The sequence below is a fragment of the Chionomys nivalis genome, chromosome 22 (assembly GCF_950005125.1).
Source record: "Chionomys nivalis chromosome 22, mChiNiv1.1, whole genome shotgun sequence".
In the NCBI taxonomy this organism is placed as follows: domain Eukaryota; kingdom Metazoa; phylum Chordata; class Mammalia; order Rodentia; family Cricetidae; genus Chionomys; species Chionomys nivalis.
In genome coordinates, this window is record NC_080107.1 from 10,765,982 (window position 1) to 11,014,439 (window position 248,458).

The 248,458-nt window shown below is 44.6% G+C and overlaps 2 protein-coding genes across 5 annotated transcripts; both read right to left on the reverse strand.

Annotated features, from left to right (window-relative positions):
* Positions 1–53,009: 53,009 nt before the first annotated feature.
* On the reverse strand, positions 53,010–63,613 carry Cdca7 (cell division cycle associated 7). 2 transcript variants are annotated; one of them, XM_057755340.1, is made up of 9 exons: positions 63,473–63,613; positions 60,575–60,697; positions 57,456–57,692; positions 56,994–57,077; positions 56,179–56,379; positions 55,704–55,841; positions 54,916–55,065; positions 54,391–54,527; positions 53,010–54,104 (listed from the first exon to the last, which is right to left on the reverse strand). In XM_057755340.1, exons 1-9 carry the CDS (start codon positions 63,491–63,493, stop codon positions 54,074–54,076), a joined length of 1,122 nt encoding a protein of 373 aa, XP_057611323.1. In that variant the 5' UTR covers positions 63,494–63,613; the 3' UTR covers positions 53,010–54,073. The 2 variants fall into 2 exon arrangements, with proteins under 2 accessions (XP_057611323.1, XP_057611324.1); XM_057755341.1 differs by lacking the exon at positions 60,575–60,697.
* A 27,719-nt stretch (positions 63,614–91,332) lies between these two features.
* On the reverse strand, positions 91,333–243,586 carry Map3k20 (mitogen-activated protein kinase kinase kinase 20). 3 transcript variants are annotated; one of them, XM_057754947.1, is made up of 20 exons: positions 243,485–243,586; positions 232,666–232,856; positions 175,458–175,545; positions 168,381–168,482; positions 164,598–164,663; positions 161,756–161,784; positions 161,503–161,640; positions 154,517–154,603; positions 149,101–149,175; positions 144,040–144,146; positions 136,064–136,199; positions 125,036–125,080; positions 123,195–123,225; positions 122,963–123,102; positions 117,659–117,721; positions 116,224–116,316; positions 102,080–102,196; positions 99,794–99,868; positions 96,756–96,906; positions 91,333–92,637 (listed from the first exon to the last, which is right to left on the reverse strand). In XM_057754947.1, exons 2-20 carry the CDS (start codon positions 232,822–232,824, stop codon positions 91,937–91,939), a joined length of 2,403 nt encoding a protein of 800 aa, XP_057610930.1. In that variant the 5' UTR covers positions 232,825–232,856; positions 243,485–243,586; the 3' UTR covers positions 91,333–91,936. The 3 variants fall into 3 exon arrangements, with proteins under 3 accessions (XP_057610930.1, XP_057610928.1, XP_057610929.1); XM_057754945.1 differs by lacking the exons at positions 91,333–92,637; positions 96,756–96,906; positions 99,794–99,868; ... (4 more) ...; positions 123,195–123,225; positions 125,036–125,080 and adding an exon at positions 127,743–132,951; XM_057754946.1 differs by lacking the exons at positions 91,333–92,637; positions 96,756–96,906; positions 99,794–99,868; ... (5 more) ...; positions 125,036–125,080; positions 243,485–243,586 and adding exons at positions 127,743–132,951; positions 233,006–233,068.
* Between the last annotated feature and the right edge of the window lie 4,872 nt (positions 243,587–248,458).

Here is a 248,458-nt window from a genome sequence, read left to right on the forward strand (position 1 = left end):
CCATTGGATGCTGAAGCCTTTTGTAAGGGAAAAGGTGAGATCAGAGAGAAGGGAAGAAAGTAATGTACTGTTGGAACCACAATCTCAGGAGGAGAGCATTCTTTATTCAAGGAAAGGAGGAAGGAAATCAAGTTGAAGGAAGAACCTTTTGCTTTCCCTTGGGCTGTAAGATTGGGTGCTCCAGGGAGGGAAAACTAAGCCAGTGCATTGGAGAGGAGGCAGATGTGATGTGGGATATCCTTCTGATTAAGTGTTGCTCTTATTGGTTAATGAATAAAGCTGCTTTGGCCTATGGTAGGGCAGAATATAGCCAGGCTGTGAGAGAAAGAGAGAGAGAGAGAGAGAGAGAGAGACAGAGACAGAGAGAGAGACAGAGAGAGAGAATGCAGAGTCAGAGAGACGCCATGTAGCTGCTGAAGGAGAAAGATGCTGCCACTGGAACCTTACCAGTAGGCCACAACCTCGGGGCAATACACAGATTAGTAGAAATATGTTAATTTAAGTTTTTATAGTTGGTTAATAAGAACCCTGACCTAACAGGTCAAACAGTGTTGCAATTAATATAGTTTCTGTGTGATTATTCGGGGCTGGCCTACAACACAGCCACTGGCAGAACCTAAACAGAAGGGTACCCAGGGGGTGTGAAGGATGCCAAGAGTCACTTCCTCCCAGACTGAATATACCTCCTGTTTGCACCAAGATTCAAAAGTTACAGTCTTTGGACGTCAATAGAGATTATGGAAAGCAATTGTGTTCATGTTCAGGATGAAGCAGCTCAAAGAGAAAGGTAGAGTAGGCACTACTCAAGTCTTTAGAGAGAGTAGGGGTTGAGGCTCAACAAGTGGGCCAAATACCATCCAACCAGAGAAAGTCACAATATGACTATTCAAAATGGGTCCTAGATGATGTCCAAATGAATCAGAGATTGATTAATCTTGGAAGGGTAAAATACATATTGAATATAAGATATTGCTCATACATGTTTTTTATAATAGTGGTGTTAATGAAAAGGACATATGATGGAAGTAACTATCATTATTCTGCATGACCAGTGATGACAAGACAATGGTTGTAGCTATTTCTCAGTGTAATGGAAAATCCCAAAGGAAGGATTAGGGGCAAGAGAAAGCAGCAATATGGGCCCAGTGTATTGTTTTATTTTGTTTTGTTTTTTAAAGCATCTCCACCCATGCTTGGAGACACCTGTCTGTGGTTTCAGTCTCAATAAGAAGGTCCACCTTGTGTAATGGTCAGTCTTAACTGTCTATTTGACAAGATTTAGAATCATCCAAGAGAAAAACAATCTTTGGGTTTGCCTGTCTGGAAGTACCTTTCTAGAGAAGCTTCATGGTGATGGGAAGACCCTGTCTAAATGTGGGTGGTGCCATTCCATGGACTGGAATCAGTATAGAGGAAAAGAAAGAAGGAAATGGACTGCCAGCATTCATTTCTGTTTGTTTCCTAACTGCTGATAGCAATATGGCCAGCTGCCTCATGTTCCCTTCACAATGCCTTCCCCACCGTGGGGACTGTACTCTTAAATCAAGAGCCAAAATAAGTTCACTTTTGTTATAGCAACATGATGTGGGAGGCCCCTCTGTGTGCTGTGATTACCACTGAAGAAACTGCTTTGGGCCTGTTGATATGGCAGAACCTAGGTAGGTGGGGAAAACTAAACAAAATGCTGGGAAAAAGAAGACAGAGTCAGGGAGACGCCATAGAGATGCCAAAATCAGACACTGAATTTTTCCCAGTAAACCACAGCCTCATGGTGATACACAAATTAATAAAAATGGATTAAACTAATATGTAAGAGTTAGCCAATAAAAAGCTATAGCTAATGGGCCAAGCAGTGATTTAATTAATACAGTTTCTGTGTGATTATTTCCGGTGTAAGCTATCCAGGTGACCAGGAAGAACAAGCAGCCCCCTCCCTCCAACAGCAACAAGCATAGTAACCAGTATACCCTGCTTTCTGGAACCACTTAAACGTCAGGGGTATGTTAGATACTTTGTGATCCATCATTTTCATGCCAATTGGTCATCTTCTAGGCCTGCCTTACATGGGACAAAGTATTTTTAAAAACAGGGGTATTCCATAATACTTCCAGAGACATGTTTACTCTCTGTTGCTAAGTAAACATTTTAGAACACAGAGCCCAGGAGGACCTCATTTAGGCAGAAACTGAACTCCCCTCATACAAACCTAGTCTGGATTCTGTTTTTAAAACTGGCATGATAATTTCTCATAAGTAAAGAGCAGCAACCAATGTAAGACCAAAATTCAGTTGGATTGGACATTGACTCGTTACTGAAAAAAGTAATCCACTTTGTAAATACAAATTAAGATTAGCTGGATCAAGTACAGGAAGTGTGGCAAAACCAAGCTGTGTTAATACCAAAGATACTGTGAATATTAACTCAGAGTGCGTGGTTCAGTGGGGTGTTCGGGGGACCAATTTTCGTAAATCCAGAGTCTCAAACACCTTTTTAAAATGTCAAACGTGTGTAGGCTATAAAGAAAGACTGCGCAGTGAATGCAATTAGCAAAAATAGAAAACTGGGCAAAGTGAAAGTCTGGCACTTGTGTTTGGACCCCACATAGAGATAAGTAGGGCTGTGAGTCACCTGAGTACCAGGGCTTTGTGTCCAGACCCGGACTTCCACCATTGTACCGTAGAAGCCCCCATGGAGGAACGCCTGCAATTGGCTTCTCACTGTGCTTCCACTTCAAACACAGCTAAGTGAATAGCGACAGTGCCCAGTGCTTCGAAGCAGGACATGGGGAATGCTGCTTGAAGCCTACTAATCACGCAGTTTTTGATCAAGCATGACTTAGTTACATCTTAAGTAGTAATAAGGGACATTTCAATAGTAGCATTCAATGACACATAGTAGGTCAACTTCATTTCTTCTATGGCATCTTTGTGAACCCCACTATGAGTTGTTGTGCCTTTGTTTTTGTGTTTTCCTTCCTGGCTTTAAATTTTGTCTGTGTCTTAGTACCTCTACTATTTCTAAGGGGCCCTTAAAACAGAAGACACGTAACACCGCAGAAGAATCAGGGTAAAGAATTAAGTTATATCTGCCAAAGTCTACCAATGGTATCTATTGACTAAACAAGGAAAAAAGCATTAAGAGAAACCTAAATTGAAGACTTTAGTGAAAGGCATTTGTCAGAGCAAGAGATTTGAAAATGTACATTCTGCTCCATAGCCACAGCCTTATCATTAGAAAGCAATACTGGGTTGTGCAGGGATCTGGGACAAAGGTCAGTAACACTCAACATTATAGCTGGTATAGGGGTTGAAAGATGACTCAGAGGTTAAGAGTATTTACTAGCATTTCAGGGGATCAGAGTTAGGTTCTCAATGCTTGTGTCTGGTGATTCACAACCACCTGTGGCTCCAGCTCTGGGGATCTGACAACCTCTTCTCTTCTGGCCTCCATGGGGAGACACACACACACAACTAATAAAATGAATCTTTTAAAAGCCCGTAAATGGTTTGCCTCCATGGTAGCGTGTTGTCAAGCATATATAAAGTCCTGAGTTCAATCCACAGCACATCTGAGAAACAAGAAATTATAGACACTGGAAGCAACCAGAACTTTGAGCAACAAGAGATTAAGGAAATAATATATAGAATATTCAGATAATAAATAAGCTACAAGTCATTAAAAATAATACTAGAAATATAACTGGTCTTTCTTTGGACTGCCAGCTCCCAAATAATGACATGGAGACTTCTTATTAAGTATGAAAGCTTTGCCTTAGCTCAGGCTTGCTCCCAATTAACTCTTAAAACTTAAATTAATATGTTTATATTAATCTACATTTTGCCATGTGACTTGTTACCGCTCCTCAATATCATAATCCAACATCCACTTCTGGCTGGTGAATCTCCTAAGCCTCCAATTCTTTCCAAGAATTCCTTTCTCTCCCCAGAAGTCCTGCCTATCCTCTCTTGCATAGCTATTGGCTGTTCAACTCTTTATTAAACCAATCAGATGGTACCTTAGACAGGACAGAAACTCCAACAGGACAGGAACCTGGAGGCAGGAGCTGATGCAGAGGCCAAGGAGGGGTGCTGCTTACTGACTGGCTCCTCATGGCTTGCTCAGTTGGCTTTTTGTAGATTCCAGAGCCACCAGCCCAGGAGTAGGCCCACTCAGACTGGGCTGAACCCTCCCCCATCCGTGCCTAATTAAGTAGAAGATGCCCCACAGGCTTGCCAACAACCTGATCACATAGAGGCATTTTCTCAATGGAGGCTCCCTTCTCTCTCTAATGACTCTAGCTTGTGTCAGGCTGACATAAAACCAACCAGGGCAGACCTGGAGAAAAGAGACAGCCAACTCCCACAAGCTGCCTTTTGATTCCACATGCATGCTGTGACATAGGCACACACACACAAGCACACACACACACAAGTACACACACAAAATAAATAAATCAATACTAGCAAAAAAAGCATTAATATCTCTTTCCCTTCCCAGGACAGTGAACTTGCGCTGGTGGGCAAAATGAGCTACGGTGGGAATATTGAAGCTCTTCTTTATCAGCATCCAACTGGCATAATCCCAGGCTCCATACAAGGGAAGACTGTGCATGTGACCCCCCCAGAAGCTGTAGGCAGTACCTCCAGGCCTTCCCCTCAGCGACTACACTTTTTCAAAAGAGTCTCTCTGATGCCTGCTCCAGAAATATGTTGCCTTATGATCACCTTAAATTCCCTGGTGAATTGTCTAGGCTCTGGCTTTTAAGTTTTTCAAGGAGAGAGAAACGTGAGGATAGACGGTACACCCTGCTCAAGCAGCTGATGCGCCCATGGGAGAAGAAGAGGTGGCCATCATCGTATTGTTCTGCTGGGGCCAACACTTGGAAGGCAGACACCTGAGCCCTCCTTGGCTTAAATGCCAACAGTTGAAATAGCTTCATGTCCTTCCCCTCCCTGTGCAGGTAAACACTCAACAGCCTTCTTCCCACAGCGCGCCCAGATCCGTGTATACAACCACTTCTCAGTTGTGAGCGCTAACGTGGACTGGGGTTCAAAGAAATTAGAGCAAACCCAAGAATGATTAAGTTATTTGTATATATGTGTGTCACATGCGTGCCTAGTGGCCAACGGGACTAGAAGATCCTCTGGAATTAGAGTTGCAGATGGTTGGGAACCGCCACATGGATTCTGGAAATGAAGCCAGGTCTTCTGCAAAAGCAACAAGTGATCTCAACTGCTGAGCCATCTCTTTAGTTCCATGTTATTAGATACAAATAATTTTGAGTGGAAAAGACAAAGGCTCCAATCAAAACTAGAATTTTAGTAATAAAAGGGAAAGACTAACCAAAAAACCAATGTAACCAAACAGAATGTTTGAGTAGCCAAAGTGCTTCAACTCTTAATATTGCTTAAAATCAGCTTAACCATTTCAATTTCACATATACAATGAAAAAAATATTTCTTTAAAAAGACAGACATTCTAAGGGCTACTCCTCTACTAATTTAATTTTTATTTTTTATTTTTCCAAGATGGATCCTCTCTGTGCAGCTCATGTAGACTCCAAACTCCCTTTGTAGACCAGGCTGGCCTCAAACTCACAGAGATCCGCTTGCCTCTGCCTTTTGAGTTTTGGGATTAAAGGTGTGCACCACCACTGCCCAGATCACAGTAACTCTCTTGATGCAGTTTCCCCAAATGCTGGGGTTACAGGTGTAAGCCACCCTGCTCAACCTCAGTGTAAAATTTTTAAAAAGTAAATTCCCCAAGGAAAGTATTAAAATGAAATTTAAAAATCATATTAGACTTAAATTTGGCTGTTTAAAAAGTTCATAAATAATTTAACCCTTAATGTTTAGAGCTGAAAATTGGTACTTGTTACTATTCTATAATTTGATGCATAGGGTATTTATGCTATGCTATGTATAAAATATATTACACACCAGGTGGTGGTGGCACCTGCCTTTAATCCCAGCACTCAGGAGGCAGAAGCAGGCAGATCTCTGTGAGTATGAAGCCAGTTTGGCCTACAGAGTGAGTTTTAGGACTGGCTCCATAGCTACTGAGAAACCCTGTCTTGAACTACTTCCCCCCCAATATATATATATATATATATATATATATATATATATATATATATATAACAATACCAGAATGATACAGCCAAATTTTTTAAGTCAAAGTATCTAATTTAACCACGCATATTCTGCAGTAGGGGATTTAAAGTTCATTGAGTCCCTAAGGAAGAGAATTGAGGTGTTTAATAGCAATTTACATTCCTAGCTTTATAGAGGTACTTCAGGTACTGTAAGCATTAAATTCTCCGTTTGGACTGTGGGCATGGCTCGGAGGAAGAATGCTTGTCTGGCATGCACAAAGCTTTGGGCTTAAGCTCTCTGGCACCAAACACAAACAAAACCCATAAACTTTCTGTTCGACTGATGAAAACTCTAGTCACATGAAGGTGATGGCTATTCAATAACACGTACATGACACACACAATGTTGAGCGCTTCACTCCTGCTCAGAACAGTAAGCTTTCATTAAAAGGCAAAGTTTCAAATTAATTTCGAAACATTGCTAACTTTATTCCCTTATTCTAGCTGTCACAATATGATCTAGGGATGTCATTCTAAAAATAGGGAAGCCCTTATGCTCAAAGATGTGGATGTCAATATTAAACTCAAGAGGAACCAGAGTGACCAATGACAGCAAAAGGGACGTCTAACTGGTGGTTCCTCTACACTACAGAACGGCAGGAGGCCCAGTGCGGAGGTCAGTGTCTGTCTCTTCATGGAGGTCTCAGTCAGTCATTTGCCCCCTCCCCCCAACAAAAGATGATTTTTTTTTAATGTTTGTAATTAATCTTCTGGATGTGATTCTGTATTTGTAAATCTAAAATGTGGATCAACCACTTAAAAATGAAAATATTTCTGGAGAAAGGTCTCAGCAGTTAAGAACACTTGTTGCTCTTGCAGAGGACCAGAGTTCTGTTCCCAGTCCTCGCAAAGCGGCTCACAAATGTCTGTAACTAGATATTCCAGGGGATCTGTCACCCTCTTCTGGCCTCTTTTGGCATGAGGCGTACACGCACACCTGCAGGCAAAAAACACTCATGCACATAAAATAAAGTAAATCTTAAAAAAAAAAATAGTATAACGAAACCCATTATTTTGAATACTAACTTAAAATGATTTAAGTTGGGGGAGGTACCATCAAATTATTCTACATATTTCAGGGAATGTCTGGTCGTTTTGCCCACTGGTAAGTAAGCACAGTATGGAATTGACTCTGTGGGTGGCCGAAGAAAAGGGTAAATACAAGAAACAGAAAACACACCAATCTCGACTCAAGTATGCTCTGCCCAGGCTGGCATACTAGAAAGACTTTGAACTTAAGGGTTTATAAGTATATTATGAACAGTGTGCCCAGACACTGAGCTAAGGCGTTCCAAGACTACAAGGAGCAGGTGGTACCCAGCTCATGTCGCGGTCCGTCCGTATGTGTCTGTCCGTGTGTCCTTCCTCCCTTCCCCTTCTCCAGCTGGCAGGACCCAGCAGGGTCGGCTAAGATGAGCCGCAAAGTTTTCAGGTTGGACGAAGTACAGTTGCTGATCCAGCCGGCAGCGTGTTTACTCCCGTCCTAATCGGCTTCTTCCGTAAGATGCTGCTGAACGGCGAACGCATGCGAGCACACCCAGTCTGAGGACAGATGGCGCTTCTGTGTGATGAAGACAAAATGAGGGCGAGAGGAACAGCGCTTTAAAAAAAAAAAAAAAAAAAGAGCGCTGTCTTCCCCTGCCCCCCTCATCGCCTGGCTTCCTCCCCAGCCTCCTCCTGTGAGCCACGGTTTTCTCCTCAGCTCCTCCCACCTTTGTGAGGGATGAAAGATGCTGTAGGTTGGAGAGGTAGAAGACAACGCTTAATCCTAAATCCCCTTTGTGCGCTTAGTGGAGCTCTTGTCTCCCCAAGTCAAATAAAGAGGCCCGGGGCAGCTGTAAAATGGCAGCAGAAGGGACACAAAGAGTACGGGGCATATGGTGACCTTCCTTTCTCTGATGGGTTGAGACTCAGTTGTCATGCTGGGGGGTTGGTTTTAAATATCATTTGAATGCTATTGTTTGTTAGAGGCCCAGAAAAATGCGACTGTCTTGCTGAGCTGAAGGGAAGAGTCATCTAAAAGGGATTTATGGAAATGCCTGGAAATTTTGCCAAAATGTCAGTGTTCTGATTGTCTGCCGACACACATCTGAGGCTGCCCCGTCTCTGCACAGGGCTGAAGTGGAAAGTATATTTGAACTTTCATCTTGTCCCTTAGTCCTGCCTGCCTTGTTTGGAATCAGGACTCTACAGCCTTCCATCAGAAGTTGGTGGTGGGTGTCACAATGTCCATGACGTGCTTCGGTGACAAGGGACACACAAATTAGGTTTTCCATAGGAGTTGCCATTCCAAGTGTTCTATTTCTGTAGAAATCAATCAGTGCACGCCTTCTTGCCCAGCCATATGTCACCCGTGTTTCTGAAGCCAGAAATAACTCAGTAAAGATCCCGTTTATTGCGAAATGAGCAGAGTGGGCATGTATAAATACTGAGCAGAGGGGAGGAAGGGTGGGAGGATCAACCCTAACCTGGGGCAGTGGATGAGGCTTTAGTTTTAACTTCTCTGTTTCCTGGTCACATGGCACTTGTCCAAGAGAAGTCAGCTTCTCAGTCTTGGCTTTTTCATCTAGAAAATGTCCAGAGAGAGAGAGGAGAGAGGATCTCTCTCCACGTGTTAGCTGTCCTGGAACACACTGTGTAAACCAAGCTGGCCTTGAACTCCCAGAGATCTACCTGTGTCTGCCTACCACGTGCTGGGATTATAGACTTGCACCAGCACACCCAGCTTCCTTTTTTTTTTTTTTTTTTATTTCTGATGTGCATTCAGATCCCAAAATATATCTTCTAATAAGAGCACAATCCATCCAAGTCTCTAATGTGCTTTTTCTCCTTGCCTCCTCCTGGCCAGATGAGTCAGTTGTGTCTGCTCGGGTTGACCACTCTGCCAAGCAAATGTGGGCTACAAAACTCAAATGTCTCTAACCTGTGTAGTCAGCCAGCCCATAGACTTCACCAAGCCCAGAATTATTTAGGTCGATTGCCTGCCTTCCTGGAAAAAGACTTGTTAACATCAGGAGAGGGGACTCCAGGGCACAAGAGGCTAGAATTAAAATAAATTTAGTTAAGAATTCAAATAAACAGTTTAAGAATAAAAGAGTAAGTGAACAAAACTATGAAAGTAAAATATGAGCAACCTGAGGGCCTGCACAGGGCTGTCTTATGGTGCAGAAAAGACATATGAATGTATAGTTATAGAAAGAATGTCTTGCCCTGAACTGCATGCATTCAAAATGTGGTCCAGCTTAGAGGAGAGAAGGAGAGCTTTGGAAAACATTTTTAATCTCATATTTAATATGCTAGGAAGAATGTTACTATACCACACCACCATTAAGTAAAAGCTGGCAGAGATACAAGAAACATGCCTCTTATATAGATATGACTCAATAGAGAGCTTCCCTAAGCAAGCCTTGGCTTGGGCCCTAGCACTGCATGACCTAGGCATGGTGGCATACGCCTGTAATTCCAGAACCGGGTATGTAAAAGTAGGAATATCAGAAACTCGAGGTGACTTTTATTACACACAGAGTCCCAGGCCAGCCTAGGCATGAGACATTGCCTTAAAATAAATAAATCATAACTTAAAACGTTCATTTAGAATTCCTGGGCTCAGAGGAAATCTCAAAGGTGAGGGAAAAGCAAGAAGCCCAAAGAAAATAATACACCTGTATTATTACCTGCCTGTAATACATCATGACCTGGGGCCCAGGGAGGAAGGAGAGTTGCCTGGAGGCTAAGCGGGAGAAAAGCAGCCTGGGAAATAGGGAGGGGGCAGGTTTGGGCAATAAAAGTGGAAGAGCTTGGACAAGGCTAGGAAGCAGACAGCACATGAACAACACTGCCGCTAACCTTTCAGTTACTCTCATTATCTGATTCTGTTTCTACAGAGGTATTCTTTCTTTTTTAAACATCTATTATTTTTAATAATGTGTCTGCCTGTAAGTCTGTGTGGGCATGCCAGGCCAGCAGAGGCCAGAGGCATCAGATTCCAGGAAGTTAGAGTTAAAGCCAATTGTTAGCCCAGGACACGGGGGCTGCAAAAACAATACTCTTCACCACTGAGCTATTTCTCCAGCCCCGAAAGGAATGTTTCTTAAAGAACTGATCCCTTCAATAACTGGAGGAGATCTGGCCATGGTGATGCACACCTGTAATCACAGAATTCAGGGAATTGAGGCAGGGAGATGAGGGAAAGTTCAAGGCTTGCTTGATTTACAGAATGAGCCAGGACAGGCCTTGTGAGACTGTTTCAGTTAAAAAAAAAAAAAGAAAGAAAGAAAGAAAAAGAAAAAAGAAAGAAAAAGAAAAAGAGAGAGAGAGAGAAAGAAAGAAAAGGGAAGGGGAATTGGGGATCTGAAAAGAAGGAAGGAATGGAGGGAGGGAAAGAATATGTACTCTGCAATCCTCTAAAACTCTTCATATTTTCTGGAAGCACAGTGTCCTCGGGTCCAAGCCAAGAGAGCTAACTGGTGGTCCCCATCTTCAGCATCTGCTAAAGTTCCTAGTTCAGCATCCCTGAATGGAACAAAGTTCCTAGTGCAGCATCCCTGCATGGAACAAAGCAAAACAAATGAACAGGCACTGAAGTATAACACGGACGAGAGGGAGGTCTGCTTCCCTTCATCCTTGCCCCAGGCACCCTCTCAGGGCTTAAAAAATTCAGTAGAGAGAAAAATCCTTAAAAAAAAAAAAAAAAAGGCAGACTATTCACATTAGACGCACAGCTGTCCCAACTCTGCCACAGACCTAAGCATCTTTTCTAGCTAGAACAACAGCTCTCTGGTAGTAAACCTGTTCAGGTAGTGGTCTAACCATGCCACACAGGTTATTATCTTCACAGCTGCCACTAGTCCTCCCACAGTTACCCGTTAGGAATCCATTAGTCCTCCTTTTTCCAAATAAAGCAAAGCCATTAAATGGCCTACCCAGGTCACATGACCCCTACCAACCACAAGTGTTGTAGCTCCAGTGTATTGTTTGAGTTTGGCACTAGGAATGCAAGCACACGTGGAGGCCAAAGAGAACTCGTCTTCCTCTATTGCTCTCAACCTTCTTTTTGAGACGGTCTCTCACTGAACCTGGATCTTGTCATTTCAGCTAGACGGGCTAACCTGCCAGTGAGCCTGACAAACCGGCCTGTCTCCATCTTAGGCTTAAAAGTCATCTCGTAGTAAAGACAAAACTAGGCTCATCCCTGTTTATGACTAAATCTTTGCTTCTGAAGGGTGAGCTATGCCCCACCTGTAACCTTAGGTACAAAAGGTTTTGTACTGCCTGTTCCAGGAAACAGCAACCATAACTTAGTTTCAAAAAGGTTTTTTTGTAAAACCATACCTTTGTTTCAGAAGGTTGTTTTGACTACCTGTTGTTATGACTACCTTGTTAGGACCACCTTGTCTTTGTTTCAAGAGGGACTAACTTGTGCTTATGTTCTGCTCCTGTAACCCCAACTATTTTTTTTTGTTTTTGTTTGTTTGTTTGGTTGGTTGGTTCTGTTTTTTGAAACAGGGTTTCTCTGTGTGCATTCCTGGCTGCCTTGAAACTGGTTCTGTAGACCAGTTTGGCCTTAAATTCACAGAGATCCACCTGTCTTTGCCTCCCACATGCTGGGATTAAAGGGGTACTCCACACTGCTGCCAACCCCACCTATTTTGTCCACCAAATCCTCCATTTGGAAACTTCTTATTCCTGAGATATAAAAATCTTGTGTTCTTCACATCCAATGCTGACCTCTTGAACCCTGCCTTAGGGGGATGCAGTGCATGGACACACACACACACGCACACACACACACACACACACACACACGCACACACACACACACGCACACACACACACATCTTGCTTTAATTAATTGCTTGCTTTATTTAATTTGGTCATGATGATTTGGGTCAGGGGTTTTTTCCTCCTCCCATCTTTGGGATAAACAAGCCCTCAGGGTCCTTCTTTCTATGTTCCCCAGCATCGGGGTTCAGGCTTGTGGCATCTTTCTCATCTTTTTACATGGGTGCTAGGAATCCCCTATCAGAAGGGCAAGCACCTTAGCCACTGAACCATCGCCTCAGCCCAGCATCTGTCTTCATAGTCTTTACTCAAGATGCTGAAAGCAGTTTGCTAGAATGATACTTCTTTATTTTAATGCATCTCCTTCCTTGTGAAACCATCTGTAATGCCTCTGCTCTCATTTCTTCAATGAAATCTGCAATTAGAATATGGTTAAGAAAAATGTGTGTGTGTGTGTGTGAGTGTGTGAGTATGTGTGTAAATAGAAAAAGAAAGACGAAGTAGTTCAAAGAAATTCAAGTTTGAGAAAGTGTTGGGAACATATTTGTTCATTTTGAATTATTTTTACAGCAAAAACGCTGATGTTTTTCATCTCTACCCCATATGTTTAAAATAAAAGGCTCTTGCTAAAGGAAAACTAAAGCAAGAACTGAGATACAAACGATTTGTCCTCAAAGAAAAAGAGTGCTGGAAACAACCCAGGGTCATTGTCTTAGGAGAGAACAATAAACAGGACACAGACAAAAGCAGCAGGGTTTTATTCTTGGTTTTTTTTGTTTCTTTATTTTTTGTTTGTTTTGTTTTGTTTTTTATTTCATTAAAAGGTTTTAGGTCTAGTTTAGGTCTTTTCTGTGTGGGCCTCTAGTAACAAGGAGAGCTATTGATATAATATCATTTTAAAGTCCTACCTCAAGTATTCCTAGCCATAAGGATAGTGCTTAGACAACTTAATTTTTATACTAGAGATGCCTGAGGGGGTTGTTGCTGCTGTTCCTTTTCTTTGCTTTGTTTTTGAGGTAATTTTGTGTCTAATAAATAGCCCTCAATGGGCAGGGTCTGTAGTTCAATTGAGTGTTTGTCTAGTGAGGAAGTGGTCCTGGATTTCATCCTCAGCTTGGAGGGAGAGAGGACTGAGGGGAAGAGGAAGGAAGGGAGGGAGGAATGAAGAGAGAGAGAGAGGAAGATAGGAAGGAAGGAAGGAAGGAAGGAAGGAAGGAAGGAAGGAAGGAAGGAAGGGAGGGAGGGAGGGAGGGAGGGAGGGAGGGAGGGAGGGAGGGAGGGGGGGGGGGAGGGAGGGAGGGAGGGAGGGAGGGAGGGAGGGAGGGAGGGAGGGACTCATAGCCTTAGGGGAGAGTGATTGCATTAATATATAAAAAGAGACCCCCCCTCAAAAAAAGATTGTGTTGAAAGAGAATACGCGTGGTATCCCAAGAGAAAGTCCTTGGAAAAGCTAGGTCTGGTTGAAGTACACATTTAATATCATAGGCTTGGGTTTCACAATTTCTCTTCCCATCATAGGCCTCACAGCATCAGAACAGACAAAAGACCTAGATCCTGGTTATTAAACAAAACAACAGCCTAATCAAAAAGAGAATTCTAAGATCATGAAAGCGAGCAAAGGAAATTAACCGTTGGAAACATCTCCATTTTACACGCTTAACCCAGGGCGTGACCCTGTCGAGACGCGGTTTCATTTGATCATTTCCTCCGCAAGTTCCCTTTAATGTGCTTGGCATGTATAACCACTCCCGGATATAACTCAATGAACCTTTTCAAAAAACATCTGAAGATGAAAAATAAAAATAGAATAAAATAAAACATCTGAAGATGGGGGGAGAAAGCAAGGAGAGGCCTGGACAGTCACTGTGGCTAAAGCACATGAAGTGCCTAGAAAGGGAAGGATGGGTGATTGAATCCAGGCCTGGCGGACATGCCTATGATCCTCCTTGGGATGCTACCCAAGAGGGCAGCAAGTTCGAAGCCAGCTTGGAAATCTCCGGAGGGGAGGGAAGAGAAATGCTGTTCGCTTTTTACCCCGAAAAGTTCTGACACCTAGACACGTGTTCCTCAACATAAGCTGGAGTCAGTCCTGAAAACTCCCCCAGAAAGCTGAAAATATCAGGAGACAAAACACATTTAATGCGCCTAATATGCTGGCCACCCCAGTCTAGCAGTCAAGTCCTCTCTAAAGCATCCTTGTTTCCCCTGCTCACTGCCTGGCTGACCGATGACCCTGGCTCACTGTCGTTGCCCAGAATCATGAGAGATTATTGTACCGTTTACTGTTTATTACTAGCCTGAGGGGGAATCAAAATATGTCAGAGTTTCCACCGAGGGCATATTGCTTTTGCACCATCACGAAGACTAAAACCCTGCGTGAAATCACTGTGAGTCAGTAATAGATTCGAAACTTTGCAGCTGGGGTGTTGACCCCCCGGATTTCTTAATCAGACCATTTGTTAGTATCGCAGAGTAGTGGTACTTTCTTAAGAAATATTGATACCTTGATGCAACCAAACCAACTACTCCAGACTCTCTGGTCACGGAGCAAGGACAATATGTGTTCCCCGCAGGTATGTTGCTGCATGGTTTGAGACGTGCTGACACAGACAATTCAGTCTTTAGAGCCCCCTGGCATTGGGTTCAGGTCACAGCTCCGTTAGAATGAATTGCACAAACATGAGTCTTGCTGCCTTGTCTGGGAAAATGAGGCGTCAAGTCCTCCTTTGAAAGATAATTGTAGAGCCAAGTGTGATGGCATGCACCTTTAATCCCAGCACTCAGGAAGCAGAGGCAGGTGGATCTCTGAGTTCCCGAGGCCAGCCACGGTCTACAGCAGGGGTCTACAGCAGGAGTTCCAGGACAGCCCCGGGTACACAAAGAAACCCTGTCTCGGAAAAACAAATAAACAAACATAAAAAAGGACAATTGTAACTATTAGAAGAGAAACTAAGTGGAAGACATTCATAATCAAAGATATTAAGCCTAATTTCTCCCCCTTCATTCCTTAATTGTTTTGTACTTTGCAACAAATCTAATTTTAGACTGTTTTAAGAAAGTTACCCAGCTGGGTGGTGGCGCACGCCTTTAATCCCAGCACTCAGGAGGCAGAGGCAGGTGGATCTCTGTGAGTTCGAGACCAGCCTGGTCTATAGAACTACTGCCAGGACAGGCTCCAAAGCTACACAGAGAAAGCCTGTCTTGGCAGGGGAAAAAAAAATTACCCAAATGGCCAATGTCTTTTCATTCCTCCCAAAGAATCGACTTTCCAAAACCTGCAATGAGTGATCTAATTCTATTATTGAAACTGCCCGTCTCTAAATAGGCGGGCTGTGGAAGCTTGACTAGCATGCCTAAGGCCCTGGGTTTCATCCTCAGCACTACATCCCCCAGGTGTGGTGGCTCACACCTGGAACCACAGCACTTGGGAGGTGGAGGCCAGAAGATCAGAAGTTCAAGGTCACCCTCAGCTACCCGGCAAATCCAGTCTGAGAATGCATGAGATCTTTTCCTCAACAAATAAATAATACAGAGTTGAACATTTTTCCCTAACAGTACCCCACAAACATGGCACGTAATAAGAGTCTGTCAGAGCCGGTTCCCTTAAAATAAGGTCTACAAAGTGATCTTAAGATCACAGCAGATCTCACCGCAATGACTTTAGAAGCCCTGGGAGATTTTTCAGGGGTCACTGTCGACGGTACTGGTGGACAAAGCACAGATTGCTGGCACACGAGGTAGCCGTGCATAGCATCGGGCGTGCTTACTCCCTGTAGCTTAAACCAGAGGAGTGTGAGAAGCCAAGTGATGATGAACCTTCCCCTTGGATGGTTCTTCCATCTTCACCACAGGTCTTGAGCCAAAAGACCTCCTGACCCACTTAGGAGTCCAAGAAGAATCTGGAACTTGGTTAACTTTACTGCAGAAAGAGAGGAAGAACTTTTTGTATTTAATCATGTATAAGCTAAATACATGGTGTTTAATATAATATATATATATTATGCATATATATGTTCAAGTTTGGATTTTCGTCAGTCAGAAAAAGCTGGATCTGTCCTGGGGTTCAAGCCAAAAAAGCATAGGCTAGGAATTTAGTTCAGCGCAGAAAGCAAAGACCCTAAATTTGATCACAAACACATGCACAGAAAATGACCTCCAACATAAATAGACATAGCAACTCCATCAAAAGGACACCAAATTCTACTCAAATAAGTGTACACATCTCATTACAGCTGTGCTACACTGCGGAACTCAAATTTGGCTTCTCGCTGTAAGACGTGTCTAGATTAAACAGTATTAAATAATCATTAAAATCTGCCTTTTCCTTCATGAAGAACAGCTCCCAGCTCCAGGTCGAGCTGTGTGTGTTAATGGAACATTAGATATTGTGTAAAATGTGAATGGTAACTATCTTGTGGGTAGACAGTTTGCTGAAGTATTATCTGGATCACGTGCTGATTTACTAACTTATGATCCATTAAAACAATTCCCTGAGTAAATAAATGTGCGACTAAAGGATTGTTGCTCTGCGTAATCAGATGAACAGATACGAACTGCGAAGAATGCTGTCATTACATCGTAGATGGCGCTCAACAGATGCTCGTGATCCCTTTCAAACAGTGTGCGGTACCAACCTGCTCCCTTCTGTCTGGGCTCTGCTTTTTATCACTGCGATGCTCCATATTCCAAATAAATCATTGTCCTGAGATGAGAAGGTTGTTCTCTCTGTGTCTTCTCCTTCTACCCTTCTGCCCACCCTGCGTCTTGTCATCAGGGGGCTTGACACCGAGCTGAGATCATCAGAACAGAAAGAGCTGAAAAGAAGTCTACAAAGGCTGATGAGCAGAGGGGGTGGTCTGGCTTGGCTTCTCACACTCCTCTGGTTTAGGCTACAGGGAGTACATTATGCCATGGGTCACATCAGAAACAATTTGAGTCGTGGTGACTGATACCTGAGTTCTTGGGAGTTAAAAACTGGTCTGCCCCATGTGGCTTAAGGTTCTCTGCCATCCAGTCCTCATCCTGCCCTTAGCACATGTACTTTTACCAAGTTGGTAAGGTTTCTAAGAGCAGGCAGTAGTCTTGAACATAGACAATAACTGGCCTTTTCCTTCCACCTAGTCCATCACCATCCATCCATTCACCCTATCCCCACAGAAATACTCTAAGGTCCCTATGATGGCAGGCGGTTATACAAGGAAAGGCCTCCAAATGGTTTAGAGTCCAGGACAGAGACTTGCCAGGAAGGCGCCAGCTATAGTGTAGAGTAGCAGGCTAGGCTCGGGTATCAGGTGGAACACAGGAGGAGAGATAGCTGCTCCAAACTAGTACACTAATGTTTAGCATCATGGAAGGGGGTGGCCACTGAATAGAAAACCAGAGGTTGTGAGGATGAATTCAGGTGGATTTATTTAGAAATTGGCTCGAAAGCAAAGGCGTTTAACCAGACAAGCAAGAAAGTTATAGCTTCCGTTGTGGCCGCAGCCCCAACTGAGATACTTGCGCCTATAAAACGTTTGTCTTTTTAAAACACCTTTATTGAGACACCATTTACTGCCTACAACTGTAAAGTTGATGGCTGTTAGTATGTTCACAGAGTTCTCTAACTTCTGCTACTGTCGACTTCATGACATTTCCATCACCCCTGAAAGGAGTCTGCATTCTTTCCCTTCCATTCCCATCCCCTATAACCACCCTTAGCCCTAGGCAGCCACTCATCTCTGCTCTATAGATAGATTTGCCCGTTCTGAACATTACATATAAACAAGATTATATAATACGCCTGGATGATTTCACTTGGTAGAGGACATTAGAGTTAGAGGAACTTTCTCGAGAAAGGCAGTCCCGGGTCCTACCCTTAGCCACAGCTGGCAGATATCATCAGTGTGCTCTCAACCAAAGGACTGCCACTCCAGATGCCGGTCAGCAACCAGGGTTGTGTCTGGCCAGAAAGATGGGCCAGGTAATCAGACTCTCTTCCATTTGACCTGTGAAAATGCTAAGAATGGGGCGGCTTTCACAGGAAATCAGAGGACAGGACAAGCTAGATTGCACAGAGACGAAACAACAAGCAGGCTAAGGAAGAACAAGCTGGACCCGGAGTATGCTCTAAGGCTGGTTGCCATCACTGGTCTGATTCACTGTCTTTTCAGATCTGCCTCCACCATGCATTATCTACCGACACGCTCATCCAACTCTGAGAATGAAAATCTTTGCTTTACCTCATGGTTTCTGTTTATTTTTGGCAATTGTTCCTCTTCTGGTCTTTCTCTTAGTCATAATCTTCATCTTCTTCTCTTTATTTTAGATATGGTCAATATAGTCATATACATATGCGTGTGTGTGTATATATATACATATATATATTATATTTATATGTATATATGTAAGTATATATATGTATGTATATATATATACACACACATATATCTTAGTACACATACACCCCGTTGTACCCATCCCCATGCACTGTATATCCCTGGCTGGAGTCCAGGCTGGCCTTGAACTCGCTCTTCTCCTGCCTCAGTCTCCCACTGCTAACCTTTCCAGAGCCATTCAGAGGACCAGCTTTACCTGACCCGCCATGCTTTCCCCTCCCTTGAGGCTTGTGCTGACTAGTTTTCTGTCAACTCGACACAAGCTAGAGCCTTTAAAGTGGAGGGAGCCTCAAGGGAAGAAACGCCTCCATAAGGCCAGGCTGTGGGCAAGCCTATAGGGCATTTTCTAAAGTAGTGATTGATGTTGGAGGGCCTGACACTGCTGGGCTGTGGTCCTGGGTTCTAGAAAATGTAAGCTGAGCAAACCAGGAAGCAGCACTCCTAGGCCTCAGCTCCTGCCTCCAGGTCCCTGTCCTGTTTGAGTCCCTGTGCTGACTGACTTCAGTGATGAACAATGATGTGGAAGCATAAGCCAAAGAAACCATTTTCTCCCTGAGGTGCTCCGGTCATGGTGTTTCATCACAGCAATACTTACCCCAATTGAAAGCAAGGCTTGATTGCCTGTTTGTGTGTTGTTGTTGTTGTTGTTGTTTTAATTTTTTGTGGCTGCTGTTGTTTTGTCTTTCCAGCTCTAACTGGGTTCTTCCCCATGTGTAACCTTAAAATCAAATCATCACGACTTAGCTTGAAAACAGCTGAGAAGGAATAAGCTCAGTAGGGTGGGAGGATAATGGATTCAGTCCGAGACGTGCTAGGTGTAAGACGCATGATCGTCGATGGACCTCCAGGAGCAGAGGTGAGCAGAGGAAGAGGCACCTACAGAGGGAGGTAAGAAAGAACCGCCAAAGCTGGGGCGAAGGACCAGGAGACGGTGGTAGGGGACCAAAGCCATATGCTCCAATCTCTCTGTGTCAGTGATAGCCTTGGCCATGTGACTGCCTAGGGACTCAGCATGTCCCCTAACTGCTTAGGAAAGCAGACAGGCTGCTTCCCACTTAAAGTCAATGAGAACTTACAGAGGGACAACCTAATCAAGGTAGGAGAAACACCTGCGTGGGGGAAGGCAGCGCTCTGTTCCCAGTCTCAAGGAGAGCTTGCCGTGCTAGCTGGTGCCCAGTGACACCTACGTGACCTGTTTAACCTCTTAACAACCTGTACAGAACAGGACGATGGTGGACACGGTGCAGACCAGACAGGGTTCCCGGTGGAGAAGCCTCAGGCAGTGCTGGTGAGATCTTGTTCCAAACTGCACTGGGGAACCAGAGAGTGCCACAAGGATTTCTGTGCTCCTGTGGTTACACTGTGGTTAAAGGAGATGAGAACATTCCCTCATATACAGGGAGGGCTGTGCTGAGGTGACCATTGTCACCAGCTTGCCTGGGAGAGGGATCCCTACCCTTAGTCCCAGATCTTCCAAATATTTTTCTATTCACAGCCAAAGCTTAGAAGGACGCTTAGGAACCACGGCTCAAGTCAAAGCGAAGGAGTATTAGAGGAGCCGGCAGAGTTTCGGCCCTGCCACTCCTTCCACACTGATACAAGACCTGGATCCCTGCCTCTCAAATGTCTCTACTTCCTGGGTGGTTTACTACCTCACTTGACATCTCATGAATGACTTGTACGTGCACACAGCTCACAAAGGTTACAGTCTGAGTGAATCGGGAGAGAGCAGTCAGCTTCAGCTTTTGTGAAGCAACCATCAATATTTCTCTTTTCTTTTCATGGAGCTACATACACATTGCTCATGGCAGAGGCTCCCTCGAAGAAAATCCAGGAGAGTGGAGGTAAGCACTCAGAGGTGGAAGGAGAATGACCCCAGGAGAGGCATGAGAAGGGCAGAGATAAAATCCACAACCGCTTCTTATTTCCCCATGGGCCCTCTCAACGTCCCAGACACCACAGCCCACAGATCTTCCCTGGGCCACCTGGGACGCTGGTGCCGTCTGTGGCTGCAGCAATGGACCGAAGCCCTGGTAATTACCCAAAGTGGTGAGACAGAAAGCCAGGGGAAAGACCACATCAGTGCAAGCTGAGACGACTTCGGACCACCCAGAAAGACACTTAATTCTGTCAAGTTCAAGCAATCTTCAGACGCAACATTATCAATAGCAAAATAGATGTAAACCCCAAATCAGCGCCTCTAATTATGAAACTGTTGGGAACAACCGAAATCAAGGCAGTGGACTTCTGAGCTAGCTGTCAAGATGCATTCAATGCCACACGGACTATTTACTCAAAAACAGGATCATTTCAAAGTGCAGAGATCTGAGTCTGTTAGAGCCCCCAGACTCTGCGGTCATTTGCTCTGATTGGGTGATTGTATTTACAGAGATGTCATGGACAAGGCAAAGGTTGTAAGGGTGCAGCCCTGTCTCTACTGAAGCAACTGGGCAGTATATAAGGAGTGCTAACTACTGTCACTTCAGCTGGAGCAACACAGAACTGGCAGGTCTTCAGGGAAAGCTCTGTAGAAGAGCCAGAAACTGAGCCAGAGTTTGGGAAGATGACTTCCCACTTGAGAGGAGTAAGCATCTGGCACACAGGTGTGCAGTCAGTACTTGCTGGATAAGCATCACTGGACAGGGACATCCAATGGACATGGGCAACATCCTACTATGAATCCACCTTCCCCTGCATTCCTTCTGCTATCAACACATCCCCAGGGAAAAGCATCAACAGGCTTCATTCCCCCATCACTCTTTCCACTCTAAGTGAAGGAGAAAGAGTTCATCTAGCTTCTACAGAGGACCTGACTATACCCACTACTGTCCTTCAAAACCTCATAAAAATAAACCCTTAGGTACCACTTTATAATTTGTGCCATTTTCTTACTGGCAGTCCTTACTCATGCAGTATGAGTTAGCTGTCCCTTGCTGTCCCTTCAAGGACACAGTAGGTGCTTGCAATCTGTCGAAACTCTGATGAGGCCCTGACTACGCCTCCTCGCAAAACAATTTACTCATTACATAAGTGAAAACAAAAACGTTCGTGGTCTTGCGTGTGAAAAGCAAAGATCCATGCCTGCAGTGAAGCACAATAGAGAAAGCAAAATAAGATCCCAAAACGGCCACGGGGCTTGCAATTTATAAACTAAACACAAGGAAATCTTCCTGTCCTTATGTACACCAAAGCTTACAATCTACTGTCAGCCTAAGTGTGGGAGCGGTCTCTGTGTATTCACAGGGACATGTTTTAGGAACTCTGAGTGTTTGGAGCACGGGCAGTTCCTCAATCCAGGAACCACCAGAGTCTATAGAGCAGAAAAGAGAAGCCCAGAGAGGCAGCTCTTTCCTCATGTTCATCATTTCTCAGTGTGCACTGGCGTCCTAAAGATGGGCTCTCTATTAAAAAGGGGTCAGGCCATGATCAGATACAGTTTGGGAATTCTGGGTTAGACAAAACTGAGTGGGGTTTTCCTTGGTTTATTTAAACTATAGAGTCTATAGGAGTTGCAGCCAGCTTTCTTTCCACAAATTTAGAGACAATGGGACTGAAGAACTTGAGGACCCCTAGGGACAGCAATGCTCCAATGCTCCAAGCAGCACAGCCTTGAGCTGCCTCTTAGGTACACGATGGGCTGGACCGCTTTTCACATGACCTGCCCACGTTTTGTTAGGCTTCCTACATCTGTCTGCTCATCCCCCAGAGTGGAACGCGGAAGACATGACGAAGAGTCCCTTAACCCCTTGTAATCACAGTGTGAGGGTCTTTTTGTTTCTCATTCTAGAACCAAGAGAGAGCAGCAGGAACCCAGCACTGACTGGAAGCCCAGTCCATCCAGCAAGCTTCCCCAGCCCCCGAAGTTGCCTGGGGTTGGCGCCCTGCCCGGCACACCGACACAGAGGAAGGAAGCATCAGAGCGCATTCCCTGCGGAGAGCAGAGGTGTGCAGGGGAGGGAAGGGGCAGAGTGGGGGAAGCGCGCTCTTTTTTCCCCTCTCATTTTTTTTTTTCTTTTACGGCTGATCACCTGTTTCTGAAAGGTCTGTTCTGCTGTGTTTCTCTACAGGTATTAACCACTTTCCTCATCCAGGGACCGCGCAGACCGAGACCTCTGTTTCTGGTTCAGCGACATCATCTACGGACCGTGTTACCAACCTCTGTGGCAGGGAATGCTGAACTCAGAAAGGGCTACGGCCGGGATAACCCACGGACAGCGAACAATATCGGGTTCCCAGAGTTAGGGCTCCCCCTACTGGAATCAGGAGCCAAGCCCGGCTGTAATTTTTTTCTCCGGAAACCCAGTTTGAGCCTGCCTTCAGCCCTCCACTTCACATTCAGACACGGCTTCTTCCCAAAGACTTGACTGGCATCTCTATCCAGACATCTGTGAGTGCCCCCTTCTTCGCCTGTGTTCTCTTTCCTAAAGGATGATCCAGCTTGCCCAGCCCAGGCTAAACGGGACTTTCGATGCTAGAAATTTAGGACTGGGCTATTTCCCAACTTTTCCTCAAAGTAGATCTTTGTAGGGCAAGTTCTCCCTAACAAGAATTACATTTTTCAAATGTTTGAATATTGGATCTTTTGTATTGCTCAGCTGAATGTGAACAAGAGAGGAGAAGGGGGAAGAGTGGCCTGTGGGTTCTAGAGGGTGGAAGGTAAGAAAGGCCTTCGGAGGCCCGCAGCTCAGCCCTGCAAAGGAATCTAGTTTTACTCCGTTCTGGTTGCTAAGCCCCTTCTGTGGCGCGGGAGAATAAACAGTTAATCTCGCGGGTCTCTAGCTTCCTCCGGCTTCTGAGACTTGAGTCTCTGAGAAATTGCACGGCCCTCCATCTGGAGACTCTCCCCCACGCACACCCCCGGATGCCACTATTTGTAATTGAGAAGTCTGTGTATCTTTTCATTTGTCAAAGATGAGGGGAAAGGAGGAAGGCTGAGCCACATTGAAATGGAAATCCGGCTTTACCGAGCCGAGGGCAGCAAGGTTTCCGGCTGTTCCCGGTCGGGTGATGACCCATTATGATGTGCTGGCCTAGAACTGGTGGCTCCTCAAGACCTGAGAAGTCAGGGCCTGTTAGCTGTGCTTTCCAGCAGTGGAATCTGGACCCACTTGGGGGCTCACTGAAGAGAAGACACGGAGGGCGAGGAACAGTAGCTCAGTTGGTAGGTGCCGCCCTGGGTTTGATCCTCAGCACATCATAAACCAGGTGTAGAGATGAGACAGGCCCACAGTCCCAGCCCTTGGGAGGTAGAGGGAGCAGGGTGAAAAATTCAAGGCCGTCCTCAGCAAGTGGAGGCGACCTGGGATGTGAGACCTTTTTCAGAAGAAGAAGTAAAGACAGCAAATTCAACCTAATGAAGGCATACCTCTTTCAACCCCATGAATAATTATTCGCGTTTACGAAAACGAATACTAAAATGAGCACATCTTCATTTTAGAGCAGGCTGCACTATGGATCCCTTTACACTCCAAGTTCCCCTGATGCATAAAACATATGATTAGATTTACAAAAACTTGATTTACACAGGTTATTATTTTTTTTTTTAAACATCTTTGCAGAAAGATTAGGTGTGATTAGATGCAATAGGAGCCCCTCTGGGGCTTCACTGATGGGCGATAGTAGAATTAATCCCCAAACACTCTGCAGGCCATTTGCCAGAGCTGATGTCAGTTCTGTGAGACTCCTAGGGAAGTCTTAGGGGAGGCCAGATAACTGCTTAACAAGGGTGGGGTTGGAACTCCTGACAAGGCATGCTTCGGGATGTAGGTGCTGTTCGACCTTCACTGGCCAAGGAGGGAGAGCATCACGGGTGGGCAAATAGGGTGCAGGAAGACAGCTCCACTAGTATGGCGTCGTTAACAGGAGAGGTCCCAGGTGGCCAGAGAGCTAAAGGAAGGAAGCTATCACACCTAATTAATCGATTCATTCCTGGGAATTCTAAGAAGACCCTCAGAGCCCACACTATTGTGCAAGTTATTGAACTGGGCTTCTGCTTGCAATTCCCACCCTTTCCGGGCTTGTCTTTTTCCCCATGAAGCTCTGTCCTGAACACAGCAAACAACCACGTAGTAAGGGGTGTGGTGACATCTCACCTTGCTCTCCTCGAGTGGTCAAAATCAACTTCATTTTTAAATACAGATTAGGGATAATTAGCTGTGATAAACCTGAAAGAGGAAGAGAAACAATTCACAGATGCTGTCTTTCCTACCCTGCATCGTTTTGAACCGACTGGGAATTTCTGTAGTGCTGTGCTCTGACTCCCATTTGCTTTGAGCCTCCTGAAGTGAGGAGAGCAGGGGCTCTGAGCATCCACATCCAAGCCCCTTTCTCACCCTTCATCCCTGCCTCCTGCCCAACACACACACTCGCGGCAGCATTTGGAGATGGACAGAGAAGGAAGTGCCCGATTTCCCTGTCCTCTCATCTCTCTCCTCACAGATTCAAGGCTGCAGCAACACTGAACAGCTGTTCACCCCTGGCCGCCACTCCCCGGAGCTTCCATCCTCGGTGTTTGTTTCTGATCGTGCACCCATTCTGGTGACACAGCACACTTGTGGCTCATGAATATTTGATACCGAATTAAACGATTTGTCATTCTAGTACGTAAAGAAAACAATGTAGTCCAAAGGAAACCATTTGAAAGAGAACTCATTATTACATACCTGGATTTTTTTTCTTTTATTGTAATGCTTTGATTGTTGTATAGACAATACGTGACTTCCTGCGTCTTTCTTTTAATTCCTCTTTTTTTGTCTAAAAAATAAAAACCTGTCTTTTGCATTGCAAACTACAATACTTGTTTTCATTTAAATAAGAAAAAGTATTTTTTCCAAATTATTAAGTTGTTTAATTTAGAACAAAGAGATTAATAATATTTTCCCAGGAGAGTGCACTTTGAAAATTAGGGAGAGCATACGTGCTCCTAAGATAACAGTTTTATCTCATGATTTAGCCAAAAAGACACCTGTGAGGCTTAACAACCGGTCCTTCTGAATGTTTGTCAGTGGAGAGCCCGTGCTGGTGTGCACAGGTAGGTTTATGATTCAGTATGGATGTGTTATAAATGTCGGGTCTTTTTTTTTTTTTTTTTTTTTTTTGGTTTTTCGAGACAGGGTTTCTCTGTGGCTTTGGAGCCTGTCCTGGAACTAGCTCTGTAGACCAGGCTGGTCTCGAACTCACAGAGATCCGCCTGCCTCTGCCTCCCGAGTGCTGGGATTAAAGGCGTGCGCCACCACCGCCCGGCAAATGTCGGGTCTTTTTCAGCACGATCTGGAACCGTTTCTTTGCATATCCGATTAAATTCCGGCTGTGAGCAGTGATGAAAATAACTGGAGTTTTGTTCAGAGTGCCGAGCAAGCCACACACTCTGATTTTCAGAAATACCTGGGTGCAGGAACGAAAGGCAGCCCCCCCCCCAAAGCCTGCCCAGTGTGCCTCCCACCCCGAAGAGCATAAATTAAGTTCATAATTTGCTGTCTATGACTTTGGGCAGCCTGAGTCCCCATCGCCAATGAGTGGGGTGTTACCAGTGGTGAGGAAACACACAGAGGTGCCCAAAGGGAGAGGGTCATTAATGTACAGAGGAACAACATCGTTCCCCAAAGTGGCAAGCGCACACATGCTTCTGCATGGTCACCAATTCATTTAAAGTAACCGCTTTCTTGTTATTTTTCTTTTCCTTTTTATTTGACCAAGGAAATGCAGGAAATGGTTTCAGGGCATTTAAAAAAAATCATCCAATAAAATAAATGAAGTGATTTAAAGCACTCTGAAATCAGAAGGACTTACTATCAGTCACTTGTAATGCTTACTCACACAAGCTAAGCCACAGAATCAGATTGTAGGATGCCATCAGCAGGCTTAACAATATTTTCATTTCATTTTCCTCCCTATGAGGTTTTTTTTTCTCCTTTCCAAGATCTAAGATAATACTTCTCCTGCTCAGCATTTGCCAATTCCCATACTAATATTAAATGGGTTTTCTTAATTAAAAGGCTTCTTTGGGTGTATAATTTAGATTAACTATATTCAGACATAGCTAGGGGAATCAGACTCCTGCATTCTACTTCATTGTATAAAACACCAAAAAGTCCTCGGTTGTTGCTTACCCATGATGGTCTTATTATGTGATTTTCCTTATAAACTGACAGAAATGTCTGGTGTGTATCTGCTATTAATCCTAGAATAGCAAATGGTTCCCCGTGGTTTTAAATTATGCTTCCAAGAGTCTGGAGACAGAAAGAATGGTGCTGGTCAAATTCCACTGCCTCTTTATTAATCTGTAGAAAGTAAACAGGGTCTATACATTGCTGCAACCATTTTATCCCCATGATTGGGCTTCTAGAGTAACTGACGAGGAACGTCTGATTAGTCCCATACGAGCCCCTCCCATTACAGTTTGTATGTTAATATTAGTTGCCTATTGTAGACAGAGGACTCCAAGGAGCAACTAACTCAAAGGTAGACACAAAGGTGGAGTTGGGTAAAAGGAAGGCCTGTGTCCACGGTCTCTGACGCGTTTCCATTTGGTTTGTGAGCAGCGTGGTTGCTTCCTTGAGGGTGCAGTGTCCTTGACTGAAGACTAAGGAAGTCAGAAAGCTTGATCTCAGGGTTGGGTCAACTGCGGTGCCCTTTAAAGACCGGTTTATAAAATGAAACTTGGATTTGGGGGACGGGGTTGTGAGATGATCTAGGTGGGGTTTGTCAGCAGCCTGGTTGGTGGCGCTGTCAGGTCACCTGGCAGGTGTTTTGTGTTTCAGAGGGCTAAGGCAGGACCGAGGTCCCTGCCTTCTGCTGTTTGTTGCTGTCATTTGTGTTCGGCACGCAAGCCCCCTGACTTCCCACCTGGCTGCCTCCTTTCTTCTCTCTCCTCTCCCTCCTCACCCCAACACAGACTCCACAGTCTTTCTGGTTTCCCTGGTTCCTCTACCTGGTTTGCCCCCCTTCTCCCAACCCTTGCAAGCGTCTCCTTTTCTGTGACTTCAGCTCATTTTACTCTTCCTTTCAACCTCTTGTTCCTAAACCTCGTCTGCTTCTAAGTCTCCTTTAAAATTGAATTTGGCCATGAGCGGTGCCGTGTGCCTTTATCCCAGCACCTGGAGGCAGAAGCAGGAGCATCACTGCGTTTGAGGTCAGCCTGGTCTACAGTGAGGTCTAGGCCAGCCAAGACTACATAGTGAGATCCTGTCTCAAAAAATATCAACAAATGGATAAAATTGAGTTTACCTCTGTGTTCCTAAAAATGAGGGCTTCAAAATCTATGATGGGATTATCACCCTCTTCTTACCTCCTCCTCCTCTTCTTCTCCTTCTTCTTCTTTTTTTCCAGTGCTAGAGATGGAATCCAGGTTCTGTGCATTCCAGGCAAGTGTTCTGCCACTGAACTACATCCAGCCCTTGGGTTTTTCTTATTTAAAGAACATAGTTGCTCATGGACATAAAAAAGAAGAAAATAAAGAGAATATTTTTGTCAGTGATCTGGGCTCTCTAGGAACTCAAAGGTGTCCAAGACACCATCAAAAATTAAAGATCGGTCCCCAAAAGGAAGCCAGTTTCTCTTGTGATGTGCACCTAAATGAACGTGGTCTCCTCCCACTTAGCAGGTAGGACTTCACATTGGCTTTGAAGGCACTAAAGTATCTTAATGTTGAGAATCACTTGATTATATCATTCCCATTGGCCAGTGAGGCTTGTCTTATTGCTCAGTGTGGCAACTCCTCGCCAATAGAAATGACAGGAAAGGTTATTGCATTCCTTCTTCTATCCAGCCACCCTTACATGAACAGCTTTCAATGAAATGCAAAGGGCCATGGAGTGAAAGGCTAACCATATGAAGATTCAAACTGTCTTAAGTCTCGGTAGAAAGTAAGGCATTTAAATGCAATGCTGAAGGCTGTAACGAAAGAGGTTGTCATCCACAGAGCAGGAAGGAACGCCACTCAGGTATTTATTGACCACATTTTCTAGAAACACGCAGTGCAGACAGAACATGAGATTCCCTATCTGGCTAGTTTTTGTAAAATTTGAGAAATTCTTGTCCACTTCTGCTAGTACCTGGCTTTTCCTGGCACACATAAGATTCTGTCTTCATTCTTACAAATGCGGGAGGATTCTTAGAGCCAAGGCTGTCCTGGACCTCAACAACCCTTGCCAGAGTCTGGGGTTGAACTGTCCCTTCTGGAAATCCTCACGGTAGGACCAAACATTTGTTCTCAACAAATATGTGCTGAATTTGGCCAATCAAGGAGACTTGTATAAGGGCTAGATTTAAGACTGTCTCCTGTATTGGGAACTGGTGATGCATGCCTTTAACCCCAGCACTGGGGAGGCAGGGACAGGGATCTTTGTGGGTTTAAGACCAACATGATCTACAAAGCCAGGGCTGTTACATAGAGAAACCCTGTCTCAAAAAACCATTAAAGAAGAAGGGAAAAAAACAAACAAAATCACTAGCTGCCATAGGTACGCTAGGAAAGCCATGGGTGATGGTTAATCTTGTTTGCCAGCTTGATTTTGATGAAAGACACCTGGAAGATTAGTAAAATGCATTTGTGGGTTGTCTCCTAGAGGTTGTTTCCACACAGGGTTAACTAAGGGGGAAGATTGAGAGTAGGTTTGGAGGCCAGGCAGTGGTGGCGCACGCCTTTAATCTCAGCACTCGGGAGGCAGAGGCAAGCGGATTTCTGTGAGTTTGAGGCCAGCCTGGTCTACAAGAGTGAGCTCCAGGACAGGCTCCAAAGCTACAGAGAAACCCTGTTTTGAAAAACAAAAAACAAAAGAAAAGAAAAAAAAAGAAAGAAAGAGAAAGAAAGAAAGAAAGAAAGAAAGAAAGAAAGAAAGAAAGAAAAAAGATTAGGCTTGGATGGGATGAGTGGCAAGGACGAATCAATAGATACCTAGATGAAATACAAGAAGGAGGAAGCCCACTAGCATTCTCTCTCTCTCTCTCTCTCTCTCTCTCTCTCTCTCTCTCTCTCTCTCTCTCTTTCCTCCCTCCCTTTATCTATAGTCTATCCCCACTCCCTCTGTCTCCTGCCTCACCCTCCTGTCCTCCATGAAGCAAGTAGCCTCGACCACATGTTCTCATTATCATGAAGATACTTCATGTTTCAGGGTGTCCAGAAGCAGCAAACCAGCCCCTCCCCTCCCCATTCTATGAAGTGAAACCAGGAGCCCAAATAATCCCTCAATTGAAGTTATTATTTTTCTCAGGTATTTATCACAGCGATGCTATACTCACTATACTTAATGTGTCTAAAAACATCTCTTTAGATCTCCAAAAGCCAAAGTCCAATTAGGTCAGTGAGGGGGAGGCAGGATGGTTAAAGTCCTTGAACTTGACCGAGGCATGGAGAAAAGAGCCAGACTCCACCTGAATCCTGATCTTGAGTTCCATGGTTAAAGCAACACTGCCTCTGAAACCTCAACACAGCTGAGCCAGTACAGGTCAGTGAGCATCCACTGAAGTCCTTGCCGGCCAATTCTAAGTCAAGCCATGAAAATCTATAGTAGCGACTGCTGTCTGAAGGTCAGGTTCACAGAGCCTTGAGGTCCAGCACCGCTTCAGTTCAGGTCACAGGAGCCTCTGTTAGGCACCTCTGGCTTGCCTTGGTCGGGCTCTCCAGGAGCATCTGGGGACTGGGAGTGATGCTGGCAAGGAGAGAAGGGAACAAGCAACCTCAAGATGCTCCTGAACTTTAACCATCTGTGACACGGTTTAGGAAGCAAGTCTGCCCAGATGACCTGAGATCGCTTGAAACTGCTGCCTTCTCTGCCGTTAACGAGGGGTGACAGTGACTGCAATCATGAGTAAAGGCTCTCTGGGGGACAGTATCCTATTTGGATACACTCGGGTTCATTCTGTTTGTTTCCAAATCTTAATAAACACCCTCAGTGACTCCAGTGCACAAATTCTTATTCTTGGGGGCACTGCCAGGTGCAGATGGCACTGAGGGTAAAAGGAAAGACTTTTGCCTCCTGCTCATCTGTTCCTTGCAGGAACTGTGTCTCTTGTACAAGCTCTTGCGCCAAAGCAACGGGGCAGGACCAGGAGGGCAAGTCCAACATATTAGATGTGTCTTGAGAGTGTTAGCAGGATGGTTTTAAAAGAAGTACCCTGCCATCCAAGACATCTGCAGGCACCTGCATTGTTCAAACCAGCTCACCTTTCTAAAATAAACAAGCCTCTCCAGTTGTGCTGGCTGAGGTTTTCTCTGCATTTCACGATTCAGCTACCTTAGGTGTTTTTAGCCAGCAACCTCCCTCCCACCCCTACCCCACCGTTTATCACGTCATCTTATCACAGTCTCTTTGGAAGACGCAAATAGCACACTAATGTTTCCTTTTGTCAGGGTGAGTTGTCAATCTCCTCCGAGAGGGAGCAACTACAGACAGCTCTTCCTTTTGATAATCTTCCTGACACTTGCAGGGAAACTGGTTTATCCATCACACAAGAGCCCCACTCCAGGGAGAGAAAACATGCCCGACAGACAGTCAATCAGTGTGGATGTCACTTTGTGTCCATCAAGAAAATATGTAATTGTGAACTATCATGTGTTTTGTTCTACTAAATAGCCTTCCTTTCTCCCCGAACCTTGTCTGTGTGTCGAGGGCTGACAGTACAAACACACACACAGGATTGTGCCCTTTGAACACACAAGTCTGACAGCTGTCTTTTGTGTAGTTTTCAATGTGCCAATGTACTCTGTCGTTTTCCATGATAAAGGGGATGGTGGGGAGGTCGCAGACATGGAGGCTCCAAATGCCCCACGTCGGGTTCCCTGTCGGAATTAGGAGTGCTGGGTTTGGTGGGAGACTTTCTCAGCCTCATCAGCCATTGGAAAGCCTCTTGCTTGGCAGCTGTGAATGAGCCGAGGGCCCTGCAGAAGAGAACTAGGAATACAGAGCCAGAAAAATAGGGCGAAGCCATTTCAGCAAACAAGTTTGTGGAAGTCAGCCTAGTCCAGGTCTGGAAAATTCTCTCAGATGCATTCATACTTTCAAAGGAGAGAGAATCATCATATAGGAGGGGTTTTTGTTTTTTGTTTTGGGGGAGGGTAAGAACATGAAAAATTTTTACTCATCTTCCTTCCTTCCTTTCTTCCTTCCTTCCTTCTTTCCTTTCTTTCTTTCTTAGTTGGCTTCATGGTTGATCTGGAACTTTCTATGTAGCCCAAGCTGGCTTCAAATTCAGAATCCTCTGTCATCCTCCCAAGTGCTGGACTGCAGGGAGGAAATGAAAGAAACTATTTATATTTGTGTACTAGGTGGGCAGACTGGCCACTTGCTCTAGTTAGCCCCATCCCTTCCAGTGATGGAGCAAGCAGCCACCCAAGATCACTCGTGACTGTTCTAAAGCCTAAGATCTGTGATTCGTACAATGACTAGAGACCCGTGACACACGTCCACCCTGTATCTAGGCTTTGAAAAAGGGCGATCTGGAAAAAGTCAAGTTACCTAGTGGTAGGAAGGGTTAATAAACAGCAGGAAAGTGGACCATGGGAGCATCAACAGCCACTCAAAAACAAAATAGATCTTCGTGCCTCACCTTGGAGAAGTGCCCACCACCACGTGGAAGTAACCAGCTTGCTGACCTATGACACAGATTCTGCCACCCATGTTTTATTTCTGAAGGTTGACGGTAATGCCAGCTGCCTGTGATGGACTTTTCGGAGCTACATGCTTGCATTTTCAATGTTTTCAAATACTTATTTGAATTTTTAAAAGTAAACAGGTATTTGCCTGGCTGCTTCTTTTAGGACAATAAGAGTCATTTGTCTATTTTCACTCACACATGGTTCCCTGGTGAAGGTTTTTTTTTTAATTATTTATTTATTATGTATACAATATTCTGTCTGTATCCTAGAAGAGGGCACCAGACCCCATTACAGATGGTTGTGATCCACCATGTGGTTGCTGGGAATTGAACTCAGGACCTTTGGAAGAGCAGGCAATGCTCTTAACCTCTGAGCCATCTCTCCAGCCCCCTGGTGAAGGTTTTTAACCCGCCTTCATTGCTATAGAAAAAGAGGGACATGTGGAGTGTGGAGTGTGTGTATGTGTGTGTGTGTTTGTGGGGAGGGGTGATAAGATGGGAAAAAATCTATTTTCAAAAAGCTATCAGGTCAACTTTGCCCCCCTTTGGCTGAGAAAATTAAGATTTTGGTGTGCCCTGCCGATACAAGAGAATTGAATTGAATTGGTTTAAATGGAAGAGAAACTAGTTCCTGTACACCTCCCACAAAGATCTGGGGATTCCACGACAAAGAAATAATAATCCTCAAGGCTTCCAGGCTAAAAAGAATTCTGTAACATTAATGTAAACCAACAACCGCATAAAAACCCATCTACATGAATCGCTGAGATTTATTTCTACTGGTCTCTTTGACTGTAATATTTCAAAAGCCTTTTAAAAAATTTTAAAAAACTGATCAGGAAAATAAACCCTGAGTGAAAATTCAGCCAACATGCCAACCACAGCCTTGGAGGGCTGTAAGAGAATCTCCACCTCATAAGAAGCGTGGAGCGTTTACACAGAAAGCCTGGGGTTGGGGCCCAAGACGCTGGAGCAGTGATATTCATGGCTTAGAGTGGGAAGAAAAGCACCGTGTGTGTTCACGGGGCGCTTCCCAGCCAAGTGGAAGAGGCCACATGGCAGGAGCCCCACTCAGCCACAGCCCTGGAGTCAAGCCACTTTTCCTTTTGACTTTTTTTTTTTCCTTCTGTGGTCTGAAGGAATCGAATGATCTATGAACAAACTCTCCAGCAACTCCAAATGAAACCTGGTGAGGATTTCTGAATGACTTTTGAAATGACAGGACACATTTAGCATCTTAAGCAAATCCACCGTATTTGAACTCAAATATGTGTTGTGTCTCCTGCTCCAAGGTTGGGCTAGATGGGGACTACTAAGAACACGTACACACCCGTGTGTGAGTGCACACTCACAGTCCTTTAGCATGCACCGCAACATGGCTGCATGCTGAAAAGAAAACAAGAAAAATGAACAGTCTAAAATATAGTGCTTATAAATGCTTGTAATTGGGGATGGGGGCTTAGCTTAATGGTTTATAAACCACTTACCTAGCAGGCTAAAGTTCCATGCCCAAGCTCCAGTCCACACACACACACACACACATGCCCCCACACACACCAAAAATATTTATAATTAACTGATAAGGTAGTATATGTCTATAGTCCTAGCTACTAGGAAAGTTGTTACTTGAGGCCAGGAGTTCAAGGCCCCCTAGCAATTTGTGAGACTCCATTTCAATAAACAAAACAAAACCACCACCCCCCAAAAAAACCTCAAACACCTCATAATTAGTAATAGTAAGATTAAGATATGGTTATAAAATCTTGGAATGCCTTTGCTCATAATGGTATCCTAAGGGCAATTGTTAAACATAATTATAACAGAATAGAGCTAAATGCCCATCATTAGTTAAAGTAGCTTACAAATAAGGCTATACCTAATAGTAGGATACAGACATCCAAGACAGGTGACGGTCTGGGGATGAAGCTCAGATGTAAAACACTTGCCTAGCATGTACGAGGCTCTGAGTTCAACTGCAGCATCTCACACACACGCACAAGCTTAGTTTTACTCGTATATAGGTGTTATATAAAACAATAATTGTATACTTATAGTAATATAAACAGGATTTTAGTGATAGCCAGATTGATTTTACATAATTAATATGTATATGGCTAGTACTATATAAAAAGCGAGGTCAGTGACAGCTAAGGAGCCTGCTTGGGACCAACCCAGGCCCTCTGCATGTGTGTGACAGTTGGGTAGCTTGGTCTGTTTGTGGGGCTCCTAGCAATGGGGTCAGGACCTGTCCCTGGCAATTAAGATGGAGTTTGGGAACCCGGCTCCCAACCTGGTTTGCCTTGCCCAACCTTGATGCAGGGGGAGGTTTTGGTCCTTCCTCAACTTGATGTGCCCTGTGTGTTGACTCCCATGGGAGGCCTGCCCCTTTCTGAATGAAGAGGGAGGAGGAGCAGATGGGGGATGGGGGCAGAAGGGTGGTGGTGGGAGGAAACAGGCAGGAAGGAGGGAGGGAAACTGTGGTCAATATGTAAAATAAACAAAAAAAATAACATAATATTTTCTAAAAAGTGAGGTCAGACTGGAATATCATATGATAATATGACCCATTCTTGTAACAACGTGGGTCATACAGAAAACAAAGTGCAGGCATAGAAGAAAACACAATAGCTAGATCTTTGGTGTGAGCTACTTTTGTGCTATCATAAGGTATAAAATAATGGGCATGAGATCCGAGAGTGGCCACCTCTGCCCTGGCGTTAGGAAGAGGGACAAGGCACTTGGTAGAACTCAAGGAGCATTTTGCTTTAGGAAGTAGTGTCATGGTTTGGATGGTTTTTTTAAAGCTGTTTCAAGTGTTGAGATACTTCCTTGTGGCCTGTGCAGCTTTCTGTGTGCGTACTATACTTCAATTTGGTGCGGGAAACATATCACTAAAATGTCTTTGAAAAATACTGTTTTTAAAATTCTTACCAACTCTGCTACTTTCTTAATGACCATATATATGTGATATATAATATATGTAAAATTATTAAAAATCATAAATAATACACTATATATACCACTTACATATGATCTTTTATAACCCCAAAAAAGCAATTATTTGGAAAAAACTCAAGCTGTAAAGATAAGAATCCTAGGAAGGGAAATGGGAGAAGGGGAGGAGGTGGAAATTTTTAATAATAATAATAATAATAATAATAATAAAAAGATAGGAATCCTAATGATTTTTCAAAATTGAGATAAAATCTCCTTCTACGGGACTCTTTTCTGAATTTGCAGTAGATATTCAACGCCCATGTGTGTTTTCCATCCCTTCTAAAGATGTCCCCCAGCCGCAATGAAATCAAGTTTTCCCTCTGTGATTCAGGTGTAAGGAACGTGGAGACCCTAATCCTCCTGCCTCATTAGGAAAATTCCCAGCCCAAAGAGGTCACACAACAGAGCAGTGTCCAGCCCTGGAGGGAAGTGAATGGGGAAAGGGATGAAGGCACCCTGTCTCAGATTCCTGCCGCTCTGGCCTAGAAGTTGAAGGGATCCGTTGAGGGATGTTGCTGTGTCCTTGCCAGGTTCTGTTTATTTCATGTTCTGAATGATTTCTTTTTAACCTACCAAGTATTTATAGCCCATAGAAACTCAGAGATGAAAGTTTTCCCAACGTTGCAAAAGCCACAAATGACAAAATCTTGTTAGAGTGGCCGAAGCCAGGAGGGCTATCAGGCTCGTGTGTGTGTCCATCCGTCTGAAGCCCCGTTCATTACGACGGGGCTTTTCTGGGCTGGTCCTCAGAGGAGAATGGGTGACCCTAGGAAACCACTACCACCACTGTGTTGTGAGCTGAAGGAGAGCCATTGAACACAAACAAAAAAGATGCTTCAAGGGCGCATCGCAACACAATCAGAACCATGCCACGGGCTCTGATGGCTGGAGGGGACAGCAGGAGTGACACAATTAGGGACAGGAGTCGTTCAATTTAGGGGGAAAAAAAAACTAACAGAAGTGTGCGGTCTGCCGGACAAAGAGGACGAGTTCTAAAGCACCCCCAGTAAGCAGCTTCCACAAAGCACTGACCATGGGCACGGAGCAGCCACCGCAGCCGGCTCTTTAAGCCCCACTCAGAGCTGGTACTCTAAAAAGAGTTCGGGGGCAGCGGGCTTGCAGGCAAGGGAGCGAGGAGCTGCGTGAGAATGTGCGTGTGCCCTCATGTACCACAGACAGTGGAGGCCAAACAAAGCCTCACCTGGCGGGACTGGTGAGCCTCCAGCCTGTTTCTGCTCTCTTCCCCTTCTTCCTGTTCCGGCCTCCCCAGCACTCCCTGGCTCATGCATTTTGAAGTGATGAGCCAGTTTAGAATTCCCACATCTCATTTGTTCAACCGTTTTGGTTACAAAGCTTGCTCGACCCATGCTTTTGCTCCTAGCAACAGTTTTCAGAAAGCAAGGGCTATGTCCTAGAAGAACAGGCTGGAAAAGGCTGGGCTGCATCTGCCGGGAACCCTGTAATGTCCATTTGCACCCCTGATTCCAATGACTGCTATTGGGCATAACTAGAGAAAGGAGCTAGGGAGCTGGCTCCATCAGTAAAGGGCCTGCTGCACAAAGACTGGAGCTTGAACCCTATAACACACGCAAAATGCTAGATATAGTGGTTCACGCTTGGGATCTCTGGACTGTGGTGACAGAGAGAGACATGAGGATCCCAGAGTCTAGTTCATCAGCCAAGTTAGCCCAGTCAGTGAGCTCCAGGCTCAGGGAGAGATGATGTAGGATTGAAAAACATCAACCTCTCACCTAAACACACACACACACACACACACATTAGAGAAGGGAAGATATAAGTGGCAACAAATGAAATGGACATATGCTCAACCCAGCCGTTCTCCTGAACACCAGACCCAGGTCCATTCTTCAGATGGTCATGACAGATGAATCGGGACCAGCCTTCCATGATCTGTTTAGATGGGGGGCGGGCTGCTGTTGAGTTTAGAGCTATGAGCCCTGAATAGCCCATGGCCAACTCTTCAGCCACTAAGTGCCAATGTTTGACTTCTCTTACAGTACGTGGGGCACATCTTCAAATAAGAGCGCAGCTGGCACTAACATTAGTGAGAGGAATGTACTTCCATCTTTCAGGAAACATAAACATTGTGAATTCTGCCCATTTAAGGAAGCAGACATTCTGGAATCTTAAGGGAAGATTCCTGCCTTGAAAAAAAAATGTAGACTTCAAATGTAACACAAAAAGAAAAGAAAAGAAAAGAAAGATCAGCCATGCCAAAAAACAGCCTGTTGTATTAGACTTGGAGCCTCCGAATACGGCTGTAAGTTTATGTCCCGAAAAATATCTTGGGGGAAGTGGGGAAATTCTCAAATAGACTTCAATGGGCAATGTGGCCTACAGTGTGAAGGTATGTTGCTTGGTGCAGCCAAGGCAAACGAAGGTACATTGTAGAATACTGGTATCCCGAATCCATGCCCGCTTCCATGTGATGACTGGGCAGTGCCAGGCTTGCACACACCTGTCCCTTTGTGCATGCTATGCCCCAAAGCGCCTCTATCACTAAACAAGGATGTGAAAGATTTTGCATGGTCATGTAGCCATAAGCTTACCATGTACCCCTCAATAATAGCAATTTTCCATGTTTTAAGTTTCTACTATGAACCAGGGTCTGACAAATGGCGTTATTTAGTCTCTTATTCCCTGAGGTCAACTGACCTAAATACAAGCTCGGGTCTGCCCGAGCCCAGGGACCACCACTCCCAGCCAATCTCTCTGACCTTCGTTCAGTTCCCAGGGACTCTGATCTGTGGCTGGTGTTTTTCTCCATCTTAACTGTTCAACATGCATGAGTCATGTCAGTGCTGTGAGTGTGTGCGTGTGTGTGTGTGTGTGTGTGTGTGTTTACACCACCTCAGGCGCCCATTCTTCAGACACTGGTTTTGGGATTTTTGTTATTGTTCTTGTTTTTGTAGTTGTTGCTTGCTTCTTTTTTGTTTTGTTTTGGTTTGGTTTTTGGTTTTTCCAGACAGGGTTTCTCTGTGTAGCCCTGGCTGTCCCGGAACTTGGGTCCCCATGTTTGTGAGACAAGCATTTTTAATGACTGAACCGTCCTGGCACCTCCTTCTTTGAGTTCTCAGCTTTGTTAAGCCTTTTCTCCAACTAGGTGAGACACCCCCACCCTCTCATTCTGTTCCCCTCCTTGCAATGGCTCTGCGGCTTGTATTATGCCAGTCCTAATTCAGCATCCACACTGAAGCACCATGAGCCTTACAGAGGCAGAGCTGTACCTGTCCCGTGGATCACTGGTTACCTATTGCCTGGTGTATACTTGAGCTTATCCGTGTCCCACTGAAGAAGGATCAGATGAATGAATGACTGATGAGGGCCTATATAAGGTGACTGCAGCTTCCACTGCGCTGTCTCGAAATGACTTCTTGTCGGCCAACGAACTCACAGTCAGCATTTGAGCCCTCTGCAGAATGATTTTTTTGTGTGCCTGTTAGGGTTTGAATACCTCAGTCAACACGGCCGAGGAGCCTCCTTTTTGCACGGCTCTCCCTGGGACTGCCCTCAATGGGCCACCTCCTCATCTTCTGCAAAGAGAGCTTCTTGGCCTTTCTTGAATGCTGGGATTCGGGCCTCTCATCCCACAGGGTAGACATCTTCCCAAGACACTCCGGGTAAAATGGAGGACTGCTAACTGCTTTTCCCGTCCCCGTGACTCAGTCCCACCACTAAGTACAATATTACTCATTAGTTTCATGTACAATGATCATATTATAGTGATATAATACACTCTGACAATCTTGATACTTTCGTTTGACAAGCCAACAAACCTGACAATCTCTTTTTAAGGCATCTGCAATTTAAAGGGAAAAAAATGTACACTCTAATGTCATTGTGCCCTCCCTAAAAGAGGAGGGGTTGGGCCCACTCGGGAGTACGACATGCTGAAATGCTGTCAGAAATCTTAAAATTAAACAAAACCCTCTTGGTGTTACAAGCGAGAAGACAATAGCAGTCACTACCTGAATAGACAGCTGTCACTCTAGAAGACAGCCTACCGGCGATGCAGACAAGCTGGTGCTTTCCCTGGGTACCACACTGTGGGTGGGTGGGAGATCTTCACCTGCCGTGTGGTGCTCGGGGATGTCACTCATCTCAGGCCACCTTTCTGTCTGGGTCCGGAAAACAAAAGCTGCCCAGGATGAACTGGAAGAGGTGGGTCGTGTGGTAAGGGCACATTCATCCAGAAAACTGCCCACCAAGGCTGTGGACACTCACTCTTCCCTAAGATTTTACTGTTCCATTGAACTCGTGCGTTTTTTAAAAAAAATAAAATAAATAATACGCCTGCCCTCAGTTCAGTCTGGTTCCTTTGCCCCTACCTCGTTCAACATGTAGAGTCTCAATCAATTATTTACATTCTTAAGGAACTTAGCTCATACTCTGAAGGAAAGAATTCGAACCAGTACTGATCCTCCAAAAGAGTACCAAGGAGCTTAACGAGGGGGACAAACACACACACACACAGACACACACACACACACAAAAAAAATCTCTGCACTTGCATTTGCGCCATGCTCCACAGCTGGCTTTGAAAAAGCAGAGCAGAGCTCGTGCCTCAGCGGTCAGAGTCAAGGCCTTACACTTGCAGGGTTGTGTGTGTCTGGAATCGTGTCCCAGGCTTAATCAGAAGCTCTGTCCTTCCCAAGCAGCAGATGTGCGCCCCTCTGTGACCCCAGCATGCGGCAACGCGGCGCTCCTCGGAGGATGCTCACCTTTGGGGAAAAGAAGGCTCTAATCTTGATCCTGTTCCCACCGCTGCAAGAATGGCCCTGGTTGTGTGGCCCCAGTCTTTTTTCTTGCCTGGCTACTCTGATCCTTTCTTGCCCGGGTAAGAGAGAAAGTGAAGCGGCCGCGCGGCTCCCTCCCTCCATCCTCATCTGGGTAGCAGGCTTTTTTTTTTCAACCCCCAGTCCTTCCTCACAGGTAGGAAGCACATCACAACTCATTAGTAATTTACTGCTACAGTAATTTTTATAATTACTGCCAGGAGGCCTCATTAAATTTGATCTAATGAATAAATATTGTATTTTTCAACGTGATTACCAGAACAGCTTAAGCTGAGTGCCATAAACAATTATTTTCCTCAGTACTCAGGATGTTGGTGACTATTGATTTTTATTTCATAAAGAATTTACTGTAGTAATATACCAATATAAATGATTTCAGAAATAGGCACCATCCCTATGTCAATTCACAAGCAACTCCAAGCCCTGGAAACAGCGGCATGAAAGGGCTACAAGATAGACGAATAGGAAAATATGGCAGAAGAGAGAGACCCCGGTGTCTGTGGGCCGGCTGGCTGTGTATCGACAGCCAGGGGCCACCAGCCTCAGACCCTGAAGGGCTGGTGAGCACTTGGGCTGGACACAGAGCTAGAAGCAGATTCTTTTTATTTTAAAAAATAGAGTCCCTAAATTTACCTCACTTAAAAATTTCCAAAGTAAAATATTCACTCCAGAGCACAACGGGAGGCTCCCGTCAGACGCCCGCTGTTCATGTGCGGCTTTCTTTTTTGTTTTGTTTTTCAGCGCAGGGTTTTCCCAATTAGCCCTGGCTGTCCTGGAACCCACTTTGTCGAGCAGGCTGGCCTCAAACTCAGATCCACCTGCCTCTCTTTCCTCCGTGCTGGGATTAAAGGTGTGCACCACCACGCCCAGTTATTCTGTGCTTTCTACTCTTCTATTCCTTCTTGATTCCTTTCTGTTTCTTTCCTAATGCCGTGTTATGGAATTCCACACTTTAACTACCCGAGTCTGTATTTTCCTACCTCTTTTAATACCATCCTTTAAATATAGCCATTGTGATGTGCGCTGGAATTCTCTGGGCTTTTATTTCCCATCCTCTAACAAAAGCAGAGATTTGCTCTATAGACGACCATTGCTTTCCTGGCCTTTAATGGCATGATTAAAGTAAAATGAAGTCTTATGGGTAGACTCCAGTCAACAGGACTGATGATCTCATGGAGGGAATGTGAACAGGAGTACAGAGAAAAGTCACATGATGACACCAGGGACATCCATCTTTGGGGGCCAATGACAGGTCTCCAAAGCAACCCACCCTATATTGATCACCATCTCAGACTTCTAACCTCCAGAATGGTGAAAAAAATAATTTCTGTTTAAGCTGCCAGTATGTAGAACCTTGTATATTTTTAACTGATACACAAATGTACATTGATGTATGTGTGTTGTATGCAGTGATGAAATCAGGGTCACATCACAGATGCCCCAGGAAACTAGTACAACAGTCTTCACAGACTGGGCAGAGGAGCCTAGTGGCTAAGGGCAAAGAGTCTGGGAGAAGAAAATCCCCAAGTCTGTACAATCAGATTATCTCAGAACATAGCAGCGTAGAGCAAGTCTTTGCACATCCCTGAGTGCTGTAGGCCAGGGATTGGGACAGGGATTGGACCATCATCTCTGTTCTGCGATGTCTGAGACCTCATCTAGAAGCAGAAAGGACGAGGCGAGCCGAGCAGCAAAGGACCAGAATCATTAGCAGGTTAGTCCGCTCCCATTTGTAATGTGTGGCCGCCATTGACTGGAGTAGATCAGTGATTATTCATACACTGTCTCTTCCCAGAGTGTGAGTTTCCTAACTACATGGTGCTCGGGTTCTGAGAGCAGCGAGAGAATTAGATGCCACTCGACCCTTTGGAGCCCAACCTTGCCAGTCAAACACTGACATTTCCACCATGTTCTATTGATCGAGACAGTGCCCACTTTGTTGGTTAGTTTCGACAGTCAACTTGACACAACCTAGGCTCACTGAGGCAGAGCGTATCAGTGAGGGCTAGTCTGGATCAGCCCAGCCTGTGGACATGCCTGGGATATTGTTTGTTTGTTTGTTTGTTTGTTTTTGGCTTTTTTTGAGATAGGTCTCATTGTCTGGCTCTATCCATCCTGGAACTCACTCTGTAGACCAGGCTGGCCTTGAATGCACAGAGATACGCCCACCTCTGCCTTCCAGGTACTAGGATTAAAAGACGTCCAAGGCGGTGGTGGCGCAAGCCTTTAATCCCAGCACTCAGGCAAGCAGAGGCAGGGGGATCTCTGTGAGTTTGAGGCCAGCCTGATCTACAGAGAGAGTTCCAGGACAGCCAGAGATACACAGAGAAACCCTGTCTCGAACAAACAAACTAGCAACAACAGCAAAAGATGTGCTACCAAGGCCTGGCTGGAGGTATTATCTTGATGGGTCGTCGATGTGACAAGACCCAGTCTGAAAGATGGCAGCACCATTCCCTGATTTGGGGCTCTCAGTTGTATAAAAGCTAGCTGAATGCTAAGTGCACGCATTCATTCATCTCTGCTGTTGTTAACCTAGGGGACTAGCTGTTTTCAGTTCCTTTAACCCCAGCCTCCCTGCTATGCTAAACTCAAACCTGGAACTGTCAGCTAAAATAAACCCTTTCTCCCGTAAGTAGCTTTTTGACTGGATATTTCATCGCAGCAACATCCAGCAGGAGGAGGAGGATCAGACTGTGTGGCAAAGGCGATGAAAAGTAGGTGGGCCTAGCAATAAGATGCTAGGGCAATTTCTTGGAAAATGCCATCTGCCACGCTTAGACAAAATATCAGTTCTGTTTCCTTGTTTGGTTGATTGGCTGGTTTTGGTTTCTCGAGACAGGATTTCTCTATACAGCCCTGGTTGTCCTAGAACTCACTCTGTAGACCAGGCTGGCCTAGAACTCACAGCGATCCACCTGCCTCTGCCTCCCAAGTGCAGGGATTGAAGGCGTGCGCCACCACACCTGGCTGTTTCCTTGTTCTTAAAGTGGAATAGTGCAAAGACTCACCTGTTTGGTTGGCGTGGACCCCACGGCGACCACTGCTGCTTGATCAAGTTCCAGCACCCCAGCATTGCAGACCAGTGCTCCGCCACCTTTACCTCCATCTTTAATGATTCTCAGGGTGCCTTCTGGGAATTCCTTTATGCCTCTTCCTTTGGGAAGTTTGTGTGAGTTTTGGTGAAGGATGAAAATGTACACAAAGTCAACCTCATTAAACAAAATAATTCATTAGAAAAAAAAATCCCCACCACCGTGGAACCACATAACTCTGCCGACTCCCCACACAGGACTGCCCATTGGGCCCCCACCTGATTACACCAATAATAGAGAAGTTAAAGATTTACTAACTGGGCATACCTGGTCCCAGGGATGAAAAACACACCATCAAGAGAAACAGTGGGCCCAGGGCCTGAGGCCATTTAGGGCAAGAGTTCAGTTAATAACTGTATGAGAACAGTGCCCAGGATTAGTGGCTCACACAATGTGTGGCAAGATCTGGTCTGCCCTGAGGAGAGCAGACTCTATTAACAAGTTAGACGGGCTTGATCCCCCTCTGCTGTTTTATAGGAGCATAAAGAAATCAGAATGGTCCAGTACAATGGAAAAAGAGTAAGCTCATGAGGGGAACAAGTTTGTATCATAAGACCAAGGCACAGAGGAATGCAATTAGGAAACAGTTCAATGCATGCTGGGCTATACATGGAACAAACACTGCATCATGCCCCTTGAAGAAGGAAAATTGCTCTTCCGGGTGTTTCTCAGGACTCAATGGCTGACATCTCCTGACCACAAGGGCTGAGTGTAAACGCGTACCTAGTGGGGTCACTGAACCTTGGAGGACAACGGGCATTTAGATTCTCGCTAAATTTAGTGAGTTTTGTTTTTCTGTTTCTGTGTTTTGTTTTCTGATACAGGGTTTCTCTGTATAACACTTTTAGCTGTCCTGGAACTAGCTCTTGTAGACCAGACAGGCCTCAAACTCACAGAGATCCACCTGCCTCTGCATCCCGAGTGCTGGGATTAAAGGTGTGCGCCACCACAGACCGACCTAAATTTAGTGTTTTGCTTCAGGAAATGCTGTGATGACTCACTCAGATCATCTCAGTCTCCTTCCCTGGACAACTTCACACTTCCTTTTTGGGACCTAAACCTGCATTTGGGACATAGACTCCTGCATTTGGTTGTTGAAAGGGTTAAGTAAGAGTTGTAGAGCACAGTGCCCTGTACCCAGCAAGGGGTTGGGAAACCCCAGTTACTCTAGTATTTGGGACCAAGCTCTTTATGCTAAACACACCTAGATAGAGGGATGATCGCAAGCCTGAGGCTGGATCCGAATCATGGCAACCTCTTCATCCTATCCCCATGGCAACCCCTTCATCCCATCCCCTCTCCAGTCGCATCCAGTTCCTCCTTGTTCAAAACCCAGCCTCCTCATCCCTCAGAACCCAATTGTCTCCACAACAGTGCAGGAATGGGAATGTGGGACTCCATAGTCACCTTTAATTAACTCAGTTCTCTCTTGCCTGAGCTTCTCAGGGGGATTTGTTTGTGCAAAAGAGGAAATTGATCACGTTTGGGCAAAAAAACCTAATTTGAAAACGTGCATTGCAGGGGGCTGGAGAGATGGCTCAGCTGTTAAGAGCATTGCCTGCTCTTCCAAAGGTCCTGAGTTCAATTCTCAGCAACCACATGGTGGCTCACAACCATCCGTAATAAGGTTTGGTGCCCTCTTCTGGCCTGAAGGCATACAGACAGAACATTGTATACATAATAAATAAATATTTAAAAAAAAGAAAGAAAACGTGCATTGCAAAAACAGTATCTCCATTATTTCAAGCAAATAAATGAAGGAAGGAAGGAAAATGCACATGTATGTCCAGACACAGAGAAAATGCACATATATGTCCAGACAGAAAATTTTAAACGTTGAATCTTATGAATGTTTATGCCTGCTGGGCAGTGGTAGCACACACCTTTAATCGCAGCACTCAGGAGGCAGAGGCAGGTGGATCTCTGTGAGTTCCAGGCCAGCCTGTTCAGAGCTAGTTTCAGAACAGCCAGGGTGTTACACAAAGAAACCCTGTCTGGAGGGGGAAAAAGGAGACTATTGATCTCAGGGTGATGAGGTCCTAGGTCTCCTTTGTGCCTTAGCATTCCCACATCCCTCACAATGAACACAGATCATCTCTGCAGCCACAGCAGCAACAAAAACAACACTGATGTATTTGTGCTTTAGGGGTCGTCATTTCTACAAAGTGATAGATGCTGGGACTGACACTGTGGTGCAGGGAGACCTCTGGAGGTCCCTGGTCCCTGGTAGTGACTCCCTTAAGATCACTGACTCCTCATGCTACTTCCCTGGTGTTTGGTGGCGGGGGGGGGGGGAGGTATTTTATAAGCGCTTATTCTTTCAACATGGTTGAACACTTGGTACTCATTTCTCATGCTGGAGCACGGTGTGTTCTGTGCATATGTTTTCCTTCCACACTGTTAGCAAGGCATACTCCTGGATGGTCCAGTTTTGAGCAGATTAGGGAAAGGGAATTAGTATGTGATTTGTTGGGACCCAGCAGGACAGGGCAAAGCCCTTGTGGCGTAGGAGAATGCCTCAACCTGTGTGTGATGCACAAGGCAGCTTGGAAGTCTCCCACAGAAAGAATGGAGGAGGTTTGCTTATGTCCCCCCCGACCCCACCCCCGACCCTGAGAAATAGAAATGAACTGCCCACGGACGAGGAGTAGATGGATTAATGTATACTGGGCCCTTCTGGTAAAGCCCACCTCAAGCTAGAACTTGGAGGTTGGGTCTCTCAGAGCCAGAGTCAGCTCCCAGCCTTTAGCCCGAAGTCATGTCCCCTCACAGGAGGCCCGGCTCAGCCAGCCAGGGTCAGCCTTCCCATGGCCCCATTCCTAAAGACATGTTGACTCTGAGAAGCATGAGGATGCTGAAAGAGAACCTGCAGCCGGCAGCAGAATAAAATGAGCTGAGCTGAAGGGGCTAAAGAAAAGGCGTTCTTCAAAAAATTGGAAATAAATTCTATGCCAAAAAAAATGATGCTATGAAAATGAATAATCACAGAACAGTAATGGACTCTGGAAGTTAAAAATATGGCTAAACACAACTGTTAATTGAACTATATGAAATTGGTGATATCTGACCATGTTGTTGTGCATAAAATGCAATTCTACATGACCAGACCTAGGTTGAGGACTTGCAGCCTCACTAGGTGTAGACAGACACAGACTTCCACGAAAGAAAAAGATTAAAAACAGAGGACCCATGCAGCAGATCTGGTACGCAATAACGAAGAATTCAGGAGTAAAAACCCACAGACAAAAGTAACAACAAAATTGAGGGAAGTAAATTATATATATATATATATATATATATATATATATATATTGGTTTTTCAAGACAGGTTTCTCTGTAGCTTTGGTGCCCATCCCGGAACTAGCTCTTGTAGACCAGGCTGGCCTCGAACTCCCAGAGATCCGCCTGCCTCTGCCTCCCGAGTGCGGGATTAAAGGCGTGCACCACCACCGCCCGACAGTAAATTATATTTAATATGGAAAAAGTTTCCCTTGGCAGAATAGGATCATTTTAATTGAAGAGTATCAGTCAGAAGAAATAGGGGGCGGGGAGGGGGTGGAGAGAATCAAAGCAAAAGTCACCAAGAGACATCATCGTGAAATTTCGGTACCCAGAAAAATCAAACCTTGAAAGCTTCCAGAGAGAAAAATACAGGCTTCCACCTGAAACATCTTTCGTTGGCACCGTAGATGCTGGGGGGCAAAGGCCCTGAGCAGGAAAACTGGGAGAAACATTCGACTTCAAATCCTCCTTTCCTTCCAAGCTACCCATCAGGTTTGTAAAGAAAATAATTACCAATGCACGCATGGATGCTCCTCCTACGCTTTCTGGGGAATCACCTGAGGATGTGTTCAGTAAAACTGCAAGGAGAAACTGGCGCAGGGGAAAATGAAAGCTAGGGAATGACGGATCTCACCACAACCACCATCATCACCACCACTCTTACGCCCAGATCCGCGAAGTCCCCCAAAAACCAACAAGGAGAGCGAGTCCCGGATATAAAAGCAAAGAGCCTCTATTTTATACAATTTTGCAAACTCGGTCTCTCCGGGTGTCCTATGTACTGGAATACTCGAGAGCCCCGAGCTCAGTTAGAGTTGGATTTTTACAGTAGTAAAGGTGGGGGTGAGGGGTTTCTAAGGTTCAGGACCCCTGATTGGCTGACATTTGTCTAGGGGTATCCTGGTGAGTGTGTGCTGGCAGGTGATCTTATCTACAGTGGTTGGAACGTTAGGCATTTCCTTTGGATGGTCTGTTCTTGGGTGGTGCTCAGGTAATCTCAGCTTGTGGTTCTTCCTGCAACCAGGTATTGCTTCAGGGTAAACTACTGAGACTCAGGCCTTATTAAACTTATCAATGGCTGGGTCCTACACTGGCAGGTGATAATGGTTGGAAGTAAAGAACTTCCTTTGGGTGGTCTGTTTCTATTTGGTTTATCAAGGCTGGCTCCTACAACCACCTCCACTACCACCACTCCCTCTGCCCAACCCCCTCCTTGTGTGTTTAGCTACTTTTCCTGTTGTCCCTAAGAAAAGGAGCTGGACGCTTGACGAGGAAGCTCCCAGCTCCACGGTACAGTCCATCAGGTCAGAGAGGCTTGGCAGCAGGAACCTGAGGCACCTGGTTACATCAGTCCGAGTTCCTGCTCAGTTTTCTTTCAGTCCAAAAACGGTGCTGCCCCCTGAGGACCTAATCTAGGTAACCCCTCACAGGGACGTCCAGAGGCTTAGCCTGGTCCCCAGGGGGATCCTAGATGCCATCAGGTTGACAAGGGACATTAGCCATCACATCACCCTAACTAAGACACCCGTGGGGCACAAAGGGGATCACGGAGTGGACTCTAGCAAAGAGGATGCCGTGCAAGGTAGAAAGAGAAAGAGCAACGGGCAGAGGAGAGGACAAGAAGGGAAACACATTAGTAAGGAAGGTGAGTTCTAACCTGGGAGAGATGCTGAAGTGTCTAAGATGGGAGAAGAAAATTTAAATTCACAAGTTGTGCGTGTAGTTCAGGGAGAAAACACCAGCCTCGCTTGTATCAGACAGTGGGCTTATTCCCCACTACCGTACACACATACAATTTTTCTTGAAAACAAAGTGACACAATTTTGAAGAATCACTGCAGTGTGCAAATAGAAAATTGAGCCAGTGAGATGGCTCAGCAGGCAAAGCCACTTGCCACAAAACCCGACAAGTTGTCTTCTGGCCTTCCCGCCCATGCTGTATATACATATGTACATGTATGTAGACATATATGCACACATTCAATAAATGATCATCTAAAAAACAGAATAGAGTGGGGTTGGAGGGATGGCTCCGTGGTTAAGAGCACTGGCTGCTCTTACAGAGGACCTGGGGTTGAGTTCTCGGCACCCACACGGTGGCTCACAGCTGTTTGTAACTCCAGTTCTAGGGGATCTGATGCCTTCATCTCATTTCTGAGAGCACAGTATGGACAGGGTACACTCAAATACATACAGGAAAACCATTCAAACTGGAGGCAGTGCTACCCCTGAGCAGGTATCCCTGGGGTATATAAGAAAGCAAGCTGAGCAAGCCACATGGTTCCTGTCTCTATTTCTCTCAATGAAGGACCGTAAGCCAAATAAACCCTTTCTGCCCCAAGGTGCCTTTGGTCACATCATGTTTACCCAAGCAACAGAAACCTAAGTGGAACACGAATCTTGTGCATGCCAAACATCCAAATTAGGCAGGTGTAGAGAAAGAAAACAGCTGGGTCCAGGAGCTTGGAGAGGGAGGAAGAGAGAGCGGAGGCAGTCTTTAGATCAGTGTTTTCAACCTGTGGGTCGAGACCGCATTGATCTCAGATATTTATACTACAATTCATGACAGTAGCAAAACTGCCATTATGAAGTACAGAAGAGTTATGAAGTAATTTTATGGTTAGGGGTCAACACGACGTGAGGAACGGTATTGAAGGGTCGCAATATCAGGAGGGTTCAGAATCACTGTTTTGGAGTAAGAGACTTGGGAATGTTTTGCAGTTAGTGAGGCGCTACACAGCACCGTGAATGTGCTGGAAGCTAACAAATCATACGCTTTGAAATGGTAAATTTTATTTTATTTTTTTTTGGTTTTTCGAGACAGGGTTTCTCTGTGGTTTTGGAGCCTGTCCTGGAACTAGCTCTTGTAGACCAGGCTGGTCTCGAACTCACAGAGATCCGTCTGCCTCTGCCTCCCTAGTACTGGGATTAAAGGCGTGCGCCACCCCCGCCCGGCTTATTTTTTTTTTTAAGTTAAAAAAAAAAAGAGTAACAAAACATTGAACACACCAGGATGTGTGTTCTTGATGCTAGATTGCTTGGGAAACTTTCCTGCCTGGTTCTATGGTCAAATAAACTAAATTACCACAGAAGCTCTGCCTTTCAGGGTAGCTCTCCAGCGGGTTAGTCCCCTCATTGTGCCTGCTGAAATCAATTAATAGAGTTCTTGGTGTTTGCCTTAATCATCATGCAGGCTGAGAAAATTTAGTTAATATCTTTTCCTCCCTCCCCAACACTGAGGAATAAGATAAATAGACTCTATCTCCATAATCTCACTTAGTCATTTAGCTCAGTACCATCTGTTTATCATGATTTACAAGAATTTGGCTGGCAATGAGAGTTGCTGGAAGCATTTGCATAAAGGAATTTTATTTACATATTTTCCTCCCTAAGCACCAGAGGACTCAAAATGGTCATGTCTTGGAAGCCCAGGCAAGCTCCGGAGACGGTTTCTACTTTCCGACCAGAGTGGTGGTCATTGAGAAGCAACAGAACATTTACAGCTACTCAACTTGGAAGAAAAACTTGAGGACCGGTCTATTAAAATACGGGCAAACAAACAAAAACGAGAGAAAGCAAAAAATATGGATTCCTGTTATGGAAAGGGAACAGGGCAGGTTTGTCATGACCTCACACCACTAACTTCTGTGTGGCCGAGGAAAACATTTTCCAGATTGTATTTCTCTGGAACTTTTTTTTTTTTTTTTTTGGTTTTTCGAGACAGGGTTTCTCTGTGGTTTTGGAGACTGTCCTGGAACTAGCTCTTGTAGACCAGGCTGGTCTCGAACTCACAGAGATTCACCTGCCTCTGCCTCCCAAGTGCTGGGATTAAATTCTCTGGAACTTTTAATTCCATGTTCATACACTATTTGAGTATTACTTCAGGATTCTTCCTATGGCATTATTTTTTAATTAACTTGTGTGTATGTGTCAATGCACATGTATGGAGGTTCAGAGGACAACTCGGGGGTCTTTCTTTCCACCACGTGGGTTCTGGGGCTCAGATTCAGGTCGTCAGCTTTGGCGGCAAGCACTGTTGCCGGCTGAGCCATTTCTTCAGCCTCCTATCATATTCTTTGAAGAATAGAAATTGCACTTATCTCACCCACACATACTGTTAAAGGAGGAACGCACAGTGAAGGAAGGACAAGGTGAAGACACGCTGTATCTGGCAGGCACGAGGTTACAGAAACACAGGTAGATCTGGGCAGGCTTAGTTGTGAACATCTGCAATCCTAGGAAGGAGGATCAGGAGTTCAAGACCAAGCGAGTTTAACAAAAAGCAAAGCAAAACAAACAAACCGCACACAGTAGCTGACTTACCACTCCTAGGAACCCAAACAAAGTCACATTGCTCTGCCAAAATATTCATGGTTTGGGGATCATGCTTCTGGGAGGGTATGTAGCAATATCAGTCATTATTAATATCTCTAAGTAGATACATGAATATTTACATGCTCGTGTTATCTTCATTATTTGCGGTGATAAAATATTCTGGCAAAGGCAATTTAGAGGAGAAAAGGTTTCCAAGTTCACTCTTGCGGGGGGGGGGGGGGGGGGGGGTGCTGGGTCCTTCGGAAGAGCAGCCAGTGCTCTTAGCTGCCGAGCTATCACTCCAGCTTCTGCCCCCACCCCCAATTAAGGCCTTTTTTGCTTCAGGACAGCGGTTTTCTTTGTAGTCCCGGCTATCCTGGAACTCACTCTACAGACCAGGTTGGCCTCAAACTCAGAGCTCCACCTGCCTCTGCCTCCTGAGTGCTGGGATTTAAAGGTGTGCACCACTGCCCAGCAAAATTAATTCTTTTTAAAAACAGGGTTTCTCTATAGCTTTGGAGCCTGTCCTGCAACTCACTTTACAGACCAGGCTGACCTTGAACTCACGGATATCTGCCTGTCTCTGCTCCCGAGTGCTGGGATTAAAGGTGTGTACCACCATCACCTTGCTTAAAATTGAAGCATTTCCAGCAATGTGACTATTGTTTATCCCAAAGTATAAGAATGCCTACAGGGGGCCTGGGAGGCTGGACCCTGGAAACTCATCCACAATAGAAAGCTCAATTGGGAATTCGTGCTGACTATCTCACTTTCCCCAGTAAGTTTCTGCTGGATGTCTGGAAGCCCTCAGCTGGACACCCCAGTATTGCAAAACCCCAAATTCCTGAGGAGACTGAATAAAAGTCAAGTGTGAGTGGCTTTTTTGTTCCTTGTTCTTTCCCGCTAATGTCTTCACCATTCAACTAGCACCTAGTGCCTTTGGCTTCCCCTGCTTAGGTTTTCATCCATGCAGTGAAAGCTCCTACTTTCTGTCACCCATGCGAATAATCCATCACCCTGGGTAGCCATCATTCCACACCCTCATTGTCCTGAGCCTCTCCAGCGAGGCCCCTGGTCCTCAGGAGCCTCCACTTCCTCTCAGCATTTGCTCAGCCAGGTTGGGCTGGGCACCCAGCCTTCCTCTCCAGACTGAACTTAACCACCTCCCTAGGCTTTCTTGTTCCTGCTAGGGAAAGTTCAGTTTCCTTTCCTGGGGTTTAGGAGCAGCCTGGGCAACATACAAGTTCCTATCTCAAAAAGCGGGAGGGGGGCGTCTATGGCAGAACTGCCTGAGGAGAAAACAGTGCTGCCTCCCTTCACTCCACAGGGGACATCACTTGTAGGCTTTTTTCAATAGTCCCTCTGGTAGACTACATAGCTCCTTTAAGAATAAGATGTCACAATGAACTGTTGATCATTTTAAAGGAAAAACCGTATCCTTTACACTAACATCAAAAGCTATGCAAATCAGCTGGGGGTATAACTCAGTGGAAGACCCTGAGTTCAGTCAATCACCAGTCACAAATGTCACTTAACCAACTTATATGAGCTCTGGCATTTAAGGTCCCCAATTACACCCAATGGGGTTGAATTACAACTTGGTTTCTAAAATGTGGCTGGCTTTTGGATCCATGTACCAAGTGAATGACTTTCATTCAGTCTGGTCCTACCTAAGTGTGTACCTCCATGATTTACCACTGAAGGTAGGTCTACGATACAGTATTTTCCCCCTACAAAGAGCCAGGTTTGACAAGTCAAGAGGGCATTGTATCCCCTGGAACCGGGGCTACGAATGGTTGCGAACTAACACATGGGTCCTTCCAAGAGCAACGAATGCCATCTCTCCAGCCTGCCAAGTGCTTTGAAAAGGAAAAAACTCCTTTACAAATGTAAAAAAGTATATGCGGTAGGATGTGCGCACAGACTGTAATTCACTAAACCTGGTTAGAAATTTAGTTATAAGAGCTCTGTACAGGAGTCTGGATGGCTCAGCAATTGGAGTGCTTGCTGATCTCCATGGACTCAGTTCAGTTCCCGGCACCCGCATCTGGTGGGTCACACTGCCTGTGATTCAAGCTCCATGGGATCCCACATCCTCTTCTGACCTCCCGAGGGCAACTGCACATATACAGAAGAAACCCATGAAACATATAAAACAAAATCTTCTCTAATAAATAGTGATTTGAGGCTTGCCTCAAATTTGCAACCCTCCTGCTCCAGTCTCGTGTGAACTGGGATTCCACATACCACCACGCCCTGCTCTAGTGTTTCTGTCTTTTGTATGTTCTGGTTCTTACAGTCTTGAAAACTCAAGGCATGGAACACATTTAATAAGTATTTGATAAAAGTGGACAAGTCCTGTGAACAACAAAGGAAAACAATGTAAGACTTGCCAAGCACACGTGTGTTCTGCTAAGAGTCACATCATCAAATGGGAACCCGCTCAAAAGAGCTGCCTGTGGGCATCAGAAACTTAAGCCAAAAGAGAAAAGTTTAGTAGAAGACGCAGAAATGACCTTTCAAAACACAAGGGGATAAGGGGATTAAGTACAGTAATACTGATTTTTAAAAAGCAAAAATAAACACACAAGCTTAAACAAAATGTTTTATTATTAAAATAAAAACCTTTGTATAAAAGCATTAGAGAGCAAAAGCTGTATTTACACCGAATGATTCAAGGTCCAACGAGCCTCAGAGCAGGACACAGCGACAGGAAAGGGGCGGGGGCGACTCACGGCATCTGCCTATAACTGGCAGGGGTAGCTCGCTAGAGTGGTTCAAAGCCACCCATCTCTAAGAGGTCACCGCTCACTGTCACAAAACTGTTTAGAACCTAAAGGAAACCCTGGACACAACCCCCAGGGAATCCTCTACAGGGAACTTCCGGAAGCTATTTAAGTTTCTGAAATCACAGCAAGATTTCAAATCGGCCCATCACAGAGACTGGTCGTCTTCTCTTCCTAGAAGGCTTCTTCTACAGCAGTTTAAGTAATTATGGTACCACGTTACCACAAACCTTTGGAGACTGTGTATAGATGGACCACTCTAACTTAGGGACAATCTTAGCAGCAACCGAATCTCCACTGCGACAGGGTGGACGCTGAGCACAACACAAAGGAGTTCTGTTTTTCCAGAAAGTCATTCAATGTGCTACTCCACCTCCCAGCAATTACCTAATTTCCCACATTGTTTTCAGACCTTTGTTTGTGCCTCGGCCTGATCCATTTCAAACGTCAGCCGACAGCATGCAAGATGCTAAACTACATGCATCCATTCTGTGTAAACAAGTGGAAGGGCTGTTCTCTGCAATTTAGCAGAACCGTTGTTCCCAACACTACTGGACCCCTAAGTGCTTGGGTTTATTGGTATGTCCTGAGACGATTTCAACACCAATAAAACAAATATGCTTTTGAAAACTGCCACTTTAAGAAGAACTCAAACTAAGTGGTGGCAAAGGACCATGGGAGTGGGGAGGCTACAAGGTAGGGGCCAGGGCAAACTTTGAGGAACTACATGTAACTGAAGTGTAACTAACAGTATGAGGTCCCCGAAACAAGTGTGAATCCCACAAGATTGATCTGACTGAGTTCTAAGACCGACAGGCGCCCATCAACGACAGTGTCAAGAAGAGAGCCTTGAGAAGCCGAAAGCAGGAGGCGGATCTTCAGGCTTGCATTTCAAATTCCTGCTTCAGACTGTGAAGGGCAAAGAGGAAGATGTCAAGATGGTTCTAAACCAATAATTCTCTTTGGAAAGTCAAATTTATTTCTTAAAAAAAAAAAATTATGGACCCTAACATACATACTGTCAACACACGTGTCTTGCCACCCAACCCAGGTTATATCCATGACCTGCTCAACTGAAGATGCATTTCCGCTAACCTGCCCCAAGAGAGCCACTCTCCAGACGTCTATCATCTTATTAAGGCGCATAAATGAAACCAAGACTCAGACGTGAAAGAGAAAAGCACATGGCCGTTACCTTTTCAAGTAAGCATGCACGTTCCCAAAGCCATGATACTTGGCTAAATACACGAGGACTCCCGTGGCGCACCGTCCATCACGCTGGCGGCAGAAGCTGCAGTTGCAAATTCCTCGGCAGGGCGGGCAGTGCCAGTTCTGAAGAATTGTGGGAAAGCACCCTGAGGCTAAGCATCCTTCACCTCCATCCTTTGGTTCCGTTTCTTTAGCCACAAGTACTCAGCACCAACTCATTTACCCTGTGACTTTTTTTTTAATTAATAACTAAGTCATAAAACAGGAATCCAAGTTTCCAGCTCAGCGTGAGAGCATTTGTCTAGCGTATGTAAAGCCCTGGGTTCTAGAGGCCTGGTAGCATGTGTGCATATGTGTGCGAACACGCAAGTGCGCACACACACATACAGAATCAACCTGTGAGCAGCAGCCCTGAGCTCTCTGGACAGTTACATTCAGGCAGCAGCACCACACCATGGACTCCCGACACTGCGAGTTCGATTCCCTCCCCCCAATCTTTTCCAGCACCTACCGGGTCCAGCAGAGCATCCTTGACCTCTTCCCCATAGCGGTTTCTAAGGCAGGGCCCACAGAACTGGCCCCGGATGCCCCAGCAGTCTGGGTTCCTGCAGTTTGTTTTGGTGTCAATGGTTTTCTGGCGACACTGATGACATGTAGAACCCTGAAAGGAGGACCAGATCAGAGAAGAAGCAAACACTGCTGCTTGCAGAGAAAAAAAAAACAAAACAAAAAATGACACAAAGAACACCCCCACTCTAATAAGGGACCTGAAACTCGATCTTTGAAGTTCACTCAGCACCTGCACACACAAATATGAAAAGTATCTCAAGCAAGGCTTTCCACTGGCGGGACAATAGTAGTATCATCAAAACTACTGGGGTGAGGGGGCGGAGACTCGACTCAGGACCAGAGTACATGTTTAACCCACTCAAGGTCCTGGGAGTGATCCCCAGCACAGAAAAAAAAAAAATTCCACCAAATCCATTTTTCCTCTTCCAAATTCATTTAAACAACAACAACAAACCCCTTTGGCCAGTGCATTCCCCGTAGCTAACGATACACACACCCTAACAGTATACGGTAAATCCAAGCTGCACGAATCAACTTCTATGTTAAGAAGAGATAACCCTACTGCAGACTTCCCAAGCATACTGTAAAACTCTTCTTCCCTAGTATGAAAAAACAAACAAACAAAAAAACATGCAGGGCTGACTGTCCAGACCACACATATACCATGCGCGGTACCCTTAGGACAGGAGCTGTCTATCCTCCGGAGGGCGACAATCCCGGGGCACTCACCAGCGACCGGTTGTAGATCTTCTCGCGAGAGTTGCTGCAGATGTTCCTGATCTCTTCCTCTGTAACTTCTTCCACGGGACGGATTATATGCGGGAGGGTCATGGATCCAGGGCGACGGCTTCTGGGCATGTCGTCGTCCTGCAGAAGAAACAGGAAACCGAGTTCCTCTTTGCAGCCCTAAATCTCAAGACGCTTCGTGTAAAACTCTTCACAGGAAATTCAGTCTGGGAAATCTTTCTGGCTCATGAAGAGAGGGGGCAGCCCGCATAATTTACTGTCAGGATAACTAGCCGGAAGCATAGAAACAATTCTTACAAATATTGGGAAGTTGAAAATCTGGCTCTTGTCCTTAAGGTCGCTTAGGGAGCATTGATGGCTTAGGTAGCATTGATGACGTGGAGTGGCCTCAGGCTGTGTGTTCAAAGCTAAGCTTCCCGAGGAGGGGAAACAGAAGGAGATACCATGGAGGACTCACATTCGTGTAGCCATCCACGGACTTCCTCCTCCTCACTAGCATGTATTTATCCTCTTCCTCTTCTTCCTCCTCCTCCTCTGTGGGCAGAGCGCCCAAAGACCCCAGGATCCGGGACCTTGACCTGGTAAGAGGCCGGGCTCTCCGTTCAGGGTTCTTTCTGGAAGCCACACCTGGGAATGTGCGTCTTCTAGGGGACTTTGACTGGTGAAGGAAACACAATACAGATCCACTTCTTAGTAGGGTATGACTTGACAAAGAAATTCTGTGTACTTTCTTTTCCCTCAATACGTCTTAAAAAGACCGATTTTGAGCCAGGCTGTGGTCGCACACGCCTTTAATCCCAGCGCTCAGAGACAGGTAGACAGATCTATGTGAGCCTGAGGCCAGCCTGGTATACAAAGTGAGTTCCAGGACAGCCAGGACTATGACACTGAAAAACCCTGTCTTGAAAAACCAAAAACAAACAAAAACCCTATTTTGCATCTAGCATGTAGAAAAAAATATGCTGCTTGGGTATAGAGAAACAAGTTATTAATCTTCCTTGCTGCTAGTGTGGACAGAAACGATCGAAAGGGGTGTGGTCAAAGGTGGTAGAGACAAAGCAGATCTCTTTGAGTTTGGGGCCAGCCTGGTCTACAAGAGCTAGTTCCAGGACAGGCTCCAAAGCTACAGAGAAACCCTGTCTTGAAAAACCAAAGAAAAAAAATAAAAGGACTGTTTCTAGTGATCCCCCCCAAATAAAAAAACATGACTCTAAAATCTCAGAGATCTGCTCTGGGCATGTCCAAAACAAGAGTTCAGAAAGAAGCACTTACACCTTTGGATCCTTGACCAGAGAGGGAATGTCTTCCGGAGAATATGCCAGGGAAGCTTTCTAATTCTGACATCAGCTTTGCAAGCTAAAGGGGGAGAAAGTAAACGGAAATTGTAACTGGTGACAAGAGGCAATTTGTGGAAATAATACTAGCCTATCCCTAAACCTTTTACTTAGTAAAAGCACTTGCTCTTGCCGGGACCCGGGTTCAGTTCCAAGCGCCAACATGGTAACGCACAACCAGGCTTAGCTCCAGTTCCAAGGGATACAAAACGCCCTCTTCTGGCCTCCAAGGGCACTGCACGCATCGCAGAGCCCCTTCCCCCACATAAATAAAAAAACAAATATATATTCAAAACACATCATTAAGTCTTCACAACTACATGCAAACAGAGAGGTAGAAGAAACGAACTGCTTAGAGAACAGCCGGAAAGGGTTCCTTCGGGTACATCCAAACACCTACCATTGCTTTGTTTTGCTTTATATTTAAAGCCCTCTTCTCCAGAAAGTTCATGCCATCTTCTTCCTCAGAGTCAGAATGGGAATCGTTTGCAGAGTTCTCAGGGGGTTTTGAGGGGACGGCGTTTTTGTTGGCTGGCCCCCGCGGGTTTCGTGCTGGGAACTTCATGGCTACCCTGAGAGGTCCCGAGTGACGGCACTGACTTCGGGTCCTGCAGCCTTCCCTGTCCAACCGCAGTCTCTAGTCAACCAGAGAAAGGGAGTTGGTAAAGACCTGCTGACTGGCATACTCGCGAAACCAAAGACCACTACAAAATCCTTTTGGGAGGTGGGTGGCGGTGGCACAGGCTTTTAATCCCAGCACTCAGGGAGGCAGAGGCAGGTGGATCTCTGAGTTTGAGGGCAGCCTGGTCTACAGAGTGAGTTCCAGGACAGTCAAGGCTACACAGAGAAACCCTGTCTTAAAAAAACAAAACTCCATTTGGAATAAAAGACAAGGACAAATCAGCCGTAAGTGGACAGCAAGGATCATGGGTAACAAAAGATCAAGACTTGAAAATGAATACAACGGAGAGGAGCTCCACCTGGTTGCTCGCCTGAGACACTGTCTGAGCCACCTTTACAGTCCTGAGACCTATGCTTCTGATTCAGTTTTTTAAAACATGAAAACTCCTGCCCTCTTCCCATTTCCTTCAAACCAATCCTTAGTCGTTCTCATAAGGTCCTCTAGGCGAGCCTATGCTCACCCACGAACATGGTTTCAATGCCTCCGATGGTATTAAATAATCTCCTAAACTGTCGATATCCAATTCATTTTTAATTATGATTAAAATACATATCACTATGTGCAGACCATTTCAAGATTTTTTTCTTCCCCAACTGAAACTTCAGGTCCGTTCAACAGTCCGGTATGTCGGGTGTGTAAACCCTACATGTAGGAACCCTGAGCTGCACAGCAAGCTCTACACTACACTGCCAGATCCTGTCTCAAAAACAAGCAAAGAAACAAAAACTATCAATTCTCCCCGGCACCAGTCCCTGACAACCACCACCTTTCTAGTCTTTGAAATAGACCAGTCTAGGTACTGCCCAACTTAACTTTTTGTAAGTCAAGACCTAGATAGGATACCACTTACAGCTTGCTCAAAAGTTAAAGTCTCTAGAAATTCCAGCCACCTACTCCTAGGTCTAGACTCAAGAACACAGTCATATAAAGGCTGTGGACAGGACTGTTCACGAAAGCCTGACTCTCATTCTTGTTGAGCCTGAGTTTAGTATCAGGAATCACCCTTGACCTTGCTGATTGAGACAGGCTCTTTCAATCAAAGCCAGAGCTCTCAGATATGCCATAGCGTCTTGCTTGCCCTAGGGACCCTATCTCTGCCTTCTGAGAAGCTGGGATTACAGATGAGCCACTACAGCCACTAAGCATTTATACACAGCAAGCTGAGCCATCTCCCCAGCCCCGCGAAAAACTGAATGGGCTGTGGATGTAGTTCAGTGGCAGGGTCTATGTTTAGCCTGTCTAAGGCCCTGGGTTTGCTCCACAGTACCCACGAGTAAGGATCCCCACGGGCAGCTTTCAGTGTTCACGGACGGAGGTCACGAAACAAAACTGTCATGAATTCTTAGTACTTTCAATCAGCTGCCATTTTCTTCATCACAAGTTAATACCTACAGAGAGCTAATGGACTGCCTAGGATAGTCAGGCTGCAGACAAATGGGTCACACCCAGATCTGCACACTGTCCCCAGCCACCAACTGGGACGAAAGTCTTTGATTAGGGGAAGCATGCATTGGTACAGACGGTGATTAAATAGTCCCAGGGCCAGTGCTGTCCCTCACAGCAGTGTCACCCAATGGGTGGCCTGTAGGGACTGTTGTCAGGTACGGTGAAGACAGTAACACGCAGGTGGTTGTAATGTACACCCTGCTACCTTAGGGGAAAGTCCAAGGATGCTACACTCGCTCCGGCGACAGCTGACAGGGGAGGGAAGCGTACGCGGGCAGGCGAAGCAGACCAGAAGCAGCAGAGGCCCTACTCGGTATCACCTACACGATGTCCTTGGTGGTTCCCAAGATGCAGGCACAGCTAGAGCTATGGAACCTGCCTTTGTCAGCTCTGTGCCAGCACTGGGCCGGGTACCTGCATCTACGTGCCAATGCAGCTAGTCTAGGACATATGTATTTCCTGTGATTAGGCCAGATCTGAGGCTAACAGCAATCTGGAGGCTAGCCAACTTTGTTGAACAAATTTCCAAGATTTGTGGAACCTTAAAAAAAAAGTCTAAGGCCTACAAGGAGGACATGAGTAAACATGGCTTTAAGAAGCGAAGAAAGCATTTGATCAGGGGAACTGAACTGGCAGGAGAGCTGGGGGGAGGGTGATGGGGGGATTGGAGGGTCAAAGAGCAAACCTCTCCAGCCTCTGCATGTACCTCACTTCTTGATACTGGTGAACTTCTCAAACTCACCATTCCATCCTGTATCTCACTCTCTGAAAAAACCGCAAAATGATTCATCATCAGAGTCGGCATAAAAAATACTGGCCAATTCGTTAGTGACATGTGGCCTTGGTTTCTGCAAAAATCCACAATGGCTTAATGCATCTCGCACCTCACCCTTTGAAAAGCCGCAGAAAGATTATCAGAGCCCTCATAAAAAACATTAGCCAGTTCTCCTCTGATATCTGACCTGAATTTAGGTTTCTGTAAAATAAATAAATGTGGTTGTGGATTTTTTTTCTTCTTTCAAGAACCAATTTTCCATAAACCGTGCAGAGAGCAAATCACATTTACAAGTGCACTACAAGAGAATGGCTTTTGTTACAAAGAAAAACGTTTCAGAGGTTTACAAATGATTTCTGAGTTGTTACAGCGAGTCATCAGTCCTGTTGGGTTAGGCGACATTTCAAAAGGACACAATAAGCAGCTAATCTACCTCCAACAATTACTACCTAGAACCACAGCAAAGAGCGAGATGAAATTACAGCGCATGCCGTATTTTCCTAGCGACTGTATAAAAATGCAGGCAAAAAGCAAGCGGTTTTAATCGTGCACAAAGCATGTTGGAGCATTTGGAGCATTGCAGACTCAATTCTGTTTATTCTCAGGCCGCACTTACTGTGTTTGCAAAATTATCAGAAGCAAAGCTGTCACAACTGTCATCAGAGGAGGACGACGTTTCCATGGAAATCAGCTTCATATACCTGACGTTCTTTAAGTTCTTCACTTTGAGAGCCTTTTGCTGAAAGGAGAAATGGCAACACTGTTAAGTGCCATGCTTCCTGCAGCAGGACCACTAAAGCCATCTTTCTCAGTCTGGCGCGTTTAAACAGCAGAGGAGATGATCACATTGCTATTCCAGGCCCTACAGAGAAAGAATGAGATTGGCAATGGCTGCCCCCCACCAATCAGCTCAGGTCAAATTCTGAAAGGATCACTCCTGGAGAACATTTTAATGATATTTATCAATTTATCCCAACATCTGCAGTCACTTCTCTTCCCACCCTATAGTCCTAAGCATCAGCATTATATTCAGCTCCACAGAGTTTAATGCCAGTTCCTAAAATCCAACCTCATTTTCTTTTCTGATTGAACTGTACTTCTCAAAGGAGATTTCAAAAGTGCAAGATGGCAGAGCAAGTTTTCTCCCTCAGCCAAAAACCAAGCTAATGAGGTCTTTTTATGTAGGCTTCGGGCGCTGCACTGTGATGCTAATTTCCCAAACTACAAAAATTGGGCAGGTCCTGTGCTTTAAGATGGCAGTCATCCAAACAGCCCCGTTCCAGTGAGAAGGGGTACGGAGGTGCTGCACAGTCCTTACAAATCAAGGATTATCAGCCCACAAACACATGGTGCAGGAAGTCACATTAGAGAGCAACTCATACTCAAAGTCCAGCTGAGCTCTCCATGACCAGGATTCACGCAGCGCTCTCTGACGGCCCCTTAGGACTTGAAATTTTTAAGATGTGTGTGTGTAGAGCCCAGTGGTAAGCATTTGCCTAGCCCATGGGGGAGAGTTTTTTTAAAGTTTTCATAAGGTAAAATTACTTGGAGAGGGCTGGAGAGATGGCTCAGAGGTTAAGAGCACTGACTGCTCTTCCAGAGGTCCTGAGTTCAATTCCAGCAACCACATGGTGCCCTCTTCTGGCCTGCAAGCATACATGGAAAGAATGTTGTAGATGTAATAAATAAATCTTTTAAAAAAAAAATTACTCGGAGATACAAAAATGCTCCCTCATTACCATTTACAGCCCTGTACTGTTCACTAGAAAATGTAACTTCATTGGTACAGAACTCGTTCTGCAGAGACCAGGCTGGCCTGGAACTCACAGAGATCCACCTGCCTCTGCCTCTCAAGCGCTGGGATCAATGGCGCACGCCACCACCACCTGGCTAGGTTTTATAGTCTTAAATAGATCCAAGGAATAGCACTGAAAACCGGAAAGGGTAAGCTGTTACCAGCTCCACAAGAGTACCCAGATGCGTTAGGGGGAGAGAGAATGCCTAGATGTGGAGAGCTGGACTTCCTCACGAAACTGTCTCTCAGAGTCAATAAAATTATTTCCCAGATGATGGCAACCCAACCTCCCCTCATTCCATGCGGCGATGGGGAAAGCTATATAGAAGTTGTATTTACAGTAAATGCTCGACCCAGTGTGTTGTCAGAAGTCAAAAGGAAACCCAAAAGTCTCTGCTCCGTTTTCCAGATGAGAAAGCCCAAGACAACAAGGTATAAAACAACGCAAAACCTAAGAGATCCCCTGAAACAGCACCGCTCCACTTTTCTAATCAATCTATGCCATTGGCCCTCCCTGTCAGCCAATCAAAAGGAGCCAGGAAAACAGGCTAAGCTTTAACAAGCCGCGGCAGGCCAAGAGACATCCACCAGCCAAATATATCCTGGACGGAAAGGACACAGAAAAGCAGAGGAAATGGCCATGCCTGGGGTGAACTTTCTTGGCAGACATAACTCTAATTCCATTTATGGCGAGCGTTTCTTGGCGGCAGACTTCCTAGCGATGTTTGCTTAATATTTTGAAGCAAAGGTGGCATTATTACTATCACTTAAATCAGGAAAACTGAAACTTGGAGGGGTGAAACCGATTCTTCCAGCCACGTGCCCAAATGCGCATTCAATCCAATTCCCCACGGGCGGAGATAATCGTAATGATAATGATCAAACCACGACCCCGCCTACTCACCCAGACCTCCCCACAGGGTCCCGAACCTCTAATATTTAAGTCACTGTCTTCCTTTCCGCCCATCCCCCCTCACTCTTCGACCCTCTACAGAACAGGACCTAAGTTCTGGCTTCCGTTGGAGCAAAAAAGTAACGTTCCACTCGGCGCAGCTCGCAGCTGCAGTGAGGCAGAGAAGGGGTGGGGAGGAGGGGACAAGGAAGCACACTTTAAACCGTTGTGATGCACGGCTTGTACCGACAGACCCTTGAACTGGGCTCAGTCACAGCCTGGGACTAAAACAATACCTTCCCCCACGTGCACAACCTAAGTTCTCAAGAGCTGTTCACAAGGCCTTCAATCCTAAACCCACAGATCAAGAGTGGTTGAAGGGGCCTCAGAGCAGAGGAAGCGGGTTCCAGGGCCACCAGTGCACGCGTGGAAAGTCACGCACCCGCCGCCGAGAGCAAGTAATGCAGAGCTAAGTCCCAGGGGACGGAAAGGCTGGGGATTCGTCCGCCGGACACCACCACCAGCGACCAGTCCCGTCCCGTCCCCCCCCCCCGCCCCCGTCTCCAGCGCGCACGTGTAGCACGAGCGCACGTACCGCAGGTTCCTCCAGCGCTGCCAATCCCGTGTGCATCACCTTGGCCCAGAGTTATCCTGGGTGCAAAGATTGTAAGAAAAGCAATCGTGACTTCCCCCAACCTGGCGACGAACAGAAGCACTGTGGGACAAGAGTGCGGCGCTCACCCGCGGAGTCGGAGGGAAGCTCACCCCTGCCCGCCGGCGTCCAGCCACCCACCAACCCCGCCCCAGTGCACCCGGCCGGGCCTCACCCGCGTGCGGCGAGCCTCCATGCTGGCCGCGGGTACCCAAGCACTCCGAGCGGGGACAGCTCTTCGGGAGCCCACAAGCACTTGCAGGCGGAGCAGAGGGGAGCTCCGGGGCAGAGGAGGGGTTCGCACTCCGCCGCCGGAGGGGCGGGGCCGCCGACTTTCCCGCGCCGGCTCACAGGTCCTGCCAGCTAAAATGACTGCACTAGCAGCGTCCGTAGAGCTCAAGCCCCGGGGGGCAAAAATACAGAAGCGATTCCGACCGTTTTAATCTTGAGTGTCCTCGGGAACTGCTGAATGCGCTTTGAAACGTGGAATTTGGGGGATTTATTGCTGCCTGTTCTTTATGGAGCTGCGCGGTCCTGAAAAAGTGGCGCGAAAGTGACTGCCGTGGTCCCGGGACTGGCCGGCTGATTTGCATGCGCCACGAGAGGGGAGGGCTGCCAAAGACTGCGTGCACAGCCAACCCCGGCGTTCTCTTTCCTGCTGTGGTTTAATCTTTTAAAAATGGACAAATGTCAAAGAAGCCAGCAGCGACACCACCCACAACTAGCTGATTTATCCTGGGCGTAGCACCTCTTATCTGGCAAACCACACCACTATCTGTCTGAAGTCTTTAGCTGTGTTAAGTCTTGGTGCTTCCAGAAAGATTCTGAAGCCGACTATTTGACCCTTGACCCGTGGGTTTTAAAGTAGCAAACATTCCCTGCAGGTCCAAAAAGACTTACCTGGAAGGTAAAAGTCTTTAGAGATTTATCTTTCTGAGATACAAGCTGCTGACGATTTTCTTCAGGTAAAATTGGAAACTACCCGGGTTAGTTTGAAAGAAGACCTGTTTTTCATAACCCTTCTTGTCAAACCAGCCATACCAATAAAATAAGTGAAGCTTCCCTCTTTTTGGTTTTTCAAGATAGAGTTTCTCTGTAGCTTTGGAGCCTGTCCTGAAACTAGTTCTTGTAGAGCAGGCTGTCCTCCAACTCACAGAGATCCGCCTGCCTCTGCCTCGCAAGTGCTGGGATAAAGAGTTCTGGGATTAAAGGCGGGAGCCAACACCTCCCCGACTGGGGCGTCCCTCTTTTAAAGGGCAAAAAAACCACTCACTTAAAGAAGAAACAACCGAAAAAAACTGTGATGCTTTAAAAAAAACAAAAAACAAAAAAAACTTTAATTATAATCATAGATTTAAAACAGTGCTTGAAGTGAAAGCATTTCCCCTCATTTTGAAACTTTCCCTTGGTATTGATGCCACCACAGCCCTTGGCGCGTGCAAACACAGTTTTCTCTAGATTTTTTTTTTTTTTTTTGATTTTTCGAGACAGGGTTTCTCCGTAGCTTTTGGTTCCTGTCCTGAAACTAGCTCTTGTAGACCAGGCTGGCCTCGAACTCACAGAGATCCGCCTGCCTCTGCCTCCCGAGTGCTGGGATTAAAGGCGTGCGCCACCACTGCCCGGCTAGTTTTCTCTAGATATTGACCATAAAACCTTATAAATAATGTGGGAAGACAATGGATGGGAAGGAGCTACCCAAAGGTCACCCTCCCTCTTTGCAAGAGACGAAGAACTCTAGTCCCCAAAGTAAACATCAGGAGAAGCAGCTATTGGTTTGTTTGGCAAAATTCCTGATAGTAGCCAGGTCCTCAATCAACAATTGTTGGTCAAATAAACAACTAAGTGAACAATGAGATAAAACTATCCTTCTGCAGTGTTCTTATGAATATAGTTCTGTGCAAGTAAAACAGAACACGTGGGGTCACGGAATGAAGGGAACATCCAAGTCGCTTTGCCTGTTAAAGTTCTGATAAGAGCATTCTTAGTCTTATTTATTTATTTATTTATTTATTTACAGGGTTTCTCTGTATAACAGCCCTGGCTGTCCTGGAACTAGCTCTTGTAGACCAAGCTGGCCTTGACCTCACAGAAATCCTCCTGCCTCTGCCTCCCGAGTTCTGGGATTAAAGGTGTGTGTCACCATCACTCAGCAGCATTCTTAATCTCAAATCTAGAAGCGGGGTAGTGGTGGCGGCAGGTGGTGCGGCACACTTTTAATCTGAGCATTTGGGAAGCAGAAGCAGGGGGATCTCTGTGAGTTCAAAGCCAGCCAGGTCTACAGAGCAAGTTCCAGGACAGCTAGGACTATACAAAGAAACCCTGTCTCAAAAAGCCAAAAAATTTGGTTTACATGTTTCTTTTGTTGTTTCTTCTTTGTTTTTTTTTTTGTTTTGTTTTTAATTTGGTTTGGTTTGGTTTGATTTTTCTAGACAGGGTTTCTCTGTATAGGCCTGGCTGTTCTGGAACCAGCTCTGTAGACCACACCCCAAACTCACAGAGATCTGCCTGCCTCTGCCTCCCAAGTGGTGAAATTTAAAGCATTCCCCACCACCTGACTGGGTCTACAGGGTTTTGTTTTGTTTTGTTTGGATAAAGTCTCTTTTTGCGTTTTTTTTTTTTTTTGTTTTTTTTTAAGACTGCTAATCTTATTAGTGATCAGGAAAATGCACATGAGACATAGAAATATGATTTTGCTACCAGAGACAAAAAGTTGCCTGCTGAGAACAAGCATTAAGTAAGGAGAATAGATCAGTTCTTACAAAAACACTAGTACTGTGGATTCCATGTATTGAAGAACAACTCAAGAACAAAACCACTTCAAGACAGTGCACTAGAGGAGTGTTTTCTACTGCAGGTTCAGACCTGTAGGTAGATTATGAAGTCAATTCATTGGGCTTCAACTAGCATATTTTCTTCTATTTTGGTGTGTAAGCTTGTGAGTACATTAACTTAGTAATTATGTTGTTATTGGCAAGACTAATTGATACAATCTCTACTTAGAATTTGAAAATAGAGTGTATGGTGTTGTTGACAATGTTGAAACAACAACCTTTTAGGATCAGTTCAACTTCTTTCCCTGGATGGTCACTGGGAGTAGTGACTCCCCACTTACCCTCCCTCCGGACCCCTGTAGCAACCCCACTCTGGCTCCCATGACCACAACAATCTTAACTACCTGGTAGATAGTGTTTGTTCTCCTGCATTCCTCTGTTTCTTTTTCAGTGAAATAGAATGTGAGCACAGGAAGGGTGGGTATTGTTTCCTTGAAGAAACAATCCTAATGTGTTTGTGTGTGTGCGCGCGTGCCCGTGTGCACTCGGGGCTTCACCATGGGGGGGTTTTCAAGGCCCTGTCCCTAACAGTGTTGGAGGGCTACTGCAGCAGGTGCTATTCTGAGTACTGGGGATACGAGGGCCAGAGAATTTACAATCTGATGGAGGAGCAAGAGTACACAAGAGAGTTTCCGGTGTAATCATTTGAAAGAAAGATAAAAGCAAAGGGAAACACAGAAGATAGGAGATAAAGGATGCTTACCACTATGGAAGTGCTACAACCAGGTGCTGCACAACCAGGAGCCTGAGCAGTCAGGGAGGCCATAGGAAGAGAGGAGGTATTGGTTTCAGGCAGGTGGCATCTGGTCCCAAGGCTGTACACAGGCAGGAAACCCCGTCTGTACGACTGAGAACTAGGAAAAGAGAAAGAAACTAGACATTTGCGGCTTCTTAGCTATGAAAGATTTCTGCTTTTATTCCAGGCATGATGGGAAGACGCTGAAGGATTTACATGGATGGAGGATTGGCCAGGAGGGGGTAAGAGCTGGGGAGGCTTACGATACTAATGGTCGCTGTAGAACACGGAGAAGTGTTCAGAATTCAGAGACTTTATTTTGAAGTTGGAGCCCAACTGGGCCAGAGGAGTAGCGGGCTTGTTCCTATTATCAGGGCAAAATACTACAAACAAGCTAAGTGACACTTGTTTGTGTGCCCTCCCGAGAACACAAGTCTCTGACGTAATCATGGAGGTAGGGAGCGGAAGGAGGAGAGATGTGTTTGGCTCAGCCTTCAGGAGGTCCCCGTAGGACGGTGTGGGGAAGGCCACAGTGCCATAGACAGTGTGCATCTGCCTTAGCTGTGCTCTCCTTTCCCCTTTGGATTCATTAAAAACCCCCAGTGTGTGCAATGAGGCCCAGTTCCTTTTTAGTTAACCCTCTCTGGAGACACCAGAAGACACACTCAGGGTTGACAAGATAACCACCACCACCCCTCAAAAGAGATACAATTCTGGGGGAGAATAGTGGCGCAGGCATGTGATAGAATTCAAGCAGTGGTTCCAAGCAATGGAGCACCAATTCGTGCATCCATGTGGCCAGCTCCTAACACAATGTTGAGCGAAAATGGGAACTACAAACCTGTCTGTAAGGGTTACTCCTTAATGAAATTTTAAAAGCACGAAACAGATAAACTATGAAAGAGTAATCAGGGGAACCAAAGGAATAAGATAGATGTTCACCTTAAAGAGAGAAGGAAAAGAAGGCGCGGAGGAGGAGTGATTGGGACTCTTGGATCATGAGTGCAAAGAAGAAGAGAGAGGGGGAGGAGGAAAGGGAGGAAAAGGGGAAGGAGGAGGCAGAGAAGACATGGCATCATTATCAGGCACATGCCCATTACCCTAGCTCTTGGGAAGGAGAGGCCAGAGGACCTATGCTCAAGGTCGGCCTAGGTCATAAACATAAACAGCATGAAGCAAATATGGCAGATTAATAAAAGACATGAGTAAGAGTACCTTTATAGTTTTAGTCTCTGGGCTTTTTTACAATGTGAAACCTTTCATAATATTAAAATGTCGAGTTTTAGCCAGGCAGCGGTGACACATTCCTTTAATCCCAGCACCCAGGAAGCAGAGGCAGGGGATCTCTGTGAGTTCGAGGCCAGCCTAGTCTACAGAGCTAGTTCCAGGACAGGCTCCAGACTACACTGAGAAACCCTTTCTCAAAAAACAAACAACCCTTCAAATTCTGAAAAATGTGTGCATGTATTTTATGTCGCTAAAGGCATGGCTAGACTTACATATGCATTTTACAGGGTCTGATGAGTGGGGATTCCACGTTACATCACGATGCAAATCACACACCGGTGTGCTTTCATTTTGAATGGAAGGCTCCAAATGAACGAGTGTCGGGGAAAGATGAGGACTCAGGCTTCCACAGCAGTAGAAAGGAATGTCGTTTCCCAAGCCTGACACAGACAGATGGCATCAGAATGCTGGGAAACAGCAGGTATTCAGTAAGCACTTGCTACTAACTAAAATGATTGGAAGTGGACTTTTAAACCCGTGAAGCCTTCCAAGTGACCCGCCTCCTGCGAAGGGCTTTGCCTTCCTTGGTTATCATACACTTTAAGGATGGCACTGGGCATTGTCTTCAAGCCTATGGCTTGTCTTCCCCTTGCAGGAAGAATTCCATTGCCTCTTGTTTGAAACCAGAGAGAGAGGCCCTAAGCTTTCAGCTACTATTATAATGAGGTGAACCAAAGTCAGACTTTAACTTACAGTGGTTGGATTTTGAACAAAGAGAACAACAAGGAGTAAAATATATCATTTTCAGATGAAATTTCAAAACAGTGTTGAAGTCTGAATGGATGCTGGCTCTACCTACCCAGTCCTTGGGTGGTAACATAATCCCAGGCGGCATTGGCGAGCAAACCTTTGAGTAGACCAGACGCACCTGGAGACAAAGGGCCCGACCAACAGTTTTTATTGTGTTGGTGGGTATGTCAGACCACAAATCTCTATTTTCAATAACCCTTTAATTATAGATTTACCTCCCCTGTGTCCGCTTTCAGAATGCATAAAGGGAAAAACCCCTAATAGACCTTCTGGCTATGAAGGATAACTCAGTGGGAGGGCCCAGCCCCTTGCTACCCAGGGACTTTTGGTAGTTTACAGATATTTCCCTTGGATTGTACTGGAATGTTGGCTATTCATTCTAGGTCAACACTGTCTTACTAGGTCAGTTTGCTGACAACGGATACTTGATTACAGACTATTGAAGAAATGAATGAAAAGAGGTGTATGTGTGTGTATCCATTCTTTCTTTTTTTAAAGATTTATTTATTTATTATGTATACAGTGTTCTATCTGCATGTATGCCACCAGACCAGAAGAGTGCACCAGATCTCATTCTAGATGGTTGTGAGCCACCATGTGGTTGCTGGGAATTGAACTCAGGACCTCTGGAAGAACAGGCAGTGCTCTTAACCTCTGAGCCATCTCTCCAGCCCCCGTGTGTATCCATTCTTATCAGGAATGAAATATATCTTCTTGGATGAACGTTTTCCATGGTGAACTGCAGGTGTTAGAACACTGTGCTTTTTAAAACTGTATTTTCTGTGTGTCTTCAAGTATTCAGTGTAAAGTTTAACTCTGACCAGTTCCATCCAGTCAGTTTCAACACTAAGGAACCTCAATTACAACTTAGACCTAATTCTGCCTCTCAGAGAAATAGAACATTTTTTAAAAAACCTGTTTTGTTTGTTGTTTTCTTTTGTCTTTTGAGATAGGGTTTCCCTGTTTAGTCCTAGCTAGCCTCGGTCTCACTATGTAGAGCAGGCTGGATTCAATCTCACAGAGGTCCTCTGCCTCCTAAATTCTGGGATCAGAGGTGCATATGCCACCACATTCTAGCTCTTCCCTATGACTTTTTGTTTGTTTGTTTTTGCAGTTGGGAAATTTTTTGGTTTTATTCCATGGACCGACTCTTTCAGTGTTAGCAATGGCTAGCAACATAAACTTCAGCCAACAAATCTTAGTGGAATACCTCCTGAATCCCTCCTCATAGGGAACGATGGTTTGTATGCTCCCAAACTGCCGCCCACAGGCCACCTTGCTCCCACCAGGACTCACCTGGAGGAGGCCTGTTCTGGAGCTCCTCCTTCCTTTGTGGACCACGGGAGCTCTCTTTCACATCCCTGCTCTAGTTTCTCCCCTTGGCACCCTTCCAGTCCCACACAGTAAATCAATTCATACTCAAAGGTTTAGAAATCATCTTTCTTCTTCCAGCTTTGTGCGAGAGAAGAGTCTGGCATTGGCACTGTGTGGCTGCCTGAGGTAACCTCCAGCCTCTACTATAGGGATTATTTCTTTCCAGTGACAAAGGCACTTTTAGATTACCTGCCCCGCCCCCGTAACCATCAGCACTACCGGAAATCTAATGACAGCTTTGTCTTAAAAGAGGAACTCATTTGCAGTTGAGCCTTCCTTATGAAAATGTAACATCTCTACCATTTTATCCTAAAGAAATAAAAACTATGTATTGAGCACTATTCACCTTTATCCACAATAAAGTACACAATATACAGTTGGATGACCTTCAGATATCACAAAACTATTTTTCTGGCTTCTGTTGAACCAGTAACCCTGTGGGATTCCCCTGTGTATGCTGTGAATATATTTTATTACCATTGGTTAATAAAGAAGTTGCTTTGGGCCTATGGGAGCCCAGAATAGAGCAAGGCAGGAATTCCAAGCAGAGATAGAAGAGAAAAGAAGGCGGAGTCAGGGAAACACCCTGTAGGTGCCTAAGGAGACAGTCACCCTGGATCCATACCAGTAAGTCACAGCCTCGTGCCAATAATAAAATAATGAAAATTAAAAAAGAGCCTACCAGTAAGGAATGAGACAGGTTAAAGAAAAACATGCAGGTCAATGATTTGTGTTACCAAATGATTGTGTTACCAAAATCTGTTTGTCCATTTATGTCAGCAGGTGCTAGATTGCCGACATCTCTAACCATGATTCCGTTTTCACAAACCTTCTTAGCATAAATCTTTTAGTAAAAGAATAACTCACAGGAGGAAACTGTGCATGACCATTTAATTAGTGCGATGTTAGTTAGCGTGAGGGTGAGTTTCTGTCAACTTGATACAATTTAGAGCCATCTAGTGTCCTAGTCAGGGCTATCATTGCTGTGCTGAAACACCATGACCAAAAGCAAATCGGGGAAGGAAAGAGTTTATTTGGCTTATATGTCCATATTGTAGTCTATCATTGAAGGAAGTCAGGGCAAGAACTCTCAAACAGGGCAGGAGCCTGGAGGCAGGAGCTGATGTAGAGGCCTTTGATGGGTGCTACTTACTGGCTTGTTCCTCATGGCTTGCTCAGCCTGCTTCCTTAAAGAACCCACGACCATCATCCCAGAGAGGACACCACTCACAATGGACTGGGCCCTCCCCATTGATCACTCATTAAGAAAATGGTCCACATGGCTGCCTACTGTATTAGTTGGGGTTTTCTAAAGTAACAGAACTATATATACTAAGGGGATTTATTAGAATGACTTTCAGGCTGTGGTCCAGCTAATCCAACAATGTCTGCCTATGTATGGAAGGTCCAAGAATCCAGTAATGTTTAGACCACAAGGCTGTGTATTTCACTGGTCTTCAGTGTGCGCTGGAATCCTGAAGAATAGGCTCTAATGCCAGTGAAGGAACGGACTTCTTTGCAAGGTGAGAACAAACAGGCAAAGAGCAAAAGCTTCCTACTTCATGTCCTTATATATACTGCCAGTGGAAGGCATGGCCCAGATTAGAGGTGGGAATCCACCTCAAAAGATCTGGGTTAGCTGCAGAACTCAGGAGGCAGAGGCAAGTGGATCTCTGTGAGGTTGAGGCCGGCCTGGTCTACCAAGTGAGTTCCAGGGCAGTTTTCTCTGTCTACACAGAAAAACCCTGTCTCAACCACAAAACCAAAACCAAAATCAAACAAAACAAACAAAAACCTCAAAACAACCCCAAAAGATCTGGACTAAAGGTTGTCTTCCTGTCTCAAAGATCCTGATCGGAAGTGGATCTTCCTGCAAAAATCCCTAGCAGGTGCATCCATCCATTTTGAGGTTTTAGTAAATTCCAGATGTGGTCAAAGTTGACAACTAAGAGTAGCTATTACAACGACAGTCCAGTCTTATGGAAATAGTTTCTCAGTTGAGGTTTCCCCTGTCTGATAGCTCTAGCTTGTGTCAAGCTGACATACAACCAGCCAACACATCCAGAGAAAAGGCACCTCAGCTGAGAAGATGCTACCTTCAGTTCGGCCTGGAGCGATATCTATGGGGCATTTCTTGCTGAATGGCTGCTGTGTGAGGGCCCAGCCCACTGTAGGTGGTCCTGAGCTGTAGGCAGGAGCTTAATTAGTGAGCTCCAACTTTGGGGAAGGAATTCTAGTCAGTTTGTCCTAATAAAATAAAGCAATTGCAATTTGAGGACACTTCATATATGTGCTTGGCAGCCCCAAGTTGGCCTTATTTGAATTCTTCCATTTCATGAGAAACATCAATTCTCCACAGCGTCTGTGGCACCAGGGATTTGTTCAAGATCCTGACCTCCCGCAAAGCGTCTTGGCTGTCAGCAGCAATTCTTTTCTTCTGTTTACTACCGTCAAAGTCACTGTCAGATAAAGATTCCTCGTCTGTTTCATCTTCACCAGCTTTTTGACAATTACGAAAAACAGTTCGATTAATTACACATGTAGCTCCACCTGGATATGTGTTGCGCAACGGTTTCCTCCCAAAGTCAAACCTTCCGTCCCGAACCGAAGCTCCAGATACAAAGTGAACAACTCAAAATAACTTCAGAAAGTCCCTGAAACTGACGAGATTCACCAGGCCCCTCTTACCCAAGAGTAAACAGTAAAAACTTCTGAGAGTTATTCTCAGACCACCAACCAGGCTGCGAAGAAAACTCTGAGACCAGATCAGCCGCCCGCAGTAAGCAGAAGTCAGCCAAGCTGCTTGGAAGGCACCTGCAAACCTTCAGACTGTGCGGCCTGCTCCAGGTTCAGCTTTTGTGCGCTGGGTGGGCTGTGGTGATACAGCTGTCCTTGAGTCAATACTCCGCCTATAAGGAACCCCTCACCCTCCTCCTGTAAGTCACCCCAATAACACTCATAGGATCATCAAGCTGGAGCTTGTAATACAATAATATAAAATAATATAAAAATTATGGCAAGCAGAGCACCCACATATAGCTGATTGTGGTGGAATACACCTATAACCACAGCCTAGGAGAGATTGCACTCCAGGCTAGCCTTAGCTACATAAATAAAACTATCTCAAATAATCGAACCCCAGAAGTTAGAGTCTATCTATGGTTCTGCAATAATAAGGAATGGAAACAGAGGAGAGACTAACGGTTGACAAGGGCTAAGGTGCTGCTTCAGGCAGAAGGAAAGCAGATGCAAGAATAAAAACAAAACTTGAGGGACACTCGGCCAGTGTCAATCATTCCAGTGTCAATCATGCAGTGATACTGTACTATTGTTATGCCCACATCACGGGACCCCTAAACAAGGCCACCACAGAGCCCGCATCTGATGCAAACACACTAAAGTTTATTGATTTTTCAGGCTAGCCTGGTCGGAGTTGCAACACAGTGGGTGGAGAAAAATGGCCCCGAGGCTTTAGGGTAGGGGATTTTTAAAGGGACAAACCACAAAGCAGGGTGGCACAAGCTTTTGGCTTTTTAGGATAGGGTATGGGCATGCGATTTTTAAAGTCATTGGTTGGAAACAGTGGAATTTTCAAGACAACAGTTTGATCTGATGCCCCACGAGGACGTCTGAGTCTAGCGGATGCAAACAGATCTTGTTTGGGTATCCTGATAGGGTCATTCTGACCAGTACAGACATAGTGGGTGACTTTTTCTGGAATTGTTACGATATGATATATCATATGATAATGGTGGTGATATTTCATCAGAGTCATATTATTACTTAAAAATTAAGAAACTTTGGAGTCTCAAGGTAGTAGAATAGCAAGAGAAAGAACTCTGAAATGCCCAGGTAGCCTAAAAAGTTTTGCTAGTACAGGCAGACAGCCAAGCTGCTTGTTATCTCCTGCGGCTGCAAGCTGAATTCCAAACCTCAAGCAGTTTGCAAGTTAACTCTTTCTTTCCCAGTAAATACAAGTAGGCCTAGGGTTCCAGGCTGAAAATGACGTTTAGCTTCAAGACTTAACAATAACAGTTAATGACCTGGACCTCGAGTGGTAGGGATTGCATGAAATAGAAGGTTGTTTCAAGCTCTGACCTTGAATCAGCAACAACATCTGGGAAGATGACCTCGTGTATTTGTCTCTGGGGCAACCTGCCTGCTCCTCCACTGTTATCTAGGAGATATTGAGGTTGTGGGAAACTACTGAACAGTAGTGGGGTCTCCATAGTTTCTTCTGGCCGCATGAAGAGACTACAGTTATCTCAAAATGGAAGAGTTTAACTGTTTGAAATGAAGCAAGTTGGGATATAGCTCAGTGGCAGTGTCTGCCTGCCACTTCCGTTCTCCAGCAATATATTATTATGTATTTTATCATTATATTATAAAATGATTACAAAATATAATTATATGTAACATATAGAGATTTTTAATTTAAATGATGTCTGGGTGTGTGTGTATGTCTGTATGTATGCGTGCATGTGTGTGCGTGCCTGCGTGCGTGTGTGCGTGTGTGTGTGTGTGTGTGTGTGTGTGTAAGAAGCTGTCTGCAGAGACCAGAAGAGCATGTCAGATCCCCTGGAGCTGGACTTACAGGCTGTTATGGGCCACCAACATGGGCTCCCAGCATCTGCTGGTACCTACTGAGTCACTTCTCCAGTCCCGCTATTATTTTTAAATGAAGCTAATATACAATTCAAACCTAAAGGAAAAGCCAGCCCCGAGCTCACCCAGATTGCTAGCTGACTGTAAGACAACAGAGCAGGACAGATATTCCAGCTGTTGGTGTTTGAGCTTGAGCCAGGCCCAGTTAACTTCCTGTTAAAGCCAACAGCTGAGACTCTTTGGGACACTAGAACACAATCCAGCGTCTCTAGGGTGTCTTGGATGAAAGTCTCAAATCCCTAGATATAGAAAAAAGAAAAATAAAATCCAATTTAACAGTCAATGCAGACTGACTTGAAGTTTCCCTAGATGTTGAAAGTAAAAATGAAGGATTTTAAAATACTAAAACTATGGTTTAAGGGAATGGAGAGATGGCTTAGTGGTTAAGAGCACCGACTGTTTCTCCAGGGGACCTGGGTTCAGTTCCCAGCACACACATGGCAGTTGACAACCGTCTGTAACTCCAGGATTCAACACCCTCACACAGATACACATACAGGCAAAACACCAATAAAAAGTTTGAAAACAAACAAACCACGCCTAAGGGAAGAAAGGAAAATACAATAAATAAGCAAACAGGAGATGTTAGCACAGAGACTAAAGGTATAAAAAGGAATCTAGTGGAAATTTTGTGACCGAAAACACAAAGTAACTGAAACAGAATGAGGGGCTCATCAGATGGCTGGGAAGGAGGCAAAAGTAAAGAATCCTAAAAGCAGATTGTTTGGAATTATCCAACCTGGAGGACAGAGGGAACATGCTTGGGAGTGTAGGAAAGAAAAGAGGCCATCACAGTAGCTTAGTGTCCTCTGCGACCAGAGAAACCTATGAGTAATTAGAGTCCCAAGAAGAAAGAGAAGTGAATGGAACAGAGGAGATATTTGAGGAACCATAACTAAAAATTTCCCAAGCTTACAGATGGAGGAAACTTATTGAACCCCAAGCAGGATCAATGCGAAGAAACCAAATCAGCAGTTTCAGGAAAATGTATGAAAACCAATTTTAAGTCTTAAAAGCAATTTTACTAAACGAATACATAACATGACCAGAGGCGACAACACAAATGGCTACCGCTTCTCCAGATTCCTTGTCACCTAAGTGCTCTAAAGTCCATGTTCTAGGTGTCACCCGGCTTTAGCAGGCCGCCAGCCAGAAACGGCAGTTGTGCAGATACGTGTGGGAGCCTACCCTTAGCAGATTTTTTTTCCCGCCATTCCATCCTCCAAAATAGATCAAAGAGCCAGTTGCTCCATGGAGACTAACAAAAACCTAGTTGCTTAAGAAAATAAAGGTGTGCCTTTGTTGAATAAATATTGGCAGTAGGTTGTCATATCAACCCTTGAAAAGCCAGGGTAGGGAAGACAGGTAGCGGGGAGATCAGAAAAAAAAAAAAAAAAAAAAAAAAAAAACTACAGCTGATTAAATTGGATTATCATCCTGAGAGCCCCTTCTTCTAATCTCCGGTCAATGCTGTCTCTCTAGGGGTTTATTTTCTTTATATTCTTTGGCTAACAGAAGTGTTCGTTTTTCAGGTGATATTGACCTGGTCCAGGACTAGAGTCAAATGGCTTAAAAGAAAATTTTACAACTCTTTCAGCCTCAAGATCAATGTAGCAAAAAAGAAAGGTAACAATGGATACTTCTGAAACGGAAGAAGTTTTCATCAGAGACATTCATACAAATGAACTTAGGTATTTGAAAGTTACCCTCACAATGGTCAGAAATACAAAGCAAGAATCAAATAAAAAAACATAAATCAGAAGTGCAATTGAGCATTTTATACTGATTCTTACAAAAATGTAACAACCTGTAAGGATAAAAACATCTCAGGGGACCAAAGATAGGCCCTCTTAGAATGGCTACATTCTCAACAACCTTTATAAGTTATAAGACCTGATTCTAACAATGGCACTGGACTGAAGGTCTCAAGCCTTTGAATTCTCAAGTCCACATTTCTTGTCCTGACTTCTCTTCCGAACTCTAGATTGTCTTCACCTCTGGCTGCACGTTCGGGAAAGAATGTTATCGAACAATGTTTTCCTAGCTCTACTAGTTCACTCATGGCTTGCTGTAACCATGTGACCCTTAGACGGTCATCTAACGGTCATTAAGTTTTGGTTGAGATATTTTCGCATACATAAATTTTTGAAGTTATGGCTAAAAGTTAAAAATCCATAGAATTTTCCAGTAATAACATGGTGGAGAAATGCATAAAACATGATTAAGGGTTAGTTGCATGTTGCTGTCTTCTGAAGTCTGACTCCCGTTCTGTCTTTGCTAAACAAAAAGAATCTATTGATAAACAGCATATGAACATCAGATTGAGACTTCCTTAATGTATTTCGGAAGACTTCTGTAGGATTAGAAGAGAAATGACGTTGTATAATTTTATGTCAACTTCACAGTAAACTAAAGTCATTTGATGGATGGGAACCTAAATTGAGACAATGTCTCCATAGGACTGGGCTGCAGGCAAGCCTCTAAGAGGATTTCTTAATTGGTGACTGGTGGGGGAGGGCCCAGCCCATTGTGGGCGGTGCCTCCCATTGTGGGCGGTGCCATTCCATGGGCTGGTGGACCCGGGTTCTATAAGAAAGCACACAGAACAATCTATTAGGAGCAAGCCTGTAAGCAGCACCCCTCGTGGCCTCTGTCTCCAGAGTGCTGGGATTAAAGGTGTGCGCCACCACCACTGGCCCCCAAAAGTTACCTTATGCAGGTCTTTTGTCTCTCAACAAAGATGTAAAATATTGTAAGGCTTCAGAAATAAAAGAAGGAGGAAGGCAGGCTGGGGGCCGGGAGAACAGGAAAAACACACAGTCCCGTGCGTGGAGACCAGAGAGGTCTGGTGCTGGCAGTGGTGCAGTAATTCTCCCACAGGAAACAATCATCAGTTCTAGACAAAGCTTCCCAGCTCTTCAAAGAACCCAGAGAGGGAACAGGGCAGAGACTGCAGACTCTCCAGCCTTAGAAACAGGAACCACACTGGCCAGCTGAGTGCCACATCTACCTAGCCCCTTCTTGCGTGTACAGTTTGGCAGGCAGAAGCCTCTGAAAACCCCATTTTAAGCGGTTAGAGACTGAGACCTCAGAGCTACAAGGCCTGACTAGAAACCTAGGGTGAACGCCCAGAAAAGGAGGAGCCGCAGAAAGGGGGTCCCCACATCTGCGTCGAAACTGTCAAATACTTCGTCCGCCTCTGAACTCTGCTTATTCAGATGACCCCACCATGCCCACTGGAAAGGGAAAGTTGGAAGCTTGGAAGAACTGATCAGGCAAACTCGCTGTTGTCTACTGCAGAGGGGTTTGATGTTTGAGGGCTGCCAAGTTAAAGAAAAGGAGTAAACACCTTGGGTTTTAAATAGGCCCACCGTGGCTGGCGGTGGGGGGAAGGGAAGGATCGGACGACAGGACATCAATCAAGACTCTTAAACTCGAGGTGGCCAGCTAGTAATTTGTTTGTAGAAGAGAAATCTTCAGAGAAATATAACAAAAGCCAGAATCCCTACAAAGTATCACTCACAGTGTTCAATAAAGCACGAAGTAGCTAGCACATGGGAACAGGAGAATTCCACCTTACAGGCAAGGAAAAGGAACTATAAGGTAGAAGTGCACCTAGAGATGGCACATGTTCTAATTACCCATCAAAGAACGTAGAGAAGTTGCCGGACGGAACACTATAAACAGACTCATAAGGAGCAAATAGTGGGGGGATCTCAGCAGAGAAACGAACGTGTAAGGAAGATTACACTGAGAAATCTAAACCTGAGGGCACAGTTGCAAAAATTGCTAGTTTACAGGATGCGTTTAGGAATAGAGTTTGGCTTGCTAAATATGAAGAGAGCAATATAAACTAATCTACTGTTATGATCAAGGCTTCGTATATGTAAATATCACAGTGGAGCCTATTGGTCTGCACGAGAGGTTCAGCAACAGTAATCTGAAAACTAAAACAAGTTGCCGAGCGCCCTGAATCATACATGACGTGATACCAAAGAGACAGGTCCCCACCTGTATTTTGTGTCATTTTGTGTCATCTCCTTTTCCCAAACCTGTCACTCTTTCTCATCCACTCTTGTCTGCTTTACTTCTCTCTCTCTTCTTCCCATCTGGGAATTTACATCCTCTGGGAATAATATGCAGAGAGCACGTGAGTTTTGATATAAAGATGTTCACTGCAGCATCGTGTATAACTTGGAAACATTCAAGCGATCTCAATGCTCAGGACAGGGATTTCATTAAGAAGAGACAATAAACTATAACCAAGAGTGAAAATGTCGCCCGGTTTTCAATCACACAAGGACCTGAGTGTAATATATTAAAATTTCAAGGCCAGGTACTGCGGTGGTGCATGCCTTTAATCCCAGTACTTAGGAGGCAAAGGCAGGAGTTCTGTGAGTTTGAAGTCAGCCTGGTCTACACAGTGAGGCCTATATTAGGGGGAAAAAATCTATTAAATAAAATAATTGTATATTCAGTCTGTTTAAACTCTTAGCTGGAGTCATAATTGTTTATTGGACATGAGAAGGGAGAGGAGGCCCTCAGCCTGGCTCTCACTGAAGCCTCTCGCTAGCAGAGAAACGAGAATTCCAGCACTCTTAACTGCTTGAGGCATTTCTTCCCAGCTACAAAGGATGTTTTGGGAATCTCCCCAGAGACCTCTTTTTACAGGGACAGGACACTCACTCACTAAAACCCTTGTGTAACCCTGGGGCTTCTGGTTTTACCTTATCAGATGATCACTTCCCTAAGAGGTCTTCAGAACCGCCCTGTAATCTTCCTTATCAAAAGCCAGCAAGCCAGCAAGCTTCCTAGCAACCAGATAAGATATAACTTGAAAGCCCAGAGAATGGTCTATAAGGTTAATGCTAAGACGTGAATGGAGCCATTGAGCCTCTTCCTCGAGCCCATCCCACACCGGGATGTATCTTACGTTCTCTGTTCTCCCGTGGAAAGCACTTGCCCACACTTGGATATGTCTTACTTTTTCTGGGCACCTCTTTGTCTCCTAAGCCTTGCTGACTCCTAACTTTATAGCAGCTAGTCCAGGAATTCTTTCCAGGGTTGACACCTTGAATCAGTGACCAATGCTACAGCACCACATGCAATCTCTGACAAAGTGTCCTCATCGCCACTATCTTGGGGAACGTGATCATTGGTAAACAGGAAATGTCAGGAGGGCCTTCCGGCTCAAGCTCTTTTCCTCTCAGTGACCAAATGAGGTGGTTTTGTCTTTGGTGTTTCAATAAACTAGCAGTGAGATCTCAAGACACTTCCCTAGAGAGGTAAAATTTAGATGTGGTCTTTGAAACATGGCCTCAGACTAAGTGGGGGTCGGGTGTGCGGAAAACATGGGCTTTAGGGGACATGGGTTTGGTCTTCAGCCCCATCTCTCGACCCCTCCCAGATGTTGGTACATGCAACCACCTTTGTTCCAGACGGAAGGTATACAGGAAGCAAAGGAGCAAGAATGAAGTTGGGAAACGCTTGTGCAAGCCCCTAGGTAAGTGTTAGACAATAACTTGGACATGCCTGTCTCTCTGTGCAGCAGGTTTCAGCAAGCTGAGTTGGATGTTTTTTGTTTTTAACAGCTTTTGTATATGTGGGAACATCACTGGGTGGGGCTGAAATGAAGGCGGTGTAACCCTGGGCTGTAAAATAATAAGGGAGACCACATTCCAGCACCTGACTGGACTTTCTAGCCTCAGAACTCAGGGGCTAGCATTCTAGTTTATTAGAAACCCAATCAAGTTTGTTCGCTGGGAAGCTAACTTCCCGTTAACTGCCAGTTAGCTTCCAGTTTTGCCTGTCAGGCAGACATTGCTTTGGAGACTGTGTTGGGCCGATTCCCTTCACTATGACAATTGTATGTGCGTTTTACTGATTTTCTGACAGTGGTTTTCATGAACCAGGGTCAAGCATGGAGGCAGTGTGCCACTCAACGAACGGACTGATAGGTGCTGGAGTGGATCTCACTTTTATAATATTGATCATATATTGTAATAGCTACTTGTATGCAGGGCTCTCACGGTACTAAGCAATTTAGCTTATGAGATGGGATAGGTACTATTATTATCTTATTATGCTTTTGATGAAACCGAAACGCAGTTTGGGTAAGTAATTGATCACAGTTTGAAAGTGTGAGTTGGGGGACTGGAGAGATGACTCGGGGGTTTTAGGGCTGCCCTTCCAGAGGTTTTGAATTCAATTCCCAGCAACCACATGGTGGCTCCCAACCATCTCTAGTGGAGTCAGATGCCCTCTTCTGGCCTGCAGGCATACATGCAAAACCCTCACCCATAAAATACAAATAAATCGAATAAAATAAAAAAAGAAAGCGTGTGTCGGAGATGGAGCTCAGATAATCTGGTTTGCCCTCATACCTGTGGCCCCCTGAGTTTCATCCTGAGTTTTTGTTCTTCGTGATAATGGCACCAAATTCAGAGCCTTGTGCATACAAAGCATGTGTTCTGCCATCGAGCCTCTGCCAACCCAGGAGTTTTGTGGTTTTTTTTTTTTTTTTTTTTTTTTTTTTTGTATGTGTGTGCAAGACAAGCTCCGCTGTCAGCTCTTGCTTGAGAGACAGCCTTTCTCTTGGATGTTGTTATTTGATGCTGTGTACTCCGGGCTAGTGGGCCTGAGCATCTGAAAATCCCGTCTCTGCCCTTCATCTCTCCTGAAGATTACAGGGGTGAACACAGCCTGTTGAAGCTTCTGCGGGCTGTATTTCCCAAACTGCAGCTGGACTCGGCCTTGTCCTGCAGTGACAGTGTGGTGAAGGAGAGCACAGTGATTGGACCAAAGATGAAAGTTAGGTTCCTCTGCGTTCTAATTCGAATGGCTTTCTTGCTTTCCCTAACACCTCCTGGAAATTCTTTCCACTGGCAGCCCCCACATCTGAGGCTTGCTTGTTTAGCACCAATGACGGCCAGGCAACGAGGGCACCACGGGCAGGATGTTTTCTTTGAGAGAACCTGGGTGAGGGAAACACAGCTCGCAGCAGAACACGGTAGAATACAATGACCTCACAAGTATGCAAACTGGCTTTTATTGAGAACCAAATCACCACAGTCATATACCAAGGAAAATGAACCATCTCTCTTTAAGGACAACAACAAGCTCTCAAGATAATGACTAGACAAGTATCATTAATTCCTGGTGCCTGTAACAAGCACAATGATCTGATAGGGGCCACCCTGCAGGAACACTCAGCTGCTATTCAGCCCGAAAAGCTGCCCTGCTAGAGAAACTCCAGCCAGACAAAGGCTCAGAAAAACAAAATGGTCAACAGAACAGAACCGAAAACAATGCAGGACTTGTGAGGTCCAATGACACACTTAGAAAGCACTTGACACACAGTGACTGATTCTGATGATGGCCACTAGACCTTGGGAAGTGGCTACAGCCAGGTGATAGGGAGGCAAAGAGAAATAGCTCCTGGGTCTAAGTCTCCAAAACAAAGAGGTCTAAACAATAGAGATCTGTCACCATCTTCCTATGGCATTCCACCATAGTTCACTGGAACTCAAGTGCCCAGCAGGTAGATAAAAACAACAGTTTGGGTCTCAAGTAGCTCGTAGCTTTCTTTACGCCCCAGGGTCCTGCCCATCAACTGAAAATGAGTAGGGCTGAGCTAAATCACTATTTTCTAAAGTCAAACAACTTTTTAAATTATTTACTTATTTAGGTTTTGCAAGACAGGGTTTGTGGAGCCCTGGCTGTCCTGGAACTCACGCTGTAGACCAGGCTGGTCTTGAATTTACAGATCTGCCTGCCTCTGCCTCCTGATTGCTGGGATTAAAGAGGTGTGCTACCACTGCTGGGCAATTTATTATATTCCTATAAAAGGAAGAACACTGGCTGGCAAGGTGGCTCAGCAGGTAAAGGTGTTTGCAGCCAAATCCAATGCCATGAGTTCAATCCCTGGGACTCACTTGGTAGAATTGTCATGGTATATACAACCTGCCCCCACCTTTGCATAAACAAATTAATAAATGTAATAAAAAATTTAAAGGAGTGTTTGGAAGAAAGAGATTATTACATTCTCTAAGTATTATTACTCTGGTTATAAATGTTTCTTAAACACCACCACTGAAAAGAATATAAGCGCCATAATTTACAGTTGCCTTTCAATGTTTTACCACCCTGATGAATCCATAAACTAAATGTAAACAAAATCAATGCTATTTCATCATGTTTTGAGACAAGGGCTTACTCTATAGTTTACTCCAGGCTGACTCTGAACTTAAGATCCTCCTGCCTCAGTCTCAGTGGTAAATTACAGTCAGGAACCACCACATCTGGTGGTGTGAAGACTTCATGTCCTTTAGTATGTGTGCAGGATGTTTGATCACACTGTGTGAAGATGTGTTGCTGTTTTACCTCACCTGCCTAAGATACCTGATTGGTTTAATAAAGAGCTGAATGGCCAATAGCTCAATAGGAGATGACAGGCAGGACTTCTGGGCAGAGATAGGAACTCTGGAAAGAATCTGAGAGTGGGGAATTTGCCAATGAGACGTGGAGGAAGTTGGACGTATGGTACTAAGGAAAAGTAATGAGCCACAGGGTAGAATGTAGATTAATATAAACAGTTTAAGTTCCAAGAACTAATTGGGAGCAAGCCTAGGCTGGTGTAGGAGGTCCTTCTGTTTGTGTGTTGTTTTCATTGGTTGAATAAAGAGACTGCCTTGGCCTTTTGATAGGGCAGAACTTATGTGGGCGGAGTAGACAAAACAGAATTCTGGGAGGAAGAAAGCAGGGTTTTATCTTTTGCAACCCTCTTGTCCTTTCCCTGTTGGCTACAACTGACAACTTAACTGCATCAATGGAATAACACCAGAGCGAGGGCTTAGCATCCCAGACACCTCAAATTCTGAGGCATTCTCTAGTCTTTGTGGGTCCTACCCTCTTATGGTTCTTCTTTTCTTCTAATTACTTTGGGTAAATAGCTAACCTCCTCAAGTGTAAAATGGAGACAATAAGAGCAACTAATTCGTAGGTTTGGGTAGTTAAACAAGGAAGGAATTTAGAACAGGCTTGGCACAATACAGTGAGTAAATGCTAACTATAATCAGAAGCACTACTTCTGTGAGTTTGAACAGGTATGGTGTTTCTTTCACTGGCAACCATGCAGCCCAGGGCCTGGCACGTGCCAGGCAAATACTTTACCATTGAGTCATACCTCAGCCTAATGTCAAAGCCATTCTTAGGGTTCAAACCTTTGTCATAGATTAGGTTGCTAAAAAGGAACATTTCAGGGGCTGGAGAGATAGCTCAGTGGTTAAAAGCACTGGTTGCTCTTCCAAAGGACCCAGGTTCAATTCCCAGCATGCACATGGCAGCTCACAACTATCTATTACTCCTTTTCCAGGGGATCTGACATCCTCACACAGACATACATGCAGGCAAAACACCAAAGCATATAAAATACAAATAATAAATAGATTAAAAAAGGAATGTTTGATTTGTTAATCCAAAGATTGGAGGAGAAAGACCAGACCCAAATCATATAGCCAAATTAATTAAAGGAAGCATTTTTATTTGTGTGCATGGGCTGCTCCCCATAAGGGGGAGTTTGAGAAGTCAGCATTGGATGTGAGGAAGACAAGGCTTTTTATAGCTCAGGGGAGGGGCTTTCCAAATGGAGATTTGGCAGGCAAAATAGGTGGGGATGCAGGAGCAGAACATAAGCATAACAAGTTAATCATAATGACCTCCTGAAACAAACACTTGATTGCAAGGTGGTCATAAGAACAGGAAGTCATAACAAGGTAACCATAGCAACCCTTCTGAAACAAAGGTAAGGTTGCAAGACAGTTATTAACTTTTTGAAACAAAGACATGATTGCCATTCCTGGAACAGGCAGTGCAGAACCATCTGTAGCTAGATTACAAGTAGGGCATAGTCTAACCTGTGAGAAACAGATTTAATCATAAACAGGAATGAACCTAGTGTGTCTTTATTATAAGATGGCTTTCAAGCCCAAGATGGAGGCAGGCTGGTTCTTTGGTTTCTTATAGTTCTGGGGACTGAGAAGTCCAAGTCCAGGGTACTAGCTCTTCCTGTTCTGTGTTCAAATGAACTATGCTCACATTTAAATTATAGATTGTGGAAAAGGTAAAACAAGCAAAAGAGACAAAATTAAAATTCCAGATTACAAAGGGGAATATGGAGACTATTGAGTGTCCATGGTAGTCAGTTTATGAAATGACCTTCCAAGGACTTTCACTGCCTGGTGTTTTCTTCCTTTGAGATTGAACAAGGTTAACCTGTGCAAGCAGCAAGATAGTCCATAAAGGACTGGGCAAGGGTTCTGAAACCAAGCAAAAAATATAGTGTGTTTGTCCTTATCCTCTTGGGTAGCTCTCTCCTAAGAGTCCAATCACTATACCACAAGTGTTTAGAGCTTGTGGAAAGACATACACAAGGAGAAACTGAGGCATTTTGCCAACAACCAGTACCATTAGAGAGACCATCTTGAAAGCAGCTTCTCCTGCCTCCTTCATAGGAATGCAACTCAGTCAACCCTCTATTGGTACTTCTTCAAAATCTCAGAGCAGCCTAGCATGATGAAACACATGCAGTGAGACATTCTAGAGGCCGAGTCAGTGGGATCACAAGTTCAAGGCCACCTTGGACTAAATTCAGTTCCAGGAGTGTAAGAAACAGCAAGACTGTCGTGGTTTGAAAGAAAATGGCCCCCAAAGAAAATGGCACTATTCGGAGGTGTGGCCTTGTTGGAGGAAGTGTGTCACTGTGGGGGCGGAGCTCGAGGTCTCTTGTTCAAGTTTCCTTCAGTGTGACTGTCAGTCAAATTCCTGTTGCCTGCAAGATATAGGATTCTCAGCTATTCCTCCAGCACCACATCTGCCTGCGTCCTGTCATGCTCCCTGGCATGATAATAACGGACTGAACCTCTGAATTGTAAGCAAGTCTCTCAATTAAATGTTTTCCTTATAAGAGTTGCTGTGGTCATGGTGTCTTTTCACAGCAACAAAACAAAACAAAACCCTCTAAGACAAAGACCCTGTCTCAAAAAACAGAACCAGCCATCAAGGCCACGCCTGAATTTTTGACCCATAGAAACCATATGGGAATCATAAAGATTTAAGTTATTCTTGGGGGACATTTGTTACACAGCAATCCAAAGCTATTACAAGGTCTGTAATAAAGATGTGGTTGCTCCCGAGGGACATTTATATAACACAGAGGATTCTTAACCTTTCTTAGATGTATTCAAACACCTATCAAAAAAAAAAAAAAAACCTATCAAGAAGCCATTGTTTGCTGGCTGGAAGAAATGTAAGGAGTTCAGAAACAAATCGAACTGGCTGTTTTCAAGAAGATCAGAAGCTGGGGATCTGGGGTGGGGTGGCAAACTTTAAGTGCCCCTTGCAGATGTCACACCCCGCTTCGATGTCACATTTTCCATCTGTGTTGATGTTTTGAGGACATCGACTTTGGCTGGGGCTGCAGTGGCTGGAGAGCTTGCTCATTCATTCCCTGGGCTGTACAGTTGTTTGGTTTTAATAAGAGTGATCAATACCGTCAGTTTTCCCTTTAAATGCTAATGATGGCTTTAACACAGCAGATGCAGACATACAGTGTAAAGCAGATTAAAATTAGGCTCAAAATTAAATTGCTTACACATAGCAAAGGAGCCAGTTTGGACATCTTGATAATCAGGCACAACCAGCTGACAAATCTTGAATTGTCCTGATCAACACAAAACCTCGCCAGCCTCAGTGAGAATGGGCATTGTGAGGTCCTTAGAGTGGGCTTAGGACCTGGGACGGGCGAGGACAACTGCCAGGGGCAGGATTTGTGCATAGTTCTGGGTACCATACACGCTGTATCTCTGTTCTTTGTCTCTCCTGTGACAGCAGTAACTGAAAGCCTGCATTCAGAGTGCTCTGCTGAGTGTGCCACTTCCAAACAAACACGAACCCAGTTTCCTCCAAGGCAAGGAGAAGCCTTTTGGGAAAACCAGGCTAGTCTTTCCTGTGGGGGCCTCAGGACACCCAGAAGTGACTCCTAGTAAATATGGCCCAGAACATAACCGATGTCTTATCTCGGGGTTGCGTTCAGGGGGAGACTCATGTGCAAGTTCTCCAGAGATGGATGTAGATGATATCAGAAAGGCAGCTGCTTTAACACTAGATCTACTTTTTGGTTTGGAGGCTCTATTAATGACACTTGATGAGTGTGAAATTAGAACAAGAATTTAGAGGATTTGAAGGTCTGGTAGCCTGGTTAGTTATCATCCCATGCACTTAATAGATTGAGTATTGTTTTTTTTTTTTTTTTGGTTTTTTGAGACAGGGTTTCTCTGTGGTTTTGGAGCCTGTCCTGGAACTAGCTCTTGTAGACCAGGCTGGTCTCGAACTCACAGAGATCCGCCTGCCTCTGCCTCCCAAGTGCTGGGATTAAAGGCGTGCGCCACCACCGCCCGGCTTGAGTATTGTTTAAAAGCTCTATTAGTGACCAAGATATAATAATTAATATAGTATAATATGTAACAATATACAACATATAATATATGATATGACCATGCATCTCACAGCCTAGCCGTGCAAGCAAATGCAGACAGACCTGGGGAAAATTCCAATAGAGAGATCGATATATGTGACTGAGTACCCAAGCAGGGCAGGACAGGCGGCGGCTGGAGATTATGGAACACTCCCGACAGAGAGTGAACTTTCAGCTGCAGGCTAAGGCTGCCTCTGGAAGCGGGTTGGTGTACAAAGTTTCGAAGTTAACAGACAAAAGGGCGGCTAATTTGCATGGCTGAATGGGACGCCTGAGTGAGTCCCTGAGGGCCCGAGGAAGCGTTATACAGAAGAGGGGCAAGAGCTTGGTCACATGATCATCACCACCACAGCTGTGTACTTTGCAGACCAAGTGGATCCCTAAGTCCCTTTGGGTGGGCCTTGCTGGTGATTACTGTTCTGCTTATGTGAGCTTTGACAGAGGGTGGCCTGTGTGAAGGTTTTGCTCAAATCTTTCCTCTCAGCCGGACTCCGAGGGCTGAGAGAAACACAGCTGTTGGTAGGAATGGGACTCCTCCGGTAGACTGAGTTATCAGGGCTGAACTTTAGCTGTGAACAGAGGCTGGAGAAGCCTCCAGTTTTGAACTGTGGTGGCTTGGCCAGGCATGACCACTGGTTAGGGAAGAGGGTGAGAAAAAAGCCACTGGCAACTCTCTGCTGTGGGGTTGGCTCTTTGCCACGCCAGTCACCTCATAAGGCAGTCGCAAAACTGGCAGGTGGACCAGAGGAGCTAGGCCTAGGCCTGAGCTCTCATCTCCTCGGGGCAGCCAGGACTCAAGGTAGTTCTTAAATTAAGGTAGTTCTTAAATTCAACAATAGCAAGACATTGTTTAAGGCTCCTAAAGTGCAGTCTCTGTAATTTCACAATTAATTGATGCTTCATTCCGGACAAGTTCACACAATCAAGCCCTGGCAGCTCATGACATCAGTTTCTGGAGCCAGAGTTCCGGAGCATACCACATCTGTACCAACCTGTCGAGGTGAAAGACTCTGTGGAAGACGGCTCCTAGGAAGTTTATAAATTATTTTGGGACCTCTGCCTTGGAATAGGCACAGTGAAATCAGAATACTTTGAGTGTCTAGGATGTTTCAGCCTTGCCATGTTGAAGTCCTGGATATTCTGACAACTCTGTTCTGACCCCAGGATACTTTGATGCTGGTTTTATAGATAATTAGATCAGTTAGATAAATATTGAGCAATGGTTTTGTTAATACAAATACAGAGTAAATATTTTTATCTTTTTAATTTTCTATGTAGTATGACATATTGATCATTTGTGTGTGTGTGTGTTATGTATGTTGTGTGTGTGTGTGTGTGCATGAGTGAGGGCATGTACCTGACAAGGCATGAGCGTGGTGGTCAGAGGATGACATTCAATAGTCAGTCCTCACCTTCCACTTCATGTCAAGAAGTCTCTCATTTCTTTGCCTCCCCTTGTTCTCTAGGCTGGCCAGACCTTGAGCTCCTGGGCCATTCGCTGCTTTTCACCTCATCGTGTGCACACCAAGTTTACTGTTTCACTGTCATGCTTGAGCAGCAAGTGAGTCCTTTCCTTGGCTCTTTGATATTATCGTTTTCCCTCATAATGGGTTTTTCCCATAGGTTTAATATATAACTTAAAGTTTACAAGGAACATATTTTATGTATTTGAAACTTTTTTTTGCATTCATATTTCAGCTTCTACTTTGCCCAACTCCAACCAGGAGCTGGCTTTTGCAGGAAGTTCCTTAACCCCATTTCCTGCAGAAGCATTCCACCTCTGTACCAACTTGCTCAGGTAATATATATTGCAGAGAAAGGTATGAGGAAAGGTAGTGAAGGTAGAGTTCCCAGGCAGATTTTACTGACCTAAATTTCACTCTCCATCATTTAAAGGACATTGTCGTTTAATCTTTCACATTTGCTGTGAACCAGATGAAAACAATTATTGATCCTGCTCACTTGTGAATGCATGTGCCCTGCTGCATGATATACACCCTTAAGTTCTTACCTAGAAATTTTCCTGTCTGCCCTAACCTCAGCCTCTTCCAGCTAACATGCTTCCTGACTGTTGGAAAATGATTCACTTTGTTGCTTGTTTTGAGAACTGAACCCAAGGCCTTCCAGATGCTAAGTATGTAACTAAACCCTAGGCTGCTATTTTTTACATTTCTGTTTTGCCAGTTATTTTGATGACACATGTCCTGTTAATTCTTGTTCTGCTTTTAACTTACATTCGTCTTCTAACCTGGCAAATTATGTTTGATGAGTAAGCATCAGAGAGAGAGAGAGAGAGAGAGAGAGAGAGAGAGAGCCAAGCCAGAAAAAACACATCCAACTCTTCTGTTTCTTTACAACCCAAAACCAGACTGCAGCTGTTCTTGTTTTGATTTTGACTGGAAGCATCGATGCTGACAAGTATTTTTCCATGAGACATTACAAAGTGGTCAGTTTGTTGGACTGCTGCAGTAACTTTTTTTTTTTTTTTGTGCTCAACCACTGTACAAAAGAAGGCTGAGAACATGCCGTCACTTTAATGCCAGTTTGGATTTTCTAACTCGGGATCCACAAAAGCAACATGGTGGCAAGGAGCACGGCACAAACGGGTCATTTGCACAGCACCTTTTATCGGGGCGTGTAACCGTTTCCTCACACTGTGTATTTGGTGTACCGATTCACACCGCGCTTGCTGTTCCTTTCAGAGTGACTGATTCAAGACAGCATCCAGCTATTTATCCAAAAATTCTCTAATAATGGACTGCATATTTGGAAAGAGCATATAAAGCTAGCACTTTGCTCAAACCCTTTTTGTTGCTGTTGTTCGAACGTGAAGAAAGGCCAAAGGGGAAAAAGAGCTGGAGACAGGCTCGGCTTGATATGAAGGCGGGGAGAAGAGGAAGAGTAGGGGCTTTACGAGTTGGTCAGCCATGATGAACATGAGTACCGCATACCCACCAAAATGATCTTGATTTGCATACCCCTTGCTTTGTTTATGAGTTAGTGCAGAGGTCAATAAAATTAAGTTGTCGAATCAATGTTTGGGCCATGACGTTTCTCTTGTCAATGAAAGTTATTTCCTACCGTCTTGACTTTGATGCTACAAGATCCTTGATGATCCCAGCAGACTCCACGTACTGGAGTGTGTACACATACGGTGAATCAGCCTGCTCTCTCTAACAGAAGAAGAGAATTCAACCCTATAGAACACCCATGACTCATCTGGAGCCCCACGGGGCATCCAGAATCCTGGAGAGACCAAAGGGCACCTAGTGTTTAGTGCCAATGAGTACTGAAAAGAATCTTAGCCTAACGAGGGTAACATTTATCTATGTGACTGCACAACAGGTTTGTTGCCAACCTGACTTTCTGATTTGTAAATCAGGAAGCATTTCGCAGTGCTGCATACTCCATCCTCGTATCCTCGTGTGTCACAAGCTTCCGGCTCTAGATTACACGCAGCTGACTCGTTGCAAGGCTGGGATTTATTGTCTTGCTCTAACAAGGCTAATGGTAATTTCCCTGGATTTTAGCCTGAGATGGTATCATCCTGCTCCATCTGTTTTTTTTTTTTTTTTTTTTTTTTTAGGTTTTAGAGTTCTAGTTCTGACGTCCCAAGGATGCTGTACAGACTGTTTTCCCCCTCCTTGCTCCTTCTATGGTGAAGGTGGGAACTAACAGTCAACCAGAGTCCCGGGAGCTCAGGAAAGGAAGCAGTCACAAATCTCCAGGCCATTCAGACCTTTTGTTTGATGAGCCTCAATAAATGAGATAAATACCATACAGTCAACATTAACTTTAACAATCTTTTTTATTATCTAAAAACGACAAGCCAAATCACTTCAGTTCTGACCACAACAGAAACACAAATATCTCACTAAAATAAATACTAACAGGGTTGAGATGAGTGACTCACTTGCCTTGGGCACAAAATTTAGGGAGGAATTTAAAAAATATCCCTCAACAATAAAGATGATATATTTTTTTTATCGCAGTAGTTAAATCAAAGCAAAAAACTCACGATGAACAAAATATCCACATTTTAAATAAAGGATCAGTCACAGTGCCTTGCAGAGTATTCTTGGAACCTTAGATGAAAGAGAAAATAAGACATGTCCTTTTTTCATCTAGAAATTTGATATTTCCGTGGCCCACACTAGCTAGCTTTATCCTAGTCCCAAGTCGGCTAGGAAGAACCTGTACAGCATGGAATTAATGGCACAGCCCTTCCTGCTTCAATATTAATTCAGGGTACGAAACATAGATAGTTATGGTCAGGTCTAATCGCCACCACTAGAAAACCAACGGTCACAATTGTGGCCCTGCTTTGGTTGTTCTTTCAATTAAAAGGTGTTTCCTAGCCCCGAAAGTAGTCTTTTTGGTTTCTGGAATCTGAAGATGTTACCAAAAGTCTATTGCACAAACCACCGCAAAACCCGCTTGGAAAAGCCCATCTGATTCAAATCATCAAAAGTTCCTCCGCCCGCGGTAGTTGCCCCGGGTTCTCTCCTTGGCACTCTTGGCCGGAAGTTGCCTGTGTGTCTTCTTCCGGTTCTCCACTTTAGTCCAGCCCCCTTCGCTCACTCTGCTCTCCTCTTCGCCTCCTCTGGAGGCAGCCTCGGGGTGCAGAGGCATCCCGGGGATGGTCCTGGGCGCACGACGGTCATTCGGGTTCCTCTTGAAGTCAGGGGACTGATGCGTGTTCAGTGCTGGTTGGGGCACCCTGTAGTACTTTCCAGAATACCTTTCTCGTGAAGGTGCGGAATGCTGACTTTTGCCTCCGTACCTTCCCCTGGGGGAAGAGTTGAGGGATGCACTCCCGCGGCCGTATTTGTTTCTGCTGCGGTCTGAGTAGCGGCCCCTCTCGGAGGAGCTGTCGGTGTTGAGGCTGGAGAAGCCGCTGTCCCTGGAGTTGAGGTGCAGGGAGGAGAAGTTTTTGGTGAGCCCGTACTGCGTCGGGGAGGAGCTCCTGGAAGGGTTGATGGGTGTGATCTGCTGGTACTTGACGGGCGTCTGGGTGCGCCTCACCGCTGCGGCGTAGGAATCCTGGTTGGCAAAGTATGAGAAGAAAGGGGACCCCAGGATGGGGTTGCTCTGGGAACGCTGTAGAGAAGTGTGGGATGCAATCTGCCGCAAGCGCAGAGTGTCTAACCACTGGCAGTCCGCACCTGCAGGGGAAATGGAAATGAGCATCTTCCATGCCACAAAACTGAATGTCTAATTCATAAGCCTGGCTCAGGAAATCAATCTCCGGACTGCTTGGGGGCGTGCCAAGCATGGCCATGCATGGAAGTTTCAGGCTAGGTACATAGACCTTTCTCTTTACTGCCACGAACCCTTGAGCAGACAGATAAATTGTCATTAAGAATACATAATATGGTTTTCTATTTCTGCTGCCGTGATTCTAACTGTATTAGGAACTTCATCTCCAAGGAACGATACAGTATCGCAGCACCGTCTTCCTAAACGCTACTTCTCTACGGGTTTAGCTTCCAAGAGGCCTAAGTTTGAGCTCCTGTCTGCAGCCATGTGTGCCAAGTGAAGCTAGGCCTCTTCTGCCCACGGCAGACATGCAGATGGCAGCAAAGGACATATTGCTGTTCTGTACAAAGCAGAATTGGTGTGGATTCCAGGAAGGCTGTTCTACTAAATAGGAGAGGAGGTCGGGACTGACACCTGGTGCATCACTGTGTTTCCAGGGCAGCAGACTCAGCAGCGAGGCCATGGGCAAAGCCAGTACAGTGAGGACGGCAGACAGGAAAGGAAGAGGCCATCCCTTAAGACTCCATAGTCAAACTTGCTTGTCGTACTGCATCCAGAGCCTATCACCTTTGGACTTTTAGTGATGGAAGGCAATACATTTTATTCATTTAAATCAGTGTTTGAGGGACTTCAGAGGGTTTCTTAAAATGCAGACTGCTGGTTCTAGACCTAGAACATCTGCTTTGGCACATCTGGAGATGAGTGGGAGGGTGAGCATCTCTTACAGGTTTACAGAGGACATTGCAGGACCAAACTGTGAGACCCCCTAAGATAAGCCAGGTGAAGCTGGGTTTTCTGCTACTGGCAGGTGGAATAGGGTGTGAGAGACCAAGCAAGAGATCCGGAGTCTTCCTATCCCATGGGAAAAGTGAGTAAAAGGAGTGTGGAGGGAGACAGAAGGGTGGAACACAGGCTGAAAATTGAAGGAAGCCAGATGCAGCTTTTCAGAGGGAATCAGTCTGGAGCAAGTTCAGCAGGAAGTAGAAGGTGCTGATTTTTCTACTGTACACTCTTACAGGAAGAGTAATTTACTGTTTCTTAAAGATTCTGCTTAGAAGATGTAATGGACATCTATTTGGGGTCTGGGCAGAGTCCTGTTTGGGGAAAGGAACGCCATTGTCACAATGGGGATGTCCTCACAACCTACCCCCAACCCCAGCCTTGTGCCCTGCTGTCTACCACCATCACGTCCTGGTGGTACAGTTCATTGGCTATAGGGGCATGCATGGAGGAAATAACTCCATCAGTGTTACCACAGGGATCTGGAACTGAGAGTGATTAAAACAAATGTTTATTTGGTGACATGGTAGGATTTGAGCCATGTAAAACTTAGAAGTCATTGGAAGCCCTTTTGTGTAATACGAATTTGGAAATGGGAAAAACAGCCTCACAGAAGAGGAAACACAGGAGAACAGGATTCATGGGATGGTTATAAGGATGAAACAGGATGGTAGTTATAAAACCCTATAGAAGTAAAACGTGCCCTCAAACATTAGTGTTAGAAGTGGTCCAGGTCTCAATCTGAGAACACACTATAGCCTATGATGGCCTTGACCTTGCACTGGTCTGCCTGCTTTACTACAGGGGTAAGCTGCCACGCCAGCTAAATGAAGTATGGAAAGGATTATAGCAGACATACCAGGCAGCATACACAGACTTAAACATAAAGGGGTTTAGGAGTAGTTGCACGAGAGGAGCATTAGAGCCAGACCTACTCTGTAGAATAATCTCGGCAGAATAACAAACCCTGAAAAGCCTGACTGTGTGCTTGTAGCTAAAGAGTACTGACAAAATGCCAAGCCTAACCTGGTGGTAAATGTTAGTATCCTGGCGCCCCTTGGAAACCTGGCACAGTCACCCCTCTGCTTGGCAAGCAGTTCTGGCTGGACGCAGGCGCAAGGGTCCCTTTAAGAGACAAACTCCGCCCACTCCCAACTTCTCTTACTAGGAGGCAAGCTTGTCTAGGTCTTTCTACCATTCTCTTCTCTCTTCCCTCTCTCCCCCCTCTCTGCCTCTCTGTCTCTGGGTTCCTTCTCCCCTGCCCTCCCAATACCCTCTTCTCAACAAACTCCACACTCAAGCCCTCTCTGCATGGACTATTCTGTCACCAGCTGCTGTCTCCACTTGCAGCAGTGGGTCCTGCCAGGGTCCCACTTGTGCGCCTTTATCTTTGTTGTTGTTGTTTTTCCAAACAGGGTTTCTCTGTCGCTTTGTTGCCTGCCCTGGAACTAGCTCTTGTAGCCCAGGCTGGCCTCGAACTCACAGAGATCCTCCTGCCTCTGCCTTCCGAGTGCTGGGATTAAAGGCGTGCACCACCATAGCCCGGCTTGCGCCCTTATCTTTACAGTAACACTGTACCCTGATGGTTATTTGCAAAACAGTATAACCAAACCAACTCTGTTGACAAAGGTGGTCAGAACTCGCATGATGTCAAACAGTTTGCTGATGGCTTTTGAATGTTCTTCAGGATTCTGTCCACCCTGGCTGGTGGCTATTTAAGGATATTGTCCTGCGTGGCAAGTCAGGCCTTATAGTGGTCAACATAAGGGCCAGGCTGTCAGAATTCAGTGACACTTGCCACTGGGGACAATAGGTTAGAGTCCTGTCTTTGTCTCCATGCCTGACAGAGAGCTTTCTGGGATGCTGTCGCAAAAGCACTCTTCTCTAGGAGAGGAGGAAGTGCTGATTAGTAAGGCTGCATTTCTGCTGTGCTTTGTGGGGTGTCTCATGGGTAAGAGGGAACTGCATATGACTTTGTATCCGAGCACCTTCAACATACTTGTGTGCAGTTATTAGAGTTCCGAGCCTGCAAGTAGGGAGTAAGAACCTTTGCTTGAGTTCACCAAATAATGACCAATTTCTTCACCAGTCAGCTGACCTTCAATGCTTTTCTCAATTTTTAAAATTACTATCACCATTATTTACCATATACTATTAAATTTTTTCTCTTTACCATCTTTCTTAAATTTTAAAAGCATTATTTATTTATTGTGTGTGTGTGTGTGCATGTGTGTGTGTGTGCGTGTGTGTGTGTGACAGCCATGCCATGAAGTCTGTGTAGAGACTAGAGAACCACATATAAGAAAGAGTCATTCAGGCTTGTGGGCCTTTGTAGGCTGAGCCATCTTGCTGAACCTGTCATCTCTGTTCCTACGTTACTCTTGTTTTGTTCATCCTTCTCCTCCCCTCCCCAGCTCCCTTCCTCACCATTGCTGTGTTTTGTTACTGGTGTTAAAGACTCATGCAGTACTCGTGGCTAGAGATGTATCTGGGTTGGTAGCATGCTTGCCTAGCATAGGGAAAGCCCTGACTCTATCCCCGGCACCCATCAAACTGCGTGTGGTGGCCCACGCCTGTAATTCTAGCACTTTCGAGGCAGAGCCTGGAGAATCAGAAGTTCAAGGTCATTCTCAGCTATATGAAAACCGTTCTAGGCCAGCCAGGGGCACACAAGACTCTGCCAAAATGAAAAAGCAAAGACAAGAAGTACTGGTCACAGCGGTGGCTTTGTAGGAATGCTAGCTAGAAGACTTTTAGGAACTAAACAAGCAGATGTTTTTGTCATTGCAATGTAGCGAAACTACTTTCCATCATTCGAGTTATCCAGATATTAAATCTGAGCAATGTGTTCACATTTAAATTTATGTTTATAAATATGACTCTATAATCTATTTATAAAAACAATATTAATGGGTGAATATGATTAAAGTGCATTGTACATATGTATGACGTTCTCAAAACTCAAGACACACTTTGAAAAAGCAATATTAGAAAACTGTAGGAGGGAAGTATTGTTAGACAGCCGAGCCGCATACTGCCTGGCTCTCAACTCCATGATGGGCATGGCACAGCTAACCTTCTGGACTCAGGCGCACGTGGCCTGGCGCTTACCTCCGTGGTGGGTATGGCACAGCTAACCTTCTGGACTCAGGCGCACGTGGTCTGGCGCTTACCTCCGTGGTGGGTATGGCACAGCTAACCTTCTGGACTCAGGCGCACACGCTGTGCTCCGACACTAACTTACTTGAGTCAGATCTGCTGCCAGGGTTGCCGTCGGAGTTGGAGAATAAAGTCTGGATGGCAAGCTGGACTGCTTTCACTTCATCCTGAGGCTTTGTTCTACTCCACTGAATGGAGTGGACATGCTTGGTGAGTTTCGGAGATCTAACGTCACTCTGTTAAAAAAGAATTCAAAAAACCCACGGTCATGCATATATTTATAAAACGGGAGGGGAAATGCATGCTATTATGTCATTTGCCTAAATCGCAAAATTGAATTAAAGAACAATTTTAGCCACTTTCCCCATAATGGACTCTACGCTTTTTTCCTTCTTCTCTCTCCCTACCCTAGCCCCCTTTCTACTTATTATATTATACTATAATACTTAAAGATAGGCTTGTCTTCTCCCAGAATTTATAACATTTGACAAAGTTCAATTTACCACTTTGTTAAGAACTATTTTTCATATCTGTAAAAAGATACTTTGTTGAATAAGTGAACAGTGACCATTGTTTTGCTCAAGAGTGCCTTTGGCCCAAGGGCACTGGGGTACACACAGGGGGCAGAATAAGGAGAGAATGAAGGCTGCCACGGGGTGAGTAAAGGAGAGCAGGTGCCCAGCGAGACGGGACGGAGAGGGAAGGAATCCAGCCTCAGGAGAGGGTACCGGATCAAGATGATAGTTACCCCGATAGAGTCCTCATCTCCAGATAGATACGCGTGCACATTACAGTCTCTCTAGGGCTGTGGGTACAGCTCAGGGCCACACTGGCTTGGCGTGTAAACGGCCTTGGGTCCCCACAGAAAGGAATCAATACGGTTATGAAAATATGTCTTTAGCAGGGTGTGGCAGTGCACACTTTAATCCAGCACTCAGGAGTAGAGGTAGATGGGTCACTGTGAGTTCAAGGTCAGCCAGGTCTACCTAGAAGGATCTTGTCTCAATTAAGAAGGGGAGGAAGAGGAGAGGAAAAAAAATGTCTTTAAAAACTGGAAAGTGAGGGGGCTGGAGAGATGGCTCAGTGGTTAAGAGCACTGGCTGCTCTTCCATAGGTCATGAGTTCAATTCCCAGCAACCACATGATGGCTCACAACCATCTGTAATGAGATCTGGTGCCCTCTTCTGGCTTGTGAGCATACATGGAGGCAGAATGTTGTATACATAATAAATAAATAAATCTTTAAAAACAAAACCTGGAAAGACAGAGGTGGCTTGTTATCATGGTGTCCAAGGAGGAGGAAGGGAAGAAGAAAATGAGAGGGAGGGAGGGAGGGAGGGAGGGGGAGAAAAAAGGGGAGGGGGAGGGGAGTGAGGGAAAGAAGGGTAGGAAGGAGAAGCAGCAAGAAGCAGTCTGTTGTGGCATATCTGCAGAGTCATCTGCAGCGGGCAGAGCTGCAGTCCAACTGCTGGAACTGTCCAGGAAAAAGGGGGCTTTTCCTGGGAGGCGAGGGCCAGTTAGTTTCCGATTCGGAAAAAGCTAGGCTGCTAACTCAGGAAACCATCTCAATGCATCAGTATGCAAAATCCAGTCTGAGGGAGACTTCCCGCGTGTTACTACAGCAGCCGCAAGGCTCACAGGCTCGGGGACCAGGAAAGAGACACTGTTTCCAGAGGGAAGACATAGGTGTGAGCACACTGACTGTGTCACTGAGGACCCCAGAGCTCTGGACTTCCTTTCGTTTCTCCCAGCCTGCTTCCCTATCTACCGAATGAGGAAAGCCATTACCGTCTTTCAGTCTTTACTGAGGTTTGTGAGGCGGGGTAGGTGTACTTGCCTCTTACAATTCCTGGGTTAGGGTGAATCATTAAAATCTGCCTTAAATGAATGAAAGGTATACATGCCCTACCAATGGAAGACACATTCTAGACTCTTCACTAGCCTCTGGCCTGCAGCAGCCTGTCTAGGGGCAATGTCCCACCAACCATGAAAGACCTTGTTGACTTTTACAAAGTTGTTTGTATTAAATACATTTTTGAAATCAGAGTTGAAATATATTTTCAGAGAGATATTTTATAATTTAATTTTATTATTAAATATAAAATAAATACAATTTTAAATGGTAAAAGACATGAAACTTTAAATCTCTCTTAAACAAAAGTGTAAGATATTGCTAACTGTTTTGTATTGTACAGAAGATCTTGTTGATTTTTACAACACAATCAGGTTCCCTTTAAGGCTTAAAATGCCTCTACTGACTTCCTACCGTGCTCATAGTGAGTTCTTACTGGGTGCCCAGATCTGACCTTGCCCACCCGTCTGGCTTCATCCTTGTTCTCTGTGTGCTAGGGACTTGCACTTGGTGTCCGTGTGGCTCTTCTCTGACCACGCAATTAACCATTTCCACCTCTTGCTCTCTGACGGGGTTTATTTGTGACTGGGTTATTTTCTACCCCTGTCGACAGGCAGTGCCAAATGTGTACATTTTAATAGTATGTTTTTTTTCTTTTTTTTAAAGGTTTATTTATTTATGTATATGAGTGCGCTATCTGCACGTACAACTTTATGCCAGAAGAGGGCATCAGATCCCACTACAGATGGTTGTGAGCCACCATGTGGGTGCTGGAAATTGAACACAGGACCTCTGAAAGAGCAGTTTTTAACCACTGAGCCATCTCTTCAGCCCCCATGTTTTCTTTTCTTAATGTAACTTTTTCTTTCTTTTCATATAAAATTCATGGACTCCATTAATTTAGTGATAACAATAGACTCCCCAGAGTTGGGATGTGTGCTGGTCTTTTGAACAGTCACTGATCTTCTCTCCTGAACTCTTATTTCCAAGTGAGTTCTACTCATTTTTAACATTATTAGGTGGGATGTACAAAGTGTTCAATCGATATCTAATGAAATTATAGGAAAGGCATTACCCCCAATTCTATTGTGTTATCTTTCCTTCCTAGTACCTCATTAGAGAAATCGCATTCATCTTTGCATATGCGTGCTGCTATGTAATTTGCCTCCCAGTAAACCCACATACTAACCTGTAAGCACCCCGAGAGACCAGACAAGATCCTGGCTCACTAACAGAGGGTGGAACTCCCGCCTCTATCTTCAGGAGCTTACCTCATAGGTGACCGTGCACTCCACAGTCTGATCCTCCACTATCCCTAGAATCCACTTCTCCATTACAAACGGTGGCTGAAACACAGAAGTTAGGATAGCATAGTGTCAGAAGATAGCCGGTGCTGCAGACATTAGGATAGCATAGAGTCAGAAGACAGCCGGTGCTGCAGACGTTAGGATAGCATAGTGTCAAAAGACAGCCAGTGCTGCCGTGTTTCATCGAGGTCAGCTGTGCCACACAGTTTTCAAACAGGGACAGACTACTAGATCATCATAAAGTCATGCTGGCTTACAACACACTTGTATTTTGGACTTTGCTATTTTTATATATCTTTGAGTGACTGAATGAATTATGTGCTTGTCCTACTGATGGGTAGGTGGTAAGTCCTGATTTCCCAGTTTTCTGTGGTTTTTTTTGGGGGGGGGGTTGGAGATAGGGTCTGGCTGTGTAGTCTTGGCTCAGAGTTAGTTGATGATCCTCCTGCCTCAGCCTCCCAAGTATTGGGATCATAGTTGTACCACCATGTAGGTTCTCAATCCTCTCCGGGGTGATAAAATATGGCTCCATCCTTTCAGCAGGTTGTTAATTCATGCTGATGTTTGAAACGTAGCCTAAAGCTTTGTCAGCAGTAAGATAAAGCCATGACAACATGAGAGGTCCCAGAAGTGTCTTCCAGAGGGTAGGCAGTAGCTCATATAGTACCTTTGACAATCAGTTTTCCGTCTGCCAGGCTCTTATGCCAGAGGCTTGTACCAATGAAGACAGCGTGGTGTTATTTTCCCACCAGATTAAGACAAAAGGCTAATGAGGCCTATATTTTGGATCTTATGCTAATTCTGATGAAAATTATTTTTTTCATTTTCTTATCATTCTCTTATCCTTCCAGGTTGGAGCTGTAAAACAATGGCTGTGTATAAGTTGGGTATAGATTATAAGACAGATTTAACTGGACTGGTTTTATATAAATTAAGACTGTTATTGCTTCTATTGTTTTTATAAGGTTCTGTAAATTTCGAATGGCCTTTCCAATCCCTCTTTTCCTGTAAGCCCCATTAATGTGTGTTGTTTTGTGCTGGCGCATGATGGCAGAAGCAGCCAGTTCTACAATTGCATTGTGTTATTTTTGCACTGAGCAACTTCTTTCTTACGGTAAGCAATGGCTACATCTTCTTAAGGACATAGAAGCAAGGGGACAACAGTGGCAACTAGACAGGACAGAACTGGGACCCAGGGGAGAGCATCTATCCTTTCTAGACATCAAAATGCAATATATCCCCACAACATAAGGAAACATTAAGCCAAATCATAGCCTTATGTTAAGGTAAGAAATACTATGGAAGTTATGTAGAGGGATCCAACAATGAATTCCAAACTAGCCTTGTAACTCAAGTTACAAGGACTGGTCATTTAACCAGCCTACGTCTGTGCAGAGAACACGCAAGTCAAATGCCATGGCTTTGTAGACTCATTTTGTTTCTTACTTATGTCTGTGCTCTGGTTCTTTGCGAAAAGCTTTATTTTTCCACTGAAATTCAGTGCACAGCGAGGTTAGTCATGGGCCAGCGCTGACGGTTACTTGAGGTCAGGACGACCGTCCTACTGACACTCTACCTGCCGTGCAAATCTTATGCCTTTTTTTTTTCTAGTATGGCTGGGAAAAAAAAAAACTGAATTCTTTCCATTCTGAGAAGCAAGCTAAGCATTTCTACTGGATTCTTTTCCGGGTTCCCAGTAGTAACATGCCCTCCCACCACTCTAGGAACTTCAGGTGTGAACTCAGAGAAGCTGAAGGCAGCAACATGTGCCCCCAACAACCTTATCCCAGTCCTAGAACCCGAATAGAGCAGCTCAGGGATAGGGCTCAGGGGCGGGGCCATTGTCCAGCCTGCCTATCACTAGCAGCGAAGGGGAAACAAATGAGGTCTTCATCATCACAAGTTTTTTTTTTCAAAGTTTAACTCAATCCAGTTTGAAGTAAATATTTTCATTGATAGCATTTTCTTTAATAAATGGTAAAGGATGAAGAAATGTAGGATTTAAAAAAAAACTTAAATGATACTTTTTTTGTTTGCAGTGCTTTTCAGTTCACACAGCATAAGTGGAATTTTAACACAAAAAAATTATTCTCTCAATCTGCTAAATAAAATGTGCCTTTCAAGGGCCAGCCTGAAGCTGAGCTGATGTGAGCATCCAGGAGCACAAAAGCCCACTGCTGGGGCATTTTAATGTCTTTGTTTGATATCTGCGAATTCAAAAAAGCTTTTAAGCTGTAAATAGAACCTTACCTTTGTCATCTTTAAAATCTCGGCATCAGGGAGGCTTGTGTTGAAAGTCACGTCTTTTATGTAGGTTATTGCGATTTCGTCCCCATCCATCTCCATATACATTTTCCACTTACAGTCCTGGAATTAAGAGCAAAATTACAGAATCGAGAGAGTGAAACAATTTTTTTTTTCATTTTAGTGTTTTATAACACACAAAGTATTCTAAATGAAGTAGTGTGGGAGTGTTTCATTTTTCCTCTTTCAAAAGAAGACATGAAATTAGACCCTTTTGTATATCTAATAACCCCAGTTAGTGCAGCTTTGAGACAACATTTATCAGTTGAGGGGTTTTGTTAGAGGAGTCACAAACTCAGAATTCTAAAGGGGCCAGGCAGAATACAAGTTTGAGTAAACCCGGGCAGTTACGTTATGGAGCCTTAAGATGGAACCTCTCACAACAGATCTATGTAGTGTATGTATTAAATATCACAAGAATATTTTATCATTCATATAAAAATCTTATTCCTCCTTTTCTTTTTTTCTTTTTCTTTTTTTCTTTTTCTTTTTTTTTTACTGTGTTGCCCTCTTGATCTGCCTACCTCCATTTTCCAGAACTGATAATGGTGCGGGCTGAAGACACAGCTCATCGTCCTCTCAGTGAGGACAGGAACACTGCAGATGGGATGACTTATGGTAGCTGACAGCTGAGCAATTATGGGAGGCACAGGGATCCTGGAAGTATGGGCAGTCGCCCTAAAGGCATAGTCACTGCCCAGCCTCTATGATTGTTCCCATGAAGGAATATGAGTCCAGTTTTGCTAGGGCCTTCAATGTTTCATGAAGCTAGAGATTTGGATTCTTGTGTGCAGCTACTTCATTTTTAATGATGGTATATCAAAATTAGAACATTACTGTGATATAGTTCTGTATATCATTGGTCAATTCAAACCACAGGGAGTTACTATCACACACCAGTGGAGTGCCTAAGGCTGATACCATCAAATGTTGGTTAGGGTTTGAAGTTACTGGAACTCCCATGCTCTGCTGCAGACATATAAACGGTATAATCACTTCAGAAAACCTTTTGGCAGTTTATTACAGAAGTAAACACACACACACATGACTAAGAAATTCTACTTGTAGAGAGAGGTCTTTAACACATGGAAATGGAAAAGGGTTTGTCTGGGTACTTTCTTAGAAGCTTTATTTTAATAGCTGGTACAATGATTACTGTTAATTAAAAAGGAAATAGAATTACTGCATATACCTAGAATGGAGAATACAGAAATTGCTGGTACACTCAGGAACACGCATGCATCTGAGAGCACAGTGAGAAAGAACCTGAGGGTGAGAATACAGAAATTGCTGGTACACTCAGGAACACGCACACATCTGAGAGCACAGTGAGTGAAGCGAGAAAGAACCTGAGGGTGAGGGCACTTCTCTGCCCTCAACAACATTGCTCTGGGACGGTGAGTATGAGAGAACTTTCTGGAAGTGGTACGGCTCTTTTGACAGAGCTTAGGGTAACATAAGGATATGTGTACACTCGTCAAAACCAGTATACATAAGCTCTATACATTTCTTATTGAATCCTAGTGAGTTCCTTTGGAATGTACTATGAAGTCAGTATTGCTCAGACAGCTGGAGAGATAGATGAGTGATAAGCGAAGTAAGCAGAATAAAATAGTTAGGTCAATACAAAAACACACTAGCGTATAAAGAATTTAGTAATAAAACATTACATGTGTATGCAATTCAGATTCTACCTCCGGACTATAAATTGACATTGTCTCTTGAATTTTTTTCCCAAGTCAGGGGTTCTCTGTAACTTTGGAACCTGTTCTGGAACTAGTTCTTGTAGACCAGGCTGGCCTCGAACTCACAGAGATCAACCTGCCTCTGCCTCCTGAGTGCTGCGATTAAAGGCGTGCGCCACCACCACTCTTCAGTCTCTAGCATTTTTTGTGGAGCCAAGGGTTGCTGGCGGCTTAAACCATGTTATTTTATTTGGCATTCATAATAAGCCTTAATAAGAATCCATAATAACTCATAAATATCCAAGTCAGGTTTCTTTCCCCTTTTAAATCAGTGAGGAAAATGAGGCCCAGACAGATGAAGGAAAACTTGACCAGTGGTGGTAGAGATGGGTGGGACTCCATCTGGGAAAGGTGGCTGAGGGGACACCATTGGGAAGGCAGTAGAGGGGGACCGAGCTCACTGCTGGTTCTGCTCAAGAAAAGGATTCATGTATCCCAGACTGGCCTCAAACCTAGTGCTGGCAGCACCACAAGGCCAGTTTAGTAAATAGAAGGACTATGTTATTAGCTTCTTCCATAAATGGAACATATACAACTAATTTGGTCCTCCCCTGTGCCAACATGTCTCAATACAGCCTTGCTAATAAGACCCAGATGTCTGGAAGTACAGTGGCTATTAAATGTGATTGACAGCCAGAGAGTCTCATTTTTGGTCAAGGTAAGACGCACAGAAAGACGAGCTAATTTGACTGCGATCACAGAGGTAGCTAATGGCGAGCTGAATTTGGACTTGAATTAGCGTAGTCTCTTTTGGTGCTGTGAAGAGCAGGTCTCCTGTGTTAATTTTCCATCACTCTGATAAATATCTGATATAATCAACTTATAAAGAGAAAAGGTTTGTTTTGTCTCACAGAATTGGAGGGTTTTCATTCATAATCATTTGGCCATTGCCTTGGGGCCTGTAGTAGGGGTGGTGGATCATAATGGGAGCTATGTCCTGACCAAGAAGTACAAGAGAGGTTGAGAGCCAAGGATCCGATTTGAGAGTACGCCCCCAATGACTTGAACGCCCCCACTAGGACAGCTCACTAAAGGTTCCATTATCTACCAGGTGCACTGCTCTGCTGCTCTGTAGGAGAAACGTGACATCTTGTTGGGGAGAGGGCAAGTTTTGCATTTGGAATGTGACAAATAGGAGAATTCTTCTAGCTGCTCAGGACACGGACACTTCTCTGATCACCTGTTGAGATACCTGGACAATTCTAGGAGCCCATGTGTGCCTGATGGAGGATGAGAAAGCATCCTAACTAACTGCTTCAGGATCGCCAATTATGTGGAAGCATTTCATGAATTAAGATTCTAGGCCAATTAAAACGGGGATTCTTGCCTTGCGGAGATAAAATCCTAAACAACATGCAGTTGATGCTAACTGAAGTATCTCTTTGTGAGAGCTCACTGTTACCCACTTTGTGAGCTGCTTACAATTCCTTGGAGTTCCAAACTAGCTGAAATGATCAAACATAGACAAATAAGGAGGGAAGAAGGAATGGAAGAAAAGAGAATAGTAGAGATGGTGGTAGCATTTCCAAATAGGGGAAAACCCCAATATTAAAATAGCACAAACATACCAAACTTTAAAGTTCTGGGAATTCAGAGACAATATGTTTTTTTTGTTTTTTTTTTTTTTTTTTTTTTAAAAAAAATATACCTTTTCCCTACCAAATTAATCGGTGCCATCAACACCATAGATTAATCGTCAACAGTAAAAATTCAAGTCCAGCATCATTCTGGATGCTTCAGTGGGAAAGTGGACCCCAAGTCAGCTTTTCCGGATTACCTTTTCCTAAGAAAACAGACTTTTAGAATCAACGTGCTTTCCCACCGAGGTATGATCTGCATGTAGTGAGAATACAGATTTTTATCTGGAGAGGTCAGAGTTGGACTCGTGTCTACTATACCTGTGTAGCCAAAAAAGCCAGTAAGGCATCTCCAGTCCTCTAAAATTTCCCTTGCCTCAGCACGCCCGCTTCCCACCAGCCGGAAGCTGCCACGATTTCCATTTCTGTCGCACAGATTCAACGTTATGCGGCCATTCGCATTCCTTGGGCATCGTGGTTTCAAGATCTATTTAAGCTATGTAACCCTTACGGTCTACGCTATTCTAGAGAACACAGTTCCCATTTTATGGATGAAGAAATTGAAGCTTGGATACTGGAGAAATACGGCCAGTCTCGTGAAACAGGAATTTGTGTCCTAGATACATCAAGTTGAATCTTAGAGGCACTGGCTTCCAAAACCCCCACCTGCTCCACGCTTCGCATAAATGGAGAAAAAAAAATCACCCACTGAGGAAGTACTTTAAAATATAAACTCGAGGGGTCAGAAGAAACTTCCTGAGAAATCCGAGCAGGGAGAGAGAGATGCAGTCATAGCCACTGACTGACTTTTGCAGAGCGTAAGAAGCAATCCCAGATGAAAACAAAACCCACAAAAATAATCTTGGTTAGGGCTGTCTAAAAAGTAGGGGGATGCTGCTGATGGGGGCCTCTGAAGGCGCCCTTACATGTGTCACCATTATCCAGCTCAGCTGCCGGAACCTGCTGTGCCGAAGGCAGGAGAGTGGCATGTCCTGGGAAAGCACCTGGGTTATTTATCATTAAGTATAATCCCGCCACACTATATTTTATTATGCTGTCTTTGGAAGGAAGATAATACAAGTATGGTTAATTTGCTTCTCTTCTTTATCTACACAGTGTCATGACCCATTGCAGCTTTGTCCCAGGAAATTGGTTTTTTTCAACCCCAAAGAAATCCACAAGAAAGTCCCCCTAAAAATTCCATTAATAACCTCTTTCAGCCGCGTATAGGTTGCAGGGTCTGGAACTAAGAATGTTTTAATCTCCCCAGCAAAACAATGTCTCATAATGATGTACAGGACTATTGCCGCACTGATGAAGAATCATACATAATTCAGCACCTTTCCCTTTGGCACAACTGTGATATCCTCATTAGCCGTGGCTCACAGTGTCTGTCAGATGGTGTCCATGCGAACGCAGGCATTATATTGTCTTTGAGATGTGCAGCTGCTTCCATGACACTGCCAGTATATAAAAACATGACGCCAGTTTGTTTTATTTAGTGCTAAACCTTCCAGTTTGTAAAAACAAGGCTGACACGGAGCCTGACATGAGGCAGTGGAAATAATTAGCTCCCATTTTCTCAGCCCCCGATTTCCTTCTCCCTGCTGTGTTCTCTTTCCACTAAACCACCACATGTCAGTCGAAATGGGAGGCAATTAGTGGGCTCATTTCAGTCCCCACAACTGTGCTGAAAAGAAAGTATTTATGATGGCACAATGAACAGCTGAAAGATTAAATAACATTTGCCTTTTGAAAAGAAAATGACTTCTAGCTAAATGGGCAATTTTTGATTATTCTCAAACAAGCTTAGAGTAGTTGGTTTTTTAAAATACAAGAAAGGAAAATGAGTCATTTTTAGGTGAAAGAATCAAATAAAACTTGACACAGTAATGCAAATAACTGATGTTTTATTGCAAAATATGTAAATGTGTTATACCCTTAACAATGGCTTGTGTCTAAGGTCAGGGCAGACTGGTGCCAAGTAGACACCAGTGGAGATAAGGTTGTTCTGTCGCCTTTCGGGGGGGTTGTTCTTGGAGGGATGGATGAAAGGGGACTTCAGGGAAGATAAAGGGGAGCAAATCAAGTGAGACACACTTTCACGGGACGCATTATGTTTGAGTACCTAAGGCGGTTAGGATGCTAGTTAGCAGGCTCAGAAAGGGCTTTAAAAAATTGTATTTAAAAGCAGACGGTAGCTGTCTTTTAAAAAAACAAATAGTTTTGCTATTTATTAAGAATATTCTGTGTTGGACTGGGTTTCTTAATGAATATAGACAGAACCTGACTTATCTAACTACTCATCCAATTCTTTCAATACTGAGAGATTTGTTGCCTTTATAATTTTGACTCAGGACCCCCAGAATATAAAAACAGCTACCTGTTAAGGTGTTCTTCTATCCCATGACTCTAGGGAGGTGGCAAGCGGCAGATTTCTGAAAAGGCCCCGACCTGGGGAATAGGCACTGTTTGCCATTTGTGCCATTTCCGATCCAAATTCCAATGTCCAGGCTTAGTAGAGCGTCTTGTGTCCTTGTATTTCTAATGCTTTTAATTTGATTGTGACTAATCTGTCCATTTCTTTGGAGTTCATTATTCTCAAGACCTGGAAGTCACCTTCTCAATACAAAACTAACCAGCGGCGCTCAGGGGCTTCTCAAAGCAAAGGCCACAACTGCACCTGCTGTGTGGGAATCACTAACTCTGCTGACCCCAGGGTTTCAAAAGACAGGCACAAATTTAGATATTTGTTTCCCTGTCTCTATTTTTACTTCTCACAAATCCAAATCCCGGCTTTTGATTCAGACAACATGGTCAGTGTGAGGCAATGCGAGTCCCTGTTGATTCAGGAGAGCATAGAGCACAGCTTCATTAAAAGACTAATGCTGTCCCCGGGCTAACAAGATCCTGGTAAACAGCAAGAACACGGTCTGCGATTGATTTGAGCCAGCGTTTGCTCACATGCGCTACACCGCCCTTCGCTATTTTTAAAGTTGCTCTTGATCCGAGGAAGACTAAGAATGATCCGATGGTGTGCTAGAGGCAGCTCTCCCAAGCTGGCTCTCACATATGGCTTCCCAGCAACGTTCAGTGATGTCAGATGGAGAACTTGCAATCAGTCATGGCAGAAATATTTACATCCCCAAATCTGGAAATGCGACATAGCGTGGCTGCTTCCTCTGGTTGACAGACAGTCCCCGGCATGTACGAGTGGCTGTCAAGGCGTCAGCCAGCACGTGCTGGGCACTGCACCCAGTTCGGCTCTAGCGCTTAGAGGTGGCTCTCCCACGTATCGGACAGAGCACACGGCCGCTTATTAGAATCAGCAGTGACTTAGGAAGCTGCAAACGGCATTTGCTTCTGCGCTGTCAATTAAAACCGCTGTTCTTTCTCTTTTTAAAAGATGACTTTATGGAGGTTTGATTGGCAGGGTAAAGCTGGACATACTTAAAGTGAAGAGCTGGACCAAACCATCACTGCAGCCTGCGGTTCCCTGGCCATCACTTCCCTAGTTTCCCCCACTTCCTTCCTTCTTGTTAATTTTGTGATGGTGTGGTGCACGCCTTTAATCCCAGCACTCTGAGGCAGAGGCAGGCGGATCTCTGTGAGTTCGAGGCTAGTCTGGTCTACAGAGCGAGTTCCAGGAAAACCAGGGCTACACAAAGAAACCTTGTCTCAAAAAAATCAAAAAAAAAAAAAAAAAAAAAAAGAAAGAAAAAAAGAAAAGAAGAGAAGATTTCCCCTTTCTTGTGAATGTTAACTGTGACTGTGCCATGCTGTGGCCCTCTAGGACTTACTCCCTTTGCAGATCAAGCCTCGCATGGTTTGGCTAATCCCTCCTTGTTTTTTCCTCTCTAAATCCTGCATGTCTTCTAGAACTCTGGCACTACAAGCTTCAGCACTCAGGTACATGAGCATAGACATGGCTGGGAGCACAGCCCTCCTCCAAAGCTGAACGAGGGGATGCACTTCCTTATACGGACTTCATGATAAATCCAATACCCATCAGAGTGAGAAGCTTCCCTCTCAGCTGTTCTGAAATGGACAGAAGGCACTGGCTTTATGCTTGCTTACAGAAACCTTTTCTGGGGGCCCTGTTATTTCAGCCATTTTAATCTATCCATTTACAAAAGTTGCATGCTAATAATAAAAACAACCCTATTTGACAGTTTCTGATATTTATGGCATTCTGAGAAGGGCCGGGCTCTCACAGGACAAGACTTGGGGAGGAGGAGGAAGAAAGTCAGGGAGAGCCTTCCAGGGACAGCCAGCCTTCTGAGGGGCACTGCCAATCTGCTTCAAAATCCTCCTCATTTTCTCCTTCTGGGCCTCTCAGGAGAGCTCTTCTGCCTCCTTAGAAGATCCCTTAAAGGTGAATCCCGAGCAACGACCATTTGGAAAGGGTTCCTTGACCTGGACCCAGCTCCCTTTTGGGAGATCCTGGGAGACGGGAGGTGATGTTTCTGCTATGGCAGGCGATGTGCCCAGGCCTGCGGGGACACAGCCTCTGTCTGGGGACAGGGACAGACAGGGACTCCAGGATGAAGTCTGACAGTTTGGCACTCACAAGCGACGGATGGCGTCCCTGTAGTTCCTGCCTCTCTCTGCTCTTGCATTTGTATGACACAATGTCTCGGAAGCGCTTGGTGAGAAAAGTACCGGGTGATTTGGTAGTTTATCCCTTGGCAAATTGAGCATCAATATTCCTCACTGGTGAGCTGATAAGAGACATAATACTAAACTCTATGCAGCTGAATATTTCAATAAAAAAGGGTGGTTGCTGCCCTGGGGAGCTCATGAAGCTGCCTGAGTTGCTCGACGCGGCTTTCCTTTGTGCCAAGCCAAAGGCATTACAGCACAACACACAAAGGCATTACAGCACAACACACAAAGCATTCTCCACACAAAACGTAAATTGTCAGAGTATAGTATTAACTCATCAAAATCCAATCGACCAGCAATGCACGGACCCTGAGGGGATGCTGGCACTTTCCAGAAGGAGGCGGTGGAGCTGCCCCTTACCAGGTAGGGGATCTGGGCAAAGCACCTCAGCTCTCGTTGGCTTCCTCCCAGGGAGGCTAATACAGGGGTGCTGCCCCCATCACGCTGAGTTGAAAACATGGCATTCAAAATGTTTGCAAAGTGTCAGTCAGAAGTAGGATATGGCCATAGTCATCAGAGGAGTCAGAGTCATTTCCCACCTCTCACACGGGAGCTAGTCAAGCTTAGGAAGTCCAATTTCTCCCAGGTTGATTACCATAACTTCCATATATATGTATCTGTGTGCTATTAAAATAAATAATTAACTTTGCTCTTTAGAGCTGGTCAAATAGAGCAGCAGGTTGTCAGCCAGTGTGGGCCGAGACCTCCGTAAGGATCATATTTCAGATATTTACATCACAATTCATAAGAGTAGCAGAATTACAGTTATGAAGTAGCAAAGAATAAATTTTATGGCTTGGGTCACCACAGCACGAGGAACTGCATTAAAGGACGGTAGCGTTGGGAAGGTTGGGGACAACTGAACCAGAGGAAGGCCCATCTTCATCTGAGTACCACTGGCATAAACATGCTTTTTTCCCTGCTAGGTTGTTTTAGGGCAGGGAATAAAAAAGGACGTTTTGCTGGTGGGAGAAGGTCTAGGGTGTTTGTAATGCTGGAGTCTACGGAAGAGGGCGGCAGGAGAGACAAAGATCGTAGACCAGGCATTGTGCAGATATCTTGGCTCCTGGTGAAGACACACACATTCAGATAGGGATGGGTTCCTAAGGGTCTTTGAATCAGCCTCAGGCCAGAAGCCATTTGGTGGAAAACTGAAGCTAAGAAAAGTCATTTAATACAAACTCCTGGGACAAAGGCTGACTTCTTGCAATGAAGGGTTTGCCCTCTGAAGCTATTTGTATATAGAATCAAATCTAAATTTTTGTTTTGGTGGGCATCAAGTTATTGAGATGGTGTAACACTTGAAATGACCCCTGCGGGCTCATGTCTGGAACACATTTCCTTAAATGGTGGTTGTCTCTTTTTTCTTCTTTTAAGATTTATTTGTTTATTTAATGTTTGGAACACTTTCCTTCTCTCTTTTTTCTTCTTTAAAGATTTATTTATTTTATATATATGAGTATTCTATCTGTATGTATGACTTTATGCTTGAAGAGGGCATCAGATCCTATATGTATGGTTGTGAGTCACCATGTGGTTACTGGGGATTGAATTCAGGTCTTCCAGAAGAGCAGCCAATGTTCTTAACCACTGAGCCATTGCTCCAGCCCCAGTGGTTCTCTTTTAGAAAGTTGTGGAATGTTTAGGAGGTGGGGTCTGATTGGTCGAGGAAGGTGGCTAGGGGTGGGCCTTTGAAGGCTATATCTGTCTGCCTGTTCCCATCATGCTCTTTGCTTCCTGGTCCACCCTGATGTCAGCGGCCTCGACCCCAAGCTTCCTGTTAAGAACTGAACTGCTGCACAGGCCTTCCCCGCCACAAGGGACTGAAATCCTCTGCAACCGTGGTCCAAAACGCATCCGTCTTCCCTTGAATCCTTTCCGCCAGGCACTTGGTTATGACAGTGCAAAGGCCCAGTGACTCGACCGTCAAAGGCAGAGAGGAGAGGTGGCTGTTATTTCCACGAAAGGAATCACTGTCACGCGTTATTCTCAGTAGCTCCTGTTCGGACATCCTTCTCATTTTACTGGTGAAAGAAAAGTGACGTCAAGCAAAAGGTTTGGGGAGGACTGCAGAATTCCAGTGTTGTTGGGAGCTGTGAACCCTCAGATCCTGAATTTCTTGTAAAGAACTTGTTTTCCTCTGCTCTGAGACAGCTTGCAGCTGCTCTGAGCACAAGACCCTCAGGAGTTCCTGATGGCAGGGGAATGGTTTCTGGTGAGTTTGGCTGGGGCGTGGCTATCCCTATAAAGCTGCCCCTGAACACAATAAAGGGGGCATTCTTGGGGCATTCTGGCATCAAGGATGACCCGTGTCTCTGTCTGTGTGTTTTTGTGTGTTTCAATCTCCAGCCCCTTGCCCGGCTCACGAACTGTATGGTAGCGCATAGAGCACAGACGGGCGTGGTGCACTACACAGTGTTTCTTGTGAGGTTTTCTTTCTAGTCTAGGAGCAGGTTGCAAAGTAGGTTTATGAGGACCCAGTTTACAGGAATTTTGAGGAAGTCTTTTTCCCCCATAGTGGGTTCTACCTTTAAGGGTCAAGGTAATAAGACTTCTCATATGAACTATTATTGCCATTCAAAGCATGCTTATGAAGAAGTATTTTGTTATTTAGGGTGTAGAGTGCCATAGTGGGGTACTGTAGAATGAGACAGTAATCTATTCTCTGGCTGTTTTATGTGGGTTTAGAGATGGCTTCAATGAGTTAGCACATACACAATGAAAACAAAAATCAAGCCATAATTTTTGACTCTGGCTGTGGCCGCCTCATCCCAGGCTAGCCACATACCTTGTCCTGTTATCTGTTTCTCGATCAATGATGACACCATTGTGTCACGTGCACCTGGCATAAATGCCAAGGGACTGGTGAGATGGCAGTCATACAATAGTTAAGATTTCTAGAAAGTCTCTAAAGACGGGTTTCATTTGTGGTGTTCAGGTAACTATTTTGAGATGGCCCATCAACCTCTTCATCAACCTCTTCGAGCTCCAGCTCAAAGCTAAGGCCTTCCCCAAAGCATTTCCTGCTTACCCCATGCCAGCTACTTCCTTCTGCTCCTGGCACCTTGACAGGGCACCCACACAATAGGATTTCCTTTTGATCTGTTGCTTTATAACACCATCTAGCCAGCTGCTCAGTTAGAAACCTTTGTCCCGGTCCTGGCTCCTCGCTTTTCCTCTCTCTCATCCCATCTCTAGTGAGTGTTAAGTCTCATGGCTTCCATCTTAATGTGTCCTGGGGCCCATAGCTCTGCTCTAGTTTGTCCTCATCACTTTTGATTTTGGGCGTTTGTTTGTTTTTCGAGACAGGGTTACTTGGTGCAATAGCCCTGGCTGTCCTAGAACTCAATTTGTAGAGCAGGCTGACCTCGAACTCAGAGAGATCTGCCTGCCTCTGCCTCCAGAGTGCTGGGATGAAAGATCATCACTGCCCAGCTGTCCTCCTCACTTTTAGCTTGGTTCTCTCTTGACTCACAGGTCTTCCCCACACTGGCCTGGCCCTCCCCTGATTCGCCATTCTCAGCTTCTGAGCAATGTTTTAAAAACACATGCCAGCCCTTACCTGTTCAGTTTGAAACCTTTTGGTTCCTTAGCTTGGCACAGTAAATGGGTCTTTTTGTGTTCAGCAGCCCCTCTCTGGCCTTCCTTTTCATCACACCACTTCCCTGCTCTGTGTCAAGAATCAGGTCCATGAAAAGGAGCCCAAGAGGAGCTTCCTGTGTTGGCCTGGCTTCATGTACACCAGTCGCTCTGCCTTCCATACCAAACAAATTCCAGTGGTTCTACAGCTTGAATTTTAGCATCATTTTATCAGGGGGACTTCAAGAGCATTCCTCACTTCTTTCTTACCTACAAGTAGATGTATATCGAGTGTGTGCGCGCGCGCGCGCGTGTGTGTGCGTGCGCGTGTGTGTGCAAAGACTGATGTATGCGGCACTGGTCTGTATCCACTCACTGATCTTGTCTATTTTCCCTCAAGATGCTGTGGATTCCTTGTAAGCCAAGGCTGTACTTTCTGACTTTGTATTCTGAGCACTCAGCAAAAATACAGTCACACAGTAGGCCCTTGGCACTGTGTGCTGAATGAGTGGGTGGGGTGACAATTCTAGGTGGGTGACCAGGAACACAGACTATCAAAAGTTGTACTTGTCTATAGCCCAGAACTTAAAAGGTACAGATTATTATAGTAAACAAAAAAAAAATCCAAAAAACATAGCTTCTGAGTTTTACTGAAAAATATGTTTCAGATTTCCAAATTACCAACTACATATTTTCAGTACCTGCAAACATTTTCTCGTTGGAAGCCTTTCTTGACAAGTCTCTATCAAGGATATTTTCCCTCTCTCCCTACAAATCAGGTTACAGTAAGAAAGCTTTAGATCATCATGGAGTTGAGGACACTAAAGGAGGCAGATGGGAACATACATCTTGTTTGCTATGGACAGACCCGAGTGTGCGGCAGGGTTGGAAGGTCCTTCAGTGCTGCCAGAGAGGAAGGAACTCACTTCCACCCTCATTCTTTCTGCCTCTAACAAGAGCGAGTAGACGGTAATTTGCAGAACAGCTCTCCCTGTTGTTTACATGTTATGGCCAGAAGAGAGGACACACAGAGCCCCTCCCCCACCCTTAGTGCACCAGTACACTGCGGTGGTGAAGGTGGAACGTTCTCCAACAGGTATCCAGAAAGAGCAGCTTTCGAAGTTCCAGGTGAAACTCAACCCTCACAGTTTACAGCCATTCCCAGTTCCCAAGCACTAGAGCCAGGACTGGCTTGAGAAAAGCAAGGTTTTATTAAGCAATGGCCTGGAGAGCAGCCAGACCTGTGCAGAACCTTCCCTAATTATACAAGCTACAGGTGGGAGGAGTTAATATAAGTCCCTTGATGCCGCAAAGCAAAAGTACAAGTTATACAGTGGTCAAACACGGGCTGGGGCTGGAGAGATGGCTCTGCAGTTATGAACACTTGCTGTTTTCCCAAAGAATCTGAGCTGTAGAGAATACCCTCTTCTAGACTCTAAGGGCACCTGTGCGCGTGCACACACACAGTAAACATACAAAACCAAACCTCAAATCAAACAAAATTTTAATCCAGCTACTTTCTGGTTATGTATGTAACCCTGGGATGGCAAGGCATTTAGCCCCTCCGCGTCCCAGCATCCACATCTGCAAATCAGAGAAGAACTGCATTTATATGCTAGCATTGTGACAATTCATCTTCACTGTCAACTTGACTGGATTTAGAAATCATCTAGGAGACATCCATCCGGGTCTCTCACAGAAGGCATTTCCAGAGAGAGTAAGGCCCTGGGGAGGAAAAACCCACCCAGAGTGTGGGGGGCACCATCCCGTGGGCAGCGCTCCCAGACTAACAAGTGCAGGCATTAGCATTCCGTTTCTCTGATTTCTGAGTGTGGCGGCAATGTGGCTAGCTGTGACATGCCACGTCATGCCTGCCACGTCTCCCCCCTGTAATGGATCGCATCCCTTCTTACACCACAAGCCCAAAGGATCCCTTTTTCTTAAGTGGCTTCTACCAGCATTTCTTTGCAGCAATGAGAAAAAGTAATTCATACAAATACTTTTTGCATATAACAGTTAATAGATACTATTAGCTATTTACAGTAATCTGAAGTAACACAGGCCCACATGCTACCTAGGCAGACCACCACCACCGCCGTGCCTCCCCCCGGCCCCCCCAGGCCTCACTGGATGAGCGTAGGTCAAATGCCCTGCTGCCCTCCTGGAGCTGATAACCCAGATACCACACTGTCTCTGTTCTACTCTCAGTGTGGTTTTATTCTGACTTTCCTCAAGAGTCGGGAGCCAGAAGGCAGAGTGAGCAAGCGCCAAAACTCACACGGCCTGTGTTTTGCTATGTGATCTTGAGGGTTTGGGTGGTCTCCCCCAGGATTCTTTACTGACAGAAGTTATACATTTCCTAGATTGGATTCCAGAGGAAGTTGGCAGCCTGTCAGCTAGGTTCTGTTTGACCAAGTCTTCAGTCTATACTTTTATTCCCAATCATGTTACCAGGTGTTGGGGCTGGGGCAGAAAACCACTGAGTTACAGATGGAAAATACCCAGAGGATTGGAAACTTATTACCTGTGGGCCAGTTCCTGGCTTCAAGTGAAAACCAAACACAAGTTCAAGGTTCACAATTTTTTCCTCATTTTCTTCAGGTTCCCCTCCTGAATCCTAAAATAGAAAAGCAGATATCGTTCTTAGAGACGGTGTCTTCACTTCGACTTCTCAGGTAAAGCAGGTCCTACCCCCCACCCCCCCGCCCGCCACAGGGAAGAGCCCACCAGGCCCCTACTGCTCAGCCCACACTTCATGGTCCGCCCCACTGCTGGGTCTGACTGTCAAGGGGTCCCTAGCCCTGAACCCCTGCCTACAGTTCTGCAGTTCTCCAGTGCCTGGAGCTAACAGAGTTTTCCATTCTCCTCTTTTATTGAACTTTTATTATTAGATTAAGATATAAGCTGTAACTAATGGCCGAAAGCAAGAGAACTGGCACAGCGGTGACCCCGCTGCGTGATTTCTCCTGTGCGCTTCCCAGCAGTGTCACTCGGGTGGTTTCTGCACGCAGCTGGCATTGTGCATTTCTTGCTGGAAGCGCATTTTGCACTGGATGCGTGTTAAGATTCCAGACCGAGAGAGAGAATCGAAACACTCAAGGCATTTCTACACTCTTTCCAGAGAGGAAATCTGCAGCTTCTCCAAGGTATGCGGACTGAGAGACCCAAGGGCTGAGCCCTGGGAAGCCATAGCTGCTGGCGAGCTAGCACAGCTCTGGGGAGTAGTCCCAAGCGTTTGCTAATTTTCTGATGAGTCATGTCATGCACCCTCAGGCTACAGTCACAACCAGATGTTAAGCGCGGTCGGTCCCTCTTGGTTCATGGCTTTGTTTCCCACGCTTTTCAGTTACCTGCAGTCAACTCTGGTCCAAAAAATGTTTTAAATAGAAGTTGTAGAAATAAACAGTTCGTAAGTTTTAAAATGACTTATTACTGGTTATTGTCAGTCTGTCACTGTGCTCAGTTTATATATTGAACTCTCTCACAGGCATCTTCGTGCAGGAGAAAGCAGTATAATCTCGCTGATCTCAGTTTCAGGCATCTGCAGGGAGGGGTGCTGGGGTGTATTCCCATGGATAGGGAAGGGGACTGCCATTTAATGTTCTATTTGAATGACACTCCTCCACACCCAGGGTAAGTGGCAACCCAGAGCTCTGGTGTGTGACTCCCTTTAGTAACTTAAAGGCCTCTAGAATCAGGCACGAGGCCAGGGGCCTTCACCTACAATGTCTGTGAGGGGCACTGTTCTTATCTTGAATGTGTTGTTAATATTTCAAAGTGTGGGAAACACATGCCTGTAACTCACAGAGATCATAGCCATCAAAGGGGCTTTTGTTGGAGAGATGTAATTAAATTTCACATCAAACAACCGTTTGAGACATTAGCAAACTTGGGTGTGGACGTGGCAGGTGCCTGTGCCAATAAAAGTAGGGGGCCTTTGGTGAGGGAACCACACTCACCTTAATTAGTGGTGGGAAGTGGAACAGGTTCAGGTAATCGTGGGCTAGCTTCTCAATAGCTGACTGCAGGGAGAAAGATCACATGACTTTATTAATGATTTCAAGATACCAAGGGTTAAAATTACTGAGCCTACCCCCCCCCCCCGCCCAAAGATTCTCTACATAGTACATAGACTATCTTGGGGATGTTAACATATCCAAGATGTTGCTTGAACATATGTCTGCTCGTCAAAGTAGAGGTGGTAGTTTGCTATCATTGGGAGGAACAGGAGACTACTTGAGAGATGCGAAACCACGGCCCATGTAGCTCCTGCCCCACAGGTGAAGCCTGCTAGGCCCCTACTGCTTGGGTCACACTTTGTGGTCAACTTAACGCCTGACTGCAGCTATGAAGGACTCCCTGGCCCTCACGTCCCTGCCCACACTTCTGGTGCCAGCAGGTAAACAGTCGCCACCCTACCAGACCTAAGCCCACACTCCTGCTTACTCAACCAATCCCAAATGGGCAAATCTGAAAAAAATATCCAGAAAAACATGTCTCCTCCAAAAATTACTTATCCCAGAATAAGGGACCCCAGGAAGAAATGACCTCAAAGAAATCCTAAACAATTCAAGAGAATGATTGAACAATCCAAGATAAAATCTAAGAGATGAATGAAATAGAAAGTCAATATAAGATATGAAAATATAATTCATTTATTTATTATGTATACAATATTCTGTCTGTGTGTATGCTTGCTGACCAGAAGAGGGCACTAGACCTCATTACAGATGGTTGTGAGCCACCATGTGGTTGCTGGGAATTGATGAAAATATAATTCAATTAAGAAAATGAATGCGGGAAATCCAAATCGAAATGATGCTGGGAATGAAACACCCGATAAGCTGGACAGGGATGCTAAACCTCAGAGTGAACAGTAAATAGAGCTGACCTTCAAACCTGAGCTGGGCAGGGCACGTCAGTGTGTCAGTGTTTAGTACACAGCTGTCCCACGGATGACTGGGAACACAACTGGGCATAGGAGTGGACCAGCAAAGCCATCAGGGAGGCTGTAACCTCAGCACGAACCAGCAGGGAATGCTAAGAATCGTACAGAGGGCTGGATGGTGGTGGTGCAAGCCTTTAATCCCAGGACTTGGACTTGGGAGGCAGGCAGATCTCTGTGAGTTCGAGGCCAGTCTGGTCTACAGAGCAAGTTTCAGGACAGGCTCCAAAGCTATAGAGAAACCTTGTCTTAACAAAAACAAAAAACAAACAAACAACCAAAGGGTATTGTACAGTTGTATAGAGGACAGTTTGACAGTTTGGAGCAGTGGTTCTCAACCTGTGGGTCAAGACCCTCTTTTTGTGTGTGTGTGTGTGTGTGTGTGTGTGTGTGGGATCAAATTACCCTTTTCCAGGGGTCACCTATCAGATATCCTGCATATCAGATATTTGCATTATGGTTCATAACAGTAACAAAATTACAGTTATGAGGTAGCAATGAAATAACCTTATGGTTGGAGTCAGCACAGCATGAGGAACTGTATTAAAGGGTTACAGCGTTAGGAAGGTTGAGAACCCCTGCTCTAGATAGTGAGGCTTGGGGTACTGGTCAGCCATTACTCAGCTTTTCTGGGAACTGACCATGCACAGACTAAGAATCCCAACCCAGGAAAACTAGATACATTTTTTTTCTAAAGCAAAATGAAACCTCCAACAATGTAAGGAGTGCCTATGGGACACTTAGTTCTCTTCCAGACATTGGCTCCTCCCCAGGAGGCTGGGGGAGAAGTCAGCTGACAGGCTGAGTAGGGGACCCCGGAGAGAAAAGCTACGGTGGCTATTCTGAGCCAGCTTGCAGTTTTATTGTTCCCTTAGGTTGAGAGACTCAGAATACACATTGACTGTGCCTTCCGCGGTGACGGAACAGAGGAGGGGGACAGCATCTTCCTGGAGTATGTTCATGTGTGCAGCAGACAGTTCTGGCAGAGACCAGGAGGCCGCCTCTGGTATGGAATGCCCATGAGCTCTCATTCCAAAGGCCCAGTGGAAGCCCATTCATGACCGATGGCCCCAAGAGCTCACAAAGAACCAGTTAGAACAAGTCCCCACCGTCTCTACCTTCTCCTCTCCCTCTCACGGGAATCTCCCTGCCCTGGGCTCAGCCAGGCTGGTTGGCTCTGGAGCCTCCGGTACCTGCCCAGCTCTGCGTCTCAGCCCTAGGGTTACACATGCAGAGCACCAGGCCCAGACTTTTGCAGCTTTTACTCAGGTCCTGGGAATTGAACCCAAGTCCTCATGCTTGCGCAGCAAGCACTTTGCCTCCCTTTGCCTCCTGAGCTATTTCCTCTGCCTTGCGCTATTTTTAATGGGGTAAATTCACATACCATAAAAGTAGCCATTTCCAAGTGTTTCCTTCAGTTGCCTCTACTTCCTTCACACAGTTATGTAGCCCTTTCCTCTCCAGTGTGTTCCAAACTTCCCATCATCCCAAGGGGCTGTGACACTCATGAAACAATCACTACCCCTCCCCTCCTTGTCCTACCCGCTGGTGACCACCACCTCTATTCTGTTGGGATAATCTTTTTGTATACTGTGTGCTGTGTCTCTGTCCTTCCTCATCTGCCTGAGGCATCTTCTGATTGGCTTAATAAAGAGCTGAATGGCCAATAGCTAGGCAGGAGAGGATAGGCGGGACTTCCAGGGAGAGATAGGAACTCTGGGAAAGAATATGAGGTGGGGGGGATTCACCAGTCATACCCAGATGATAGACATACTGTACTGAGGAGAGGTAATGAGCCACATGGCAAAATGTAGATTAATATAAACGGGTTAAGTTTTAACTTAAGTTGGGAATAAGCCTAGCTAAGGTCAAGCTTTCATCATCTTGTCTCTGTGTGTGTGTCATTATATGGGAGCTAGTCCAAAGAAAGACCTGTTATAACATTCCGTCTCTGTGGTGTGCTATTCTGGCTACATTATGTACATGGAATACCAGCGTGGCCCTCTGTGCCTGGCTTTTCCCACAGATGTTGTTTCCGGGCTCACTCCTGCTGCAGTGCGTGTCTGCATCTCACCACGGCTCCTTCATCAACAGCCCAGCTGGCCTCCTCTGTTCGCCATGCCTATTTCTGCTAAGGAGTCAGGCAGGCTGTATTTCTCAGTGTTTTAACTTCCTACCTGGAGTTTCAGATCCAGCCTCTCCAGAAGTCGAGTTTAAACTCTCTAGCTCTGGTCACATCCAGATACCCAGCCTGAAGCTGGAAGCGGTCCAGGGGCTGGACTTCCTTTCCTGCACTTCAGCCACCCCCAGGGCTGCTCCAGCCTTATGTTCCACCAGTCCAGTGAGCCACCCACTGCTCCTCTGAACAGAGGCAACCGCCCCTTTCATTTTCTTTGGTCCATCATCCCCATCCCTATGGACATCTTCTGTTCTGTTCTGTCCTCCCCAGGTCATCCCCATCCCTATGGACATCTGTTCTGTTCTGTCCTCCCCAGGTCATCCCCATCCCTATGGACATCTTCTGTTCGGTTCTGTCCTCCCCAGGTCCTCCCCACCCCTATGGACATCTTCTGTTCTGTTCTGTCTTGCCCAGGTCATCCCCACCCCTATGGACATTTTCTGTTCTGTTCTGTCCTCCCCAGGTCATCCCCACCCCTATGGACACCTTCTGTTCTGTCCTCCCCAGGTCATCCCCACCCCTATGGACATCTTCTGTTCTGTTCTGTCCTCCCCAGGTCATCCCCACCCCTATGGACATTTTCTGTTCTGTTCTGTCCTCCCCAGGTCATCCCCACCCCTATGGACACCTTCTGTTCTGTCCTCCCCAGGTCATCCCCACCCCTATGGACATCTTCTGTTCTGTCCTCCCCAGGTCATCCCCACCCCTATGGACATCTTCTGTTCTGTCCTCCCCAGGTCATCCCCATCCCTATGGACACCTTCTGTTCTGTCCTCCCCAGGTCATCCCCACCCCTATGGACATCTTCTGTTCTGTCCTCCCCAGGTCCAGCTCAAAGCCCTCCTCATCTTCATCCTCTATCACGAAGTCTCTCCTCTCTGTCTCTCTCCACTGTCCCTTTCTTCCAACTGCTTGTAAGAAGTTGTACACCTATGCTGTGTCTCTTCTCTGGCATGTAAATGCCTTTAGGGTAGGGTAATTCTTTAAATTCCCACAAGCCCAGTCTCGTAGGCAGACATGCACTGAATGTAATAAGCCATAAATAGGAAGCTGGGACATTACTTGCCTAATGACACAAACCAGCACAGATAGGACCCTTCCGTGTCCCACTTGTGTCTAGAAAGAGTTAAACCACTTCTGGTTTGCTAAAGTCTCACAGCATGTAAGACCCTTCCCCTCTGGCTGACCCAAGGGAAGTTGGTGAAGACAGAAGAGGGTGTGGCCGGTGGGAGTCTCTTACACAGCATCTGCTACACAGGACAAGATTTACAAAATGTCTCTTTGGCAGCGCAGACACTTCTGTCCTAAGGAGAGTAATTTTCCTGCAGTGGCACACCTAAGTCAGGATAGGTTACGTGCTTGGGCCAGTTTTTGCAATGGATGTTTGTGCATGTGTCTTCTTGTCCACCTTGTAGGGGAAAGACATCATGGTCCTGCTTCGCCTTGCAGATGCTCTCTGGTAGGTTAGTGCCCAGCCATTGTCCCGAGGTCCCTGAGACACTACAGACATGGTTTGTACAAGGTCTGGGCTCTTTGGAACAATGTGAACGATTGGTTCTCTTTGGACTTGAGTGGGACAGGCATAGGAAAACGAGGGTGAGGTACTCTGAATAAAAGGGGACTGTTGGCAGAACCTTTTTGGGGGTGCGTATTTAGGTGAAAAGCCGTGTTCTTGTCATTGTTTCTTCCCTTCCCCCTTTCGAATTCCAGTCCTCTGGCCCATGAGGCTTCCTCTCTCACACACCTGCAGTGCAAATTCCTTCACCTGGCTAATGTTCCTTGTTCTGAGCCTTTACGACTTCCTTTCAGAGATCCACCCCCAGCCCAGCACCCTCCTCTTTGAGGCGTCTCTCTTGCTGTCATTCCACAGGATAGTGTACAGTGTTTCCCCCACCCCACCCCCAGACTAGAGGCTTCCTCACGGTACAGGGGTGTTACACTATGGTGGCCAGGTAACTGCTGTGGGGTTTTGCGGTGGGAACAGGGGTGGCACAGGTGTGGCAGCTGGTTAGGGACAAGCCTGGAGGCATTTCAGCCCCTGATGTCCTCCACTGTGATGAGTTCATTCCTACTCGCTAACGCATGGCCCACTGTCCAGCACGTACTCAATTGACTGATTGATGCTCTCCCACCGGGTACCTTAAAATGAATGATGTGTCCCCTGGAGACAATGCCCATGTCTTTCAAGTCCTCCTCATCGAGAAGCAGCAACCGCTTGCCTGTGATGTTGTTTTCCTTAAACAAGCTCGCATAGCTGCTCATCTCTACTGAAGAGTCACCTGGGGGAGACGTGTAAAAGGCAGGAAGTGAGGCGACATCATAGCTCGACAAAGTCAACTCCATAAATGAGAAGGTAATTTGTGTCACTTGCCTTTCCGGACGAGCTGCTGAACCCAAAAGTACTGCGAAGAGGACACACAAGGTTTGGGAGGGTCACATACGGGCGTTAGCCATTCTCAACAAGAAAACAGTCTCCAGTAGCTTCAGATGTCTCTAACTTAGCCACAAGGGGAAGATGAAAGAGCCCTCTTTGTAGTTTTAAAGCCTCAAGCTTTCAAATTGGAGATATTCCTCCCGCAGGAGGCATTGGACAGTTGAGAGACTTCCTTGGGAGAGAGCTTATATCTTTCCTAGAGGCTCAATAATGACGTTTCAATTTACACGTTCAGGTAGTGACTGACACGGTACTTATTTCGGGAACCATATGAGTATCAAGGGTCACACAGCAGTGGAGAGAGAGATGGACAGAATGAGGACCCCTACTAGGTCTGTTCAGTCATGGCAGCCATTTGGGGAGGGGCATGCGAAGATGGTACTTTCTGTGTCGAGTGAGGTGGTTCTACCCAGGGGTCCTTGTCTCTGTATACCATCTGACACCTGTTTACTGGTGGCCTAACATTACCTTGGTGAAGACACACAGAAAGAGGCCTGGCTTAGTCACTCTGGTTCCCTGGGTCCCTTGACAATAGACTTTTAGCTGAATGGCATGGAAGTCACTTAACCTTGCAGCAAAGACTAAAAATAGCCCAGAGAACTCAGTTCTTTCAATTTAATTTCCTTTCAAAGGAGATGGACCACCCTCATAGCTGGGGAGGAAGCAATTAAGTTCGGGGCCGGGGCTGGCAAGAGGCTCGGCTTCTAGGGTTCAGGGAATGGGGAAAGATAGGAAGCTGGTACCCAGCTTTACTTTGCGGGGGCCTATGCAGCTGCCTTCTGTTGACGGAAGCTCACTTTATAAAAAAACAAAGGGTAGAGGGGGCATGCCCCAGCCCCACACCAGACTGAGATCTAAAGCAGGTATCCTGGCTTTCCTAATCATGACTCTTTTCCTTGAGATGCCCTGGGGTGTCTGTCTCCCTGGGGTGGAGCCCATCCTTGCCAGGGCTGGTTAGCGTTTCACCTTTATTTCCTTCTTCACGTAATGATGCCCTTGAGCTTGTAAAATGGCCCTGGCCAGGCGCGGGTCCCTGAAGTCTCTCATCAGCAGCTCTCAAAACTGTTTGCCATTAAGGAACCTGGGATTGCTCCTCAGGGAGCCTACCCGGAGCTGAACGCAGCCTTCCTTCAGACTTAAGTATCCTGCCTTCTGGGATGTAAGATGATGGGGCGCACTCTGTCCATTCCTCCTGGGGAAGGCCAGGGTCAGGGAGGCGGTTAGGCATCTTGTCATGTAATGAGCGGGCCTGAGGGGCGGGGGGGGGGGGGGGGACCTGTACAGGGAATTCCAGCCTGTCATTGTCTCTCTCCTCCATGCTCAAGTGTAGTGCTGGCATTGAAGGAAAGTTTAAGAATTGAGTATTTTTTCAAGAATGTGTATTTGGCATCCTGAATCATAGTTTTTATTTTGCTATTAGTATTACTGTATTCTGAAATATATATATACATACACACACACATATATACATGTGTGGTATATATAGATATATATTATATATGATATAGTATGGCTTTTATCTTGCTATTGGTATTACTATATTCTGGAGTATTTTCACAGCCAGTTAGGAAGATGGAACTCTCATAATATCTGAAGAGCTGGTTGCTTTTGCTATTGAGTCCCTATTTTCAACCACTATTAAATTATTTATTTATGTAGAAAGAGAAGCTTGTTAACTTCTGCTAGTTAGCTCCAGCTCTCCCAACTGCGCTTCCGAACATGTGGACAACTCTGCCTGCTTCCTGTCTAGGTCCGATGAGGCATCAGCAGAAGCTTACCACGTCGTCTTCGTCCCATGCACTGATCTCAAAGGACGGCAGCAGCTGCGTGGGAGATACGAAGGACATGAAAAAGGGAAGCGACATTACCCTCACCTCTCTGGTGTGTCCTCTCTCCTGCTGCTCTGGCTTCCTCTGGCTCAGCTGAGAGGAAGACACTTTCCCTCAACCTTCAGGGGAAGTTCTCAGTGTCCAAGGATGCTGAGCCCAGCAGCCAGTTTGTAAATCAGTTCCTGGCAACAATGCATGCTACCTTATGAGCTGCTTTAAGGGGGACTTGGTAGAGTCTTCTTTGGCACTGGCCTTGGGATCAAGGCCTTTCTGACATTCACCAGCCGTCAGAGAAGCCTTGGAATTCTCGACCAGCAATAGGATGATAGGAAAGTTTCCCGCCGGAAATTCCAAAACAACCATAAGTAACCAAGTAACTTGTTTTGCCTGTTTTCAAAGGTTCCTCGCGTGGAGGAGGCAGAACACGTGAGGTTGGAACCGTCCTAAGGCATCTGGGTTCCGAGTTGCTCCAACACAGACTAACACACCTCCGTGTCAGGGACATGTGTAGAATGGGGATTTGCAGAACCTGTCATCAGTGTGTTCCATGGTTATGGGCTAAACAGCACATCCTTTCATAACTTGAAAAGGCCTGTGTCCCGTGGGCTAGAGTGTGGTATAGCCAGTAGCTTCAACTAGCTTGATTTGTCAAGATGTGTATTCATGATTCATGACTCATGATTCACGAAAGAATATGCCAAAGTATCACTCCGCCTCTGTTACAAACGGTCTTTCTTTGTGAGCAGAGAGGGAAAAGGGATTAGACCGGCGGAGGTGTGATCTAAACACTTTGTGCACATGGATGGAATTCTCAAAGGACAGCAAGAAAAAGGTAAGAAGTTGAATGCAGTTGCTTCTACTGCTAGTGCGACAGTCTGATGGTGGCTAAATTAATCTTCCCAACTTAGAGATATTTATTGCAAAACCGCAAGCTCAGACTGCTAGGAAAGGCATGATCCCTATAAAGAATTTTACTAGACCCGAGTGGAACATCTGTGAATTATATTCAGGAAAGGCCACTTTTATCATTGTTCTTTTAGTTACTAATGCATAATGTTTGGTACATTTGCATATTTGTATGTGTGTGGGTACATGCACGTATGTACCCTTGGAATTCTCGACCTTGGTGCGTCTTTCCTCAGGTCCTACTCTCTGACCTGGAGCTCATCAATTAGGCTGGGCCGCCTGGCCAGTGAGCGCCAGAGACCTATCCACCTGTCTGCCCCATATATATCCCTGTCTGGGATATGAGGTCATGTCTTTATTTATATGCTGGGACTTGAACTCAGGTCCTCAGACATGTAGAGCAGGCATTTTACCAACCCAGTTCTCTCTCTAGCCCCACCTATGTAATCTTTCTCATGCTATCTTATAAAATGAAATGGTAGCGTGAAGGACACATGTATTCAGATTATTTGGTAGTCTGCTCTGTGTTGATAGGCATACGAAGACCGATGTCCCACAGCATATAACGGGGGAACGGAAGGCAAGTGGCTTGGACTGAGGATTGCAGGTCCTGGGAAAAGAGAAGGCGAGGAAGAACAACTGGGTAGATACTGGCCATGGGGCTGCCGTGGGTGTGGCATGCTCACTTAACTGGAACACAGGATGCAGTGAGTTTGTGTTGGAGTAAAAAGAGAAGGAAGCCAATTCTGGGTGTGGCAGAGCAGGTTTTATTATTTTGAACCCCACTGTTGAAACACGCGTGGATGTGCAGACTCTACGTACTACATCTAGATTGCAAGGCTATAAAGTGTGTGTTGAAGTCAGCCATGTTCCCTACATACTCCACTACTCGTGTGCATCCTTCCTCTGAAACACACGCTCTACGAAGGAGTCACCCAGCACGCTCGCCCGCTTGAACCGTGTGGATGAATAGATCTCAACCAAAGAAAACACACGACAGGTTTTATCTCTCCGTGGGGCAGCTGGACACAGTTGCAGAAACATGCCATCCCTCCTGCCCACCGCGGATACCAATGTGAAGGAAGAGACATCGAGATACTATCACAGAAGGATTGTCCTGCATTAAGGCTCGTCTCTACAGGATGTGTGTCAGTGCCTGTGTGAATGTGATGTGGGGTGTGTGTGGTGTTTTGACTTTTATATAATTTCCAAATGTGCTAACAAGACTGATAAAGACTGTAAACAAAACAGCCGACAATCTTCAGTTTTAGTGTGCAAAGGACAGCGAAGTGCTCGCCGCTCCAGGGCTGGTTCGTCAGTGTCATGGTGCAGGAAGACCCGAGCCTTGCCCACTGCGCCTTCCAGCAGGAGTGCAGAGGCTTGCAAAGATCAGTGAGAGGAGGGCTGGGACCAGGCGCCGCGGCAAGACGGTTTGAATTTGGCAAAACAGGCTAAGAGTTAACGATCTCCAGCCACACAGAGGCTCGCGTCTCCTTCATGTTCCCTGTGCCTTGTTAACATATCAGCACATTTGCCGGGGATGAGTTCTAAGCCTCTTTTCTTTGGGGAGAAAAAAAAAATCCCTCACGACTGCCCCATCGCTTTAGTAATTCATTATTTATACTCCATCAGACTTGAGAAGAGAAAAGCTAGCGCTTGTGCTCGTGTGCGTGACACTGATCTCCTCAAAGGATGTTGGGAATCCAGTCTAACAAAGATCTTATGTACACAGCGACACAGCACAGGGGTTTACTGTCAAAACGTTTATTGCAAAATGGAGTCTTAGAACAAAGGAAAGCAGAGAAAAGTTCACATCAGAACGAAATGTATGACACCAACTTGGATTTCTGAACACATTGTGGACTCGGTGCTGGAATATCAAATTCCAACTATGAAGCCGGCAACTACACAGTCTGACCACACAGGATCGCAGTTTAATCTCCCATACAGACATTGTACATGGCATTTGGCATAAGACTTGCTCAGAATAACATTGCAGTAGAGCGAAGGGGGGGAAGATTGTTATGGAAACACAGTGGGGATGCTGCCTATTAAAAGCTCACACTCAAAAAGGGTAGAAACGTTCTCTATAGCAGTTTCCTAGAGTGCAAAAGCAGTGTGTCATGTTGGAATTAAGAGTATTTGCACACGCTGTAAACCAGTTGCCTAGTGCCTGAACTCTAGTTTGAAGTAGCTAACCACATGCCAGAAAGTTTCTCACACAAGCAACACAGTGCCCACAAAGCTGGGGTCCGAGAAGACAGGGCCTGTCCCGATTTCCTGGTAGACATTCATCTTTCAAATCACAGAATGCCGCCGGGCTACCCTACGTCCAGCAGGGTGGAGCCTCTTGCGGCAGTGAGGAAGTCTACCCAGGAAAGCGGCCTTTCTCGAAAGCAGCAGACGGTGCCTGATTATAGAAAGAATTAGGCTCTACTGTGTCTGTGGTGTAGCGGGACTCGACGAGTTTCACAAGGCTGCCCCGGTCTAGTGTGGCAAAATCGTTTTCAAAGTATCTGTATTTAACTCACTAGGTTTTAAAACCATCTTTCATCTTAACACGCTAATGAAAAACTCAAGTTATATACATATACAGTAACTTGAAGGGAAATGGGTCTGAGTCTCCGCTAAGCCCCTCCCTTCCTCTAGGCCCTTTGATTTTAATGGGGATCAGGTGTGAATACCTCAGCTGGCGTTTAAAGTCTAACGAATTCATTGCATTTTGTTTTTAAAGTTAAGGGTTGAAAAAAAAAAAAAAACAAAAACAAACCCAAAACAGTCCTCAGTATTTTCAGAGCATCAAAAGCAGTGTGCCCTATGCCTTCAACCGTATCCTACAATAAAAATGTGCTTTAAAAAAAAAAAAGATGAGAAAAATTCCCTTGAAATGACTGTGCAGAATGACAGTCTGCACCCGGGCTGTACCATTGTGGAGTCACCTTAATGGGCCAGCACCCCTCCCGCAGGTGGGTGCAGTCATTTCAGAGCGTTCCTGCCAGCAACTGGAAATCATTTCCACAACCAGGGTTCTGAGAAAAAGCTATAACTTCCTAAAATGCAGGCGGTGTCGTTAGCGTTCTGAAAAGGCTGGGGTGATTTTGTCTGGGGGGAACTAGAGCTGGACTCGCAGACGTGCGAGAGACGGGGCAACGCTGTGGGGATTTCGGATGGGAATCTTTGCAAGGTGGGGCTGTCCCTGGCAAGCGGGATGCCACCAGGCTAGGCAGTACTCTGGCCGGTCAAGGTGACTTTACCTCTCTGCTAAGAACTACCGCAGGGGTCCTCAAATTCTACCTGCTCAGCTTTACGAGTAAAGAAAGCTAAACGGTGAGGTATTCAGAATGCCATCAGGCTGACAGTTGTTACGACATCTAATTCTCATTCTGAACCTTGACGTTGTTTTGGGATTTCTTTAACTTCTGAATTTTGTTTCTTTGCAAGTCAGGTCATTGGAATGAAATCTAACACTGATCGTTTGTCCTTTCAAAAACTGATCCAAGCACTGAGCTAGCGCCACGTCTGCATTATTAGAAATTCTGCATGTGGCTAATAGACATTTCTTTATAAAATTAATTGAATCAAAAGCTTTCTAGTAATTTTTAGAGATGGTGTGAGAGCCCTAAAGGATCTTGTTTATATGAGCCAGATCTCAGGTATGCTTGAGCAATTTCCCCCACCCCTCAAACGGGGATTCTCTGTGTGGCCCTGGCTGTCCTGGAACTCACTCTGTAGACCAGGCTGGTCTCGAACTCACAGAGATCCTCCTGCCTCTGCCTCCCGAGTGCTGGGATTAAAGGCGTGCGCCACCACGCCTGGCATGTTGGAGCAGACGTCAAATAGCCAATGGTGTATTCTATGGCTCCAGACAGAAGCATTGGAAGCTCTTCACCGAGGCTGGTTCTGCCCCGCCCCAAGTCCTCCATGACTGAGTACTGAACTGTGAGCATGGCTGCAACGTTAGTGGAGAAAGAGCAGCAGTTAAGAGATGGCAGACATATGCCTGGTAATGGTAAACCTAAGTCTGCGGCTAGAACCCAGTGCCTTCCCCTCAGTGACACTATCTGGCTGGCTTTTCATGCACTAAAATTTTTATATAGACTATGGATTTGGGTATTAATTTAGGAAAACAACATTATTTCCATGCCGTTTGTATGTTCTAAACCAATTCTTGATTAGCGGATGGTGAGGTGTACATGTGTTCTTCCTTCTAGGGGAGAACTCATTCCTCATAGAGATCCCTTCACCTTTGGCTCTGCAAATGGTACCCATCAGCCAGGCCTTTTCTGACCACTTTGAAGGCTTCTCCCACCAGCCTCCTCTTCCTTCAATCTTACTTTAATCTCTAGCATGCACTTAAAACCACAGCATTCTGTGACACACGCTTTCCTGACAGCACACTCACTAGCACGCACACTCCGTGAGTGCAAACGCTGTCATCTAGCTATTCTTGAGAACTTGGTAGACCTGTTGATCAAAAGCCTCTATTTTTTTCCTGGGAAGATGTGCAAGAGGCTTTAAGACCCTGCATCTGCTGCCACTGTCTCCCTCAAGTACTTGCAGCATGCTGGGGAAGCAGGAATTGCTAGGCATCCCTTCTGTTCCCCCTAAGTTGTTCTGTTTGAGTGGCCTGGCTACCAGTCTAGAATACATATGTGCAGAGGATTACAGCAGGACGGGCACGAGGGGGAGCCATCTCAGGTAGACTGTACCCATACCTGTCCGTAAACACCCAGTACAGGTGGACCTGGCCACGGCACACAGGTTCCCAGAGCAACCGAATTAAATCTGTTTGCACATTTTACATCCTAAGAACGCTCTCTCTGTTTCTCCTGAAACCTCTCTACTTTTAGCTTCATACTTCTGAGCAAGCCTCACTCGCAGACGATGGTTTGGTGACCCAGAAGGTTACCGAATCCACTCGTTTCTCAGTGTCCCTTTCACTTGGCAGTTAACTGTCGCTGGTGCGATGTGGCACCTGCCGTGGCCTGGCGCTATGCTACAGGGTCACACACCTTCTTCTGATCCTCTTCCTGTCATGGCCATGACTGCCCGGCTGACAGACACCCAGAATGCTGCACTGGTTACTTCTCCCCCGACGAAGCTGTAGTGTACGCTTCTCATTTTGGGTGGTACTTTTCCATTCTCATGGAGGATTAGAAGCACATCTCATCTGAGATTCCCAAAGACTTAGTAGACGAACATCCTCATAAACATTAGTAGATGGCTTCTAATCCTTTCTTGGGACAGAGTCTTGCTGTGCAGCTCAAGCAGGCTGTTATTAAACTCACTGTCCCTCGGCCTCAGCCTTCAAGTGCCAGGATCGTGGACACACCCACCTGATGTCAGTGCTTCTAAACAAAAAGGCCACCACAACGGCTTCATTTTCATCGTCTAGTGAATGACACTAGCTCTGAGTTAGGATGATAAAGAGTTTGGTTTTGTTTTGCCTTTGATCTGGTTGTAATTTTTATAGGAGTTTATAGCTTAAATAGGTTTTGAGAGATAAGTTTGTCTACTGAGAGTGTCTCTAGGTAGCCTGGCCTTCATGGTAAGTAGCACCTGAATTTATTTCTCAAACCAACATCACAGAGCACAGGGAAAAGGAAAGAAAGAGGTGGGGGTGACGCTGTGTCCGAATGCACTTGTGTCCAAGAAGGATGATTTGTCTTTCCTATTTATAGTGTTCATTTTTCCTACACATAGATTAAAATCTAGGATTATTATTATGCACCTCTGGAAAACAAAAAGCAGAGTGTCTTTGTTGGATGTTCAGAGCAAGAGTGTGCTCAGCCTGTTCGTGCCTAGACAGGTCCCTGTGGCACCATGTGCTTCTGTGCAAAGGACAAGCTAAGCCTAGGGTGACAGTGTGTTCATATTAGGATGCTTCCAGCCAGCATGGGGGATGCAAGCTTGCGCTGTCTGCTGCTTGCTTCAAATCAGAATATTTCTCTTTCAAATGTCACTAGAAAACACCATTCGGGTTTTACTTGGAGGAGCTGTGTGCTATTTGGTTTGAAAATTCTTAGCATTTAGGTATTCTGAAGAAGCATTTTTTTTTCTTTACAAATAATCTTTCATCTCAGGCTTTTTTGTGTGACTGGGTTTTATAGTCATCAATCACTTCCGCCATTACAGTGTATTGTACAAGGAGGAAAGCTCAGTGTGCTGGGGAAGAAACAAGCGTCAGAGTGGAGTCAGGAGTAGAACTTGTTCCAGCCCACCAAGTGAGGGGAATACGATATTGTCAGATACAAACTACACAGTAGCACTTTAAAGAGGAAAGGCAAAGGTCGTTAGCTTAAGAACGTGATATGTATATAACTACAGATTTCTATAACCAGGCACCACACTTGCTGATAAATATGCCTTTAGCTTAATTTCCCTGCTCGTTTTTCTGGATGCAAAAGCGAAGTCACCCCATGAGGAAACTGCCCTCCGTGAGCTTGGCCTAAGATGCAGTGCTTGGTGCTCGCCTCCCTATGCTGCTTTTTGCACAGACTGAGATAATACATTTCTTCTGTTTGTTAAAAAAAAAAAACAACCATTTTCGATTTTATTGCTTTCTGCCGTCATTCACTATTATTCTCCATGTCATTCTCTTCCTCACCACCACCACCACCATCATCATCATCGTCATCACCTTCTGACAAGTCAAAATCACTGAACCCCAAGGCCATGTTGACTTTCTTCCCCCGCCTCTTAGATGTGGTTTTGGATGAATTCTGCTTGGCTTGCATGTTTATCTGCATCCCAGAATGCAGCACAGCTCCTGCTTTGTTCATTGAGAAGACATCCCCAAAGCCCATGAGCATCATGGCCTGCAGACTTGGCTTCATGCCATGGCCCTCCCCGTTACTTGTTGCTGTGATCTGGCAAGACACCTCTGCACTGTTAGACTCCTCTGTCTTAGATTCAAAGTAAGACTCCTCAGACATTCTTGCAGCAAGAGGCAAGAGAAGCTATCAAAGGGGAAGAAAGGACAGAAGTGAAAAGAGAAATTAGTACCAATTTAAATCAGGAGACAGATACCACAACATCAGTTGGTACTATGCAGGAGGTGAATGGTGAAGACGGACATCCTGTCAGATTCGGCACCAGTATATTGGCCATAATTTACAAATGACAGCGGAAATCATAACTGAAAGATGGCAAAGCACCAACTGTGAGCCAAATTCCAAATGGACAGGTAGGGACCAGTTTTAAGTCCTTGCTTTGCTTAAAACAAAAAAAAACAAAAAAGGTTTTAGGATGGTCTCTTTATAATTATTCCCAGTTTCACTCCTGTTCAGAAACATTTGGTTAACCACTCAATTAATTTAAAAATAAAAAAAGAAGAAGAAACGAAGCAGAGATTAAATCTCAAGTTAAAAAAAAAAATCCAGAAACCCTGTCCCAAGAAAGAGCTCAGAGGAAGGGCAGAAGCAGCTAGGCTGTGTGTCTGGCTGGGGACCTCCGGGGCTGGTGCCCCAGCACACTCTGAAGGCCACTATTCTCGCTTCCTTCTGTTCATTACTCGACTCCAGCTAGATCTGACGCTGTTTAGTTTATTCAGGTTCTTATATAGCCCACCTGGGAACAAATTCTAGCGCCTGTCTCTAACCTTTAAGTCTGGGGAAACTGGGTGAGCATGTTTAGGATCCCCGAGACTGCTCCTTGCTGTGGCCACTGCTCCTCGTCTCCTCTCACGGCAGCTTTGTCTATGTGTTCTTTCTCACGCTGTTGCGGGTGTCTATGTGTCCTTTCTCACGCTGTTGCGGGTGTCTATGTGTCCTTTCTCAAGCTGTTGAGCTGTTTTCAAAAATCAGCTCATTCTATTAGGAGAGAATTGGGCACTGAAGGCTCTGTATCAAGGGCATGGGGTCCAGCCAGTCTCAGGTCCTTCCTCGTGGGGCAGGGCCTCACTCCCTATGGCCGTCCTTCCCGCATTCTCAAATTGGCTTTCAGCTGATAGAAACTCTAAGGAACTCTTTGTTGTTCATTTGTTTTATTATTGCTGAGGTCTCGTCTCATGTAATGTTAGCCTCGAAGGCGCTCCATAAATATTTCTCAAAAAAGACTTTATCTCTAAGACAGCAAGCGGCAACAATAATTAAAAATCAGCATCACCCCTATTTATGCACAGAGAACGCATCGTTCCAAGCCTCTTTTATGTGTCAGCTTTAGGAAGGAAACCGTATCCCTGAAATCAATGTTATAGTATTTTTGTGCAGTCATGCAAATGTTCGGCTGTTGTATTTCAGAAGAAGATATATATATATATATATATATATATATATATATATATATATATCCCAGTCTTGCCACTTTTAAAAAAGATATCTCTTGTTCTCAGCAGTCAAATTTAAAGCCAACTAGAAACTGAAGTGAGGATAAAAGGAGGCAGCTGCTCATCAAATACCTGAGCATAAACTCCTTCCCCTTAGAAATACCGGCTCTAGGCAGAGGAGACGTTGAAAGCAAGTATTATAAACAAAGAAAACTTGGGCCTCGTAGGGAAAAGGGAGGGAGCCACGCAGAGACATGCACCATGCTGTCCCTTGTTAGCTGGTGGCCCGCAAAGCACTTTCTTTAAACGAAGTTTTCTGGAGCTTAAAAAACGCAAGATACAACCTACTAAGCACCCGTGGCGTTTTATTCTTTAATCCACAACGGTGTTACCAGCAGCAATAATGTGTGCAAGGCAGCCCATAATTTCTTAGCAAAACTGATGCCAATAAAGCCAAGGCAAGGTTCTAAAGCGTACTCTAATAGGCGGTTGAAAGTTTCCTGACAATACTGCGTTTAGACAGAGTCAAGCCATGCAGTGCTTTACAGTTAAGGCTTCAATGCACTTAAAAAGCAAAACAAAAGAGCCCTCAGCCTTCAGTGGATGGGCTCTAGGGACAGGCTACATTCTCGCTCCTGCTCCCACCGGCCCTGGGTGCCGCATCCAGACTCGCCCCTTTACTGGTTAAGTCCACAGGACTCACTCACAAGAGTGAGGTACCTTTTTAGTATCCTGTGACAGTCTTATGCACGGCAATGCAGTTCTGACCTTGGCATTCCTGGGATTACCAAGGGCATTTTTGGAAAGGGGTAAATCTGTAATATTTAGATGCATTCTCTTTTTGGGGAGGTGAGGGGGGGTGTCTCAGATTGCGTCTCCATAGGAACTGGAGATAGAGACAATTTCTCTTATTCTTTAGACATGAGATGGCATCTTGCAATCTATCACAGGCTGTTCAATGGAGGTTAAGACTTGTCTAGATACGAAAGGTCTTTGAGGAGCACAAAGTGACGGACGTTGAACTTTTTCCTTGATAGATTTGTCAATCACTTTATTTTAATCTCTCATTCCTTGTGATTTGAAGTGGATAAAAACTGCCCACTTGAAAATTCTGGAAAATCCAATCCTAAGCTTTTCTTGCTTTCTGAAAGTAATTCTTACTTAAAATCTAGAAGAATGATGAAACGCGATCTCAAATTTAACCAACAGCTTAAACTCAAGGTTAGAAGATAAAGACCCAGGGCTCCTCTGGGCTTGGGAGAGAGCAAGGATCTTTCTAAGGTAAAGCAAGCAGGCTTCCTGTCCCAGGAGAAGCCTTTGCCCCATTTTATGCCGCTCATAATCATAGCACTAAATTAATAAGGAATATTAATGCTCGTCATCACTGTCAGCAGCAGGCCGGCTCGATCTTAGAAAGCAAATGTGGCTAAGTTCTGACACACCCAGACATTCCTGGCTGCCCTGCCATTCCAGTTATTCATTGCTGAACAGCAGCGTTCCAACAGCGTGTAAAGACCCTAACAGATGGCCCAGCAACACAGCAGATTGTACTCTAGTAACTTTAATGTACAAATGCTCCGAGAGAATACCAGTTAAGGAAAGATCCAGAAGGAGGGATTTCCCTCTTAAATAGGCTTTTCCTTTAAATATGTGGTGTTTTGGTGTTTTATACACTTTACGACCAGTGCAGGCCTTCAATTCTCAGGAGCAGGGCAGGGAAGAGCTAGAGGTGGGAGGATTAGGCATGCTGCCATGCTTAGCCAGGCTTGCGAGTGCTGCAGGGAGCCACTAGGTGGCGTACTCACCGGGGTGTTGGACTGCTCGGTCAGTTTCTGTTCCCACATCTTCAAGCGTCTCTCTCGTTCTTTGAGCTCCTGCTCTTTAAAGCTGAGGTCTCGCTCTAGTTTCTTCAGCCTCTCCAGGGTGGCCTCAATCTCGCACCTGTGGAGAGGTAACTCAGTGAGTCTCCACTGCTGGTGGGACTGGGGACACTCAGTGGGCCTATCGGAGTGCTAACCAGATGAAAAGCTAAGGTGTGGGCTTGGAAATTGGCCAGGAACCAACCAGAGAAGCAGGACTCTTTAGCCTTCAAAATCAACAGGCAGTTTCTAGTTGGGAAAAAAACCAAAAACTCAAAGCATTTCAACAAAGCATTGAAGAGAGATTGGGAACTACGTAGCCCAAGCCGGGAGCTGGCATTGTGTGCTGGTCATTTAGTACCTGCTTGTGGTTTATGAAGCTTTACAACTCACAAGGCATCGTCTCACGGTCTCTCATCTTACTTCTACAACAGCCCCAAGAAATGGGTACCAATCTGTGAACCGGATGGGTGAGTTACTGGGCAAGCATTCTTGCCTATGAAGGGGCTCAGCAAGGCTGCTTAACCTAGCAGTTTCTTTGGCTGTAGGGGCAATGGTTATAAGATGCCAGGGTTCTAAGGTGCTTCATCCTGAGAATTCCTGTGCCTGCTTGTTGAAAACAATGAAACATGGGTGCCTACGACTCTACCTTAGAGCAAGTGTATGAATTGCTCGCTGGCAAAGACTTGACTTTTTCCACTATTATCAAGCACAGGTAGGGTTTTTTTTCTTTCTATTTTTCTTTTATTGAAAATTGACATTTCTCCATCTGGGCAGTGGTGGTTCACACCTTTAATCCTGGCACCCCAGAGACAGAGGCAGGAGAATCTCTTTGAGTTTGAGGTCAACCTGGTCTACAGAACTAATTCCAGGACAGCCAGTGCTACCAGAGAGAAACCCTGACTTGAAAAATAAAACAAAAAGTCATTTTTTTTCCTACAATATTCTCTGATTATGGTTTCCCCTCCCCAATACCTCTGAGATCTCTCTTGCCCATCCAATTCCAAACTCTTTTTGTCTCTCCTTAGAAAACAACCAGGAATTGAAAGAATAACTATAAAAATAGAATAAGATAAAACAAAAACACACAAACTAGAATAGGAGAAAACAAACAGAAGAAAAAAGGCCAAAGAAAAAGCACAAGAAACATATACAGATGCAGACATACAAGTCTGTACACATAGGAATCCCAAGCAAATAAGTTTTATAATCTAGCAAGCATGAGATACTTCAGTCCAGGAAACTTCTGCATTTCTTTTAGACTCTATAATCTTAAAGAAAGTTCCTTCCCTCAGGTCCGGGCCACTTAGGATACTGTGCCCAGTAACAGAAACTGTTCTTTACAGAAACTGAAACTGGCAAGAGGCTTCAGCAGGAACGTTCCCTCCTTCAGGGCTGTCACAATGTGAATGTCTAAATTTATGCCCTGAGAACTGGAAGTTCTCTCCCTTGGGTTTCTGAAGAGCTTGCACACAAGCCGTGAGCCAAAGGAGAGATGGAAGGGCTGGGGCGGGGCGGTGGTGCAGAGATGCCTGCAAAGGAAGCCAGGAAGCCTGAAGGACACACCTCTGATGTCCTGAGAGGACTCTCCCGTGGGCTGCTGAGACAACACCGCTCTACACACTACATTGTCACGGCGAGACCTTGGGTGTGGAAGGAAAGGCAGGGCCCCCAAAGCTCAGCTGAGCAAAACCTGCCCCGCATTTCCAGGGAAAGTCAGAAGAAGTGGACACGTTACTCCACTCCTTAGGCATGAAAAGTGAGTCGCCCAGCTCACGGGGAAGCCTGGAGGAGGGTATGCATTGGAACCAAACCGTCCTTTCCCTGCCTGTAGGGAAAGTCCTTCACTGGGGCCGTTGACAAAGCACGGAGGGACACTGAGGTCACAGTACAGTTCCAAGAACAGCCATGAGAGCAGAATCTTTCAGAATTATGACTTTACCATAAAATCCAATATTTCTGAAAGACATCTCAACTGGGAGGATAACCTTCCGCAGTGCTGCAGGCCCGGCTTCCTGGCACTGCGCCCTCTGGAATGCCAGGAGAGTGGCCCACGCCCATGGGCATGAGAAGGCATCACCCCCTCGTGGAGTCCTTTGTTCTGAACGGGTGCATCACTGCCGTGGATGCGTTGATATACAACCCTTCCACCTCTAAAACCTCAGTCAGTAAAAACCGCTTCTCTAACACCAAACCCAGCCAAGGTTGATTTCAGCTAGTATCAATTTTCCCTTCCCAGGAAATGAACTGCAATTATTCTTCTCTAGTTAGACAGTTTTACTGGGAAATCATGGGTCAGTCTGAAAAACTACCCATATGGCTTGTAGATTACACGGTGAGAAGTGTATTCGAGTTGTGCTAAGGAACACGTAATGGGTCCTAATACGCACACGGCGAAGATCTCTGCTTTTTGTTCACAAAAGGCATACCACACCAACAGTACTTTGGCCACCAAGGAAAAACAAACAACAAAGTGTTCTGCTAACAGGCAAAACCCGAATTCTCCATTCCAAACCCTCAGTTCATTCATGTATATTACTGCAGGCTTGTAGAGTCATATGAGGTGAACAACCGGAAGCAGGAGCGTCGGGACGCAGGCTCTGCTCCGACTGCTTGGACGTCAAGGGGAAGGACAGCCAAGGAATTGATGAACTGAATCTCATGCTCACTCTTTCCTTACACAGTTTGAGTGACTTATAGTAAGCTAGTTTTACAGAGGATTTTTAGAATCATTTAATTTTCTAAATTGGGCGTTTTGTCTGCCTGCGTGGAGAGAAAGTTTGAGCTGGAGGCCATCATCTGCGTGTATCCCAGCATGCCTGGACTTACACGTCTCTGTGGCTCCCATTTGCTGAAAGTCTTTGGACCCTGACGAACGTTAGGGCAAAGGAAGTGGTAGCACAAATGTCCTCTCCTTTGACCGCCCGGTAATCTGAGAGCCTACAGCATTTCTTTTTGGCATGCGGTACGCTGGATGTCAGCTTTTTGACTCGATTGATAACCTAAAATGATCACACCCTGCAATTTGCTTCTGAGCTAAAAAGAAATCAGGTGAAAAGAACCGTGGCAGCGGGCGTGACCGAGGGCCGCAGTCCAGTGTCACAGCGCATGCGCCTCATTCCACCGGGGTACAGTATAAATTCAGGCGAGTTACCCAGGCTGTTGAGGCCTCAGGTAGATGTTAGCTCCTGGGATCTGGTTAGGGTTGCTATGGAGATTAAGAAAGATAACCCAGATGGAGTGTGGGCATCTGGGGGAGCATGACAAACAATAACTCTTATCAGTGTTACAGCCATCATCCCCCAGGCTTTAACCCATTGCCAAGTTCGTTTACCTGAGCTTGAGGCTCTGCTGCCTCCAACTATTGACAACTCAAGTGAGGCTCACACTCTCTGTCAGCTCCTGAGAGGCCCCTGAGGAAGCCCCTCGAGAAATGGGGCCCTCTTACTGATCAGGGCACCCTCCCCCCATTCTTAACTACCTATTCTCTTAATTTCCCACCTTGAAGTGTGGGGTTTGTTCGCGTGTGTTTGTTGTTGAGATGCAGTTCTGCTATATTACCCAGGCTGCGCATGAACTGACTCTCTTTGAGTAGGAAGGTCTCTAGACATGGACTGCTCTAGCTGGCCTTCACCTTGAAGTAGTTTAATCATTCAATTAATTCAGGCTTAATGTAGAAGTAAAAAAAAAAAAAAGGCAAATAGAAAACTACCATTACCCAGTGATTCACTCTCTCTGACACATTTTCTAATGTGCATACACATTAATATGCACTGGTTTTATTTTGAAAATTCTATCATTTTGAATAACTGAGACCGTAGCCTCCATTTTATGCCCATTTCTCAGATCCACTGATCAGAACTCATGGGCGGGCTGCATCATTCTGGGTGAGGAGACACTGTTTTTCCAAAGCCATTCTTTTCTAAAACAAAGTTCCATCTTCAGCTTTGGCATTCTGAACGGGGCTGTCTGAACATCACCCATACACCCCGCCAGAGCTTTCCCATTGGTTTGCTCTGCAATGACGTCATAACTACGGCAGAGCACTGGGCAAAGCTTTCGAACATTTTTTAGGGCGTCTAACTGTACCACACATGAGTGCGAAAGTTTGAAACTCTGATAAATGAGCTGTTCTCCCTTATATTTCATTGTTTGCTGAGTGAGGTTGATTATTTTCACATGCCTATTTGCCACTTGACCTCTTTTTAAATTAGGTTAGGTTAGCATGCAAAAGAATGAATTTCATCACAGTATCTTCATACATGAGTCACTGTACTTGTTCTTACGGTCCCACCACCCACTGTCCTCCTCTGTGCTCCAACCATCCCAGCTAGCGGCCACTTCTGCCCACTTGTCACAGGTACACTTGTTGCCTTTTCTATTTCCCACCTCCCTCAAAATCCTTCAGCCCTGCCGTGAACCTTTTTCTTTTCAGTTCAGCAGCCCACACATATACAAATATAAAAATAGACATATAATTTTATCTTGTGTTTGTGTGTGTGTGGTGTTGTGGTTTACCATCTGTTCTTGTGAGCTTGCACATGTGTGTGTGTGCGTGTGTATAAGTGGGAGGTTGATGTTAGGTATCTTCCTCAGTCTCTCTCACTTTAATTTTTCGTGCTAGGGTCTCTCATTGAACTTGAAACCCACAGACTTGCCTAGGCTGGCTGGCCAGTGTGCATCAGGGATTGCCTGTCTTTGGCTGCCCAGCAGGGAGAGGGGTTATAGACACATCCTACCGAGCCACTTTACACACACACACACACACACACACACACACACACCACCTGCATGCACTTATATGTTCTGCCTATAGAGAAAACGTGAATCGGTCAGTCATTTTCACTTAACACAGTGATTTCCAGTTCTATTCATTTTCCTTTACAGTTGCATGGAATTTCCTTTATCCACTCATCTGCTGGTGGGCACCAGGCAGGTAACGGTCCCTGGCTATTGTGTACAGTGCAGTGGATATCCAAGTGTCTTAGTGCTGTGTTATTCTGACCTTTGGGGGTTGTTGTGCTTTGAATAAGAATAATGCCCACAGCTAGGCAGTGGTGACATGTGCTTTTAATCCCAGCACTCATGAGGCAGAGGCAGGTAGATCTCTGAGTTCAAGGCTAGCCTGGACTACAGAACAAGTTCCAGAACAGCAAGGGCTACACAGAGAAACCTTGTCTCAAAGAAAACAAAAGCCAAAAAAAAAAAAAAAAAAAAGAAAGAAAGAAAAAGAAAAGAAAGGTTCCCATAGGCTCCTATTTTAATGCTTAGCCATCAGGGAGTGGCATTGTTTGAAAAGGATTAGGAGGTGTGGCCTCATTGGAGGAAGTGTATCACTGGGGATTGGTTTTGAGGCCTCAAAAGTCCAAGCCAGGAGCTGGAGTTACAGTCTGCTCTGAGCCTCCTGATGTGGGTGCTGGAAACTAACTGCAGTTCTCTGAAAGAGCAGTAAATGTTCTTAGCCCCTGAGCCATCTTTTCAGCAGCATGAATTTACTATTTCTAAATGAATTGATAAATATATTATAATTTTTCAGTTCTATTTTATGTAATAAATACTATCATATATGATTCATTTAGTCAAAGATTTTTTTTGGAGTCCCCATAATTTTTTAAGAGTGAAATGGAGATGTGTGAGAGATGGCTCTCTGGGCAGGGGTATTTGCTGGAGAAGCATGAGGACCGGGGCTGGGATCCTGGCACACGCACACAAAGCAGGGGGTGGCCGTGTTTGTCTACAGCCCCAGTGCTGTCTCTGCTGGCTAGAGACAGGAGGGTGACTGGGACTTGCTGCCCACGGCCTAGCTCCGGTTTCAAGGAAAAGGAAAGAGTAAGATAGAGAGGGTCACTCAACATCCTCCTTCTGTTTCTGTACACGTGTGTGCACTTGTGCCTGCACACACCCATGCATACAACCTCCCCATGCTCACACACACACAAACAGTGAACTGGAGTCCTAGGCACCAGTCGAGAAGCTCTAGTCTACCACACAGTGGAAGAAAGTTATAGAGGGGTGCCATTTCTCTTGCAAAATTAGGTGGGTACTGGTTTTGGATTTAGGAAATTTCAATTCTTTTTTTTCAGGAAATTTACTAACTTTGTTTTCTTTCTTGGCGCACTTAAAGAAGCCTATCTCCGACACACTAATACTCACAGGCTTAAAATTCTGCTAATCCTTTGGATAACACATCAAATAGCATTTCCTCAGGGAACCCCTGCATTATACACCCAGATCGGAGGATCAGATTTCACTGCAAATGCTCTATTAGCCATGGCTTCTCTGTCCTATGGCTTACCACACACAATGCGGATGGTTATCAGTGTTCTTATGTCTAGCATTGTAACATGGATGCTTCTGAGGCTGCAACTGGAGAATGCCACACATCTGGGGACATTGTACACATGACTGCAGCCCAGCACCTAGGGAAGTAGCAGCCTCTCCTGCACCAGAAGTTTCAGGAATGTGATCGGAAGCACTGTGCCCAGGCAAATGCACCGGGTACGAGAGCGGTGTTCCCCGTGTCACAAGCACCACGCTCCCTGCCTGCCTACCTGCTTTCTTTCCCTGCTGCCTCGCTTCCTTCCTTCCCCATACGTTTCCTGAGCAATTGCTATTGGACAAGATGGAGATAGAAATACAACAAACAGTTTGCCTTTTCAACCCTCCAGCGGCGAAGCACATCAACACCATGATCTCAGAGCCCGGTGGCACTGACATGACCAGGGAGTGGGTCGGGGTTGCTCCCTTGCAGGTGAGCTAGGTCAGTAGTTATCTAGATGGCTAATGGGAGCTGGGGGGAGGGGCAGGAGGCATGTGCAGTCGAAACAGGGTGGCTATAAAAAGGAGACCGCATTGCAGAGGTTCTGGAAGAGAGAAATGTGCCTTCGTGGGGGGACCAAAAGCCCGAGACTCTGGGCATGCTCAAGATAATGGGGTCTTCTGAAGGGCGGGCGTTTCCGTCTTTGTCTGAAAAGCAATGGAGCCCACATACGGAGTTTGAGGGGGAGTGATATGATTACACGTGCACTGACCTGTCACCATGGGAAACAATGTCTCACCGGGGTTTTGTTATTTTAGACCAGGAAAAAAAAAAAGCCCTGAGCTCTGGATTAGAGCTCGCTGCATTAATTTTGTATTGCCAAGAAAAATTCATGAAAGCGACTTGTATTAGGCAGTTATTTCAAAGGAATGAAAATAAGTAATGTCATTGTAAAATATCAATCAAATCGAAAGCCCAGGGTAATGTGTGCTGACTGGCAGGAGTCAAGATCCAGAGGCTCGCCATGAGCACGCAGTACTGACTTAGCACCAGCAGGTGGCGTAGGGCATTGCGTTACCGCCAGAGATAGCAGGAGCAGGGATGAAGTTACTTCAGATCTCTGCTGAGTCAGGGGAGGAACGGCGTCCAGCTCCCAAACAGGCTATTTATATTCCCTGCGTCATTCGGTCTAGTCCAACTGTTTCATCTTGGATTTACTTTTTCCACTTACACAATACAAATCTCTCTTTACTGATTTGTTTAGCTAGGATTTATAACATCTAACGTGCTTTTTACAGGTTCCCCACTCCCTGCACTAACAAATACAGTGCATGGCAAGGCTATCAGGATACATACCTATTTCTTTTAATTTTTTTCTTTTTCTGGGCAGAGGCTAAAGCTTCCTAACACAGAACGTTTACAAAGAAGGTTCTGGAAATGCCCTTTGCTTCAGAGTATGTGATTCGACACTCTTCCCAAACACTTAGATGCATGCTATTTAAGAAAACAAACACAGAGAAACTCTTGCTTCCTTATGCATGAAAGGTAAATCTTAGCCTGCGCCCAGCCCCGGTAGTGCTTAGAAATCAGGACTGTCCATCAGCTATCCGGTCTCATCACTGAAGCCGTGGGCGGGGACTCGCGCCGCACGGGAGCTACCCACCTCCATTCGGCCTTGTTGTGCAGGAACGAGTTACACTGGTCGGGAAGGTTCGTATCGTTGGACATAGACTCCAGGATCGAAATGATTTGCTTGAACGATGGCCGTTTCTGAAGAAGAGAAAAAGGAACCACCGTGAGACTTAAAGGAAACGGGAGGAAGGAGCGGAGCCACAACCGAGGAAACCACGGCCGGGCTCCCTCTTAGCGTTTCTAGCCATCAGATCACACAGGTGTAGGGAGCCGAGTTCTTCATCTGCGGTGAATTATCCATAGGATAGATATGTGGATTTATTATTTTAACCACAGGGCATCAGAGTAATGAGTACTCTTTTGTAGGTAAGAAGAGAGGGACCAAGTCCTTCTTTGAGAGATGACCAAGAACTCTGATTTAAAAAAAAAATCTTAAGTCACCAGAGACCTATCTATGTGGGAGAGATAGTAAAAACTTAACTGGATTATGCATTTTGAATGTTCTGCTATTTACTACGCAAATGTTTCCATCTTTTGCCTGTTTTTTTTTTTTTTTTTTTTTTTTTTTTTTTTTTTTTTTGTAAAATGGGTGTGGGCAGGCAGTATCTGCTTACCGACCTAATGGAACTAATAAAATTTCCCAAATCAATTGGTCTGAAAAAAAATCTTAACGTCATAATAACATCATGGTTCTTTGGGTTTATCCCACACTGAAGCCTGCTTTGGTCCAGGATGCTACCAGGCTGTAGGCAGAAGTGGAAAGGCATGCTCCACCTGTCTCTAACAGGCACTGTCTACGCTCACCTCTCTCCGCTCCAGCCAAGGCTGAGACAAAAGGTTAAAACAAAAATGGAGAAAGATAATAAAAGGATGAAGCACATTCTCTCCTCACCGAGCCTCATAATTACACCATTTCAGAGCAAATTACAGCTACAGCAATTAAAACACGCATTTTAATTTAGGAGCACAAAAACAGGAAGGAACAATGTTGAGGTGGCTTGCTCTCAGGACCTGGGTGCCTCTGACATTATTAAGAAAAGCACTTTCCCGTAACTCAGAAATACAAAGCTAGGATATTTACTGACTTCTGCCTTGTTTGTTTTAGGGGAAGGCACACAGGTGTGTGCATCCACAATGCTGTGTGTGTGTGTGTGTAGAAATCATGCATAGTCAAATGTTACCGACGAACAAAGGAACGTGCTTTAAATAGGACGCAGGAAAAGAAGCCAATGTTCTTAAACTCTGTTCCTGTCTTCATGTCTTCCACCATGTGTCAGGTTTTAAATGGAAAAAGAAAGAAGTGTAACTGCTTAAGAACTGATTATAAACACAGGCGACATAGGATTTTCATTTTGCAAGAAAAAAGTAGCAACGGAAGCTAATGGTTCCTGTCTTTAAAGAAACAAACAAAACAGAATCACCAATCCTGGTCTCACGGATCCCAGGCTAGCCTCCAACTGTGCCTGAGGGTGACTCTGAACTCCTGACCTTTCTTCCACCTCCCAAATGCTGGGCTGTGAGACACACCTAGCTCATATAGTGCAGGGGACTGAACCCAGGGCCTTGTGCATACGAGGCAAACGTTCTACCAACTGGGCTACAACCCCAGTCCACCTAATGAACCTTTAAAGACTTGTTTCCCCCTACATGTAAGTATTTTTAAAATAAAATTAAACTCCTTCATATTCAGATCTCAAGCATCCCCTTAAAAAAGTCATTACTGGGATAAGCATTAACCTCTACCCCCAGCCGGCTGCCGTGGGACATTCCCGTAGTCCTAGCTATTTGGGAGGCTGAGGCTGGAGGATTACTGGAGCCCAGGAGTTCAGCAATGGACACAGTTCCTCAGTGATGATTTAGATGTGCTGGCTGCAGAACACAGCACGGTGCTGGGGACCTGTGGCTCCTCCTCTGAAGGGCTTAGCTACAACGAGGACCACTTATCCCACTTAGGAGTGTCTTCACTTCTTACGTCTCTATTGGCTATTTCCATTTCATACATCGGGCATCTGGTTCAGAAAGGCATACGTTATCCAGCGTGACACAGGAGCTGGTCACAGAACTTAAACCTCCACTCTAATCTCACAGGGTACGATAACAACTCCTCCCTGCTTATCAGCTCCAGAGATGTCATTTTAAGACAAATCAATACTCATCTTTCTTTTCTTATTTTCATTCATACACACACACATACAATTTAATTTTTGAGGTAGGTTTTGATTATCCCAGGCCAGTCTTGGACTTACTATGTAGACTTCTAATCCTCTGCCTCTGCTTCCCCAGTGCTGGGATTGCAGGCATGACCAACCACACTTGCTTTATGCAGGGCTGGGGTTTGAACCCAGAGTTCAAACCTTTGTGCATATTAGATAAGCACTCCACCAAACTGAGTTACATTTCCAACTCCAACAAACAATTTTGAGCATACGATATAGGCGACCAGGATGCTCTGTCATTTATACAACTCCACGTTTTTCCTACATCTCTCTCTTCTTCACTGCAGAAGAACACCAGCCCCACAGGGAAACTGCATAGTGTAATCTGTGTTAACGCTCTGAAGTCTAAGGACTGAAAATGGGAATAAACTGCTTTAACCAACTCCTGCTCTCCATTTCCCATAGGACGGCACCAACTTTGAGCCGTAACATGAAAATAAACCTCTCAGAAAATTTACGGTGGTCTGGCTTCTGCATCTACTTTCTATTTCTGCAAAGTGCCACAGGAACTCGTGTGTGTGTGTGTGTGTGTGTGTGTGTGTGTGTGTGGTGTTCCTACATGTACACACACACATTCCCTCAATCCATTTAGCAAGAAAGGCTAGGACTACACAAGCTAGGGTAGCAACCCAGACTGATTCTGGGTTCGCTGTCCAATCAAATCAAATGCAATGGCCTGCAGTACTTCTTATCAGAATAAGATGTCAAAAACTTAGGAAACAAAAAAATTAGTTTCAGGCTTCTTTTATACTTCATGTGACTGGAACACAGGGTTCTTCTGGTCCTGAAAAAGGCTCTACTTGCTACATGTTAAAGACAAGCCAGTTTCATAGGCTCTGCTTTGGGCCTAGTTCCCTGTGGCATATTAAAATGTAAGTGTACATTCTTAGGATTTTAACTAATACAGTACGAACTTTTTTGACTGAGAAACTAAATCATACTAAAATGTTTCCAATCTAGCAATCTGGTTGCACTAATCTAATTCAATGCAAATAATTTGAGGTGAAATTTCTAATTAAGCACAGGTAAGATTTCAGCGCTACTGAAATCACTGTATATGTTTTAACAGACACAAAAGCTAAACAGCATAGGTTTGAAAATAAACGTGTAAACATCTGCTTACAGCTTAACCTAAGTAGTGGTAAAGTGTACATTTCTTCTAATGCTTAATGCAACACTGCATTCTGAAAAAAAAAAATCACACACTGGAAATAAGAGGGTCTAATCAGGGCTAGGGCAGAACACTCAACTTCTTTGCCAGCATACTAATAAAAATAGTAACAACGCAAACGACGCATTCTTTTTTTTTTTTTTTTTTTTTTTTGGTTTTTCGAGACAGGGTTTCTCTGTGGTTTTGGAGCCTGTCCTGGAACTAGCTCTGTAGACCAGGCTGGTCTCGAACTCACAGAGATCTGCCTGCCTCTGCCTCCCAAGTGCTGGGATTAAAGGCGTGCGCCACCACCGCCCGGCAAACGTCGCATTCTTTAAGAAAAAATAATACTAAGGTATATAGGACTCCACTTGCAAGGAGGCTGCGGAAAGTCTGAAAAGCTGCAGTGGAAGCTGGAAGCTGCAGGACACCGGGGCCAAGGCAGGCTGTACATGGCTGCGGAGCCCAGCAACTGAATCTTCCCAGAATGGAAGCAGGGCACATGTGGGAGGCTTCCCGACCATGGCGGGCTGCTGCAGTACCACTGTGTCTTATCTCTTTAGGGATAGTATGCCGGAAACACTCTGCATACATCAACATGAATTCTGCCCACATAGCCAGTTTGTCTCTAAGCCATTTCCGCCAAAGAAGCCCATTGCCCTGGAACAGACTTCAGTCACCAGTGTTTGTTCTTAGGGCTCTCAGTGGGAATGAGTATAAATTGAGGAAGAATTCCATACTTTTTAGGTTCCTTTGTTTTTTTTTTTTTTAAGGCCTCTATTTCTGAATCAGTTGTCATATCTGTCTCCATGAAAAAAAAACTAAATAAATTTGAATTAAGAATTTTGCTTCTCTCTTGAATTTGATCTCTCAATTGTTTTAATATTTAATCTGTGAGACTCTTACAAAGTTTAAAATGACCTTTATTATGAAAATCTAAGCACGCAAAAAGCAATGTCTCTATATTCTATGACTGGGCTTCAAAACTTATCGCTTCCAGTCATATTTAACAGTATTGCTGTCCGTGGACCTTCACTTGCTTTTGAAGCAAAGCCAGGACCAGCTATCATTTTATCCATGACTATTTCCATATGCATCCAAGAGTATCTTCTTAAAGCTGATCTTTGTGGGGAAAAGACATTAGCTACCCATGCTTACAAATGACAACCGCACGAAGGCCTAGGATTGGAATTTCTTCAGTTTTATTGTGACGGCCCGGGAAGATACACTAGGATTCTAATAAAGTATAGCTTCTGCCTGCTTCTCTGCTAGACAGAAAGGCAGTGGAGTCGACACTAAGAGCCACGGCAGACTGTCTGGGTTCACATCCAGCCCCACCAGGGCCCCAGGCTATGGGGCCTTGACTCATCTTTAACCTGTGTGTGCCTGGGCTCTCCATCTGTGAGCCGAGGGTGAGGTGAGCTCAGTTCCTCTATCCAAGAGTTAGCAGAAAGTGCTCGAGTACTGTGTTAGCTGGTCTTACGAGGCACAATGAACAAAATTGTCTTTTGAGTCAAGAACGCCAAGGAGTTCCTGTTAAAAGGAGGAGGAGTCAATGATAATCACTTGCTCCAGAAGTCCAGCTGTGGAGGTGTCACCATGGGGCTTCTGGGGCTGCAGGCTCGGCAGTTCCCTGCTGCTGTGTAAGGCTTTTGGCTACCCCAAGTTTTCAAAACCCCAAAGCGAACAGGTAAAACTTCAGAAGTTTGAACAATAGCACAAGTACCTTGGCATCGGCTTCCCAACACTGATGTAACAGTTCAGCAAAGCTCCTGGGGCAGCTGCTCGGAATGGTTAATCTCTACACAGAGAAAGCAAACAGAAGAAGAAACAAGGCTTTACTCTTCAGGACAAGGAAGCACCCTTTGCAGGATCATCAAAGAACTAATCTAGAAGCACAAACAAGACACAGGATCTAAAGCATCCCTGGATTCATAGATGACAGGAGGATTCACGCACAGATTTGTCCTGTCCAATCTCCGAAGGACCCCACTTGCCCACATGGAAATCATGGACGATGGAAAGGTCAGGTTCGTCATTAAAAAGAAACTACAGCTGGAGAGGGGCAAGCTGGAACATAATGCTATACCATCTAACACCACCAATTTATTGCTCTGTTTTTATAGGCGACTTGTGATTCCAGCTTACCAGCCTGGTAACTAGGAAACAAGTTGAGTTTTGGCAATAGGTGTGAAGCTCTGAAAACATCTTTGGCACAGAAGATCACTCCGCATTCGGGAACTGGTAATTCTGAATGTGTCATTCAGAATGCATGATTCATTGTGGCTCTACCTTCGCGAGGATCAATGCTTCTCTCACATCCCACAGTTCTGGTTCTCATAGACCATGGCACGTCCCTATTCCCAGAAGAATTTTTGTTTTCAAAGGCTTGAGGGGCCAATAACTCAGTGACAGCGACAGAAGGGCCTGGCATGTATGAGGTACAGAGTTTGCTCCTCCATGCTATGAAAATCAATGATGACTAGACGTCCTTCAATATACCATAAAGTACCATATAATCAAGGACTCTCTTGCAAGCCATCAAATTGCAAATGTTCCACGTGGGTCTACATTAGCCTAGTAAACAAAATGAAGTTTATAATTTTCTGGACTTGGCCTCAAACTGAGTTACAAATAAACAGAAATATTTGTGAGCAGTTTCCAGATGCACCAGACTTCCCAAGAGTGCAACACCCACACACGAAAAATCAAAGGGCAGTGATCTTTGCATTATTCATAACCTAACTACGATTTTAAGGACTGTCACTAGCAACAGAGCAGGTCTTGGAACTAAGTCATTAGCACCGCTTACTCTATCAGGCAGCCACTCATGGCCATTTCCGCACAAGGCTCAGCACCTTACATGGCCCCATCATCTTGTCTAGCAAGATCTTGCCTGAGCATGTGTGCACTGCAGGATTTCCATTTATTCTTCGCATTACAGAGTTACACTGACTTGAAGCATGACGCCTGTGGGCGAGCTGAGGCTTTCTGGCTTTTTTTTTCAGCAGAGCAAGTTTATAACTTTAGTTGTTAGGAAGAGAGCCCTGGGTTGGAGACGTATCAGTGGCAGAGCAATGGGCGTTCAGGAAGCCCCGGACTGCATCTCCAGTACAGAGTGTATATGTGTGTGTGTGTGTGTGTGTGTGTGTGTGTATGTGTGCATGCATGTGCGGGTGTCTGTGTTTGTGCAGTGGGTGCTAGATGTGGTGGGGTGGAGAGAGAGCTGGGCAGCGGTAAAGCACTAAGGCTTAGGATTACACACAATCTTCACACCGAAATAGAGTTAACGGGACAGAGCAGTCCTCACCAAATCAAAACTACGTCAAGTCTTTCAAACTTGTAGTCGTTTGGCCTCACGAAACAGAACAATATGTTTCAACTGTTATTTCACTGTGTTGTGCACTGCACATTTTTGACAGAGATGTTGCTTAAACAACAGAAGAAGGTTGGGAGGTTGGAATGAATAAAGTCAGACTGCAGTGGCAAGCATTTACCTGCATGCACTCTGTATAAACAGAGTGGGTTTCAGAGGAACACACCTCAGCACAGCCTAACCTCAGTGGTTGGTTACCAAGGAAGCCACTGTCAACAGACTTGGGTGTCCTTTGCTCCTCTTTTCTTACTGAGAAGCCTTTTTAGACACGACATTTCAAACATCACACACAGAAAAAAGTAATTTTTGATCTCTAATACTATCAAGTATTAGCTAATCACAGACCCAGACACGTTGATGTAAGGGATTTCTTGGGTGTATTAAAAAGTACTTTCAAATAGAATCTGAAGTATTTATGTCCTGATCACACAACTTTAATGCAATCCTAATGATTCCAAACATCCCAAAATGACCAGATACTATATGGTAGCATTACTTACAGCTTAGATGTTTTGGAATAAAGGTTTCACATTTATAAGAAGAGTACCTCCTAACTTAGATTAACCAAATTAGGTGCGGGCACTTTAAAAAAAATATTTTTTGCATCATTTTACACATAAGATGTGAAAACATCTACGTTTTTATTTTTCTGAAGTTCAAGAGTAGTAAATGAAAATTTAAGTTTAAAAAATTTGTAGATAAATATATTTTAATTAATTAATTGTGTGAGTGTGAATGTGGGTGAGCATCTGTGCATGTACAAACACATAGCTGTGCTGTGGTGTGCACGTGGAGGTGAGGAGACAGTTTGAGGAAGTAGTCTCTCTTTTACCATGTGGGTCCCAGGAATTGAACTTAGGTTGTCATGTGTGGTAGCAAATATCTTTACTTGCTGGTCCCAATGAAATTTTTAGTTTTATTAAGATTTTTTTACACTAATTAATTTGCTATTTACAACAAAACACATTTTATACAAGAATCCAAGTGTTTATAAACGTAGAAATTATACCCTAAAATTTTCTGAAGGCCCACTGATTTTCATGGAAATCCTATATTAAAAACTGTGTCTTCCCTATATTAAAAACCGTGTCTTAGTAATGCTCTCTTATGCTCACATCTTCTGTAAGGTTCACTGCTTACTTTGTAAGGCATAACAAGGGTTTATGAGTCTATTTCTAATAGAAGTTAACGTCAGGGAAAATGATGAGTCAAAAGCCTTATCCATAAGGTTAGAGGCAAAGATCCTCAGATACGATGTTAGCATGATTGTCATACAGATAAGATGGGAAGGTTCTGTGTGGAGGAAGAGATTACAGGAGGACTGCCACCTGGGGAAGAGTGCTGTCCCCATCCTCACTGCCCAGCTCGGTGCCACTGCAGCCATATAAGGGATTAGCAGTGGGGAAGCTGGGAACACTGGATTCTCTGTAATATTTTTACAGACTCTTAGGAGTCCATAATTATTTCAAAATAAAAAGCTCTTTAAAAAAGCAGCCCTACTAATTGGCTGCAGATGTTACAGAATGACTCGGCAGATCACACTGTCAATTTCTCCTTGGCAGTTTAAACGCCATTCTTATTTAAATAAAGACGTGAAAATATGGGAACCTTTCTCCAACCCAATAACTGAAAGTATTCAACAGTAAAGATAAAAAAATTATTGGAGGCTGAAGAGGTTTTATGAGTTACGTTTCTTGAGGTCTCGGGTTTGTTCTTAAGTGAACTCAATCTCTGGGAATTGCCTTAACACTGTGTGAGCAGAATTTTGGATAGTCAGTGCCTGTAAGGATGAAGAAACCTTCTGGAATGGTAACACTGGAAATCCCATCTAGGCTTAATTTCCACATTGTTTTTTCTTTGACAAGTAAGTGCTGTGCAGATAATTATCCTTAATTCAACCGGTTTTTCTTCAATTCATTGGCAAGCTGAGAGAACTTCTGTCACCATGTGGGTTCTCTCAACTTCCTACTTCAGTTAATGAACAGATCAGGAAGTCTTTGAGTCTCCGTCATCGCAGCACACCACGGTATGTCCCACGGGATCAGTAGGGGACAGAAGGCAGTGGCTTCCTGCATGTGATGCTATGGAGTTCTGAGGGGTGTTGGTAGGGGTGCCCCAACACTCAGGCAGGACAGAGGCTGCCATTCCCTTGCCCTTTAAACACCCAATGCTTTGGAAATGCTTTGGACTGGACCTATTCTGCTTTTCTCTAGACTGAAAAAAAATATTGTGAAATACTAATTATTCTGTCAACTTTGGAGGACATGGGTGACTCTCTAAACTCCTTTCCTAATCTATCCTGTGCGGTGTAGAAATTGCTTCCAGGTCAGCTGAAGGCCAATGCTCTCTTCATTTGGATTCATCAACCTGAACGAAATACTCAACCATCTCTCTGGCAAAAGATACAGAACAGTGGATCCTCGCGTCCCAAACCATTAGTTATCCCGTGTGAGTTATCTTAACCGAACAGCACGTGGAAATAATGATCATCTAATTAAAACCTAACAGCTCTTGTGAAGCAATGAGGGAGGCCTGGTCTTACGTGGAAGTCCTTCCATCCCCTAGCCTGGCAGCCTCTCCCACCAAATTTGGCCACCGCAATGTGTCGCCCTTTCCCAATGAGTCGGGAGGACAAATGAGTCAAATAGCTTGGGATCTGGGAGACAGAATCTTGGTTTCTCCTGGTCAACAGTGGCTTTCTGATTAACCTAGCATACTCTGTAGTCACTCAGGGTATAGATCAATCCAGTTCTGCTAACATGCTAAAAGGGGGCTTTCTTTAAATATTCTTCTGGAGAATATTTTCCTTTGTGGTCTCTCTCAGCCTTTGTATACAGCTATGGAAATGAAGAAGTTCTGGGAAATCAGTTACTTTGCCTGGCAAGCACCAGCGTGCACGGCCGCAACACCATCTAAGTTCTCCTCACGCCGTGAGATGGGATGCTGCGTCCTTATGCTGAGCGATTTCCATGGCTGTGCGTTTCAGCGACAATTTGAAACCTTTCAAAATGTAGTTGCTCTCTTTGATATGGATGTGGCGTGTCCTCTGATGTAGGCTCATAGGTCCAACTAGCTGAAAGCCTCAATTTGTGGGAAGAAGAAAAGCGAGGCCGGGGACACAGCACAAACGGTGTTTACGCCACTGAAGTCCCTTTGAAATGGAACGACTCTGCATGAAGAAGCCAGCACTTGCACCACTGCCTCGCCAATTCCAGTGAGGAGCTCATCTTCAATGTAGTGCTCAACGTAGGTGGCAAAACTGTAATTTTTCCCCTTTTTGAAACTATTTTTTCTTCTTTTATTTTTGAAATTCTCATCTAAGCGACAGTTTCTTGTACTATAGTGACTCCTGCTGGGAGAGGTAAGTTGAAGTAGCTGAAGTCTCTTACAGATATATCAACTCCCGGCCAGTAAAAAAGATGTCCTAAACGCAGGAGATGCAGTTAAACTGTTCCCCTACCTTGGACGCAATGGCTTCTTTCATCACTAAGAACAAACCCCCCGGTTTTACAATTGAGACTGAGAAACTAGTACAGTACTTGTACAATTTTTGATCTACAGCATCACGACGTGAAGCTGCAACAATTAGATGTAAAGGGTCCATTCATGAGGAATAACATCACTTTGACCCTTTGTGTTAGCTCCTACTGCTAATCTTTCCATAAGCGTGAACTTACTTTCAATTTGAAGAAGATGAAAAAGTCTTTTGCAAAACCCCAATACTGTTTTCTGATCTATGCACCTGAATGGAGAAACGGAGTCTTACCTCGTTTTTTTCCACTACAAGCCAAGCTACTTGCAATCCTTCCAAACCTTTAAAGGGGACCTCCCTTGTTAGCATCTCCCAGAGAACCTAGAACAAAAAGGAAATGGAATTTTTATTCTGGTACTTTATATTGGTATATTACTGAAAAACGTAGCTAGAATTTAATTGTATCCAATTACTAGACGTAGCCAACCATCTGTAGAAACTTAGACGATATATGTATATATTCATACATAGGACTTTTACTATATGTTATATACTTTCATATTCTTTGTATGTAAAGAAAAAAAAACTTGTCTTAGGAATTGGAATGTCTACACTTAAAATTTTATATTAGTGATTAAACTTGATCTTTACACTCTGTGGAATTCTCACATATTCCCAATTTTGTATTTTGTTAGAGAACAATCTTTCTGCCTTGAGTCTCGGATACATTTTTTATTAGATAGTAACCAGAAATTCAGCACAGTTTTAAAGGTTCAACAATGGACACATTAAAAAAAAATCAAAGTCCCCGGTTCAAATCCCTAGCAAACTCCTCTGTCCCATACCAGAAGATAGTTTTAAATTATAACATCTAGACTTCATGATTTGGACAAATTTCCCTCAGAATGAGTCATTCTGAAGGATCCATTCCTATATACACATATTATACCATATTCTAAAGTACGGTGCACATTTAGTACACATACACGCTGACTGTGTGCTGACTGTGTGCAGGAGTGAATATGTGCCCCCAACTGTGTGTAAAACTCAAGGTGAGTGTGGCCATGACCATCAACTGGATGCTAAGGAGAGCCAACTGGTGCTAGCATGGAGATCTGGGCTTCTCTCTAAACACTGAATAATGGGGATTTGAACACCCAGCTGCCATCTCTTCTTATTCAGACATCCAATTTTTTTTTTTTTTTTGGAGACAGAGTCTGGTTATGTAGCTCAGGCTAGCCTTGAATTCATGATCCTCCTGCCTCAGCCTCCCAAGGGCTAGAAGTATAGGCATGTGTCACCATGCCAGGCTGACACCAAACATTTAGTCTACTAGTACTATGCAAAGCACAAAAGCAATTCTAATTTTGCTAATAATCATGATATGACAAGCACTATGATTCACTGAGTGCCTGATATGCTTCAGATCCCATTACATGTGTCACCTTGATCACGACCAAGCCTTAGATGCCATCCTCGATTTACAGGTGAGGAAATGGGTGTCTAGGAAAGTCAGATGAACTTGCCTACAGACACCCCGCCACCAAATGGGACAGCAGGGACACACACTGCTTTCTTACTTGGAGGCTGTGCTCTCTTCCCATGTAATTCTAGGGCTGGGGAAAGCCCGGTGTTTGACAGAACACACCAGGCTCTGGTGTAGGCGTGGGACCAAGGCAAACTCTGGGCGACAACTCTGCAAGGTAGGCTTTCCTCTCCCTGGCTGCAACTCCAAAGTCTGTTTCTACACAGGAGTCTAGACTGACGGCAACGACTCTATTTGAGTAAGTCCTGTAAGCCTTTAACTGTATAGCCATTATATCCCCAGCCAGCCTGCTGCCGTCTTGTTCAAGCTATAACATGTCAAATGAATGCTGGTTAATACGAAGATAATTAGCAGGAAAATCAGGGAAACTGGCAGATGCTCCTCAAGAGTGAGGGGAAAACGTCCCTGAAGCCTCTTTGGGCTTTTAATCAAGAGTGTAAGGTACTTCTTCAGAATAACTGCCGCATAATTCCATTTGAGTTGCTCAAGCGATTAGGAAAAGGTAAGGGGCATCCCGGAAGGGGACGAGTCTAGTGCTGGCTGGGAGGGAGGGTGAGAGTCAGCACAGGTATGCAGTCACCCTGCCGCCCCGCCTCCGCAGGGGAGAGGGCAGAGCTATGCTGAGCGGGAAGTGAAGTTCCTCAATTTGCTGTGATGGCCACACTCTGTCGGTGCTGGGGACAGAGGGAGGAAGGAGGTGGCAAGTGGGAGAATTGATCGATTGGGCATTGGCTGAGGGGATGGAAACAAGGAGGCAGCGCCAAAGAAACCAAAGGCTCCAGGTCCCCCCCAAACACTCAGGCGAACCTTTCAGGCCTCCTCCTTTCATAGTCTGGGGGAGGGCAAGCACAACTCACACACCAATGTATGCCCACGTGTGGAATCTGCCTGCATTCTACAGAGCAAAATGCACTCCTCAGAGTCTGATGCAATAATATCAGAAAGCCACCTCTTCTTCGTGTTTTTTTTTTTTTTTTTTTTTTTTTTTTTTTTACCAAAATACTTGCCTGGACAATAACAAAAGTCTAATAAATTAGGAGTTATAACCCTGAAACAACTGGACAGTGTCACTCTGCCTGTGTCTCTGAATAGATACAACAGCCAAAGGAGGTGCTTAAAACTGGGGAGACAGAGGTGCTAACTGCCAGAAGCCTCCAGTTCTGGAACTTTCACGAGGCCTTCTATTTGGTTCCAGTATCAACGCCTCCCATGAACTCCCTTTATTAATTCCCCAGATTTGGGAATGCACCCAAATGAAAGCAGAACTAGCTAGGGTGGCTTTTTTCTGCATTCAATAAAAATGACATTTGGCAAAAAAAAAAAAAAAAAGTAAGTTTGTTGAGGAAGTCACTCGGAGGTCTAAAAATACATGAAGCCGATGCCTTAAAATACCAGTTCCGAGGACGCAGGCCAAACACGGCTGTGATCTTTCACCTTCAGAATATTTTCCAACTCATTGTATACCAAGACGTCCTCCCAGCTAAACTGCACTCACAAGGAGAATTTTTATTTTCAGTTTACAGAGCAGAAACTTGGATGAGACTGTATATTTCTGCCTTTTCTCTCACAAACAATAGGAAGCCATTACCTGAGCCCGACTGGTTCTGGAACAGGGCTCCAGACAAGTATCAGAGGCTGCCCCTTTAGCTAGCGCAGTCCAAAGCTGGCTTTGGCTGGAAGTTCTAGGAAGGTAACCTGGCCACTAGGGAGGGTGACGGGCCGTGGGGTCTCCCCAGGCTGTCCTTTCAGCCATCTGGGCTCTTTTTTTTAGCCGGTCATACTCTAAACCTACTTCCAATCTTTCAGGAGATGCTCTCCTGGGGATGTACAAACACCTCCTCTCTTGTAAAATGAGGAAAGGACAATTGCCTGCCTAGCACTGCTTGGAAACAAGAAGTTTCTCGGAAGGCAGGGCAAGGCTAGTTAGTCTTGCCACGTGTTAAGAAGCAACACAAAATTACCAATCCGAGAAAGACGAAAAGCAAAAACCTATCTTGGCTTTTTGGGGTGAGTTTCAAAAACCAACTCTTCGATGGCTGTGCTCTTCATGAACTATGGGATATTTTATGTTAGAATGATGCTCTTCCTTTGTGTGTGTGTGTGTGTATACACATATATACATATAACTATGTATATATTAGGTTGATGTAGTTTTTAAACTTTGAGGATTGCAAGCTCCTATGCTCAAGATGGCCTCAATTGGAACAACTACCCTTTCTCTCTGGTGTCCAACCCACTGGGAACTCATAATGGCTTTTCAAGTTTGTTTGTTTACAACAAAGGGTTCTGGAGAGCAAGCCTTGGCTTTTCCCTGTCACTGATGATGCTTATTTAGAATGAACAGAAAGAGAAGGGGCAGTGTTAGATGCAATCCCGAATGCTTATTATTCAATCAGCACAAGCATACTTCCCTGGAGTTCTGCTGACAGAGTTCTCTGCGAGGCACGCAGGCCTTCTCAGTCAAACATCACTTAAAGAGAAACTAATGGCAGAAGATGATTTTCTCTTTACTTATTTTAGCAAGGCACGCATGCAGAGGTCAGACGAGAACTTGTGAGAATCTGCTGTCTCCTAGGGATTAAACTCCTCAGACTTGCCAGCAAACACTTTGACCCACACAGAGCCATTTCTCGGGGCCAGAAGCTGGTTTTGTTATTGTCTTGAGATTTATATTTACTTTTATTGTACGTTATGTTTGCTTAAAGGTATGTCTGTCTGACATGTGTGCAGTGCCTGCAGAGGCCAGAAGAGGGCATCGGATCCCCTGGGACTGGAGTTACAGACAGTTGTCAACCCCCGTGTGGGTACTGGAAACTGAATTGAGGTCCTCTGAAAGAGCAGCCACTTCTCAGCCCCCTAGAAGCTGTTTTTAAAAAGATATGGAAACATTTCTGTTTCAGGAACTCAAGGGCAGGAAGGCTCTTGACTGAGTTTGGAATTAATACTGATAGAGCCAGGGGACTGGTCAGCTAGGTTCTCAGCCACACCTGGTGTGTGGTGTACTGTAGTCCTGGCAGTGTGGATGTGTTTTAGGAAACAGTCTGTGAAGTTCCTGTTAAGTCCCTTCCCCAGCCAGCAGGAGAGCCCATGTCTTTAATACCAGAGGTTAGGTAACAGGCAGATCTCTGTGAGTTCCAGGCCAGCCTAGCCTACATAGGAAATTCCAGGTCAGCCAGAGCTACACAGTGAGCCTTTGACTTAAAAACAAAAGAAAAAAGAATCATCCTTTCCCCCAAGAAAGCCAAACTAAGGCAAGCAAAGGTAGGGGTGGTACACATACAGACATGCAGAGACCCTTCTCTCAAAAGTGGCACCCAGTCTCCGGAGTGAAAGGTTTTTATAACAGATGGAAAACCCACTGCACCAGAAAAATGGATTCAGACTGTGCTTAAGGAAGTGATCAGTGAGACCTGCCACAGGGATTTAAAGACGCGGGAGAGGTCCTTAGCTTGGTATAAGAAATCATGGCTCAGCAACTATGGTTTCCAAGGGAAAAGGCGTCAATTCCTGGCTACGGGTACTGAGAGGGTAGAGTCTTAAAAAAGAGGCAGGCTGGGACATTTCACACAAAGCCCAGGCATCTGGAAGCATTTGAAAGAAAGCGACACAGAGTTTATTTTCATAAATGCAACAATACTGAAACTAAACCTTCATTCTATACATAACTCATAACTGTGAGTTTAGGTAAAAAATTTCTAATAGGGAAATTCCAAGGCTTGGGGAAAGTTGTCAAAGTAAATACAATACGTGGATTGTGGGAGTAGAAAATAAACCTCAAAACCCATCTGATGAACAAAACGGTGCAAGCTAATTTAAAGCCATGGCTGCCTAAATATGGCTTTCTCTTTTTATATACTCCTGCACATGCGAGGAGAGTCACATGATCAGCTGGACCATGGCCAAATGACCCACGTGTGTCAGCCACTCTGATGTCTTTCCGAATCGCCTTGCTGCATCGAAGGCGCTTCAGAGTACGGCCTGCTGCAAAGCACAAAGTGGCTCTGCCTGTTAAGGAGCTGGGAAGCAGCCTCAGCTGCCAGGTGTAAGCAGTCCTCAAAGACAAAGCCATGGCTGCCTGGTCCCTTATAGAAAACACACTGGCTTCTGTTCAACAGCATGAAATGAGATACCGGTACTGTCAAACATGCTATGTAAAATGTAGTCAAACGTGATATGTAAAATGTAAACCAACCTATGTGGCCGTCCAGCCCAGAGGCTAACTCAATAAGCGATCATTTTCCCTAAAGTAAAGGAACGTAATTTGGTAAAAGAAAACAATTTCACAAAAGGTTTAATTTTTTTTCCTTCTATAGGTTGGGGATTGAAGAGTTGAACCCAGGGCATATTGCTAGGCAAGTGTGTACCAGTACCCAGCTAAGCCCTAGCACAAAAAGTCTTAAATTGCAACAAAGCTCCCATTTTCGGAATTTCCAGATGAGCGTGAGACAATTCCTGCGACAGAAGCGGCGCCCTCCGGAACAGGTGCTCTGTTTCTCCCCTTCTATCATGGAGAGAGACGTTTTCACTCTCAGTAGTACTGTGGTTTTTATTTTTAGAAACATTCAGAATTAAGGGGAATTAGCTATTTGAAGTGGATTCTATTGCCACCCTTTAACCTTTAAAACTCTACATTTGCTGGGCCTGATGGCGCACGCCTTTAATCCCAGCATTTGAGAGGCTGAGGCAGGTGGATCTCTATGAATTCCAGGACAGCCAGGGTTGTTACACCGAAAAACCCTTTCTTGGAAAACAAAACAAAACAAAACCCCTAGACTTTAGGCAAAAATACATAATCTATTCTTGAAACTGTTTCCAATAGCCAACAAAAGCCACCTGCGCATAGCAGGTTCATGACTTAGGAAGCACCAGCCAGCTGGAAAGGCCACATGGAAGGAAGCCAGAGAACGGGGTGCGCCTGAAAAATGTCCTTCTCTGGTCATTGCCTCCCACCTCAGGTAAAAGGGTGTGCAGAGGGGGCGTGAGCTGTTCCTTACAACCAATTCTCTTCTCTGCAAGGTAAGGGGAAGTGGCATCTGTGGCACAGGTGGAAGTAAGACCTAGAGAAGAAGCATTCCCCATGATGCTCTGGGCTTTTTTTCCCTTTACAACATTTTAAGGAAAGCATCTTTAAAAAGGGGGCCACAAAGAATTCCTTCCTGCAGCAGGAGCTAACCTAGCACCAGCCTTTTCCTTCTAACGATCCTTCCTTATCTGTCCCCCATTCTACCCTTGCTCCCATCTATCATCTCACGTAGCAACTTCAACACTAGTTTTTGTAGGGTGCGCAGCAGATCTGGACAAGGTTATCTGGCCTAACTACATGGCCTTTTGTAGTTTGGGAAATGCATAAGTTTGGCTCACTTGGCAGCTACTGGTTGTCACACACCGTGTGGGCAATCTATTACAATCAAGTGTACTGCAAGAGACCCGCAGTGTCAATGAATTACACAGCTCTTCTGGCCTGTTCCCACCCCTCACAGCAGCATCCCGGGGAGCGGGCAGCACTGATCGGGTTCTGGATTACTTGCTTCTTGGAAGTAGTGATGGTTCTTCTCAGTGCGGGACAGAAGTGATTAAGCCACACATCGGGACAGCTAGGAAGCTCTGTCCCTATGCTTCCACCATAGATGATCCTCCTGTCTCAGACACAAGCGAAACTGTGGCCACTTTCTTCTCTAGGCTGTTTGCCCTTCCTATGTCCTTTGGAAAACAAAGAAATAAGAAACACACTCACCACACCATAGGAATACGTGTCACAGGTTTCGGACACAGGGAGACTCTGGATAACTTCTGGAGCCATCCATGGGAAAGTTCCAACCAAGGACATGTGTGTGGTGTGGTTATGGAACCGAGAGGCACCGAAGTCACAGATCTGAGGACACAGGAACCAACGTTAGCCTTCTACCCAGCACTGATGAGAGATGACTGGTCACAAGACCTCCATCAGAAATGAACAACTTTCTCCAAAGGAAAAGACACGGCCCTACCTTCAGGACTCCATCAGCAGCAATAACAACTACAAGAGAACAGACAGGAATTAGGATGATCATTTTGTCTGGATTGTCTTACACTGAAGAGACGCAGAGCTTTGCATTTCTGAGTTTGATATCACTGAATTTCTAACTTCACATTATAAGCCGGGCATGGTGGTGTGTCCCCGTAGTCCCACGCTGAGGCAGGGGGACGATCATGAGTTTGAGGCTAGCCTGGGCTATAGAGCAAGAACCAAACCTGTCAGGGATATACAACAAGACCCTGTTCTAAACACACACACACACACACACACACACACACACACACAAAGACAGACAGAGACACTGAGACACACTCAGACAGAGACAGAGAGAATTTTATATTATAAAGGGTAAGATGAAAATATTTGCTGCATCTGAGAGTTTGTATGAGGGAGGAAATATTTTTTAAAAGGTGCTGCTCTGAGTGGCTTTTAAGACACTTGCTTCACACCGATGCAGTGAGGTAGACCAAAGCAGCTGCACCGCACTCGCCAGGAAAGGGGATGTAGGAATGACTTTTTCAGGCAGGAGGTGTGGAGGAGAAGGTCAGTTTGGACACAATACATTTTAAACTCATGCAAAATGTCTATGCAAGTATTTCTGGTAAACAGTTTTAAGGCTGACATTGGCCTAGGAGTGTTGACAAAGGTGTGTGGGGGGTTGTTACGGGAGTGGGAAAACCATCGAGACCTCAAGAGGGTTTCTGGGATTTGTTTATTCAGTAAGCTACTTGGTGCCCTGAGCATAATAGATCATCAATGCAGCAGCTGCTCCTAGTGATTTTGGTAACAGGAGAAAGGATTCTGTGTGATCTAATCCATAAAAATAGCCTCAAAGTAAATGTGGGATTGGGAGGCATGAGCTGCATGCTTTTGCAAATAAAAATGTAAATAAATATTACTATTCTATCCGCTCCCTATTCCTCCTTTTTAATGTGAGATTAACAAGGGCTCATTTACAAAGTACCATTATAAAAATACTTCCTGTGGGGGCTGGAGAGATGGTTCCCTGGGGACAAAAGCACTTGTCATGCAGCCAGGTGACCTGAGTTGGACCCCAGAGACCCATATAAAGGCAGAAGGAGAGAACTGACTCCACAGAGTTGACCCTGCCTTTCAATGACACATCATAGCATGTGCGTGTAAACAAACATGCACTAGACATGCATGCACACTAATAATGTGTTTTTATTTTTATTAGATTTATTTACTTATTTTATGTATGTGTATAGGTGTGTGGGTGCATCTAGGCCACGGGAAGCACATATGGAGGTCAGAGAACAGCTTGTGGGGGGTCAGTCCTCTCTTCCTAATGTGTGGTTTCTGGGGACTGAACTCAGTTTGTCTGGCTTGGTGGTAAGGGCCTCTACCCACGGAGCCATCTTGCTAGCCCATAGCTTAAGCTTTCAAAAAACACTACAGAAAATGAAGTCTCTCTCTCCTCTCAGTAAAAATAAATTGCCAGTGTTAGGCTGATATTCTTTTCTTGCTAATGTTTCCTATTAGCTACAGAACTTGTAATTTTGTTTTTTTTAAATGAGGAATTCGCCATCATTGTATAGCCTTCATGGGTTTAAAAAAAAAATCAGAGATTAATAGCACAAACTGAAATTTTGGTCACAAAAGCCTGCTATTTCCTACCTGGTTAGAGATGATTTTCCAGTGACTTCCTGTCAGCTAGCTCTGTATCACAACTATGTCTGTCTCAGAAGAACCAAAGAGCAAGTGAGGACGGAAAGGGAGTGACAGCCGAGCCAGCCAACCAGGTTAGGAGGGGCCAGCTTGGATTCCTGATGGTGGCAGCTGCCTACAACTTCCTGTCCTTCCTGCCTACCACCTGTCAGACCCAGGCCTGGAGGTCCCGAGTGTGAGCAGCGCCCCTGGGGCTCTGCCCAGGCTCCTCTTGCCCGCTTGCTGTCATCGCCCATTCTCAGGACCACACGGCTGGTAAATCCCTGTTTTAGCTGCAGCGATCTTAAATTCCTGAAACTAAATGCTTTTCTGCCTACCAAGAGCCATTGAAGAGTGCAGAAATAACCGATAGCAAGCAAGGGCTGCTTTCTTTCTTCTCTTAAGCAGAACCCTCGGACGCTTATTTAGCTCTGCTAAGTAAACAGTCCTCCTGCCTTTCTGCTAGCTCCAAGGTGACGTCATGGAAGAAGGTAGCATCTAATCCCGGGAGCTATTTTAAGGCTCTCGCTTTCCAAATGATAAGTATAGGGCTCATAAAGTATAGAAAGCCCAGAAAAGAGAAAGAAAAAAAGGAATGCCTTTACATTCTGAACTCTCAAGCATGCTGGTTATCTTTGGGCGCTACTCCAGGTAACATGGGCATGAGCGACCAAAAGATGCAAACCATTGGAATTCAGGAATAAAACTCAAAGTTGCTGGCAGAAAAAAGGATCTAAAAATAGGAGACTTAAAATACACAACTACACACTCTGACCTGGCAGTGCAGACTTTAGAAAAGGATCTGAAGAAAATAATTATTTTTTATTCTTTAAAAAACAAAAACAAAAATAAAAAAAAACTTGGCCAAAAGGCATTAAACATTTCTTATTTTAGAAAAAAACAAAAAAAACAAAACAAGCCAAACAAAGAAACAAAACGAGAAGCATAAGCAAATCCAGTTGACTCCATCCTGTGTTAGACTCAAATAACACACAGACGTCGATATTTGCTGACAGTGAAAATGTTTTCAGGGTAAAGTGCAGATCACCCATGAGCTACAAAGCCATGGGGAGCATCATGCTGATTATTTCCTGGTGCCAGTGAACTGTGGTAAAGTAGCAAGGTCAGACAGTGTGGCCACTTACCGTTTCTTGACTTGAGATCTCTGTGGATCACCTTGACTGGAGCCTCCATGTGTAAGTAATGCATCCCTTTTGTACAAGAGGGGAAGAGGATTAGTGGTTTGCAGTATCACATCAGTAGGAACGTTCAGAACTTTGCAAAGAAATCCACAGCAGAGAATACGCCCATGTGTTCTGCCCGTCCATGCTCCATAAAAGAAGAACCACCTCTGCCCACATTAGTGACAGCTTCTCTAGCAAGGCCAATGCGGAGCTCTACTGTGGATCATCTCATTTCTTACAGTACCTAAGAAAGACACCATCATTTTTTAAGATCTGCAGCAAAATGACCAAGATGACCTCTGGGCACCCCACTGCCGGGTACATGCTACGTCTGCCCAAGCTGAGGCTCCTCGTCTCTCACCTGGACGTCTGAAGTCTGAGCTACAGTGACATTATTGTCCAAGACCTGAGCGTGAAGACAGAATGGGCGGCCAGCAGGCCCACTGGTGGGTAAGGGTGCTGTGGTCTCCCAGTAGATGTACAATGCTTACATCTGAAGATAGGTTTTTCTCACAAGAATAAATCTCCAAATTCACTCTCATCTGTTTACAATATGAATTAAGGTACTCCATATACTGGGTGAATCAAATGTCAATACTTTCATTACTTTGAATGAGAAATTATACTTTATGATATATTCCATGGTTATCCCCTTAAAAGTATTGGGTCGTTTTTTTGTTTTAGGCAAAAACAGAAAATAGAGGGAAAAATACATTTTCTACACAGTACTTCTGAAACAGCCCTTTCTCACAACAAATCAAACAGGACCTTCTTTCTTTTTTTTTTTTTTTTTATGAGATGCCCATGAAAGTAATTTATTAAGTACATTTGGTTTTTTTTAAATACCACAGAACATTACAATTTTATAAAGGTGAATTTATTAATAGCTATTCTTTTACTACTCTGGTTATTCCATACAGAGGCATCAAAAGAACAAAGAAAATAAGAAAAGAGTTTCAGCTCTTGTTATATAATGATATCACTGAAAAGAATCAAGTTAGCAGAAGTATTAGTAGCTGAAATGATCTTAACCCATGTAACTGGGATAAAGGGTCTCATTTAATAGCAAGTTCTACATAGTCAAGCTGCAAAGCTCCTTGTGTGGCACTTCACAGTCTATATGCCTGAACTTCACAGTCACGCCCTCCTTGCTTTAAAATTAAATCTCCAAATAATTTTCAGGTAGAGTCTATTTCACTATGATTAGGAGGAAGAACAGATGGTTTTTATACTTGCTGACAGAATTTCAAAGGGGACGATTTGACTAGAAAAAATTTAAAATATAGGCATTTTTTTTTAACTCCGTGTCAGATTATCAGAAGAAAAAATCCCATAAGTTATTGGTGTACAGAGCATAGTAGTGGTCGACTCTGAAAACTTAGGAACATCTCATTATGTAAACAGAAAACTCAATTTTTTTGGAGTCACTTGCTTTGTTTTTATTGCAAACCATTGAAAAGGGCTGAAAAATACTTTCATCTTGTTTAACTATCTGTGAATTCTCTCTCCTTGTGGGGGGCTCGAGGCAGGGTTTCTCTTTGTAACATCTCTGATTGCCCTGTAACTTACTCTGTATAACAGGCTGGCCTCGAACTCAGAGATCCGTCTGCCTCTGCCTCCTGAGTGCTGGGAATAAAGGTGTGAGTCACCACAGGGCATACTTGTGAATTCTTAATAAGATCTGACAGGTACCAGGGAGGAGGCTTGGGGGACTTGGGATGGAGGCAGCATTCGAGTCAGCGCTCTAATTGTCCCTCACATACAACTGTGGATGCACGTGCCTGCCGGCTCCCCTTCCTCCTCCTTCTGGGAGGGAAGAGCACCCTGGCAGCTTTGAGTGCAGCTCCCAACAGCAAAGACGTTGAGCAACGCCTATTTCCAAATGTGTGAGTCAACTCTCAGGATGAATTACTCATTCTCTGATGTCTCAACATGTTATTGCTTCAGTGGCTTCAATCATGGTCAACCCAAAAGGCTCACAGGCTGAATTAGAAACAGCACCAACCAGAGCCAAGCCTTGCTATTTAAAATTTACACTTAGCTGTAGGGGACAGGGTTGAAGTCGATCTTAAAGTATGTATTCCATTTTCCTTTTTCAGACCATCTGGAATAATTCCTGCATGTTGCATATCACTTAGGATTATGAGTAAATGGGCCCATTTTCTAAGGCCAAACACGTGGGAATTTGTCTTTTCGATTCTTTCTCTAATTGGGCAAGGAGGTTTTATTAGCTTGGGACCGGGACTCTTCCCACCTTCCTTACCCTGGATCTCTGCTTTCATTGTGCTACTTAACTCTGCTCTTTCTCTTCCCTGTTCCTCTGCAGTGGAGAAGCAGCTCTCCTGAGAAACTCTAACAGTGCTATTCTGGAGCCAAGAGAGGTGGCCCTCAGGCAGGACCATGTGACAGAGGGCCAAGTGGGTGCTGCAGCTAGAATGGGGGACTCGAAGGTAGAGGGAGCACAGCTGGAAGCTGCCACTTGATTTGTTTGCTGCCTATCCACCCTAAGTACTATTAAGTAATAACAGGAGTGTAATTAGCTGAGACCCAAAACATAACGTCAGTAGAGTGTAATAAGGACTGTGTGTGTTTCCATCCGTGTAGGCGCATTTCCACAATGCTGCAGGCAACCGCCAGCATCAGCATGGCCTTGCCTACTCGCAGGTGCGCCACGGGTACTACGGACACTCATGAGTGCTCCATGTGTACTACGGATACTCACGAGTGCTCCTCGTGTACTATAGACATTTAGAGAAGTGAGTATGATATTGCATGAAAGCATCTTCAATAACATGGAATGTTAAGATAAATTTAAGATGTCTGATGCATGGATACATAGATAAGCTCATCACCACAGCACAAAAAGTTTGATATCACATTCAAACATAGGATTGCTTATATCTAACTCACAGGTAGCCAGTAGCAGCATTAGCATAAAAATTTATTTGCTTTTTTTTTACTTTTCCTGTTTGAGGAATTTGGTCAGTGCTGGCAAAACATAAAACATTCAAGATAATCCCCCCAAAACAGTCTCATCCTGAAGTCGCTATGTATCTTTATCTTTGCCATGAGAACAAAATATAAGCGCTTCCTTTATGGAACACCAAGTGACATTATATATTTGCTTTGTAAAGAGATGTCTGTAGGAAGAGTGTGAGGATGCACAGGAGCTACCTGCCCAGGTAAAGTGTCAACCACTTGCTACCTAGAGGATCCCAGAATACAAACGTGAAGACCACAGACATTACTTAGATAAAGCTGATCCAAGGCAGTTTGATGAAGACTAAGACCTGGTCAGGTAGTACAAACAAGGAGAAAAATTACGTATTCAATGTCAATAACACCAATCCTACCTTACACTTTTAAAGACCCATGGAGAGACTCTCATGACAACAAAACCATGATTTTTACATTTAATACGACAAGAGAGTTTGCCAAGTACAATGTCACAAAACAAAAAATCTCTGCCCTGAAGCTTCCTGACTTTGTAAAACTTGATTTATGGAAATAAATGAAGAAAGAAACAGAAAAAAAAAGGAGGGGGGTTCAGTAATGGAAAGGCAATGACCTAAAAATATTATCTGAAAAAATAAAAATATTATTTGTAGATTGAGTTGAATTATATTTCACTATATCTGATCTAAAAAAAATACCTAAAGACATAGAATAAAGAACTTCCTGGCATACGATCGCGGGTCAGAGTGGGAAGACGCCGCCCACCGCTGTCGGTGCTAAGCAGCCTACCTTTGGCTACGTCGGTGGCCCAGGTCATGATGTGATCCATGTCCATCTCCTCGCTCCTGTTGCTGTTGATGTAATCATACAGGGATCCCAGAGAAGCATATTCTGTTTTAAAAGGAGTAAGTACACAATTAAAGCTGTGCTTTGGAAACAAGACTCTACATTTTCATTGAGAAAACATATTAAAGAGTTTAACAAAAGATGATATTAAGACTACGTAAGAGTCGCCTTGGTCATGGTATCTCTTCCCAGTAATAGAACAGTGACTAAGACAGTTTTATTCTTTTTTTTTTTTTTTCCAACTTGAGGCTTTTTATCTCTTTCTCTTGTCTGACTAGACTGTGTGGAGCCTTCTGCACAATGTTGGATAAATGTGGTAAGAACAGAATTCATCTGTGCCAGCCTTGGGGGGACAGAGCTTTTCAATCATTGAGAGTGATGTTAGCTGTGGAGTTCTATAGCTATTTATTGAGACAATTCATTTTTACTCCTAGTATGAGGGGACTTATCATTATCAATGGAGGTCACAGTCTCTCAAGTGCTTTCTGTAAGGACTGCAGATACAGCTCAGCGATAGGGCACTGTGCTAGCATGCTCAAGGCCCTAGGTTCAGCCCCTACCACCACCAAAAAGAACCAATACAATCAATCTTCTCTTGAATCTTTTGAAGAGTCCACATTTTGTTTTCGTCTTATATTCTATTACCTGTTGTTATACCTTCTATTAACCGATTTTAGATGTTAAGCCAACACCTTGTATTCCTGGAAAATATTTCAGTGGTTTGGAGTACAGTCTTTTATTATTGTTATTATTTTTTAAATTTAATTAAGGCAAAAATTACATCATTTCCTCCTCTCTCACCTCCCTTCTACCCCTCTCATGTCTGGCCTTTCTTCCAAATTCACAGTTCCCTCTTCTTTAATCAATGTTATTATATATAATGTAATATATTTAAATATATTATATACTATCCACATATATATATATATATGAATAAACATACATACACACTCTGCTGAGTCCCCTTATACTGCTTGCATGTATATGTTTCTAGAGATGACCATTCTGTATTAACTAACCAGTCTAGGGCTCATCCCTGGGTTAGACTAATTCCCGCCCCCATCAGTTGTTAATTGCCTGTAGCTCTTCATCTAGGGGTGTGGTTATTGAGATTCCCCCATCTACGTTGGGATGTTCACTGTTGTTGGAATTATTCAGTTCTTGCTTACGCAGCCCTGTGATGGAGTATAACATTTTTTAACACATCGTCGGTTTCTTTATGCTAATATGGTTACGAAGTTTTGTACTGAATGTGTGAGGGACATTGACCTGTGTTTCCTGATCATGTCTTTGTGTGGCTGCTTTGGTGTAGGTATAATACTGGCCTTATAGACTACTGACCTCTGTCTTCAGACAGAGTATGGGGAAAGAAGGTTGATATTATTTCTTCTATAAATATCTGATAGACTTCACTAACAAAAATAATCATCTTTTCTCTATGGAAATATTTTAATTACTAATTAAATTTTTATTATACATAGATCCAGATTTCTTCCTTGAGTCAGTTTTATTGTTGCTGTTTCATTTTGTTCATTTGAGACAGGGTCTTAGGTAGACCAGGCTAGACTCAAACTTGCTACATAGCAAAAGCTTGCCTTAAACTCCTGATATTCCTGCTTGCACCTCCAAGAGCTGACAACATTTCAGAGGTCCAGCTCTTGAGTCAGGTGGATCATTGTATCATCTTAGGAGACAGCTGATTGCATGCAAGCAGGCTGATTTATTAGCACAGCGTGCGTGTCACTCATGAGCTTCTGGAGCTCCCTCAGGAATCAGCCTTCTTTTCTCCCCATCCATGGCTTTGCCAGGGTCTCTCTTTTCTTAGTCAGTCTGGCTAAAGAGTTACCAATTTTGTTAAGTGTTTAAAAACCAAGCCTTTTTTTTTCTCTGCCATTTCAATCTTCCATTTTATCGCACCTGTTCTAACAGCTCACTTTTTCTTTTCCATGTCTTACTTCGGTCCTCTTGGATTCTCCTTTCTGCTCTTTCTTCGGGATGAAGATGCTGATGGTACCAAGCTCAAACTTGCTTCTCTTACCATACAGCTGCTGGAGACTACACACTCCCTGCTTAGTGCTGCATTTGATAGTTCTGGCATGTTTCCATTTTATTCTCTTCTAGTCTAGTACAAATCTTTAAGGCACTGTGATTTCTTTGGGGATCCAGTAGGCATTTAAAAGCATGGCATTTAATTTTCAAATACTCGGTGCTTTTTTTTTTTTAACCATGTCCTTTGGTTGCCCATGTTTAATTTAATTCAACTGTGGTTGGAGAAAATGCACTGTACAGTATCAATTATTTCTGATCTACTGAATATGATTTACGATTTAATGACCTCATGCCATATCTGAAGAATATCCCTTGTCGATGGTGTGCTATGCAGATGTGAGTTAGGGGCAGTTGGCTGAGAAGGTTCTTCAACTTCTTTATACCTCTGCCAATTCTGTTTAATTATTCTATCAATTATTGAAAGGAAGACTAAAAGTAATTATTGTTGAGTTGCTATAATTATTACAGATCTCTAGTATATTGACCCCTTTATCATTACAAAATGGCTTCACTTGTTGCTAGTATTATATGAATTTTATTTTGTGTGATGTTAGCATAGATACCCTGGTTTCTAATGAGTGTTATTTCTTATTTTCAGCCTGTGTCTTTGACTCTGATATGTGTATTGTAAATAGTGAATACTTTAACCTTGCTTTGTTATCATACCTAAAAAGTCTCTGCCCTTTGATTGGAATATTAAGACCACTCATATTTAATGTAATTAATGACAAAATTGGGTTGACATCTGCCATCTTGTTTTTTTTTGTCTCCTGTCTTCAGTCAGATGTTCCCTATTTATTGCACCCTAATATATCATTTTGATTCCTTGACTATTTTACAGATTTATTTTCAAAATTGTGGCGGGGGGGGGAAGATGAGGATATGTATACATGAAGAGGCCAGCGCCGTTAGATACAACCCTGGAGATGGAGTTACAGGCAGTTATGAGTCAGCCAACATGGCTGCTGGGAACTGAACTCAAATTCTCTGCAAGAGTAGTATGCATATTAAAACAGGCTCTCATTATATATCCGTGGCTGGACGTAAGATCACTCCATAGACCAGGCTGGCCTCAAATTCATAGAGATCTGCCTGACTATTCTCTTGAGCGCTGGGATTAAAGGCGTGCACCACCAACCAGGTTCTTAACTACTGAACCATCTCTTCACCCCTTTGATTTTTTTTTTAATAAGGTCTTCCTGTACAGCTTGGGCTGGTCTCAAATTCACAGTCCTGTGCCTCAGCTTCCTGTGCACGTGGATCATAGACTCCTGCCACCTCCTGAGCAATGTGTTTTTAATTTCTTGAGTGACTTCTTTGTGGCGACTCAAGAAATGATTTCATAGCACAATAATTTCAGATCTATACTAATCTAAAATATAAAATATTTTATACTCTTTTCTCCACTATGACTATTGCTCCCTGATCTTTTATACTATTATTGTAATATGTTAACTTCCTATGTTTTAATCAATAAAACATTCATTGCTCTATAAAATTTTGTTTTTAAACATGTTATGAATGAGACATGAGAATGTATTTAAAGAGTCTTATATCAGGTCACCTTTTCACCCTTTCTCTTGCCATGAGTTCTTTCCTGAGATTCTTTCATTATTTAGTGTTCTCCTTCAGCTCAGAGGACTTACTTTAGTATTGCTTTTATCTGTTGTTTTCATATGAAGGCTCACGCCGAAGGCCTTCTTGCTGACTACATGTTCTATGCGACGCCCTAAGCCCAGTATTTCTAACTAAGCAGATCTTCCTGCAATAACACCACTCATTCTCTGTCCCAGAACAACTTTATAGTTATTTCACCATTAAGAGACATTTTCTTTTGCTTGATGCGGTCCTTTCCTTCCATGGGTACATATCATTTTATTGGTCCTTTCCTTCCATAGGAACATATCATTTTATTGGCATCTGGCCTCCATTCTTGAAGATGAAAAGTCATCACTGATCATTATTGTCTTTTATATTTTTGGGCTGTTTTCCCCTTACTTTCATTCAAAATTTTCACTTTGGCATATCAATGGATTGGCCATGGTTTGGATGTGAGCTCTTTTATAGTTAACATTAGAGAACTTTAAATCAGTGACTAGCAAAACTAACATCTCAACTACTCTACCAAGGGAGTGAACTCGTCCACCTTTTGTCCCATTGGGAACTGAAGACTCACCATAAATCCATATGGTTCTCAAATCACTTTATGTTTCCCTAGCAGGTAGTTTATTGAGCTTCAGTGTATTTGTTCTCTCTCTCTCTCTCTAGCGTGCGCGCGCACGCGCGTGCACGGTGTTTGTGTCTGTCTCCTTCCTTTCTTCTTGGGAGTAAAGCTCATGATTTTATTGTTTTCATAACAGCTAGAACTGGATCTCTTGGTTCTTTCTCTTCTAATCAGCTCCCAGTTCAATGCTCACATTTCTTACTAGGCAGCATCCTCTCAGATGCAGGTGGGCTCACCACACTCAAGTCTCACTGCAATCTTCTTTGGCGGAAAGTAGGCTTAGTCTGTCCACCATAGCTACTTTGCTTCCTGTCATAATGCCGCTTTCCCTGGGAATACCAAGAGCCCTTCCTCTTCTTGTCCTGTGTCCTGTGACTCATGCTTGCCATGTTGTTCTGCAGAATGTCCGGTGGGTCTTGGGAACGTCCACCAACAGGAGCAATATTGGCACAGAAAGCTTTGCTTTAATTCTTTTTTTAAAAAAGTTACTAGCAGGGGCTGGAGAGATAGCTCAGTGGTTAAGAGCACTGACTGCTCTTCCAGAGGACCCTGGTTCAATTCCTAGCACCCACATGGCCGCTCACAACTGTCTGTAACTCTAGATCCAGGATATCCGACATCCTCATATAGGGAAAACACATCCACATGTTTTTTTAAAAAAAAGTTTTAAGGAAGTTAGATATGTTCTTTGATTTCCAAGCTGTTTTTTTTTTCTTTTGAGTTTTATAGTAATGGTAGCAGGCTCTGAAAATGCAAATATATATAGTCATCCCTTAGAATCCTGAGGGGAGTGCCGGGCGGTGGTGGCGCACGCCTGTAATCCCAGCACTCGGGAGGCAGAGGCAGGCGGATCTCTGTGAGTTCGAGACCAGCCTGGGCTACAAGAGCTAGTTCCAGGACAGGAACCAAAAGCTACGGAGAAACCCTGTCTTGAAAATCAAAAAAAAAAAAAAAAAAAAAAAAAAGAATCCTTAGGGGATTGAGTCCCCTGATCCAGGTACTAAAATGTCTAGATAAGTCTCTTCTATAAAACAATAGTGTTTGCATAACAAACACTAGCATACACACACACAATGTAAACAAATGTGTTTTGTTTTATTTTTTGTTTGTTTGATTTTTGATTTTTCAAGACAGGGCTTCACTGTGTAGTCCTGGCTGTCCTGGAACTCCTTTGTAGACCAAGCTGGCCTTGAACTCACAGCAATCTGCCTGCCTTTGCCTCTTCTGTGGTGAGATTAAAGGTGTGCCCCACCACTGCAAAGCACAAATATGTGTTTTTAAACTAAAATATTTTAATATTTTAGTGTAAAAATGACACATATGTTATAGAAAAACATACTTTGAATTATGCTTTCTTCTTGCTGGTCATATGCAATATGGCTGTTTCTTTCTTACTAGCTTGCCCTATTGAACAGCAGCGACATCAAGCCATGGCCTCCAGTCCGTCGCAAGGGTCACAAAGGGAACCCCTCATATCTTACAGTGTGCTGTGTTGTTGAGTTATGATGTTTAATAGGGTAGGTACACTAAATGCACTTTCGTCTTGGATACTGGCCATTTACGGTGGGCTTACTGGGATTTCAGCCCACTGTGGCTGGAGGAACATCTGTTCTTAGAATCATCTCTCTACCCCTCACACTAGCAAATGGAACGTAGATGCCAAGCAAACAGTGGTTATAGTACATTGCTTTCCATCATCACTGCCCCCCTCCCACTCTGGTCTCTTTCTTTCTCTCCTTAGTTGGTTAAATCCATGAACGGAGAACCTTTGCATATGGAGAGCCCAGTTTTCTACTGTTGTAACAAATATCATTATCATGAAACTTCCTCATAAAGTGCCACCAAGATGACGAACCTCCGTATAGATTACGACCAGCGAATGTCTGCAGTCTGTTCTAAACTGCGGCGCTTGTCCTTAATTAGCTAATGAGAAGGACCAGTCAATAACAGAACACGCAAATGAGATGTGTCTGTGATTAAAGCAAACCAGGATCAAGCTGAAGGAAGTGAGTTTGGGTACTTAGAATTAATATGCTCTGTGGTTGAACTGAATGAGGACGTGGCTGAACCTGATCAAAGTTATTTACTGTAAAACTGTAAAATCCAACATTACAGGTACAGCGGGCCTATCTCTGCTCACTAGGACATACAAAAGTAAGTGTAAAATGTTTACAAGTATATCTTTTGTAGTTTCTTGTGGCCAAATTTTCCATGTGCTCATTCTCAGAAAGGGTATTTCCATCAGCTAAAAATTCCTGCTCAAAACTACGTGATAACTTAGCTCAAGGTCGTTATGAGCGCAAATGACCAAACCTGAAAAATATGATCCTCACATCAGGGACCCGAATAAAGAGCGCCTGTGGGATTAGGATGCACTGCAAGAATTACAACACGCACAGCTCCAGAAATCTTAATTTATAAAAGGTCACAGAGTTACAAAAAACATCTCTCACTTCAACTAATTAAATGAAATTTTAGTTAAACGGCACCTTACATATCGGCACTGAGCTGCAGGTGCATTTGCATCTACACAGGTGTAATTAGCACAATTAAACATGGGTAGAGGTGGAAACACCATTCTTAATTATATTGATATAATCAGTTTTATTAATGCTTTATAGCAACAAACGTGGCATCTGTCAGTAGTGCACACTTCATGACAGAACCTAATATTAAGCATTTTAGCACATGAAGGAATCAAAAGCCAGGCACCTGGGAGGGAAGACAGACCAACAGTGAGGTCCTACCTGTGACGATACCGTAGTTGGGAGGTTCCAGAATGACTCCATAAAACTGGATGATGTTCCTGTGGCTGAGGACGCTCAGGATCTCAGCCTGGATGAAAACAAAAGGTGAAGTGGTGTAAAAGGTCACCCGTGTGCGTCTTATTACATAGGCTTCACACGTCACCTGTGTGCGTCTTATTACATAGGCTTCACACGTCACACGTGTGGGTCTTAATACATAGGCTTCCCATGTCACATGTATGGGTCTTAATACATAGGCTTCCCATCTGTGTTTCTTTCACTTACATGTAAAAGACACATGCATGCTCAACAAGAATGTGATGTTGACAAGACTGCCTTCAGAAGCGTACTTCAAAGTCTAAAACTTCCTGACCAGGACTGAGGTGGCAACAAGCGTCACAACTACTAGTCAGTCCACATGGCAGGGGTGGAGGATGAAGAGGCAGACAGCACATTCATGTTCAGTGAAAGCCCTTTTCCGAGCAGCCAAATATATTTTTCCTGTTTACTGTCTCTTTGGTGCGGGGGGCAGCAAGCCTGGGCTTTTATCAGCTGAGTGAGTCAGAATTAAGCTAGAGGTTCAACCTTCCTAATGCTGGAACCCTTTCATACATTGCTACTTCAGAACTATAATTTTGCTACTGTTATGAATCGTAATGTAAATATCTGATATACAACTCCCCAGAGGGGTCACAACCCCAGGTTGAGAACCACTGCACTAGTGGCATAGATTCACTTAATTCTGTTATTTACATTTTACCCAGTTATAGTAATTTTCCAATAAGTAATTAGAAATACTTCTAATTACTTCACCATCTTCGCATGTGAATGCAGAAAGGTAGATGCATGATGTTTGATGGAGAGCTAATAGGAGGCCATATTGGTACAGTTTGAAATGTATTAATACTAGGAAGCTTTTCACGAATGGCATGGCAAAATTAGTTACATTTATTAAACTTAACTTTTAAGTTAAAAATGTCATAGTGCATATTTGCTAATATCTAAAAGAGGATACTGTATTGCCGGATAGTTTCATGCCAACTTGACGTCAGAGTTATCAGAAAGCAGGGAACCTAAACTGAGAAAATGCCTCCATGAGACCCAGTTGTGGGGCATTTTCTTAATTAGTGACTGATGAGGGAGGGCCCAGCCCGTTGTGGGTGGTGCTACTCCTGGGCTGGTGGTCCTGGGTTCTTTAAGAAAGCAGGCTGAGCAAGTCACAGGGTTAAGCCAGTAAACAACACCCCTCCATGACCTCCACCTCAGCTCCTGCCTCCAGGATCCTGCCCTGCTTGAGTTCTGGCCTTGACTTCATCAGTGATGGACTGTTACCTGGAAGGATAAGATGAAATAAACCCTTTCTTTCCCCAAATTGCTTTGGTCGGAGCATTTTATCACAGCAGTAGTAACCTTAGCTAGGACAGAAATTGGTACGAGAATCATGGGGTATTGCTGTGGCAGACATGACATGCTGCTGGGTAGGGGCCATGTTTGTGGGGACTTTGGAGGGACTTTGGGCAAGAGACTTCAGTGAGTCTTCAATGCTTGCGAGCTGTTTCGTGAGAATCTGGGGGAGAGAGAGTGTTGACAGCAATGTGGAGCATGGGATCCCGGGTTGTGAAGTTTCAGAGAGAAGTTTAAAGACTCTTTTGGCGCCATTTGCTATTTTGAATTTGGATTCTGTGGTTCTGAGGATTCCTCAGCTGGGGCTGAGGAGTCAGCTGTGGTTAACAAGATGTCAGAACTCATTAGGACATTATGTACATAAATCATATATATATTACAGTCTTATTACCCTATGGAGATAAATTATGGCTAATCAAGAAATTTAAAATGTAAGGAGGCATAAGTCAAATATAGAAAAGGTTTAACATTTTAAGTGTACAGCATATTACTGGCAACCAGAAAACGGAGTTTTAATTCTCCAGCCTAGGAAGGGGCTACCAAGAGAAAAGTCAGAAAGGGCTCTCCAAGGGAACCTATTAACTATGAATTAGTGAGGGGTTTGCTACACATTTATTCCCATAAATAAGAGTTGTGATTTCATCAAAAACACACTCTGCAACTAGTAAGTAGGTAGAAAATAAATGAAGTTTTGAGGGTCGACGTAGAGTTAATACTGGCAAGCATAAAATACTGGTCGGCTCATGTTTGTGTCGGTAGACAATCTCTTCTTCGACCTAAGCTAACTGGAAGGGTCCCTTGAGCTAGATTTCAGAAAAGTGACTGTCCAATGATGCAAAGGCCAGGTGTGAAATTTATGTTCAATAGCTCACCCTTGTCTTAAACTTTGGGAGCTAGGATTTGATGGCAGTGCTTCAAGTGTCCCTGTCCAAGACAAACAAGCACCGTTGCTGGAGACGCCCTGCTTGCTTTTGTCTCTTTAAGCATGCCCTGTGTCTGGAGCGAACCTTTTAGGTACTCGGTGCCAGCGATGTCATGGTCATGGGAGGAGAAGCCTCAAAGGCTAACCTACTAAAGCCAGCAGCATCCCTACCAACAACCTATAAACACTTGTCCTTAGACCCACAGGTAAGTGTAGTCTTCACCACAACTAACCAAAAACCAAAATGCAGAGGTGTGGAGCCAGGCCCAATGGAAAAGTCTTCGAAACATGCCCAAGCCTACAGCTGAGGGGATATTGCAGACGAAGGGTAGAAAGCTTGTAAGAACCAGAAGTTCAGGGAGTTTGCTGGCAGACTGTGTCTCCTGGTAATGTCAGAAGCTACACCCGTCAAGTCTCACCAACATAACTGCTTAAACATGAAGTGAACAAGAACAACGATACACATGCCAAAGTGGATGGGAAAATGACCCCGAGCTCAGTCCTACACAAAGAACTCTAGGCCACTGAGGAAACCTGGAAACAGGAGAGACAGCCTTCCCCAGGGAAGGGCACACTGGTTGTCCAGTGCCAAACGGTCAGTCCCTAAAACAAACACCTTAGTAATATTACATGGACTAAAGCTAAAAGGTTATATTTAGGAATATATATATATATATATATATATATATATATATATATTCACATGCACACATATGCATGCACAACAACTAGTGAAAAAAAGAGGCCATAAATTTGAAGGAGAGCTGGGAGATATCCATGGGAGGGCTTGGAGGGAGGACAGGGAAGGGATAAATGTAATTATATTATTTCAGAAATTAAAAAAGGCAGGCGCTTACTGAGCCTTAAAGCTTCTGAACTCTCCATCCTGCCACCTATTTCCAGCAATGACTCTGCAGGTGAGCCACGTGCTCTGCTTTTTCATGTCGCTGCAGCAAGTGCACGGAGATGGAGCCCCAGTGCTCGGCAGGGGAGCCTCTTCACGCAGGCACACCCAGCACAGATGCAGCAGGCCCTCCAGCAGAGGGAAGCTTGTAAAAAGGGGAAGCCCTGGTTCCTCGGTAAGGAGCACTCCTTAGCTTCATGACCACAGAGCCCACAACTGTTGTCCTTGGTAAGGAAGTGGACAAGGAGCAAGAGATCTTGGAGCTCTGAAGGCAGTACGTGGAGACCTGTGAGGCCAGACTGGCTACTTCCTTCAGGCCAGGGGCAGACCTTTCTTTTCTATCCCTTCTCTGCTAAATGCTTCACACTCTCATCACCAAGACAAGGGCAGTTCTCAGTCTCAGGCATAAGGCTCACATGCAACAAGTTTTAGGGGGCTCAAATGGACCCAACCCTGAAACATGCTGCCCGAATCACTGCATTCATGGCTCAGAACATTTTCCTAAAATCAAACCCCCTTTTCAAAAGTGACTCATACATAGTGGTAAAATGGAAAACTGGCCCCTTGACTTTGGAAATGCTGTCACAAGAACGACCTACACAGCAGGATGGGGGGTTTAATCACCAGAGTGTCAGGCGCAGGTCAGGCCTTTTGAGTCACTCCGGGTTTAATGAGACCCGTTCCCTCTCCAGCGAGGCTCCCCAGGTACTCAGGGAGGAAGGAAGGCTAAATGAACTGAATCTGGGCGCCATAATAGGAACCCTATATCCCTAAAGAGATTCGACGTCATAAAGACATTTTTTTTCCTTCTAGGAAACTGGTTACAGATGCTAAGAAAAACAAAACCAGTCATTCTCCTCGTGTTTCTTAAAAACTGATCCCCAAGTCGTGTGAGGCTTTCATCAGCCACGTCAGCAGAACTGGGAAGTTTCTGGTTGCTCAACAGCTTTCCTGGGTGGGATGCTACAGCCGACTCAGCACCTGGAGATGGGCTTCGGGCCCCCTAGGTTAGTGCATGCCTAACTAAACTAAGATTGGACTAACCTGGCTGAACAGGAGGGTGGTAAGAACCTAGCGAAACAAACAGTGTTCAGGCCCAAGACCCAAAGAATGTCTCAAACCACACGTTCATTGTGCCTACCACTGGATGTAGTTGTAGTTTACATGAAAAAACAAAATACTAAAACAACCTGTGCTCAAATTTGAAAGACCAAACCACATGTAAAAATCTGGCTTTTGATCACCTGTCAAAGAGTTGGCCACATTGTGCTAAACTATTAAACAAAAATGTATAATTCCAAAGAAAGTCTTGGGTCTTGCTTTCTTCCTAGAAAATGACTTGGATGAACACATTTCCCGATTGCTTTAGTTTTAAAGTCTGATGATAATTCATGTATTATTAATGATAATTAATATATTATTAATACCATTTTTCATGGAGGAGGGACTCAATAACTACCCAGTGAACTGGACATGGTATATTAGGACCTCATTCTTTGCAGTGGGACTGATGACTGACTTTTGTGGTAGCCTGGCTGTGCTTCTTAATGGGGGACTGATAGAGTTGCATCTTTAATGGACCAAAGGTCTATGTGGTAACTAGAGGCTCAGTCTCTCATGTGGTGCTACTGGGGGATAGCGAGATCTTGAAGTGGGGGCCTGGAGGGAAGTCTTACCCCTGAAGAGGAAAATGGGGTCCTAGACTCTTCCCCTTTCGTTTCTCCAGCACCCAGACATAAACAGGCTCCCTCTACCAACATTCTCATCATATGCTGTGGGGCCTCAGGCCATGGAGTCAGTCAGTCATAGACTGAACCCTCCCAAACTGTGAGCCACGCTAACCTTGCCCCCAGGCTAAGAGGGTTTGTCTCAGGAGTTACGTTATAGTAATGGAAAGCTAACACCACCAAAGGACTCTGGGGAAATTAAGACTCCGAGACCCATTCTTCTCACTTGCGACACAAGGGGACAGCAAGTCCTACCCCAGTTCCAGCAAATGCCAGGTGCTCAACCAATGTCGGTCTCTCCTCTGGCCCCTTTCCTGCTCCTTTATAACCCACTCATCATTAGTCAACCCATACTCTTCTAACAGTGGATTCCACTGACATAAGTTGCTTGATTTAGTTTCATATACTTATACTTGTCTTTCCATGTTTACCTATGATTTTACCTAAACACAATGCAACATTTTCAAAACATTTATCTATTTTATTGTATTTAAATGTTGGAGAAATTGGGTCTTAGATAGGTTAATTAGCTCACTTAACAGAGGCCTACTAATCAGTAATAAAATCTGATTTCCCCACTTCTGCTTTTTTTTTTTTTTTTTTTTTTAATGTATGTTTCTCGTCCTTGTTCTCGTTAAAGAATGGCCAATAAATGTCTATCTTGGCTTGGTGTTGCACAACTGTAATCCCAACACTAGGGAGGTAGAGGTAGGAGGATCAGAAGTTCAAAGTCATTGTGAGCTATATAGGCAGTTCAAGGTCAGCTTGAATGCCATGCAGCCCTGTCTCAAAAACAAACAACCCCACAAAACCTAAATAAATAAAAATGTTTAAAAATTCTTAAGATAAAATATTAAGAACTGCCTTGCTCAAATGGATATGAATTTGCAGAGTTTCCCATAACAAAGGCTACCATTTATTGAGTGCCTACTCAGTATGAACTAGACTAAGCATTCCTTTTCTCACAACAAACCAGGCTCCTGTCTAGTTCCACACTTTCTACAGGGGAAATAAACCTAGGTAAGGAGATAAGCTGAGGGCACAGTGGATGACAAAGCCAGATTTTAAACACAAGTTGTGTGATGTGGAATTTTCCCTCTGTATGCTGTGATTACCATTAATGAATAAAGAACTGCTTTGAATCTACAGCAGAGCAGGGGAGGTAGAACAGAGCTAGGTGGGGAGAACTGGACTGAATGCTGGGAGAAAGAAGGGCGGAGTCAGAGAGAAGCCATGTAGCACCACTGGAGACAGATGCCCGGAAGTTTTCCCAGTAAGCCACAGCCACGTGGCAATACACAGATTAATAGAAATGGGTTAAATTGAGATGTAAGAGTTAGCCAATAAGAAGCTAGAGCTAATGGGCCAGGCAGTGTTTAAAATAATAAAGTTTCCGTGTGATTATTTTGGGGCTAAACAGCAGAAACAACCAAGTGGCCCTCTTTCTACAAATTGGCGCCCACGTGGACAATAAAAATCCACTTAAAAACCTGAGAGAGCTTGAAATTCTAGACACAAAAGAACAGAGTTTAGCACAGTTTCTTGGAAGCCACATTTTTTTTTTCTAGATGGGCTTGTAAAACAAGTAAAAACTGTGAGGCTTCTTTTTAAAAAGCAGCAGCTTCCTGGTCCACCAGCACAAATGGCTGTCGCTCTTTTGGGAGGTTCAGCTATTGAACATTTAAATGGGGTTTGTGGATAGTGTACTGCAAATTACTTGGTGGCAGCACGGGCAGACTAGTTATCAGAGTCGAGGTGGTGAGGATGGCTCCCACCCAGCAGTCTCAGGTACTAACAGACTTCCACATTGTTAGACTGTGTGGAGCAAGCAGGAAGTACCATATATACTCTAGTAATGCCGCAGCTTAAGTTTTTAAGAAGCATTTCGCAGCAAGAATTACAGATATGCAGATGGACAAATCCAGATGGAAAAGACCTCTAAATGGGTCACAGTATTGGATAAATGTATGTAAGCTTGGGAGATAGAAGAAAAAGAAAAACAAGTAAAGTTGGAAAATTCACAGAGTCTGGATTTGTATATTATTGTGTTTTCTTTGAATTTTTTGACTGTGAAGGAGCTAAGTAGAGAGAGTCATTTCATTGTATGGATTGCTAAGCTAAACCAGCATCTATATTATAAAGGTATCTTGACTTCAGAATCTGAGTCTAAGGATATATTGCTTTAAAAAAGAGGTTCTTCTTTTGTTTCCACAGAAGATGAGAACCTGTGGATTAATTCCAGATTAATATGGTTTGATGGACCAAGACTCCCTAAAAGGTCTCCTTGAACACCTCTCAAAAAATTACTTCACCCAATAAACAGCAGGAAGCAGTTTGGAGAAAAACTATGCTCATATTCCCAAATATTGTTTATAAATGTTTGTTTACATTTAAAGGGGGATATGCTATAAAGATTTGCATTGGTATGGATCATGATTTATTGATACAAATTTAAGGTCAACTGTGTATATGTCCATTTCTGCTCTTAATTAAGGTATTGTGTTTGTGCAGCTCATTTAAAAATGTAATGTATAATTTAAAAATACAGGTTAATAGAAAATCATCTATAATAGTCAAGCTTGTAGTCATGTTAGTTAGGGTTTCTAGATATATAGAGATATATTTCAGTTAGGTATTCTTCAAATATTTTAGAGACCTTCAGAATATGGCATTTAAAATGTTTTAAGAACATAGAACTTTTCATGACAATGAGACACATCTGCTCCTGGCAGCACCAATTGCTTCAAGAGGAAGATGGGCATTGAAGTTATGGAGTTGGTTAGCCATTTGGGCAAGAAACTGCTCTTGCCTGGACTGCTCGATGAACTGGACGTGTAGGACCCACAGAAAAATGACTGCTGAACTTGCCTAAAGGTGAGATGATCCTTTGGGTTTCCTGCTTCATGAAAGAGTCTGCCAGACATTTTTCAGGACATAGAAGAAAATGACTGACAAACTGCCAATATAGGCAGAACTGTCTTTGAAATTTCCTGCTTTGTGGGAAAGTCTGCTGGATAATATGGGCTGAAGATGGATGCCCCAATGGTATAGAAGAAACTTTGGGTGACTGTCCAAGTCACAAAATGTCTCTGTCAATTTTAGAGTTTTGGAAGTTGCTTACAATGCATTTCCTGTTTAGTTAGGTAATATTATATCCTTCTGGAGTCTTTGATGGAGTTGAAGAATTTATAGTTACAGTTATAGTTTTCCTTAGTTATGATAAAAGATAAAATATATATAAATATTGTAACTATAATTCTTGCTTGATACTTTTTTGTTATATATAATTTTTCTATATTAAAGTTAAAACATTCCTTTTTATTTAAAAAGAAAAGGGAAGGTGATATGGGATTTTCCTCTGTATGCTGTGATTACCATTGATAAATAAAGGAACTGCTTTGGGCCTATACCAGAGCTATAGGGGAATGGAGCTAGGTGGGGAAAACTAAACTGAATGCTTGGAGAAAGGAGGCAGAGTCAGAAAGAAGCCATGGACCTTGTGGTGATGCACAGATTAATAGAAATGGGTTAAAATAAGATGTAAGAGTTAGAAAATAAGAAGCTAGAGCTAATGGACCAAGCAGTGTTTTAAATAATACAGTTTCTGTGTGATTATTTTTGGGTCTAAGCTGCCGGGCGGCTGGGAAACAAGTGGCCTCTTTACTACAATTAAGCACTGCCTTGCTCAAATGGATATGAATTTGCAGAGTTCCCCATAACAAAGGCTACCATTTATTGAGTGCCTACTCAATATGAACTAGACTAAGCATTCCTTTCTCACAACAAACCAGGGCTCCTGTCTAGTTCCATACTTTCTACAGGGGAAGGAACCTAGGTAAGCAGATAAGCCCAGGGCACAGTGGATAGCAAAGCCAGATTTCAAACACAAGTTGTGTGATTTCAGAACCCTGCTATCGGCAACTATACTCTTTACCTACAAATAGGATTTGAGAACAGAAAGGAACATGACTTTATAGAGAACCAGATATTACAAGAGGGCTGGAAAATTCCAGAGCCCTCCTAGTTATAGAAATTTAAGGGAACCTCTCAGTGACTCCCTCTCAGAGGCTGGGCCACTGTCCCTGCTACAACATGTCCACACCTTCTTGATATGTGACTGTGCAAGATCCAGTTCTCCCCAGGCACTGGGACTTAAGGCCTGCCAGCAACCACGAATTTATAGCTAATAAAACCCGTTAATTGCACAGCATGAGACAGCCTCTCTCTATGCAAAAATTACATGGTAGGAATTTTGAGCAACTTCACAATCTGATTAGCTAAGTGCTTTATAATATTACTCTACAGTGCAACAGAGTTTGATTATTTACATCCCATAAGAGAAATGTTTGCCACATTTATTATGGAAATCTACAAAATCACTTAGAAGAGTTTAGGCAAATTTAATTTTAAAATAGTCTGAGAAGTCCCTCAACATCTTTTGCACTCCAATTAGACAGTATCTTGAATACCTGGATACTTTAGCTAAATTAATAGTGATTTTACTCTTTTGGTGTTCTGACAGCATACTCAATAACTAAGGGTGAAAACATGTTTGATATCTGCCTTTATTGATTGAAAAACAACAGCACCAAACCCTACACATACGGTTTGGAATTATAGGATTTTAAGAGCTATATAAAAGAGCATGGTACCAATAGCAAACAGATGTGTACACCAAAAGAGGACCCAGAAATTTACACAGCCCACTATAGCCACGTGCTTCCTTATAAGGTACCAGAAACAAATACTGGAAAAAAGGCAAACTCTTCACCAAACAATGCTAGCAAAACTGAGTCTCCACGAGTAGAAGAATGAAATTAGATCCCTATCTCTCACCCTGCACAAAAATCAACTTAAAAACGGACAAAAGAAATTCATATAAGACTCAAAACTTTGAAACTTATATAAGAAAACATTTCAAGACATAGGCATAGGCCCAGGTTTTCAGAAAAGGACTTCAACAGCTCAGGAGATAATTGCAAGAACTGGCAGAATGGGCTCTGAGAGATTAAAGAGTTTCTGCAAAGCGGAGAGAACAATTAACACAGTAAAGAGGAGGAAACTTCTTCCAAGTAGCTGGCAGTGGACTAATATCTAGAATATATAAAGAACTCAAAAAATTAAACATAAAAAATCCCCCAAATGATCCCATCCACCAATCACTCAATGGGCAAATGAACTGACTAGTTCTCAAGAGAAGAAAGTCAGGAGTTTGGTGGATGACTCCTGGGTAGGTCAAAGCTGGGAACTTGAGTTGGGATCCTCGTGACCTAGATAAAAGACCGGGTATGGGGAATGTGCCTGTAATCCCAGAGCTGGGAAGGCAGAGACAGGAGAACCCCTGAGGATTGCTTGAATTTTACATAAATTGGTGAGCTACAGGTGCAGCAGGACACTATCACAAAAGTTAAATTCAAGAAGTGATTGAGGAAGACACTCAGTGTCAACCTCTGACCTCACCTATGTGCATATACACAATACAGAAAGGATACAAATGGTAAATATCTGAGAAAATGTTCAATGGCCTTAGCCGCCAGGGACATGAATATCAAAATTATATTGAGAGCCCATCTCACCTCAGGCAGAATAATTATCATTAAGAAAATTGATCAAAGAAATGCTTGGGAGGTCACAGGAGAAGAAACCCTAACAGGCTGCCGGTGTGCAGCTATTATGCAAACCAGTCTGGAGAAGGTTCTTCAGAAGAACTAAAACCAGGACAATCACATCATCACATCATCCAAATAATTACATACATGTACAATATATATATAGTCTCCAGGGTATATACCCAAGGGAATCTAAGCCAACACACCAGAGATCCATGCACACCCTTGTTTATTATGTAACTACTCACAATGGCCAAGATACATAATGTGGATGCCCATAGAGAGATGAACGAGGTTGGGTTGGAGAGATGGCTCAATAGTTAAGAGCACTTGTAGAGGACATGGGTTCTATTCTTACTACCCACATGGTGACTCATAACCACCTGTAACTCTAGCTCCTGGGGATCTGAAAGCCTTCTCTGGCCTCTGTCGGCACCAAGCTTGTAATGCATATACATGCCGCAGGCAAACACACATACACATAAACCAAAAATAAATCAGGACTTGAGTTTGATCTCCAGAACCTATGAGAAAAGCTGGAAATGGTGTGTGCTTGTTATAGCAGCACTCAGGAGGCAGGCAGACAGATTCTTGGAGCTTACTGGCTTGCCAGTCTAGCCTAATTGGAGACCAAACAGTTTATGGTGAGAGAGCCTGTCGCAAAACAAACAAAATCTGAAAACCAACAATGTGGATGACCCCAGAGGAACAACTCTGTACCACATATGTTCATGTGCACTGTACATGTGTGCACATGTGCACATACATGCATAAACACAGAGAGAGATGAGTGGATAAAGAAAATGTGGCATATACATACACAATGAAGTTTTTACTCAACCAAACAAAAGTAAAATTTTGACATTTGCTATCTTTAACATCACAACTTTGCCCTTTGTTCTAGACTAGAAGAAACTGTAGTACACCATGCTAAATAACATAACCCAGACTCAGAAAGACAAATAATCACATTTTTATATGTGGAATCCAGATTATTCAAAGTATATGGTATTTTCTGGGCGGTGGTGGCATATGCTTTTAATGGCAGCACTTGGAAGGCAGAGGCAGGTGTGGATCTTTGTGAGTTCGAGGCCAGCCTGGTCTACAAGAACTAGTTCCAGGACAGCCACCAAAGCTACACAGAGAAACTCTGTCTTGAAAAAACAAAACAAAACAAACAAACAAACAAACAAAAGGGATATGAAATAGAAAAGTGGTTGTTTGGGGGAAGGAAGGTATGGAGAACGAAAGGGAGGAACAAGAGAGGGTAAGGGGGGAGGAAAGACAAATGTGCTGTGTTCTCTCTTATATGAGAGAGCAGAGTAAAGACGCATATACACAGAGAGCATATGTCTATATCTATGGAAACAGAAGGGTGATTACTTTGGGGATAAAGAGAGGATAAAAGAGGGTGGATATGAGCAAAGTACAATGAGAGACATGATTGAAGGTGTCATAATGAACCCGTTATTCTGTAGGCTAATTTTAGACAATGAAATACAAAATAGAATCCTAAGGATGAAAGAGATTAGATAACTTCCAATCTTTTCCAGCCTAGCGTTCACCCACAGCCTAGGTAAGCTCCACTATCAAAGGGAAGCCTGACTCATACAGTGGGCACTCTAACTCAACCATATGTAAAGTTAAAACATTAGCATAATGATCGTAGCAAAAAGAGTATCTGTGATTGTGGTCCCGAATAATCGGCTTGCTTTCACCACATTGCTTCGGTGACTACTTCAAGTCGGCTGCTAGGAAGGTTAAATGGAAGCTTGTTACCAACAGCTAGAAAGCATACCCAGCCTAGGGGTCCGCTTTTATCATGTAACCATGGTTCGCTCTCTCTGTATTACTGCTTATTGGCTGCACCTGGCTCCCGTGATGCAGGGCCTGCTGTGGGAGTGTACCAGAGAATAGCATACCAGGCAACCTGAGACATTTAGACAATTTACAGAAGAAGATGGCTGAACTGGGCTGGGCTGTAAAGGTTCAACAGCGAGCCCAGGAAAGATGCTGGACAGGAGAATATAGATTCTACAGAAAGATACACAGCACCCAACACACATGAACCCAATGACATAGTTTCATTACTATGATCCTTTTGCAATCCATGAATGTAGTAACTACAAGTTCCAGAAGTTGTACGCTGAGTGCATTCTTATTCATACATTACAGTAGGTATCGGGCATGAAGCATTTCCTTTTTTTTTTTTTTTTTGGTTTTTCGAGACAGGGTTTCTCTGTAGCTTTGGTGCCCGTCCAGGAACTAGCTCTTGTAGACCAGGCTGGTCTCGAACTCCCAGAGATCCGCCTGCCTCTGCCTCCTGAGTGCTGGGATTAAAGGCGTGCGCCACCACCGCCCGGCTTGAAGCATTTCCTATGCATCACCGTAATCATATCATTCTGCATGCATTAACTTGTTTGATTAATGACTTAAGTATCATTCCTATCTCTACTTTATCGCAAAGAAACTAAGGAGCAAAGCCCTAACTTGCACACGGCCAGACAGTTAAAACACAAGGAGGCCAAGATTCAAACCAGACAATCTGGCTTCAAAGCCATGGAATGTGAGCGCTGACTCTGAGAACCACAGAGATGCACATAGGTGCACATAGATGCATATGCATTTCTACAACAAAGGGAGCAAACAGACTCCCCTGCAATTTCACACGTGCCAAGGACTTGGGTCATAATAAAACCCCAGCTTATGTATCGAATCTGGGGATGAGAAGAACGACATAGTCATTTCTCATCCTGGCTGTGGTGCCTAGGCGAGGACATACGGAATGACCAATAACCTCTCCACACATTATCATATTCCGAAGTCAGTTTGGCTTATTTGGTAAAGGTCTGGCCATCTCGGAGTTTCTCTGGGTGAGTCTGGCATTCAGCCAGGACTTAGAGCCGCTAAACTGCAGCCTAGTTGCTTTGGAGTTAGAAAGCCCTTCAGCTCAACTTCCACTCAACAATGTCTTGCTATCTTTAACATCACGACTTTGCTCTTCCCATGGGAAATAAGAAAACCACTATCAACTTAAAACAACTGCACCAGACTCACAGGTGCAGGTCTTAGCAGTTAGCCACAGTGAGCCGAGAAAACCGCCCCAAAATGTATAGAGCGTGACCCATAAGATGAAATTTCTTTCTTTCCCAAACTGTTTTTGGTCACGGTGTTTTATCACGGCAATGGCAATCTAACTGTGGCACACAGACTCTTCTCACGTGTTCCTAAGTCAGGTTTCTGCCGCACTGGTTTTAACCAAACGGGCCCCTAAAACAAGTACGGTATTATGCATTCAAATACGCAAGGGCTTCTGATTCAAAGTCAACAAGAAATATATCTTTGAGTTATTTTTCCGGTTGTGACCATGAATCATCATGAGCCCTTATCTGTCATGAAATGATAAATGTTTAAGGAGATGGAAACACTAATCACCGTGGTTTGCTCATTACACGTGTACGAAATGATCACACTGTACCCCATCAATAACAATTAAAGCATAAAACAGGCCAGGGACAGTGTGGCTTACCTGAGAGGTGGAGGCAGAAGGATCAAGAGTTCAAGGGCAGCCTCAGCTCCATGAGACCGGGTCTCAAACTAAATTATCTCTTAGCGCGCCTGTGTGTGCGCAGACACACTTGTGGGGTGGAAGGAAGACGGTGATGACCTTGGGTATTGTTCCCTACGCGACATCTATCTCTTTTGAGACAGGGTCTCTCAGGGCCCTGGGGCTCACCAAGTAGGCCAGGCTAGGTTGGCTGGCCAGCAAGGCCCTGAGATCCACCTGTCTGTGTTTGTTTCTCTATTGCTGGGATTACACGTGCCCCCATACCAGGTTGTTTTCTTTGCGTGGGATCTGAGAATCAAACTCAGGTCCTCACAAGCACTTTGCTGATGGGGCCATCTTCCCAGCTCAGAGAAAGTACTATCTCTTAAACCCCAGAGGTTACAGGGCCAGAGAAATGAAACTGTCCACAGAGAGTAATGTGAAAGGCAGCCTCAGCGGGCATGGTAGAGTCTGGCCACCTCTGCTGTAGGCCGGACTCCTCAGCCTTTCTAGACACTGGAAATCCACAGAGTGATAATAAGAAAACTTGTTTTCACTAGATCATATTTTTTTAAAACAATCTCTTTATTTTGTAGAAATTTTTGTCCTAATATCTGCAGCACCCAGTTCCCACACTGTTACATCCTCACCACCACAGAACATAGCTATAAATCTAAGCTCAGGCTTTATTTAGGTTTCTGGCAGTCCTGGGAATCAAATGCAGGGCCCTGTTAGGCACACATGCTAGGCAAGGGCTCCATTACACAGCCACCTCTCTAGTCTCTTTACTGAGATTTTAACAATGTCTTCTTAATGTCCTATTTGTGTTCCAGGACCCATGTAGTTGTCATGTCTTCCATATGTGCTCTATCCTCATAATCGTAAGTTTTAATAAGCATTGAGCGTGAAAACACTTTGTAAAATACACAGTAACACAACTTCCTGCAGTTAAGCAGCACATGGGTTCACGCATACAAAGTACCAGAAAGCCCAGTGACACATGGTGATCGCCTTCAATCCCATGAATAAGAACAAACCTAAATGTTTATTCCTGCATTGTGGCTACTTGTACATGGCTCCAACATGCTTTGGAGTTCAGAACCTCATCTATGACTACAGATTCTATTTCCTGATGAAGTCAGTCTTAAGAGTGTCAGCCCCTACCAGACCTTCAGAAGCACCTTGCCTAATCTAAAAGGACAGGAAACACAAGGTATAGGGAGAGGCACTGCCGGACCTCAGAGGCCACCTCGGTTTGACTTCATCAAATCTCAATCTGTATCCCAGTGTTACCCAGTCAAAGACACTAAGCACTCAAGGCAAGCTTGACAACGCATTAGATAAAGGCAGGGATGACCTCCAGAAACCAGTAAAGGAACTGATGTTTTCTTATCACGCCACCTGTACACAGCATCCAAGGACCTCAAAGAGGGCAGAAAAGATGACTGTGGGTGAGGGACTTCATTCCCCAGCACGGACCCTAAAAAGGGCTATACACATCTCTCAGCTGCACACGGGGGCATAGTGAGACCAACTTTTGATTCCTTCGGAACGGGAAAATCCAGAACAGGTCCTGCACCCAAGCCTTTACTGAGGCCATTCGGCAAGCTGCCTCTTACAGTGTAACATTTTAACCAAAAGTTCTCAGAGACTTTATGACCAAAAGGGAGGGAGGAAGCGAGCAAGGGAGGACATTAAATCATTTCTGGGGAGAGAGGCCAACATGTCCACTTAAGGGTAAGTTCGTCAAGACCATTAAATATTGCACAATATTAGCAGATGGACAAGAACTAAGGTGGGTTTGGGCAGCAAGGGCAAGTAGTTGACTAGAACATAGGAAATAACTAAATTCTTAAATTATAATAAATGCCATTCTCTTTTAGTTTCTCACATTATCTTTGGGGAAAAGATATATTTAATAAAAATAACAAAAACCCATTTTCTCTGCCCGAAAGTTAAACCTAAGCCTTGTGTGTGCCAAGAAAATGCTCTACCAATGAGTTACACCCCCAGACTCAAAGAAAAACTTTGAAAAAGTCTTATTGTGAGACTACTTATGAATATTACTTCTTTAAAAGATATTTTGCTATATTTATTTATTGTGTGGGGGCACGTGTGTGGAGGTCAGAGGACAATTTGCAGGAGCTGGTTCTCCCCTTCATGGGCCCTGGAGAGAGAACTCAGTGTCTGGCTTGGCATCAAGAACCTTCATCTGCACAGTCACCACACCAGCCCTGGATACTTCTTAATCAAGTTCATGTTGACTACAGGGTTTTTGGTCTTTTTTGAACTACTCATAGGAGATGCTTTTGGGTCAGATTCACATTTCAGCAAGGTTAAGGCAACCGTGACGTCTAGTGGCATGTCACCAAAAGTTAAGTCTCGAAGTTGTACACGCTGAGCTGCTCATTCTGTTCTTTTTGAGGTAGAAATAACCCCAAACAAATTTTATATCCCAGGCTGGAGAGATGGCTCAGTGGTTTGGAGCAGAGTATTGTTCTTGCAGAGGGGCATTGGTTCAATTCCCAGCACCCACCTGGTGGCTCACAAATGTCTGTAACTCTGATTCCTGAGATTCTGATGCCCTCTTCTGGCCTCTGTGGGAACTGCGCACACAGGGTGCATAGATACACATTCAAGCAAATGCCAATACACATAAAATAAAAATAAATAAATCTTTTTTAAAAATTCTACATCCCAAACCTCTTTTAAAGCTATTTTCTACATGCAAAAAAAGGAGGGAGGGCTGGACCCCTTCCTTAAATAAACATAAAATTAACTTAAATGGATCACAAGCATAAATATAAGAGCTAAAATAGTAAAACTCTCTGAAGAAAACTTAAGACTAAGTCTTAAAGACCCAGAGTTAGGCAAGGGCTTCTTAGATATCACATAAAGGATAATCAAAAAGGAAAAGATAAATTGAACTTTCCCCAACTTCAAAGTGCTGTGCTTGGGTAGATTCCATCAAGGAAGGAAAAGGTGACCCACAGAACAGTTTACTGACTTAAGATTTTCTACACAAGCATGACAAGTTAGTCAGCAAATAAAATTTTATTTTGGCCTCTAGTCTCTATGCCTTGGATTTCTTTCATCTCAGTGTACTGAGACCTCCTCTATCCCTGAACAGAAATGCGAGAACAGGCGGCCTGTCTCCTTCTTGATCTTTGAGAAAAAGACATTCAGTATTTCACCCTCCGGAGGAAACGTGGACTCCAGGTTTTGTGGTAGATGCCAAGCATCAAACTAAAACTTATGGAAACTCATGAGGCCATCACGTGGTCCATCCTGGAGAAGGTTCCATGTGCTCCTGATAAGAATGTTGAGGATAATGTTCCAAGTTGCTTAAAGGGAGACACATAAATATAAGCCAGGCGTGGTGTCATATCCCGTGGTCCCACTTACACAGGGGTTTGAGGAGGAGTGAGGGGTGTCTCATGGATCCACAAGCTAGAGACTAATCTGGGTAGCATAGCAAGGCCTACCCAAATTAATTAAAAAAAAAGTAACTAAAGTAAAAAGAAGCTCACAAATACAACTGTGGGCTTGTCTGTTGCTTCCTAGTTCCACTACAATCGTTTTACTTAGTTTGGAAGCTCTGCTGTTCGGCATTAAGGGCTGTTAATATTTCATAAGTCAATCACATCATCCACACTGTCTATGAGGAACTCCTAGCTTTCAGTGTGGACCTTAGCTATGCTTTCCCACTGTTCACCTTGGTACTTTCTAGCAACCTGTGTCTTATACTTAACTTTTCCTATAGACAGCACATAGCTGGATGCAAATCCACAATCTCTGCAATTAATGGAGCTTAACACAGTTCTGGTGCTGTTGGGTTTAAGCTGATGGTCTGTCTTGTCTTTCCATTTGTTTACCTGAGTTTTCTTGTTGCTGCCCTATTCTTTCTATTGTTTTTTTGAACTCCCTTTTTCAAAGTATTTTACCGGTTTTGTAGTTCTGTCTTTTTGCTTTTTACCTGCTTTTTTTTTGTGCGGGGGTGTTCAATGTCTGCTCTAGGACGCCAACCTTATCTTTATAACAGTCCGCCTAGTTTTGTAGATGTAGAACCTCTCCATATATATTCTGATGGTTCTGCATATAAAACCCATACTATAAAACTACAAATATTCTTTTTAACAAGACAGTGCTCTTTTTGAAGGAATTAATGTAACAAAAAAAGATATTTGTATTTACCCTCAAACAAACCACACTGTGTCATTTCTTGTAGTGAGGACCTGCTGGCAGCAAATCATCTAATATTTTATCTAAAAATGCTGCTGTCCTGCATCTCACTCCCATTTTCCAGGAAGCCCTAGCTGGATATAGAATTCTGATTGGCAGCTCCTTTCCTTTCTTTTTGCACTTAGCTGTCCCCTGCTCCCCCTGATGCCACCAGTGATCTGCGTTGGTTTCCTGAATGCAACGTGTCATTTTTTTTCCTTGACAGGTTTCATAATTTTCTCTTTAATTTTTTTTTAATAAATTTAACTTGGCAACACCTGAGTATGGGATAACTCAGCATGGCATTTTGTTTTTGCTTTAAACTTACCTTGCTTGGGGTTTTTGAGCCTGTTTGAGCAAGCTCTGTATTTTGCACCAAAATGGGGAATATGCCCATTTTCTCTTTTTCCTTTTTCTCCTCCCTTCTTCCCTCTTCCCTCTATATTTCCAATCTATTAATCATGTAATTGAATATTCTATGTGTTGTGGTTCTATTGTGTTGAGATGGGTTTTCACTTGGTGGCTTAGACTGGCCTCCACCCTATGACCCTCCCGCGTCAGTCTTTATGGGATCACAGGAGTGTGGTGAAATTGAGCGTTTGGGTTTCTTCCCCAATCTTGTTTCTTGCATTCCTCAGATCTGACCATTTCTATTATTATCCTCATATCTACTTATCTTTCCGTTTGCTGTCCTCAATCAGCTCTTAAGAAAAGTTACATTTCTGATACTGTAGCTGTATAGTTCCAGAATTTTCATTTGTAGACTCTGTTGAACTCCACACTATCCTCTCATTTTAATTATATTTCCATTTAAGTTCTTGAACATTGATAGAAGTCACTTTAAAGACTAGGACAAATGCAATTTCACACGTCTATTATTTATTATGTAATGAGTAAGAATGCAAATTTGTTAAAAAAAAAAAGCAAGCAGATACTATGTAAGTAAAACTTTGAAGGTAATTTTTAAAAAGTAATGAGTTGGTTCTACATATAGTTATATGAAAAGGTGCTGTGCTCTCCTAAGTCTAAAACCCAAGTTATACAACCTGTGTATATAAAATATTATAATCTCATTTTTTTTATGATTATAGATGACTGTAGTCGGAAATAACACAAAGAAGTCCCATTGTTTCCGCTGTTTGATAAAACCTGCCGACGTCAGCAGAGTCCGTCAGGTGCCCACGCACCTGGGTCCTACAACCTTTGTCACACGTGTGCATTTGATGGCTACGGCCACAGAAGACACAGAGCAGGATCGCACAGCTCCCGGGTACCACTCTTTCCAAAGCTTCCATTTTTACAGGCAACAGTATAGCTAAAAAAATAAGAGTGCGGGGGTGGGGGTGGGGCACAATTCTGGGATGCTACAGCTGGTGGTGTAAAGTGTGGGTTTGCACAGAAGGAGGCGTGACTCTTTGCCACCATGACCACGTCACCTTTGCACACAAGAACCTGGAAGACGCACATACGTGGGTGTATATGGTTGTAGCCAGCGCAGAGTCACCATGAGCAGGTCATCGGAGCAGAAGTTTGACGACACTCTTCTACTGACGTTCAACATGATGGGATTATCTGGGAACCTGCCTTTCTGTTACGGCCACACACACATTGGCTCCCCGCACTAAGTGAGGAGCTGTCACTTTGGGTTCCTGAGGCTGACTCTAAAATGTAACAAAAAGACCAAAAATTTTGCAGAAAAGCTAAAAAGCTAAAGTAAATGTAGTTCTTTTACTTACAAATAAGAATTAAGGGACAAATGGGCCCCCAGCATGTGCCTTTTTATAAGCGCTTCCATGGAGTCTAATTTTAATGTTGGTTTTTTTTTTTTTTTAAAAAATCACATTACAGTATTATAATAATTCTTTTCTTCTTGACCCAAAAAGAGCTATTAGGCAGCATGCGCAGGGGCTCAGAATTGCAGAGAACTAAGTGCAGAGTTTCCACAGATGAAATGGACGTCCCAGGAGGTTAGTGAGTTCCCAACGTTACCAACCAGAATTCCAGCAGCAGCAAAATGCCCATTTGTGGCAGGAATGCTTGCGAGGACACTCAGGCATGAGAAATACAGTCAAGAAAGGGCTTCTCCAACGCTGCGAGCCTACCAAGGGCAAAGGGCACTAGGCCCATGGCCAGAGAATTTAGATCAGTTCTGGTTTTTCCAGTGTGATGTAGGGCATGGCAGAGCTTGCCACATCATCTGGAGAGGGAAGACTGTAGCCACAGAGTTTAATAGATGATAAAACAGTGTCTGAATCATCATGTCATTCAACCCCGGGAATGGTGCTAGGCATGCCAGATTAAAGTCTTAACAGGAGTTACATAAACCAGGCACTAAGGAGAACTTCTGGATGGTAAGGATTAGGGAACTCACCTTGTAGAAGCCTGTGCAGTTTTAGCAACAAATATATAATTCTCAGTATCTAGGGTGATCTAAATAGAATCTTGATCTAGAACAAAAAGCTGAATTGGAGATTTATGGGGCACCAGGTTCCTGATGGCTGGAAATACCAGAAGGAAACCAGGTGGTTTTAACTGCTAATGCAGAAGTGTTATTAGATGCCGATCATTCAATAAAACTGCCCTTCTCTCTTAGGACAAGCATGGGGAGAGAGTTGCAGGAATCCTCCCGCCTTGGCCTCCTGAGTACTGGATTAAGGTGTACTCTATCTCCTTCCACTCTATGTTTTTAAAATAACCACCTGCCTGGCACCAGTGGGGAAAAAATGCCAGCGGAAACTATTGGATCACCTTTGTGTAGGTTCATGGCTGAAGAATTTTCTTAATTTTCTCTTAAATTGGTGTCCAAGATCTGAGAGTGTTAGGAAATGCTCTGTAGGCTGCAGTTCCTGCCAGCGCTTTGAGTACTGAACAACGATGAAGTAGGCCTTGGCCTCTTTGCTCAGGGGCTGCCATTTTTACCTTTTAGGACACCTAGACTTGGACCCGAGTAGTTTACAAAAATATATTAACAGCACGTGCCGATTGACTGATAGAAAACACTAGCTTCTCATTATTACTCTCCTTATCATGGAAAATTGTTTATACAAAAAAAGAAAGAAGGAAAGAAAGAAAGAAAGAAAGAAAGAAAGAAAGAAAGAAAGAAAAGAATGGAAAGAAAAAAGAAATCTCAGACAGACTTGAAAACAAGCAGCTGCTTTTTTTTTTTTTTTTTTTTGCTTGGGCCAAAACACCAATGCTGCCTTCCCAGAGAACTTGTGGTATTGCACACTGCACCTCAACACCACGGACACTCTCACAACGCAAAAAGTTTGCACAGCCATAGTCTCTATTATCATTTAGGTTAAGGATTCTGGCAGATTCCTAGTCTAGCTTGTGAGAATAAACAAGGAATTCTGCATCTGAATTTCATGGTAAATTAGTCTTACCTTTAAAATGGAATAGAGAAAGAATGAAGAGCGTAAGAAAGCCTAACATCTTGACATTCTCCGGTAGTAAACACCAGAAACCACACATTCCCATGCAAAGTTCACACATGGAATTACTAACCCTTTTTAGGTTGGGAGATAAATTGGCAAGAGCACAATCTTCTGAATATTTCTGTATCCCTAAAAGCTAGGCCTTCTTGCAAGAAAAAGATGGAACAAAGATCCTAATGTCGCAGGTCTGAAAGCCGGCCACATCAAAACCAGGTAGAGTGGTCCCAACCTAAGCAGCTGGCGAGCTGCAGGAGAGATGTGGGCACTCCTCTGCCTAATAAAATCTGAATCAAACACTTTGCATCTGATTCTCCATGTGAGCTTTTATGCAAACTTCTAAAGTGCAAGGAATCCTGGGGTGGAAGAGCTATTCTGAGAGATCTCACATAGTTCATGTAATTAGGGAAAGCACTTCCTTTGATTGTAAGTGTTCAAAACAGCCGAATCCCTCCTATCAAAGGCTCTCTGTGATTTGGGTCACCTCCCTTCCTTCCTCTTTCATGTCTCTCAGGATGAGAGGTGAAGCTGGAGAGCACATTATTTAGGGGAAAAAAAGACCTGGCTTTTTGTTTTAGGGATTGAACTGGCACTATTCAAAAGACCGTCATTAGAATCCCCCTCCACCTCACCCTCTGCCTCTTTCCTCCTCTACGGGCTCTTGGGGTTGCAGAGCACACCAGCCCAAGATGCCAATTTAAGGCTGGCGGAAACCGCCAGATTGTGTGGAAAAGGCTTCGTCTAACGTTCATGCTTGGTTCCAAAACATGGCTAGAAAAGCAGAAATCCGCAGGATATTGATTTCCATATTATGAATTTTTATCATTATAACACTGAATGAGGAGAGAGGAGAAACAGGAGAGAGAGAGAGCGAGCGCACACCATCAGTAAACACAGCAAGAAGGTACCACTTTACTCTCTTCTCCTAAAGGTTCCCTTTCTCCTTAAATGCGGAGCGCAGGCTCACTCAACGCTGCTCTTGTTAGGGCTGATTTTGCACTGATGTTGTTAGTGTATCTAGGACAACTTTCTAAAATACCTTGGTCAGCTTAGCACAATTACCTCTGTCAGCGAGTGTGCAAAAGAACTCACTAGAGTGTGCAAAAGAACTCACTATCGACCATCTGCTCTAGTGGCAACATTCCCAAAGAATGCTCTCTGCCGCCATCCTCGAGATTTTTAATTAATTTTAATTTCAGTTCATTGGAATTCCAGGTGTACTAGAAACTAGTGAGCAAATGTGATGAGGTGGCCTGGGGCGGCAACACCGGCATTGTGTTCACAGCACTTCCCCTTCACAACTCAAGGGTGCCACTGGGCCGGAATCAGACCCATCCCATGAGCTCCGGACACGTAAGCAGAGCAACCAAGCATCCCAGTTAACAAGTGCAAAGGGAAAGTGATAAAGGGAACAGAGATGAAGGGGAACGGCGGTCATGGCTCCGGGTTCCAAATGTCTACTGTGATTGGAAAATCACAGTAACTTCTCTGGCAAGCATCTCACATTCTAAAATATTAAAAACCAACTGTAAAAGGACCATAAAGTCACCTCTTCCTCATAGTCTACTTAGAGTCACTTTTTCAGGATTTACCTGGGCTGCTGCTGGTGGTGGTGGTGTTTGTTTCCACCTGGACTCTTGCTCTAATCTGCTGACATCTTTTTGGGCTCATACTGAATCTGATAATACGGTCTTCCTACGATCACAGCAGCAGAGCAGAGCAGATACTGACTAACCTACCAACACAGGTACTCAACAGGATGCAGAGTAAAATTAATTATACAAGAATTGTGTGTTCTTTATGCACTAGGAAAGTTACTGGCAAATCAGCTAATTTACTTATGAAAACTTTACCTCAGTATTTGAATTTCAGGACCAGATAAATTTTGCCTTCCAAACAGTAATCCAAACTCTTTGCTTTCATCATGTTCAGATACTTCAGCATTTTCTTTAAAATAGGTAAAATATTTCAGATACTTATTATGAACCAAGCATTGTGTTAAGACAAATTGTGGCTTCAAAATTAGAACTCCAAAGCAAAGCTGTCAGAGAGCTTGCCTATAGACCTACCTAGTCAAGGGGATGATCTAGGGATTTCAAAGCAGATCTCTTAAGGCTAGCACCCACATTTTACAGCCTTGCCTCTGTTTGGAAAACACTTATGAGTATATCTTTACCAGTTCAACTGTAAGGTCCCTGTGGGTCTCCCATCCTTCCGCACAGGTCTAGAATGTATTCTGCATTTAGTACTGCCTTCTGAATTAAGCTGGAGTTAGTGCTTTAAGGATGAAGAGATCTCTGCAGCTTAAATAAAAAAAAAAAACTAAAATAAAAGGGGGCATCATGGCTGCCTCCAAAGATAGTGTTTAATGGCTGCGAGATGGAAGAAGTAGGAGATCCACTAATTTATGTAGTTTGAGACAGACTAGGACTTATAGACAGAATTAAGTCTACAGCTAAAACCAACTAAGACCCTTAAGAGAGAACAATTCAAAAGAAGAAAGGATGCCTTGATTAAAAAAAAATTCCCACAACCAGAAGTGAGTCAAGTGTCCAGATAACCAAATGATTTAGCAAGCAACTGTCATATTGAGAGTCTCCCATCATGGCTCTCAAATGCCTGTCCACTCACCCTGAACATCAAGCATGAATGCTCAGATAGGGGAAGATGCGCGCGCGCGCGCACACACACACACACACACACACACAAACACACACTGTACTCTGAACTGAGTCAATCAGAATCCTTGTGGAATGTATTCATATGCCCACCAGGTCATTTTGATATATTGTTAATCAGGGAGACTGGTCTTCTGAAGTCCTTTTTGGTTTTAAGATCCTATAGCCCATAAAGCTTGTTCTCAACTATCTCTTAATCTCATGATTATATTTCAAATTCGCAAGCCCACGCCATGTTCTGGTTCCTGAACGATTCACTCTCCACGTTAAACTCTGGCCTCTCCTCCCTTTCACTAGAGCCTTGTAGTTGCGGTTGGCAGGACAGAGCATCTTGTGGCAGTGGCAGTTTGGAAAGGGCGGTTCCCAGATGCTCATCTCTCCAGACAGCTTTATCAGCTTTCAGACCATACCCCTGTTATCACCATGGATAAAATGCTGGATAGCAGCTTCCGGCAGTAAAGGAGCCCAAAAGTTTACAACGCTTTGCTACTGTGCTATCTCATAAATTTACAGAATAAAATTAAAAATATGTACTATTAATTGTAAAATATGGGGGAGGGCTGGAGAAAGCATTCAAAAAGATTATCCCCTAAAATGGTTATTGTGGCACAAGACCATAAATCCAGTACTTGAGAAGCAGAGGCAAGTGAATTAAGGGTTGAGAGGCATTCTGGGCTGCACAGAGAGGCAGGCAGTCTAAATTTTATCTGTTTCTATCACCAACTTATCAGAGAAACACTTACTCGGGGCTGTACATAAAGAAAAAAATCACATTTCAAAGTCAATAAAGACATTTATTACTATCTGTAAAGTATAATTTGGAAGGGAGTTTAGAAGCAAAAAGAAGAGAGAAAAGCCTAGCACACACAAATCCCTAGATTCTCAGCTGTGGGGGGGTCACATGTACATTTTTATATGTATTTAATATTCCTATATGCTAGGCACTGAGTAAAATTCCTCTCGGGCACTAGCGTAGTTCCCTTAACAAGCCTATATGATTGGCCATTTTGCAAATGAAGAATGTGAGATCTGATAACGGCTGAGTACTGTCCTCAGGTCACAAAGCTAAGGAAGTGGTGTGGGTGAGGCAGATTCAAGCCGCGGGCAACCACTTCGGAGCCTGGTCTTGTAATACTACCCTGGGCATCTAACTAGGGAGGGGAGAGTGGCCCACGAAGCCCATGACAAAGGCTCTGTGGAGGAAGACACCCATGAAAACACACAGGGAAAACGCTCTTCCACTGTGAAGAGAGGGCAGGGTAGCTGTTGTTTCAACTGGCTTCTTCTTGCTCTATTAACCCCACGACTGAAAGCAGCAACGTGGGGCTGAAGGGGCTTACTTGGCTCACGGTTACACTCCATCATCAAGGCCAGAGCCCGGTGAGAGGGACTGAGTAGAGACCATGAGGGAACACTGCTTACTAGCATTCTTCCTAGCTTGCTCTCCATTGCTCGTTCCGCCTGCCTTCTTAAGCCAGGACCATGTGCCCAGGGATGGCACCTCCCACAGAGGGCTGGGTCCTCCATATCAATAATTCATCAAGAACAAGCCTCACATGACTGGACCCAGCAAACAGCACAGCTATGAAGAAGGGGTGCTGTAAAGACAACTTCTGGCCGGGCGGTGGTGGCGCACGCCTTTAATCCCAGCACTCGGGAGGCAGAGACAGGCGGATCTCTGTGAGTTCGAGACCAGCCTGGTCTACAAGAGCTAGTTCCAGGACAGACTCCAAAACCACAGAGAAACCCTGTCTCAAAAAACCAAAAAAAAAAAAAAAAAAAAAAAAGACAACTTCTGGTAGCTCAGGAGGAGGAAGATCACACCCTGGCCGTTTGGAGAATGCCCTGTCCTCCCCCAGGCTCATCCTTGCCCTCATGAGGGAAGGAGTAGAGAAAGAAAACTTTGGCTGGGGGTTGATGTTTTTAAAGGCCATAAATGCCTGATAAATAAAAACAGAAAAAGGGGAAATGATGGAGGAGGATCATCTTTCTATCTGTTGCTTTCATTGGTTAATTAATAAAGAAACTGCTTGGCCTCTGATAGGGTAGAATTTAGATAGGCGGAGTAAACAGAACAGAATGCTGGGAGAAAGAAGCCGAGTCAGTGGGTCACCATGATTCTCTCACTCCAGACAGATGCAGGTTAAGATCTTTCCTGGTAAGCCAGCTCGTGGTGCTACACAGAATATTAGAAATGGGTTAATCAAAGATGTGAGAATTAGCTAATAAGAGGCTAGAACTAATGGGCCAAGCAGTGTTTAAAAGAATACAGTTTCCGTGTAATTATTTCGGGTAAAGCTAGCTGGGTGGCCGGGAGCTGAGTGGTGGGACGCAGCCCCACCGCTCCTATTACAACAGATAGAGGACTAAGGATTTCTTGGTGCAGATGTGGAGAGTCATCAGAGGTCTGGTCCAAACCTGGCATGGCCTGATCTGGCTTTCCTCTGTCTTAAATGTGGTATCCCTGAGGCAGAAGGATCAGAAAGGAACAGCAACAAGCTGTCGGGTGGTGATGGTAGCCTGAGTTAAGGGCAGCGGGGAGGGAAGTGGGACTTTAAAAACTGTTTCCATTATTGACAAAGCTCACACAGTTGGGAACAGCTGGTGAACACCCATTCCTTCAGGAGGAAAAGACTCCCAAAATAGAGTTCTTCTAGTCCCTAAAGACTTTCTTTGAGAGTTTGGAGGTCCTAGCAGGCGGGTGAGCTGCACATAGATCCTCGACCAAGGAGCGATCCTCTTCCACTAGGAAAGACTACACTCCAGCCAGCTTCAGGAGAGACACGTGGAGGGATGAGGGAAAGGGGTGTTGCCTAGCCACTGTGATCAGACAAGCTAACCCTAGTGATCAAAGGTGACAGACAGCCAATCAGAGCACTTTTCCATCCTGGGGACTTTGTTATAGAACCCACTGGATTCACCCTAAGATTTCTGCCAGGGTGGTTTGGGGGTGAGGTCAGGGCTAGTTCCAGAAATCAAAGCACTAGACATCAAATACCAGCTGAAAACTACCTGTAAAAATGGGGAAATATGTAAAAATCACATCAAACCAGTGAGCTGACCTCTGTGTGTGCCTGTGTGGGTGTGTGATGGCATGTGTATGTCCCAGAGGTGGGGATCTTCCTCAATCATTCTCCATCTTATTTTCAAAACAGGGTTTCTCACTGAACCCGGAACTCACCGATTCAGCTTCGCTGGCCAGCTGGCAAGCCATGTGGATCCCCTTTGTCTCCACCTCCCAGTTCAGGATTACAGTTAAACGCTGTGGCCCTTGTGCCCTGCTCTTTGACGTCCTGGGAATCCAAGCTTGGGTTCTCATGCTTTCATGGAAAGGGCTTTATCAGTTGCTGTCTCCCCAGTCCTAGCTGCCATCTTGTACCCTGCTTCCATCACGTTATAGTTGTCTTAAACCAGCTCTGTTCCCAGAGTTTGCTTTGTTATCAATTCAGAGGCCACTGAGTGTCCCTAAAAGACGCTTGCAGCTTGACGGGCCGCCATCCTTTCAGATTTATTCATTATTTGCTCGATTTTACTCATCTTTGATTAAAATATTTCCTTTCAAATGTATCTACTATGTCACATAGCTAAGGAGAGATTGCCCAGTCCTTTGGCTTATAAAACAATAAACAATATTAAGCAACGGCCACAAATTAATATTCTTTTTGAAACATGTGCTTTCCTTTTAACTATTTTGAAAACCGCACACATATAGGAATGGTTTAATGGCTCCTACCTCTGGATAGTTTATTTTTCGCATCACCTCAAAAGGAAATTGGCGAATTCCTAAGCAACTCTTTCCCCATCTCCATCACACTGGGTATCCATGGCAACAAGTCCTGAAGAACTGGTATACTGTGGCATTTCATTGTTTAATGGAGCACCTAATGTCAATTACTATACATATAACTTTATGTGTGTGTAGGTTACTTAATCTCCTTTATATTCTCTAAGGCACACAGGCGTCTCTGACTCCCTGGAGACAAAGCCTTCTTCCCTCGAGTGGAGAAAAGCCAGCGCAGGAAAACAAACGAGAGCATGCACGGAGATGATTTAAGATGGGGGCTGCTGTTTCTGCTGTTTTCATCAAGCCAGAAGACAGAGGCAAGGTTTTTACCTGCACAAAAACACAAATGTTTCTACTCCATGGCATAATTATATTCTCTCACAGGCTGCATGCACATCGTTTCCAAGGTGCCCATAAACACATCAAAATCTGTTTTTTAGAAGCACCATATTTGTGTAGTTAAAACTATTTGTTTCTGTAGACTTCTGGTACATCTGAAAGCCGTGACACCTTCTGAACCCTGCTGTCACTAGAGCGCTGGCTGTACACTGATACAGTGGTACTCTGCGTACATGATGTGCTGGTGGCAATGACCACCAGCAGCCAGGACAAAACAAGAGAGGGCAGAAATGCAATCTGTCCTTGAAAGAGCACTTTCCTAGGGAAGTCGCTAGTGCTTTTCCTGACCAATCACACCCCAGCATTCCAGTTCCTGTGGTTTATGGGCATACACAGGAGGGACACTCCCCGTCATCAGCAATTCTGCACATCCTAAAGTCTGCATTTACGTTTTGAACCAGAAAGTTTTAATCACATCTGTCTCACGTTACAGATGAAAGAACCAGGCAGGAGAGGCAACTCATTTCAGAGTCGAGGATAAACTTGTGAACGCTCCTGTTCCTCGACAGCTTACAGCCTCCTGCCCTGCTCATCATCCTGAGACCTGAATCAGGTATCACCTCTGAGCTGCCCTTCACTAAAGCAATGCGTGTTGTCTACCGATGTTTTATAAAATATGTAACAGCCATGATTCCATGCTAGCAGATATTGGTCTAAACCACTGTTTCCCATACCCGGTTCATCGGCAGAGGATACCAGAATTTATTTCCTCAATCCTGAACAGAACTTAGGTTGCGTTGAATATTTCATAAAAAAAAGGTAACATGAGCACTGTTTCGCTTTTCCCAGGTGTACTTGTTTGCCCATGACTAGGGTATATAATTAACTGTGAAATGTTTAGGCCAGGCCGGGCGGTGGTGGCGCACGCCTTTAATCCCAGCACTCGGGAGGCAGGGGCAGGCGGATCGCTGTGAGTTCGAGACCAGCCTGGTCTACAAGAGCTAGTTCCAGGACAGGCTCCAAAAAACCACAGAGAAACCCTGTCTCGAAAAACAAAACAAAACAAAACAAAACAAAACAAAAAAAAAAAAAAAAAAAAGAAATGTTTAGGCCAAGAAAGTATGAACATTCCAACAGATAACGCATGTTCTTCAGAACTGGCAATCTGTGATTGTCAACAATGAAGACAATGCCTGTTTCCCGGGCTCAGTAGATATTAGCTATGTTTGCTCTCTCTATTAACAGCGAATAATCTATTCTTTTGTGAAATGCTCCTTCGCTTCCTTTCCCTGTTTTTATAACAGTGTTTTTATCCCTGTGTTCTTGACTCCACTTTAGTTAAGTGGGTCTTGATTATAACTTTAAATTCTAGAAATGGCAATTTTTATGTGCTTTTCATATTTCAAATTCAAATAACCTACCTAATGAAGTTTCCTTTCTAAATATCTCCATATCGCTTTTCCTAATGGGATTTTGTCTCTAAAAGCACAAATGTAACTAGTAAACCTCAGGTCTGCAGTCAGGGAACCAGGCTTGGGGCTCAGCTCTGCTGCCCGAAAACTTCGGGGATAATTGACTTCTTCAGTCCTGGGTTCTTCAGTGGTAAAACCACTTTAGGGTCACTGTATTGCAGATTCTATGATGAGTGTTTCTTCTGGTGTCGCTGAAATTGTTCTGTATAACTAAGGATCATACAATTTTCACTGGCAGTGTTCCTTGGTGGTGCACACAAAGCCACCATACAGTCAGTAGCACAGAATAGTGCTCACCTCGTCAGACTGCGCTAAAAAGGAATGAACTTAGCAGGCAGAAGTTGCTCTAGGTGGCCTCGTAGCCTTACGAAACTCTACAATTTGATCTCAATGTTTATGATTTGCAAAATTCAGTTCCTGGGTTTTATCTAATACGTTTGGAATTGCTTCATTTTCAGATGACCGCAGATACAACGGGCTCTTACTTAAAGCAATCTGACAGGAATTCTGACCGAGTAGGAAGTGATCTATTACTCTGGACTTCCAAGAATGAATCCTCTCCCAGCGTCCCACCACCAGGATCTGAAGCGGAGCCTCCCAGCAGTTGTGGGAGAAATAATCCCAAGAACAGCATGGGAACATTTGATTAAGGTCGGCTTGACCCTAATGTTTTCCATGTGCCGCCCCATCACACAGTTTTCTGCAGCTGAGTTATTCAACATTATTTCTTGGAAGACAAACTAGAAATCTACCATAGAAAATAACAGAGGTGACGTCTAGCAGGAACAGAGGTTGAGAGTAACGTGAGGGGGGAAATGTATTTCATAATCTTCATGCTTTTGTCTTAACATAAAGTCATGATATTTAACTTGTCCGTCACAAAGAAATATGGCAGAGGGTGTGAGAGGAGCTGGCACAGGATATGAGCTCAGGCTAGGGACGCCTCAGTTGAGAGAGAAAGTGAAGAATACGCATGCCAGAGGCCAAGCGAACACCAGCGGAGTTCTAGCTCGATCCCAGATTGACTAGAGGACTTGGGGGCTCACAAACTCACTGCCCTGCACTTCATTATCCGTGCCTTGGCAATCATGTCCAAACTCATAGAGGGTGTCCCTGTGTCAGACAAAATCAGCCAAGGGACAGTCATGTTAATTCTCATCCGCACGCGTGCACTGTAAAGCTACTGGTTTAATCTGCTACTCTTTCTGTTCTAATTTAGATTAGATCTCACCAACATGTTTCCAACCAACACACAAATTCTGGAATTAGCATTTTCCTTTCCAACTCCACTCCCATATCATTTAGGAATTAGGCAATTTGAATATTTAAAAAAAAAAAAAAGATTCCCCCAAACCTGGTCCGTATTAGCAGAAACGTAGCACGTTTTCCCTCATCTCCCACGCCAGCTGCTTCTCACCGGCTTCCCTCCCCGCCAAAACTCTTCCAAACGCAACCAGATCTGTTTATAGCTGAGACCCTGAATTTGAAATCTCATCTCTTCACCAGGATCCTCAAAAAAGTGCAATCCCTGTGTCTGAAGCTTCAGAGGAGTGACACGAAGGTCCTTCCCCTCCCGTTTTGTCCTTGTTAGGAACAGCATGGCGAATCTCAGAAGGCCCGAGAAGGCAGTAAATTGTTAATTAAATGTTTAAATCATAATTAAATAAATTTCTGAAGTGAAGGAGGAAATGGAGGAGGCGAGTGGATCTGTCTCAGCTCTTCTGGACGTCCTTAGGTAATCAGCGGGGCCGATGGCTGCCGGGTGGTCCTCCCCAGAGGACCTCCTGTAACTGTTGTATTCATTTGGTAATCATAGTCCTTATGTTTACAGAGTGGTCACAAGTCCCTATTTCCTGTTGTGTGGTGAAGACAACCACAAAACCAAACCAAACAGGATTGTGGTTTGGTAAGGAAATAGTGTCCAATCTAAAACCGCAGGACCATCGCAGTGAGAATTGCCCTTGGGCTCTGGCTCCACCCCCTGAGATCCAAAGAACTCAAATGCCCTGGCGGGAGATTGAGGCCAGCATTGGCCTGAGCTGGGTGGGCACTGCCTGTCTGGATGGCTACCCTGCTCTGCTAAGCCTGCCCAGCGAGATGGTAAAAGCATTCTGCATCCCAAACAGTTCCTACACCTCTTTGCTGGAAAGTAACCATAAAATTAGGAATGAGAATTCTCATAAAGTTCCATTCTTTGTGAACTTGGCCACCACCTGGGTCACAGCTGGAGACCATGGCATGTTCTTACCTTATGCTTATCAGTCTTTTCCCTGACATGCTTCCTAGCATGAAATTCTCACATTCCTATAGTCACTCTGAGTTATATAAATCCTACTACGTGCTACTGACAAAATCGTCACACTGGGTGCTTTTTAAATGTATGTATTTTGAAACAATGTCTCTTTCTTTGCATTAAGAATAAAGAAATGTAATTACATTGCTTCAAAGCGGTTGTTCTTAATCATTTCCGTGGTATAATTTCCTGCTCTTATAAAGGACAGCGTACTGAAACACAGTCCGGGGGAAACGTACGCCCTTCAATTTAACAAATGAAAAGGAAACAAAGACAGGCCTTTCTGAGGAGCCTCTCTGGAATGAAACGCACCTTCCCTTCCACTCCTCGGCGCGCTGACGGGCTTGAGGGCTCGACAGGAAATGCTGGCGCATTCCATAGCGTAAGGTTCTATTTTCAAAGCGCAGGCACGGCAGCTTACTGTGAGACGGGGGGGGGGGGGGGGGGGGGGGGGGGGTGAGCAGATGAAAGCCCGCGGGGCTACTGGAGGGCCCCCCCTCCTCGCCTTGATGTGGTGTCAAGGGGGATGGACTCCCCACAGCAGGAGCTCTGAGTTCTTCATGTTCAGTCCCAGGGTTTCTAGCCATGTGAATGGAGGCCGAAATACCAGCCAAGAATGTCTTAGAGAGCCATACATGTGACCTTGCACAAGGGGTATTTTTCAGAGTGGATTCACCATATGAATCTTCCATAGAATGTGTTAAATAACGACTACACAGGGATTTTTCAACATATTCATTTCTTCTACTTTATAAAATGTGCCAGGAATGAATCAATTGCCCCTTGGTCCTAAGTCTACACTGTGGCCTCCTGTGTGGTACCTATGCCAGACCCTGTGGACATTTCTTCCTGTTTGTTGTTTGCAATTGCAGACCATAGGCATGGGAGGTCGTTATGGAGACTCTCTGGTCTCTGCTGCCTTTTCCTTCCCTTTCAGCTCTGTGGCCAGCAAAGTGAAGGGGGCCTTGTGTAGTGCATCTTCCAGCAAGTTCTTCCGACTCCCTAGCTGTTGGATTCTTGTATCCCAGCTGTAGCATATCACAACCTGATGGGTATTGTTCTGTCTACCGGCTCTGGACCAATGTCACCAGCACCCTAGCAGGGAGTTTGTGAACTGCCCCCAGCCCATGGGATGCTAACCAACTCCTCTATGGTCCATTCACAGCTACAGCCTCTTTAAGAGTCTCAGTCACAGTCTGGGCCCGGGCCTTCCCCCACATCTGCTCATCTTTGGAGATGCTTCATCAATGCTAGAGCTTACACCTGCTCTCTATATCTGTGACCCCTGTATTCCTGAGTCTGCTATATCCCTTTTGGTAGCCACCTTTACCAGCTGATAATTCTCTATACTAATTATCCTGACTGAACCTGAGCAATGTAGGATTAGTCTTCTGATATTCCCAGAGATATTCTCAAGAAGAGAACTTTGGGATTAGTTTGGCTGTGACCTTTGACTGGAATGGGAAATGGAAGGCTTCAAAGTAGACTCAAATTCATCCAGTTACCAGCTGGTGATGAGCTTCGATGAAGTAAGAGTCACCAAAGCTTCTGTCCTTGACTCTTAGAACAGGGAATTTTAAAAAAGGGTTTGTAAGAATCCTTTTGGATGCAAAGAAGCATTTACTCAGGGAAAACAACTGTGGGGCCGGGAGATAGCCCAGTTTTTTTTTTTTTTTTTTTGCTTTTTCGAGACAGGGTTTCTCTGTGGTTTTGGAGCCTGTCCTGGAACTAACTCTTGTAGACCAGGCTGGTCTCGAACTCACAGAGATCCGCCTGCCTCTGCCTCCCGAGTGCTGGGATTAAAGGCATGCGCCACCACTGCCCAGCCGAGATGGCCCAGTTGTTAGAGTGCTTGCCACTCTGCAGAGGACCTGAGTTTGTTTCCCAGTACTCATGTTGGGCTGCTCACAACTGCCTCTAACTCCAGTTCCAAGGGATCTGATACTCGTGTGACCTCCACAGGCACTAGACACACATGTGGTGTACATATACACAAGCAGGCAAAACCACTCCTACAAAGAAAAAAATCTTTAAGAAAAATTCTTTTAAAAAGAAAACAACCATTAACCCCCATGCCAAGTGATGATCCAAAACCTGCCCGACAGCTTCTGCCTCGGCTTTCATTTCTCATAGTCATGGGGCTCAACTTGCCAGAAACCAAAAATAAAAAGTGTTCTGCATGGCTAGATTACAAATCTGTTGAATTCTTAATACCAATGAGTGTCTCCTGTGAGAGTTAGTATGCCAACTAGAAGCTAGAAGAGGGGCATCTGGTTTGTTTCATGATGGAACTAGCAAGTCCAGCCCCCAAAGAAACTCTGTGGGTACCTAGACCATGGAAACAGCTTACTCTTGTGCCTCTCAAAAAAACTAGTCATCCTTTGTTGGGAAATTTTTGTTGCATAGCCTCACCTGGAGTAGATACTACTTAGTATGGAGGGAGACGCCTGTCCCTTTAAGGTTTGTCATAACCAGTTACTGTTCTCAACCTCAACATGCTCTAGGGGCACATAGTATCAACCGAGAAGGAAGTAACGCACACACACACACACACACACACACACACACACACACACACAAAATCAAATAAACAAACAACAAAAAAGCGAAATCCCTGGAAATGTGTTTAGGAAATCTCAGTGCTGTTAGAAGGAGAACAGGGAATATACATAGATGAAGCTGCTTTCGTGACTGAAAATGCATTTACCAGATGCCAGGGTTAATGCGAAATGTCTTAGCTCTGAAAGCTGGAAGCGTCGCTAACAGTTTATACGGCTAGCTGACTGAAACGTGAACTCAGTGTAGTCAACATGTCACGAGATTGAGATGCCAGACCTCCACTGGAGAAAATCCAAAGACATAGGGATATATGACTGTTGATGAGATTAACCATGTATGACATATGTACCAGCCTGGGATGGCTCGTTTCCACTGTTAACGTGACATAATCTAGAATCATATGAGGAGAGTCTCAATGACTCTGTCTGCATCAGGCTGGTCTGTGGGAACGTCTGCAACAGGGGGGTGGTAGGGTGGGCTGGTCTTGATTAGATCGGGGTAGAAAGATCCACCCACTGTGGATGTCACCATTCCCTAAGCAGAAGATTGTGAACTGTGGAAGAGTGGAGGAAGTGAGCTGAGTACAAGCGCACGTGCATTCCTGGCTCTACATCTTACTACGGGCAAGCTATGACCAACTCCCTCAAACTCCCGACACCTGATACTGTGACTTACTTTTACGATGGACCATAATCTAGATCTGCGAGCTAACGTTTTCCCCTAGGTTGATTTGTCAGGGTGTATCATGACAGAAACAGGAAATGAAACTAAGTTATACCTCAACCACTATCTCAAAACTACACTCCTGAGAAGGACCGGAGACACTCCCTGCATGAAGACCCTAAAAAATGCGTTTATCAGGGGGTCACGGCATCTCTCAAAAGTTCATGACATTTTATTTTGTAGACCAGATATGACCAAAGGGTATACCAGCAAACTCTTCAGGGTTTCTTTAGGCATGATTAAATCCATCAGAACAGCAGAGGCTAGGTACCGAAGACAGAGTTGATACACTTAGCATCAAAGGCAGCAAGGATGTACTAACCAAATGCTTAGCCCACAGGAATATCCATTGGGAACTAATTTATCCTGTTTCCCAGGAATAAAACCAGTGTGGAACGTATTAGAAGGATACCTCATCTACACATTAGAAAACAAACAAAAAGGTTGAAGAGATGGCTCAGTGGTTAAGAAGAGCCCTGACTGTTCTTACAGAGGACCCAGGTTCACTTCCCAACATCCACATGATAGCTCACCACTGTCTGTAACTCCAGCTCCAGGGGATCTGACACCTTCACACAGACGTGCATGTAGACAAAACAATGAATGCAAAATATAAATAAATCATCAAGAAAGAAAATAAACAAAAAACTGTTATATTTGACAGCCATTAAGTCACCTCAGTGGAGAATGACAGCATAATACCCAGTTTCTAGGCCCAGGGCAATTGAAAGGCCCAGGACCCTCTGATGGAAAGGGATGTGACGTGAGGTCACCCAGGGGTGCACCACAAACCCTCCAGGCCATCACCAAACAAACCTGTTGCCATTGATTAGACAGAGAGAGCAAGAAGGCAGACTACTCAGAACTTCAAGGATTAGTAACCAACAGCCTTGGATCAGCTCTAGGTCCCCCACATCCCCACAACAGTTAGCAGAAGAATCAAAAGTGAGCTCAAATTCGAAGTGGTCCTGTGTGATGTGCTGGTACTAACTGGTTAAAAACGCTTTATCTCGAGCGTTCTATCCCAGTTAGGGATGACCCCACAGAATAGCACTTCAGGAAAGTCCTCCCAGAGAGCAGGACTTTGACAATTTATTTGGTGACTCACTTGGTCTGGAATGTGAAATGACCCAAACTCTGACTTTCTGCTAACTTGCAGCCTCCGAGAGCTTACAGTTTGGCTGGGTGACAGGCACTCTGATGGGTGAGGATCAGACGATGAGGGTCAAAGAACCTGGGGAAGATGTATGTAGAGAGACCTTCCACCCTGGGGAGACCGTGTCCCATGTGAAGGCTCAGGGCATCCATGGCAGGGGAGGGTCCAGGCATCCAGTGAGAGTAGATGACAAGCTCTGTAGGTGTCACCCAGTCTCTTTCCCAGCGGTCCCATGCTCCATGGGCCTGAAAACAGAGTGGCTGTGATAGCAAGGCTGGGGACCACAGACAGGGTTACTAAATGCAACTTTCCCATAACGGGCTGAACCATCTGTTAGTCCTGGTGAACACATTTATCGAGTCTGCTAATGGACTTTGAGCCCAACCGTCACCATTCCCCAGAGGACATGTAAAGGGCACTGGGCACGGGGGAGGAATTTATCTTCACCAGCACAAACACAGCTCCTTGACAGGATTTTGCCTCGCGGAATGCCTCATCAACCGTCTTAGTATTCCGCGGCCGGTTGCGACGGACGGAAATCACTCACAGCACAGGAAGTGAGGCAATCGTCTCATAGCAGTGGGATTAACTGAGCCAAACTCGCCACGCACCACACAGCTCTCCCCTCAAGCAACAAAGTGGAGCGGCTGGCTCCCTGCAGACTCGGTTACAGGGCCAGCTGAGGAGCAACAGCTGCGGGCAATTCTGGCACGTCTACAGGAAGAACTAGAAACACTTTGCCTCAACCACTGCCTCCTCTAGACACATGGGTTTGGACTGAAGGGGAGGGTGGTTCCTATCTCTGTGATGCTCAATGACCCACTCATTTTGGGAAAGTGAGGGAGAATTTCATTTGTGCAAAGGATAGCTGATCTCCACAGGCGAAGGCTTAGACCTGTGTCGCTGGTGTGTGGCAGTCCAAATGCACGCGTAGGGTGTGTGCAGAAGCGAAAGGCACAGCACTGCATGTGTACCTTTTGCTCTGCTTCATAATATCTCTATAGATAATTTTTCTCTGCTAGACAGCACCATGTCAGCCCGTGTCAATAAATGGTGCTGAAGACGCTGCAAGGCACAGGCATAGGAAGAATATTTCTCGGGTGGCTGGCAAAGTGCGCAGGAGCCACGGTTACACACCCTTCCGTGAGTCTTATCAGCACCATCCCTCCAAGCAGGCAGCCTCCCAGGTGGCCACAACAGCCTAGAAATTCAAAGGGATACCACAGCAAAGCTTCCCGCCACCCAGGGGGCTATACCACATCATCCTCCCAGAGGAGACCCAGATTTCAGGATTGGGGCTGGGGCTGCCCCCACTGTACAGGTATCTCTGATTTTGCTAGGTGGTGAATATAGTGCTGTGTCTTTCTCCATATAGTCTTTTCTAAAATTATTTATGTATATAGGAGTGCTCTTTCTGCAAGTATGCCTGTACGCCAGAAGAGGGCATCAGATCTCATTACAGATAGCTGTGAGCCGCTGTGTGGTGTCTGGGAATTGAACTCAGGACCTCTGGAAGAGCAGCCAGTGCTCTTCACCACTGAGCCCATCTCTCCAGGCCCACTGCACAGTCTTTTAGTGGTTAACTATCTTGCGGTCTCCTGACTGGACCCTAATTGATATAATCTACCATTTCTGTTCTGAAGGGTCTATTATGTCACAGCACTATTCCTTGGACAGAATATACAATTGAGACAGCATACACCCAACATTTAATTACAGCAACTCCTAGGACTATTAGTTTTATAGTACTTGAAGGAAAGAACAGGAGAGGATATAATTCCTTGAATGAAAGATGAGAGAAAGCAGGTTCAAGTGATGTAAATACAAAAATGATGGTGAGCGATCATAATTACCACTAACGTCTAGGCTGAGCCTGGCCATTAAGAGTTCTGTCACCATCAAGGAATCTCTGTCAATTACCTTCTGTAGCACATGCGTTCCCTAACACTGTAAAGTCATTGTATTCAGAACCTGCCCCTCTACACATGTGCTTGTGGCTCCCTGGGGTTCAAGTCCTCTGCAGCCAACATGTAAAAGATTTCTGTTTTTTTTTCACCTGTTGGTTTTTTTCCAATCTGATTCTCTATGACAAAGTTGGAACAGAAAACTAGAGAGTAGGAAAACACCTCAGAATATTAAGCTGGCCCGTGAGAGCCTGTGTCTAGTTCTTGCTCCCATGGCTGAATCCATTAATGTTACTAAATTCAGCTCTCGTTACAAAAGCACTCGATTTTTCATCTCCTTAAAAACAGCCAAAGATGAGGAGTTCAAAATCATCTGCAGCTCATATCGAGAAATGACCGCTACATAGACCCTGCCTCAAACTGTGATGAAATATAATCAATCTTAAGACCTACTAGTCAAGTTCTCTATCTCTGAAGGGACAGATGCAGCAGCTGGCTGAAGATCACATGCATTAGGGCTCAGAGTCTTCTGATTATCACTATATAAAGCCCAGAAAACCCTCTCAGGGTAGGTCTTCAGCCACAACAAAGATTTAGACGCTGGAGTCTGGTCATGTCTCTCCATTTACCACATGTACAGGGATCCACCACCCGGCTCTCCCTCCACAGTGTGAAGAACGACAGGCACATCACCCTGAGGCAGGGGAGGTCTTTATAGAACTTGATGTCTTCACACAACCTAGGAAGGAGGAGCATTGCCGCTATGAGGTGCCAGAAATGAGATGCAAACATGGTTTAAATCTGCCTCATTCAGACGTGCTCTCTGGCTAGAGCATCCCACCCAACAATGTGTTGTGGAAACCCGGAAATTATTAGCCAATTCTCATCATGCAATTAAGGGTGAATGTCACTATGCTTTATTATGAAGAACATAAATGAGGAAGTTTTAAAGTTTATTAGAAAGGAACTCCTGACATAACTTGTTTGGTTATATAATGATATGTTATTTGTGTTTTAATAAATAAGGCTTGCCTGAAGATCAGTGGGCAAAGCAGCCACACTAGTCAGCCACACCGGCCAGGGAGTGATGGCACTCCACAGACGGATCTCTGTGAGTTCAAGGCCACTCTGGGCTACACAAGATTGAATATGTCTAAAGAGAAACAGAGCTCACACAAAGGTGATCCCAGTGCTTGGGATCCCATGTCTTTAATCTCTGCACTAGGGAGGTGGAGATAGGAGCGATATGGCTGGGCAAAGAGAAGAATATAAGGAGAAGAAACAGGAACTCATTGGAGTGTGGAGTTTAAGGATTCATGGAGACAGGTCTCGCTCCTTCAGTCTGAAGATTTGGTAGAGATAAAAGGTCTTCTAGTGTCTGGCTGCTTTGCTTTTCTGATCTTTAGGTGGAACCCCAATATCTGTCTCTGGGTTTTTATTATTTGTGCTACATGGTTGTGTTTTGTTTTGTTTTGTTGTTTTGGCTGAGCTGTAATTGAACACAGGGCCTTGCATGTACTCTCTTTTGACATTATTTTTAAAGTTTCTCTTATTACTATTATTATTTTATTTATTTTTATTTTATCTATCATCTATCTATCTATCTATCTATCTATCTATCTATCTATCTATCTATCTAGTATTTTGAGACAGGATTTCTCTGTGTATCACTGACTGTCCTGGAGCACACTCCTTAGGCCAGACTGGTCTCAAACTCAGAGATCCACCTTCGTCTGCCTCCCGAGTATTGGGATTAAAGGCGTGCACCACCACCACATGGCTTAAGTTTATTTTTGTTTTAATTACATTCATTTACTTGTGTGGGAGTGGATGGATGGATGGAGGTGCATTATGTGGGTGTACATGGGGCACAACACACACGTGGAGGTCAAAGAACAACTTTGGGGAATTGGTCCTCTCCTTTCAGGGTGAGGGTTCTGGGACTGAACTGAGGCTGTCAGGCTGGGCGGAAGCACCTGTAGCCAGTGAGCCACTTCACCAGCTCCATTCTGAAATTCAGCTTAAACACTTCTCAATCTTTCAGATATATTTTATGGATAAATTTTAAAGGAACTAATTCTTTTCTTGATCTCACTGTCTGCATTACTAAGTACTAATGAAAATACATCCTATTAAGTGACCTATAATCACAGACTAGAGATGCTCTTTCTGAAGTCACGTAGACCTGCTGCTGCCTCCAGACAGCCCTGCTCTCAGCAACAACCTCAGTAGAACCTCCAGGGGCTCAAGGTTTGGGACCCACTCTGCTTCCGTTTCAAGCAGGCCAGGAACCTGGAAGTTTTTTGCAGACTCATCTGATTTTTTGAAGATCATTGATGCATTTTAGAGAGGTGGAGTATAAATGTGCCTGCACAGCACTGGTTTCCACCCAACACTAACGATGGGCCAGCATGTATGCTGTGCACAGCGGTGGTGCCCTGTGCACTTTCCCACAATTCCTATCACTTCTCATTGTGCAACGCTTGGCTGGTTTTATTCTTTTACACTGCCATGTGGAGACGCTGGAGTTTATAGGCCTGATTAAGATCGAAATTCCAGTTCTTGGACTTCTCAGTGTTGCAATGTTTGTCCAATGGGGAATCTATTTTTTTTTTTTAACAAAGATGAAAGTTACTGAAATTGAACTTGTGAACAGACATGCTAATACTTGTTTTCCTTTTGGGAAAGACGATAACATGGAGCTAAGCAATACACCTGAAGTTATTGTGCTTGCCCTTAGGTGAAGAAGACAAGAAGCAGGATGCGAGCACAGACACAAATGCATGATGGGAAACAGCCAGGTGTGGAGGTGAGGACACCCAGAAGAGAGGGCAAACCTGGGAATCATGGCTAGAGGCCCTGACGAGGATTAAGCTTAGCTGCTGGGAGGGTGGGTAGATAGATAAGTGCAGCACGGGCTTCTCATTTGAAGGTAGAGTGGTAACAGCCCTTCCAGCAAGTGGCTGAAGGCAAGTGGAGCTGCAGGGGACGGTGGCGAGAGTCTGCAGTGGGGCAGATACACAGAGGATGGTTACGTTCACTCCGGGGTGGACAAAGAACGATCTCCGTACCGAAACCAAAGAAGGTGAGAATGTCTGCAAAATGAAGAAGTGAGGCTGTGCCAAAGCATTCAGTAACTCTTGAGGCTAGCTGGAGATAGCTCAGTGGATAAAGGTGCCTGCTGCTGCCGGGCAGTGGTGGCGCACGCCTTTAATCCCAGCACTTGGGAGGCAGAGGCAGGCGGATCTCTGTGAGTTCGAGACCAGCCTGGTCTACAAGAGCTAGTTCCAGGACAGGAACCAAAAACTACGGAGAAACCCTGTCTCGAAAAAAAAAAAAAAAAACCACAATAAAAGTAATTTTGCTTCTGTTTCAAAATGGAAAGCATAGTAATTTTACTTATATCCTACTTTCTATCCAATTGAATTCTTAGCTAAGAGGAAGGAGGACCCTCCCAAATTCCCCTGAAAAGACAGCCCATCCTCAAGGGATTTCCTAACTTGCTGGAGTAAAAGAAGCATCTGCTGAATCAAGTGTGAACCAAAGCTGCAAGGTAGATTTAATAATAATAATAATAATAATAATAATATTAAAATCCCAAAGCCTGATTCCTGGAAAGTGTATTATAGGGAGATCTGCTAGGGAGCTGAAGGATCTGCACGGGTGAGGCTCTGCAGGAAAAGGGGAGCTGGGGAAGGGAGGGGAGGCTCGTGCCCAGATACAACCCCCAGCCTCTCTACACTCTTGTTTTGTTTTTTGAGACAGGGTTTCTCTGTGCCCTGATTGTCCTGGAATTTGCTTTGCAGACCAGGCTAGCCCTGAACTCAGGCCTGCCGGGATTAAAGGTGTGCACAGCCACCTCCCAGCTCCTCTGCACACTCTTGAGGCCTGAGGAGTCAGAGGAGTCAGGCCCCAAGTTTCTGCTTCTTCCCTAAACTCTGAAGAGGGAGATGATGGAGACTCTCTCCTCCTCTGTAGACCAGGCTTAAAGAAGCAGGTGTGTGTGCTTTTCTCTCTTTGTATTGGATTCTTCAAAAGGAAGATTTCTTCCTCCTTACCTTGACAAGTGGCTGTGGAGAAACCTTCCGGGCTTTTTATGGGTTTGCTAAAATAAACACAGGGTGTGTGGGGGAGGGAGTGCCATAATAAAGGGGTAAACCCGATCGAAGTACTCTCCAAGTACTGTTTACACATTCTCTCTGTTTCACCTACAGAGCAAATACAGATCCAGACGGAGCAATCCATAAACAAAGGCAAAACTCTGAAGCCTTGCTTGCTCGTGAGAGCACTGGCTGTCCTAGCTGCGCTCCTCAAGGATTCTCAAAGAAGAGATGCACCTAGGGTCTAGGCAGAATGCTAGAGACACGTTTCAAAAAATCCTCAGGGGAAGTAGAAAAAGACAAGATCTCCTGAGTAAATTGGTAACATGGGCACCTTGGGGAAGGACTGAAGGGGGGAGGGGAGAGGTAGGGAAGGGAGCAGAGAAAAATATAGAGCTCAATAAAAATCAATTAAAAAAATCCTCAGAATTTCCCCAGCAATCAACTAAGACCTACAGACACTTATGTGGAACTCGTGTTAACTTTCTACCATACGTGCAGGCCTTCATGATGGCAAAGAGACAGGAGGTGGGGAGGGAGAGATCAGAATTCTGCCATCACTGACATCCAGGAGAGCTGAACCCCAAGTGAGAAGTCTACTTTGGAGGCATTCCCTAGGAGTGATAACTAAACGGGGAGAAACTTCCCATCCGCACAGAACAGTAGAATTATACAATTTCCTTTTGTGCTTTCTACCCTACCAGGTGGCATGCATTGGGCTTCTTTTTTTTTCCCCTGTGTGTTTATAAAAGAACATGCAGGGCTAGGGAGAGGGCTTCATGATGGAACATGAGTTTGGAACTACAGCTCACACATGAAAAGCCAAGAGTGGAGGCTTCTCCCAGTGGGTTGGCAAAGATAGGAGTATCCAGGGGCTCACTGGTCGCACAGTTTAGCCAGTGAGCTCAAGGTTCAGTGAGAAACCCTGCCTTAAAAAATCAAAGTAGGGGCTGGAGAGATGGCTCAGTGGTTAAAGAGCATTGCCTGCCCTTCCAAAGGTCCTGAGTTCAATTCCCGGCAACCACATGGTGGCTCACAACCATCTGTAATGAGGTCTGGTGCCCTCTTCTGGCCTGCAGACATACACACAGACAGAATATTGTATACATAATAAATAAATAAATATTTTAAAAAAAAATCAAAGTAGCTGGGCGGTGGTGGCGCACGCCTTTAATCCCAGCACTCGGGAGGCAGAGGCAGGTGGATCTTTGTGAGTTCGAGACCAGCCTGGTCTACAAGAGCTAGTTCTAGGACAGGCTCCAAAGCTACAGAGAAACCCTGTCTCGAAACAAATAAACAAAAACAACAAAAAATTAAAGGAGAGTGGTTGAGAAAGACACCCAGCACTTGCCTCCTGCCCACATTTGCCTCCTGTCCACAACCCCCCCCATACTTGCACACACAGAACACATACACACGAAAAGGTTATCCGTACCGTTTCCAATCGCACCAATCATCAATTTTACTATACAAATGTACATGTACTTTTCCTTCTCTCCCCACCAACAACAAATTCCTACAGGTGACGATGACAGTCAAGCGGCACTTCTTCCTGACTTGTCAGTCTCTCAAGCTTCCTTCCAGAAGGTCAGGTCATCACAGATCTAGCAGGCGCGTGTGCTGTTACCCTCACCAGCCCTCAGTGTCTTCACTCTTGGGCATTTCCAGCCAGCTCTTCTGTTGAATCACACAGATATGTGCCTGATTCTCAAGTAGAAGGAGATGCGATTTCCAGCGGACATGGGGCATGTATAGTTAAGGATGCTTAAAATAATCCAGTTTATAATACAAAATGCAGAAAGTAAATGACAAAAATATCGTTTGCTGGTTAAAACGCATCCTTGAGATTATGGAGTTTTAGACTTTGGGAATACCACAGGACGGCGTGATATAAACAGCTTGGAACAGGAAAGATCCGCAGTAATGTGTGCTAACAAGCCACAGAAAACACTGGGTGTGTTCAGACGCCAGGCTGCTGACGAGAACAGCGCTAACAGTTGTCCCATACAGGAGCGCTGACCAGGTGCCAGGAACTACGTGCATGGACCCACACGGACTACTTCAACTGATCCCCACAGCATCTTTAGAAAGCCAACCCCATTATTATCTGCATTTTATAGCAGAGAAAACTAAGGCTTGCCTAACTTGTCTAGATGCCAAACAAGCTGGGGAACTGGGATTTGAATCTTCACGAACTGGGTGAAGCCAGAGCCTGAGCTCTTAAACACTACATTACACAGTGTCTCAGGAATCCAACAAAAGATGGAAGATACTAATCAGAATATATATTTCATTTTAAAATATGCAAGTGGAAATCAATCTGTAGTTTTCATAAATACGTGTCTGCTATCTTTGCCAGTGGAGTAACTTCTCATTGTGAATTTACAGACAAGGTTTTGTTGGGTTCACATTTCCTAGTTTCTCATTCATTACCTTGCTCTTAGTAATTGCTGAGTCACTAAGAACCCAGATCACACAAATCCTAGCATTTGGAGTTAGGGAAATCTTGTCTTTGGAGAGATTTTTTTCAGTGCATGCACTTGTAACAGGTTTCTCAAGTCCAGTTCCGGAGGCCAGAGAGCCCCAACACTACCCTGCCCTAAGCTGACCCCACACGGTCCACTCTCATTGCCCAGGGCCAATCTCACTGTGCCTGCTTCTCCACGCTTGCATAACCACCACAAAAGTGGCTGGGCAGCCCTGGCCCTCTGCCCATTAATCCTTCTGTGGCCACATGTTTTTCCAGCTGCTCCCAATCCCCCACCTTTCCATTCTCCCTCCCCGGCAAGCTCAGACTCTATCATCAACTACATGTCCACAGTCCAAACACCTGAACCTCTTTTCTCAAATTTCCTCCTCTCCTTAGAGAGAAGTTGGTCCCCAGGGCAGGCCTCTCACTGGTTGCTGCTCTATCTCTGGGCACGTGTTCCACTGGGCCAGGCTCTGCAATACACTTCAACTGTGCTCCTCACTCTCTCTAAACGCTGAGCCTTCTGCCATCAGACCGCATCGGTCACTAGCCTTCATCGTACAACAGTTCTCAAGATTCCCATCACTGGGAAGCTGGATGAATTTAGCCCCTAACTCACAGCCATATCTTCTCGTGACTATTCCCAGTGGCACGGCGGCACGAGCCTATAATCCTGGCACTCAGGAGGCTGAGACAGGAGGATGGCGACTTCAAGGTCAATCTGAAATACAGAGACTGTGCCTTAAAAAGCAAAAGGACCTTCAGGTGGTGGAGGCACGTGCCTTTAATCCTAACACTCAGAGGTAGGTTGATCTCTGCGAGTTTGCAGACAGCCTGGTCTACAGAGCGAGTTCCAGGACAGCCAGGGCTACACAGAGAAACTCTGCCTCAGGAAAAAAGAAATTTGACCAGTAGCAGGTGTTAATAAAATGTCGTATCATATTTAAAAATACACATCCAGTGATTAAAATGAGTGTGTATTTCTTAAAGTCAACTCTACATTCCAGTAACAGAAGCAATTCAGTTCCCACCAAAGGACGCGCTGCCCTGCCAGCGAGATGACTCAGTGAATAAGGGGCATGGCTGCCAAGCCTGACCATCTGAGTTCGGTTTCCAGAACCTGTGGGTAGAAGGAAAGCATCAAAGCCCCAAAGTTGTCCTCTGACCTCTGCCCTGTACATACACATATAGAAAAGAAATAACTGCACGAATGTTAATGTCGTGAGTTAAACAGATTGTGCACTAACGGCTGAACCCGGTTCCTCTCACGGAGCACGGCAGCGTTAGGTCTCCTCCCTCTTTGACAGAGGCTGCGCCAATGTCACCACACACTCCCCCTCTTTTCGGGGGAGCTTATCTAACGCAGCTAAATTTATCAAGCACCCTTTTCCTAAAGGACTGTACCAAGGAAAGAAATCATTTTTTTTCCATTAAGATCCTGTCCGGTTCATGTCACTGGGACACTATCATGGCCCCCAGATCATGAATCAATGAACGCGTGAGGTTAATGGGGGCTAACAAAGAACATGCTGGGGGAGTCTTTTTGTAAATACAGACAAAACCCAAACAGATAAAGTACCATGGCCATGAAAATCATTCTTCCCGGCAACAGAACAGCCTTTCATTCAAAGACAAAGTAATTTATTAAGAGCTAAAAAAAAAAAAAAAAAAATCAACCAGACGTGGGGAGGGCAAGGCCATGAGGGGAGACAGAGTAGCAAGCCGGGCCCCTTGCTATAGATGTAGAACAAGCGCAATGCTCTATAAATTCCAGCAGGCAGGGCTGAGTGAGACTATGGCATGTGTGACCTCATTCAGTCATGCTCACACCAACTCTGTCTCGCGGTGTGCAAGGCACTCGGCGTAATCCAGAAGACGGTGATGAAGAAGACACAGCTCCTGCCCTCAGGAAACTCACATCTGAAAGAAGTCTATGTGGTCCCAGAGGCATGGGCCAGTGCCAACACTGGAAGTGCCGTGAGGAAGAACTTTCTGGGAACTAAAATACTCTAAAAGCATGTATCTTACACCACATACAGCATCAATGGCCATGCTAAAAATCAACTGAATGTCCTGCTGAAGAGTGGGAGTCAGGCGTCGATAGAAAACCCCTGGCATGCGGCCTTGACGCTTGAGAACCACAATGAGAGTGACTTCTTGTCTACACCATAGAGCAAAGAGAATTTATAGGCACCTTTCACAGCCAAGTGGGAGGGTTTTAGTTTTGGAGACTAAAAGACAATCCTATGTATTTCTAAATTATATATATATATATATATATATATATATATATATATATATATAGAGAGAGAGAGAGAGAGAGCAGGCACTTGTGCCATGGTGTGCATGTGGAGGTCAGAGGACAACTTGGGCACATCTGTCCTCTCTTTCCACATGTGGGTCTGGGGCAGGTCGGATTTGGTAGCAGGTGTCTTTCCCCTCTGAGCCATCTTGCTGGCTGATCACCCCTATTGTGACATGCTCAGAGAGAACTTTCTGAAACCTTTTCAAATATTTACAGACATTTTTTTTCTCTCTTCTAGAATTTTTCAAGTGTCTAGCTGTTCTTTATTCAACTTTGGCTTTCTCAGACACTGGAGTCCTGGCGTATGCTGTTTTTCTTCTGTAGCAAGGGCCTGACTTTATGTAAAATCAGTTAGTCTGAACATAACATTTTTACTGGGAGACATTAATCGGTTTGATTTTGCCACACTGTTTAGAGCATGGCTAAAGAATAAACATTAACTAACCGAAATGTTTATTGCTCAATATACCAAGATCAATAATACCTTAATGAGAAACTGATATGACAGCTGTAATCGACCAATGAAAGCAGTTTCCACACACAGCAAATATGAAATCTTAGCAGAAGGATGGATTTTTGAGTTTTTAAAAGAATAAGTAGCAAAACAAAGAAAGGGCTTTTGCTAGCAAATAAAACGTTTCTTGGTCCTCTAGATGAGGTCAGAAGCAGCACACAGTGGTGCTGTCTTCATGCATTCACGGAGTGTGGTGGGTCCTTTGTAAGTCTTCTTGTCCCTGGGGAAGGTTGCCTTGCTGACCGCTCCCATAAGTTTCACGTTATCTTCAGACATAATTGAGAATGCATGGTCACTCATTTAACTCGTATATTTGTTCAACATGGGGCTAATTTTTCCTATCTCTTTTATTGCAGGTCACATGGGAGTGGCTTTGATTATAAGCTCCTGGTAACAGAACTGACTCACAGAAGAAGGCTGAGTGAGAGATGCTATTTGGCTTGCACTTCTGGAAGATGCCCAGATCAATTATCAACAAAACTATTATTATTATTATTATTATTATTATTATTATTATTATCTTGGCTCTTTTCAAGACAGGGTTCCTCTCTGTAACAGCCCTAGCTGTCCTGGTACTAGCTCTGTAGACCAAGCTGGCCTCAAACTCACAGATATCTACCTGCTTCTGCCTCCCAAGTGTTGGGATTAAAAGCGAGCGCCACCACTGCCCAACCACAATTCATTATTTTACTATGCTTAATTTTTAATTCAAAACAATGATTTTTACATGAAGAATGTAGTTAAGACAGAACACTATGAAGTGCATGAAAGTCCTTAAACAGAAATGGCAGGTCAGTCTAAAAGGAATGAAAATCAAGAGCTTTTATAAATTCAAACACCAGGTCCCCTAAAGCGAAGTCATACCCAAGAGCCCAGTAACTACATAGCTGAATGCAAGCCTGTTATTGTATTTACAAGGATCCAAGAAAGACAGATGTGTTCTCCGGTAGTTACAGATAAAAGCATGTAATGAAGAACATGCATGTACGTCAATATAAGACACCTCTTTAAGATGAGCAACAGTGAAAGGGGAGTCCTCTGCTACACAACAACAATACCAAACACCAGGACAGATATTTCAGAATTTACCAGGAGCAATGCACAGGGCCCAGCACCATGAGTCTTAGCAAAGAAAACCCACATGAAGGATGCTATGTGCATCGGCTAGGAGTCAAACAGAGATCAGAATCCTGTAAGGTGACTATGAAGGGACAGAGAGCAGGAATTGTGACAATGTGCTTGGCACACTGGTGTATGGCCAAGACGGAGACAGCATCAGCTAAAGAGACAGCCTTGACCTTCTGAGAGTGTGCCGCTAGGATACTGAGCATGCTGTCTGTCTTGTTTCTTGTTCTACAGCTGTGATAAACCTTTGACAGGCAACTCAAGGGAGAAAGAGCCTGTTTGGGTCACAGCTCCGGGTCACAGTTCACACGGTAGGGGAGTCACAGTGGCAGGCGCTTGAGACATTACGTCCACAGTCAGACAAGGATTATAGATGTGTAATTCTACCCGCTGCAGTCCAAGATGCCGAGGAAAAGGTGCCGCCCACAGTGGGTAGGATGAAGATCACCTCCACAGTTGTGTCCAGCAGTCCGTCTCCCAGGAGATTCTAACTTCCGCCACGTCGACACTAAGTATCACACCACCAATGGGCTTGCCCACACACAGTTACCTGGGCCTTGCCACGGCTCTCTTCCTGCTGGCTGTAAATGGAGTACCTGCTTCCTGCCCGACATAGACCCTAGGTACGAATTTGTTAAAAGCTTCCTAAAAGATGATCCCTGCCTGCTAGTCTCACTTTGGAGGGCAGCTGAAGAGAAGCCGACGGCTGACGGTCTCCCAAACCGTCCCTCGTGTTCTGTGCTCTTCCACACAGTGGACATCCATTGTCTCATTTAATCCTTCCGGACGGCCCTGTGACACGGGCACTATAATTAGCCCCACTTTTCAGCTGAGCAGCCACAACCAGAGCACACGGAAAGTTAAGTGACCACTTCTGACAGGAATGTTACCATCACGGGCCAGCTCTAATCCTATGTCAAATTAGAGGTTTGGATGTCAAACGGTATAAATTCAGAAGAAAGAGAAAATTATCATGGGGCTGAGAATGTTCATGAAAAAAGAGGAAATTAAACCTGAAAACTTAGTAGGACCTGCCCAGGTAGAGAAGACAATGGTATTACAGGTAAAGGAAAGAATGTGGCCTGGGTTATGGAAGTGAAAGCCTACAGAAGGATGACTGACAGGCTGGGAACGCAGGTCTGCAGATGACAAGCACAACAGAGGAGTCAGGGGAGCACCAGGAGCGAGGAGCTGAGGAGTCAGGGGAGCACCAAGGATGAGGAGCTGAGGAGTCAGGGGAACATCAGGGGCGAGGAGCTGAGGAGTCAGGGGAGCATCAGGGGCGAGGAGCTGAGGAGTCAGGAGAGCACCAGAAGCAAGGAGCTGAGAAGTCAGGGGAGCACCAGGGGAGAGGAGGCTGAGGAGTCAGGGGAGCACCAGGGATGAGGAGCTGAGGAGTCAGGGGAGCATCAGGGGCGAGGAGCTGAGGAGTCAGGGGAGCATCAGGGGCGAGGAGCTGAGGAGTCAGGAGAGCACCAGGGATGAGGAGCTGAGGAGTCAGGGGAGCATCAGGAGCTGGGCAGAGGTGTGGCCCTGAGGGCTTTGTTTTGTCCATGTTTGTAAGTCAGCCAGCCAGTAGTCCTCTATGTTCCACGAGACTGGCCAGCAGGACCTGGGAACAGACGCTCCTCTGCACAAGGAGAGCTTAAGGGTAGCCCCAAATCAAAGGCCTGCTAATACCGAGTGACACGTTCTCAACACAAGACCGCCACAGAAACCATGCCAGAACTTAATGGCACTGCCAGGGATCTGCAGCACTGACGTTTTATCCCCGGGCCCATCAACATGCCTAAATATTGAAAGGACTTACAAAGGGTGTGAGTTCTTCTTTGTCATGTTCGGGGACAGAGAAAATATTAAAACCACAATTAAAAACAGAGAACTCATTAATAAAAATGCTACAGCAATGCACAGACAGGAAGGAAGGGTCCCCTTGGGCTAATAAACAATAATATTTAACTGGTTTTTCTCCAGCAGAAATAGCATCACACTGATCCACTCGGCATAACAAGGCTTTCGCTTTTAATCTGAGTTCTAGCGGTCCCCATATTCGACTTTCTAACTCATACAGAGAACCTCTTTCTACACACAAGTTACTAACAGCTCCCATCATATGACCAATTAACTCTCAGATGTCCTCTACTTACAAATATGTACAATGCAGACCGGTTTTAAAATCCGAGCTTACTTGGCTCTCAATATTACTAAAACTTGGTAGGATTGAGTTTTTTCCTTAAAGGGAGGGCGTGGCATAAACCAAGGCCAGAGAAGAAAAGGCATTCTTCTCTTTTCCTTCTTGAGGAGTCTGCCTTCTTTCAGTTTGGGGGAGAATGTTTCCTTCATTCCTAATATGAAGTGGTGTGTCAACATCGTTAAGTATCAACAGCTTTCAATGTAACATAAAAGCAGTAATGGTTACTGCCATCTTGATTGGCTTGAGGCATGCCTAGGGAATTAGCAAAGAACAAAGCTATGAAAAGAAGAAAAGAAAGAACAAAGCTTTGGGGGCATTTCATTTCCAGAGGTTAGCTGGGGGGGGGGGAAGCACCACCCCGCATGTGGGCAGTACCATCCTATTGATATTGAAATTGAAATGTATACCCTGGCAATGCTGACACATGCATGGGCAGCCTGTATATGATGGTCTGTTGAACCTGTATATTCGGTTTCATGGTCTAATTGATGAGGATGACTGACCAGGTCTCTTCCTCAAGAGGGCACCAGATCTCATTACAGTTGGTTGTGAGTCACTATGTGGTTGCCGGGAATTGAACTCGGGACCTTTGAAGGAGCAGCCGCCAGTGCTCTTAACCACTGAGTACCATCCTACAACCTGGGCTAAAACAGGGAAGAGGAAAGCTAGCTAACAGGCATACTCTCAATCCATATTACCCTCTCCCTCCCTCCCTCCCTCCCTCTCTCCTTCCCTCCCTCCCTCCTTCCCTTCCTCCCTCCCTCCCTCCTTCCCTCCCTCCCTCCTTCCCTTCCTCCCTCCCTCCCTCCCTCCTTCCTCCCTCCCTCCTTCCCTTCCTCCCTCCCTCCCTCCCTCCTTCCTCCCTCCCTCTTTTCTCTCCCTCCCTCCACTCTCCTCAATCCCTTCCTTCCTTCATTGTGAGCTGCCCTGTCCCACCAGGCCTTCCCTGCCATGGAAAAGTATGGACCCAAGCCACGAGCACGGTTCCCCCAGAACACGGTCCCCCCAGAGATTCCGGCCTTAAGCTGTGAGCTGAGCCCAGGTTGTTGGGAACAGCAGCAAACAGCTAACACAAAGGCCTACAGGTTGCCACCTGCACCAGATAGGGACAAAGTCATGTGTAGACACACCTGTGTCGAAACATCATGGAATCTAAGCTGCCATGTTTAATCCCTTTTAAAAGTTCACGATGTAAGACTGGCGGCCTCTTCCTTGCATGGGGACAGTTCTCTGGGCCAGTGGTGGCAAATAAGACAAGTGATCACAATGACTTTCTCTGGCACTTCCGCTCCTTGCTGAACTACAGCCTGAGCAGCTCAGCTTCACCCAAGCCAACCAGCAGGTACCAGGAAGACACGCTAATGACGTCTCTCCTTACTTCCGGTGCATATTCTTAAGATGGCATGCTTTCCTGTCATAAACATTTTTCAGACAGAAAGGAAACTGCGCACTATAAGAATTTCCGTAACAAATGACAGCTGAGTCCTGAGGTCTGGGGGCTGCTATATATGGGGCAGCATGTGAAATGAAATGTCCCACATCCCACAGACGAACGTGAGCCTGGACAATGAGTGTCGTGTGGAGCTCTGTCCACCCACAATTCCCAAGGCACTGCTACAGACTGTCAAAACTGCACTTTTTAAGATGTATTTTTTCCAATTAGAAACGTAAATCTATGTCCCGGTCAATCCACATCTCTAAAAACCTCATGACACTCATCTCTACCACAGAGGAAAATCAAACTGTAGCTACGCCTGAGCTGGACCAGTAATAAACACAACGACGTATTTAAGGGAAAGGATACGGATGCTGGCTGCTGGGGTGAAATGCAGCAGACAGGGGGAGGAGTAAGAGGGTAGAGAGTTGGCCATACACGTGATGAAATATTTGTGTTAATTATATATTCTATACATTGTGTATAGGGATGGTCACTGTGATAGTCACTTTATGTTTGAAATTTTTCATAATAAAATATGGGAGGAAAACATGAAATCATAGAAAACCACAGACATTCAAGGAAAATAAAAGCGGCCCACAGACACTGAGTATATGCCCGTTTTATAAACTGTCTTCCCCACCTCACCCCCAATACACTCAGCATTTTCCGAATGGCATATGATGTCACTGTACAGGCAGCACCGTGTAGTCTCCAAGTCTTCGCCATCACCCGACTGACACGAATCCCTATTCTCCACACCACTGACGGACTTAGAATAAAGTCCCGGAAGTACAACTTCTGACTCGGGAAGGAACCATTTTGAGGCCTGCTTTTGCGTGCTCCCTTTTTCTAAACCCTCCTCCGGAATGAGTGAGTGCATCACAGAACCGGTCGACCCAGAGGCCTCTGAGCCTTAAACACTCTCATAAATAAAACCTGTCACTCTCATTTCTACTAAGAAACAAAGGCTCTTTTTCAAAAAAATATCTAAAATAGGTACCGCTAGTACTCCCCAGTTTGTTTCCTAAATCCAAGTCAGGGGTGCTGACTCAGGACTTCGCCCCAGCAGTGGGACAGGAGCTAAGTGAGAATGGGGTACCTTTCTGTGTCAGTAAGTAAGGAGAGCATCAAAAATCAACAGGGCATGTCAAAAGACACAGAAGCCAGCCTGAAGAAGCCCTTATGTGCTGGGCCTAATTTAAATACAAAAGTGCATAACTGTAATGGATTGTAACTGGAGTGTAAAATTGTCTATAAACAAATAAGCCAATTGGCCAATATGTAAAGAGAGGACAGAAGGAGGAGCAGGGGAGAAGGGCTCTTGCTCTCGGCACAATGCACTAACATGGTAATGTTCTACCTAAGACAGAATCATCAAGGGAGCAAGGCTGAAGAACATTTACATAGCCTCAAAGTAGCTCCCAACAGCTAATCACAAAAGACAAATAGGTATTTTCACTGCAGGGAAACTGAGTGAACTCGTAACTACAGGCTCAAAAGTAGCATCAGAAAAACTAAGCCAAGCGATACCCGTGCCACTGCACCAAGGACCACCAAGGACCACCAAGGACCACCAAGGACACACAACCCCTATGACGTTCCCACCACAGCCACATAAGCCAAACGGAGGGGAAATCGGTAAGCCCAAAACAAGGGCAGTCTGCGAAACAAGTGTTCTCTGCTTTGTAAAACTGTCCAAGTCTTAAAAGGCAAAGAAAGGCAGGGAAACTGTTCCCAAATAAAACAGACTAAACAGACACATCAGCTAGATGCCATCTGTCGTCCTGGAGTGCATCCTGGGTTGGAAAAAGTTCCCATAAAAGTCTCTTGGGACAAAAGACAAAATCTGAAGGCAGACTATCCAATAAAGTAATATGATCATTCAATTTCCTGGATTTTTAGGAGATGCTGAAATACTTTGAATAAACACATATCACATCTGTGACTTATTCTCACAGCCAGCATAAATAAAATAATTATAACTGCATATAAGTCAATAGCATAAATAAAGAGAAAAGGCAGATGTTACAAAATGTTATTAAGTGGTAGGCTTTAAGTGGTATTATAGAGGTCATGGCAGTCTTGCAATCTTTCTTGGTGTTTGTTTTAAATGGTTTTTAAAAACATTTTAAGTACATGTAATTTTTGCTATTTTCAGCAGAAAGGTAACATGTACTTTCTAAAATAGAGGGAAGTACCATATCTTACTACACTAGAAGTCACAAATGAAGGACAAGCCAATAGTCACACAAGCCGAGTTTAAGAATTTGGCCTGGGCTGGAGAGATGGCTCAGTGGTTAAGAGCACTGGCTGCTCTTACAGAGGACCCAGGTTCTATAGCATCTACATGGCAGCAAAAAATAAAAAAAAAAAACCAATACACATAAAATAAGTAAGTAAATAATTTTCCAGGTGGTGGCGGCACACATATTTAATCCCAGCCCTTGGAGGCAGAGGCAGGTGGATCTCTGTGAGTTTGAGGCCAGCCTGGTAAACAAAGCGAGTTCCAGGACAGCCAGAGCTGTTACACAGAGAAACCTGTCTTGAAAAAAAAATTGTCATGTGTCATGTTCATGCTCCACATTTGACTGCGTTCATGGAACACACATTGTCAAATGTCAGGTAATTCTCAGAGTCCTGTGAGGTGAGTTACAGGAGCTGTATTAAGCGGTCTGTTCCTTCTACAACTCACTGGAAAAGTAACGACCCAGGAGTGGATTGAGGGTACAAACGTGGTGTCGGGGGAAGGAGGGAAGCTGGAGCTCATCACCTTTATCACTTAAAAAGCGCTTAGCCAGTAGCCACCACACGTCTTGTGAAATACAAGTCCACAGGGATGCACGCTTCCCCTCTAGTAGCTGCCGGTGCCCCAGCAGACTTCCACGTAGAACTCCTTCCTGTGAGTTGCCTTGCCGGGAGCCCAACTCTGACGACAGCAGGCCCCTAAGCGGAACTGGAGTTTCTGCTTTTCCCTCCTCACACGTTCATGAGTTATGCTCTTGCCATACAAAGCAGGATTTGGCAGCGTCCTACGTTTGCTTTCGTTCTGCGCTTTCCTGTGTTGTTTCCTTGGCCTCTCACACTGTAAAAACGGGGCGATGTATGCATACAGGCCGGAGAGGTAGAGAGTGAATGGGCTACAACCTCCTTTCAAATCCTGCGTCCTGCCTCATCCAATAACCATACAAGAAGTTCATTGTATCCAAGTCCCACTTAACCTACCACTTAAACATTCTTATGTAATGGATAGGACTGGCCTCTTTTGTGTTCTTACCTGGTCAGAGTGAAATCCTAAAGAACAGGAAGCCTGGCCTCCTGAAATCCACCTGCTCCTACTGGAGTGGCTATTATACTTCCCAATGCTCTACTTCCCAATCTATAAAACGGGGACAATAAGGCAAACTTATCAGCTCAAAGAGTCCAGTACCAGAAACGGTTCTAATGCAAGAACTGATCTTTACCTAGCACCGTTCTGCTTCATGTGAAACCTACAGACAGCCCCAGGCAGAGCCACCTCAGTTCACTGTCCCGGCTTCAACACTGGGAAAGCGAGTGACTGAGGCGCTCCAGCCGCTGCTGGGGGAGCCTGCGACACTAACACTGGACGGGCATCGCTAATCAGTCATGATGGTTCACTGGTGGCAGTCAATGACAACAACAAGACCACTGGGGGAGACAGCATATTTACGGAAAAGTTCGCTTGAAAAGAACAATATTTAGCAAAAACTGCACATTAAAAAAAAAATGGCCAAAATAAGCACCACGCCACATCCCTATGAAAGATGAAGACTCCAGGAGTTCAGGGCTCACCCACATCGAACACAAGTTCCAGACTCTAAAAGACAAGACCTTACGCTAATTTTACAAGGAAAGGCAACCCCGCCAAGCGCCTAATTCTTTACTTCGCAAAGACTCACCACTGTGAGCCAGGAGAAGTGAAACCTAAGAAGCCAGTATTGCTTAATTCAGTAGAAAAATAATACTCTTATTTTTTTTAAGACAACAACTAGGGACTACCCCCAACGCGAGGGGTAAAAATAGTAAGCAATGCAAATGTTACCTGTTACTCTGTGCTGCCCCCTCTTGGCTGCCCCGGAGAAGTGAACGGCTCAAACGTGCCTGTTTCTGAAGGCCAGCCAACACAGAGAGCACCGGGCTCTTTTATACCATGGAATGAAATCCTCTAGCTTCAAATGACCTCTAGTAGAACTCAACCCTAAAGCACACACTGCAATATTTTCTATTTATGGGGTTCCCAAAATGGAAATTGGGAAAGAGCCTCATGGAGCGGTCCCAAAGGACCTGCCAGATCCCTTGCAGCTCTGTGATCCCCGGGGCCTATTACATCTGAGCTGCTGCGTCGCCTTTGGTAGCAGAAGATCTTACCTCTTTCTCTATCTTGAGCAACTTCTTTACAGCCACCTCCTTGTCCTGTGATATCCATTTGGCTCGATAAACACTCCCAAAACTTCCTCCACCGCAGTTTTCAAAAAACTGCAAGTCGTCGAATTTAATTTGCACAAAGGAGGCACCGAGAGACGACATCTCATAATGACAGCAGTAAGCGTCCTCACAATCTGGAGAGAGAAAGGAGAGACACGCCGGATCACAAACAAGTCAGAGTCCTGCTGCCGATATTTATACCGAGTCCTGTGAAACTTCCAGAAAGAGCAGGATGACTTCAGAAAGAAAAGCGAGACGAACGCATCGAAATGAAAGCGCTCACCCTGGCAGCCGGCGCAAAATTCAACAACGGGTTGTCCAGGCTTGGGAACAGCTCAGATTCCTCTGCCGCAAAACCTGTCACAGCGCTTCCTACACATCTCGAGGAGCTCTGCCTAAAGGCTTCTGTGTCACCAGGTCTCCTACCAGGAAGGCCTGACACACAGAAACCATGCTTTCTTTCAACAGTAAGCTAGCATAGCTCTTCTGGCATGCATGGCATGCCGTCTCTCCGTGTTGCCCTTACTTCATGGGAAAAGTACCCAGCCTAAGCTGGTGCGCATCCTAGCGCCAGCACAGCCAAAAACGCTGCAGGGTAAACACGCATTCAGTGTTTAGACTCCAAACAAGATTTCACTGAGGAGAGAAAGAAAAGGTGGCCAAGGGCTGCGAAACGCATCCCACTAGGCTGCACACCATAGCAGAACCTATTTTCTGAGACGTTGTCCCTGCTTACAATATATTAAGTCACCCAAAGAATACAACCAAAGATGTTAAAAAAATTATATTATGCTTGTTTCCAGAGGAACCCATGACCCCTCCCAGAGACTACTTCAGTGAGATTCTCTGTGACTGAAGGGCTCTTACTCTCCCCCAGGTGTGTGTCCCTTCCTAATCCTCTATGCCAAACCATAAATTATCAGGAAAAGCAAAACCCTAGACACACAGATGATGGCAGAAGCTTCTGAGCAGGCATAAAAAGCTGCAGGCGGTAGATAAAAGAATCTGCATGTGCGCCCTTCCTGGGACTGTAAACCAGAATATTATAATCATGGAGCAAAAGGTGGCCCTATAGTTGAGGGCCCATAGAACGAGTGGCTTGTGCTCCCAACAGTCACCATCGTGAACGACTTTTAACAAAATGAAAAGAAAACAGCTATATAAGAATGCATCTATGATAAAATGCAATGTATGGCCACTCTGCATGTATCTTCTATCTATAAACATTGAGACATACTGAAATACGATGCCTGCACCATCCCCCAAAGCACACGAGGGAAGGGGAACACAGGGTATAAGAGGGAGATAGGAACGTGACAGAATTAAGAACAAATCAGAAGGCTGCGCGGGCCTTTTACTACCCTGGCCATTTTCTATGAAGCCTGAATTTTTTTTTTCCTTCCAAAATAAAAGGTAGAAGGAAACAGTCTACAGCGCTAGAAAGCCAGTGTCTCCATGTACAACGCAGCGCTTTGCCGAGAGACGCACTCAGGCGGCTAAGAGCGTTCAGTGTGCAGCTGGCTTAGCCATCCCATTTTAGGAGCATCAGCTCATTGAAGAACGCTGATTCCTTATGCCAAGTCCAAGTCTGCACCACGTTAGGGAGAAGGCAAGAAAGAAAAATGAAGCGATTTGTTTATCCTCTAATGTTTAGAGCCTTCCACTGTTTAGAAGAGGGGGTCTGGCACAAAACACAGGGAGGGGGACGGCTGTGGGGAACGCAGGCGCAGTCTACTGACACATTTAATTTAGCGGTATTTCATACAGACTCCCTACAATCCATAGTTAACTGCAGAAAAGAAGCTCTATAGCAAATGTAGGAGAATAGGCCTGACCAACGCAGAGAGTGTGTGCAAAGCAAAAAGCTTTTATAATAAATGTCAAATGCTATGCTAGCTCTCCGCGGGGCCGCAGAGGACAGGTCTATGTTTTTATAATCAATTTATCAGGTATAAGAATTTAAATAGGCCTGCAAAGCTTATCAGACAATGTAAACCCACTGCCTCCCTGTCCCCCACTCAACTCTCACTGCTGAGAAAGCCGCTCATGCCGGCTCCTTTGAGGATTCCCTCTTCTTTATCACATTTCTGGGGGACGTGATTAAACACTGTCACTTCTTAACGTTTCCCATTTCAGATCTTGCTACAACAATTCCCTGCGAGGGATTCAGCTCTTACACACCATCCTCAGCCTCCATAGGCTCAGGCGCTAGGCTGTTCTAACCCCTCTGTTCACAACCCCAACATTTGGCTAAGTCAATATTCACAGTTTGTAGCAGTCTCGCAAAGTCAATATTGTTCCCAGCACCGCCATGCAGCAATTGTATCTTACTTAGATAACTTTTGTTGCTTCTGGAGTTACTAGTTGCCCTGTGTTTTCTTCTATTGTTTGTTTAGCTTTTCATGCTACTGACAAACTTAGCCAGCCCATCAAATTCTCCCAGGACTGCAAAACTCTCAATGAAGTAAAACAAAACAAAACAACAAAAACAAACAAACAAAAAACAAAAAACACCAAATCTCTGTTTTTCTGGAAGAAGGAAGATGCTGGTTTTCATGGAGACATTCTTTCTTAACACCTCATCTTGATTCAGTCTGGCTGGAATGGCTGCTTCCCAGGTCAGACTGTAACTGGGATTTCTCCTGTGCTATTCAAAGACCTTCCTTCTCCTTCACCCTCTGAGGGAAAACCTTGCCCTTGGACCTTTAGTTTCTCTTTCTTGGTTTACTTCTGCACCTTGACGACATTCATCTCTCATTGACTCTTTGAGCAGAGGACACAGAATGGGGTTTTTGAGTCTCCACTAGCAACCTGTCTGCTGTTCTAGGAAGAGTATTATCCTTTATGTAGTTGTGAAAGTATATTTTATTTTTTTCACATTTTTTAAAATTAATTTATCCATTCATTTCATGAGTGCAAATATTTTGCCTGCATGTGTGTCTAGGTGCACAGAAACTGAAGGGGTCATCAGATCTCCCAGAAATGGGGTCACACAGATGGTTGTAAGCCACCAGGTGGGTGCCAGGAAGTGAATTCGGGTCCTCTGCAAGAGAACCAAGGACTTTTAATCAACGAGCCATCTCTCCAGTACTCTCACTGAATTTCTTCTTTTTCCTCCAAGACTTACCTCTTTATTATATGTGTAGAAGTGTTTTGCTTGCATGTATGTGTGTGCACCATGTACATGCCTGGTGCCTGCAGTGTTCAGAAGAAAGCATTAGAACCTCTGGGATTTGCTACAGTCGTCAGCTTCCACGAGGGTGCTGGGAATGGAACCCAGGTCCCCAGAAAGAACACATGCTCTGAACCCCTGAGTCGTCTTTTTAGCCCCTCCTTCATTGCGAGGGCAGCTATGGACAGGTGGATGCTACTCTGGCTTCTAAACCCTTTTACTTTTTTTTCCTAAAAGCTTTTAGAATTACTTTTTATCTGTAGAATTCCGCCTTTTATTAGGCTGTCCTTGGAGATGATTTGTTTGTCCCACGCTCGCTGATAGGACACACTCAGTTCCAATCTTTAACTCGTGTCTTTTAGAGTCTCAACCGACCCATGTTCCTTACCACTTGAGCCGCTTGTATTTCATGTCTTATTCCTCATACACACATGAAGCCCTGCTCGCAGTTCCCTTATGTGCCAATCACACATCTGCATGCTGGCTGCACGCAACACAGCCGCTTCAAATGCCCACCTCCACCTAGCAGGCCTGTCCCTCACATTGTCTCCGAAGCCCATATGAAACATCGCATTCTTTCTATGCAGTCATCTTTCCCATCACACTCCCTCCAGAACATAAACCTCCTAAACCCAGAATTCATTTCTATCCATCCTGGGTTTTCAACACCAGACACGCAGTACAGCACCTTTTCTGCTCTAGCCTGTCTGTTCAATTAATTAATGGCTTTTAGATAATTTTCCCATTATAATTCCTGGAGCTGCAAAGATTTCAGTCAAACTAGGGAAACTCAGACCTGCCATTTTCACAGCATCCGCAGAGGACTCTAAATCAAATCTGTCTGAGAAGCTTCCACAGGCTTCTTGGGGAACCTGGGGCCCTCAGTTTGGGTTGAGACAGAGGAGGGGAGGAGAAACCCTTTCCCAAAGAGAGAAGAAAGATGTGGTCAACAAAAACTAACTTGAACCCCCTGGCCAGGTCCCTTGGCTATGGTGGCCACCCCGACGAGAGGCAACAAAGTACATTTGTCCACGTCAGTTACTCATCTGTAGTACATCCCGCTGTTGGGATCGGCTCTACATGAGTGGGTGATGCAATTACTTGGATGTTTTATTGAGACTGTAAAAAAATTAAGTCCCTTCTAATTTCTGAAGAGATTAACAATTTTAAGAGTGTCTTAGTGAAGGTTTTAACTCCAGTGAGCTCAGCAAGGCATCAAATCCCTCAGCTAAAAAATTTGGTTTAGCTCTCCACCCTTGTATACATATGTACATATGTGTGCGTGTGCATGCGTGTATGTATGTATGCATATATTTCAGGCTACATATGTATATTGCTTCCCCTTTCATTTTAAGTCGCTATTCAAAGATCAATTTATAAGGAGAATGAAATATGAGTTTCCACTACCCAAACCCAGAGCATCTTGGGAAGAAACTGATCAAACCACAGCATCAAGACCTGATCAAATTATGCTCGAGTTTCTCAGAAACATCTCTACTGTCTAGACCAATAAAGCCATCTATTAGACAGGGAGCCAGATATACCCATTTGTTTGCAAAGGCTACCAGATGACACACAATGTTTTCAACCCACTCCATTGGAGACTGGCTTTTACACAATACGGACAATCCCACAGCCCTGCAGGTGGACTTGGAATAGGAACGTCACGAAAATCAGAACATAGTAAGGGGTCACAAATTTGAAAACAAAAGCAAGTTGGTTAAATTCAGCCATCTGCTGACTTGAGCAGTAGCCAAAACTTGGTGATTTCAAAAAGGTCCCTAAATTAAAAATACAAAACTAATTTCAATTATTAACTAAACAGATAAAAGCATACATAGTATCATTTAGTTAATTATAAAAGCAGAACCATATAAAAGTGGAAAAGTCTTAAACGGAACTATATTTTACGTTTTCGTTTCCCATCTTCTCAATGAGGGAGCTGGGGTCAGGACTTTGCTCATGGGTCTTTAATTTGCCTCTTGATTTTTCGAATTGGTATCAATCTCAAGTCAGCTGTCTTGTCACTTTATTTCTGTCACAGATTTAAAATAAAAATAAAAGACTAGTTGAATGTCTATCATTTGAGAAGCAAAGTTTTACAATTAGATGGGACTGAGTTGAATTCTGTCTCCATCTCTCTTGAAACAGCCACGTTTCTTCCAATGATGCATTTCTAAACCTCGTAAATAAGGGTTTCGAAATCACCTCCATCTGATAATCCCGATGGCACCGGAAACGGAAGCATCACTTCTAAGCACAGATAAGCAGCACAGCCAAGAGCGAAGACCCAGTTAGCCAGAGCGAGCCGCAGACCCCAGTACAAGCTACCTGAGCTCAGTCAGGCGAAGGACTGTGTCTCTGCAAAGTAGGCTTCCCGCGGCTTCCCCCAGACTCTTCGTGGGGACGCAGAGGAGGTGTGGAATCTACACACAACAGGTAGAAATGGAGGCCCTCTAACTGTTCTCTACGCTTTGATGCCACCCACTCTTTCAGCCTTCATAATCAGTCACGTTTCCCCCTCCCACGTTCAGAACTGCGTTCTATTTTATTTCAGCCGCTGTTCTCTGACCTCCGTACATTTTGCGCATCCAAACACACACATACACCAACAATACATTTTTTTTAAAAAAAAAAACTTAAAGGTGATTTCTCTAAAGTAGCCCTCAACCTCTAGCCAACCTTGCTTTGATGTGTGTTGCTTCATATAGTCAGTAAGTAAATGTATCAAAACCACATATCGTCATGTGCTTTAGAATGCTGTTTGGAATTACTGCCCTGTATTCTTTTAAGGGCATACTTTTTTTTTCCAAGAAAAGGGAAGTCATTGGTTTGATGTATTTCTTCATAATGTCAGGGTGAGAGATTTAAAGACACAATTCTTAAACAGACTGCTCTGTGCCCATCTTTAAAAAAGAAAATCATTAATGATAACTAAGTCTATTAGGAAAACAAACTAGAAGCATGTCTACTTTGCTGTTTTCTTCTAAACTGCTTTCAGAAGGGAACCCCTCACATAACATAGGTTGGACCCAGGAAACAGGGCTCCTTCTGGCATGTGTATGAGAAATCCAGCTTTAAATAAGAGTCTAGACGAGAACGGACGATCTCCCTCTCTCTCTGTGCTTCGCCATATATGTAACGTGACTCTTCAGTTGGAGCAAAGGTTACAGTAAAAACAAGCTAGTTAAATGAAACATTCTTATACCTCCATTAATATTCTAATAAATGAAAATCAACTTCCGTGGCCTACTTCCTTGCCAGAAATGCTGTTAGCAGAAATAAAATAAATGAGAAGGTACACCCATGTCCTAGGCTACTGGAGCAGCTCTTGTGGGAAAAGAGTGGGACTGGCACCGAGTAAAGACGGAGAACACGGAGAGGACATAGTTCTGGGGCTGCCTAGACGAAGGCCCAGGTGCCCCAGGGTGGGGCTCTTCTGGGGGCAAGGCCCAATTCCTAAGCCAGCCTCCCACTCATCCTGGGGATTTGCTGTACAGTTCTCTCCTCCAGAACTGTCCCTGTCAATCAGGAAACACCCAAACAGCCTGGCTTCTGACAAATAAGGTGCAAGCTCAGCCTGGGTAGCTGGAAGAAATGCTTCCTAACAAGGGTCAATCAATATGCAGGTCAGAACCGGGTCATCTGAAGGCGGATGAAAGATAAGACAGACACCGGGAAATTCAAATTAACCAAGAGCAAGACCCGGACTACGCTTTGCTGACTGAGAAGTAGAAATTAGCTGTGGGCACAAGTTGCACAATTGCTGGTGACTAGGATAGCCCCGCAAGAATCTCTTCTGCCCTCTTAGTAGTGCCTGACGCACGCCTGAGTGTTCAGCAGGAGGTGGGGGCGTGGAGAAGAGATCCTGCATCAGCAAGACAAGAATGGGTGTGTCTCTAAGGCCTGCTTCAGCCTCACTAGCATGATGACTAACCAGGCTAGTATGGAGGTCCTGAGAGACCGACCGTCTTCCTTTCCTGGGAGGCGCATCTGACAGTAAACGCAAGGGGATGTTCAGTAGTCTACATCCCTAATGGAAAGAGTAGAAGTTCCGGGGCCACACTCTTGGAATTCTCGCATAGCTGGAGAGGTCCACATTCCAATGTCCAGCTTGAACTCTTCTCTCTCATCCCCAAAGCAAAGAGCTCTTTCCCTCTTGGGACCATCAGGAGAACCACAGACTCTATAGACTCCTGGGATGGATGAACTAATTCCATACAAAATGGAGTCACATTACCTCTTCCGTCAACCTGGGGCTACAAACCTTAGCAGGGCCGACCCCATCCTCCCGTCTCCCACATAAGCAGCACACAACACTTCAGAGGAGGTTGGTGAATCCTACTTTCTGGCCTTAAAGCAACCATCTGACTTTAAGACGTGGAGGAATAAATGTGTCTGTTTGTATTGCTTTGCTTAGTTGAGTAAGAGAAGACTGGAAAGTCCACATGAATTTTTAGGGTTAAATGAAAGATTTTTTTGTTTTGTTTTGTTTTTCGAGACAGGGTTTCTCTGTAGCTTTGGAGCCTGTCCCGGAACTAGCTCTTGTAGACCAGGCCGGCCTCGAACTCACAGAGATCCGCCTGCCTCTGCCTCCCGAGTGATGGGATTAAAGGCGTGCGCCACCACTGCCCGGCAATGAAAGATTTTTAAAGTAAACGTTTGCCTACTTTGGAGGTGCTTATTGGCTGCAGACTGCAAAGGGACACACTCCTTCTCCTTCACAGTAGGGTATTCTGATAGAAAAGCTTAAGCAAGTATTTACTCCATGACCTAGAGATAAACGTGTTCCTTCTCTTTTAGGGTTTCCTATGTGAAGTCCAGAGATGGGTCCAGAAAGGATTGATGGACCCTGGAGAGAAGAAGTACTCAAAGGAGCCCTACAAACGGCTCCAAGAGATCTTAGCTCTGCTTCTCAGCCATAGCCTTCCCATGTTTCCCTAACTTCCAAAGTCTTCATCTATGTGCTTCCCCAACACACAGTATCACAGTCACTTTGGAAACCCTTGTACACAAGAGGAGTGGCTAGGAAGACTCCATCTCAGCATATGCATTTAAGTACGACAGGAACAAGGCAAAATACTGTGTGTGGGCAAGCCTTGCTGGGGAAAGCTGAAGCAAGCCCCCAGCTTGAGAAACGTGGGAAAGCCCTTTCTGCACTCAGTCGCGGGAGCTGGAGTTTCCCGGACTCGCCCCAGCATTCCACAGGCTGTCTCATAGATATCTCCCAGGAAGCAGGTATTACTGCCTCCCCAGGGTGTAAACGCCAGCCAAGCCTCATTTACAAACGACAAAACTGGGATTCACCTTGGGTCACCTCCTTTTCTTCCACCGCATATTCTCCATCATTTACTGCCTCCTGATTTTCCTCTTAAATAACTCTTAAATAACTTAAATAACTGGATTGTTTATCATCCACGTATCTGAGGCTTTAGTTTTCTACAAGCAACGGTGTCAATCAGTAAAGTATCAGATGTGTACCCCCCACCCCCATTCTCACGGTGTATTAGTGGGCTGGGATTATTTAACTCCTGTTTTACTCAATGCTTCAGCTGTCTCTCCGGGGTCAGCAACAAAAGCCCCTGAAGTATTAGTCAAACTATCTGGCATGCATGGCTCTCTTCCCTCACAAGTAACAACTTCGGATACAGATGTAACTATGTTTGTTTATGTGCAGTGGGTCAAGGTTAATAGGCGCAAAGGAAGTAGCCTAAATCTTCCCCATAGTAAGACAGAAGGTGTCTCAGCTGTTGATATTATATTTAGATAGACCAGTCTCCGTCCCTTGTCAATCTGTCCAGGGCAGAATAAAATAGAAAACAAATGATCCCAACTTTTATCCCCAACGTCTGAGGGTACAGAGGCTCTCTTATTCTGACAATACTGTATCCCCATGAACACCTTTTCCCAGCGAAACAGAGGATCTCAATGACTTTTCTCTGAATGTGTCAAGCTCTAAACTCCACTGTCCGTTTTGCTGGGCGCACTGTGAGCTTCCTCTGACCTCTTTCATGAAACGTCCCTGTAATTTCTCCAGTGGATCCTCTGATGATTCAGTTGTTCACTCCACGCCCTTCGTAACTCCTGTTGATAATTCTACAGCCCTATCAGACTCAGTTTCACTGCTGAGCCCAGATAGGCACGGAGCCAATGTATTGCCAATAGCACTCACTCTGCACTAACTTAAAATACACAGTGCAGCTTGCCAAGTTTCCTTATTTGGTGAGAAGGTCCCTCAGTTCCCAAGATCTTTGACCATCCATTTTTAGATCTAAATCTGTGCGCTTAATATTTGGTTATTACTTCTCTTAATGTGTTCTTATGCATCCCCCTCCAAAAAAAAAAATACTTTTAAAGGATCAATCATCTACTCGCTTCCCTGGACAATAAAATGTTCCCCACTTAAACTTTTGACTTGCACATTCTTAAGTTTAAAACACACAAACATGCTTCACAATAACTCCAAAAAGTACTTGTAGAAATTATATTGTAAAAGTTTAAAATAAACAGTACACAGTGCTCCAAAAGACCATTTGCCCTCTATCTTAATTCTCTTTCCAAACAAGCTAAATTCATGTTCATTTACAATCTCCCAAATCTCTCACTATTGTAGCAGAAATCTAAAACAAAGACTCTACAAATGATCATAATTAAAATGCAGCCGTCACTTTTTTTTTTTTTAAATCAAAGAAGGCATGAAATGTCAGTGTAGAAACAGGCCTACGACAAAGAAGTCTAGTCTTGGATCATTTGTTTATTTTTATCGTTAAATATTTTGGTAGGTTTGGATCCACTAAATCCTGATAGTCGGTTTCATCTACGGTCAAGAAAGCCAGAAGATTCGCTACAACTACTTCTGGGGTAAAACAGGAAGACACTTTAACAACAGCCTGAACTCAGATATCCTCAATCCATTCTGGAAGACGGTTCTCATACGCATTATTAATGAAGGCTGCTTATTGTGAAATCGCTGGAACGGGCCACCAAATGGTGTGCTTTCATTATTAACGAAACTAACAAAAATAGTAATTATGTTCCCCATAAACAGTGCTTATGCAGGATCTCCAGGCGCATGAGAAACATACATTTTTGAGCAACCCAACAATGACGTGCCATTGTTTTTCAGGCAGTTCCATGTTATCTGGGCAGTTTAGAATTAAAGTTTTTCGGAAAGCTGTCACACGCGGGGGAGGCATGGCTGCGGCTCGGAGGCACTCACAGCCAAACTTGGTGTGGGTCCCCGAGCCCACGACACCCGCGTGTGCTCCCACGGAAGGGAAAGGTGCTCGGGAAGGGCAGCCGCCGCAGGCGCCCGGGCTGTGTCAGGTCGGGCTCTTCCGGGCACCGACTGCTCCTCGGGACTGTCCCGGCATGCTCAAGCCGTACTCGGCCCAGCGACAGGGAACCGCGGGGCCTCAGGGTACCGGGCGCAGGGCTGCAGGGCACCGGGCGCGGGCCGAGGACAGCCGCCCGCCGAGCCCCGGCCTCCCGCACCCGCGCAGCCTTAGTCCCCGCAGGTCCGGGCCCGGGCCCGGGCGATCCTCCAGGGTGGTGCTCCCTCCCTCTTCCCCGGTCCCCCGTGACCCCTACCTGGCTCCCGGGCCGGGTGCGAGCGGCGGCGGGGGTCGGGGACGGCGGCCCGCGCTGCTCCCACGCTTCCGCCGGAGTCAGGAGTTGAACATTCCGCCTCTCCGCGCGGCGCCAATGGGGACGACGTCGCAGCAACAGCACCACCTACCTACGGGCGCGGTACCGCCAGCCCCCCAGCCTCCCTGCACGCCCGGCCCAGCGCCCAGAGGAAAGACCTGGACTCCGGGTCACACAGACCCCAGGTGCTGCACGCCCCCGCGGGACCTGGTGCTCTGCCTGGGAGGGGGACAACAGGGAAGTCGATTTATATGGAGACAGGGTTGCAGGTGCCTCAGTTGGGACCATCAACAGGTACTTTGGGAATTTTGAGGAGGAGTCACGGACTGCTGCTCTGGTTGGTGACTTTAAGGTGAAGTCCCTGAGATTTCACAATGAGGTGACAGAGTTCATTGCAAGTGTGGAAGGAAAAAAAAAAGTGGTACCGGACTTTAGGAAATAATAATAATAATAATAAATTGGCTGGGGAGAACGGAACTGGAGAGGAAAGAGAGAAGAGATTGCAAAAGTGGGAGAGACATTTTCTGAATAAGAATTTAGTCATGCATACACTTGGAGAATTATGGAAAGTGGAAGCGGAGTAAAATGGGTGTTTGTTTTAGCGCATTGCTTTATATTGGAGCACGTGGCTTACAAGCCCTGAGATTTTAAGCCACGCTCTTTACTTCCCATTCATTTTAGTGGTGATTTAGAGAGTTGCCTGGGGATGGAAACAGGATTAATGGGAGATATTGTCACTTCCTGCTTACAGATAGGACCGCGAGGACCTGAGTTAGAGGGTGCAACATAAAAAAGGAAATTGGAATTTTGAGAGACATGTTTCAGAAAGAGGCCACAGAAATTGGTGACCCATTCGATTGGGAAAGAAGAAAGCGATGATGCCAGGATTTGAGACCTGGGTGTCAGGAAGAATGACGGTGTCATTGACAGAAATAGAAATCTGTGGAAAGGAAACTGGCTTCCTGCTGAGTTTTGAAGCCATGAGAGGAAGAACAGGTAGAGATGAAACAAGAAACGGAAATCAGAAGGGAGGCCAAAGGAGAAATAGAAATTTTGAAAAGCGTTCATATATGTTTAGGGTATGAATGTAAAAGTGTGGGTAAACATAAATTAATAATTTTAAAAAGCCCTTCTGGTCGGTTATTACAAAGACTGAGGGTTTTAGGTTAATAAATTACATCTTGGTAACCGAGAAGACTGAAGAAAACTTCCACACTAAAAAAAAATCTGTGGTAGGTGATCAAACGATTGTAGAAACCTCCCAGTCTACTCAAAAAAAAAAAAAAATGGGTGATGGGCTGGCTCTTCAGGGCACTGTGAGCATGAAGAGACACTGGCACCTACCTTAGCTTTATTAAAGGTGCTGGATTGCGACGTGACTCTAGCATGGGAGTCAGAGAACCTGGCGTTGCTGTTGGTCCTCTGGGTTATCAGGCGGGACACGTGGCTGGACAGATCTCGGTTTCTTCCTTACCAGAATGAGGTGTTAGGCTCCAGCTCGACTACCAGCCAGCCAGCCTTGCATTACTGGGAGCATGTAGCTCCCAGCATAAGCCTCCGTAGTTTAACCCAATCATCCCTCCACCTCACCCACTTTTCATTCATCTTATTTCCCCTCTGTATTAGGCTGCAGGGTATCCAACAGGAAAAATAGATGCTACAAGATAGTTTCGAAACCATACTTGATGGAGCATCTCAGACATCCAGTTTATGTTGCAAGTTTCTTGAGGCCATACCTTGTGTCCTATTGAGCAGGACCATGACCGTAATAAAGGCACAAAGATTCTGTGATAAATTGCCTGCCTCAACCTCTTTTTAAGAGTTACTTCTATTTTGTGTGGATGAGTGTTTTGCCTGCATGTGTATATGTGCACCATATGTGTGCCTGGTGCCTACAGCGGTCAGAAGAGGATGTTAGGTTCAGTGGAATTAGAGTTACAGATTGTTGGGAACCTCCATGTAGGTATTGGGAATTGAACCAAGGCCCGTTGCAAGAGCAGTCAGTGCTCTTACCCTCCGAGCCATCTCTCCAGCCCCATGGCTGCAACCTTTGATTCTCCCAACTGCCTGTTTACTTGTGACTATATTACTCTCTTTTGATCCCAGAGCTGATATAGTCTATTATCGTGCTTATTCCTATCACTTATTCTGCTGTTTCAAACTTTTAAAAAAAATCTTTTGGCAAGTTGATTTTTTTTTTTTTGGGGGGGGGGGATAATCCTCACTGGGCAGAATATAGATTTACAAATGTAAACGGCAATAGCAAAACAGTTCTGGTCAAAACTCGATCAAACCTTGTTATTCTTTCATTTCAAAGGCTTCTGCACAAAATAAATGTATTCTCAGCAGTGATATGGTTTAGAAGTCCTTAGCACCCTCTTATAACCAAGGACACCCTCAAAATTCAGCATGCATTCTAAGTGTGTGTATGTTTTAAATATACCTGAACAAAAATATTACCTAACCCCTTATTCAATGAGATTGTTTCCCCTAAACTTCCCTTTAATGGAAGTCCTGGAAGTGCCACTAGCTATCAGAGGAAGAGCAAGCAGGTGACTTGAAAGGAAGGAAGCCATCCTTATGCCCGCCTCCCCTGGGAGTGCCAACAGCTGCAGCGCAGGCTATTCTGGGGCATTTTCTCTAGCCATCTTTGCCCTTCATCTCAGATTGAGAACCTTTGATGTCTGGACTACGGCATCACATCTCAGAGTTACCCACCTTGTCTCCAAAAGCCAGTGCTTCAGCTGCAAGACAGCTGTGCGCGCCTGGGAAATTAAGGCATGCAACCAAGCATCCTAGGCGGTAAGTATAGCCATTGCCTTAAAGTCGGAAATGACACCTGCATCACTGTCTGCAGAGGAAGGCTCGCTGGAGATGTTTCTTCCCTCCCACTACAGGTTAGTAATGAACACCTTGATGTGCTGCCATCTTTTGGGCCCTATATAACGGACTTTAATGAAGAGCCGCCAGATGTGGTGGTTCACAACAGTAACCCCAGCATCTGAATTGCTAAGGCAAGGTAACAGTTGTGAAGTTCAGCCAGCCTAGGCTACGGAGTGAGACCTTGTCTCAAAAACCAAAACAAAATGAAAGGTAACCGTTGCTAAGACTTCTTCAAAAATCAGAAAAGGCCTCTCTCTCTCTCTCTCTCTCTCTCTCTCTCTCTCTCTCTCTCTCTCTCTCTCCCCCCCCCCCCCGTTTTAGAAAATCTCCTTATTTCCTAGCTTAAGTAGAAGACAAGGGTTCTCATTCTGCTTCTGCATTTAAGGTATAACACCACACACATGTGCCCTCTGGAGAACTCTACACTCGTGGAACTACACAGTAAAATAATCTTAGCCAAGCCCCTGAAAGGATTGTGGTTGCTGCTACAGAGTCTAAGGATGCTCCATAAGCAGGGGGGAGTTAATTTCTCGCAAGCTGTCTCGGGACAATGTCTTAGCTGCCTAAAATGGGGGAAGCAAGTACTTTGCTGGACATCAGAACTTGTGCGATGCAATGCCACCCTTATGAAGCTCTCCAGCATCAAGTCTGTCCATCTTCAGATCCCCCTCTGCCTTTCTTGACCATGAGAAACCGAGAGTCTCCTAAAAGATGTGTCTTGCTGTGGTTTCCTGCTGGAATCCTAGCACTCACTCGTTGAAACCAGGAAGTGCCTAGTTTTTCTTTACTGGAATCAGGGAGAGGGGTGTAGCACTCTTTCAGGAGGACCTTTGACAGAGTTCTCAGCATGGTTTTATAAATTAGACAGAAAGTATAGCTAGTGACCACACAACACAATGAGTTGCTCTAAGAGCGGGAAGTTAAGCCATAAGGGCTGAACTACCAATCTGATGGAGGGGTGTCCCTAGGTGTACTGCTGGATTCCCCTTGCTCAGCGGCCTGTTCAGCCTCGTAGCAACTTGAATGAAGGCCTAGGTGACATGCACATGTAACAATGGAGGAACTTGAGATTAGAAGGAACAGCCAACATGTCTGATAGAAGAATCATTTCAGGAGCTAGAGAGCTAGAGAGATGGGTACTTCTCTTCCAGAAGATTTGAGTTCAGTTTCCAGCACTCACATCAGGCAGCTCACAGCCATCTGTAACTCCAATTCCAAGGGCATGTGAGCCCTCTGTCCTCCATGTGCATCTCCATTCATGTGCATAGGCATATACATATAATTATAATTAAAAATAATTTTAAAAAATAATTATTTCAAACCCCCATAGTTTCAAAACCCACCATGCTGGGTATGGGGGCACAGGCTAACCCAGCACTTGGGAATAATGAGTTTGACACCAGCTTTGGCTACACAAGAAGACCTTGTCTCAAAACCAAACAAACACCTCAAAAGCCTTTGAGAACCTTTATGGAACCTCACTGCATCAGGTACAAGCTCCCTGTAGCTCTTTCAAAACCTCCAGTATCTAACCCAAATTTTCTTGCCCTCAAATTATCTGCCATCATCATGAGCTCCATATCTGCATCAGGCTGAACCATGCGCTTCTGTTCTCTTAACTGGCTGCTTCCCTTCTGGCACCCTGTCTTTAAGAACTAGCTCAAGCCTTAGCTTCCCCAAGGCCTTTGCCACTCTTCTGTGGATTAGTAATAATCCCCTTCCCTGTGGGTTCTCATAATATTTTACACTAGGATTTTACTCCACAATATAATCATTTAATAACTTACATGCCCGTCATTTCCTGCTCTTCCTGAACCTTAAGAGCAAGATCCATGGATATCATTATTGTGTCTGGGTCCTATGCCTACCCGAACTGACACAAGGCAGTATTTAAAAGCACTCAAATATTTAATGAGGAAGAGAAAAATGAATTACAGTTGAGTTTATGATTCAAGTAATTCCATCTTTAGCAATTAGAGAATAGAGATGGAGAGAAATGAACAATGTGTGATCATTAATTCGGTTAGGCAAATT

Excerpts from the sequence above, each read along its gene's own strand:
- Cdca7 (XM_057755340.1), bottom strand. The coding sequence starts at position 63,493 with ATGGAGGCTCGCCGCACGCGG. Across the intron at positions 57,693-60,574 it reads CTGATAATTTTGCAAACACA|AGACTGCGGTTGGACAGGGA; the intron begins GTAAGTGCGGCC and ends CTGGTTGACTAG. Across the intron at positions 55,066-55,703 it reads AGATCTACAACCGGTCGCTG|GGTTCTACATGTCATCAGTG; the intron begins GTGAGTGCCCCG and ends TCCTCCTTTCAG.
- Map3k20 (XM_057754947.1), bottom strand. The coding sequence starts at position 232,824 with ATGTCGTCTCTCGGTGCCTCCTTTGTGCAAATTAAATTCGACGACTTG. Across the intron at positions 149,176-154,516 it reads TTGTAGTGGAAAAAAACGAG|AGATTAACCATTCCGAGCAG; the intron begins GTAAGACTCCGT and ends TTCTCTGTGTAG. Across the intron at positions 125,081-136,063 it reads CCGAGCAGTCCAACACCCCG|CTGCTGCCGTCCTTTGAGAT; the intron begins GTGAGTACGCCA and ends TCTCCCACGCAG.